The following is a 288358-nucleotide window of genomic DNA, read 5'->3' on the forward strand; positions in this document are numbered from 1 at the left end:
ATATTAATATACACACCCATTTATAAACACCCATTTCTTAAAGGTACTCTCACATGATATAAGGCATGCTTCTGACACACCCACTGTCCCTCCACACTACCTACCCAGCATGTTGAGTCTTAGTTATATGGTGCCTCAACCACAGTTATGTACTGTATGTCCATGTTGTATTATTTCATGGCATGTTGGCATCACTGTTAAGGCAACCATTGATATTGTTCCTCACTCACTGTGATGAGGCATTTATCCAAGAAAAGGGGGTAATTTAAGCTGGGCAGTGAATGTTTGAAACAAGCCACCCACCTTTGATAGAACCCACCTAACCCCTTGTGACGATGAAACAATGAAAATGGGAGTCAGGCAGGTTATACATAGGGTGGGTCATCTGCTTCTCCAGGTCAACAACTAGGGCAAACATTGCAAATTACCCCGATATCTCACCATGGTTTATATTTCTGCCCCATGGACAATCTTTCTCAACCAGCTGCACGAGGAAACTCACAGAGATGTAGTTTGCAAGAAGAGAGAAAATAAGCTGAGGTAATCCTGTGAGTATGCTTCTGAAACAAAACCTGGAACGTTCATATTTTGGAAAGTCTTTTGAACTTCTTTTATGTTCATTCAAGGGGTCTGGGCATCACTGGCTAGCCCGGCATTTATTGTCCAGCCCTAATTGCCCTCAAGAAGGCGTGGTGCTGAGCCTTCTTGTGGTGTAGGTACGCCCACGTTCCAGGAGTTTGACCCAGCGAATGTGAAGGAACGGTGATATGCCCCCAAGTCCTGATGATGTGTGACTTGGAGGGGAGCTTGCAGGCAGTGGCGTTGCTTTGCATCTGCTGCCCTTGTTCTTTTAGATGGTGGATGCCGCAGGTTTGGAAGGTGCAGTCGGAGGAGTTGCAAGTTGTTGCGGTGCATCTGGTTGATGCAATACCGCTGCCACTGTGCGTCGGTGGCAGAGGTCGTGAATGTTTAACATGGCGGATATGGTGCTATTTTAACTAAAGGAGGGACTGAAAGGGGGTGAAACTCACATGACCATTTTGATGGGCTCCCAGTGTAAATTTTGCAAAACAAGTTACAGATCAGGGCGCAGTTATTGGGCAGCACAGTAGTTAGCACTGTTGCCTCACAATGCCAGGGTCCCAGGTTTGGTTCCTGGCTTGGGTCACTGTCTGTGAGGAGTCTGCACGTTCTCCGTGTGTCTGGTTTCCTCCCATAAGTCTGGAAAGACATGCTTGTTACGTGAATTGGATATTGGGAATTGTCCCTCAGTGTACTCGAACAGGTGCCGGAGTGTGGCGACTGGGGGGTTTTGACAGTAACTTATTTGCAGTGTTAATTTAAGACTACTTGTGACACTAATAAAGATTATTATATTAGTCTTCATCATTGGCCACATGTTATGTGTGGGCGTGCCTTAAACACCCATGAATCTTTGCAACGCAGCCCGTATCACCTGCTTGATCACTTGCAACCAGTTACAAGTGTAGCCATCTGAGATGGCCACCTGCAAAGGACCATGGGAATTATGGCCAACCCAGGACTCAGACAGATACAGAGCTTCTGTGTATTTGAAACACAGGTGGCTAGACCTGATCGAAACCCCCGCTCGTTTGCATTTTGATGGCCCGTTCCCCAGAATAATAGGACTCCAATCAAGAAACCGGTACAGCCACAGACTGATCAGCGTCACTCCCTTTACTCAGAGAGCCCAACTGCCAAGGTCAATGACCACTAAGGACCTGCCCAACCACCAAGGCACCCACCCCTTTATTGGCCGAAATAAAAGGCAGCAACCAAAGCCCTGTCGAACTATTGGGTCCAAGATTAAGGACAGCCCCAAAGAGCGCGAAATCCCAGAGGGATAAAAGGGGGCACAGCCATGTGTTCTTGGACCTGGCCTGTGCCAGCTTCTTTTGGGATCAGCCTGTGCCCACACCAACTGCAGCATAACGACCAGACAGCCAAGTTCAAGACCAACAATCGCAACCTGAGAAATGACCCTCGTAGAGACAGAGCCACTTCTTCAAACCAGCAACGTGAGATCAAGATAACGGCCTTATCCATCAGCACAGTGCCAGTCGCCCTGAAGTTAAGTATAGGTTATTGTAGCCGATAGGCGTAGTTTACTCGTAATAGATATTGTGTTTGCATGTCGAAGTAATCCTTGTGTGTGTAAATAAACCATCTTTTGACCGCTATAAGGGAAAGACATGTGATTCACCGAGATAAATAAAAATACCCACAGTATTGGCGACGCTGTTGGCACTTAACATCATATTATAAATAGAGCCTCATTATTAAAAAGGGCAACAAGGTACCCAGTTACCCAAGAAATAAAACACTCATTTGTGGGTTGGAAAATTGAAGCTCACTAATATGAGTACAGCATGTCATGGCTGAAAGGCATGGGTTGCCTTCAATGCCAACTACATGCCGTTAAATGGGGTCATTCTAAATGCTAGGTTTACTTATAAATTGGGATCTGTGGTATTTGGCAGTAAGAATGGACAATGAGCAAGAACCAAGCTAAGAGTGACAACTGCTGTGTTTGGCTTTCGATGTCTTGCAAAGGAATCTACCAAACACATAGACTTGTCCAAACCAGGATCTTTATTGAGGTTTATATGCTGTTTCGTTGTACTCCTCTGGAACTACACCTATCACGACTGTTCACCTGTGTGTCTTACTACCATCTCCTACAACCATCTAATGGCCAGATGTGCTCCCACTTTTTTTGGAGTCTCTTGTCACATGACCACTGTCTTGAGTTCGCATGGTGTGTCTGCACTGCCACCTGCTGGTTGGAGGTCACATACCATCCATCTATGACATTGCTTACAGGCATATCACCACAATGAATGAAATGAAATGAATGAATATTGCTTATTGTCACAAGTAGGTTTCAAATGAAGTTACTGTGAAAAGCCACTCGTCAACACATTCCGGCGCCTGTACGGGGAGGCTGGTACGGGAAAGCTGCTGGCCTGCCTTGGTCTGCTTTAAAAGCCAGCGATTTAGCCCAGTGTGCTAGTACAAAAAGAGGTTGTCCAGCTCTACACGTCCATGCCGTGTTTATGCTCCACATGAGCCACACAATCTCTTAGTTTAATCCCAAATCCCATCAACATATTCTTCTATTCCTTTCTCCCTCAGCTGTTTAAATGCTACAACATTTCTCCCTATGACAGTGATGTCCAAATTCTTACCATTGTCTGAGAAAAGAAGCTTCTCAATTCCCTTTTATGTTTACTTGGAACATAAGAACAGGAGGAAGCCATTCAGCCCATCGATCCTGCTCCGCCATTCATTGTGATCATGGCTGGTCATCCGCTCGGATGCCTTTCCCCCACACTATTCCCATACCCCTTTATGTCACTTGCATTTAGAAATCCGTCAATCTCTCCTTTAAACATACTCAATATAGAATTCTAAAGATTCACAACCCTCGGAGTAAAAAATATTCCTCTCACTTTGGTCCAAAGTGGCCTCCCCCTTATTTTGAAATTGTGCCCCAGGTTCTGGAATCTCCAACCAAGGGAGCATCACACCGGCATCAGCACTGCCTATGAGGAAATGAACAGAAAGGCATAATGGGTGGTTAGGCCAAGTTAGAAGTAAAATTTTACTGCAGTAGAATAAGGAGTTAGGTTAGTGGACTTTTAAACATCAACTGGGATTCAAGGCAGGAAGAGAGGGATGGGCAACCACTAAGACCATTTCTTTGTTGCCAGGGATTCTGGGAAAAGGGGCCTCAGGCCAGGTTAAGGAATGTGGGGAAAGCCTATGGGAGCTTTGCATTTGCACCGTTGCCTTATTTGGTCGTATGTATGTGAAACTTGGTGCAACTTGAATGTATATGAAATGAGATGTTTTGTTCCTTTGTCTGCACTCTGGCTGTTGAAGAGGCAGGAGACTGGTTGTGTCCTGCTCTCCCAATAGAGTGAGTCACCCCAGCTAACTGGTTAAAATAAACAATAATTGATACCTGCAAATCCATCTCAAATTTTATTGAGCCCAGACTGGCAGCAAAAGAATCAAGATTGTCATTTGGTGCCGAAATCCGGGATTTCTCCAGACGATCACCTCTCATCTGCAAAATCAGAATTGGACTGATCTCGGACGGGGAAAGAGGAAATGGGCCCACGATATGAGAAAGCTGGAAAATTACCATGTCGATTTTCCTCTCTCTCGTATTCTGATTACAGTCTAATCACTCGCATTTGTTCAGGTAAGATCAGCTCGACGAAACCAAAGGTCAGTCTGGTGGATTAGAAGAATTAATTTCAGTCGATGCAGGTACGGCTGAGGGGTTGAACATAATTGAGTGAATACGGAGTAACAATTCAGCTGGTGACTGTTGGAATGTTGCCTAGTCAGTCAGTTGCATGTGAGTTGAAAATTAAAATTGGTTATATTAAATTACACTTTAATTCGGTTAAGGTCTTTAACGGGTTGATGGAATGTCACAGAGACAATTCAGTTAAGACCGCTGATGGAATGTTCTGGAGACAATTCAATTCCGTACAATTAGAATTGGCTAAAATTGGTTATATTAAATTACACTAATTCGGTTAAGGTCTTTAACCGGTTGATGGAATGTCACAGAGACAATTCAGTTAAGACCGCTGATGGAATGTTCTGGAGACAATTCAATTCCGTACAATTAGAATTGGCTAAAATTGGTTATATTAAATTACACTAATTCGGTTAAGGTCTTTAACGGGTTGATGGAATGCCACAGAGACAATTCAGTTAAGACCGCTGATGGAATGTTCTGGAGACAATTCAATTCTGTACAATTAGAATTGGCTAAGTTAAAATTTATTGTTGGGAGTTATGTTTTTTGAGTGAAACAAAGAATTGGGAGATGAATGGCCACTAGGGGAACCAGAGACTTGGGAAGTTTAGAACTGTATCGGAAAGTGGAGCTCTCAGGATTTGGTCAAATTCTATTCTGGTTTCTTTGAAGACTGAAACTTTTATTGTTTGGTTGGTTGAGATGAATAAAAGTATAATGATTTGAATTCCTTTTGTTTGAATGGAGATTTCCAACGAATGAACGAGTCCGTTTAATAAGAATTTGTGAACATCCTCTGTTATTCCTAGTTTTTAAAATGTTATGCTTTGCAAAACGAAGTTGCACATCAATTAGGAGGTATACTTGGCCGTTAAAGTGAGATTTAAAACGGGGTAAGTATTTGAAAGTTCTTTAGAAATAATGATCAACATTGTGGGAGTTAATTAGAACATAATTCTCAGGAAATAAACAAAAAGCAAAATCAAAATGTATAAATTGGGATTTGTAAATGATTAGTTTCAACTCGGCATAGTCTTGGCTGCTAAAAAAAATTAAGAAATAAGAGAACAAAGGAATCTAAATTGAAATGTGAAGACTAGGCATTCGGTGTGTGCCATGTGCTCCTTTGTTAGAGGCAGCCATGATGTACCTACAATTAAAAATTTTGTTTGGTGTGTTCCAAATTTGTAGAGATTGCAGTATTTTCTCTGGAAACTCACTACACATCACATTTACTGATCGGGGATTTTCATACAGCAAAGACTATGGATTTTTATTTTGGATTACATTGCAGATGGAGCTTTAAGGAATAAAAATATGGGACCGGAGCTTAGATTAGGAGTATTACTTGCAGTATCAGGAAATGAGAATCTGATGGCAGGGAAAGATTAATAAAAATAGATGCAAAAAAAAAAGAAAAAATTAAGATATAAACACACAATTGATAACTAGAAGAGATAAGGAAAACAAAACTAGTAAACCTTTGGCACCAAACATTACGTATACTGTAAATTGCCACAAGAATATGTTAATTCCCCAAACCACTTTCAGGCAATAGTAAGGGAACTGATTAAACATGATTTGGCTTTAGTATATATTGATGATGTGTTAATTAGAGATGATGATCAGGGGGACACATGTTGAAAGAGTGACCAAAATTATTAAAACACTTAGTGAAGTAGGATTTAAAATAGGGTTAAAGAAATGCCAGATTGGCAGGAGCAAAGTCGACTATTTAGGGTATTCAGTGTCAAAGGCAGGCAGGGAGGCCAGTGTTGGGATGAGAGAGAAAGTTACTAGAATCACAGCGCCTGTTTCACAAAACGGGGTTCAGCAAATCGTGAGAACTTTGGGGTATTTGAGACACCGATGGAAGAATGGGGTTATGAGAGTATGCAGGCCCTCTTTTTCCTCGCAGCAGCAAAAGTCATTTGTACTTTTTAATCACAGCTGATAGAAGCACAGAGGAAGTTGCATTAGAGAATTGGTCCCCAGTTTTAAATGATTCATGGTGAACATGGTGAAACATCGTGTCAAAGGTGTGGCACGTCCTGTAGCCCAGTAGTTTGGTCAAGGAGTAATCATATGAAACGCAGGAGAATGACAGATACAGTGTAGTCAGATGATTTGATATTGCATTTAGAACAATAGAAATGGGGAAATGCTTTGGCTCAAAGCAATACTGATGATTGAAGCTTGTGATGACCTGGGGATGTAAAATTAGCCTAACAGTGCTCAGCGACTGTATCACTGCAATGATGCCGTGACACAGGATAGATCATATCCCCCAACCGCTCGGACAAGGGAAAAATGAATGTTTGGGTGTGGGTGTCAGGATGCCAGTGAATTGAAACCTGTTAGCAGCATCGATAGGACATGTGATACAGTGAAAACGTCATGTTCGGAACTTAGCTTTCAAAAAACTCTGTCACAATCAGAATTAAAAACATTGAAGTAGATGCAGTAGCAATATCCGAAATGTAGCAGGGAAAGTTTCGACCTGATTGAATCACTGAGTTAGAAAAAGAGGAATGGTGGCAATGGAAATCCGGAAGTCCTGGAGAGGGTACTTCTGGAATATCCAAGCAAGGACAGGAAGATACAAATCAAGAAATAGGGCCCTCTCCGCCTTTGACCTGTTCATTTGGGTTTCAGATGAAGCAACAATAATACAGATGACGAACCTGAACAACACTCTGGAGAAGAATGTTTCAGACAGTATGGGGGAAAAACTAATGATACAATTGGCTACATATTTGAGGGAATTAAATGATAGAGCCCGGAAGAAAAACCTTATGGGTTAGCAACAAATCAAAATATCAAATTATTACTGAATAGTGAAACCCCTGGTCAGACATCTCTAACTGGACGTTAGCTGATAGGTGATCTGTGGTCTCCAGGAGGGGTGTATTACACGGTGGAGTTATTAAGGGTCTCGGCAGACAGCAGCGACAATAGTTTAAGAATCCTGGCAGCTTGCTGCCACAAGGGGAAATTTGTAACCAATGCAGCAACCAATATAGCATTGGAGAGTATAACAGTTATTACAGACGAAACGTCCTGTAAGTTGTTAGGGACTGTTATATATAGATTCAACTGGGTTGTAACCCCAAAAAGTTAACTGCATTAAATGTGCGAGTAGTTTTATTGAAAAAAAAACAAATAATGGCAAGTATACACTTCATGCTGTAAGGAAAATGATAACGGACAAAAGGGGTTTGAAGAAAACTGAGTTATTGTGTCAAGTAAGCCAGGGCTGGCAGATTACATGGTTCAGTACAATGTTCAACGTTAGTGCACGGAAGTCAGGAATAGAAACAGGATCGGTTGAAGGTCCTGCAATTAATAAAGCAAGATAATCAGTGGATAATACATGATATCATAATTTACCATTCCAATGAGAAACGAAAAGCACTTCCTACATTTAAAAAAAAACACAGTGAGGGATAAAAGACCTTTTGGTCACTGATGGACTGAGTTATGTGCTGTTTCTAAGGGACATGAGGAAGCTTTTAAGCTGCTGCTACCCAAGGTACTCAGATGCCGTGGAGGTAGTGGAACACACGGAGATAGCTATTGTGTTACCTTCCTGAGCGGCGACAGCTATGGTCCACGGTGATTGGACTTGAGGAAAGCACAACACAAAGGGTCTATCGACACTGGTCTGTGAGATGGATGCATTTACCATTGATTTCCGTGCACAGTTTACAAATCATGACATGTACATATGAATGACAAGGATGAGGGATAGTTGCTAGTCAGTACAACTATAAGAGGGATATAAACCCTACAGCAGGATTCAGCTCAGAGTTAGCTCTCATAGCTCGGTCATGGGGTTTTACCTGATGCATGGATTGATGATACTTGTTATTATAATTGTATACTGTAAATCATTGGATGCCTTAATATGTGTTGTAAGCTGGCTATGCCGATAGACTCGGCCCATCACCACTAACCGAGATGACATCCCGTTACTGGTGACCATCACACCAGAAGGAAACTGGACGGAGAGCCAGAGGCTGTAAAAATGTGATGATGTGTTTATGTACGGAATACCAGCTCAGTTAAGTTCTGATAACGGGCCCCATTTATTGGACAGATTAACGAGGAGTTCTGCTCCCAGTTGGGCATACGCCAGCAGTCCCACTGTGCGTACTGGTCACAGACGGTTGGCTTGGTTGAGAGACACAATCAGACCCTCAAAACCAACTTGGCCAAATTGTGAGTGGACAGAGGGTTAACATGGTTTAAGTTGCTCCCTGTTGCCCTCTTCCATCAGGAAGGTCACTCCTGCGGGATCGGCCCGGCTCTCTCCTGCCTAGATCTTTTATGGCAGGCCCATTAGAACACCCTGGAACCTGCCTGTTCCCAGACTGGTCCAGTTTCACCATATGACTGAAGAAAGGACTAACTATGTTCTAGCCCTCACTAAAGCCCTCGAGGAACTCCATAACCAGGTTCGAGCGGTTCACCCGTCACCGTCCCCATTACATAGCTCGCTTGAAAAATGAAACATGAATGCAGCCTGGTAGTTATGTCATGGTTAAGAACTGGACTCGGAAAGGGTTGGAGCCACAGTGACAGGAGTCCTTCCAAGTTCTCCTTACCACCCCCGCTGCAGTTAAAGTGGAGGGGAGGAGTGCTGGGTCTACCCCACCACTGCAAAATGATCGGTCACTAAACTGCCCCCTTTCCCCAGCGCTGTTTTACGGGTCTGGAGCCTGACGGATTGGATACGGGCCGCCTGTGCTGTCCTCGGCTTTGCCTCACTTGGAACACCATCTATACCTGTAATCCCGACCAAACTACAAGGACATTTCACTTATGCAGAGGTGACGTACTCCGATGCCCCCATGTACGAGGGCACAGTATCGACTCATGGAAGGTTATCAAGTTAAAGGACAATGAAGGGCTCATGAAACAATTATATCGGTCCCGCCGATGGGACGGGAACATTGCATGGACATTGCCTTGTTTTGGAGTAAATGTACATTTCATTTTGGATGTGATAAGACTGGTGCCATAAAGGTAAAATCAGACCGTGTGGAGGGGGTAGGAAAAGGTTGTAGGGGAGAGAGGAGGAATAGCAAGAGGACGGAATGAGTAAGAAGGGAGGCGTGACGAGAACGCAGGTTATCAGGAGGTATACTTACTTCACTTAGGACCCAGAATGAGGGAAACCTGGGCAGCATGAATCTCTTCTATCAAATCTACCACCGCATGTATGGCCAGGGACTGGTTCTCTGCTACCCGAACCCCGCATCGGAGTCTAGGTTATTTTCCGTCTCACCGCTTTGGGGAACTCCCCAAAACGGTGGTTCACTGTCAGAGTTCCGAGCCACCGCCCGAACAAGTTACTCTTCCTTACGATCCGGGTTCGCCCCCACCAGCTATTTGCCTTCCCCTTCCTCGGGATAACTCCCATTCACAGTATGATAAGCTTCAGCGGTGGAGAGCGTATATACCTAGCCACTTCATTCCCAATAGAGATTCCCGGTCATACGAGAATTGTTTCAACAGTGCGGGGTACGGCTGTTTGCTGGTAGAGATGGAAATGAATATAATATGTCTGTTCTCCATTTGTACTGATTGGAAGTGTCGCATAACCCTGACATCAGGTCAATGCGTCTGTTACAACGCCACTTGTGTCCCTCTGAAGGCAGCCTTCAGCTTTGTGGCTGGGCGAATGTCTCTCATATCACTGTGGGAACTAGGGCTTTCCGCATTGCTAGGAAGGCCGAATGGGCATTCCATAGCTGGATAAACTGGGCTACTGGGGGATTCCTTCTCAACCGATATACTGATTGTGATGCTAGCCTGTATACGGATCAAGGATACTACTTCTTTAATGGCACAGCGACCAATGTTTTGTCACCTCCATTTGCCCGCCAAATCGCTATCGGGACTCTAGTCCCTACCACAGTCCCCTGCCCCTCTGCGTGCGGGCAGTCTGAGCAGAGTTCTGCCAGAGGGGAATCCTGAGCACAGCTAGGGATTGGACCCATAGGTTATCATGAAATGATAAAAGGAGGGAATGAGGAAATGAACAGAAAGGCGTAATGGGTAGTTAGGCCAAGTTAGGAGTAAAATTTTACTGCAGTAGAATAAGGAGTTAGGTTAGGGGACTTTTAAACATCAACTGGGATTCAAGGCAGGAAGAGGGGGATGGGCAGCCACTAAGACCATTTCTTTGTTGCCAGGGATTCTGGGAAAATGGGCCTCAGGCCAGGTTAAGGAATGTGGGGAAAGCCTATGGGAGCTTTGCATTTGCACCGTTGCCTTATTTGGTCGTATGTATGTGAAACTTGGTGCAACTTGAATGTATATGAAATGAGATGTTGTGTTCCTTTGTCTGTACTCTGGCTGTTGAAGAGGCAGGAGACTGGTGGTGTCCTGCTCTCCCAATAGAGTGAGTCACCCAGCTAGCTGGTTAAAATAAACAATAATTGATAACTACAAATCCATCTCAAATTTTATTGAGCCCAGACTGGCAGCAAAAGAATCAGGATTGTCACTTATTCCTTTCAGTATTTTGGAGGTTTCAATGAGATTAGTGATGTTCTAATATTTACCGCCCCTGATTCTGGTTTGGTCACCAAGTAGAAGCACCTTCTCTACCTCGATACTACCAAACCCTTCAAGACAGACACAGCTCAGCTTCACTGCAGGAGTTCCTGAAAATAAATCCATGAGAAAAATCACATTTTGACAAGACAGCAACTTAAATGTGGGAGAGTCCTGGGGACAATTGGTTTTATCTTCGTGATTTTTTAAAAACTGGAATATTAACCTCCTTTGTAATGGTCAGAATGAAATCTCTGGACACCGTCCCGATCTCTTGAGTTTCTAGCTGGTCCCTGAGATACATCTGTCCCAGCGCAGACAGCCCCAGTATTCTGATCTGGAGTACATTGTGCACAGTTGTAGTCTCTGTGGTGATATGCATCACTGTAGGTACACAGGGGGTTAATGCAAGTACACATAGGCTAGCTAGACACTAGAGGGAGCACCAGAGACATGACACACAGACACTCAACCAATAGGTCAGTAAGATAGGACACGACCAATGGGCATTCACGATACACACAGAGGTGACACTACCACAGGAGTGCATTACACCAACCCATATATAAAGGACACAGCACACATGATCTTCCTCTTTCCAGTGGAGACACTCGAGTACAGACACAGGGTTGATTCAATACCACACCCACCACGTGGATTGTAGCAGACTGGTTGGATAGTCTGAGTAGCTATAACAGGATTAACAGTAATGGCAAATCCGAGTAGGAGAATTGTAAATAGTTCAATGGGCGTGTTGGAGTTGTCTCCACATCTGGGCCTTCCTTTGTCGGAGTGCATGTCAAGTAAGCCGCTTATGCTACGCCAAAAGCAATACAAGACAGCCTCCTTATTTAAAAAAAAAAGATATAGGGCTGGATTCACCGTTTTTGAGACTAAGTGCGGAGGAACTTTAGCATTTTACGTCCAAATAATCGACAGCTCCCCCTCACCGATCCTGTGACCAGCGAGGGGCTACCAGCTGCCCCTCGTAAAACTCCCGGCTCCCACGATATAAACGGCCGGAGAATGGCCAGGTCCGTGGCCGCACATGCGCACAGCGACAACCTGCAGCGGTCACTCCGTAAAACGTGGCACTGACTTCGATACCAAGAAATTGGGACCTTGGGGAATAACGTTAAATGAGTGAAAACTCAATTTGGATGGGTCGGTGCAGGCCCGGAGGGTTGAATGGCCTCCTTCAGCACTGTAGGGATTCTGGAAACATGCAAAAACGATGACAAAAAAAATGAAATATCCCGATGGTTTTTGTCCAGGGTTACACACAGCAGTGTCCTGGATATTGATCGTCAATTCCTGGGCACTCCAGGCCAGTCAGGGTTGCCAACCTTGACTGTTTTCGCACAGGGCTCACCCTTATTTTCCACTGCGCTGTCAGATGATGGTTAATGATAACCTTTATATTTCTTTTAGGTTCAAAGACTCATTGGCATCAGTGATGACATGCTTCCTGGATCCTCTTGCCGCCTCTTCCTGGTGATAACCCTTCCGCGTGCCGGGTGTTTTGTCCTGTGTTAGGTTGTGAACGCTGAGCGACTGTGTGACCATTGGCGGAGTGCGGGAAGGGGGAGTGACATCCGAACCATGTTGGGCCACATCCTCACCCGATGGTCATCTGCACAAAGCAACGGGGGTCATCGATCAACCAGTAGGGACAGGAACCCTCACCTTCCCTCCCCACAAAACAACTTGGAGCAAATCACAGCACTCCAAAGATCACATGAACCGTAGACTGGGTTTGGCAGTGGGCCTTTTATTACAACATGTAGATTTACTCAGTACACCATCAGGTGAAGCTCATCCATGCTTTATTTTTCATTTTCCAAAGATTGTACCGTCACCGCCATGTTAGTCAGTATCAGGTGGCAAACGGCAAAACCAAAACCGCCAAAACAACCAACGTATTTTGTATCTCCACTACTTCCCCTAATTGAGGTGATTTACAATGCAAAGGGTGCTATATGAACTCAAGGTGTTGTTGTTCGCAGTTATATCCAGGCCGCAATTCTCTGGCCAATCGCTGGCGGTGGTGGGATTCTCCGGTCTGGCCGACAGCCCACCCCCAGCGGCGGGTTACCCGGAGGCACAGGAGGGCCTCGGCGGGAATTCCCACTGACAGCCAGGACAGGGTATCCCGCTCACCAGCGAACGGAGCACCGCTTCCTGCTGCCGAGAATCACGTGGCTGGGGAGGCAGGGGGCAGAGAATCTCACTCACTCCCCCCCCCCCCCCCCCCCCCCATTGCCGGGGGGTCGGGAAATCCACATAGGCCATTCCAGGTAAGAACAGGAGATTCTCCCTACAAGGGTCTAAACAACAAATCGGTGGTTGTTTAAATCCCAGATTTATTAATTGAATTCAAATTCCACCAGCAGCTGCGGTAGTGTGGTAGTATGACTGGAGGTACTACGGTACCTGGGAGTGTGAGCTGCTATTGGTGGAGAAGGCTCGCTGCCCATTGGCCCAAGTGTTGCTTTCTCATTGGTCAAGATGAAGATAGCTCCGCCCACGAGGCGGAGTATAAGAACCCGTGTTTCCCAGCAGTCATCGTACTCAAGCTGCCGGGGACACGTCTTGTAGATTAAATCCTTCGATTCGGACTACTCCTACGTTTCTGTGGTTATTGATCGCGCATCAGGTAGGATTTGATCTCTTGCCCCCAGTGCATTAACCTGGGCCTCTCGATTACTAGTCCGGTGATATTGTCGCTGCCCCACGAACTACTCTCAAGGTTAGTGCAGCGAAGGTTTACCAGACTGATTCCAGGATGGCGGGTGTAGCCACCTAAGATGGACACTGGGCTAACAAAATGGAGAACTGCTAAGACTGCAGGGAGAAAGCAGTTTAGCCAAGACAAGCAGTCTGCAAAGACTGATTAGCATTTTGCACGCAACAAAACTAGTTTCTGGCCAGGTGGAAGATCTCAACCAAAGGTGTTAATAGCAAAACGCTTTGCATATTAATGAGGCAATCCAGATTTGGGCACACACAATAGCAACATTTGGTTTTGAATAGATACTTTAAGTGAAGGCCCAGACAAAACGGCACCAGAAGTATCCATCTCAAAAGACCCTAGAGACCGCCCCACACATCGAGAAGGGACCCTCAGATTGGGGGATTAGTGAGACATCGATTGGGAATTGACCCAATCAATGCATGGAAGGTAAAGCCCGCCCCGAAAAGGCACGGACATTGAGGACCACTATAAAGATAGACCCCCACACATGGTCCTGTCTGTTCGTGCTCCGGCTTGATCTGTTTTGCTCCGGCTCCGCTGTTTTGTTGCTCCGGCTTGCTGTTTCGATTTCAACTCCAGTCTCCAGATCCTGTCTTCCATCACCAGCCGTTGAGCACCAGCCATCGTTCAGTAAGTCCCAAAACGACGCTCGCTACGTGAACTTATACAGTACTCTTCTAAGAACGAACAGAAGGTGCAGCTAAGAAAGGACCAAAGGCCTTGTCCCCTGACCTTGCTGGTTCCCACTTAGATAAGTATTTAGTCGTTTAATAGTAGAAATAGGTATTAGTCTTTAGCGTGTGCATGCGTATTTATTATATTTGTATAATAAATATTGATCGTTGGAACTTACTAATCGGTGTATAGTTTTATTACTTTGAACCTGACCTTGGAATATTTGTGAGGTGTTTATACGACACCTGGCGACTCCCGAGCTGAAAATACACATACAGAGCCTAGCAGTGTTAAGCACACGGCCTTTAAACGGAGGCGTATTAATACACTCCAATAAACGCGTATTACACTCAGGTAAAACGTGCAACACGGGACTGTGATATGAGGAGAGATTGACGAGGTTGGGATTGTTCTCGCTGGAGTTCAGAAGAATGAGGGAGGATCTCATAGAGACTTATAAAATTCTAACAGGACTAGACAGGGTAGATGCAGGGAAGATGTTCCCGGTGATGGGTGTGTCCAGAACTAGGGTCACAGTCTGAGGATTCTGATAAACCATTTCGGACAGAAATAAGGAGACATTTCTTCGCCCACAGAGTGGTGAGCCTGTGGAATTCATTACCACAGGAAGTAGTTGATGCTAAAACATTGAATATATTCAAGAGGCGGCTGGATATAGCATTGGGGAGAATGGGATCAAAGGCTGTGGGGAGAAAGCGGGATTAGGCTATCGAGTTGGATGATCAGCCATGATCGTGATGAATGGCGGAGCAGGCTCGAAGGGCCCAAAGGCCTCCTCCTGTTCCTATCTTCTATGCATCTATGTATTCCAATTGAGGCTGCTTAAACAGCTGGCTTTGCCTGAAATCACCGCAGCTTATTGAAGTACAGAGTAAGAACTTTTTGAATTGCTCCAAGTATTAAATATGTTGTAAACGGCACCTTTGTAATGTGTTTCTATGGTTCTGGCAAACAGTTTGTGCCCAATAAGGGCGATATGCATTGGTTTTGTAAAAGATTTGGCTTCCATTCCCATCCGCGGGACATCTCAAAACACTTTCCAACCGATGAAGTCCAGCCACTGTTACACCGCAAGAAACGTAACAGCTAATCCACGCACAGCAGGATCCCACAAAAAGAAATGAGCTGGATGACCAATTAACCGGTTGGTTGATAAACATTCCCCAGGCTGAGATCCCCTGAACCTTTTCAAAGTAGCACCACCAGACCATTTCCACTTACCTCAGAGGGCGGCCGGGGCCTTAGTCACATCTGGGAGACAGCCCGTCTGACGGTGCGGCACTCCCTCAGTACGGCATTGGCAGCAGTGTCAGCTGAGATTTGTGCTCACGCATTTGGAGTGAGACTTGAAATCCAAGCTTGTGTGACTTGGCGTAGATTGCAGCTCCAGGCGACACCAACTGACCCTGTTAATGTAAATGGTGCGGACAGGCGAAAAGGCTCCACATCTATTTTGGCCATTGCTGGAGGGATCTCAAAGCCTTCTGCTCATGCTTCATCTGTCACAGATATGACAAGATGATAATATAACAGGAATATTATTAATAAACATTCACACATTATACACAACTTGAATGTTGTCACACCCAAAGGGTTGAATGTCATGCTTGTTTATTTAAGGCTGCAGTGAGCTCATGCAAAATTGTCATACAATGGCTCATTGATGCTCTGGACATGAATGCACTACAAAGGAACAGTGTTGGTTGTTTTATTTTTAAGTTTTATTTGCAATGGCGAAACTTCCCACAGAGAAGACATGGCAGAATTTTAAGCGCCTTTAATGATTTTCATAGATGCGGACTAAAAGCAGGTCCGGACCCACTTGCCGATTCCCACACGTCTACCCCTGTAATCTTAGCGGAAGTGACCAATTAAGAGGCTGCCTCAGGTTATGCCACCCAACTGGCTGGGCCGATGGGAGGGCCAGCGATGACGCTCCACAGACAGTCCCACCGGGGAAGTTGGGCATTACCGGAACACACAGGAGCACGAGAGGGCGCCTCAAGATCTAGGTGCCCGAGAAAGGGGTGCGGAATTATTAAAAATATTTGTGGGCACAGCTGCTGGGCCAGCATTGTTGGGGGGGATTGGACGGGCGCCAGAGTGTGGCGACTAGGGGATTTTCACAGACGTTTCACACTAAATTCATTGCCGTGTTAATGTAAGCTACTTGTGACACTAATAAAGATTATTAAAACCTGGGGCATACGGCGAAGGCAGGGAATTCTGCAGCCCAGGCAAATTGGTGGGCCTGGTCCAAGAGTGTTCCATTGAAGTCTCAGAGGAAATGGGGGTGAGAGAAGTGGCACGGTGGCACAGTGGTTAGCACTGCTGCCTCATAGTACAAAGGACCCAGGTTCAAACCCGGGGTCACTGTCTGTGGAAAGTTTGCACTTTCTCCCTGTGTCTGCGTGGTTTTCATCCGGGTGCTCCGGTTTCCTCCCACAGTCCAAAGATGTGCGGGTTAGGTGGATTGACCATGGTAGATTGCCCTTTAGTGTCCAAAGGTTAGATGGGGGTTACAGGGATAGGGCAGGGGAGTGGGCCTTGTTCGGTGCTCTTTCAGAGGGTCGGTGCAGGCCTAATGGGCCGAATGGCCTTCGTCTGCACTGCTGCTATTCTAGGATTGTTTGGAAGTCTACTCAACCCTTCCGGAGCACTTATGACGAAACTGTTCTGACTTGCCTTAGCTTTTTAAAGATTCCTTTAACCCAACCCGATCGTTCATCCCCAGTGTAAAAACAAAAACAGGGGCAGCACGGTAGCATTGTGGATAGCACAATCGCTTCACAGCTCCAGGGTCCCAGGTTCGATTCCCGGCTTGGGTCACTGTCTGTGCGGAGTCTGCACATCCTCCCCGTGTGTGCGTGGGTTTCCTCCGGGTGCTCCGGTTTCCTCCCACAGTCCAAAGATGTGCAGGTTAGGTGGATTGGCCACGCTAAATTGCCCTTAGTGTCCAAAATTGCCCTTAGTGTTGGGTGGGGTTCCTGGGTTATGGGGATAGGATGGAGTAGTTGACCTTGGGTAGGGTGCTCTTTCCAAGAGCCGGTGCAGACTCGATGGGCCGAGTAAAAATATCAGACTTTTATATCAAACTCAACCCACCATGGCTGCTGCAGGTAGTTATTTACCAGAACTGGGTGCAGGGGATCAAGCAGGTGCCACGGGCTGTTTCAAAGATTCACGGGAGTTAAAGACACCTCCAGGTGGAGCAGACCCGGTGTGACAAATGGCCCAAGATGGCGACCACCCGCACCCATGCTGGCGGCTCATTTTGTTAGCCGGGCTTGTAGGTCAACCAACATTCTTTGAAGGGATCTCTCGAGACTCCAAAGGTTGACTTGCCTACCAACATCCAGTGTGTCTTATTTATTTACAGATTGCCCTGCAGTTGATGGGACTGCCCAGCAGAGGGCAGCAATGCACCAGTCAGCAGCTTTGGGAAGGGTTTTTTTTCTCAAACTCCATGCCAGAGTTTGAAGGTCATTTTCGGGCATTTGTAGCTTAAGTTGGCTGAATGGTGAGTTATCCTTCCTGAAGTTTCCACAGACTAATTGGCAATTGGTAAAAGCCGTGCTGCAGTCAAAATGCATAAAATGACCATGGCGTACACAATATTATATAAAATAAAAACAGAAAATGCGGGATAAACTCAGATGGCAGCGTCTATGGAGAGGGTTATGAACTCAGACCAGACCTCAACAGTGGCCAGGAAGCTGGACAGAAACCCCAATACTTTATTTTAATTTTGTAAGACGGCGAGGAAAGGATATCTCGCTCCAGGAGTGATCTCACTCAAAATAAGGATATCATAGAATTTACAGTGCAGAAGGAGGTCATTCGGCCCATCGAGTCTGCACCGGCTCTTGGAAAGAGCACCCTACCCAAGGTTAACACCTCCACCCTCTCCCCATAACCCAGTAACCCCACCCAACACTAAGGGCAATTTTGGACACTAAGGGCAATTTATCATGGCCAATCCACCTAACCTGCACATCTTTGGACTGTGGGAGGAAACCGGAGCACCCGGAGGAAACCCACACGCACACGGGGAGGATGTGCAGACTCCGCATAGACAGTGACCCAAGCCGGAATCGAACCTGGGACCCTGGAGCTGTGAAGCAATTGTGCTATCCACAATGCTACCATGTTGTCCCATATGGTATGTTGATATGATATGGTATATTGAAACAAACTTTATTACTAACACAGTATTAACATATCTTTGACAGCAAGAAAATAACTAACAATTACCTCTTAAACAGCGCTAATCACAATAACCGTTAACTGCTATCTTTATTCCCACTCAAACAACAAAACTATCTCAGGTCACAATCCACTTTTATATACAGTGAGCACTTTGAGAAAGAGAGATCTTTTGAGACTGTTTAAAAGAAAGAGACCTGACAGAATAATGCAGAATCTCTGGCTGCATTCTTCAGAAACCTTCTCAACTCCTCTTCCAGCCAAAAACACTAACCCTGAAAAACCCAACACCTGACTGCTTCAGCCCCTGGTTCCTCCCACTAACTACATAATTTTACTAAGCTGAACACAATGTCTCTTCCTATCTACTCCACAGGGAACCCTCTTAATATAAATAAAACTCCATCAGCCCAAACTTTTACGATGCTTTAGTTGCACCTCTGTCTCCAAAACACCAAGCTGGCTTTCAAACCAGGATTTTTAAAAACGTGACTGCAGCAGTCAGACACGAACCCGGGAATTTGACCCGTACTGTACCAAGTACATATAACAAAATGGTCTGTATTCTCCGCCACCCACCGCTGGTAACGGAGTTCCTGATGCGGCAGAGAATCCAGCGCGGACAAAAAATGGGATCGGCGACAACGCAGCATCGATGTTCGCTCCTCGCACCAGCGCGGGGTATGCCACACGCCTTTGGGGCAGTCTCAGGATGTCACCTGAGGCCCTCCCTCGATGGTCCAACTTCCCGATGGGGTAAGTCACGTATCCTTTCGAGGAGAGCTTGAGTAGACTGGGACTGTACTCGTTGGAATTTAGAAGGATGCGGTGGGGGATCTGAGAGAAACATATAACATTATGAAGGGAATAGATAGGATAGATGCGGGCAGGTTGTTTCCACTGGTGGGTGAAAGCAGAACTAGGGGGCATAGCCTCAAAATAAGGGGAAGTAGATTTAGGACTGAGCTTAGGAGGAACTTCTTCACCCAAAGGGTTGTGAATCTATGGAATTCCTTGCCCAGTGAAGCAGTTGAGGCTCCTTCATTAAATGTTTTCAAGATAAAGATAAATAGTTTTTTGAAGAATAAAGGGATTAAGGGTTATGGGGTTCGGACGGGAAAGTTGAGCTGAGTCCACAAAAGATCAGCCATGATCTCATTGAATGGCGGAGCAGGCTCGAGGGGCCAGATGGCCTACTCCTGCTCCTATTCTTATGTTCTTTCAATTGTCGGGGACCTCGCGTAGCGGCTGACGACTGCCAGAGTTGGGGGGAGCCGTTCCTCTGGCACGGGGGGTTTCGGCGGGGGCTGGGGGGACTGGTGGGGGGGGGGGGTGGTTCGGGGATGGCGAAGGGAGTTACAGGGGCCACTATCTGGCAGGCCGTACCCCCGCGCAGCTGGCGCCATGTTGTACGGCACGGCCTTCGCAGGTCGCTGCCGTGCGCATCCGCGGCCACGGACCCGACCATTCGTAGGACCAGGCACTTCCTCCGGACGTAGCCACAAAATCGGAGAACCAGCCCCATATTGTCCAAGCCCATGGCGATTCTCTGGTTCTCTGTGCCGGGGGTCCCGTGTCGATGAATTGGTGCAGGTGGACCTCACAGTGGGCTCACGGGCCAACTCTTCAAGGAAGTTGCTCCCAAAGTCAACCTTCCCCCACAATGCAAACTCTGCCCACCCCTCCTCTATAAGAGAGATCCTCACCAGAAATCGCCACTTCCCATTACAGCGACCCCAAATCGCTGCTTTAATACTCACCTGGGAAATACACTTGTTGGCTCAGACACAGGAAGCAGCATCTGTAAATTCCTGGCAAGAGAAAACCAGTCAGATGGGGTTAGACCCCTTTGGATCTTTGATCTGCAAGAAATTGATTTTTATTTTTGCAAAATTGATTTTACCAGGCTGTGATGGACAGCTTCCACACACACCCAGCTACCTGGGTTATTTAATTAATCGCCCTTCACACTTGAGTGGATTTCAAATAGTCAGCTGTGAAATTAACCACAAAGTTTAACAATATCTAGCTGTGATTGACAGCTCCTGGAGGACATCAAAGACAGTTAAGTGCTTTCTGCAGGGCAAAAGAGGAAGTGAGGGGGGGGTCTCGGTGGGTCTTTCTTGTGGAGGGGCTCTCTTATGTGGATCTATGGATGGGGGTCGGTGGTGGGGTGGGGTCAGGTCACCCTTGTACTGTGATGGGTGGGGGGGGGGGTGAGGAATGTCCCAGAAAATCCCGTGGGGGGTGGGGACGGAATTGTGTTGCGGGACGGGAGGGGGGCAGCCGCCAGACCTCGCTATCGGGCCGCCCACTCAAGATGGAGGCCCGATAGCAGGATTTGCGAAGGAATCCCTCGCAATCCCCGCAATGTATAAATTTGCGTGAGTGCAAATCAGAGGCGATTCATATGGAAAATCCTGCCCTATATGTCTGAAATTCCTGCATTCATCACAAGAGAAACAGCCTGGAGTCCGTACGATGCTTCTGCAGAACTATTATGACGTACATTAAGCTGATCCCTAGTTAAGAAAAAACAATAAAAGTTGGGAAATGATTGATACTGGTCTTGTACACCTGAAAATTGGAACACCAGTTCAGACCAATGCCCGTCTTTTCCCACGTTTTACTGTTTTTTACCGGACGTCTCACAGTGCTTTGGAGCCAATGACCGGGTAGGTGGTGGTGCAATAATATCATCCAGAGACCCAGGATAATGGCCTGGGACCCGGGTTCGAACCTCACCGTGGCAGATGGCGAAATTTGGATTCAATAGAAGTCTAAAGGTGACCATGAAACCATTGTCAATTGTCCTTTTGGGAAGGAAATCTGCCAGTCTTACCTGGTCTGGCCTCTATGTTACTCCAGATCCACAACAATGCGGTTGTCTCTTGAATGCCCTGAGGGATGGCCGAGCAAACCACTCAGTTCTGTTCAAGGGCAATTAGGGACGGACAATAAATGCTGCCCCAGCCAGCGATGCCCACATCCTATGCACGAGAATATTTGGAAAAAAGTACTTTTATCGTAGTGGTCACTGCTGTAATGGAAGAAACACAGTAGCCCAATTGAGCATGGAAAGATCCCACGAGCAGCAAAGTGGCGATGCAATAGATGGTTATAGTGGCCGCAGCGCCAGAGATTAACTCCCCTGCTCTTCTTCGAAACAGTGACGTTAGATTTTTTTTTTGCGCTCATTGGAGAGGGGCTGAATGTCTCACTTGGAAGATGGCACCTCTGGCAGTGTAGAAATCCCTCAGTACTGCACTGGAGCATGGGAGCAATTTCCTCAGGAGTCACATACTCTTAAATCCGCTCAGTCCCACGGGAGCTTCACTTTTAAGCACAGGTCTTATGTTTCCTCCCCTGCACCTCCACCCAAACCCCCACCCCTCCCTCATTCTCCGCTTTCCTCTAATTATACCTCTCCTGAAGTCGCTCTCGAGTCTGAGAAGGTGCATTAGAAAATTACTAGGTTAGCAATGGCACGTAACTTATCTGAAAAGAAGTGGCGGTTATTCGAAACCAACTTTTATTTCAGGCATGTTTATTGATAAACAATGCTCACAACAAAGAACAGGTGGGGTTCGACGCAACTACTGGAAATTCTGTTTTTTGTCAGCAGTGATTTTCCCTGGCGCCCTATTGTGTCGACTAACAACAGGAAATGACCCAGTCTTCAAACACAGACAGGTGCTCACTCTCTCACTGCCACGTAAATCACCCGCTTGAATTTCACAATTTCAGCCTGTGTTTCACAGGCACAGATTTAAAGAGCCTTTAAACATTTTCTCTTATTTTCTTTCTGTTTCTCGTTTATCATTTTTAGGCCGAAGCAGAGAGACACAAACACCTACATAAATTGAAATTCTCAAGACGTCAGTATCTTAGAGATCTCTCCAAATAAGAAGAGGAAGGGTTTATTTCAGGGGATACCTTTCACTGCACCTCCGGTACACGTGACGATAAATCTCAGTCTAATCTAATCTCCCAATATTAGGCTTCCCCCAACATTTTACCATGTTTGTGTACCATCTGCAAGATGCTCTACAGCAACTCACCTTCGAAAGCACCTTCCAAACCCACGGCCTCTACCACCTAGTAGAACAAGGGCAGCAGATGCTAAGCTGCTTATGGAAGCTAATGAAATTTGGCATGTCTGTATCGGCTCTCACAAACTTCTACAGATGTGCGATAGAGAGCATCCTATCCGGCTGCATCACAGCCGGGTATGGCAACTGCTCGGCCCAAGATTGCAAGAAACTGCAGAGTGTGGTGAACTCAGCCCAACGCATCACCCAAGCTTGCCACCCTCCCATTGATTCTGTCTACACCTCCCTCTGCCTCAGGAAGGCAGACAGCATTGTCAGAGACCCCTCCCACCCAGGCTTTGCCCTCTTCCAGACATTTCCATCAGACAGAAGATGCAGAAGTCTGAAGACCCGCACATCCAGACATAGAAACAGCTTCTTCCCCACAGCTACCAGGCTCCTCAACGACTCTCCCATGGACTGATCTGTTTGCTGTCAGAACACTTCACGACACCCTGGACGGGGTTCTCCCATCGCACGGCAGAGTGCTACACCATCGTAAATGCCGTCACGTTTTACGACGGTGTGAACGGGCTGCTGCCAGGAGTAATTCTGGCCCCTACAGGGGGCCAGCATGGCGCTGGAGCGATCCGTGCCGCTCCAGCTGCAGTTCCTGGCGCGAACTGGGCGCCGCGGGATCCACGCATGCGCAGTGGCCTCCTTCAACGTGCCGGCCCTGACACATGGCGCAGGAGTACAGGGGCCGGCGCGTAGGGAAAGAGGCCGGGGGACAGAGAGGCCGGCCCACCGATCGGTGAGCCCCAATCGCGGGCCAGGCCACATCGGAGGCCCCTCCTGGGGTCGGAGCTCCCCTCCCCCCCCCACCCGCCGCCATCCCGACCCTTGCACGCAGAGTTCCTGCCGACTTAGAGCAGGTGTGGACAGCGCCGGCGGGACTCAGCGTTTTAACTGCAGCCACTCGGCCCATCCCGGGCTGAGAATCGGTGGGCTGGCCGCGTAGAACAGCCCGCGACCAGCGCCGTGCCAAACATGCCGACGCACTGGACAGCCTTCTTCGAGGCTATGTCCAAAGTGGTGGGGGTGAGGGTGGAGCCATGCCCGATAGTGGCGGTCTTCGGGGTTTCAGAACAGCCAGATCTATTCCTGGGGAGGAGGGCGGACGCCCTTGCCTTTGCCTCCCTGATCGCCCGCCGTAGAATCCTGTTTGGCTGGCGGTCAGCAGCACCGCCCAGAGCTGCAGACTGGCTGTCCGACCTCTCGGAATCTCTCCAAATGGAGAAAATCAAATTCGCCATCCGAGGGTCGGACGACGGCTTCCACAGAACGTGGGAGCCATTCATGCAACTGTTCCGGGACCTGCTAGTGGCCAACATACAAGAGGAAGAATAGTCGGGGGAAGGTAGCCGGGCCGGGGGGGGGGGGGGGGGGGGGGGGGTGCTGCTGCTGCTGCTACGGGCTCGTTACGGGGGTTTGATGGCTAGCTAAGGCCCGAAACCAAACTAAATAAATGCCAATAAACATGTTGGGGAATGTAAAATATGTATGCCGGCTAAAGGGGGGAGGCCACAGTTATTACTACGAAGATGCTCACCTGTAAATATATATGTTAATTTTTGCGTGTTTTTTTTTCTCTCTCTCTAACAATTTGTAATATGTTCAATATAAAACATGAAAACTGAATAAAAAAACATTTATTAAAAAAAAACATGCCGACGCCGATCGCGCCGATTCTCTGATCTGCAGAGAACCGCGTGCCAGCGACAGGGTGGCATGTCCCGGTCGAAGGGATTCTCCGGCCCAGCCCCAGGCTGAGAGAATCCCGCCCCTTATGCTGCTCTCGCTCATGTATTTGCTTTGTTTGGCCCCTTGTTCCACACTGTAACCAATCACTGTTTGTCGATGTACCATTTGTCAATGATCTCTGTTGATTATTCTTTTTGTCTACTCTGTACGTACTGTGTACGTTCCCTCGGCCGCAGAAAAATACTTTTCACTGTCCTTTGGTCCATGTGACAATAAATCAAATCAAAACTCAGGGAGACAGAAGAAGAGGGAGGCTGCTGATCAATAGACGGCTGGAGTGTGATTGTGTTGGCCGAGGGTGGACTATATTAACCTTGACTGCATTACCATGGGCAATAACTCTCGCCATCTAAACTTGACCAGTGTACCAGAGGGTTTCCTTATCAGTGAAACTGTTATGAAAGATCTTCTTTAATGGCAACACAGTGGCTGTTGTAATATTGGGAATATGGAAGCCAGGTTGCCCCCCCCCCCCCCCCCCCCACCCCCACCACACCACCCCCCACCCCGAGACATAACAATGATCGACATGACTATGCTCTGTTGTAAGGATAAACATCAATGGTCCAGACACCTGAGGAGAACTTGCCCCAGCCACCCTTCATCAAAATAATGCCAGAGGGTAAGCGGGACCTTGATTTTAACACCTCAAACAACAAAGGAACAGGCCCTCCGGCCCTCCAAGCCCTTGCCGACCATGCTGCCCGTCTAAACTAAAATCTTCTACACTTCCTGGGTCCGTATCCCTCTATTCCCATCCTATTCATGTATTTGTCAAGATGCCCCTTAAACGTCACTATCGTCCCTGCTTCCACCACCTCCTCCGGCAGCGAGTTCCAGGCACCCACTACCCTCGGTGTAAAAAACCTGCCTCGTCCATCTCCTCTAAACCTTGCCCCTCGCACCTTAAACCTATGCCCCCTAGTAATTGACCCCTCTACCCTGGGAAAAAGCCTCTGACTATCCACCCTGTCTCTGCCCCTCATAATTTTGTAGACTATCAGGTCGCCCCTCAACCTCCGTCGTTCCAGTGAGAACAAACCGAGTTTATTCAACCTCTCCTCATAGCTAATGCCCTCCGTACCAGGCAACATCCTGGTAAATATCTTCTGCACCCTCTCTAAAGCCTCCACATCCTTCTTGTAGTGTGGCGACCAGAATTGAACACTATACTCCGACAGACGGCCCTTGTGACAGTGCAGCTCACCCTCAACAGGGCCATACTCCGGCAGACGGCCCTTGTGACAGTGCAGCTCACCCTCAACAGGGCCATACTCCGACAGACGGCCCTTGTGACAGTGCAGCTCACCCTCAACAGGGCCATACTCCGACAGACGGCTCTTGTGACAGTGCAGCTCACCCTCAACAGGGCCATACTCTGACAGACGGCCCTTGTGACAGTGCAGCTAACCCTCAACAGGGCCATACTCCGACAGACGGCCCTTGTGACAGTGCAGCTAACCCTCAACAGGGCCATACTCCGACAGACGGCCCTTGTGACAGTGCAGCTAACCCTCAACAGGGCCATACTCTGACAGACGGCCCTTGTGACAGTGCAGCTCACCCTCAACAGGGCCATACTCCGACAGACGGCCCTTGTGACAGTGCAGCTCACCCTCAACAGGGCCATACTCTGACAGACGGCCCTTGTGACAGTGCAGCTAACCCTCAACAGGGCCATACTCCGGCAGACGGCCCTTGTGACAGTGCAGCTCACCCTCAACAGGGCTCTGAAGCGTCAACTTAGAATTTGTGCTCAAATCTCAGGAATGGGGCTCAAACCCACAACTCAAGAGGAGAACGTTAACCCCTGTTTGCGCCAAGAGCCTGTCCATAACCGAAAATTGAGATGGCAACACATTTGGAAGGGGCTGTTCGCCAACAGCGGGACTGGGAGATCCAGCGGCGGGAAAGGCTGGAAAATCCCACCCAGGCGAACAGGAGACATTTCAGCCTCTCAAGCCCATTTCTGCCATTTCATTAGTCCATGTTTCAGCCATATCTTAAGTCCAAGATGGTCTTGTTTCCAAACCCCGTAATATCCCAACAAGCCTCTTGGGGAAAAACAATTTCAGGCCACTATCCTGTGAACCAGTGCTTGCTGACATCACGCCTGTACAGCCTCGCTCTAATTTTCCAATTGCACCCCATTGTCCTGGGACTCTTCCCCATGTCCATAGTTCTATTTTTAATCTGTCTTCTCAATTAATTTCATCATCTAAAAAGAAACATCTCAATTAGATCGCCCCTGAATCTTCGACATGTCAGGGAATACGAACCAGGTCTAAACAATGTTCTCATAATTTACCCCTTTAGCTCTGGCATTATTCTGGTAAATCTGAAGTCAACAAGCATGCAAAATGGACGGGCCAGAGGAGGCCAGTTGGCCGATCAAGCCTGCCCTGAAACCATGATGGATGAATATCAGGATTATAACGATACCAGAACCCATTCTCGCCCACCAACCTACCCACCCCCGGCAGCCGTGAAACATGGCGCAAAAGAAATGAAATGAAAATGAAATGAAAATCGCTTATTGTCACGAGTTGGCTTCAATGAAGTTACTGTGAAAAGCCCCTAGTCGCCACATTCCGGCGCCTGTCCGGGGAGGCTGGTACGGGAATCGAACCGTGCTGCTGGCCTGCTTGGTCTGCTTTAAAAGCCAGCGATTTAGCCTGGTGAGCTAGGAGTAGGGGTAGGCCACTCGGCCCCTCAAACTGAAGAAATTCCTTCTCGCCTCCATCTTAAATGGGAAAACCCCTTACATTTAAACTATGCCCTTCATGGGAGGCATGCCCTCAACATCTACCTTGTCACTCCCCCTCAGAATGTTACATTTCAAGCCCCATTCTTCTAAACTCCCAACGAGTACACAGGCCCAGCCTTTCCAATCTTTCTTCATAAGAGTTCATCCCAGGACGCAGCCCAGTGTACCTCTGAACTGCCGCCAACGCCAGCATATCTCTCCGGAGGTGGTCAAAAACTGGACGCAGTACTCCAGGTGCGGTCTCACCACGGCCTTGTGCATCTGCGGCAAGATTCCCCTACTTTCATACTCCAAGGAGTGGCAATTTGTCTTCAAAGAAATGCTCCGGATGCCCAGCAGCTTTCAGCCGCTAAAGCCACGAAATAAACACAAGGAAACAGGACAGTGGGGTTGCGATATTCCACTTTATTCGCATGTACTAATAAATTTAAATCACCCCTAGTGGGAGATCATCTCTCCTCTTGTTAACAGAAACATGGTCATATATTACACTGTATAAATCAAAACAAATTCACATTGCTTTTGTTAAAAAAAAAATCCTTACTAAACAAAAAATGCTGGAGCTCCATAATGGCGCTGAAAAAAGAGTTCTGTACGATCCACGTACATCCATTTATCTGGATCAATGAGGCCCAGGTCACAAAGAGAACTAATGTACACTTAAATTAACGCTTTATAATATTGTCTTACTTCAAAGGGAGGAATCTTTGATTTTTCCCTCCCAACTCAAATATTTCAAAAGAAAGACTAGACTCCAAGGTACGAGAGTTACATTTCACAACTTGTTTCTAATTCCCCCTCCCCCCCCAATAAGAAAAAATAAAAACACTGAAAAAGTTGATTCAAAAAGTATTACAATAAAGATTTCACGTGTCTGTAACATTATCCTGCAATTACTTGCATTGAATGGTCTCAGTATCGTCATCTCGCACGCCTTACACCATTTGCTTATTGTGCACGCAGAAAGTAAGAAAATATGATCCACAAACTTGCCAACTTTGACACTGAAGAAACTTTTTACGGGAATCTTGCGCCAGGGAAGAGGAACAAATACGGGTCTTTGGAAACCACAGTGCTATCTTAACAATCGGGTTTCCCATGAGGGTTTCTCTCCGTTCCTCTCATGGATGGGAAGCGTTAGCTGTCCCCCTCAGGAGAGCCATTATGGAGACAAAGGACTGAGTGGCCATCTTCTGTGCCGTAATGATTCTGTGAATTAGATTAGGGCTTCATGGTGATCCACAAGAATAACCACAAGATGGTTGGGGTGCGGCACGGGGAGGGGGGAGGGGGAGAGAGAGTAAGGGAGAAAAAGAGAGACACAAAAAGCAGGGGTGAAAACGAGAACGAAAAACAGGTTTTTAAAAAAAAGAGAGGGTAGGAGGGGTAGAGGAAGAGGAAAGGCGACAGGAAGAGAGGGTGGGGAGAGTTAGAGAAAGGGGGAAGGGGATAGAGAGGGGGGTGGGGGAGTTCAGGAGATGGCCTGGGAGAGAGAGAGAGAGAGAGAGAGTTGGGGCAGGTGGGAGAGAGGGGACAGGAGTGGGAGATGGAGAAGAAAGAGAGGGAGGGGGAGAAGAGAGATGGCACGGGTGAGAGAAAGCAAGAGATGGAGAGAAAAGGAGAGGCAGAGATGGGGGAAAGAGAAAGATGGAGAGGAGAGAGAGAGACATGACACAATCGAAAGGTCGCATTGCTCTGGTTAACACTCTGAGGCATCTTGAAGAGTTAGCTCTGAGAAGATTATCCCATTGCATCCACAAAGTTTGGGAAAATATCACCAAGAAAAATATAATTTGGACAAGTAAAGATGGGAGAAAGTGATTCGAACTACAGAAAGATCCAACTTAAAGGGATAGGTGATGGCCAATATTAAAATATAGGCACATCCGTGTTTGCGTGGGTTTCGCCCCCACAACCCAAAGATGTGCAAGGGTAGGTGGATTGGCCTCGCTAAATTGCCCCTTAATTGGAAAAAATTAATTGGGTACTCTAAACTTATAAAACACAATATAGGCACATTACTGACATCAGCAACAGTTACTTAAATACAATGGAACAGCGACCAGCTTGTGAGGTCTCTTCCACTGCCTTTTGAGCTCTTTTCTTTCACTGAAGGTGAATTCTGGGTGTTTCCAGACACTTGTCGATTATTTAAATACATAGCTATAGGATGGTGCCTCTTCAGAAACTGTCCCCCGGAACACCTTTGCGTTGAGATTTTCTCTTCAAACTAAAACGGTCAATTTACTTTGCTGCCAGGCCCCGCTGCCAGTGCATGCCCTCAGCACGTGGGGCTCCGGGAGTTTCACTGCCAGAGTGTTGGGGAGGGCTAGAATTGCAGCCACCGACCCTTCTCCCCCTGCCCGATTCTCACTCGTTTAAAAAAAGGGCTCGAGAGGCTGAAAAGGAAAGCAGGTCTTGCAAACAAAATAAATTAAACTTGTGGAACATGTCACCAACATGTTTCTCAGCTGATGTCAGATCAGTGAGAAAGAGCAACACGAAGATTCTTGCTATTAAAAAACACACACACACACACACACACGCACACTCGGTAAACAGATTGTAATGTGATTTTTTTTTTCTTTATACAAATATTAACATCTAATTCAAAACATACTACGGAGTACCTGAGGGAAAAGAAGTTTTTGAGAAAAGTCATTGTGTCCGGCAATGCAGCTAAAAACCTTTCGCTCCCAATCGGGCCAAACTGTCTCTTGTGTAGAGTGACCAACAGAGCAGACAGCCACACCCCTAGGGCCATTTCTCCTTTCAGGCAGCGACCAAGATGTCAACTGAACAAAGTTGGCCCATGCGCCCCACAGTTGCAAGGGTGGACTGGTCTCTTGGGCTGCGTGGGAAGATGGCAATGGCGGCCGCAGAGGAGTCCAAACCGAGAGGCGCTAAAGAAGCTGTTTTATTGCAGAAGTAAACTATATACAGGTCCCAGCCGGAACTACGCTGCTCGGTTCCCATCTGGACCGGCTTTTATGACAGACTCCATTATTCTACGAGACTCACGGGGAGGCTAATTGGTCGGACGCCATAGGTCTCATGCGGGTTGTAACAATGGTGGATGTGGTGGAGCATTGGGGGTGGGGGGGTGGGGAGGGGACTTGAGGAGCCTTCTAATCAGAGTGTCCCAGTGTGCGGTGTGTGTGTGTTTCGGCTGACTACTGAGTTAACAACCCAGAAATATCCATACCCCAAAAACCAAATTGGTTTCATGAGCATTCATCTCAGGCAACGAGATCCCTCTCCCACAGCCAACAAGGTGAATAATGGAATTCTCCCGATTAAGTGCAATTCCCAAGAGGCGAGGGTGGAAATTTCAACAATGCCTTGAAGCGTGGGGCAGTCAGCTGCTCAACTAATAATGCCTGCTCCCCCTCACCGCCCAACCCAATATATCTAAACCACAACTCCCATCCTTCACCACCGTCCAGCCCTTTCTCACATTCTCCCTCAATGTAGCTTCAGCAGGGGGGGACAGATATATGAAACAAATGACCTTGAACCTAATTCTGGAGATCTACCATCTTTTGTTATTCTGTGCTGTGCCAAAGAAGCCAGGAAATCGATCCACTCTTGGGAAACCTCCCCTCATGGCTCAGTAATGGTGATAACCGAGCAATTCCTCGGTGCAGCAATTGCTACTCACCCTGCACCAAGGAGATTCACAATGGGCTTGATCGCATTCACATTGGCAGGAGCTTCTTCAACGATTGGGGCCTTAAGGATTTTGATGGAATTCATAAGGAACATCCATTTCCACCAGTGGAGGGTTGGAAAGCAGAGGACCTAATAAATTGGTAAAAGAAACAGGAGAGAAAATGTTTTCTTGAAAGAAGACACAGCGGGTTCTGGTGGTCTGGAATGTGTTGATAGAAGGAGTGGTGGAAACAGTGATTATCAAAAAGGCAGGTGGATGAATACATGAAAGGGATTGAATTGGCTGGCTGTGGGGAAAGAATGGGAAACTGGGACTAATTGGACAGCTCGGAGGAAGAACTGGCACAGGCCGGGTAGAGTACACCAAAGCTTCTTGAGGCAGCACCTTCCAAACCCACAACTGCTGCCACCCCGAAGGACAAGGGCAGCGGGCACAGGGGGACTTCACCACCCGGAGGTTCCCCACCGAGCCGCACACCACCCTGACTTGATCACCAACCCTTCAATGTCGCTGGGTCAAAATACAGGAACTTCCTCGCTGACAGCGCAGTGGGTGCACCTACACCACAGAGACTGCGACAATTAAAGAAGGCAGCTCGCCAAGGCCTTCTCAAGGGAAATGAGGGGGTGGGCAATAAATCCTGGCCTAGTCAGCGATGCCCACATCCAGCGGATGAATTTTTTAAAAAATGTGCTCCATATATGCTGTGTCTTTCTGCGATAAAGGAATGGAATCAGAATCAGTGTGATGGGAAAACTCGCAAACGATTGGGCAGTGTGCACTTATCGCCCACAGTCTGCCAAAACAGAACCGGTGATGATGGAGCCGTGACCTGTAATGGAGAAGGGCCATTGGTGGCAAGAACAAGTGAAGTTACTGAAATTTAGTGGTCCCTATAGGTATTGATACTATTTTCATTAGCCCAGTCCAGCAGAATCACATCTGTCTCTACCTTGCACCCTGATAATCTTATCAACCGGTCCATGAAATAGGCACATATAGGACGAGGTAGAGGATGGTTTTCTAACCCCCCCCCCCCCCCCGCCAATCCCACCCACCTAACGTGCTCCAAAAGCTGCACAGTGAGAATCTTCCCAGTAGCTCTGCTCGAATGGTTGGCCAGGGTACAACAGGACATATGTTGGCCCATCCGTGCTTGAAAGGTTCAATTCTGTAACCTTTGCCGACAAAGTCACAGGTGGGGGGCTAGTCCGCGAGGACCACCAGTTCGCCGTCGCTGCGGTATTCCACGTCGGAGTCATCCTCCTCGCCATACTCGTATATTTCACCGTTGGTATCATTCAGGTGCATTTCCTTCATGTCTGCCTGTTCCGATTTGAGACTTCGGGTGTTGAGGATAACAGGCATGTTGGGGTCAGGGCTGCAGGATCGATAGTGTTCTGACACTGCTGGCTGTACAGGAATGGAAGTCATCCCAATCTGTCCGGGGTATATCACCTCTGAGGGGTGCAAGTGAACTTGATCCTGTTGCCTGCATGAGGTAAGCAACAAAGCATTAGCAATTATTCCTGTAAATACACCGAGATCAATCAAGGAGAAACACGAATAGAAAGATGGCTGTTGTCATGTCTCAAACTTAAAAGGGAAATCTAGCCTTGCCACACTATCTGCCAGCCAGTGAGTTCCACTCGCACACCTGGGCTAGAATGTCCCCACACCAGGGGCCCAAGCCCGTGGAATAGGGGGAGAATCCAATGCAATACCGAAGGGCTGGCGCACTGCTGGAGATGCCACCTTTCAGTTGGGGCTTTAAACTGAGGGAGCTTTCAGTTCGGACATTAACAAATCCTTGACAGTATTCTGAAGAGCATACAAACATACAAATTAGGAACAGTAGGCCACTCAGTTCCTCAAGCCTTCTGCCCTGTTCAATAAGAGTAGTGTTGACCTGATTGTAACCTCGATTCCACATTCCGACATACACCTTTTCATATCGCCCCCATTGCTTACCAAGAACCTATCTACTTTTCTCTTTAAAATATTCAAAGACTCTGCTTACACTGCCTTACAACGAAGAGCGACCCAGAGACTCCCAACTCTGAAAATATTTCTCCTCAACTCCTTCTTAATTGGGCGACCCTTTATTTGTAAACAGTGACCCCATTTCCAGATTCTCCCTCAAGGCGAAACACCCTGTCCACATCCACTCTCAGCATCTTGCGTGTTTCGATCAAGACACCTTTTACTCTTCAAAACCCCAACAGTCAAGCCTGTCCAGCCTTTCCTCATACGACAACCTGCCCATTCCAGGTATTAGTTCTGTAAACCTCTGAACTACTTCCAACACAATTATATTCGTTCTTAAAGAAGGATTCCAATACTGCACACAGTACTGATGATGTCTTTAACAATTAAGTCTACCCTCACTCCTCTTGCATTCAAGTCCCATCGAACAAACAATTACATTCAATTAGCTTTCCGAGTTACTGGTTTAACCTGCAGATTAACCTTTTGGGATTCATGTACTAGGACACCCAAATCCCTCGGCATCTCAGAGATCTGCAATTTGTTTTACTCATTTACAGGAGGTTGGTGTCGCTGGTTAGACCAGCATTTATTGCCCATCCTAATTGCCCTTGAGAAGGTGGTGGTGAGCTGCCTTCTCAAACCGCTGCAGAGCTCCTGTGGTGTAGGTACATCCACTGTGCTATTACGGAGCGAGTTCCAGGATTTTGACCCAGCGACTGTGAAGGAATGGCGATATATTTCCAAGTCAGGATGGTGACTGACTTGGAGGGAAAAGTCCAGGTGGCATCTGCTGTCTAAGGAACCTTGTTGAGTTCCTGCATTGCATCTTATCGATGATACACATGGCTGCCACTGTGCATCGGTGGTGGAGGGAGTGAATGTTTGTGGGTGGAGTGTCCTGGATGGACTTTGTGCTTTGTCCTGGATGGTATCGAGCTTCTTGAGTGCTGTTGGAGCTGCACTGATCCTGGCAAGTGGAGAGTTTTCCATCACACTCTTGACTTGTGCCTTGTGTAGTAAGTGTAGTACATCCACTGGTTCTCCTTTATCCACAGCACATGCAACAACTTCAAAGAACTCCAATAAATTGGTTCAACATGATTTTCTGCTGACAAGACCATGTTGACTCTGCCTGATTACCCTGAGTTTATCTAAGTGCCCTGTTATAACGTCTTTAAAAACAGCTTCTAACATTTTTCCTATGACCACTGTGAAGCAGATAACTTGTTTATAGTTTCCAGTTTTCTGCCTCCTGCCCTTCTTGATTAAAGAAGTTGTATTTGCTACTTTCCAGTCTAATGGAACCTTCCAGAATATAGGGAATTTTGGAAAATTAAAACCAATGCATCCAAGTATCTCACTAGACGTATCCCTGAAGACCCTGGGATGAAGTCCATCCGGACTTGTGGTCTTGTCAACCCACATCACCAGTAATTTGCTCAGCACCACTTCCCTGGTGATTGCAATTTCCTGGAGCCCTCCCTCCCTCGTAATTCCTGATTTACAGCTATTTCTGGGATGTTACTTGTATCCTGTAATGCAGACCGATGCAAAATACCTGATGAATGTATCTGTCATCTCCTTATTTCACATTATTAGTTCCCCAGACTCACTTTCAAGAGTACCAATGCTCACTCCGTTAACTCTTAACTCTTTTCTTTTTTAGGTATCTATGAAAACTCTTATATTTCAAGCTAGCTTTCTCATGCACTCTAATTTTTCCCTCCTTATTCAGCTTCCAGTTATTTTTTGCTGCTTTTTAATATTCTGTGCAGTCTTCTGACCTGCCACCTATCATTGCACAATTAGATGCTTTTTCTTTAAGTTTGATACTATCTTTAACTATCTTGGTTGACCACGGATGGTGGGTCCTCCCCGCGGAATTTTTATTTCTCATCGGAATTTGTCAGGAGAACATGTGAGCCCTCCCGGATGTCTTGGCCAAACGCACATTGGAAACTCTGGCACGCACATCATGTCACTTTCCAACTAAAGATTGGAGCAACCCACACCGGAGTTTCAGTGGGCGATGTTCTCGACTGGGTCCACAAAATTGGAATCAGGTCTTATCAAAATTTTCTGCCACCTGATCTCCACGTGGTTCTGTCCTCCAGGTTTCTCTGCGTCAGCTTCGAGACCTCCACATGATTCCCGCAGGGTGGTAACGATGAAGGTGCCGATAGTGCTTTGCAAACGTATCCTGCTGCACGCCCTCGGACACTTCCGTGCGATACAAGAGAATCTGCATACTGCCGCTAGTACTCCACTCTTTAAGTTGACTGACTGAGACCATCCAATGCTTTTGGTCCTACTCAACCATTCCACAAAACTGTGGCTGATGTACATTTCCACGCCATTTAGCTGCCTTTGTTTCCTATCTCTAAATGACTTTCCCCCAAAATGATCAATCGCTCCCACTCTTGGATGCCTCAATTGCCCCAGCATGGCTCGAGGGAAGTATACACACCAGCCCTGGACTGATAAAGCAGAATAGACTGTCTCTGTGCCATATATCTTATGTAAAGCATATCCATTCTGTTACTCCAGAATGGAAAAGTAAACTAGCACTGTATATATCTAAGAACTTTATCCTTATTGCTTTTTAAAACATATTTAAACTGGACTTTTTCTCTGTAACTAAAGAGTTCTCCTCTCAGTTTCTGGAATGTCACACCCCGTTATGCCTATGGAGCTATTAACAGAGAAGCTGGGACCGTTCAGACCAATTTCAAAGGGAGCTACAGGAATTCCATTTACATTTGATAAGCCAAACTTGCTGGCGGAGTCAGTTGGCCGACTGAGGCAATGGCTTCCCATACGGTATACACTCAACATAAATGGCAACCCTTTCAACCCAGCATGACTAAGACATCAATAAGGCAATGGCAATCCTGCAGGAATGATGAGCTTTATGCACCAATAAGCCGAGAGTAAACGGCTTCCCTTTGTTCATTAAATGAGGCAAATGGCCCGGTTTGGTTTACGCTGACTTAACTGATCTCAACCAGGCCAGTAACAGGCAGGGAACAATCAGCGCCTCCTACTGGACGTGGGCACGTGGGTAAGGGAAATGGTTGGGCTCAGTGTGGCACCCTTTAGTTTGGAGACACTAGTTGACCATCGCTGGCAAACAAACAATAGCCACTTAGGGGCAAAGTGATGAATGTGTAATTTAGCGGAGTCACTGGGAGTCATTTTGCTAACAATTAGCAACCACTTTACATCTTGCCCAATTGTTATTTCCACTGTTTTCCAAAAGGTGTGGGCCAGGAATTGGAAGAGAGAACAGTGTGGAATTCCTGTTCCCATGTGTGCTAACATAGCTGTGACTGTCTCGCGTAACCATGCAGCTGCTGTTTGCCACGCGAGGTACTCACCCGACAGAATAACACTGCTGCACTTCCTGCCGTCTGTACTTCATCAAGGCCTTGTATTCCCCAACTCTCAGCCTCTTTCCGTCCACGATGCACGTCCGTTTGGGTCGCGGCTTGTACTTGTAGTCCGGATATTTCTCCAGGTGCTGTCGGCTCAACCTTGCTTGTTCCTCATAGTACGGCTGCTTCTCAACATTCGACATCGATTTCCAACGGGATCCTAAAATTAGAGATACTTCAGCATTAATCACAAAACGGCACAAGTGTCATCGAGAACGAGGCATGGCTATTCATCAGACTGCACTCACCCAGAGAGTAACTCAGGAAACTAGTTAGATTCCAGCCAGGCAACAACAACAACAAGACAACAACCAACAACGGGTTTGCACGGACTGCAAAAGTGCTTCCAATAATTTTAATTCCACTGCAAGTAAGCTGGATATACTGGAAATGTTGAGCTACATCTACACAAAGCCCTGCTTAGACTACATTTGGAATACTGTGTTCAGATCCAAGCAATATGCCTGAGGAAAGACATATTGGGTGGAATCTTGCGCTCTTGCTGGTGGCGGGCTTGGAGGTGGGTAGGGTGTGTACTTAGGTGCGATGATGGCCGACTAGCACCCCACACCCTCCCCGCCTCTGGGCTGGAATGCCTATGCTTGACCTTCCTGCCCCATCACCAATTGAGGCCCTTAAATTGTGGGATTGAAACCCATTGTGGGATTGAAACCCAGGTCCCCAAAGCAATACCCTGAGTTGCTGGGTTACCGGTCCAGTGGCAAGACCACTAAACCAAACGCACAGCCACCAATGTAGGGTGAAGAGAAACGATAATGGGCCAGAGGTCAGAACTGGAGGGGCACAGAGTTCTTGGGAGAAATTTAGGACAGGAGGAGGTTATAGAGATCGAGAGGGGAAAGTCCATGCTGGGTTCAGAGTCCAAAGGTGAGAATTTTAAATTCAAGGTGATGCCAGGCCAGAAGACAATGGAGGTCAATGAGCACAGGAGTGATGGGAGAATGGGGCTTGGTATCGCCTTCCTGTGGTCCAAGTAAGAGTGACAATCTAGTTCTAATTTGTACGTTGTTGGGTGTTGTGGGGCCTAATCCAGAAGGGATCTGGGCTGCACCTATCCACTAGCTAGATGCCTTGGAGTGCTGACCAATAGATTGCTTGCAGCCCAGACCTGAGAGGCAGTATCATGGTATGTAATGGCTATACAATCCCTAAGCAAACATGAATGGATTTGACACCTGTTACAACTTCTTGCGTAAATCGTAACAATAATATCGAGAGCAGCCAACGAAAAATGGTGACTTGATCTTGGACCGACTGCTGAGTGCACCCAGTTTATTAATCTTCATGTAGCATCTAGGTGTGCCCTGCCAGTGAGCTGCATTGTGTTTTCTTGTGGCATGGGTAGATGCTGCTTTCAGGGCAGTACAGAGATGTGGAGCTTCCGAGACTATCGTATTAATGTACATTCTCACTTCACTCTTTCCTACTGGAAGAGGAGAAGCAGAGACGCACTCGACAGAAACTCAATTCTAGGGGATGCAAAAGAAACAATGTGGAGAATGAGGGGTGAGTGCTTTTAATGCACTGCCTCCAGTTCGAAGTATGTGTAAAATTCCAATTGTGCGCTTGTCTCTCTACTTATTCCTTTAATCTCCTTTGTATTCATTTATCCGCTGTATAATTTCCCACTGGTATTGTTCCTCGCGTAGGAACGCTTATCAAAATCTCTATTGAGGAGGAGATAACTCTGCTAATCTCTCATCTCACTTTGGTCCAGCCAGTTGCATTGTTAAATTGCATTATTATCTGTTTGCCCGGGCTCTGTTAGTTATTAGTAAAGGATATCCATGCACCCTGTATTGCAGGAAGCCTCTCTGCCCCGATACCACTCAGTTGCTGTAGAATGACCCCCCCCCACCACACATCCCCTCTTATTCTACACCATTACAAACTGACCCATTCTCAAAGGACAGAACTTGCATTCCTATGACATCTTTCTCAATCCCAGGATGTCCCAAGTGTTTCACTGCAAATGAAGTACTTTTGTAGAGTAGTCAGTGTTGTAAAGAAGGAAAATGCAACACCATTGTTTGCACAGCACACTCCCATAAATGGCAGTGAGATTAAGGACCAGGTAATGTGTCTTGGGTGATGATGGTCAGCCCTTTCTTCTCTTCTTTAAATAGGTTAATGGGGTACATACATAGATACATAGAAAACAGAAGCAGGAGGAGGCCATTCTGCTCTTCGAGCCTGTTCCGCCATTCATTGTGATCATGATCACCAAGTTCAATACCCTGATGCCGCCTCCACGCCCCATCCCTTGATCCCTTTAGCCCCAAGAGCGATATCTAATTCCTTCCTGAAATCACACAGCGTTTTGGCCTCAACTACTTTCTGTGATAGTGAATTCCACAGATTCGCCACTCTCTGGTGAAGAAATTTCTCCTCACCTCAGTCCGAAAAGGTTTGCCTCTTATCCTTATTGAAAGTCTTTAATCTCCAACTGAATGGGCCTCAGATTAATGTCTCATCCAAAAGAGATCATCTCAGACAGTGCAACTCTCCCTCAGAAAATATGTAACACAAGAAAAAGGGGGGGATGTAGTGATCTCTGTATGTGCATGTACACAAGGGGTTAATGTGTAATCAGCAACACTACATGATCACTAGAGGGCTGGACCAACAGGGGTATAAAAAGCAACCACATTGTGTCTCCCTCAGTCTCTCTCTCTCTCTCGGGTGCACTGTGACCAGGACAATATCAGAATAGTTCAGATGGCTAGTGGAGGTACATATAGTTATTGTAGTTAGATCTTGTTAACCTTATCACTAGTATCAAAGTTAAAGAACTCATGCACTTGTTGTTATAGTTACTCAATAAACCTTTGCTGTTACTGGACGAGTTCGAGTCTTCTTCATCGAAATTCAGAGGACCTCACTATCAACCAAGGATTGAGTAGCACGAGTTACCTGCCGCACAGGGAACAAGGCACTCCTGACTCCAAGATGAGAGTGCTAGCCACTGAGCCACGGTTGAGACAGCAACCACCTGCCTAAAGATACCTCAACTGCCCAGTTGCAAACTTACATCCCTCAATGAACATGACCCAAGACAGAGCAACTTCACAATATATATCACAGTTCTTAGTGGGATTGAGGTTTACATAAAATGGCTGCCACATTTGCCTGTCCAACAGCAGTCACTGTACTTCAGAGTTAATTACCATCCGTGGAGCACTTTTTAATTTTATCGAAAGGTGTATTAAGGAACTGCATAAATACAAGGCTTTGTATTTCTCATACAAAAGGAACAAACTTCCATTCATAGCAGCAGCACACTGACAGAGCTATTTATATCAGACAATGGAAAGATTTGGTATCCATGGTAGAGGAGGTTTGTCTCCGCAAAAACATCACACCCAAATATAAACAAAGTTAACACCAATCCCTTTCAGCACTGATAAAGCAAAGCCGTGGATGAAAACATTCACGCCCATTAAAAAAAGCGGGGATTAGATGCGGGCGATAAAACATTATTTCATTGAAAGATCGTGTACACTGGCCTCAGCGAGAGCACAAGGCCGTCCTTGTAAATATGCAGGTCTCATCCCTCAACATGGTGTTCTATTTATTTGCTGTCAGTCCTGGCTCTGTCGCTCGCAGTCTCGCCTCTGCGTCCGAGGGTTATGGGTTTAAGCCCCATCTGACACAAAGTTCAAGGCTGATCACTCCATCTGATACCTCAGGGGAATATCGGAGATCCCTTGGCACTACTCCGAAGGGTAGTGGGGGAACTAGTCCTGGTGTCCTGGTCAATACTTTGCCTGACTCAACATCACAAGGAATTCCTTGCCCAGTGAAGCAGTTGAGGCTCCTTCATTACATGTTTTTAAGGTAAAGATAGATAGTTTTTTGAAGAATAAAGGGATTAAGGGTTATGGTGTTCGGGCCGGAAAGTGGAGCTGAGTCCACAAAAGATCAGCCATGATCTAATTGAATGGCGGAGCAGGCTCGAGGGGCCAGATGGCCTACTCCTGCTCCTAGTTCTTATGTTCTTATGTTCTTATCACAAGAAGCAGGTTATCTGGCTATTATCTGATTGTGGGAGTTTTGTGCCTCATTCCCTACATGACAGCAATGACTAAACGTGACGTGTTTGCCGTGTGAAGTGTTTTGGGACATCATGAAAGGGGCTACATTAATGCAAATTCTTCCCTTCGACCTCTTCACTGCTGAACCCGTCACATTCATCCTCTGTAAGCCAAGAGTTGCTGAACTGCCAGGGCAATGCATTAGCCCAATTGCTACATTATTGTTCAATAACAAAAAAAGATGTTGGAAATCATCAACAGGTCAGGCAGCATCTGTGCAGAGAAACAGAGCCAATGGCACATAACTTCCTGGTTTCTCAGTGTCGCATTGATGGGGTACCCCAATGATGCGCTGGGGAATCCCTCGAGGAAGTTCCCGCGTGCGGGTTTCCCCGGTAATTGTCCACAAGCGCTAACTTCCTCTGGACACTTCAGATGGTTCTGCCAGTTTGACCCTGATAGTTTTCTGAAAGGAAAGCAAATCACTTCTAACTCAAGAGTAACTATTTGAACACCCAGACCCAGCCTTGCACGCGGCACCCCCCGGACAAACATGCCCCCAGGGCATCCCCACAGCAACCCCACCTCCGACCGGCCTACCTCTGGTCCCCCCCCACCTACCCATTCTGACTCCCCCCCTCCCCCCTCCCCCCACCCGATCTGATCCCTCCCTGTCCGACCCCCCCCCTTCACAAATGCTTGATCCGACTCCAGATTGACCTTCCCCCTAACGTCTGAGGGTCCCTTCCCTCTGGGTCCGACACCCCAGCCCCTGCCCCCAGGGTCCGACATGGGTCCTACCACCCACAACCCCCCTCTGGTCTGACACACCCTCCAGCTCCTCCGGTAACTTGCCCACCCATCAGCCCAAGCCTTGATATTGTCCGGGTCTTGCTGAATTTGGACATGGACTGCATCATTATCTGAGGAGTGGCGAATGGTGCTGAACATTGTGTAGTCATCAGCAAAACACCCCACTTACCCAATATCTTGCTGATGCTGGAGTTGTGCATGTCCGGGTAAGTCTGAAGAATCTTCCTTCGCTCATCCTTTGCCCATACCATGAATGCATTCATTGGGCGTTTGATGTGCTCGTGGTTGTTGCCACCTCTGGATTCGTAGCCTTTTGACCCGGACAGAGTCAAATTTCCTGATGTAAACAGACAAACAAACCAACGAATCAGAATACCAGAGGGCTTTTATTGAGCTGGAACGGAACACGCATGATTGCAATTGGAAGATAAAAATAAAGAATATTCTTTCAGAGAGAAAAACTAGCACAAGGTGGATGTCAGACAAAAATCAGTGAAGTGGAAGGAGCAGCCATTGTATTTAGCAACTGGGGTGGAATTCTCCCCTACCCGGCCGGGGGGGGGGGGGGGGGGGGGGGGGTGTCCCGGCGTGTCGGAGTGGCGTGAACCACTCCGGCGTCGGGCCGCCCCAAAGGTGCGGAATTCGCCGCACCTTTAGGGGCCAAGCCCTCACATTGAGGGGCTAGGCCCGCACCGGAGCAGTTCCCACTCCGCTGGCTGGCTTGAACGGCCTTTGGCGCCACGCCAGCCGGGGCCGAAAGGACTTCGCCGGCCGGCGTAAGTCCGCGCAGGGGAGGGGGTCTCTTCCGCCTCCGCCATGGTGAAGGCCATAGCGGGGGCGGAAGAAAAAGGGTGCCCCCACGGCACAGGCCTGCCCGCTGATTGGTGGGCCCTGATCGCGGGCCAGGCCACCATGGGGGCACCCCCCGGGGTCAGATCGCCCCCCCCCCCCCAGACCCCGGAGCCCGCCCGCGCCGCCTATCCCGCCAGTCAGGTAGGTGGTTTAAACCACGCCGGCGGGAGAGGCCTGTCAGCGGCAGGACTTCGGTCCATTGTGGGCCGGAGAATCGCCGCGGGGGGGCCGCCAACCGGCGCGGCGCAATTCTCGCACCCGCCGAATCTCGGGGGGGCGGAGAATTCGGGACACGGCGGGGGCGGGATTGCTCCGGCTCCGGGCGATTCTCAGATCCCCCAGGAGCGTTCGGAGAATTCTGCCCCTGGTGTCTGGAGGTAAATTGACATGGCTGCCCAAGCTCACCTCACTGATTCCCATCTGTGGGAAGCACTGTTGTGTTACTCACCTTCAGAGTCATTACTGCTGTTAAAATCTTCATTCCCACTTGCTGCTCTCCCATCATCTTGTTTTGCGAGTGGCGACTCTGTTACTCTTGAATCCTGAAGGCACACAAGTTGCAGCGAGTCAATCATTTACGATGACAATAGTATAGTGCTTAATGTAAACCAGAGGCCGACACAAACCCTACTAAATTCTGACGGGGTTTGAGAAAGGAGAGGCTGAGAGATTGCTTCCACGGACCAGGGAAACCTAAATCACGGGGGCACAGTCTCAGGATATGGGGTTGATCTTTTAGGACTGAGATTAGGAGAAATCACATGCCTCAAAGATTGTGGGTGCTCCATCGTTGACCGTGACTGGGATGAGACAGATTTTAGATCTCTCTGGGAATTAAGGGATATGGGGAACGAGCTCATTTTCAGCCATGATTGCATTAAATGGCGGAGCAGATCGATGGGCCATGTTTCTTGCTCTTCCTGCACCTGTTTCTTGCGTTTTTCTTGGGAATGGGTTCAAACCCCACCACGGCAGCTGGTGGAATTTAAATTCAATTGAATAAATCTGGAACATAAAGCTAGTCTCAGCGATGGTGACCGTGACAACGATCGTAAATTGTCGTCAAAACCCCATCTGGTTCACCAAGGTCCTGCAGGGAAGGAAATCTGCCGTCCTTACCTGACCTGGCCTACATGTGACTACAGACCAACAGCAATGTGAGGGGGCGATCCTCCCGCCCCCTCAGTCGCTGGCTTATCGGCAGCGGGAAGCGGCACGCCATTCTCTATTCCTGCCTCTGCCAATGGGAATTCCCTCTGAAGCCACCCCACGTCTTCAGGAAACCTGCGAGCGGGGGTGGCCTGCTGGCGGGACCAGAGAATCACACCGCCGGAGAATTCCGCCTGTGGTCGACTGTGAAGTGCCCTCTGAAACGGCTGAGCAAGCCATTCAGTTCCAGTGCCATTGGGGACGGGCAACAAATTTCTAGCGATGCCACATCCAATGAAAGAACATTTTAAAAATGGAATGGCTGACAGCGATGGGAAATTCTGACAGGAAGATAGTCATGCACCCAAGGATGAAACCAAAAAAATTACATATATAAATCGAATTTACAGTGCAGAAGGAGGCCATTCGGCCCATTGAGTCTGCACCGGCTCATGGAAAGAGCACCCTACCCAAGGTCAACACCTCCACCCTATCCCCATAACTCAGTAACCCCACCCAACACTAAGGGCAACTTTGGACACTAAGGGCAATTTATCATGGCCAATCCACCTAACCTGCACATCTTTGGACTGTGGGAGGAAACCGGAGCACCCGGAGGAAACCCACGCACACACGGGGAGGATGTGCAGACTCCGCACAGACGGTGACCCAAGCCGGATTCGAACCTGGGACCCTGGAGCTGTGAAGCGATTGTGCTATCCACAATGCTACCGTGCTGCCCCACATGCACCACAATTGCACAACAGAATCCCTTCAGGATAAAATAGTGCTGAATGGACAACATCTTTCAAGTTGGGAATAAGACATGGGCAGCACGGTAGCACAGGACAGCACAGTTGCACAAGTGGATAGCACTGTGGCTTCACAGCACCAGGGGTCCCAGGTTCGATTCCCCGCTGGGTCACTGTCTGTGTGGAGTCTGCACATCCTCCCCGTGTCTGCGTGGGTTTCCTCCGGGTGCTCCGGTTTCCTCCCACAGTCCAAAGACATGCAGGTTAGATGGATTGGCCATGCTAAATTGCCCTTAGTATCCAAAAAGGTTAGATGGGGTTATTGGATTACGGGGATAGGGTGGAAGTGAGAGCTTAAGTGGGTTGGTGTGGACTCGATGGGCCGAATGGCCTCCTTCTGCAGTGTATGTTCTATGTTCCCTATTGGCTTTGTCTCTCATTATTTTAACTAGCTCTTTCCAAACAGAAAAAAATTACTACCTAAAACATTTGTAGAAGTTGAAATGCTGCATTCTGAAGGAGTTTCAGTTCAGTTCATTGATATAAAGAAGCTTAAAAATAGACTTTTCTCCTGGAACTGGCTCCTGCCGACAGGACATCTTGAGGTCACCGTTCTCCCCCTGGTGCCAGGAGAGAGGAAATGAGCCGCAGCGGTCAGAGAAGATGAGGGACGGTCGAACACGTGGGGAATAGGGGTCCAGGGAGGGACAGGTCAGCCAGTCGCATGTGGGAGAAACAAACTACACAGGAACCTAGTTACCTGGGCCCAGGGTTTTTCAGATGGCAGAGTTTCCCTTTCCAACGTCCCAAGAGGTCGGCAGTGAACACATTGTGTCCGGTACAGGCCGCCCGCAGCCATTCAAAGCTCCGACGAGTATTAATTGGCTGGAGGCGGGGCTTGCCCTCTTCAATCTGAATGGCCGACAGCCCTGTTGGCACAGCAGTGCCAGAATCCGCAGTGGATAGGACAGGAACTGCAGTCTGTCCCCAGAGCCTCAGGTTCAGGGAGTTTAGGGCCAGGTCATTTGCCGAGGTCCCTGTATGGGAAGGGGAGGGGAGGCCTGGGAGGAGAGGGGAGAGTAGGAGGTGCTGTTGGAGAGCAGGAGGGAATGCGAGGGTGCAGGGGAGCATGCGTAGGGGCCAGACCTTAATTTGATGGGCCTTCTTTAAAAGAAGCGAGACTCCCCCCTCTCCTTACCTCCATTAAACACCACCCATTAATTCTGCTCCACATGCTGCCAGGCCAGCAGAGTATTTCCAGAAATATCTGTTTTTTATTTCAGAATTCTAATATCTGAAGTACTTTACTTTTATATTAATGCTTTCAAATCTAACCTTTTTTCACCAATGTCAATTGCTCCAGAGAAGCACTTTGGGCCATTTTTACTTGTTAAAGGCTGATACAATTGCAAGATGTAGTAGAAGGCAGGATCGCAAGGAGAATGAGGTAATATCAATGAGCTTCACCACGAGGGTGAAGAATTTAACTGGACACATGGCATGAAGAGTCATTGGCTGTGTGAAGCTTGGTGGGAGAAAGCTTTTCCAGGATTGGTCAAGCGTATTGAACCCTCCTCCTTTGACACAAACCTTGTCCTTCCTGTTATTATTGACAGCTGGATTTTCCATAGTCCGGCTCTTCGAAAGGAAGATCTGCTTTGGACTCTGCATGGCCTTCCCGATGGCTTCCTGCTCGATGGGATAACCTGGAGTAGACAAAATAGTCCGAACACCGAGTCAGAAAGACAATTCAATCGGCAAACTTTTAATTCCATGAACTTAAATTAAACTCATTCGAAGGAGGTAAAGAACGGACTGAGGCCTCCCTCAGCCGGTGCGGAGTCAGATTTCTGGATATCAATTGAAGGATCGATTGCCGTGAAGGCAGGAGGAAGGATGTTCCTGGTGGAGGACATTCCTGACCATTACTCAGGGGAATCTGCTGTACGGACGATTGTTGAGGACAGGATGGGGTTCAGCTGCAGCAATCTCTTGGGTGGGCTCACGTGGCAAGAATGAGCACTTAGCTGACACATTAGTGGCCTTCTTGTAGATCTGTACCTCATTCAGAGGCAGGTCTTAGAAGTGGATATCGGGAGGGGTTGAGGAGAACAGGTGTAGAAGAAAAATCATGTTTATAGTCAAAATCTGGAAATCGAAAGAGTTAGTACCAATAAACGTGAACACAAAGCTACGGACTATTACAAAAACCTAACCACCTCACTACTGTCATCATTAGCCAGTCTGGTCAATGGGCAAGTCCAGACCCACATCAACAATGGCTGGCTCTTAACCTTTTCTAAAGGCTCCTAATAAAGCCACCGATATCTGTCAAAATCATTAACTTGATTCAAGGAGGCATCTCCACCTCCAGTTTCTCAGGGCAGCTAGGGATGAGGAATAAACGGTGGCCTTGCCAGCGATGGCCAGGTTCCGAGAATTAATTTTGCCATCAAACTGGAAACTAATTAAGAAAGTCCTGAAAGAACTGATCCACTTTTGCTCATCATCTGAAATAACAACAATGGAAATATGTATCTTCTATTGTGCCAACTGTATGAGTCACGGTATAACAATGAGGACTCTTTCAGCAAATTTCAAAGAAAGGCGTAGTCTTGTTTATAAGACTAAGAGTTTGGTAGATGGGAGTTGCACTGAGGGAGGTGTGATGATGATCTTCCTTCTCTGCCTCTGCCATATGTGTGGTGAAGGTGTGGCTGCAGTGCTGTTAGACTTCCAGGATATAATCTAGTGATGACAACGGGATACATATCCAAAGGGAGGTGGTGCGTGACTTGGGAGGGGAACTTTGAGGCGATGGTGTTACCATGCACCTTGCACTTATGGGAAGTGGAGGGGGCATGTTCAGAAAGTGCTGTCAAAGTGGTCTTGATGAGTTGCTGCAGTTACAGTACGATCGATCAATCAATATGCAAGTTCCAGTTTATTTTAGTTGCAAAAACATAGACAAAAAGCTTCAAGGTCTGCAGGGCAAAGCTGAAAGAGAAAGAGGGAAGAAAAGGTAAACCAGGAAACAATGATTGAAGATAGTAGGAGGATTCAGAGATGGAAGGAGGCAAAATAACCCCCATTCTTTTGCAGTTCTTGGAAAGGAGGAGTCAGAGCAGAGAGGGGGTAACGAGCTTTGACCTTGTCATAGTCAAAATGCCTAGAACAGTGCACGCACAGCTGAGCAATAGTAAGAAAAGCAATTCCAAAACAGTAACCATAGTAACACTGATAAGATAGAGATGCTGTGAAAAGCGAGAAATAAAGACAGAGGTTGGGATGGATGTTAGAGAGAAGAGAAGGAATATTCATCAGAAAACAAACTTTCACTTGAACCTTGGCAACAACCTAGCAAGCTCAAAAGGGCCTCCTCGGGTATGGAAGCCGTATTCAAATCCTTGGTATAGTGACTTCTGCTTTACAAAGAGTTCAAAGTGGTCAAAGATGTTTAGGAAAGGAAACCAAACATTTTGGAGGCAAAATCAGAAGGAGATCGGAAAGACTGGAATGTCAGTAAGAACAAAAGTGGAATCGTATTCAACAGTTCATGTCTTATAAAACTTTTACCCAATTTCAATCCAAGGTCTCCAGAGCATGTAAAAAGACTTAGCATTGCCTGTGGAGGGGTGGTGGTGTGGTAAAGGGGAAAGGCAGCAGGTGGAGGGGGGGTGGGGGAAGAGAGAGAGAGTGAGCATGAAGAGAGGGAAGAAGAGGGAGAGGGAGGAGGAAGAGAGAGAAGGGGAACAAAGAGAGGAGAGGAGAGAGGGGAAGAGAAAACGTGAGAGAGAGGTGAGGAGAGAGAAAGAAAGAGGAGAGGCAAGACAGAGGAAGAGAGATGGGGGATGAAGAGAGAGCGATGAAGAGAGGGATGAAGAGAGGGAGAGGGGTGAAGAGATAGAAAGAAAGAGGAGAGGCAAGACAGAGGAAGAGAGATGGGGATGATGAGAGAGGGATGAAGAGAGAGAGGAGGATAGAGAGGGAGAGAGAAAGAAAGAGGAGAGGCAAGACAGAAGAGGAGAGATGGGGATGAAGGAAGAGGGATGAAGAGAGGGATAAAGAGAGGGAGAGGGATGAAGAGAGAGGGGGATGGAGAGGGGGTGAGGAGAGAGAAAGAAAGAGGAGAGGTAAGGCATAGGAAGAGAGATGGGGGTGAAGAGAGAGGGATGAAGAGAGGGATGAAGAGAGGGATGAAGAGAGGGAGAGGGGTGAAGAGAGAGAGGGAGAGAGAGAAAGCAAGGAAGGGTTATTTATCCATTTTAGAAGGGAGTTAACCCAGCCTTCCATACACACAAGCGAGTCTGTCAACTCTTCTCCAATTCAAAGACCATATACCCTACAACTGACTAGTTAACCAGCCTGAGTTGAGTACAGAGAGTAAATGCACAGAAGTGGCACAATGTTCCACCCAAGGGAAGCTGGAAACTGTGTCTACACCTCTACCTTCCACTGTGTCATCTGCTCAACTTGTGCATACAATAACTCAATGCAGTTCACACACAAGGTCACATGTTGAATCACGTTAACAAGGAGCTCCAGAGCTACAGCAATCTCTTGGATCGCTACAGCCCACCACAATAACAGGGATCAATATTTCTCAGTCGGTTTTGGCCTCAAGTGGCAGAGTCGCTACAGTGAGCAGCTCAAGCTTTAACCCAAAAGGGTTGGGAAAGATACATTGGGTTTGGACTGAGTGCAGTGTAGATTCATTAGAATTACAACTGGACTCACTACGAGGAGAGATGAAACAAACAAATGCTGCACTCCCTGGAATAAAGAATGTCAAGGGGTGATTTAATCAACAATTTCAAGATATAGAGGTGAACAGATAGGGTAGATAGAGAGAAACCATTTCTGCTGATTGGGCAATCTAGATCTAGGAGCGGAGGCAAAACGCTTCTTCACACAAGCGGTAGCGGAAGCTTGGAACTCCCTTCTGAAAACAACAATTGATGCTGAATCGATGATTCATTTGAAATTGGAGATTGATGGATTTTTGTTAGCCATAGGTATTAAGGTATGTGGGACAAGGTGAGTTAGATCAGCCATGATTCAGGGGCAGCACAATGGCGCAGTGGTTAGCACTGCTGCCTCACGGCGCCGAGGACCCAGGTTCAATCCCGGCCCCCTGTCCAGGTGGAGTTCGTACATTCTCCCTGTGTCTGAGTGGGTCAGAACGATGTGCAGTGTAGGTGGATTGGCCACGCTAAATTGCCCCTTAATTGGAAAAAAAGAATTGGTACCCTAAATTTAAAAAAAAAAAGTTCAGCCATGATTTCAGTGGATAGCTGAACAGACTAATTGGCCTCCTTCTATTTCTACGTCCCAGAAAAGCACAGTATTTAAGCATCGAACACATCTGTTCAAATAGCAGAGAGCAATTTGCAACACATTTACGTACCAGTACAGCATTGTCATTCTCAGGCTAGAACTTTCCTTTGAATTACTTGAGACATCAAGATAAAGACTCAGACACTAACTAAACAGATTAGAAGGGGGGAGTCATTTCAAGAAGAGTTTAGGCCTGACTTGGCATGCACAATGGTTAAACACTATCAACTCAACTTTGCTGCCTTCATCCTTCAGCCATTTTGCTTCCCAACCCTTGCAGAAAGGACACTGCCATCTTCTGTATTCCTGCTCACCACATTATTCCCTCCTCTGTCTATCCCATTCAGTTTGAATTTGTAAAGTTAGTACGGTTGTTACTATCCCACTTTCCAATGGGCTCATTAACTGTGCTCCCTTCCCTAGGTTTCAGCAATGCAGCAGGGCAAACAATGGCCTTTGACTCATTGCTGGGGGTGCCGTGCTACATTTCAAATACATCAACAAGGTAAACAACAGTATCAGGTGTGCTGTCCAATTTACAAACAAGGTTAAAACATAAAAATGAACAAGTTACTGACCCCAGTGATTCCTCCAGAAAACGTCTTTACTTATCATTTCTATTGAAGAAAGGCAGTTGAAAAGGAGAGTTAGTACCCCATTAAACACAGAGGATCGGAGCTAATCCCCACCCAACATTTCGCCGCGTCAGTCATGGACAAAAGGCACAGCTACCTATTGCTACATGCATTCTGTGGAGATGCCGGCGTTGGACTGGGGTGGGCACAGTAAGAAGTCTTACGACACCAGGTTAAAGTCCAACAGGTTTATTTGGAATCACGAGCATTCGGAGTGTGGCTCCTCCAATAGGTGAACGACTCACCTGATGAAGGAGCCACATGCATTAGGCATAATGCTGGTTTCTTGTACACATGACCGTACACTTGTTTTGAACATGGTTGAAGTTGGCGACCTTGGCTTAGCTTAATTTGGAATAAAAGATTCTAAAATAAAAGATTCTATAAACCGGTTAAGCAGCATTTTTTAATAAAAAATGCAGGTGTCAGGTATCTTCCTGTGGCAGTGTCCGCTGTGCATCATGAGTGATAAGGGAACAGATTTATCATTTCATTCCAAACAGCGCAGCGAGAAAATTTCCTCCTCGTCAGTTTTTTTTAAAAAAGAATTTACAGTGCAGAAGGAGGCCATTTGGCCCATCGAGTCTGCACCTGCCTGTGGAAAAAGCACCCCACTAAAGCCCCCGCCTCCTCCAACCATCCCCCTAACACAGTAACCCCAAATAACCTTTTTTTTGGACACTAAGGGCAATTTATCATGGTCAATCCACCTAACCCGCACATCTTTTGGACTGTGGGAGGAAACCGGAGCACCCGGAGGAAACGCACGCAGACACAGGGAGAACGTGCAGACTCCGCACAGACAGTGTCGCAAGCCGGGAATCTAACCTGGGACCCTGGAGACGTGAAGCAACTGTGCTAACCGCTGTGCTAGCGTGCTGCCCCGGGCAACAGTTTTGAACTACGCAAAGCGATGTGAGGTGGATTCACCGTTACAGGCCCTTGTACACTGCGTTACTGATTATCAAGCAGAGACATAGGTCACTCCTGCAGGGAGGATGGAGAAAGATCAAAAATGCCAGCAAGAGTCCACTGATATTAAATTCCACCTGAATAAAATTTCGGCGGAGGCAACAGAGTGCCCTATATCCGAAAAGGCGCGGTAAAGGATTGGCAGGCGGGTCGTATAAATTACAGGAGCACCTGACAAAGAAACAAAAAACAACTGAATGGGCCACAGTTAGTCTGAGCGAACGCATTGGAGATGGAAAGTGCGCACGGCAGGGTTTGCCTACCATCCTATCTGGGAAAAGGTGACGGTGGGCTGACTGGATGTGCTGCAATAATTGGTTCAAGTTAGTATGGCTGGGAGGATCTAAGAGTTTTTGAGGACAAACAAGTGTTATAAAGGAGGAAATTGATTTTCTTCAAGGCCATTTTAAAGATATAAGGTATGTAGGAGTTCCATTGGAGATCAGATGAAATAGGCAAGAATGCGCCTGAACAAAAGATGCCGAAAGATTGATTCATCAAAAGCTAAGAGCTGCTGGGTTTCAGTTAGATAACAAAAGACGCGAGCAGAAAAGAGAAGTAAGATTTTTGTTGTCCCAAAGGAATTGCAGAAGATCAAGATAGTGATGTGGCCTGCGATGGAATTGTAGATCTTGATGTGATGTAAAAGAAGTTGATGAAAGTAAAGAGCCTTTTATGATGGTACGGAGGGTGTGGATGTTTAATGAGGAACTCCCATCTCAGAGCTGTTCAGTTAGCTGGAGTTTTGAAACAAACTAGCCATTGAGTCAAACCCACTGTGTACTCGGTTTAAAACTAGCCCCCTTTGCACAATGTCCTTCAGCCAGCAGCTTGGACCACAACTCCACAAAGGAAGGCAACACCGTTTGCGAAAATACCATCTTGAAAAGATTTTTAATTCGGCTTGAGGCTTCAAACAGACAACATCAGAATGTGTGACGTTTGCAGGAGATGGTTTATAATTGGGAAGCTTTGTATGAGTCAGTACTTTGATAATCACGTTTGCCCAGAGGGCCGTTCTTCAGAAAGATTATGTTAAGCCAGCTGATGTATCATTCGGACAGTGGCTCTTTGTGATTGCTCCTCTCCACTACAGAAAACATAATTTAAACAATCAATTGCGCAGCTGTTTAAAACACAGAGACCAAGTTTTGTTGAAATGTGTGTAGCAATTCTGTCTTGGGCCAGTAAGTGTTATGAAGGAAGAAATGGATGCTCTTGAAGGCAACTTTAGCAGTCGAGGATGTGTAAGAGTTTCAATTAAGATCAGATGAAATAGCCAAGAATATCAATGGAAACACAAGACCAAAGGTACATCATTGAAAGATGTGAGCTGCTAGATGTTGGTTAGACACTGGCTCATGTTGGGGTATTAATTATACAATCTCCAGTAGTCAGCCTTTTAGTATTTTGCCCATTTGCCATGTGTGAGCCGAATGATGCTGATAGGCTATTTGACCATACAGGCATCACAGCAAAAGCATCTGGCTGAATGTTTCCGTAGTTAGTCAGCAACAAGCTCACAGACAGGAGCAGACCGACCACTCCCCCCCACGTTTCCACTTGAATGGCAGGCGAATCACAAAGACTTGTGCAAGTCTCCCCTTACCTCTGGTTATCAAGGATGATTGTGTGCTGGACTGTAACTCTGCTGGGATCACAAAGCTTGAAGGCGAGGGTCCTCTCCGGAGTTTGGCCTGTGGAGACGAGGGAGACTTCGAAATATCTGGACCTTTAGTCTTCGCTGTCAGATTCAGTGGCTGAGAGGCTTCCTCCTTAAAAGAAAGGCAAGGATTAAATTAGAATTTCCACCCAACGCACAAGTTTTACCTCCGATATACTGGAGCTGAGGTACATTGGAAAGTCTATCAAAGGCAAAACCCATCTCAACATTCAAGCGAATCTTTGAGTACCCAATTTGTTTTTTCCAATTAATAGGCAATTCAGCCTGGCCAATCCACCTACCCAGCACATCTTTGTGTTGTGGGGGTGAAACCCACACAAACATGGGGAGAATGTTCAAACTCCACACGGACAGTGACCCAGAGCCGGGATCGAATCTGGGACCTCTGTGCCGTGATGCAGTAGTGCTAACCACTGCACCACCTTGCTGCCCTCGCCAAATCCTATTCCTTTTTTTAAAAAAATAATTATTAAAATTTTCACAAAATATCAATAACAGAAAATACTAAGAACAGAAAGAACAACCCCCCACCACCGTGTATACAAAGAAGAAATAAATTAACGCCCGTCATTAGCAGAGAACAAATATACACGTCCCTTCTGCCCAAAACAAAGAGACGACACCCCCCCCCCCCCCCCCTCGAACGCTGCTGCTGGCCTTTTCCTACCGTTCTGCCAGGAAATCTAGGAATGGTTGCCACCTCCTGGAAAACCCCTGCACTGATCCCCTTAGGGCAAATTTCACCCTCTCCAATTTAATAAACCCCGCCATATCGTTGACCCAGGCCTCCACGCTTGGGGGCCTCGCATCCTTCCACTGAAGAAGAATCCTCCGCCGGGCTTCTGTGGGACGCAAAGGCCAGAACACCGGCCTCTTTTGCCTCCGGCACTACCGGCTCCTCTGCAACCCCAAATATTGCGAGCCCCCAGCCCGGATTGACCCTGGATCCTACCACCCTCGATACCATCCTTGCTACACCCTTCCAAAATTCCCCCAGCGCTGGGCATGCCCAAAACATATGGGCATGGTTTGCTGGGCTCCCTGAGCAGCTAATTCACATGTCCTCGCTCCCAAAGAACCGGCTTGTCCCGGTCATGTGAGCCCTATGCAGCATCTTAAACTGTATGAGGGTAAGCCTCGCACAAGAAGAGGAGTTCACCCTTCCTAGGACATCCGCCCAAATCCCCTCCTCAATCTCTTCACCCAGCTCCTCCTCCCATTTACCCTTCAGCTCCTCCACCGAGGCCTCGTCTACCTCCTGCATCACTTGGTACGATGCCGAGATCCTCCCCTCTCCAACCCACACCCCCGAGAGCACCCTGTCCTGGACCCCACGCGGCGGCAGCAGAGGGAACTCCACCACCTGCCGCCTGACAAACGCCCTTACGTGCATGTACCTGAACAAAAGCAAAGCCATTGTTTGAACTATGGATTAGTTATAATCCCCACGAGGGCCACGGGGAAACAACCATTGAGCTCCCCGTGGGACTTGTGGAGTAGGAGCTCCCCAGGTAGGGGGTGGCGGCCAACCACCTGGGGCACGTTAAGATAGTGTATAAAAGTAGTCCCGACTCAAGGCCTGGTGAGACCTATCTTCCCACCCAGGGAGTGAGGAAGACAGCAGAGCAAAAATGGCAGGAGTTTGTATGCATAATTGAGGACACTGTACAGAGGTTCATCCCCAAGAAAAGAAAGATTATCCGGGGAGGGATTAGACAGCCATGGCTGACAAAGGAGGTCAGGAAATGTATCAAAGAAAAAGAGAGATCCTATAAAGTGGCCAAAAGCACTGGGAAATCAGAAGATTGGGAAGGCTACAAAAACAAACAGAGGTTAACAAAGAGACAAATAAGGAAGGAGAGGATCAAATATGAAGGCAGGCTAGCCAGTAATATAAGAAATGATAGTAAAAGTTTCTTTCAATACATAAGAAACAAACGACAGGCCAAAGTAGACATTGGGCCAATTCAAACTGATTCCGGAAGGCTAGTGATGGGAAATGAGGAAATGGCTGGAGAACTTAATAAGTACTTTGCATCTGTCTTCACAGTGGAAGGCATGAGTAATATCCCAAAAATTATAGAGGGTCAGGGGGCTGCGTTGAGTATGGTTGCCATTACAAAAGAGTGCTAAAAAAGCTAAAAGGTCTTAAAATTGACAAATCTCCTGGCCCCGATGGGTAACACCCTAGAGTTCTGAGGGAGGTGGCTGAAGAAATAGCGGAAGCGTTGGTTGAGATCTTTCAAAAATCACTGGAGTCAGGGAAAGTCCCGAACGATTGGAAGATCGCTGTTGTAACCCCCTTGTTCAAGAAAGGATCAAGACAAAAGATGGAAAATTATAGGCCAATTAGCCTAACCTTGGTTGTTGGTAAAATTCTAGAATTGATCGTTAAAGGATGAGATTTCTAAATTCTTGGAAGAGCAGGGTCGGATTAGAACAAGTCAACATGGATTTAGTAAGGGGAGGTCGTGCCTGACGAATCTGTTAGAATTCTTTGAGGAGGTGACAAGTAGGTTAGACCAGGGAAACCCAGTGGATGTGGTCTATCTGGATTTCCAAAAGGCCTTTGATAAGGTGCCACACAGGAGGCTGCTGAGTAAGGTGAGGGCCCATGGTGTTCGAGGTGAGCTACTGGCATGGGTTGAGGATTGGCTGTCTGACAGAAGGCAGAGAGTTGGGATAAAAGGTTCTTTTTCGGAATGGCAGCCGGTGACCAGCGGTGTCCCACAGAGTTCAGTGTTGGGGCCGCAGCTGTTCACCATATATATTAATGATCTGGATGAAGGGACTGGGGGCATTCTAGCGAAGTTTACCGATGATACAAAGTTAGGTGGTCAGGCAGGTAGTGCTGAGGAAGTGGGGAGGCTGCAGAAGGATCTAGACAGTTTGGGAGAGTGGTGCAGGAAATGGCTGATGCAATTCAACGTGAGAAAATGTGAGGTCTTGCACTTTGGAAAAAAGAATCCAAGCATAGACTACTTTCTAAACGGTGAGAAAATTCATAATGCCAAAGTACAAAGGGATCTGGGAGTGCTAGTCGAGGATTCCCTAAAGGTAAACATGCAGGTTGAATCTGTGATTAAGAAAGCGAATGCAATGTTGTCATTTATCTCAAGAGGGTTGGAATATAAAAGCAGCGATGTGCTACTGAGCCTTTATAAGGCTCTGGTTAGGCCCCATTTGGAGTACTGTGTCCAGTTTTGGGCCCCACATCTCAGGAAGGACATACTGGCACTGGAGCGTGTCCAGCGGAGATTCACACGGATGATCCCTGGAATGGCGGGTCTAACATATGATGAACGGCTGAGGATCCTGGGATTGTATTCATTGGAGTTTAGAAGGTTAAGGGGAGATCTAATAGAAACTTACAAGATAATACATGGCTTAGAAAGGGTGGACGCAAAGAAACTGTTTCCGTTAGGCGAGGAGACGAGGACCCGTGGGCACAGCCTTAGAATTAGAGAGGGTAAATTCAGAACAGAAATGCGGAGACATTTCTTCAGCCAGAGAGTGGTGGGCCTGTGGAATTCATTGCCGCGGAGTGCAGTGGAGGCCGGGACGCTAAATGGCTTCAAGGCAGAGATAGATAAATTCTTGATGTCGCGAGGAATTAAGGGCTACGGGGAGAATGCTGGTAGGTGGAGTTGAAATGCCCATCAGCCATGATTGAATGGCGGAGTGGACTCGATGGGCCGAATGGCCTTACTTCCACTCCTATGTCTTACGGTCTTATGGAAACCGGAGCACCCGAAGGAAACCCAGGAGACAGTGACCCAAGCACAAATAGAACCCGGGACCCTGGCTCTGTGAAGCAACAGTGCTAACCACTGTGCTGCCCATATAGTTACAGGCTCCAGCACTGATCTCTGTGGCACCCACTGGCTACAGCTTGCCACTCCCCAAAAGAGCCATTTATCCCTCTGCCCGGTTTCCTGTTTGCTAACCCATCCTCTATTCATGCTTACATCTTACTCTCTACTCTTATTTTGAGCTCTGATTTTGCCCAGCAACCTTTGATGTGGCATTACATTAAATGGCTTTTGGAAATCCAAGTACACCACATCTACAGGTTCCCCTTTATCCACGTTACTTGTTACTTCCTCAAAGAATCAATGCACGTTTCTGCTCCAAGGGCGATTTTTAAAAAATATCTCGATCCTGCTGAGCTCCAGAGAAAAACTCTATGTTCTCCCACTTCACTCACAGCATGGATTGGCTACTGGACTCACGTGCGTATGGGCAGGGCTTGGGCCTGGAGTTCTCCGAGCTGCTGGAGGAGTTGACATCAGCTGCAGACCGTAGTCACCTGGGGGTGAGATGGAAACAAAAACACATATATAAAAGTGGGAACATTGTCATAGCGTAACTCAGGGGTGGGCAAACTTTTCCGTGCAAGGGCCGCATTCAGAAATTCACAATTCACAAAGGGCCGCATAGTATATTAAGTAAAATAATTACTTCACCCGGTTATGATTCTGGGCGCCTCATATAGAACATAGAACAGTACAGCACAGAACAGGCCCTTCGGCCCTCGACGTTGTGCCAAGCAATGATCACCCTACTCAAGTCAACGTATCCACCCTATGCCAGAAAGTAATCCAACAGCCCCCCCACCCATTAACCTTTAAAAAAAAAATTTAAAAAAAAAAAAAAATTTTTTTTTTTAGAAAAAATTTTTTTTTTTTTTTTTTTAATGACTTGGTGGGCCGCAGAAATACCTTTGGCGGGCCGCATGCGGCCCGCGGGCCGTAGTTTGCCCACCCCTGGCGTAACTAAACTGGCCATTGGAATACCAGACAACTGATTGCCAATTAATTAAAAATAGTTTAATTACTGTCCTTTCTTCATTTGAATTTTCGCCCGCTCCGAAGATACTAGGTTAAGATTTATTGAGACGGTGACTATCCCATCGCCTCACTCATGGGCCAGCTTCAAACCTGGACAAAGAATCTATTCCAAATTGGCTCATCACAAACTGAGCTCAATCCTGGCTTCAGCCAATATCCCACTTGGCCCCATTGTGATTATGCCAGCCTATCCCACTCTATGGGCGCGATCCAACGGCTACCCTGCACCCGAAAAGCAGCTCACTGCGGCGCAGCGTGGCCGTCGCAAGCCGGGACACCCCCCTCCTGGGATCTACGCGGCTCGCAACGCCTCGTGGAATTCAATGCAAAGCAATCTCGCGAAACGTTGAGACGTGAATCCCGCCCACAATGGGCAGGATTACATTTTGGCAAATCTGCATGTTCGAGCGAGGGAGCTAGCTTCACTCTAATGTGCAGACTCCCGAGGTACCTGAGGCTTTGGGATGCACCCCCTTCACCTCCGACGAGCGCTGTTCAGCACTGGTCCCCACACATGGGCATCAGACGGAATGGCACTCGTAGGGGTCTCCCTACGTAGGGGATTGGAGGTCCCCCAGCTGCATGTCCTTTATCAGTGCCACCTGGGTGCCAGCATGGAACTGGCAAGGTGCCTGGATGGCACTGCCAGCTAGCATGGGCACAGCTATGGTGCCAGGTTGGCACTGCCAACTTGACATTTATTGTGCGTGTATGATCGGGCTGAGGCTGTCCAGCATGGGGGTTGGGGGGGAGGTTGGGAATTTTTGGGGGGGCCTCGGAGATCGAATCTCTTGCTACAATGGGGAGTTCTGGGTAGCAGAACCCACACTCCAGTGTGGTCGTATCTTTAATGCAATGCAATAACCAGAACTGTACACAGGATTCTAGCTATGACCAGAAATGGTTGTGTCAAAAGAGGAGACAGCTTGGTGCTATCAGCTGAAGCGTAAAAACTGAAGGATCCCACCTGCAGCAGGTAACTGAATCACCTGGCCCCTTTCTAAGTTGGAGCCAGGTCAAACCTCTCCTCGTTGGAGATCACTGCTTTCTTTTGGCATTTTGAAAGTCATGATTTTAAGCCCTTTTAATAATATATATTAGTCTGGGACTTCCTGGTTAACACACTTGCATAAGATGCCATTATTTGCATATGGGCCCAGAAAAATAGTCTTCCTTTGGAAACATTTGTCATGGTTCAAGAGAGGGTTTGTGGCAGTTTAACACAGTTCAACACAGCCCTCTAAGATGCTCAGAACTACTGCATTCTAAACTGTTGACAACTCCCTCCCTTTCCTGTAGAAACTAACCTTCAATATGTCTTTTTCTGGAAAGAGTTTCATGGCTTTTGCCTCTTTGACTAATCAGCGTCTAAGCCACAAGAAACATTTTTGTTCTTGCAGAGAGGGAAGCTTTTAGAGAAACCTGGCTGTTCAGAACACAGCCAGTGTACTTTACATTAATTCAGTCCATGTTGAGTGTTGCAAAAGGACCATTGCAGCCACAGCGGTCATCATACAGTAAAGGATGCAGCTGAAGGCCAGGTTGCCACGCACACACTAAAAGCGAGATTGAAGGGAACATACTTGGCTTGCAGGACAGTCCGGGTTGCATCTGAAGTCCAAGCTGGGGGTCAGTTGTGACTGGGAGAGGCTGTGGATTATGAGGAAATGCTGGGATCATCACAAAAGGCAGGTTGACTTGCTAAACGAAAAGAGACAATGAAATCATTAGAGAAAACTCAGTGCTGCTCAATTTATCAACCGTCCCAAGTGAATGGCACCAAGTATTTCATCACAATTAAACACAGCTTTGGTTCCTTCTAGGCTTAGACTCACAATCATTCTTCAAAGGCTTGGCAATGCATTGTGCCATACATTAATCTGTGGGTGTTTGTTAAACTAGAAGGGCTCTGGTTAGAGACGTACAAACAGCTGTCTGCCCCAGTACAGCACCAGAGGTGGCAAGACTGACATCAAAATGACACAACGTTATATCAAAATGTACAGGGACAATGGAAGGCAGTCAGCAGGACATGCACAATAAACCTGCTACATGCTCCCGGCAAAGCTCAAAGCGTTGAAGCAATCCCTTTACCAAAAACCATTTCAATTCTCAATAGAAGTGGGTGCAGAACTCAAGGAAAAACACAGCAGCTAATGGTACTGTTGTTTTCAAGGACCACGGAAATAGTTTTAATCCATTTCTACGCTAACCTGCTCAAGGGACCACAGTAATAATAATAATCCTTATGAGTATCAGAAGTAGGCTTACATTAACACTGCAATGAAGTTACTGTGAAAATCCCCTCGTCGCCACACTCCGACGCCTGTTCGGGTACACAGAGGGAGAATTCAGAATGTCCAATTCGACTAACAAGCACATCTTTTGGGACTTGCGGGAGGAAACCGGAGCACCCGGAGTAAACCCAGGCAGACACGGGAAGAACGTGCAGACTCCGCACGATACCGTATTAAACACAAGAAATAGGAGCAGCAATAGACCGTTTGGTTCCTTCAGCCAGGTTCCACCAGTCAATAAGATTGTGACTGATCTGATTGTTGCCTTAACGCCCCATGTTAATCAAAAACCTGTCTAACCCAGCCTTGAATGAATTCAATGATCCAGCTTCCACTGCAGGGTGGGGGAGAGAATGTTAAAGACCCTCAGAGGAGACATTTCTCTTTATCGCCAACCTTTTCTAAAAAAGACACCAATTGTTGGATCCCTTACCTGAATCTGTTGTTGGAGGAGGTTAATCTTGTGCTGTTGTTGGATGAGTTGTTGCTGCTGTCTTGCTATCTGTTAATATTAGAAATGGACAATGATTTAGATTTTCAATGGTACGAGAATAGCTTTAGGTCCTCAATCAGGATTGTTATGTAGCTTTGAACTGTATCTCGCGAAGCAGTGGTCAACCTCGATTGCTTTCTCTGTCACTGCAGCCTCACCAATTTCCCATTTCAACTCTGGACTTCTTACCTACGCAGAATTAGACTACAAGAGAGGCCCTTCCCTAAAAATTCTTACCATGTAATAAGTAACATTTGGAAACCTTCATTGGATTTTCCTCGTGACAAAAAGAAAGACTTGCATTCATAAGGTCAGGACATCCCAAACCGTTTTACGACCATTTAAGTGTGTGTGTTCCTTCTAAAATTTAGAGTACTCAGTTCACTTTTTCCAATTAAGGGGCAATTTAGCGTGGCTAATTCGCCTGGCCTGCACATCTTTGGGTTGTGGGAGCGAAACCCACGCAAACACGGGGAAAATGTGCAAACTCCACACGGGCAGTGACCCAGAGCCGGGATCGAACCTGGGTCCTCAGCGCCGGGAGGCAGCAATGCTGACCACTGCACAACCATGCTGCCCCAAGTGTGTGTGTCTTTTAAGCACAATTACTGTTGTGACAGCCAATTTGCGCACAGCAAGGTCCCAAAAACGGCAATGCAACAATGATCAGATAATCTGCTTTACTGAAGTTGGTTGTTGGATAAATATTAGTCAGGACACTGGACACTCTCACCTCGCCTCCATCACTGTTTTTTATTTAATTCTTTCCTGGACTGTGGACATTGTTGGCCGGGCCAACATTTGTTACCCATCCCAAATTACCCATGAACTGAGTGGCGTACGTGGCCATTTCAGAGGGCATTTAAGAGGCAACCACATTGCTGTGGGTTTGGACTCACATATGGGCTGGGCCAGGTAAGGACGGCAGATTTCCTTCCCCAAAGGGCATTAGTGAACCAGATGGGTCATGACAACCTACGACGGTTTCAAGGTCATCGTTACTGTGACTAGCGTTTCAATTCCAGATTTATTCATTGAATTTAAATCCCACCAGCTGCTATGGGTAGATTTGAACCCCTATCCCCAGAGCCTGGGCCCCCTGGATTACTAGCCCAGGGAGAGTACACCACAGCATCACCTTCCCCCATAATAGGATGGGATCGCTTGTGTCCACCCAAGAGGGGCAAATGGGCCCTCGCCTCAATATCCTATCCCAACAGTGAAGCACTCCCCCAGTGCTGACACTGTTGGCCTCGATTATGTGCTGAAGTCCCTGAGTGGCGGGCGGCATGGTGGCACAGTGGTTAGTACTGCTGCTTCAGAGCACCGGGGACCCAAGTTCAATTCCCACCTCGGGTGACTATGTGGAGTTTGCACATTCTCCCCATGACTGCATGCGGGTTTCCTCCGAGTGCTCCGGTTTCATCCCACGGTCCAGGTTAGGCGGTTTGGCCATGCTAAATTGTCCTTTATTGTCCAAATGGTTAGTTGTGTTGCAGGGTTACGGGGATAGGGTGGGGGATTGGGCCTAGGTAGGGTGCTCTTTCAGAGGGTTGGTGCAGACTTGATGGGCCAAATGGCCTCCTTCTGTACTGTAGGCGATCTATGATTCCATGAAGTGGGACTGGATCCTGTGAATTTCTGCCTCACATGGGAATTGCTGCCCATTCCCGGGGGGGGGGGGGAAGATGATGGCAGAGTGGCAATGTCGCAGGAGTAGTTACTCAGCAGCCCAAGTTAATGCTCGGGAAGGCATGGGTTCAAATCCCACCACGGCAGCTGGTGGAATTTAAGTTCAATTCATAAAATCTGGAATTGAAAAGCTAGTCCCAGTAATGGTGACCATCAAAAATTGTCATAAAGTCTGAAATTATTGAACTCTGTGGAGTCCAGAAGCCTGAAAAGTCCCTAATTGTAAGGTGAGATGCTGTTCCTCAAGCTTACGTTGAGCGTCATTAGAATGCTGGGTTATTTAAATTCGATTCAATTAGCACACTTGAGATTTTGTACAACCGCAATGTTTTGCAACAAGATCCAGATTACAGAGATTAATGAAAATAAGAGATTTAGACACAAATATTCACAACATCACAGGTTATATTCTGGACCAGTAGGGAGAGAACGGAAAAAATGATACTGACAAAACAAGTAGCAATAATTATACACTTGTCAATTCTAAGAGAGGATACTACTGTAGAAAGCCCATCATTCTTGACCTATAGATTGTTCTAGGTGAGTTGAGGGTTCTGATTGTTCAATGACAGGAGGGGCAGTGATATCTGATGTACGAGCAGAAAATGCTGGAAATACTCAGCAGGTCAGGCAACATCTGATGAGCGGAACAGAGTTAAACCTTTCATCAGAACTGGAAAAAGTACGAGAAGTAACAGTTGTTAAGCAAGTGCTGGGAGGGAGGCAGGAAAAGAACAAACGGGAAGGAAGACAGGAGTGATAAACTAAAATGAAGTGGCGATGGTGCAAGGCAAAAAAAAAGAATGTTAATGGAAATCTTTCTCTCTTTGCAGTTGATTTATGACTGAGCATTTTGTAGCATTTTTTTGACTTGTCCTGTAGATTTCCAAGATTTTGCATTTGTACAAATAATATTTGACAGTCGCATTAGGGAATCCTATCCAGTCAAAACTAATGGGATGACGTTTGATCCATTCAGCAGGGGAGTCAGTCAATTAGTGGCAATGCCACGGGACTAGTTCCAGAGGCCCAGGCTAATACTCTGGGTCTAAGGGTTCAAATCCCACCACGGCAGCTGGTGGAATTTGAATTTAATTAATAATCTGGAATATAAAGCTAGTCTCAGTACTGAAGGCCACAAAACAGTACTTAGGGCAGCACAGTAGCATTGTGGATAGCACAATCGCTTCACAGCTCCAGGGTCCCAGGTTCGATTCCGGCTTTTACATAGATTTACTAGAATTTACAGTGCAGAAGGAGGCCTTTCGGCCCATCGAGTCTGCACCAGCTCTTGGAAAGAGCACCCTACCCAAGGTCCACAACTCCAGCCTATCCCCATAACCCAGTAACCCCACCCAACACTAAGGGCAATTTTGGACACTAAGGGCAATTTATCATGTCCAATCCACCCAACCTGCACATCTTTGGACTGTGGGAGGAAACCGGAGCACCCGGAGGAAACCCACGCACACACGGGGCGAATGTGCAGACTCCGCACAGACAGTGACCCAAGCCGGAATCGAACCTGGGACCCTGGAGCTGTGAAGCGATTGTGCTATCCACAATGCTACCGTGCTGCCGGCTTGGGTCACTGTCTGTGCGGAGTCTGCACATCCTCCCCGTGTGCGCGTGGGTTTCCTCCGGGTGCTCCGGTTTCCTCCCACAGTCACAAAGATGTGCAGGTTAGGTGGATTGGCCATGATAAATTGCCCTTAGTGTCCAAAATTGCCCTTAGTGTTGGGTGGGGTTACTAGGTTATGGGGATAGGGTGGAGGTGTGGACCTTGGGTAGGGTGCTCTTTCCAAGAGCTGGTGCAGACTCGATGGGCCGAATGGCCTCCTTCTGCACTGTAAATTCTATGAAATGAATGAAAACATGTGTAATTAAAAACCCATCTGGTCCTTTAGGGAAGGAACTCTACCATCCTCACCTGGTCTGGTCTACATGTGACTCCAGACCCACAGCAATGTGGCTGACTCTTAACTCCCTCTCTGAAATGGCCCAGCGAATCACGCAGTTCTCGGGCAATTAGGGATGGGCAACAAGTGTTGGTCTGTGATGCTCACATGCCGCAGCGTGAATTTCCCTCGGGATCTTCCCCTGTTGCCCACCATGGAGGAACGGGAGGCTGCTGTGAAACTGATCCCACTAATGGGATGCAGGTGAAGGCGGGACCGGAATCTCAGATTGTGAAGCAGTCCATGGCCAAACGCAGCAAGGTCTGGACAATATCCAGGCTTGGGCTGGCAAGTGACAGGTAACGTTCACACCACACAAGTGCCAAGCAATGACCATCTCTCGACAAGAGAGAATTTAACCATTGCCTTTTGACAATGAATGGCATTGCCATCGCTGAATTCCCCACTATCATTACCACTGACCAGAAACTGAACTGGATGAGCCATATAAATACTGTGTGGCTATAAGAGCGGGTCAGAGGCTGGGGATCCTGCAGCGAGTAACTCCTGACTCCCCAAAGCCTGTCCACCACCAACAAGGCAAAAGTCAAGTGTGTGATGGAATACCTCACTTGCTCGAATGAATGCAGCTCCAACAACATTCAAGAAGCTCAACACCATCCAGAGCAAAACTGCCCGCAGTATTGGCACCTCATCCACAAATGTTCACTCCCTCCACCACCGACGCACAGCAGCAGCTGTGTGTACCATCTACAAGATGCACTGCAGGAACTCATCCTGAGACAGCATCTTCCAAGCCCACGATCGCTACCATCTCTAAGAACAAAGGTAGCAGGTACATGGGAACACCACCACCTGGAAGTTTCCTTTCAAGTCATGCACCATCCTTACTTGGAAAAATATTACCATTGCTTCACTGTTAGGGGGTCAAAATCCTGGAACTCCTTACCTAACAGCACAGCGTGTGTACCTACACCACGTGGACTGCGGCTGGTCGAGAAGGGGGCACAGCACCATCTTTTAAAGTGCAATTAGGGATGGGACAATAAAGTGTGGGGGTGTGTGTGAGATTTATCAGGTTGCATGCACTTGAGATTTGGCTGTGTTATAGCCTGAACCAAGCTGTACTATGACAGTTCAGCTCAGTTGGTAGGATACACAACCCATAGATTCGGCACAGAAACGACATTGACAGTGGAAAGCAGTACTCAGAGAATGCTGCATTGTCAGGAGTCCTGTCTATCAGATGTGACTTTCAATGGTGGTCACCTAATGGTTTGCATGGACATTAAACAACGCCGCACAGTTTGAAGGGGAGTAGGGGGTTCTTCAAGCCCAGCATTTCCTTCCTCAGCCAAGGTCTAATGAACTGGTCATTCATTTCAACACTCTAGGGTTACAAAAATACCCACAAAAACATTGGGCGGTATTCTCCCCCCCGACCCCCCACCCCCCTCCCCCTCCCCCCAACCCCACGCCGGGTGGGAGAATTGCCGGGGCGCTGCGCAAGTCGCGCCACGCCGCCCCAACACCCGCCCGCGATTCTCCCACCACCTCGAAACCAGCGCCGCGAGAATCGTGCGACTAGGGGATTCTGGGATTAGATGATTAGGCGTTAAGAGTTAGGAGAGAGCTGGCACAGAGGACAGTTGTATACTTGAGAGTTCTGTAAGTTAGAGATAGCATAGTTTTATACAATAACCTTCTATTTTAGAAATGTGAACGAATCTTAGTTAGTAGTGTGATAAATTTATAGTTTGTTTGCTAACAAAGCTTTGTGTTCTTTATTCAACACTACGCATCTGAGCCATCCAGGTAAAGCAGAATAGAGAATACAACAATTGAGGCCGCATTGGTCACTGCCTCGTGTTTTAATCCACCCCCCCTCCCCGCCACCACATACCTGATCCTGTTGCTGCCGGGCCAGCTCCATCTGTTGCTGCTGCTTCTCAAACAACATGGCTGCCATGTTCTTCTGCTCTGCATGGGCAGTCAGCAGCTGCTCTCGGAGGCTAGACAGCTGGTTTATCATCACCAACAGCTGCAATTCCTTCTCTGCCAGACTCTCTGCTGTTCCTGGCCCATCAGAAAAAGACACAAAACGCAATATTATCCCAGGATTATTTTTTAAAATATATATATATATATATATATATTACAAAGCACAGTTATCCCCTTCAAAGTCACTTTGACTTCACCATCGCTGCCAAGACACTTGGAGCTGGGTTGCCAATCTCCCCCCCCCCCCAGGAATGAATGCCCTGGCATCTCCAAAAATGAAAAGATTAATCTCCAGGACATTGCATGGAGTCAATCGTGGTTCTTATTTACTTTGAACACTTGCTAGTTCGTTTTAAAAACAGCTGACCGCTCAGAATCAATTGGGTTATGGGAAGTTTCTTTTTGCTTTCCTATTGGTCCGGGATGTGTCTTGGGACCAATGGCAGGCGTGCGAGTGAAGCAATGGGAGCCAGAAGACGACATGGTTACAGCTCTAGGAATATGACCAACTAGAGTTGGCAACCATACAAAAAGAACAATACAGAACAGGAACAGGCCGCTCGGCCCTCCAAGCCTGTACCGGTCATGATACCAACCCTGGCCAAAACCCTCAGCACTTCCTTGTGCCGATTCCCTCTTCCCATCCTATCCATGTATTTGTCGAGATGCCTTTTGAACGCCGTTAATGTATCTACTTCCACAACCGCCCCTGGCAATGCGTTCCATGCACTCAACCATTCCAGGCACCTGGAACCATTTTAACAATATTCTCCACACAAAAACCCACTAAACAAGATGATCTTGCAGAAGGATGAAAGGCAAAATGTTAGAAATTAGAAAACGAGACAGAAAACCAACAAGGGCCTGGTCACCTCTGATGGGGTCAGAAATTTGGGCCTGGACCAATCCTTCCTTCGATCAACACAGTTTAAGTCACCCCCCCCCCCCCCCCCCGAATCCACACCGAGGATGGAGGCCAGCAACATGTTAATAAAATCCATATTGCCCCAGGTTGGAGCATAGTCATTAACCAGAACCACCAAGGTGCCTGCCAAAGAACCACCAACGAAAACATGCCGATCATTGGGGTCGGCCAAGACCTTAATGGCAGAAGAGACATGAAGGCTCAGTTACAGCACTTGAGAGTTACAAGTTAGCCAGGAAGGACCTAACGGGAGAGTTAAGAAGAGCGAGGAGAGGACACGAAAAGTCGTTGGTGGATAGGATCAAGGAAAACCCTAAGGCTTTCTATAGGTGTATCAGGAACAAAAGAATGACTAGAGTAAGATTAGGGCCAATCAAGGATAGTAGTGGAAAGTTGTGTGTGGAATCAGAGGAGATAGGGGAAGCGTTAAATGGATATTTTTCGTCAGTGTTTACACTGGAGAAAGACAATGTTGTCGAGGAGAATACTCAGGTTCAGTCGACCAGGCTGGATGGAATTGAGGTTCACAAGGAGGAGGTGTTAGCAATTTTGGAAAGTGTAAAAATAGATAAGTCCCCTGGGCCAGATGGGATTTATCCTAGGATTCTCTGGGAAGCCAGGGAGGAGATTGCAGAGCCTTTGTCCTTGATCTTTGTGTCGTCTTTGTCGACAGGAATAGTGTCGGAAGACTGGAGGATAGCAAATGTTGTCCCCTTGTTCAAGAAGGGGAGTAGAGACAACCCTGGTAATTATAGACCTGTGAGCCTTACTTCGGTTGTGGGTAAAATGTTGGAAAAGGTTATAAGAGATAGGGTTTATAATCATCTTGAAAAGAACAAGTTGATTAGCGATAGTCAACACGGTTTTGTGAAGGGTAGGTCATGCCTCACAAACCTTGTTGAGTTTTTTGAGAAGGTGACCAAACAGGTGGATGAGGGTAAAGCGGTTGATGTGGTGTATATGGATTTCAGTAAGGCGTTTGATAAGGTTCCACACGGTGGGCTATTGCAGAAAATAAGGAAGTATGGGATTGAAGGTGATTTAGCGGTTTGGATCAGAAATTGGCTAGCTGAAAGAAGACAGAGGGTGGTGGTTGATGGCAAATGTTCATCCTGGAGTTCAGTTACTAGTGGTGTACCGCAAGGATCTGTTTTGGGGCCACTGCTGTTTGTCATTTTTATAAATGACCTGGAAGAGGGTGTAGAAGGATGGGTTAGTAAATTTGCAGATGACACGAAGGTCGGTGGAGTTGTGGATAGTGCTGAAGGATGTTATAGGATACAGAGGGACATAGATAAGCTGCAGAGCTGGGCTGAGAGGTGGCAGATGGAGTTTAATGCGGAAAAGTGTGAGGTGGTTCACTTTGGAAGGAGTAACAGGAATGCAGAGTACTGGGCTAATGGCAAGATTCTTGGTAGTGTAGATGAACAGAGAGATCTCTGCATCCAGGTACATAAATCCCTGAAAGTTGCCACCCAGGTTAATAGGGCTGTTAAGAAGGCATATGGTGTGCCAGCCTTTATCAGTAGGGGGATTGAGTTTCGGAGCCACAAGGTCATGCTGCAGCTGTACATAACTCTGGTGCGGCCGCTCCTGGAGTACTGTGTGCAGTTCTGGTCACCACATTATAGGAAGGATATGGAAGCTTTGGAAAGGGTTCAGAGGAGATTTACTAGGATGTTGCCTGGTATGGAGGGAAGGTCTTACGAGGAAAGGCTCAGGGACTTGAGGTTGTTTTCGTTAGAGAGGAGAAGGCTGAGAGGTGACTTAATAGAGACATATAAGATAGTCAGAGGGTTAGATAGGGTGGACAGCGAGAGTCTCTTTCCTCGGGTGGTGATGACCAACACGAGGGGACATAGCTTTAAATTGAGGGGTAGTAGATATAGAACAGATGTCAGAGGCAGTTTCTTTACTCAGAGTAGTAGGGGTGTGGAACCCTGCCTGCAACAGTAGTAGACTCGCCAACTTTAAGGGCATTTAAGTGGTCACTGGATAGACATATGGATGAAAATGGAATAGTGTAGGTCAGGTAGGCTTCAGATGGTTTCACAGGTCGGCGCAACATCGAGGGCCGAAGGGCCCGTACTGCGCTGTAATGTTCTATGTTCTATGTTCTAAAACTGAACCCTTTTATTGGTTACTATTACCGCATGCCAGGCCCTAACATCAGAGCCCGAATGAAACACCTGTCCCACCCATCCCTTCTGCAACCTTGTCTGGTCTCTGGCCCGGAGGTGAGTCTCTTGCATAATAACCACGATAGCATTTAAACTCTTAAGGTGAGCAAATACCCTCGACCTTTTCACGTGGCCAGTCAACCCCACGACTTTCGAACTGACCAAATGAATTGGGGGCCTCTCCCTCCCCCCTCCCCCACTCCCCACTCCCTCCCCATCAATCTGGAGTCAGCCATTTCCACCAAGAGGGATTTTCCTCCGGGTGCTCCGGTTTCCTCCCGCAAGTCCCGAAAGACGTGCTGTTAGGTGAATTGGACATTCCGAATTCTCCCTCCGTGTACCCGAACAGGCGCCGGAGTGTGCCGACTAGGGGCTTGTCACAGTAACTTCATTGCAGTGTTAATGTAAGCCTACTTGTGACACTAATAAAGATTATTATCCAACAGTTACATAGAAAGCACAGCAACCAGGCTCACCCACGATGAACTCGAAACCCACTGACAAGATTAGACAAAGAAAAATCTGTAATCACCATCAGCAAACTACCCCTGCCCCTCACCCCACCTCGATCAGACACTACTACACCCAAATATGCATACTGAAAACAGCAAGGCGAACATAAACCACTAAAACCTACATCTAATAAACCTAACCCCAAATGGAACAAAAACACTAAGTTCACTATCTAAAACAGAACTACTTCAATGAGCTACAGTCAACCCCTCAACACCGCTCCTTTTAGCTAACTCTTCGGCTAGCAGGGTGGCTCCTGCCCAGAGTGAAGAAAAATGCTTACAGATAAAAAAAACAAAGGGAAAAAACTCCTTAAAACATCGTACTCCAACAGGGAGCTATATATTTTCACAACAGTTAGACCAAAAACCCACATAAGACTAAACCCCAGATCTGAGCCCAACTTGGAAAACATGCAGCCCCAACAAGAGCAGCAAAAATGTAAACATGAACAAGGAACCCCAATAATTCCACACATCAATACGCCCATCCCCAAGATCCAAAAACCTCATTCACCCCACACCCAGCCCATGCTTCTTGCAAAGGAATCCGCCTCCTCCAGCACATCATTCACCAAATAATTCACTTTGGCCTTCAGCATCAGTCATCAGAGACACCTTTGCAGGGGAGGCATGGGGCGCAGTGGTTAGCACTGGGACTGCAGCACTGAGGGCCGGGTTTGAATCCCGGCCCTGGGTCACTGTCCATGTGGAGTTTGGACATTCTCACCGTGTCTGCGTGGGTTTCACCCCCACAACCCAAAGATTTGCTGGTTAGGTGGATTGACCATATTGAATTGTCTCTTAATTGGAAAAGAAAAATAATTGGGTACTCTAAATTTATTTTTAAAAAAGAGACACCTTTGCTTCCAGAGCGGCAATCCGGTCGCTATGCCACCTCCATGCATTGCATCGAATCACCATGTGCCTTTATCACTTTATTGAAATGAAAAAGAAATTGAAAATCGCTTATTGTCACAAGTAGGCTTCAATGAAGTTACTGTGAAAAGCCCCCAGTTGCCACATTCCGGCGCCTGTCCGGGGAGGCTGGTACAGGAATCGAACCGTGCTGCTGGCCAGCCTTGGTCGGCTTTAAAAGCCAGCGATTTAGCTCAGTGAGCTAAACCAGCCCCCGGTCCTCTCCAATGGCAAACGGATGGGAGCCAAGGCCTCTTGCATTGATCTGCAGCGGTCTCCCAACACACCCAGCCAGTGTTTGTCAAATTCTGTCGCCAAGGTGGTCGTAAGCATCTCGGCCGTTAGTGGAGTGGCCGGAGTCCCAGAGGCTGCCTCGGCCATTTTGTCCACCGCGGAACCCCGAGAGGCCTCCGACGCTGTCGACAAACTTCTACTCTCAGCCATTTCTCCCCAGGGCTTTCTGGGCATTTCCCCGATGTATGTTCCTTATCCCATTAAATATGCGTGTTTTTAAATGAAAATCCTCCTGAATCTAAGCGAAAAGGTCTCAAAGTGCAGTGTCCTAGCCGGGGCCACCTCGTGCACGCCTTCCCACTACATAACGCCACCAAAGTCCCAATTTTGTTTTTTCTCGTATTCTGTGTTTTACTGTCAGATAGCAGCACCACTCTGGGCACCTCTTGCCCCATCACCATTCCTTTTGCCTCTGGAAGACCAACTCGACAGTCATTCAATCTCTCCTTTCGCTCACCCCATCACAGACCGTCCTTTATCACTGTCCCAACCAGCTCTTGCTCAAACCCCATTGCATCTCTAATCTTCCCCGGTTCCGATTAAATGCCAGCGGTGCAAAACCTTAACTCTTTTTGCTCTCTCCACAGCTGCCGCCTGACGTGCTCTCCAGGTATTTCCAGCATTTCCTGGTGTACGTTTCAGATGCTTTATGTTTCAGATTTCCGGTGTCTGCCGTATTCTGCTGTTCGATCAGACTGGCCGTCCTGGCCTCTACCACCCTGCAGGTGACCGGGTGAAGACGGCCTCCATCTTAATCCTCGTGATCGGAAGGCGAAGCATTGTGGCTTCATCACGACAAACCAATCGTGCAGAGGTCAACCTTAAACCCCTTACTTGCATTTGCGAAGAGACTAACGCCTGTTTCAAGAAGGGTCTGCGTGTACAGGTTTTTTTGCCTTTACTAAAATGGTGGACCATGCATTTCTGGCAGGTAGTTCGGGTTCATGCGTGGCCCATCATGAGGGAGGCGTTGCAGGGAAATTTCTAGGCCATTGACTCTCCCTCGTTAGCTTGATTATTTTCCTGACGAAACTCTGCTTTTCTCACAAAGGCACGACGTAACAGCAACTTCTTTAAGACGCTGCCTGACCGCAGTGCAGTTCCAGCGTTGAATGCATTTATTGTTGGATTTGCTGTCGGAACAATGGTCCTTCCCTTCCTGGCCGACAGCCGCACAAAAAACACAAGTTTCCATCTTCCCATCTCTCTCCCTCTCCCTCTCTTTCTCCAAGCCGAGATGGTGTTTGCCAGATATCATATCAAAACAGTCGATTCACCTTGCACAAGCACCCAGAGGAGCTTGGTACAGCTGGAGGGACTCTGCACGCAGCAGAGTTTAACAGTTCGACCACAGTAAATGGAAAACATGCACGCCCGCTAGCGCAGCAAGCTTATTGTGACTGTAAAGAAATGGTGCCATTCAGGGGCGGCATGTGGCGCAGTGCTTAGCGCTGTGACTGCGACGCTGAGGACCCGGGTTCGAATCCCGGCCCTGGGTCACTGTCCGTGTGGAGTTTGCACATTCTCCCAGTGTCTGTGTGGGTCTCACCCCCACAACCCAAAGATGTGCAGGCTTGGTGGATTGGTCACGCCAAATTGCCCCTTAATTGGAAAAAAAAACAATTGGGTACTCTAAATTTTTTTTTTTTTTAAAGAAATGGTGCCATTCACACAGGCCGTACCTTTGATATCTTTGCTGCTGAGTGAACATTTTTCCAGAAGCTTGTCTTTCCAATCGTTTGACAGCAACTTCTCAATATTTGGCATGACTGTAGGAAGACAGAGGAACAGACGTGTTAGAAAAAGTACTTGGAGAATTGGATCTAATTTACATTGAGCGAGGCTCTCTGACCAGTCCCAATATCCCTGAGAACAGTGGGCAGGGCAGTGGACAAGAGAAGAGGAGGAAATGTAGATGTTTCACATGTCTGATTAGTTTATATACCTCCAAAGGAGGGGTGGCCAGGGCTCATTATTGGTTATGTTTCTAAGGAGCCTGGAAGCTAAAGGTCTCTGGGAGTGCAAATGAGTTCATTTGGCAGCAGGCTTCCTGGCCCCATAGTGTGTTGTCAAGGACTAGAACCAGGATACATGCAGAGATTTGCCAGAGTATTGTTTATTAGCTGGCGATGTTCCAAGCAGACGTCCCAATAGATCAGATGACTGTGTTTCATTTAATGGAGTCACCTGGAGGTTGATCCTCACCCTTCTCTTTGTTATTATTTTGTTGTTCGAGCAAGAGACCTGCTCCAACAAGTGTCACCCGGAAGTCACCATCCCTTGGACTTTTCCGCAAAATGGCAGTACCGGGTCCAGCAGCAAATCACACGTCAAGCGACAAGTGCTGAAACTTGAAGGAATTCCCGAGGGTTGTTGCATACTAACTTCATTTGAAGCCTACTCGTGACAATAAGCGATTTTCATTTTTTCGTTTTCATACTACCGATCCCATTCACCGCACAGAATCCCTCCCAATACTTAGAAGAGCCAGAGAACTCCACCCTCTGGTCGGGATTCTCTGTCCTTTCACGCCGGCGGGATTCTCCGGGCACGCTGCACTGAGAACGGGAGGTTTTGCTGAGCGCCACGTTCTCCCATCTCGCTGGCAGCGGTAGCAGGGCGCACTAGGATCGGAGAATCCTGGCTAATGTTCTTCCTGTAAGACGTCTCCAAATTAGGCGGCCTTTGCATTGATATTTAGGCTTGTTTAATTCCTTGTACTTGACAAAATAACAAAAGAAATGTGATCTCGGACCCATGAAGACCTTACTTGGTAGACAAGGATTCAAACCAGCCGCCTTGCAGTTAATCTGGTTTTGCAACGTCCAGTCACATGGGGCCCTTTCTTCCTCCCACTTTCTTGCTCAGCCTCTGACCCCGCAAGATCCCAAACCTCCAGCCGTGCTGTCACTGCCAGCCACCGAGCTGGCTGAACATTCTAGAATAGTTGCTCGTCACAAAGCCCTTGTTTTGTTACAATCTCAAGCGGGTAGGTAAATGGATTTGGAGGGTTAAAGGAGGGTGAAGCAGGAAGGGAAGCTGGACAGAAGGCCACTGGAAAGGTGGGGGGGGGGGGGGGCAGAGGAACATGATGGACAGAATGATGGACAGAAGAATGATAACTTAAGAGAGGTGCAGACATAAAACCGACAGCAAACGGCAGCCCATCACAGGCAAACAATAGGTCTGCCTTGGAGTTAAGCTCTTGACATTCTTGAAATAATTACCCCCAAGATACCGCACCTACCAGTGCTCACATGCCTTTGTTATGGTGATATAAACAATAGCAAAAAATGACCAAATATGAAAGAAAAATAGGTACAAGGGAGCAGAAAGAAATTACCAAGTAGACGCCCATTAACCTGTTCAACCAGTATTTTGAGTGCACGGGAGGATTTGGCGGTGATTTAATGAAAACCTTTTTCACCCAGAGGGTGGTGGGAATGTGGAACTTGCCTGAATGGGTGGTAGAGGCAGGAACCCTCACAACATTCAAGGCACATGTGGATGAGCACCTGAAATGCCACAAGGCTACGGTCCAAATGCTGCAAAGTGGGATTAGAATAGATGCTTGATGGTTGGCACAGACACGATGGGACGCAGGGCCTTTGTGCTATACTGCTCTACGAATGACAAGAAAAATAAAACTCTGTGACTACACTTCACTACACTATGCTACCGTGGGAATAATGGCTAGCAGTTGCTTCACAGTTCCAGGGTCCCAGGTTCGATTCCCGGCTTGGGTCACTGTCTGTGCGGAGGATGCGCGTTCTCCCCGTGTCTGCGTGGGTTTCCTCCGGGTGCTCCGGTTTCCTCCCACAGTCCAAAGATGTACAGGTTAGATGGATTGGCCATGATAAATTGCCCTTAGTGTCCAAAAAGGTTGGATGGGGTTACTGGGATACAGGAGTAGAGTGATGGTGGGGCTTGGGTAGGGTGCTCTTTCCAAGGGCCGGTGCAGACTCGATGGGCCGAATAGCCTCGTTCTGCACCGTAAATTCTATGATTCTGTGAAAATGCATTTCATTGATTGCCAGATGCTTCGAGGTGCCTGTTAATCATGAAAAGCGTTCTCTAAATGCAAGTCTTTCTTTTCTTTCACACCCACCGGACCTCTAAAAATGCTTTACAACCAATTTGCATACAGCAAGCTCCCACAAACAGCAATGTGACCATTGTTGTATTCCATCACACACTTTTATACTTATTTACAGAGCTGCAGTTTACAGATTGTGCCTCTTAAACCAACAACCAGAGTTTTGTAAGGGACGCAGGTGAATCACCAGTTAATGATCACCAACTTTTATACAAATAAACAGAATAATGGTCAGACAATCTGCCTTTGTAATGCTATTAAATAGGTAAAGGCAAAGTCGCAATAGGCCCAGATGACTATAGGCTGCTTTCCCCTTTGAGGGGGTGAGCTGACTGGCGGTGATTTAACCTGAGGATCATCATGCCTAAGGCAAGCAGGAGTCTTCATGAATAACCTCAGCCGGTACAGGAATTGAACCAGCGCTGCTGGTCTTGCTCAACATCACAAACCGGCTGGCTAGCCAAGTGAGCTAAACCCCAAGGCGGATAAATATTGCCCCAGGCATTGGAGAGAACTCACTCGTTCTCCTTCGAAATAGTCCATCTCAGAGGGCATTTTATGGACATGGGACTTGAACTCAGAACGTCTGACTCAGAGGTGAGAGTGCTACCCATTGAGCCACATTCAAACCCGATTGTTTTTTAAATGATCAGACCGTGGCAAGTTTATCAATCACTCCATTGACTTCATTCCCCAAACTGTTTGCGCTGATAGCGCAGGTGTGGCTATTGGCATTTTAGCACAATTACTGGCTATCATAATGGGGATGTTAAACATCTAACTGCAATTATTGCTACAGTAATTTATTTTGGAATCACGGGCCATCTCTTCCATTTATCCACGACAAGCAGATTGAATCTGCACAATGTGATAAAGCATGTGAATATGTCGTTGTCGCCAGCTGGAATTTGAACAAGGGTATTAACCCACTTAAAAATCAATGACAGGGACTCTGTTTTAATTACAGTGACAATAAGCTGTACAAATATTTAAATGATAGTCAAATTGCAAATTGAATATGGAGGAAGTCAGGCAGGAGGCAGTTTTGAGTGTTACCGGTACACTGCATGAATTCACCTCAAAATGGGTGGGTGAGAGAGATGGTGGGCTGGATTGTCCATCAGCTGCTCCTCCACTTCGCCGGCATGCACACAAGCCCGCGGATTTCCCGACGGTGTGGGGGTGGCCACAATGGGAAACCCCGTTGACCGGCTGCCGGATGGAGGATCCCGCTGCTGGTGAGGGTGCCATTCAGCACCTCATTCAACTCTCCTTTCACTGAATTCCAGCAGGCTTCACACCCCATAGAGACAGCACAGCAAACTCCTCTTCTGTCCTTACGAGGTCCATATGCTTCATACTTTATATCAAATGTACAGCACAGGAAAGATATCTAATGACATTGATGCTATACATGAACATCCTCCCACACCTCTTCATCAGCCCCATCAGCATGGCTTTCTATTCCTTTATTCCTAACCTTCTTATTTGCCATCCTCCAAATGCATTAAACTGCTCATCTCAACTGTTGCTTGTGGTTGGGAATACCAGATTCTCACCATTCCCTGGGTAATGAAGCTTCTCTTTAAACCCCAAGTGAATTTATTAATGGCCTTCTTAAGAGTTCTTTCCCCTAGTTCAGGCTCCATCTCACTAGACCCCTTTATAATTGTAAGGGTCATTTAGTAGGTCACCTCTTGGACTTCTGACCAAGAGCACGGTAGCATTGTGGATAGCACAATTGCTTCACAGCTCCAGGGTCCCAGGTTCAATTCCGGCTTGGGTCAGTGTCTGTGCGGAGTCTGCACATCCTCCCTGTGTGTGGCGACTAGGGGCTTTTCACAGTAACTTCATTGTGGTGTTAATGTAAGCTTACATGGGACAATAATAAAGATTATTATTATGGAATCAACTTTTGCCAGCTTTGCAATGAAATAAGTTCTCATTTTCCCTCTCAAAGTTTTAACAATGATTTTAAGTTTATGATCTCTGGCAGGGGGAATAGATTTCTCCCTCTGCTCTGCCCAAATCTTGCATCACCTAGAAAACTTCCATTATGTCACCTCTTAACCTTTTCTCTTCCAAAAAGGGCCCGAACACTTCGGACCTCCCGTCCAAAATCTTCCCAGCCGATCCGTTATTCCCAGTTTGTGACTGGCACAGTGACGCACCAAAGCCAGCCCCATCCATAATTCCTCAACAAAGCAATTCCGAAGGAGCTATCAGGGCGAGAGTTGAATGGCAAGGAAAGAGGTCACAACCAGGCACAGGCCATCCATGCCAGTCTCCTAGTTGCCATGTACAAGGCAGCACTGCATGCAAAGGTCTCATAGAATCATAGAATTCATAGTGCAGAAGGAGGCCATGTGGCCAATTGAGTCTGCATCAGACCTTGGAAAGGGCAGCCTATCCAACCCCACACCTTCATCCTATCCCCGTAACCCACCTAACCTTTTTTTGGACACTAAGGACAATTTATCATGGCCAATCCACCTAACCTGCACATCTTTGGACTGTGGGAGGAAACTGGAGCACCCGGAGGAAACCCACACAGACACCGGGAGAACGTGCAGACTCCGCACAAACAGTGACCCAAGCCGGGAATCGAACCTGGGACCCTGGAGCTGTGATGCAACTGTGCTAACCACTGTGCTACCGTCCCGTGGTCAGATGCAAGGCCTGCTCTCTGGATGCACAGAGTAGCACACAGACACATGAGCAATAGGGAGGGAAAGAGAGAGATGATCTTTGCTGCAACTCTAAAGGACATCTGAAGCTCAGCGAGAATTATTGTAAATCATAACAGTTAATCTGAATTCGCACGTGGCTGCACTCACCCTCAGTCAAATTCTTACTGAAATCCATTCTTTCCAAGTTGCTTAATGCAATTGTGAATTTGCTGTGGTCCTGTTGCCCTTCTTCCCTTGGTGAAGATGAAGCCTGAGTTGTAAATGGAAAAGGTCAGTTAGTTTGAATTTGTCAAGACACAGTGCCCCATCCTATACAGATCAAAAACAACACTGGGCCCCATGAACAGCAGCAAACAACTTAATGGGTGAGTGTTATCATAGAATCTACAGTGCAGAAGGAGGCCATTCGGCCCATCGGGTCTGCACCAGCCCTTGGAAAGGGCACCCTACCCGAGCCCACACCTCCACCCTATCCCCGTAACCCAGTAACCCCATCCGACCATTTTGGACACCAAGGGTAAATTAGCACGGCCAATCCACTTCACCTGCACGTCTTTGGACTGTGGGAGAAAACCGGAGCTCCCGGAGGAAACCCACGCAGACACGGGGAGAACGTGCAGACTCCGCACAGACAGTGACCCAAGCCGGGAATCGAACCTGGCACCCTGGAGCTGAGAAGCAACTGTGCTAACCACTGTGCTACCGTGCCTCCCGTGACTGTTAGGAGTGGAAATATTTTCACTTCAAAGTACTCTTCCTCCTCAAAAACAAGGACTGCCACTTGTTAACCTAAATAGCATTCATCCACTAAAAAGGATTCTAAACTTAAACTAAAAATGATACTAATTCATGTGGCTTCCAATATGTCAGTCTCATTCCAGGGTTAACAAAAGCCAGTTAGACACTTCCACAAAAATGGCACCTTCCTCCTAGAACATTGAATGCAATAGAACGGGGAATATTTCAGCAATTTCTTTAACAATTACCTATATGTTTAAGAGTTGAGGAGGGAGAGAAGGGCGAGCAGGGGAGCAAAGTGCTTACTGAAGGAATCTGGTTATCCAGTTACCGTCTTCCTGAAGAGGAAGATGCACCACCCCCTTAGACACATCGCACTTCTTCTCTCCAAAGTCCAGTTCACCTAGTTGCCGCATGGTTAACGGATTTCAGGGTGCACAACATTCATTTGCAAGGTTGAAGATCCGCGTTGCTCAGTGACAAAGTAGGAAAACGCAGCATTAAAGCTGTTCGTGTAGAGTTTAAGGAGGCTTCCCAAAATCTTATGGCTGTTCACTGAAGTTCTACGTCATTCCTCACACAAACCAACGTCACAGAAATTTATTTTTCAATTGGACTTTACATTGACCTTTAAATCCTTCTCTGGAGGAGGTGTTGTTACGCAGAGGGTCGTGCCTTTTGCTGTTGAGCCAGAACCTTAAATGTTTGGGGCAGCAGGGTAGCATGGTGGTTAGCATAAATGCTTCACAGCTCCAGGGTCCCAGGTTCGATTCCCGGCTGGGTCACTGTCTGTGTGGAGTCTGCACGTCCTCCCCCTGTGTGCGTGGGTTTCCTCCGGGTGCTCCGGTTTCCTCCCACAGTCCAAAGATGTGCGGGTTAGGTGGATTGGCCATGCTAAATTGCCCGTAGTGTCCTAAAAAAAAGTAAGGTTAATGGGGGGGGGGGTTGTTGGGTTACGGGTATAGGGTGGATACGTGGGTTTGAGTAGGGTGATCATGGCTCGGCACAACATCGAGGGCCGAAGGGCCTGTTCTGTGCTGTACTGTTCTATGTTCTATGTTGGTGGGGCGGGGGGTGCTTGTCGGTATGGATCAGATTGATGTTAGCAACACAGGGTTCAAACCCTGTTCCTTTCTCACTCTCCGCTTGTAGAGGTTTGGATACACTTTGTCTTTCAAACTGCCTGATTTAAGGGACGGAAATCCGCCTTCCAGCATAATCGGTCACCTACTCAGAAAATACGCAGCAGGTCTTGGAAGTGTGGTGGAGGCATTCAGGAGGACACAAGATGATTATTTGAATAAAATCATGTGCAAGGGTTATGGGGAAAAGGCAGGGGAATGGCACTAAATCGTGATGCTTGTGTTTGAGAGCCGGTACAGACATGTTGACTGGAGGGGTCTCGTTCTGCGCTGGAACAGCTCCGTGATTGTGTGTGGTCAGGCAGAATCCATGGAGGAGACAGCAGCCAGGGATTTTCCTGTCCGGCGAAGTGGGTCCTGCTACGGCAGATACAGCGAAACTCTGAAAAGTCCATTGATTTACGCAGGAACAGAAGATCCCGCCAGTGGGAGAGGCCGGAAAATTCCCGTCAGTGAACCCTCACCAGAACTAAAAACGTTAAGTGATGTAATAGAGGGCATCAGGGTGGCGTAATGGCTGGCACTGCTGCCTCATGGCGGGTTTGATCCCAGCTCCGGGTCACTGTCCGTGTGGAGTTTGGATATTCTCCCCGTGTCTGCGTGGGTCTCACCCCCACAACCCAAAAGATGTGCAGGGTAGGTGGATTGGCCAAAATAAAAAAGGTGCAATAGGTTTGCAGCGAGTACAAAGGCACATAGTGCCCTATGCTCAACCATCTTCAGCTACTTCATCAATGACCTTCCTTCCATCATAAGGTCAGAAGTGAGTATGTTCAAAAGAGGGGGGAAAAAGTGTACAGACTGTACAGTTTCATAGAATTTAAAGTGCAGAAGGAGGCCACTCGAGTCTGCACCGGCTCTTGGAAAGAGCAGCGTACCCAAGCCCACACCTCCACCCTATCCCCATAACCCAGCAACCCCACCTAACACTAAGGGCAATTTTGCAAACTAAGGACAATTTAGCATGGCCAATCACCTAACCTGCACATCTTTGGACTGTGGGAGGAAACCGGAGCACCCGGAGGAAACCCACTCACACACGGGGAGAACATGCAGACTCCGCACAGACAGTGACCCCAGCCGAGAATCGAACCTGGGACTCTGGAGCTGTGAAGCAATTGTGCTAACCACTAAGCTACCATGCTTCCAGTTGATTGCTGGGAAGTATGAAACCCAGGATGTTTATTTGTTGTATCCTGTTTTGATACATGTTTGTAATAAAATACTTTTTTTTTTAAAGTGGGGTTGTTCGCTCTATGTTTGCACAATGTTTAGCACCAAATACTGAAGCAATCCACGTCTACATGCAGCAAGACCTGGACAATATCTAGGCTTGGGCTGGCAAGGGGCAAGTAATGTTCATGCCACACAAGTGCCAGGCAATGACCATCCCCAGCAAGAGAGGATCTAACCATTGTCCCTTGACACTCAAAGGCATTACCATTGCCGAATCCCCCACTATGAACATCCTGGTGGTTATCGTGGACCAGAAACTGAACTGGACTAGCCGTATATATACTGTGCCATAGGTACCCTAAATTTACCTGGCAACAGAGGTAGATGACTATTGTCAGGACCAGCTACAACTACAGGCAGATAACAAGAGAGACACAACAGCTTGCTCACTTACGTTTGAGAACGCTCTTCTATTGTTAGTTCTGCTTCCGGTCTATGGCCGCTAGGCCGAGGTGGCTTACTGAGGGCTAAATACATTGAGGTGGGATGAAAGAAGACAATTGCAGTAAAGGAGGGGAAAGAAATGAAAAAAGAGGCAAAAGTTAAAAAGACCATGAAGGTGGTAGAGAAAAAGAAAATCATTGAGGGAAAAAAAGAAGCAATAATCTTTACAATTGTTAGGCAACAAAAATATTTGATTGGTATATCCCACCCCCTTTACAAAAAAATAAAACTGGGATGTTATTCTTGGTTCAATGGCCAACTGAAATTAACATTCCTTATAAAATACGCACTGTGGTTCAAATAAAAGCGAGTTTTCCTCAAAAATTGATGTTCAAATCACAAAATCTAAAAATGATAAATATCGAAAAGGCCCCTTTCAATTTGCAAATAATTTTTCATTACATGTAACAAATTGGGGGTGGGGGGTAGGGGGGGGAAAGAAGAAAAAAGCCGAGAGATTAGTCTGCAGTGCCCTGGAGCAATGGGATCGAACGTCATTGTGCAGTTTAACAGTTAGCCTGTTTCCCAGTGGCAGCTGGCTGGAGGAAGGAGTGCGCCAAGTGTTGCCTCATGCTTTAGGAAGGGTTTGAAGGCCTTGGCGAGGGTACAGAGGCGATTTAGCAGAATAGTACCGAGAGTGAGAGAATTCAGTAGTGGAGAGACCAGAGAAGCTGGAATTGTTCGGAGAGCAAAGAAAAGGTGAAAGGGAGATTTGAAAGGGAGGAGATCAGAAGTCTGAGGGCTTATGACTCTGTGGAACCAATACCCTAAGTGTGCAGCAATAGGTACATGGACCTGTGTGATTTTGTCCAAATACCTACTTATGCCTAAACACCACGTCACATTTATTTTGACTTTATTAAGCAGCAATTGAAAGGCAAGTAAGTAAATTCTCTCATAGCTGGCTATCTAACTCTCATGAATTTAATGACATCCTGTTGATTGGGCAGGGGTCCATTATAGAGCAGAAAAAGACAATGTTAGGGTTGACTCAACTAGTGCAGTCCGTGTAGCAGTACGGTGCATGTCTTCCTCATTATGAAGATGGGCCATAGGTAAAGGACCAGAAAAGCCTATCATCGCTGTTTAATAGGCAAGTGAGTATTGCCACAGCCTTGATGGGGTTGCACAGATTTCAGTCAAAAATTGAATGGTTTGCCCCACAGAAGAGCAATTTCAACACTGCGGCACTGCCAGTGATAGTGATAGGGGAGGGGGGGGAAAAAAACAAAGAGTTCCGGGTGTCCTCGTACCACCAGTCAATGGAAGTGGAGAGGCAGGTGCAGAAAGCAATGAGCAAGGTAAATTATCTGTTGGCTTTCCTTGCAAGAGGATTTGAGTTCAGAAGTAGGGATGTCTTGCTGCAGTTATACAGGGCCTTGGTGATGCCACACGTGGAGTTTTAGCCTCCCTACCTAGGAAAGGATATACTTCGCCACAGACGGAAGGCAGGGGAAGATTCGCAAGGCTGATTCTGGAGTTGGCGGACTGACCTATGAGGAGTGAAAGGCCCTGTATTCACTGGATGAGAGAAGATCTGATCAAAATGGGGTAGGCTATTTAGGACTGAGATTGAGAAAAATGTCTTCACTCAAAGGGTAGTGAGTCAGTGGAAATCTCGACCGCAGAAGAAAATGCTAGCCAAGTCATTGGATGCATTCAATAAAGTGATAGTTAATTTTTTAGAGTTTAGTAGCATTAATGGGGATGGTAGAAAGTGGGAATATAGCATTGAGATAAAGGATCAGTCGTAATCGTACTGAATGGTGAAGCAGGCTTGAAGGGCCAAATGGCCTACTCCTGCTCTTAGTTTCAATATTTCTATGTATCTGTGGGTGACAATACTCAGACTTAACTAACAACACTGACGCACAGTAGAAGCCGTGTGTACCATCTACAAGATGCACTGCAGCAACTCACCAAGACACCAAGACGCTTTGCCAGCACATTCCAAATCTACAACCTCTGCCATCTAGAAGGACAAAGGCACAAGGTGGAAGTGAACATCATCCCCTGCCAATTCCCCTCCAAGGCACTCATCATTCTGACTCAGAACTGTATCACCGTTCCTTCACTGTCGCTGTATCAGAATCCTGGGACTCCCTTCCTAACAGCACTGTGGGTGTACCTACACCACATGGACTGCAGCGGCTCAAGAAGGCTGCTCGCCAACACCTCCTCAAGGGGCAATTAGGAATGGTCAACAAATGCTGGTTGAGCCAGCAATGGTCACATCCTGTGAACGAAGAGATTAAGAAAAAGGATGAATTTACAGCTTTGTAAAATAATTTATGGGATGTGACCGTCGCTGGCTGGGCCAGCAATTATTGCCCATCTCTAATTGTGGTTGAGAAGATTGTGTTGAGCCGCTGCAGTCCATGTGGTGTAGGTACACCCACAGTGCTGTTAGGGAGGGAGTGTGATCCAGCGACAGTGCAGGAACGGCGATATAATTCCAAGTCCGGATGGTGTTTGCTTTGGAGTGGAAGCTGCAGCTGCTGGTGTTTCCATGCATCTGCTGCCCTTGTCCTTCTAGGCCATGGGTTTAGAAGTTAATTGTTGCGTTAACCATGTCACGCACATCCTGTTTCAACATACTGTTAATTGCTTTTGAATCTGTGATCTATACAACAGTAAGAGACTGGCAGCGTTTCTAACTGTGCTGAAGTACTCACTGGGTACAAATACCTTCATCTCTATCCGAGCTTCATTTCAAGACTCTGTCCAAAATCCCAAACCACTCATCAACAGAAAAGGATCTCCTTTAATGTTTGTCTAATTAATCTTCTACCAACTCATTAAGCACAGGAATGACAGTGTTTCCGGACAATATTAATAATGCACCAATCCCAAGAATCATGGGTTCCGGGGCATAGAGAACGGGGCATGTAGCATATCAAAAATATGGGTTACCTGCTCAAGGCATGGCTCACGACTCAAATTTCCATCCACCCAGGCAACTAAGTCCGTTGACAAGGCAGGTGCTTCAATCAGAAACATCTTACAAGAAGGTCATGGCACCTGTGTTTTGGCCCGACCGGAATGACAGTGACATTCAAAGTGCTAGGCAACACAGCGTACACTCGTGATGGGGGGGAACAGCAACGAAAGGTCATTCACCTCAAACGTTTACCCGGTTCCCCTCTCCCTCGCTGCTGCTTAACCCGTTTACAATGGCCGGGATTCTCCAGCCATTGGCCCGGGGTGGGATTCTCTGCTCCCGTCGGCAGTGCGCACCGCTTCCCCCCACCCCCCCCCCCCACCCCCAGGTTGACCGCAGGCAAAGCAGAGAATCCTGTCGCCAGCGAACGGCGCGCCGCTGATGAGAAACACGCTGCTGGGAGGCCGGAGAATCCCACCCAATATTTCCTGTTTTTATTCCACATCTCCAGCGCCTGCAGCATTTTTACTTTGGAAGTTGTGTTAATCTCATCTGGAACAAATTTGTTAGGCCACACTTATGAAAGTGCTGATAGAGTAGACAGGGAGAAGAAGATGTTTCAACTTGTGGGAAGGACCAGGCTGGGGGAGCCATAAATATAAAATAGTCCTTAATAAATGTAACAGAAACTCAGGAGAGAACCCAGAGAGTGGTAAAAATGCGGAACTCACTACTGCAAATATAGCACATGCATTTAAAGGAATGTTAGATACAACTTTGGAAGCTTGATGAAGGAGAAAGGAACAGAAGGATATGTTGATGGGTTAAGAGGATGCTGGGTGCGATTTACTGGCCGAGTCCCAGCATCCAGGTGGTTTAGCACACTGGGCTAAATAGCTGGCTTTTAAAGCAGACCAAGGCAGGCCAGCAGCACGGTTCAATTCCTGTACCAGCCTCCCCGAAAAGGCGCCGGAATGTGGCGACTAGGGGCTTTTCACAGTAAACTTCATTTGAAGCCTACTTGTGACAATAAGTGATTTTCATTTCATTTTTTTCATTTCATCCGCAGCATCGCAGAGGAGACCCCAGTTGGCGCCTTTTAGCGCCGGTCCCCACAAACAGGGACCAGGCGGAACGGCACTTGGTGAGGTCTCATAGGCAATCAGATGCCACAGGCAAGGAAGGCCTCTGGCATTACACCCCCCCCCCCCCCTCCCGGGTCCGAAATAGCAAAAAAATGCCGTTAGATAGAGGGGTTGTTGGGTTGCTCCCAGCATTGGAGGCGCCGGGGACGACCCCACTAATCCCAGCCAGAATGGACTCGGATTTTTAAAAAATATTAAATCACTGCCGCTCACGTGATTAACAATGTCTTGGGGCAGCACGGTGGTGTACTGGTTAGCGCTGCTGTCTCACGGCGCCAAGCACCCGAGTTCGATCCCGGCCCCGGGTCACTATCTATATGGAGTTTGCACATTCTCCCAGTGTCCGACTGGCTCTCACCCCCACAGCCCAAAGATGTGCAGGGTAGGTGGATTGGCCACGCTAAATTGCCCCTTAATTGGGACAAAAAAGAATTGGGTACTCTGTGCTTTGAACCAGTTGGGCCCAATTGTCCATTGCTGTGCTGAAAATACTTTATCATATTTAACGTCACGTTTAAAGCAATCACTGCATTACAACTGAAATGTCACCCCAGTTGATTCAGGTGTTGGTGATGGTGAATCACAGAGTGCCTGGAAGTGTGTGTGAGATCACAAGATCCAAGAAGTAGCCATGCAACTCTTGACCTCCCGCTTTTTACTCATGATTTGACTACAACGATGATTGCTTCTCGAGGTGCCCAAACACCCCATGACAAGCCTGTCCTGCCACTTGCAGGAATCCAACCAAACCCTCAGTTGGATGGTTCGACAAGTTTCAGGGCCTTTGCCAAGTTCTTCCACGGCGATGGAAAGTCAATCTGACTGGGATTCAGCTCTCGCCCAGAGTTAGCTTTGGCCCCAGAAGCCGCGCGCTCATGTTTGTAACTTACATGCGTTTGCTTCACGACCCCCGACCTTTCGAGGTCAGAGTTCTCTCGCCCCAGGGCCGCCCTGCTCTGAAGCACCTCAGGGTGAGGGTTGTTGGGAAAAGAAGCGCTGAGAGATCCGTAGCCGCTCCTCTCTTCCTCCACCTCCTCCACTTTCACCTGGTCGTGAACCATAATCATGTCTCCATTCACTTCCATGCAACAAGAAGCCAGTTGTCGTGCGGACATTCTGCAGGATGGGGAGGGGGAGGAATGGGGAGAAGAAAAAGCAGAAGATTTAACATTCGTTCACTTTTGATCTAACACTTGAAGCTCAATGGTTGCAAAGTATACCAAGCGATGGATCCGCAAAGGGAAAAGGGGAGGAGCTGGGGTGGGGTGGGGGGGGGCGGTGGCGCATGTTTTACCATTGAACAGAGAGGAAAGGGCAAGGGACAATAATTCAAGGGGTACGCCCCATGCATTTGGGAACAACCGAGTCACGTCGTGTGGTGCACTAAGAAAAGGTGGCGGTTTGCCTTTAAGTCTCGACAAACCCCAACAGCTAAGGCAACAAAACAGTTCTTTATGCAGCTCCACAGGCATCGCCAGAGTCCTTTCAGAGCTGACGTTTCTGTAAGAGAGAAGCTGGCCAAGAGAATGAGTGCAAAATGGATTTTTGCTGGGAACACACAAGCCCATTCTGCACCCAACAAAAGGGAATATTGGATTCACCTTTTGACAGATGACAAAAAACACGTGATCCCTTTGAGTAAATGGTGTGGTGGCGGGGGCGGGGTGGGGGGGGGGGGGGGGGGGGGGGGGGGGGGGGTTGGAACCGAAAAAAGCAGAGAGATTTCTGGCGATAATAATATCACTGCAAACAATAAATAACTCAAATAATTCAACCTACAAGTCAAACAGTTCTGCGCAAAGTGGCAGTTAGAGCAGCTTCAAACAGAAAAGCTTGTGAAACAACAGAATCTATTTTGTAATGGAAAGGAAACGGAGAGAAATGCGAACGAGAGGAAATGGAACAATGGACCGCTGGACAAAAGAAATCAGACAAAGGAGAAATGTGACAAGAGGACAATGGCACACAGTTTGTTCAGTCATTCCTGCTTTCAGGGGTAGGTTTATCTCTCTTCCCTTCCCTTCCCAAAGCCTCCTGTTTGGATTTCATCATATCTCGTTTCCTTTCAACAGATTTCTTTGTCCGCTGCGCTGGATTTAATCTGTGATCGAGTTAATGCGAGTTTTAATTTAAGCTCTTGTATGAGTCAACAGCAACCACAGAATTGAAGGCAACCATTAACCCTTTCGGTGCTAAAACATCTCGACTGGTGTCCAAGATTATGGAATGCGAAGCAACTCCTCAACACGCCCAGATCCCCGGCGCCTTTTAACATTTCCCCACCCCGCACCCCGGCACCTCCAGCGAATGGTGGGTCGGCTTTGAATGCTTTCCCACATATTCTTGCTCTCTGCGGCCATTCTTTCCGCCCATTTCTGCCCAAGCTCTGAAATTCCTGGATGAGCAGGTGTTCCGTTTTTTTTGTGCCGGGTCAGGCCCAGATTTTCCTCAGGCATCCCACTGCCCCAACTGTGTCTCTCCGGATTACTCAAATGTCCCAGTTTCCAGCTCCCCTGAGAATCCTCCCCTTTAACTCGCCGCTCGTGTTCCATTTACTGCCAGTCAACAAAGATAAACCCATCCCGCACTGCGCTGCACCCTGGGAAGCCATCCCGCACTGCGCTGCACCCTGGGAAGCCATCCCGCACTGCGCTGCACCCTGGGAAGCCATCCCGCACTGCGCTGCACCCTGGGAAGCCATCCCGCACTGCGCTGCACCCTGGGAAGCCATCCCGCACTGCGCTGCACCCTGGGAAGCCATCCCGCACTGCGCTGCACCCTGGGAAGCCATCCCGCACTGCGCTGCACCCTGGGAAGCCATCCCGCACTGCGCTGCACCCTGGGAAGCGCGCTGCCGCCCACTGTTGAGCAGTTTTCTTTCATTCGTTCACGGGATGTGGGCGTCGCTGACCCGACCAGCATTTATTGCCCATCCCCAAGTGCATTTAAGAGTCAACCACACATTGCTGTGAATCTGGAGTCACATGTAGGCCAGACAGGGCAAGGACAGCAGATTTCCTTCCCTAAAGGACATTAGTGAACCAGATGGCTTTTTACAACAATTGACAATGGTTTCACAGTCATCATTTGACTTTTAATTCCAGATATTTTATTAAGTTTAAATTCCATCACCTGCCGTGGTGGGATTTGAACCTACGCCCCCCAGATCATTACCATTGGTCTCTGGGTTACTAATCCAGCGACAATGCCATTGCGTCACCGCCTCCCTTTAATTGTAGTGGAAGGCTCCCACACATGCAGAAACTCTTCTCACTGGCACCCAGAGCAATGAAGGTGTTGGCTTCGAGGCAACAAAAGATCGACAGCAGCGTCCGCCAACCCACGCCACAGTGCATGATGCCAATGGACGGAGTACATCGATAAACCACCAACCAAAGCCGAGGAAAGTGGCAGGCAAGTTCGGTCAAGCTGCGGCACATTCAACCAGACTTCCCATCGACACATTACGTACCTTCCTGCTTGTAGCTCTGGGCACAAGCGAATTCTCCCACCCTTGAGGAAATGCTCGCTTAAAAAGAAATTTTTCACGCCCTCCTGCTATTCTCCTCCCCCCACCCCCCCCCCCCCCCCCCCCCACGCCCGACCCACGCCACGAATCGCCGCTTGCCGTTTTTTTACGTGGAGCGGCGATTCTCCGAGGCCGATGGGCCGAGCATTCACGCCCATCTCAACACGGCAGCAAACACACCTGCTCGCTGCCGTCGTGAAACGGGTGGCAGATGCCCGTGTGGGGCATCTGGGGGCCCGATTGGCACGGCAGTACCACAGCCGTGGCAAGGGGGACCGTGCGTCCGTAATGGACGCACTCTTTTCCCTCCGCCGCCCTGCAAGATCAAGCCGCCACGTCTTGCGAGGTGGCTGAGGGAAAAGACGCCAACTGCGCATGCGCGACCGACTTCATCGGCCGCGTCAGCCGACGTGACGCTTGAAATGCGGCCTTGACGACCGTCGTCAAGGCCACGCCGCCGTGATGCGCGGGGCCGCGCTCCTAGCCCCGCCCGGGGGGGCGAATCGGCCCCGGAAGTGGGCGTGAAGTCTGCCGTGTGTCACGGCCTGTCCCACGGCAGCCTTTACGATTCTCCGCATTTGCGGAGAATCTCGCCCGGTGTGTTTCATTGCAAGTCCGCCCTTGTTATTAGATGTTGCATATCTCATTCTTCCAAACTCCAGGGAATGTAGGGCTAGCCTTCACAATCTGTCCTCAAATGATAAGTCCAACGCAGAATTCAGTTTAGCGAACCCATCTTCCAATCAGCCGAGGGTAAGCATGTCCCTTCCTTCGGCACGGTGACGAAGACGGAGCTCAGTTCTCCAGGTGTGGCCTCTGGAATTGTAGAACGGTGACTTTACTCTGCAATGGCCTCACAACAAAAGCATCATTCCTTTCTCTCCTTTGAAATAGCACCGTGGGATCCTTCAGACTCATGCGAAAGTTTAATATCTTGTACAAAACATGGCACCTGCAATAGTGCCGCATTTTCTTCGAACTGCACTGGAGCATTAGCCTGGACTATGTGCTCAAGGCCTCGGGAGTCAGGCTTGAGTTTGCAGCCTTCGGCCTGCAGTCAGTGAACCCAGGCCAGCACCCCAACAAAACCTGGTACAGTATCAAAATCAAATTGAATGCTTCGAAAGGTAAACAAGCATTGCAGCTAATTCCAGTAACTAACAAAAAGAAAGGAACAGCTGGGCGAAGGATCCGAGTGCTGAATTTGCTGGATAGTATAAGAACACGGAGATGCTAATCGACTGTAATCTGATTTTGTTCCAATGCGTCCAGGATACTAAGTATTGAAGTATAACCTGCATCCGTGCTTTTGAACATTACCATTGCAAATAAAGAAGCATCATCACAATGCAGTTTGCATAGCAGCCTGGCGATACCTAATCCATTTCCAAAACAGATGTAAACTAGAGAGGGAGGGGGGTGGTGGAGTTGTCAGTGGCGTAGTGACAATGGTGTTGGACCAGTAACCCAGAAGCTATAGCTTACAGGTGGATGGGTTCACGGCTCAGCACAGCTACTGGTGGGACTTTTTAACCAATCTGTAATTCAAAGCTAGCCTCAGTAATAGTGACCATGAAACAAATTTTGATTCGTCATTAAAAAAAAAATACTCATCAAGTTCACTAATGTCCTATTAGCGAAGGGAATCTATCGTGCTTATTACCTGGTCGGGTCTAAAAATGGCGCCACACACGCAGCGATACAGCTGATGGTCACCTGCCCTCCGGAATGGCCACTTGGTTCCAGGGAATTAGGGATGGGGAACGTGCCTCGTCAGCAAAGCCCAAATCCCATGAAAGAGCAAATAAAAAAATGTAAAACATACAAGCTCCGAATGCAGACTCCAATCAATTGAAGGCAACAGAGCCACTGTTTGTCTGGTATGTTGATATTGATGTGCTAGAAAGGAATCCTTTACAATCACTGGAACCTTTAATGTGGTGTGTAAGGGCAAGATCATAAAATCACAAAGACAGAGGTCACTTGCCCACTGTGCCTTTGTCGGCCAGGAAAACGAGCCTGCCAGCTAAAGTTACAAGGATAGAGATTCCAAAGTGGGGAGGGATGGTTGGGGAGTGGGTGACAATTATCCAAATTGTTTTGGGGGGGGGGGGGGGGGGGGGGGTGTGGGGGAGGTGATCCAAAGTGCACCAGAAGTCTGTGATATCCAACAGAAGCGGTTGAATGTCTTCAGACAACACGCACAGTGGGCCACACGGTAGCATAGTGGGTAGCACTGTCGCGTCAGGGTCCCAGGTTCGATTCCCGGCTTGGGTCACTGTGCGGAGTCTGCACGTTCTCCCTGTGTCTGTGTGGCTTTCCTCTGGGTGCTCCGATTTCCTTCCACAAGTCCCGAAAGATGTGCTGTTAGGCAATTTGGACATTCTGAATTTTTATCTGTATACCCGAATTGGCACCGGAGTGTGGCGGCTAGGGGCTTTTCACACTAACCTCATTGCAGTGTTAATATAAGCCTACTTGTGACACTAATAAAGATTATTACATTTCTCTCTTTCCATGGAAAATATAAAACTCCCATGGAAAATGTACAACCCATGAACAGTTTGAACTTAAACCATTACAATCGCCAGGGAAAGGGTACTGAGAAGATTCTTAGGAGTAAAAGCTGACAGGTCCCCTGATTGACTTCATCCTTGGGTCTGAAAAGAATTGGTTGCAGATGTATTGGTTTTAATTTTCCAAAACTCCCAAGATTCTGAAACAGTCCCATCAGATTGGAAAATGGCACATGTACTCCTCTCTCCAACAAAGGAATGAGATAGAAACTAGGCCAGTTAGCTTAACTTCCGTCATTGGGAAAGTGTTGGAATATATTACCACGGAATATGGCAGGGCACTTGGAAAATCCCAATGCAATCAGGCAGAGTCAACATGGTTTTGTGAAATGGGAATCATGTTTGACTAACTATCGAGGTAGTGGGAAGCAACACGGATAAAGGGGAACATGTAGATGTGGTGTACGTGGACTTCCCAAAGGTGTTTGACAAGGTACTACATCAAAGACAATAAGAGTTCATGATGTGACGCAGTGACATATTGACATGGAGAGAGTAGCGATTAGTCAACAGGAAACAGCATCATAAATGGATCATTTTCAGGTTGGCGAGATGCAACAAGTGCATTGTCCCAGGGATCAGTGCTGGGTCCACGGCTATTTACAATCAATGATTAGGACGAAGGGAACAAAAGTGCGGTTGCTGCATTTGCTGATGAGTAGGTGGGAAAGCAAGTTTTCAAGCCAACATAAGGAATCTGCGAAGGAAATTCGATAGGTTTAGCGAGTGGGAAAAAATTTGGCATTTGGAGCATAATGTGGAAAAATATGGATATCTCCACTTTGGCAGAAAGAATAGAGGAACAGTGCACTTTGAAATGGAGAAAGGTTGCAAAAACCCAGCAGTACCGAGGGATCAACGTGTCCTGGTACATGAATAACAAACGTTACTCTGCAGGTAAGTGATTAGGAAAGTAAATGGAACGTTGGCATTTATTGAAAGGGGAATGGAATATGGCTGTAGGGATGTTTCGCTGCAGTTGTACAGGGTATTGGTGACAGCACGTCTGGAGCACGGTGAACAGTTTTGTCCTTATTTACAAAAGGACCTAATTGTGTCAGGAGCAGTCAGAGATGTTCACATGACTTACTCCTGGGATTTGTGGAATCCCTACAGTGCAGAAGACGCTGTTCGGCCCATCGAGTCTGCACCAACCCTCCGAAAGAGCACTCTACCTAGAGACACCCCCCCCCCCTCTCAAAACCCATAACCCCACCTACTTGCACATCTTTGGATACTCAGTGGCGATTGATTATGGTCAATCCACCTAACCTGCACATCTTTGGACTGTGGGTGGAAACCGGAGCACCCGGAGGAAACCCACGCAGACACGGGGAGAACGTGCAGACTCCGCACAGACAGATGAAGAGGTTATCTTATGATGAAAAGATGGACAGGCTGGGTCTGTACCCGTTGGACTTTAGAAGAATGAGAGGTGACCTTATTGAAATGTACACGATCCTGAAGGGACGCGACAGTGTGGATGTTGAAAGGATGTTCCCCCTTGTTGCTCCCATAAGAACTAGAACAAGTTGCCTCCCTTAAGACAGAGATGAGGAAATCTTTTTCTCAGAAGATTGTAGATCTGTCGAATTTCCTTCCACAGAGAGCATGTCACAAATATTTTTTACGGCAGACATACAGATTCTTGTCTAACAAGAGAGTCAAAGGCTAAGATCAGCCATGATCTTATCAAATGGCAGAGCAGGCCTGAGATCTGAGTGGCCTATACCTGCTCTAATTTCTATGTTGATATGTTTGTATGAGGGAGAATTAGTCTGTTTTGGCCAAGCTGTATCCCATACACAGATGTACATATAAATGGGACTCTTTCCTTTCGAGATGAGAGGGTTGAAGGAGATTTGTTGGGCACGTTCAATATCACGAGTGTTTTGGACAGGAAAGGTGGAGAGAAACTGTTCCCATTGGTGTAAGAGGCAAGAACCAGAGAACATGGCAAAAGAAGCAATGACGTCATGAGGAAAGACAGCAAGGATGTGGAATGCACTACCTGACAGTGTGGTCAAGTGAATTCAATCGTGCATCCAGAAGACAATTCGACATCTAACTGAAGAGAAACAAAGTGCAGGGATCCCAAGGAAAAAGCAAAAGGGAGTGGAACCAGCTGAGTTGCTCTTGCAAAGAGCCAGCAGGGGCGCAATGGGCTGGGTGTCCCCCCTTGTGTTGTGACCATTCTATTATTAGAAAGAAGATTCAGTTCTGTGATATTGCTTCATGCTGGTACGTCAGGATTTCCCCGATCCCATGTTGCAACACTGACAAAACCAAAGCCAGGGAGAATCCACATTTACTTGTCTACAAAGCCTTGTCCGCAACGGTTTGCAAAGCGATCAACTCTGCTAAGGAAATTCCCAGCCTTGGTACCAGAGACGAGAAGAACATCTATAGTCACAAACAAATCTTATAAGGAAACCAAGGAGAATATCTTTGCCCTGGGAGTGGCGGGAATGTTCTGAATAGCATAGTGTTTTTCGGAGGGGGAAGGGTTAATGAGGGGAAAAGAGGAGCAGAAAGCTATGCTGATGGGTTGAGATGCCGTACAATGGGAGATGGCTTGTCCATAGATTCCCTACAATGCAGAAGGAGGCCATTTGGCCCATTGAGTCTGAAAGAGCACCTTGCCATGGGTCCACTCCCCACTCTATCTCCATAACCCCGTAACCCAACCAACCGGCACATCTTTGAGTACCAAGGAGCAATCGATCATGGCCACTCCACCTGACCTGCACACCTTTGGGCTGTGGGAGGAAACTAGAGCACCCAGAGGAAACCCACGCAGACACGGGGAGAACGTGCTAACTCCACACAGACAGTCACCCGAGACCAGAATCAAACCCGGGACCCTAACACGGTGAGGCAGCAGTGCTAACCACTCACTGTACCACCGTGCATGAAGAATGCCGACCAGCATACCAACTTGGATCAAGTAGCCAGTTTCTGGGCTGTAAATTCATGCAATTCTTTGCTCTTCAGCTCAATTAACACAGAACACAATCCCGCCAAAATTCAGAATTGCGAACCCCGATTCTTCCTCTTGCCCCCACCTGCACCCACCCCTATGTGAGGAACAAAGTGAAGGAGTACTCAGGAGTATAACTGAGAATGGACTTCCTGGAGCAGAGGTCGCAGAATCCATAACCAAAGAGAAAATGCTGGAAAATCTCTGCAGGTCTGGCAGTATCTGTAGGGAGAGAAAAGGGTCATCTGGACTCGAAACGGTAGCTCTTTTCTCTCCCTACAGATGCTGCCAGACCTGCTGAGATTTTCCAGCATTTTCTCTTTTTTTATTTCAGATTCCAGCATCCACAGTAATTTGCTTTTATCCACAGAATCCATAATGCTCAGAGGAAGGAGGCCATTTGGCCCATCGTGTCTACATCTGCTTTCCGAATGTGCAATTCATTTAGTACCGTCCTCAATCCTGCTCCCCGCAACCCTGCAGAACCTCTCTTTTGAGTCAACAATCTCCTTCCCTTTTAAAAAAAATAAATTTAGAGTACCCAATTCATTTTCCAATTAAGGGGCAATTTAGCGTGGCCGATCCACCTAGCCTGCACATCTTTTTGGGTTGTGGGGGCGAAACCCACACAAACACGGGGAGAATGTGCAAACTCCACACGGACAGTGACCCAGAGCCGGGATCGAACCTGGGACCTCAGCGCCGTGAGGCTGCAGGGCTAACCCACTGCGCCACCGTGCTGCCCCAACCTCCTTCCCTTTTGAATGTGTCTATTGAAACTGCATCCATCACAATCTCAGGCAGCACATTCCAGAACTCGCCGTGTGAAAAAGCCTTCCCTCGTGCCGCTTTTGCTTCTTTTACCTATTATTTTAGATCTGCGCCCTCTAGTTCTCGATCTTTTCACAAGTGGGAACAGTCTTGCCCCGTCTACTTCCTTCAGACCTCGCTCAACTTTGAATACCTCAATCAGTCTCCTGACAGCATTCTTTTAATCTACCTTCACAACTGAAGTTCCTCATCTCCGGAACCATCCTCGTGAACCTTTTTCTGCACCCTCTGATGCCTTCGCATCCTCCCTAAAGTGTGATACCCACACTGGAAGCAATACTTCAGCTGAGGCCGAACTAGTGGCTTCTCCAAGTTCGATGTAACATTTTTGCTCTTGAACTGCGTGCCGCATGACCATATTAATAAAATCTAAACTACTATTTGCTTTATTAACTGCTCTTTCCAACTGTCCTGCCACCTTCAGTGACTATGCACATATAGGGCATGTGGCTAAGTGTTTCCCGTGTCCCACTGGACAGAATGACCCCATACCAGACTCAGCGTTGGAACTTCATGGAGAAACACTAGTACTCCCAACCCCAGTACTGATTGGAGACAATCACACAGATGGGTCCATGGGTCCAGCAGCAAGGTCTTGTCCATGAAGACCAGTTCAGCATGGAGTTGGAGCCATCCTGCACCCCCCCCCCCCCCCCAAAAAGTTGTTGCACTCACCTCATAGTCTCGCGAACACTGAGGGCCGCCTTGTGCACACCACTCATTAGCAAATTGAGTTTGGCGCCAAAGTGATTTCCCGTTGACGTGCCGCAAGATTGGAAGGCCTGACCGCCGGTGGGCAGCTGTTTTAATGAGCACTCATGGGATGCAGTGAATGCAGACGGCATTCACATCACCTACTGTTGGGATGACCTATCTGCCATTGGGAGAATTGCAACACAATTTTATAATGAATAAATAAATAATCTTTATTGTCACAAGCAGGAATACATTAACACGGCAATGAAGTTACTGTGAAAAGCCCCGAGTCGCCACATTCCAGCGCCTGTTCAGGTATACAGAGGGAGAATTCAGAATTCTCAGCTGGTAGGGGAATTGAACCCGTGCTGCTGGCCTTGTTCTGCATCACAACCCAGCTGTCTAGCCCACTGAGCTAAACCAGTGCAGGCGTGTTTCCGACTTTTTGGCTCCCGTGAGATTATCTACACTCGCCTGCCACCGAATCGGGTTGGCAGAATTCCAGCCCTGTACTCCGGTCGCTTTACTCCTGCGGTAATGTACCCTTTCAGAACATTATCTCTCTCTCCGTGTCCTGCCAGTTGGCAGTGTCACCTGGGCAGTGCCGGGCTGGCACCCATGTGGCACCAGCACTTCCAGGCCACCACCCTGCCCAAAGGGCATGCATCTGGGGGTCTTCAATCCCCCGGGAGACCCCCACCATCCCATCTGGTCCCAGTTTCTGGGGACCAGTGCTGAACAGCGCTCACCCGAGGTCTCCGAGGCAAAGGGGATAAATCTCAAAGTCTGCGATGCCTCGGGAACCTGCACATTACAGTGAGGCTCGCTGTCTAGCTCTAATATGCAGATTTGTCAAAAAGTGATCCCGCCCATTTACATCGCAACATCTCGCGAGATCGCACGGCAAGATCCCACAGACAGCAATGTGATAATAACCAAAATGAACTGTTTCTAAGTGATGTCGAATGAGCCATAAACTTTGACCAGATAACTCACCTGCTCTTCTTTGAACTATCCCCATGGGATCTTTCACATCCAACCCAGCTGGCAGCTGGGGCCTCATTTTAGAGTCTGATTGGAAGGCCACACCTCTCTCGGTACTGCACTGGAGTGTCGGCCTGTACTTCTTTGCTGACGGGCTCACACAAATGTGCTGCAAGATCCAACTACCCCATGGCCGGAATTCTCTGTCCGTCCAAGATTGCTGGCAGCGGTGGCTGGGCGAACCTGGATAGAAAAATCCCGGCCCATGTCTCTAAATTATGTTCGGTTCCAGGGGGAGTTTTGTTTGGAAAGGACATTAAACTAAGAGAAAGAAAAATGACCTAGCCTGAAGCTGAGTTTTGCCACCAATCATCAAACTATCAGTGTAGGTTTGTTTATCTCCGTTCTTTTCAGTGAAGTTTTAAATCAAGGGCCCATTTTTTGTGTTAAGATTGTGCTAATGATCCCATGGCATTTTTCAAAAGACTTATGGAAATATCCCTCCATGTTCAGAGCTAGCATTCCCCAATCGGCCAACATCCCACAAAAAAAAAAGCAGGTCAACTTGCCAGTCACCTCAATCTTATTAGTGGGGCCTGTCTGATCACAAAATGGCTCCTGGAGTTGCCTACATAACGTTAACTTTGTAAATAGCGTTGAGATAGTCGACAAATGCAACAGGCTGTCGCATAATGCTCTTTTTAAGCCAAGCTTTTTCTTTAAATGAGGTATTGCTCCGTGACTGTTTAAACATCAAGATTCCAAACACAGCCTCGACAAATCCTGAGGCACAATCCAGGCCCGGAATTCAAGGTCCCTACTCCAAGAAATAAGGTACTGGTAACCATATTAGCGATAATATGGTCTCTGTGCCCCCAACTTACAAGCTTCGCATTGAAAGCTCAGGGTTGACAATATGCTATCAATCCTTTGTGACCTCCAAACAAAACAAACAAAGAGCAGGAGAGGGGAATTTGGCAAGAAAGCACAATGGTTTCTCTCTCATGCCCAGAATTGCCATTTAGCACAGGACAATCGGGTATTGTCAGGGAAGCAGGAAAAGATGGTCTTCAGAAATTGACTGAAACAGAGGGTCTGTTCTGCTCACTCAGTAAGAAACCCATCAATACTCTGAAAGCCTTTTTAGAAGTGCGGCCAAGGATTGGGCCAAACTGAAGAGAGACTCACGTTCCTGATCGGCTGTGCTCACTTCAGCCAATGGGGTAAACGAGAGTACGAAATGTCCGGACGCCAGTGGAATTGTGATGAAATTATTTCATCGGGACAGTGTGCACCCGAAGCTGCAAACTGCATTGTACAATCCGCCCGGGTTCTCCAACAATGATTTCTGTCCGACGGTACAATGCCAGCATTTCAAAATAATAGCTGCCTTCAACGAGGTGTACGTCTTCCTGGTGGATCAATTTAAGGATTAGGCTGTCAAAGGATGTTGTTTGAACCAAACCACTCACACAGATCCACCCATCCCCTTTAATAAACAGCAACAGATTTGATATTCTGCAAGGGTTGAAAGCCTCCACGTCACCCCCATGTTTGTGTGCATTTAGGCAACCCAAGCAAGTTTTGTGACTGCAAATCAAGTTTCTCAAAATCTTCTCTTTATAATTTACCCCTTTTTAACACGACCCTCTCAGAAAATAATTCCTCAGCCTAACAGGCTGGCTTAATAAGGTTCTGATTACGATGGGGGACAATGGCTTGCTCTTGTTTAACTCCCCAGCTCAGGATTACAGCCAGGTAGCACAGCGCAGGGGGGTGTGTGCGCCTGCATGTTCATGTGCGAGTGCGCGGAATAAGAACAGAGCCCAATGCCCAACTCCTTCCACACGATGGGACAACGGGAGATATAGGCCTGAATTTTACATTCAGGGCAAGCTTGAAGTTAGCGAAATTGACACGATATTACACTGGCCGCCAACTAATGGCCATGCAGCATGAAGCTCACTCTGTGAATGGTTAAGCGCTGTGAGAGAGGGCGGGTGCCCAGAAAAAGGAACGTGCCAGCTGGTGTTTCCAATGTGCTCCACCTGGGGGGGGATTTTGGGGGGGGGGGGGGGGGGGGGGGGTGGCAGCCCCTGCGGAGCTGTCTGCGGGATCCTCCAGACCCATGAAAAATTAATATTGGTGGAAAAACTGTGCCCCCAGCGTCCCAGCAGCACAATCACGCACGGACCTCTGTCCCCAAACTCATTTGTGAATCTTACTTGAGCCTTCACCTTTCACCCCGCCCTGGTTCGAGGTTGTAGCTAATACGTAACGGCAGGCTGGCCAATTGGCCCACTGGAAAGGCGGGTGAGCCGCGCAAAATCCCAGTCACTTGTAGTTCACTTCGCGTAAATTGTTGCTCTCGATTGGCTGGCAGGCACGCTACCGACTCACACCCGCGCCGGCCGACGGAAATACCAGGCCGATTTTACCGGCTTCCGGGTCATGCACACGCCCATCCGAGCAATCATCAAACTCTGGCCTCAGAGGTAACCTAATAGGCTGAACAGAACAAGCGTGTTGTCACGGTGATCAGAAAATGGATGGAAAATGTTTTGCCTCCTCCCACCTACTGAGGGAACATTCCTCAGGGAAAATGGTGAGGGTTTAATTTCAGCGACGTTGGTACAATCCACAACGACAAAATTGTGCATTTGTACAGAACCCTTTTTCTCTTTATTCTTTCATGGGGTGTGAGCATCACTGACAAGGCCGGCATTTACTGCCCATCTTTTGTAAGCGGCAACAAACCGAATTGTAGAGAAAAACAAAACTTACTTTATTTCACACTTAACTGTTATGTACAGCTCCAGGAGTTCCCTCCCAGGTCTCCCTGACTAGCAGACTCTATTTACACAAAGGCACATGAACTGTGTTAAGGGTTCCCCTTATCGAGGGAGCTTATATTCTCCAAGCTCCAAGGGGTATGGATTATCCCTACCCCCTGAGACCCGTGTGGATTATAACACCATCCTTATTTGTTCTTGAATTGAGTGGCTTGCTGGGCCATCTAGAGCAGTGCTTCTCAGAGTGTGGTACGCGTACTGGTGCCGGTACGCGAGTCATCGTCTGCCGGTACTTGGGAGTGTTTCCAGAAAAGAAAGAGACAGTAATCCTGGATTGGCTTGTTTCGCTCACCGGTCCCTGGCACATTGAAAAAGAAAACTGCCGGTACGCCACATCAGATAGTTTGAGATGCACTGATCTAGAGGGACATTTACGAGTCAACTACATTATTGCGGGTCAGGAGTCACCTGCAGGTCGTACCAGGTAAGGATAGAAGGGCATTAACGAACCAGATGGGGCTTTTAAGACAATCAATGACAGCTACATGGTCACCATTACTGAGGCTACTTTTCAATTCCAGATTTTATTAATTGAATTTCAATTCCACCAGCTGCCGTAGTGGGATTTGAACCCGAATCCGCCAGAGCCTTAGCCTGGGCCTCTGGATTACTAGTCCAGTGACATTACCCCAAAGCTACCGACTCCTGAAAGACAAAATAAAATGTTCCAAAGCACATTGCAGGGGTGTTATCAATTAGAACCGGACAGATAACCAAAAGCATTGCCAGAGGGGTGAGCTTCAAGGAGCATCTTGATGGAAGAAAGGGAGTCACAGAAACCATAAACACGAAGGAGGGAATTCCAGGATTTCGGGCCTAGGTCGCTGAAGGTGCGGCCACCAACGGCAGAACGATTAGATTACAAAACTGTCTGCTCAGGCCCAACACTACAGCTTCCAATCTTAAACCCCAGTGCCATTACCAACAACGAATTGCAATATGGGCAATATGGCTTCAACATAGCAAAATATCCTTAGCTGCTTTGCAAATGAGTGTTCTCAAACAAAGCTTGGCACCGAGCAACCAAAGCAGATTTGAGGGCAGACGACCATAAGTTCTGTCTAAGAGGTTTTAACAAGAGAAGGGGTGATGGGCGGGAGGGGAGAGAAGTGGAGAGGAGGCAGCAACTTCTAGATATGTAGAGTCTTTGGGCGGGATTCTCCAATAATGGGGCGATGTCCCCACTCCGGCGTGAAAACTGACGCCAACTACTCGGCGCCAACGGCCCCCGAAAGTGAGGGATTCTCCACTTTCTAGGGGGCTAGGTTGACCGCGGAGTGGTTCCCGCAGCTCCAGCCGGCACCGAAGGGCCGGCGCGAGTTCACGCATGCCCGGAACGGGCAGCGTATTTCCACGTACGCGCAGGGGTTCCCTTCTCCGCGCCGGCCCCCCGGGCAATATGGCGAAGCCCTACGGGAGCCCGGCGCGGAGGAAAGAAGGCCTCCACGGAACCAGCCCGCCGGCTGATTGGTATGCCCCGATTGTGGGCCAGGCCACCGTGGGGGCTCCCCCCCAGGTCGGATCCCCCCCCCCCCCCCCCCCCTCCCCCCCAGGATGGCCCTCGCACCCTTACCTGCGGGACTGGGCAAAACTTGTCAACCACTCGGCCCATCGGGGCCCGGAGAATCGCTGGAGGTGGGGGGGGGGGGGGGGGGGCACGTTGTCAACGGCCCCAGACTGACATGGCAGGAATCCCGCCGGCACCCAAAAAACGGTGCCGGAGAAAAAGGGAAGCCAGCGTCAGGGCGGGATTCGCGCCTCCCCCCCGGGGATTCTCCGACCCTCATCTTAGCAAACATTGCAAGGTGGATGACAGAGAAGAAAATAGATGGGAAGCAGAAGGAGGGATGGCAACAGAAGGCAGTACTGGCAGAATGGGATCTTGGTGAAGTGAGGGGGGAGAAGGAAGGGGCAAGATGCAAGAAAGCCCAGAATCAGAAGAGTGGAGGACCTACACTGCAACGTAAGGTTGCAAATCGTTGCAATGATTTGAATTCATAACACTGAGGGATTTTTTTTTTTAAGTGGAGCCAAATCCAGAATCCAGCAGAAAACAAAGAAAATTAATTCATTCATTCCAGGGGAAAGGTGTTTTTGTTACGGTACAAGTTTAAGGAAATCAGTGCAGATTCATCGCAGAAATGTTAGTTAAGTAAAAAAATTAATAAAGGTGTTCAAACTTCCAAATGGTTTGATGAGGTAAACGAGGGGGAAACTATTTTCACTGGCCAGAGTCAATAATAGTAACACAATTTCAAGCTCACTGCGAGAAGTATGAAAGGAGATGATACAGAGACCTACCCTAGCAGAATTTCTGATGGCTTTTAAAAGAAGTGGATAAATATTTGGAAAAGGGATAGAGTGTCGGGAGATAGCATTATGTGGGCAACTCTTTCTGAGAGTTAGCACCATTGCAGCAGGCCAAATGGCCTCTTTCTATGCTGTATAATGCTGTTTCAAAAGGTCAGTTTGCGCATTTTAGAGAGTCCACACACTCCCTTTCTGATAAGAGGATATAATCTACCAATTTACTTTTTTTTAGAAATAAATTTAAAGTAAAAAATACATTTTTTTTCCAATTAAGGGCCAATTTAGCGTGGCCAATCCACCTACCCTGCACATCTTTGGGCTGTGGGGGCGAAACCCACGCAGACACGGGGAGAATGTGCAAACTCCACGCGGACAGTGACCTGGAGCCAGGATCGAACCTAGGTCCTCAGTGCTGTGAGGCAGCAGTGCTAACCACTGTGCCACCATGATGCCCCACAATCTACCAATTTAAAGGTCAGATAGTCTCGGCGTTGACTGGGAGGTGCTGCACTGTCAAAAGCTGCTGCCTTATGGACAAGACGGATGGATGTAAAGGATCCCCCTGGATCTATATCGAAGAGGAGTAGGGGCAGGGGTTCTCTTCCCCACCCCCCCCCCCCGGTGTCCTGCCCAATTTTTATCCCTTAATCAACATCACGCTTAAAAAACAGAGCTGCTCATGATCACTTTGCTGGGAGCTTGCTGTGTGCAAATTGGCTGCCGCATTTCCTGTACATCAGCGTTGACGACACTTCAAAAGTGCTTCATTGGTTGTGGTCCTACATAAACACAAATCGTCCTTTCTGGTCTCTTGTTTGCCTTCTGCGATGGTGGATGATGCAAACTGCTGCAGAAACACTAGTTCTTTCTGCCCCAGACACAGCAAGAATACAACACTGACCCCATTACAAAATCCGACAAGAGACTCGGCTTAAAGTTGCCTTTATATCAATTAGCTAATGAAACGAGGAGGAATGGACGCCACTGTTTAGACCTGTTGCAATGTCGCTCCGTGTGTTAGGGTATCATGCCAGCATTCAATAGTATTCAGCAGCCTCTGATCTTGCCATGATATTATGGGGCATATCTGCAAACTGTACAGTTCTGATCTCACTCCCCCCCCCCCGCCCTGATTCCGTGATGAATAGACTGTACACACCAGACCAGCTGTAAGGAACTAGAATTATTTTTCTACTCAATCATTAAGTCCAAGTGTAGGACAAAAGACTCAATTGTAACACATTGCCATTAATAAACAAGGCCGTCTCTCTTACACACCTCAAATTAAACATTCTTATCAGTGTGCTTAAATCCCTTCAGGGCCTCACCACCTCATCCCAGGTTCACAGATACACCAACCAATTCAGGCCTCTTCCACGTCCTAACCCCCCCCCCCTCTCCGTCACCACACACTCAACCAACTTCTTCCTGATGATTGGGATTTCCTCCCTAAACCCTTTGGCATCTCCAACAGCCTCTCCTCCGTTAAGAAACCTCCTTAAAAACCCAACTTCTTTGATCGCCCATCCTAACACATCCCCCTTAGACGGGTGTCCATTTCTTTCTGGTTTGCCTCTCTGTGAAGTCTATTTCTACATCAAAGGCACTGTGTAAATGCGGCTGGCAAAGTTGTAAAGACAGTCCTATCAGCATTCTTCATGGTTGTTGTCAAGGCTTTGTGTTTCCAACTAAACTAGGTTGGATGTTTCTCAATTGCTGTTGTGGTGGGGAGGTGGGATTATTGTCGAATATCTTTATTAAAAGGTGATTTACAAATATTCAGCTGTTACTACTGTCGGTGCCACCAGATGTCACCATGACACAAGTTGCACACAGCACTGTCTGGTGGTAAAGATCCCGTCACAGTCTAATCATCGGAGTCTTGGTGATTGCCAGAGAAATCTCTGAATGATGCATGATGTGTCGGATGTGTCGGATGTGGGGAAATGCTTTCTCCAGATTTGGAGCAAGTGCACAGTAGCAGAGTGAAGCATTTCCTCTTCCACCCACAGTTAAAGGAGCCGAGAAGGTGGCCGTTGCTCCTAACCTGTGTGTGGAGCACAACCTGCCTCCAGGACTTTGCCTAGGCACTCCAGTGCAGAGAATGGAGTGGTGGTCCTAACTAATAATAATAATCCTTCATTATTGTCACAAGTAGGCTTACATTAACAGTGCAATGAAGTTACTGTGAAAAGCCCCTAGTTGCCACACTCCGGCGCCTGTTCGGGTACACGGAGGGAGAATTCAGAATGTCCAATTCACCTAAAAGTACATCTTTCGGGACTTGTGGGAGGAAACCGGAGCATCCGGAGGAAATCCACACAGACAAGGGGGGGGAACGTGCAGACTATGCACAGTGACCCAGCCCGGGAATCAAACCTGGGACCCAATAGGCACTGTACAGGACAAGGAAAAAAGGGGGAAATGAACACAGGACCAGTACTATTGTACCATTATCAAATCTTACTTAAGAGTAATAGTGCCCTTTTTAACAAACAACATTGCTCTTGGGCAGTTACATGAGGAATAGAAAATGCTCTGTTCAGTACAGATGTGTTTGTATTTAATGTGACTGCCTTTCCTCCATAAAATTGCCAACAACGTAACCTTGGCCAATGCTCCGTTTAAGATACCCGGATCGCCCTGCGGCCAACTTGGTACAAAGAGTTTTAAAAAGAAAACTTAATTTTCCAGTTTATGAGCATCTTGTCCCTGGGTCCACTCCCTGAAAATAGTTTTTTTTTTTTAAACTGATCAAAGCCAGTGAGAACACGTGACTTTGAAAAGAATTACTCACAAGGAAACCTTTCAGAGCTGTCTTTCACCAGCAGATGGTTTTGTATCACAAAAGAACAATGAAGCCTCAATCATGGAATGGATCAATTTTCCCAAATCCATACTCGGAGCACAAAGGATTATTTGCTGGGCCTGCCTGTCCTAAGCAACAGGGATCAGTGCGGCATTAGTAATTTAATACGAAGCTCAAGTCTCTCAGCTCTGACTAGCCAGAGAGAGTAAGGACTAAAGGACAATGGGCATCAAACACGTAGACAAGAGACTCCTGCCCTACAGTTGGTGATCGTACACCAGCATTTCAAATGTTTGACCCCAGGGAGGCAGGGATAGGAGTCGGGAGATCGTCAGGCTTACGTGGGACAGGTAGGCCGGTGTCACCGCTGTGTTAATGAATACCCCTCAGAATGGTCTTCCACATCCTTGCCTTTGGGCTCTCCTTAAGTACTCAGCATCGCCAAAATCACCAGGAATGGTTCTGAAGGAGAAAGTTCCCATGGTCTGGTTTAGCACAGTGGGCTAAGCAATTGGCTTTTAATGCAGAACAAGGCCAGCAGTGCGGGTTCAATTCTCATACCGGCCTCCCCGAACAGGCGCCGGAATGTGGCGACTCGGGGCTTTTCGCAGTAACTTCATTTGAAGCCTACTCGTGACAATAAGCGATTTTCATTTCATTTTTCATTTCATTACATTAAGCCAATACAAGAATATTTCCAAAATCGATCTTATGGCTTCAAAGGAACGGCGGTAATTAGTGTTTGGCCAGTTTTGTGCTTGGGTTCGGTTACTCCACGCTCAGGTCACAGGACCTCGGGTCCCATTGACAAAGCCCTTTTGGCTGAAATTCTGGGAATGCGAGAAGAGCCATGGGGCAAGGGAAAGTTTGCACTTGGGAAGCAGCCCTCGCATCTCTCCGGGATATCCAAAATACTTCACATACAATAAATCCCTTTGGTTTGCAGTCACTGGCTTCAGTGTGGGCAGCCTAGAGGCCAGCTTGTGCACACCAAGAGGCCCCGAACTACACTGTTTTTGCATAGTGATAGCAGAAGGAGGAATGTTGGCTGGGGCACCATGAAAGCTCCTGGGATCCTTAGTGTCAACATGAGCCAGCACAGCAGGTTTACAGAGACCCGACTTCAATCTCATTGAAAAAATACTGGCCAGAGTTCTCTAGCCGTTTGCTGGCAGTGGGATACTCTGGACCTGCTGGCAGGGCACCCCAGCCCGCAGGTTTCCTGGCGGGGTGTGATTTCATTGGGAAATCCCATTGAGAGCAGCGGGAACAGAGAATCCCACCACCAGCAACACCCCCCCCCCCCCTCCCCCCACCCCCACTGAGAAACATGTAGCTGGGGGACCAGAGGATCTCACCCAGTGTCCCCAGCAGTGCAGCCCATCCCTCGGCATACACTGAAAGGTTACCTTAGATTGGTCAAGTCTACAGTGAAAACAAAATAACTTCCTACCTTTGGCATATAGCATCCCAAAACATCAGCTATATCTACAGATTCAGACTACAACTGCTGTGGAGAGATTCATCAATGTAGCAAGGTGGCTGAAAGTTTTTGTTTTCTTTTTTTTATAAATTTAGATTACCCAATTATTTTTTCCAATTAAGGGGCAATTTAGCGTGGCCAATCCACCTACCCTGCACATCTTTGGGTTGTGGGGGCGAAACCCACGCAGACACGGGGAGAACGTGCAAACTCCACACGGGCAGTGACCCAGAGCCGGGATCGAACCTGGGACCTCGGCGCCGTGAGGCGGTTGTGCTAACCACTAGGCCACCGTGCTGCCCGCGAGGTGGCTGAAAGTGAGCGGCAGGAGGGTGTTGGGAGGGTGAGCTCATTGAAAGTGTGGTCAAAGGGCAAGGGTTTGGAGAGGAAAGCGGGGCAGAGAAGGACGGGTTAGGCCGAGAGATCCAGACTGTAGGGTGGGGCTGACTGAAGGCTTCGGCAGCAATGGAGGTGAAAAAGAGGGAGAGGACTTGCGCTAGGACAGAGACTGCAAGCTAGCACGTGGCACCTGCAGAAGCCAGGTGTAGTAAGCTCACGGAGAGATCTGAAACAAGAATAAAGATTTTGAATTCAATAGACAGGAGGATGGGGAAGAAATGGAGGTCAATGATGACAGCAGAACTCGGTTTTGAATAGCAAAAGCATGAAATACTGGAAGAAATGCAGGCCTTGCAGAATTGTATTTCAGTGTTAGGCTGGAAGCAGAGTTTTTGGAGAATGTGTGGGATGAAGACAGAAGCTGGTGGTGGATGCATTGGGGCTATTGAGCTTGAAGTCAATGAAAACATGGATAAAGGTTTCTTAAACAGCAAGGACAAGATAGAGCAGGGGTGTCAAACTCAAATACACCGTGGGCCAAAATTAAAAAATCGGGACAAGTCGAGGGCCGGACTGGTTCAATGTTTTTTTGCAAAACTTATTGAAATGAACTTATTGAACCTGGAACTAATAAAGCTTAGGTTATTGCCTATAAAAACAACATTAAATATTAAATAAATAAAAAAATTAGAATTAGAATTAGAATTAGAACAGTACAGCACAGAACAGGCCCTTCGGCCCTCAATGTTGTGCCGAGCAATGATCACCCTACTCAAGCCCACGTATCCACCCTATACCAGTAACCCAACAACCCCCATTAACATTATTTTTTTAGGACACTAAGGGCAATTTAGCCTGGCCAATCCACCTAACCCGCACATCTTTGGACTGTGGGAGGAAACCGGAGCACCCGGAGGAAACCCACGCACACACGGGGAGGACGTGCAGACTCCGCACAGACAGTGACCCAGCCGGGAATCGAACCTGGGACCCTGGAGCTGTGAAGCATTGATGCTAACCACCATGCTACCGTGCTGCCCTCAAGAAATTTACAAATTAGTTGCATTTATTTCTTATTGCTTTATCTGGAGCTTTTCCAGAGTAATTTCTAATGAAAACATTTTTCCACAGGCCAACACTTTGTGATTCACACTATACCTGAATAAACTCGGCATCAGCCATATCATACGCCATAGGCGCTTCAATTGCTGGGGCCAGCTTTAATAGTAATTAGATATTATTAGGGCAGCACGGTGGCCTAGTGGTTAGCACAACCGCCTCACGGCGCTGAGGTCCCAGGTTCGATCCCGGCTCTGGGTCACTGTCCGTGTGGAGTTTGCACATTCTCCCCCTGTCTGCGTGGGTTTCGCCCCCACAACCCAAAAATGTGCAGAGTAGGTGGATTGGCCACGCTAAATTGCCCCTTAATTGGAAAAAATAATTGGCTAATCTAAATTTTTTTAAAAAGTAATTAGATATTATCTCGCGGGCCAAAGATAATTCCACCGCGGGCCGGATTTGGCCCGCGGGCCTTGAGTTTGACATATATGAGATAGAGGGAGTGCAGCGGCGGTTCACGAGGCTGATACAGAGTTTGTTGGGACTGTCCTACGAGAAGCGATTGGCTTGCCTGGGCCTTCATTCACTAGAGTCCAGAAGGATAAGAGGAGATCTGATTGAAACGTATAAGATTCTAATGGGGCAGGATAGACTAGATGCAGGAAGGATGTTTTCCCTGGTTGGGAATTCTAAAACCAGGGGACACAGTCTCAGGTTACAGGTCAGAACAGATGAAGGTTTCTTCACTTAAAGGGTGGAGAACCTGTGGAATTCTCTCCAACAGAAGACTCTGGAGGCCAAGTCGCCGAATGTATTCAATAGATAATTTTTTAGATTTGACTGGGATCAAGGAGTATGGGGAGAAAGCGTGAATATGGCATTGAGATGGAGCGTCAGCCATGATCATATTGAATGGCAGAGCAGACCCAATGGCCTACTCCTGGTCCTAGTTGCTATTGCCAAGACAGTTGGTAGAAGTGGTCTTAGCGATAGGGTCAGATGGATTGAACGGGAAGGAGAAGCCAAATTAACGCTCCCCTTGTCCCAGCCATTGGCCACTTTGCGCAAACTGAGCAAGGCTGCTTTGTTGCCAGATAGAACTGAATCAAAAGGATTCAAGCACAAAATGTTTAGAGAGCTGTGCGCGCAGTTGGGGTTGCGACAATGTGTTTATACTGAGAGGAAAGGGAGATTGAGAGGTGGGAAAGATTGGAGGAGGTGGCTAATAGCAGCAGAGGTAAAGGGGAAACGAAACAAGATGGGTGTGAGACGAGCCATTCCAGGAAGCACCAAATGCTCCAAGATTGGGTGGCAGATCAGTGTTAAAAATAGAACAGGTCACATGGTAAAACATCTCCACTCACATCACTTGCTGATATATGATACTGAAAGTTACAACACAATCACAATTTAGCTACAATAGCCATTCCTTCTGGTGATAAGGGAGTTACCCTGTGGAATGAACACCTCCAGGATTTCAACCTGACTGAAATCAGATAGTCTTCAAACAACTCCCAATCCAAAATGCAATTTCATCGGCTGTAACAATACTGGAAGGTTGGGCGTTTTTGTTTTAATGTTTCATTCCTGAGGCTCTGCAGTCACCAATTGAACCATTTTCTGTTCACCAGGATTGTGTGGAGGTGGGGGGGGGGGGGGGGGGGGTCCTCCGCATAGAGCTCAACCGTAGGCTCAGCATTCTCCCCCACATCCTCTCCAATATCACACCCACCCACTTCCACAGTACTAACATCTGTAGCCCCATCTCACCTCAAAAGCTCTACCTCTGGTCCAACTTTTCTGTCACTCCAAAGTGTTGGTTCCAGTGAGAAAATAGCCAGCAATTCCCACATTTCACAAAAGCATCAAAAGGTTTCTCGCGTTACTCTTGCCATTCACCTCTGCTGTTATTTACCCTCATAAGTCCTGCAGCACTTTGAGAGTGTTTACCTGAAATCCAAGTTCTCATTACCCCTTGCATTTCTTCCAATGTTAGACTTATCCCTACAACCTCCGGCAGGTAAATAAGTAGATACACAGACAAAAATACACCTTAAAATAATAATAATATAATAATCGCTTATTGTCACAAGTAGGCTTCAATTAAGTTACTGTGAAAAGCGCCTGTTCGGGGAGGCTGGAACAGGAATTAAGCCCACGCTGCTGGTCTTGTTCTGCATTACAAGCCATCCTCACTAAAAAGAAATACAAGTGTCATACAAAGCATCTGCACCACTTGTCACGACCCAAATTAAACCATCAATGTTGCCTGAGCTTCACTAACGCAGCATGGTGGCACAGTGGTTAGCACTGTTGCTTCACAGCTCCAGGATCCCAGGTTCGATTGCCGGCTTGGGTCACCGTCTGTGCGGAGTCTGCACGTTCTCCCTATGTCTGCGCGGGTTTCCTCCGTGTGCTCCGGTTTCCTCCCCCAGTCCAAAGATGTTCAGATTAGGTGGAGGCCATGCTAAATTGCCCTTAGTGTCCAGAAAGGTAAGTGGGTTACGGGGATAGGTTGGAGGTGGGGGTGCTGTTTCCCAGGGCCAGTGCAGACTCGATGGGCCAAATGGCCTCCTTCTGCACTGTAAATTCCATCAATCTATGATTAGAGTTAGAGCTGGTCACAGCAATGCTAAATGGCTCATGTATCCCCAAACTAACTGTGAGATGCTGACTGGTTTTAACGTGACCATGGCCCATCACGCATGCAGTGACAATGACACGCTAAATCTTGGCGCACTAGAAGACCTTTCCCCAGGAACATAACGCAAATCTTCACCAGGGTCTGCAGGTCGAACTGGGAGAAATTCCAAGGGCACCATCGGTTTTTCAGAGTTCAGATCATTTTAAAAACGCACTTTATTGAAGATTTACATATGAATATAAATATTTTACAAATAAGAATGGCTAAGCAATTTGCGCGACGGGTTTTTCCCTCCTCCCCGACTGAAGCATTTTCAATCGGGTCCTTCTGCCCTCGGACAGTTGGTACAACAGCTTATATTTATATAGCAACTTTTAAGTTTTCAAAGTGATAAAAAGTCCCACGGCACTTTACGAAACAGAGCATAACTCCAGGTCCTGCAAGATGGTATTAGGTCAAATGGTCAAAGAGATAGGTTTGAAGAAGTATGTTAAAGAAGGAAAGTGAGGTTGAGGGGCAGAGGTGGAGGGCGGGTATTCACAGAATCATAGAATTCACAGTGCAGAAGGAGGCCATTCGGCCCATCAAGTCTGGAAAGAGCACCCTACCCAAGATTAACACCTCCACCCTATCCCCATAACCCAGTCACCCCACCCAACACTACGGGCAATTGTGGACACTAAGGGCAATTTATCATGGCCAATCCACCTAACCTGCACATCTTTGGACTGTGGGAGGAAACCGGAGCACCCGGAGGAAACCCACGCACACACGGGGAGGATGTGCAGACTCCACACAGACAGTGACCCAAGCCGGAATCGAACCTGGGACCCTGGAGCTGTGAAGCGATTGTGCTATCCACAATGCTACCGTGCTGCCCAGTCCTGACTCTATATCCTGGACAATGGATTGGGATTGGGAAGGGGACAAGGCCGTGGAGGGATATGAAAAAGAGGATGGCAATTTTAAAATCAAAACGTTGCGTGACCAAGAACCAATGAAGGGATGGCAAGGGAAAGAACCAGAATAGCAATGGAGAGCGCCTTGGGGCGAGCAAGACACGTTTTTGGATTACATCAAGTTTATAGGGAGGGGGGGAGATTAATACGAGTGATGAGCCAAGAGTACACTGGAATAATATTAAGGGGCAGCACAGTGGCGCAGTGGATAGGTTCACGGCGCCGAGGACCCGGGTTCAATTCCAGCCCTGGGTCACTGTCCAGGTAGAGTTTGCACATTCACCCCGTGTCTGCTTGGGTCTCACCCCCACAGCCCAAAAAGATGTGCAGGCTAGGTGGATTGGCCACGCTAAATTGCCCCTTATTTGGAAACAAATAATTGGGTACTCTAAATTAAAAAGAAACAGTATTAAGGATAGGAATGAGCACAGTAGGAAGTCTTACAACACCAGGTTAAAGTCCAACAGGTTTGATTCAAACACGAGCTTTCGGAGCAACAGCTCCTTCCTCAGGTTCCTCCTGGAGGAACCTAAGGAAGGAGCCGTGCTCCGAAAGCTAGTGTTTGAATCAAACCTGTTGGACTTTAACCTGGTGTTGTAAGACTTCTTACTGTGCTCACCCCAGTCCAACGCCGGCATCTCCACATCAAGGATAGGAATGAGAGAGAACTGAAAATCAATCCCTCCCCTTACTGTCTGTAATCAGTGTATTATGGCTGTGATTCTTAGCCTCTCAGTTTTTCCAGTCTCCATAACCGCTCTGGGCTCTCTGGGGATAATACCTTACAACCAGTTACAGCATGACTTACCTGTCTCATTGCTGAAATCTGAAAGCGCGCTGTAGAGAAACCAGTTAAACAATAAGTGGGTGTGAACGACCATCATCCATCCCACTACATTATTAAGCTAGGAATCACCTTCACTGTTACTAGCCGCATAATGAGCTTACACTGCAGCTGTAACTTTACTAAAGGAACCTCTTCTATACATTCTCCAGTGAGTCCTGTAACCAGGACGTTGGCCTCCCCCTCTCTGTTTCTGGGCAGAAAATCTTCAACCATGAGCAAAAGCTTACTGGCAACCAGCATCCCTGGGACTGCTAATCTCCCTTTCTGGATTTTTGGAAAGGTTAGGGGTCATTTTCCTTTTAACAAAAAAATAAATCCTGACAGATATTTGGATCGGTTGTTTCAAAAGCCAGAGAAGCTGCCATTAAAGCAGATGACTATCTCGGCTTCATTTACATCACTCCTATCTCCTCCTCTCTGGTGAGAGTTACCAGATCTTCCGAGCTGGTAAGAGTTACCAGATCCAAGTTTATTTTGAGTTGGAGGTTGTGGACTAAGTCATAGTTGGCTGTTATGATGGTCCCTGGTTCTTGGGCTAATAAGATTCGTTATGTACAGTTAGTCTTGATCATATGATAATAATGTAAGAATAATAATAATCGCTTATTGTCACAAGTAGCCTTCAATAGTTACTGTGAAAAAACCCTAGTCGCCTCATTCCACCGCCTGTTCGGGGAGGTCGGTCCAGGAACCTGGTTATGACCACCTGGTCAATGCTTTCATTCAGAATGATTTGAAGTTCAAAGCCATTTCTGCAGAATGGGGGATGGATGATGGACATTCGCACCCAAGTATTAGCTCTCTATTAAGTTTTGAGCTCAGAGATGGGGAGTCCAAGGATTTTTAGTTTTGGCAAGACCACAAACAATAGGAGGTGTGAATTCCATAAGTGGTGTTGTATTGGTACGTCTATTCAAGGGAGACACTCCACCCATGGTTATTCAAGTAGGAACTTTACAGAGACTTGAGATACTTCTGACCCTGTGCAGAAATGGAAAGTCACCTGACCCTCAACAAACAGCCACCTGAGCAGCCTTTTTAATGTTCGTTTTTAAAAGAAAGGGCAGTTCTGGAAAATTCTATATTGAATACAGTCCATATTTAAAGTTGTCAATATGACATGCCTTTACCGGACAGGACGATGGTCAACTCTAGAGCTAGCAACTGCATGAGTGAGAGTTTCAGCATGAGCAGAGGTAAGGGGCGAGGTCGGCTGTTGGAAACAGGCGGAAAGGTAGACTTCTGGCCCCAGTAGCAGCCTTCAAGCCCCGACATCAGAAGAACCTGAGTTTCAAGCCCCCCCACCCCTGAGACCCGCACACATACTTTCAATCGGCACTTGTGTACAACACTGGGAAGCGTGGCACATATCTGCGGTGCTTTTAAAAAAATTAGATGTTGAGCCAAGGCCCTATTTGCTGGGCTGACTTGAATATAAAAGATTTCATGGCACTGTTCGAAGAGGGGCGAAGGGTGCTGTGTAGCGGTCAACTTTTATCTCTGAATTGCCATCATTAAAAAGAAGTTTATCTCATCACAGTTGATGGGATCTTGTGTGGCAATACGAGAAAGTGCATTGAAAGTGGAAAAATGTATTTGTCATCAAGATAACCTCAAGAGATTCTGTGAAAGGGAGGGAAATCAAATATCAAAATTAGACTAGGCAGTGTAGACATTTCTTCAAAGGTTGCGGTGATGTTTTTTCTGCTGATGCTCGAACTACGAGAGTTGTTATTTTGTTATAGTTCGCATCCCTGCTCTCCCCGCCACCCAATTAGGTTGTTCCGCTAGGACAACAGTTTTCAATCATCAAAATGTTCGGAAATCACAGCGAGCCGGTCACCCCACATTCAACACCTTTTGTAATAATCAATAACCTTTCCCCAACACATCTAATTGTCTTTCCTCCTCCTCTTTAGGTTCCTGCTGTGTGCTGTATTCTTCACATCGACTGACAGTAGACGCACACCATTCTTCCCATGTGCAATTTGGAGGGCACAGCGTGTGCGATTTGCCAACTCTTTCAAAGACTTAAATCAGGAATTTAAGGGTCCAGTCAGCTATTACCTCCTATTTGAAATTTCTCAAGCGGTCCAAATCCTGGCACTCTTCGCCTCCTTGTGATTTTCTTCCCCATGACCACCTTAACACTTTTTACAATGCAGAAGACTGGTTATTACCTCAGAAGCATTTCTCTCCTGTTTTGATCGTTCTGATCAACACTGTGGGCTGTGTAGCTTTGGTAGCCCAGTCCAAGATTTTTAAGAAAAAATGCTGCAACCTGCGGCTTACTGAAAATGAAATGGAAGAAGGTTGCTGAACGGGTGTCACACAGCAAAGAGATTGTTGCACAACGTTCAATTATCTAGAACCAGACCACGCTAAAGTCTACTGGAATTGAACAGCTGGAGATGCAAAAACAGTTGATTTGGAACTCAGTTGCTCGATCAAGATTGTAACAATTTGTAATTTCCAAAACGAAAGTTGCTCATAAGCCAGCCTTTCATAATTTTATCATAGAATTTACAGTGCAGAAGGAGGCCATTCGGCCCATCGAGTCTGCACCGGCTCTTGGAAAGAGCACCCTACCCAAGGTCAACACCTCCACCCTCTCCCCATAACCCAGTAACCCCACCCAACACTAAGGGCAATTTTGGACACTAAGGGCAATTTATCATGGCCAATTCATCTAACCTGCACATCTTTGTGACTGTGGGAGGAAACCGGAGCACCCGGAGGAAACCCACGCACATACGGGGAGGATGTGCAGACTCCGCACAGACAGTGACCCAAGCCGGAATCGAACCTGGGACCCTGGAGCTGTGAAGCGATTGTGCTATCCAAAGTCTTGCACCGACGTTTGGGATGAAGAGAAACATCCACGGTGCAATGAACATTAGGCAAATAATGCACTTATAGCAAAATATAAACCCCTACAGTGTAGTAATACAGAACCTGCAACTTTTTTTTTTTAACTGCTCGTTCCTTTCGGACAGGGAAGAGACACTTTCATTGAAAGAATTAATCTCCACAACACTGTTTTTCAGAAATAAATACATCTTTAAAATGAAAAAACAAGTAAGCACCCTGCATAAAATCAATATTGGCTGACGTTATTCTCTTTCAGAACCGTTACACAGCAAACCTGAATTGAACACCAGAAATAGTACATGACTTCAGTTGGGGGAAATTTGGACGTGTTAAGAACATACAGACTTTTCACTTTGGATTAATCACAGACAGTTAGAATCAGCGCTGGGCTGAAGAATAAAAAAAAGATTTTCCAAATCTGATAAGTGCTTTAATACACTTGGTTTTCATAACCTGTGATCCCAAATTACAGTATTTCAATGAGCGCAAATCTTAAAAAACGAAACTTTGCCAATGGAAATCTAATCCCCCCTGGGGCATGGTGTGACAGCGGCTGATCCAACAACCACCAGGCAGCATAGTGCCCCTTGGAGGTAAATGGTATATAGTCAAAACCATAGGGGCAGCACGGTAGCATTGTGGATAGCACAATCGCTTCACAGCTCCAGGGTCCCAGGTTCGATTCCGGCTTGGGTCACTGCCTGTGCGGAGTCTGCACGTTCTCCCCGTGTACGCGTGGGTTTCCTCCGGGTGCTCCGGTTTCCTCCCACAGTCCAAAGATGTGCAGATTAGATGGATTGGCCATGATAAATTGCCCTTAGTGTCCAAAATTGCCCTTAGTGTTGGGTTGGGTTACTGGGTTATGGGGATAGGGTGGAGGTGTTGACCTTGGGTAGGGTGCTCTTTCCAGGAACCAGTGCAGACCCGATGGGCCGAAGGGCCTCCTTCTGCCCTGTAAATTCTCTGTAAATTCTATGTATGTATTTACACCTACATGGCATTTGCATTCAACACTGCTTCTTAGCAAGTGGCAGGGCTTTTTTGCCCAGTGTTTACAAATATGACAGGTGATCTAATTGAAACATGGAAAGTTCTTAAGGGGCATGATAGGGTTGATGCTGGAACAAATCTTTTCCCTTGTTTGGGGAATCTGGAGTACTGGGCCATTTAGATTAAGGGGTCGGCCATTCAGGACAATGGGGAGGAGAAATTTCTTCACCCAAAGGGTTACGGTTCTCTGGAATTCTCTATCCCAGGGAGCTGTGGATGCTAAAGTGTTGACTTGAAATGGAATGAAAATCACTTATTGTCACGAGTAGGCTTCAATGAAGTTACTGTGAAACGCCCCTAGTCGTCACATTCCGGCGCCTGTTCGGGGAAGCTGGTACGGGAATTGAACCGAGCTGCTGACCTGCCTTGGTCTGCTTTAAAAGCCAGCGATTTCGCCCAGTGAGCTAAACCAGACTTAATTCAGGACAGGTAGCGATAGATTTTCAGGTACCAATGGAATTAAAGGAGAGTGCAGGAATGTGGAGTTGAAGTAGAAGATCGTGTGTAACAGCAGTGCAGACCTGAAGGGGTGAACGGACTACTCCAGCTCCCATTTCTTACGTTACGTTCTTCCATGTGTGTGCTCATTGTTGCTTCTTCCAAAGTAAGAAGCTGAGATTGTTAAGTACCGTGGGGAGGGGTGAGAGAGACACATCGTCGAAGAGAAAAACAAAGCTTAGTCACTGCTCAATAAAAAACAAATGAGACAGTGAGAAATTTTCACTGATCCAATATTGGCACTCTGCTCTGTGTAGTTTGGTCACCATAGAAACTATATTGGAAATCACTTGGCAGACGTGATTTAACCCACTAAGCCATGTCCATTTGCTTACTTTTATTGCAACGGCTACTCACTGCTATGTGACTGGCTGGAACTAATTATTCATCAAGGTAATAGTTTAAAAAGCTGGAGAAAAGTGATGAAAGCAGCGTTCTATCATGTTAGAAACACAACTACTGTCCGGCTTTGCTGCTGCTTTGAATGGCACTTTGGAACAGTTTAGAATAATGAACGCGTGGTCAAGTTCTCCACTGTCGGGTACAAATGTCAAAATAGCGAAAGAAAAAGAAAAGCAAAAGGTCAACGCCTGTTAGAAACGTTTTTCTGCTTTATGAGACTAAGCCAGATACAGAGGTGGAGACGTACAAATCTATAACAGAATCAAACACAATTTTGCATTCAAAAGGGCCACAATCATTTCTGAACTCTGGTTACGTCTTTGACACATACTCACCCACACCAATGTCTACGCCCCTCAGGTTCCCCAACCAATATCACAGAGACCAGTGGAGATTTTAGTTTCATTATTCCATTGCCTAACCACACTGATATTGAGAGAATGGACAGTTTCAACCTGGTCACTGTTGGCATTTTCACCTTTTGCCCAAGCTGCTTAATTCAATTTTCACAAGTAGAAACCACTTCTCATAGAATCCCATCGAGTCTCTCCAGAGCAGAAGGAGGCCATTCGGCCCACTGAGTCTAAAGTTTTAGTTTGAAGGTTTACCTTCTCAGGCACAGAAACATTAAATTAAACCCACTTAAAACTATCCCTTCTTTCTAATGTTTACCAATAGAAATAGAAGTCCCTTAATGCTATCAGAAGGAACAAGATACAATCCAGATAACCAGGGAAATGGGACAGAAAGAACATTTAAGGAAGAACCTGGGGCGGAGTGCTCCGCCCCGCCGCACCACATTTCTGCCTCACCACGTCAGCGGGATGTTCCGTTACGCTGGCCGGTTAATGGGGTTTCCCATTGTGGGGCATCCCCACGCCATCAGGAAACCCCCAGGCGCTGGAAAACCGGAGCATCCCGCCGGCGGAGAATCCCGCCCCTGAAGTTAAGTAAACAGTGACCAAGGTATTGTTTGGAAGAATTCAAGGAAGAGTAATCAACGTGTTCAGAGTTAAAGAGACAATTGCACTAACTAGATTTCAAGTGGGACAGCAGACTTCAGAGGTAGATGAAACATCTGATGTCATTTTAATATAATCTGGGATCAAGAGTTCAAGCAATTGTGAACAGTTTGCACAGTAGTGAAGACAAAGAGATCCTAAAGGGATTGGTCAAAGCTCCTGGACTGAATTAGCTGTTAAAAATGGAATGGAAGCTTTGTTTAAAAGTGTCATTTGGAAAACCTGGACTGGATTTCGGAATACAAACCGCTAAGAAAACATTATTATTGTGATAGAGGATTTTAAACGTGTTTTTGGGAGTGGAGTGTGGAAACTCTCACATACCAATCTTCGCGAGGATTCTGAGGAGACACCCACAAACATTCACTTGGGGTTTAGGGTGGGGAATATATTTGTCCACAGTCATTTTATGTGCTTAAACAAAGACTTTATGTTAATGAGACCATTGCAGATTGAGATGTACTTTGTAATCTGTTAATCCTAAAACCTGTGTGTAATTGTTAAACTAACAATTACAGGTGTATTATATCATGATCCAATTTTGTAACCAGCCATTGTAATCCCACTGTAACCACCCCACTCTGCCATGGAGCCCATTGGCAGGGCTGCGCTGCCGGAGGGAAAATTGAATCACAATAACTGGAGAATTGGTTTTATAAATGATGTTGTTTTACCTGCAGAAACCGAGCTAACATTAATAGAAATATACAACTCAGGAGGCCATTCAACATGTGTTAGCTCTTTGAAGTGCAGTCATCTTTTGTCCCTCATCCTACTTTACTCCACAGGATCCACATTCTTGCTTTTATAATTTAGGAAATCAGCCTCTGCCACCCTTTCAAGTAAAACATCACACACTCACTTTCACTATAAAACACACACACACTCACTAACTCTCACTAATACATGCACACTCACTAACACACTCTCACTAACACACGCACTCTCACTAACACACGCACTCTCACTAACACACTCTCACACACACATACATATTCACTCACTATTACACACTCACTATTACACAGACACTCACTAACTCTCTAACACATGCACTCTCACTAACACATGCACTCACACAAAAACACATTCATACTCACACTCATACATACACACACACACACACACACACACTCTCATACACACACACACTCATACATACACACACTTACACTCTCATACACACACACTTACACTCTCATACACACACACTTACACTCTCATACACACACACTTACACTCTCATACACACACACTCACACATTCACATACACTCACACATTCACATACACTCACATACCACACTGACAAGTGCCAGTTAATCTTTTCTTGTAACACATTTGTCTGCCATATCAAGTTTTTTTTCAGTTCTCTCCTGTACTTTCTATGCTCTTCTTGGACATTAACAAAATCTGATATTTGTCATAAACCTCCCGTTCAATTTATTACAAGAGCATTGAGTGAGCCAAATGCCATCACCTGTAGGTAATGAATTTATAGATGCAATCGATCAGCCTCATCGTGCCTCTCGCGGGATGTGGTGAGGCTGATAAATCTCGTGGGATCCTTTCGCAAGATTATTTTTAAAAATTTGTTCATGGGATGTGGGCATCGCTGGCTGTGCCAGCATTTATTGCCCATCCCGGAGGGCAATTAAGAGTCAACCACATTAATGTGGCTCTGGATGCACATGTCGGCCAAACCAGGTAAGGACGACACATTCCCTTCCCTCAAGGACATTAATGAACCAGATGGGTTCGTTACACCTCTAATAATGAGATCTCGCAAAGCATCACAATCTGGATCACACTCATCAAGGTCGGGATCCAGATTTGCATATTCAAGTGAGCAGTTAGTCTCACTTGAATATGTCTACGCTGAATCTACCCAAAGCCTGGGATGTAACAGTCTTCCCTCAGAGACCCTGAGCGTGTGCTGTTTAGCACTGGTTTCCATAAACGTGGGCCAGGTTTACTGGCACTTGGGAGGGGTCCCTGGGTGGTCAGGCTCTGGAAACGGTGGTATCTTGGCACCCCGATCCCACCCGGGCATGATGGCACTGCCACTCTGGCACCCAGCAGTGTCACCCCGTCAATCTGGCAGCCCATGCCGGGGATCAGGCCCGGGGGTGCTCTGCCTTTATGAGGTGGGGTGCAGGGGGCTCAGTGAGCCCCTAATTGGTGAGTTGGAGCTTTGGTGGCATCTGGAGGCAATGGTGGAGTGTCTAGAGATCAGAGCATCATTTAAAAATGGTGCCTGGATCTCGTCCTGCACTGGCGAGCAGAGCTCATTAATGCAGGAAGTGTAGCAGTACATTCCTCGCCCAGGCCCAGAAATAAAGCGGAGCGCTGTTCAATAGTGGGGTCGTCTTGGCACCGTCAACGCTGGGAAACACCCGGCTAGGCGCGCCCGACACAGGCCTCTCTTTCATTTCCGTTAAATCGCGCCCTACATGTAACCACACTGAAATGTCATGTGTCGCAGGCCGGGCTTTTCTGGCCCCTATCCTGTCCCCTCCGCGGGGTGTTTTCCTGCAGCGTTGCTTGCTGGCCATTCCGCCAGGTCCCCGGAGCACAAGGGTCACCTTTGGCGGAGCCGGAGGATCCCATCGGAGAGAGGGCTGGAAAATCCCACCCATAAAGTCACTCATGGCTCAAAAGGAGGCCAATCAGCCCAAAAAGAGTCTGTGCTGGCTCCCCATGGAGCAATCCAGTCAATCCCGCACTCCCGTAGCCCCGCAGGTTTCTTTCCTTTGGCAATCGTTGATCGTTTCCACCACCTTCCCCCCATCAAATCAAACATGTCTAACCTAGGCCACTGGACTGTTCAAGCTGTCCAGAGTCCTCACTGGGGTTTCAAAATGGTGATTCCAAGAGGTACAAAATTCACATCACACTCTTAAGTTTCTGTGCCACGAGATAACGCTGCAGATTTGCACACCTTTATCACTGAGCCTACATCAAGTTCAGTCCCAAATCTGTTTGCAGAGTCCTTTGCACAGGCTCTTAGCAAACAGCTCCTTTACCCGTCAGCATCCTGCAATTCTTTTAAATGCCCATTCCTGTCAGGGTACCACCCATCCTGTGCGAGCACTAAATCAGACAGTATCATTTTTTACTCTTGGCAATGCCCAGCACTTTGCTCTGGAAATAGCTACAGGCTCACATTGGGCACAAGGCCAGGAATCAACCCCATGCCTGCAGAGGCACTTCGATATTGCTTTCCCTGTAACAAGGTTGCTATTCAGATTACACATCTCTTTCCTTTTCACTTCACAGTGAATGCTAAAGTCCACTATAATGTTTCCTTGATTAAGCCTTTGATACTTGCATTATATCTCACTAGCACTTAGCCTTTGGAGTGAACTGTCATTTCAGACACTCCGCTTTTATTTGCATTTGACACAATGCTGCACAGAGCACAGCCTGAATTCCGAGGTGCCAGAATACTTGGGAATATCTCCTGTACCCTCGAACAATCCTTTGGCAGTGTGGGAGTACTATTCGCATTGATGAGCAAGTGGTTGGAGTATTTCCCATGCTAGTGCAACCAGGCATCACTGGTGAAAATGAAACACGGCTGGAGGTATATGACGGGCTGGGTTTTCCTGTTCGAAGTGAGACTGGGAGGTGGACTGATCCCAGCTCACGTTCCTGATCCTGTTGCCAGTCTGCTGGGAGGTGGGATTTTCACAGGGTTGAAGTCTTAATGACCCTAGACATGAAATGAAATGAAATGAAATGAAATGAAAATTGCTTATTGCCACGAGTAGACTTCAACAATGTTACTGTGAAAAGCCCCTAGTCGCCACATTCCGGCGCCTGTTTGGGGAGGCTGGTACGGGAATCGAACCGTGCTGCTGGCCTGCCTGGTCTGCTTTAAAAGTCAGCGATTTAGCCAAGTGAGCTTAACCAGCCCCTAGCTAAACCAGCCCCTTGGATCTGGCCCCTTGGACCAGCCATTGGATCTGCTTCCTATTTAGTAGGGGGAGGAAAGCGGGGGTGCAGGATTAGATGAGTGCGTGGATGCCTGGATGAGTTCCAACAACACACAAGAAGCTCAGCAGCCGGGCGGCAGGGTGGCGCAGTGGTTAGCACTGCTGCCTGCGCCGCTAAGGACCCGGGTTTGATCCCAGCCCCGGGTCACTGTCTGTGTGGAGTTTGCACATTCTCCCCACAACCCAAAGATGTGCAGGTTAGGTGGATTGGCCACACTAAATTGCCCCTTAAATGGAAAAAAAATAATTAGGTACTCTAAATTTATATTAAAAAATCAAGAAGCTCGACAACATCGAGGACAAGGCTTAATTGGCGCCTCACTCAAACATTCGCTCCCTCAACCAACGACGCACAGTGGCAGCCATGCGTACCATCTACAAGACGCACTGCTGTAACTCACCAAGTCTCCTTAGACAGAACATTCCAAATCTGCAGCCTATACCACCTAGAAGGCCAAGGGCAGTGGATGCATGGGAACACTGCCACCTGTAAATTCCCCACCAAATCATTCACCATCCTGACTTGAAAATATATCGTCCTTCCTTCACGGTCGTGGGGTCAAAATACAGGAACTCCCTCCCTAACAGCACCGTGGGTTTACCTACACCACATGGACTGCAGCAACTCACTGCCGTTTCCTCAAAGTCTATTAAGGTTGGGCAACAAGTGTTGGCCTAGTCAGCAATACCCACACCCCATGAATGAATGTCTTTGCGTGGCAAAGGGCTGGATTTGATGATGGGACGGGAGCAGAATTCAGTCATGCCTCAAATAGGGATATTTTCCTCTTATAGGATTTAACTTAACCGCGTCATGTTATTGCAAACTGACCTCATTTGCCAGTGGTCCAGAGCAGCATTGCTCTTATACTGACGTTACACAAAAACATGAAGCTATTGCAACGCGGGTTCAATGGGGAGATGGCCAGTCATTGGCTGTGGTGTTACTGCCTTGTCAAGATGTATTCGGACCAAGTTGATTGCAACGACCATGACATATCATTCTAAAATGTCAAAACTTATAGTCACATCAGACAGGTAGAATTGTCCTTGTTGCAACCTGATGCCCTGGGCAAATAAGTCGTCAGACAACCAAGAGACTGCAGGCCCTATTTATTTCAGGAAAAGTAATTAATCTACTGACTACCTTGGCAATTAAATAAGAAATATTTTGATCTCAAGGAAATCTGTCCTTTGTAAACTCAGAAGCATTGGGCTTCTGATATCTCTAGTATGAATATCTGTTTCCAAGCAGACAGTGTAAGGGGTACTATGGAATAAATTGTTCACATGTTTCATTAAGAGGCTAAATTAAAGTTTAACATTTTTAAATGTTAATTTTTTTAGATTTGCTAAATGCTAAATTTTTAGATTTGTTTAAATATTCTGTGAAGTATTGCACTTAATAGTCTACTTGATATGTGTTTGCTGCTTCTATGGAATCATCCTATTCTTAAATAAAAATGACTATTAGTTTTAGCTTGCACCATAAAGTCCAACAAATTATATTTCCCGTCTCTCAAAGCAAAGAGAACAAGCATGATGGGTAGCCCTAGTGGTCACCGTTGCTAAACACCATCATAAATTATAAGAAATAGCATACACTCATATAGTGCTTTTCATGCTCTCAGTTTCATTTCATGGCACAGTAAGAAGTCTTACAACACCAGGTTAAAGTCCAACAGGTTTGTTTCAAATCACTAGCTTTCGGAGCGCTGCTCCTTCAAGGCACACCTGTTGGACTTTAACCTGGTGTTGTCAGACTTCTTACTGTGCTCAGCCCAGTCCAACGCCGGCATCTCCACATCATTTCATGGCGTTATAACCCGCATGAATCTTGCGGGTTAGTGTTGATTAATTACCCCGTGGAACATGAGCCCCCCAATAAACAGGCGGGGGACCCTTAACAATCTCTAGTTATATCTGAAGAGAGTCAACCAGTAAGGCACTGACAAGGAAAGACCCAGTAGGGACCTAATGGAGCTGTATAGATTACTAACTAGTTTTTGTTTCAACCTACCCGATGTGGACTCGTCATTGCCCTTTACGAAACATAATTAAATTATTACTTTTGAAGCACAGATACTATTTTACAGGAAAATACAGCAGTCACCACAATTAGATACATAACTAGTCAGTCCGATTTTGGTGGCGATGGTGGAATCTTAGCAAATCTTAGCCAGGGCATCAGGAGAACTTCCTTGCCTTTTCCTGAATAGTGCCAAGGAATCTATTACATCCATCGGAGCGATCGCACAAGGGCTCAGTTTAAATGCCTGATTCAGAGGAATGTGACATCTCCCAACTTTGCAGCACTCCCTTGGTACTACCCTGAAGAATCATTTGACAATCAGACGCTGGAGCAGAACGCTCCCACAAATTTTCTTATTCAGCAGTGAGATTGTTACTTACTGAGCCAAGCTTGGGTGATTTGGCATGAACCTGGATGACCCAAAGGACCTCTTTCAGTGCTCTACGACATCCATGTCTGACTGATGGGCCACACATGAACATTGCATAGAAACTTTCAAACGGGAACTGGGTTAGATGATTACTTGAATAGAAACAATGTGCTGGAGTATAGGGAAAAGGCAGGAGGAATGGCACTAAGTCATGATGCTCATTTAGAGAGCGGTGCAGACACAATGGCCTCGTTCTACACCGCAACAATTCTGCGATTCTGAAAAGTAAAAGGATTGCAGGGCTAGGGGGAAAAGAGCAGGGAATTGGGACTAGCTGGGCAGCTCTTTCAAAGAGCTAGCATAGGAGTGACGGCCTGAATAACCATCCTATCCTCTCTGCTGCATCATTCTCGGATTCTTGGAGATGGGTGCACATTTGAAATTCACAGCAGATGTGTGTCTTCTTATGGAAGCTGCTTTTCTTTATGTGAACTCAAGCTGAATATTGGGAGAAAACTGGAGTGAAGTAAGCATCTATAGGATGCCGAAGTAAGAGAAGATATGATTTTAAAATCCTTTTCATCACCCAAGCCCCTGAAGAGGGTGTAAAATCAGATTTAATGTCATTAAGCAACTGGTGGCATGGACCGAGTCAGGATGTGTTCCAGGTGATGTAAAGGAAGTGAGTGAAGCCTAAGTAAACAGGCAGGACGTTCATTCCTACTCTGTTGGAACAGGCGTAGATTTGTATTCAGGGCATGGACTGCAGGGATCAAGACTATATTTTCAGAAAATGCCCAACAAAATCTTTTTGGGTGTCGGCAATAAGCAACTTTATTTCTGAAACCAAGAGAGTCAAACCTTCCAAAGAGGGTTCTTAGACAAGTGTGGAACCTAGTGAACAGATCAAATGTTGGTCATGTTTCTTGGAATGGCTTTGTGGAGGTCAATACAAGTCATTCGCACTCGATAGCAGAGGTTTTACTCAGTAAATAGGAAGAGAGGACAGAGATCAACGGGCGCAGTCAGCCTGAGTCAACTCGATTAAAAACACACATTTGAAGCGGAGCAGTGGCATCCTTATAGATTTACCCAGAAACCAGCTCCCTACATTGCACTCACAATTGTGCTGAAATGGACAACTACATCAGTGCATTGGGCAGCATTCTCTGCCATATTAATGTGGAAGTAACGTAATGTGAATGCCGACCTTAAAAAGAGGGGACAATTTGGATAGAGTGCAAATCAGGTGGTTGTTTCGCTCACCACCTGTTCCTTGTTACTACCCAATCCAAATTTCATCTCCATAAGAGAAACGGTTTCCGGTTCAGCTTCCCCAAACTCATGGGATTCCAGGCGAGAGTTGTAAGATCATTAGATTCCTAATGTCATGTTTGTCATGCAAAGACATGGCATGTGGTGGTGTGTACGAATAAAATGTTTTACACAATGATGTTGCTTTGGGTGGTCTTCAAGAAGTTCAAGAGGGATTTTGTCAATACTCTCTGGTGATGGACGCCCGACAAAAGCAGAAAATACTGGACAATCACAGCAGGTCTGACAGCATTTGTGGAGAGAGAAGGGGGCTAACGTTTCGAGGCTGGATGACTTTTTGTCAAAGTTCAGAAGCGCACCCAGACATCAAGGGTGGGATTCTCTGACCCCCCCCTCCGGGTCGCAGAATCGCCGGGGGTCGGCGTGAATCCCACCCCCACCGGCCGCCAAATTCTCCGGCCCTCAAAAAGTCAGCGAGGTGTGAGTCGCGCCGCCCGCCCCGGAGAATGGTGGGGAACGGCGCGACTCAATGGGCCCCGGGGCTGCCCGAAGTCTCCGGCCGGCGTGGATCAGACTAGGTCCCTTACCGGTGGGACCTGGCGGCATGGGCGGGCTCCGGGGTCCTGGGGGGGGGGGTTGATCTGGCCCTGGGGTGTGCCCCCACGGTGGCCTGGCTCGCGATCGGAGCCCACTGATCCGCGGGCGGACCTGTGCCGTGGGGGCACTCATTTACAACGCGTCGGCCGTGTCAGCCTCCGCCATGGGCGACACATAGGTGACCCCCGCCCTGCGCATGCGCGGGTATGATGTCAGTGGCCCCTGAAGGATTCCGCAGCTTTGGGGCGGGCCGACGCCAGAGTGGTTCACGCCACTCCGTCCCGCCGGAACCCCCCGCCCGCCGGGTACGGGAGAATCCAGCCCCAAAAGTCTTTTTTAAAAGTACTGTTTTACTGGGCCACGTAACTTCAACAACCCAATCCTCATCCACAGGTGACTTCGGAACAAGAATGGGGCATTTTTGAACTCCATGCTTCAGGAAGGGTGTTGAGACATGGAGAGGGAACAGCATAGATCGATGCTGCCTGTTATATGGGAATTTAAACATGAGACTTTGTAAAACCGGGGCTGTTTGCATAAGAACAGAAGGGATTTCAAGGTGTTTTGCGAGAGCATATTATTGTTGCACGGAGATGGGATAGGGGAGATAGAAACAGAGGATGTCTTACTTTACCAACGAATTCTAGGGGAATGAAAATTGAACAATGTATACAAAAGATGACAAATCCGCTCCTGCCTGATTTACACCCTTCTCTCCCTTCTGTGGACGTGGAAAGTTACGTGTGTGAATGTTCACTGACCTATATTAGCTCCTGGCTCGAGCAACATTTCAATGCCTAAATTTTCCTCCATCTTTTCAAGTCACTCCACCAGCTCACCCCTTCCCACCTGGATAACCTCCTTCAGCTCTATAACCCCACAAATCAGAATCACATATCCCAGACCTGCAATTGTGCCCTCTGGAGTATGCCCAACTTTAATCAATCTGCCTCATCGGCTGCCAAGGTCCGGAATTCTCTCATTGTCTCTACATCGCTTTCCTCGTCTAAGACATTCCTTAAAATCGACATCTTTGTCCAAGCTTTTGGTCATCTACCTTAATGTTTCTTTATGTGGTACCGTGTCAAACTTTGACTTCTAATACTCCTGCCAAGTGCCTTGGGAAGTTTTATTATGTCAAAGTCGCCATGTAAATACAAGTTGCTATCGAGGATGATGGCCTTAAACAAGAGGACATAGGTGTAAGCTTACACGGAAGCAATTTAGGGTAGCACCAATTTCTTTTTGCCCAGATGGTTGACAAGCTAGGAAATGGTGCTCGATTACTAGTGTTAGCCATTGAAACAAAAAAGCAGGTGGACATTTAACAATAGGTTTGATAGATGATTGTAGGAAGGCGTGGTAACGGGTTACGGGAACAGATCAGGCACATGGGATTAGGATTAATGCTCTCAAGCAACAAACACCAACACAACCTGTCCTTATCCAAGCCTCGTCCTCTTCCTGCGTTGAAACTCCTATGAAATTTCCTTGAAAATAGTTCTCAATTCTCACTCTCTCGATGAGATATCGATCGCTATCTGCAACAATCAAGAGCTGGGCTAGAAGGATTGGTCACTCATTTCACCAATTTGACCGGTAAAGATCCGGGAGAAAGCGGAAAGCAATTCAGTCCACCACGGGTTATGGAGCATTTCGCTGCACAGAAAATCAATAACGATGATGCCACAGAAGCCGTCAGAGAGGGAGGCAGGATCCTTCTCAGCTACAGCACACGTGCACCTGCCTATTGGATCAGCCATTATCAGCCTTCTGCCAGATTAGCATTTTCATTCTGGTTGATATAACACTAACTCAGCACAGATTCCAAGAAAAACAAGCCATTGTGGTCTCCACAGTAGTGATATGATCATCTTCAATGCTGCAGCGTTACAAGATTTATTTAGTGTACTGTCACAAATACACGATAAGGAGAAAAGCACAAGTCAATACATTTAAACGCTCTCGTTATATCACTTATTTATCACCGCCACTAACACAGGGCATCCAACCATAAACCTATGCTTTATCTATGGGCAACATTATAGAGCAACCAAGTTGGACATCTGTAATACACCCAAACCAATCACATGTAAAGCTAGGGGTGTCAGCCGAGGTCGAGTGCTCAGAATCTCTGGAGTAGGACTTGAACTCACAATCTTCCTACTCGTAAAGGCAAGAAAGTAACCAACTGAAGCACAGTTGACAAAGCTATACTCCCCAGTGTTACACAGTACAAGGTTCAGTGACCCAGTAGGTAACAACCCCGTCTCTTAGCCAGACGCTCTGGGTTCAAATCCCGCTCCTGAACTTTGTTGGCCGCAGAAGGAGCGTCCATGACCTTATTGAAGCAGATCTATAATCAGCCATCTCCAAAGGGAAGTGTGTACAGCAAACAAATACTACAGCACAGGTGCAACTTTTGAGGCAGAATTGCAAGTCTGAAATATCGAACTTTTAAAAAACTATTAGCGACAGAGTTGGCACGACAGTGTACCAGCTTGAAGTATTCCACATGCTCTCGTAGTAACGCCCCTAACCAAAAGGGATAGAGACTAAAAGTCATAAAACCACCTTCATTCTGCCTATTGTACGTCATCCCAAAGTACTCCTGCCCGTTACTTTTCAAGATCATATCTCATCATGTCCAACAAGCCTCTTGGATGAAAGAAAAAATGCTGGAAAATCTCAGCAGGTCTGTAGGGAGAGAAAAGAGCGAACGTTTCGAGTCTAGATGACCCTTTGTCAAAGCTTTGACAAAGAGTCATTGGATGCCCCGAGTCACTCGGGGCTTTTCACAGTAACTTCATTGCAGTGACACTAATAAAGATGATTATTATTAGATCAGCACAAACTCAGCTGATGACGAGGGATCACTTGCATGTCTTTGCAGTCACCCTCAGTCACGGAAACCAGGAAACATCACCGCTCTACATCAAGACAAAAAAGACAGTGGCCAGGAATTTTTTTTTCCCACCGCACAATTCATTTGGTTTTATTTTAGAACAGCAGCCCACCTCAACCAGAACGCTCCAAACTGGGACAAACAGCACTAACTTCTCAAATAAAGAACGACTATTCCAATTGGTGAATGTTGTTGTTTCAACACTGGTCCTTAGCAACCAGCAGAGTGAGAAAGTGAGAAAGTATGCATTGGTTTTTCTCTGATTGATGTCATCTGGGTGAGTTTAACCACAGGGAGCCAGAGTTGTTCATTCTCACTGAAACTCAAGACGTACAAGTTTCCCACCCTCGGAAAGAAGGGATCTTTCAATATTGCTCGCGTGTTTTCCGGGAGAAAGGAAAACAGGACACATTGGGCGGGATTCTGCTGTAATCGGCGGGCCGGGCAACTCCGGCGGGATGGAGTGGCGTGAACCCCTCCGGCGTTGGGCTGCCTCAAAGGTGTGGAATCCTCCGCACCTTCAGGGGCTAGACCCGCCCCGGAGTGGTTTGTGTCCCTCCGGGCCGGCGGGAAAGGGGCTTGGCGCCACGCCAACAGGCGGCGAAGGGCCTCCAACAGCCGGTGCAAGTTGGTGCATGCGCGGGAGCGCCACCGTGTGCTGGCATCATCCCAGCCCATGCGCAGAGGGCTCTGTTTCCGCACCGGCATGGCGGGCTGCTACAGCCGCCGCTGCGGAACAATAGAGTGCCCCCACGGCACAGGCCCGCTGGCAGATCGGTGGGCCCCGATCGCGGGCCAGGCCACCATGGGGGCACTTCCCGGGGCCAGATCCCACCGCGCCCCCACAAGAGCCCTGGAGGCCGCCCGCGCCGCCAGGTCCCGCCGGTAAGGGACCTACTCCAATTTACTAGCACAAAACGGGCGGGACTTCAGCCCATCGCAGGCCGGAGAATTCGGGCAGCCCCGGGGCCCATTGAGTCGCGCTGGTCCCCGCCATTCTCCGAGGCGGGCGGCACAATTCACGCCGGTCAGATATTTGGGGGCTGGAGAATTTGGAGGATGGTGGGGGCAGGATTCAGGCCGACCCCCGGCGATTCTCCGCCCCGGCGGGGGGGGGGGTCGGAGAATCCCGCTCATTGGTCTGATTCACAATGAATGTGTGTGTGTCTGTGTCTGTGTGTGTGTGTGTGTGTGTGTCTGTGTCTGTGTGTCTGTGTCATGTGATGTATTCCATGAAAATCAGCCCACAGCTGCTGGCAGTACAGACCCACCTCAAACGATGAGCATAACTCAGGAGAAAGGTGGCAACAGGACCACCACCCAGAAACTGGCAGGGAGGAAGAATGCGCAAAGTTGGTTACGCAACAAAACAGGTGTTCCTCCAGAGACGGGCAACGGAGCAGGGGCTGAAATGTGTCACGCATCAAAAGTGGAGAGTCGTACTTATTTAAATGCTGTGTTTGACATCACGGCAGAAGACGATAACCTGGCACGGTAGCATTGTGGATAGCACAATCACTTCACAGCTCCAGGGTCCCAGGTTCGATTCCGGCTTGGGTCACTGTCTGTGCGGAGTCTGCACACCCTCCCCGTGTGTGCGTGGGTTTCCTCCGGGTGCTCCGGTTTCCTCCCACAGTCCAAAGATGTGCGGGTTAGGTGGCCTTGATAAATTGCCCTTCGTGTCCAAAATTGCCCTTAGTGTTGGGTGGGGTTACTGAGTTATGGGGATAGGGTGGAGGTGTTGACCTTGGGTAGGGGGTAGGGTGCTCTTTCCAAGAGCCGGTGCAGACTCGATGGGCCGAATGGCCTCCTTCGGCACTGTAAATTCTATGTAAAATTCTATGTAACCCTTTACCCAAGAACTGAGGCCACAGAGATAAGCCAAACCGGGGAAAATGAGAGGACATGCAAGCTGTGTGGCTGAGTAATAGAAAATGGAAATGACACCCACCACAAAACTAAAAACGAGAGTGAAGGAATGTGAAAGAAAAAGCAATCATAGGATCATATATTCCCAAGTTCGACTTTAAAATTTCTCTATTTAGCATGAATTAATTCAATCTTAACTATCTCAATTTTCAAATGTAATCATCTAGATCCTTTCATAAATACCATGATAAAATTCTAGTAATAAATGAGATCTTCTCAGCACTTCCGTGACTCTGCACCATATGGCCCTCTGCACTCCTCCAATTCTAATCTCTTGTGCATCCCCGAATGGTGTTGCTGTACCATTAACAGCTGTGTGTGCACTAGGATTTAGCACTTTACCATTCCCTCCTCCTTTTTGACGCTCCTTAAAACCCATCCCTTTGACCAAGCACTAATATGATGCTGGGACACTTTTGGGGCAGGTCAGATACCCTTTGGAATTATTCATAAATGCATATGCCATTAACTGTCAAGCTCATTGGAACCGTCAACAGGCCCCTCAAACGGTTAAAGTCAACGGTTCAGAGACCTCTCAAAAGTGTCAGGGGACCTTAAAAAATGTCAAGAGGATAGGTGTCCCAATATTGTCCTCCAGAGACAAAACTGCTGCAGATACTGGAAATTAAAACAAGGCCGAGAATCTAAGAGCTACTGGGCAGGTCTGGCGGCAACTGTGGAGAGAGACCTTTCGTCAGAACTGGAGGAATTTGGGGATGAGTCTTAAGCAAAATGTAAGGGGCGGAAGGGGAAGGGTGGGTGAAAGAACCAAAGGAAATGGCTGACCCAGGGTTTGACCACAACTCCTTTGTGGCAGGAATAACAGAAGTGGCCACAAATCGTAGCTCGGCACAGCACTTCCTATTTTCACAGGGGCAGAAATGGGGGAGGTGGAAGTTTTACATCTGCACAGTTCATGGAGGCAGCTGGCCATTTAAGTTATCACTGAAGTGGGGTTTTGGTATCCCGAAGAATTCAGAGTAGGCCTGGTAAGAGCAGGTGCATTTCATTGGATAGGATGGGTAATCATTTGAAGAGCCATCCCTTTTAATATGATGCTGGGACACTTTTGGGGCAGGTCAGATACCCTTTGGAATTATTCATAAAGTGCATATGCCATTAACTGTCAAGCTCATTGGAACCGTCAACAGGCCCATCAAACGGTTAAAGTCAACGGTTCAGAGACCTCTCAAAAGTGTCAGGGGACCTTAAAAAATGTCAAGAGGATAGGTCAAGAAGCCCTTTAAAGGGGAACTGTCAAAAGCAGTTTGACAAAGGAACACTCAGGACTTGTCAAAGGGAGTTGTAAAGTCATCAAAGGCATTTTAAAGTCGTGCCCTTCAAATCATTGATTAAAAAATGTCTGGAGCGTGTGAAGAAAATCATTACTTGCTATTTCACTCTGTCTGTGGCATAAGCCTGAAAGTTTCCAATACTGGATTACTGCTGCATGACTGATTTCACGTCCATCCATGATTACAGTAATATGCTTACCATTCACAGTTTGTTAGACAGCTACAAGTGGCTTTAGACTCTTTGAAGTGGGACTATGAATTCCAATGCTTGTTGTTATGAGGGATTGCACAGTTGAATGAAATGACTGTTGTTACAAGGCTTTATGTAGTTCAAGGAATGTAAATGTGAGTTTATTAATGGGGGTGTTTTTTTCAATACAGTCAAGTCTGCAATTGACACTTAAGGCGTGATTCTCCAAAAAGGGGGAGTGATTCTCCAAAAAGGAACAAATTCCCTGAGCGGGCCATTGGCCAGTCCGGCAACATTCCACCCCGCCCGTAACGATTCCCGCCGCAGGTGGCAGGTCCAGGAAATGCCAGCCTTAACGAGTCTTGTCTTCCAGCTTATCTCAGACTTGGCCAGGGTTTTCTGGCCTCGTCGTCGTGGCACCCGCCACAGGAGATTCGGCGGGGTTAGGCTTAGAGGGGGCCAGCCACAAGCCTATTTCAGTGGGGCCGTGCCAATCCTAGCAGGGGGCACAGCCAGAAAATGACACCCTCCCCTTGGCTTCTCTCCCCCCTCCTCCTTCCCTGTCTCTGTATTTGCGGAAAAGCCCTCAGCCAATTGGCATTTTTCAGCTCTGATGAACAGCCGCCACCCTGAAACAAATAACTTTCTCCCTCCTCAGATACTGCCTGGCCTGCCGAATCATTGCAGCATTTCCGAATATCTATCGGTTTGATAACACTCCCCTGAAGCACGTTGGGGCATTTCGCAACATTAAGAACGGCGTATAAATGCAAGTCTTGCAGTTTATAAATCAACATGCAATTATTGATTGCTATGGTGGCCATCACCTGATTATGCCAGAACAAAACATGCAGTCATTGTTTCCACTATCGCTTCTCATATTCTTTCCCACATTAGACAGGATGAAGCATTAATCAAACAGTAGCGTGCTTCTTTATTCTGGCCCATGCGCTCAGATTCTGTTAACAAGTAACCTGCAGGCGCCATAAAAAGATCATCTTATCAAGAGCCTTCCTTTCTAAATGCCCACAGTTCTTCCCTGTATGCAAATATACTTTCCCATTCCTACTCCTGATCAGTTGAAAGAGAGAATATAATATATATATAGCACCGTTCATAACCTCTGGATTTCCAGCATTACACTCCAGCTGCTGAATTAACTTGGCAATGTAGGCAATATCTTTCAGGAACCAAGTTGCACACATCCCGACCCTGTAAGCAGTAAAGGTGATAAATGACCAGATTGATAATTTATTTCAGTGGCATTAGAGACACAATGAATGAGATGGGGAGATGGCCTTCACAAAAGGGCGAGGGGGAGAACGATACAAGGCAAAGATGGCTTTCACAAAGATTATATATTTTGGTATAATTTTAAACAATTTTGTATCATTAGAATTTTTAATATTCACAGCCTAATTTTAATTCAGAATTAGCAATTGTAAATGGTACAACAATTTATACTGCATGAGAAGAGAACATTGCTTATTTGGTCAGTGGACTCCAACTGGTAGGGCTGTTGCCAAGGAAAATGTACCAGGGAGCAGTTAACTTCCAAGCTCTTGTACAAATGCAAAGAGGCACGTCAACTCTGACCCACTCCTTCTGTTAGCAAACAACGGGGTCCTGTGTGTGAACATATTTGATGAATAATCAGCACTCTCATCGCATGCAGCATAGATCATTGTTTCTTTTCCAATTGCTACCCTTGCGAATCCTTTCATGATGACTGCAAGACAAAGAGCTTCAACAGCATGCCTTATTTTTCCTCAACACTCAAGTTCTGTACTGTCAAACAACTACTTAATTCAAACTGCAAACATTTTATGTGATGTTTTACTAAAACGGTTTACTTTGTACTACTGGTTAAATGGAATTTTTATTTAAGCACGGTTTGCATTCTACGGCCGAACTGCCTGGCGTAGGTGGGATCTTCCAGCCCCGGCGACAACGCACCCCCGCCATTGATTTCACAGCGACGAGGGCTGCATTCAATAGGAATCCCCATTGGTAACTGTGGGAGCAGAAGATCCCTCCGCCGACCAATGGGGGGGGGGGGGGGGGGGGGGGGGCACCTGCGTTGCGGAAATTCCCGCCCAGGATTTTTCTGATACCTTCCAAATGAATTACTGCAAAAGGCATAAAAAGAACAGGCGGATCATCTGGAGCTGTGTATGTGGAGTGTGTAGGGTTTGTGGTTGGCCATGCTAAATTGCCCCTTAATTGAAAAATAAATAATTGGGTACTTTTTAAGTTTTTTTTTAACTTTTTAAAAAGATGTTGGTGACTTCCACGAGCACCAAAACAAAAATATAATTTGTTCCTTTGTCAGATTCTGAATGTGGAGTGAAATTAACCCAAGCTTTTTGATGGAAGTACTGACATGCATCACAGGACCAGCGTGAAGTAACTAAACACAGCACGCATTCAGCCACTGGAACAGACTATATGGCGGAGATTAATAATTCTTCCTTTACAGTGCTATGTTTATCTCTCTCCCAGTCAATTTCTCGAGATCAGTAATTAAATCAAAGTTAATTGCAATGCTCCGGCTTTGGACTTTTGAAATGTGCTTTTGAGGAGTGCTGAAGGCAGATTGCCAAGAACCACTGCAATGTCAGATATTGAAAACTGGCTCTTAAATAAGACGAGTCATGGAATCACTACAGCGTAGAAGAAGATCATTCAGCCCATCGAGCCTGCACCGACTCTCCGAAAGAGCGCCATACCTAAGCCCAAGCCCCCATTCTATCCCCAAAACCCAGTGTCCCCACCAAACCTAACACTGAGGGGTCATTTAGCATGGCCAATCTACCTAACCTGCACATCTCTGAACTGTGGAAGGAAGCCGGGGCACCCGGAGGAAACCCATGCAGACACGGAGAGGAAGGGTAAACTCCAAACCGTCACCCGAGGTCGGAATTCAACCCGGGTGCCTGGCACTGTGAGGCAGCAGTGCTAACCGCTGTGCCACCATGCCGCCCACATGTCACTCCGACATTTCAAAAAACTGCCAGCTTCTAAAACAACCCCATCAGTGCAGGCCGGAGCAATTTAATTAAGAAGCTCCTGCAATCACCGTTTTGGTTAAAGGGTGTAACATTAATTGTACATGCAGTGGCAATAACACAATCTCCTTAAGGGTTATGTGAGGAAATGGAGATAGTTTACATAGTTTATATCTGTATTGTGCATGTTAGGACTAAAATATAACTTTAAGCTTGATTTGTGTTTCTGTATTTGTGTGCCAGTGGTTAAAACTTCAGCTTAGCTTCAAGTTAAAGAAGGTAGCTTGACAGACTGTGGGTTCAGATGCCTGCATTGGAATGAAGTTTTACGACGTAAAAGCACTTTTTAAAAAACTCTTACTTGGCAACCAGAATCCCACCGACAGCAAGAGCCGGTGGAGTCGGTTTAGAATCAGGTAACCCGAGGCAAGAAACAGTCTATAGGCATCGCTAGTACAGGAAGGACAATGCACAAGGATAGGATGCCTGTCCCAATCTAACAACAGAAGTCCCAGAAACCAGGGATTGGGACCGAGGACGTTTCCAGGCGGACTATAAAGTCAAAGGATAATGGTCCTGTTCAGGATGAAGATAAAGCAAGATTGCCATGTATATTCATGCTTCATGGAAATCCAGGGCACAGAAATACTTAAAGGAGGAGTTTGAAATCCTGGATATGGATCCTTGGTAAAGGCACCCAAGAGAAAATGTTGTTTGGAAGAAGATTCCAAGTTGTGTTCTTTGCGAGGGGAGTTTGGAAGACAGAGTTCAAGTGAGGCCAGTTGGTCACAAGTGTGACAAGTGTCTGGGGGGGGAAATTGAGAAATCCACAGAAGTTGTTTTGGTTGGCATCAATCACATGGGGGAGAATCTTACCTGAATTTAACAAATTGTTGGGCTCTCATAGAAAACTGACATGGAAATCTCCAGCTCCACAGATCAGGGGTGGAATTCTCTCATAATGGGGCTATGTCCCCACGCCCGTGAGAAAACGAGCGCAAATCACTCTGGATTTTCCTGGAGTGACTTAAGATCACATGACAACAGAGCATGGCGAGAGATAGTTCTGTGTAGAGACTCGTGCTAAGCCTTTGCTGTGCATAGTTAGTATAATGTTCAATTGACTTCCACAGTATCTGTAAGTCCAGATCATGAACAGTATCATCCAAGGGCCACAAGAAAACACTTACTGTCAAAGGATTTATTTATAACTATGGACTGGAGAAATGATTGGGTGTTGACAGAGTTGCATAAAGCAAATAGTAAAAAGGGGAAATAGAGAGCAGTCCCTGAATGAAAATTATGAATGGAGACCAGAGGTTCAAAGTGGTGAAAGGCAAATCTTGAATCAACAGGAAGTTCTCCCACAAGCGATTACCAGACGCAAAAAAATTCCGATAGTCATTGAAGACATGGTTTGAAGTTCCATTTGGAATAGCGGAAGCTACTGGTGATTTTTCCAGATACAGTTAGCTCAATGTTCATGGCTCTTGCTCATGCTTATCCTATAATCTGGTGAAATATTTAAGGGGCAAGTTTACTTTTCCAAACTTTCTTCCTTCCTCTCATAAAAGGCAATAATTCTTGTTGAGTTGCTTGATGTGGATTGCCTTTTGTAGCTCAACCAAGAGACCACTCCTAATCCAGGAAAACATTCTTCAGCAGTGAATGTCAACATGTTTCTCGGCAGTGGAGTGCAACGGACCAACCCTGACCACACCCTTCGAATAACTAAAACACATGTCGCTTTGAACACTGTTCTGGAATACAAAGAGTGAACCCTGGCTGCTTTTTATCCCCCATTTCCAAGCAATATGGCGATCAACTCGTTCCCCGCCTGCTTAGATGAGGGCAGCTCCAATAACTTTCAAGAAGCTCAACACCATACAGGGTTAAGCAGCCCACTTGATTAGCACTTCATCCACCATCTTAAACATTCATGCCCTCTATCATAGGTGCACAGTGACAGCAATGTGGACCATCTTTTTTTAAATTCATTTATGCAATTTGGCCATCACTGGCTAGGCCAGTATTTGTTACCCATCCCTAATTGCCCTGAGAAGGTGGTGGTGGTGAGCTACCTTCTTGAACCACTTCAGTTCATGTGGTGTAAGTATACCCACTGTGCTGTTCGGGAGAGAGATCCAGGATTTTGACCCAGCGACAGTGAAGAAACAACAATATATTTTCAACAGGACTCACCAAGACTCCTTCAGCAATTGCATGCAAACCAGCGACCTCTACCACGTTGAAGATCAAGGGCAGTGGTTGCATGAACCTCCTGTACGTTCAATCCCAAGTCAAACACCAATCTGACTCAGAAGCATATCACCATCACCGGGTCAAAATTCTGGAGCTCATTCCCCAGTTGTGGGATTACTTACATCACCTGTATAACAGTGTTTTAAGGTGGCAGCTCACCACCACCTTCTCGGGAGCAGCTAAGGATGGACAATACTTGCCAGCAATGCTCACATCCCATGCACCAGTAAAAAGAGCCATCACTTTCACCTGAACTGAGATAATTCAACTCACTGAGGATCCAAACCATAGAGGAGACCTTCAAAATCGACATGACTCCGTACAAAGCCACATGGCCCATTTATCCATCGAGTCATTTGGCTGCCTTCCCAGACGACAGAAGGTATGAACATACTGCGCACAGTATGCCATCCCCAACTTTCCACCTGAATGCAGAGTAAACTTCTGGAATCAATTCCGTTCCAATTTCTGGTGATCAGGCAGTGGTTTCAATTTACTGTCAACTGGCTGCTTCAATCACAGCCGAAGTGCTCACGCACAAGACACATGGCAACATCAAGGTAAGACTCGTCATCCCCCAAAATTAAAATCACCTCAATCTTTTTGCTTAAGGTTTCAGTGAAACTTTCAGCCAGCACGGTGCTGAAAATAAAATGATCAATCTTTGCCATACAAGCAGTACGGAGGAACTGGTTCTGTAGCAGCTTTCCTCAATGAAACGTGGTCATGGAACAATGGCCTTTTTCCTACTTGTGAAGATTTTGAACATCATTTTGAACATGCCACCTCCCTGTCCTGTCCCGCCCAACCCTCAACTTTTAACATTTCCATCTCAGCAACTCTTCGCTTCACCACAAGTAGACAAAGGTGCCTTGGTTGCTTTTTCTGTTCCGTTGCTCTTCTGCGGAACATGATGACTGGTGAGTTTATCAGACCTTCGAATCTGGGAGGGGTACATTTAATTCCTTTGAATCACACTTACCCCGTTCAAGCGACCTACGAGATCACGCCGGTGGCATTTGCTCCCACAAGCTGCTAACTTTCCTGGAGGCGCGAAGTCACTTTGTGCAACTTCTGCAATCCCTTTCTAATCACGACAGGGCGAAAGCTGCCTCGACAGTGGCATTTCACAGACTTGTCATTACTGCACTCGCAATATTCAATTTTGTTTGAAGGATTAAAGCTGAATGTTTAAACCGGTGATTTTCCTTTTAAATCGGGATGCAGTTAAATCAAGATACTAGCATCTCGAAGTCGATAAACATTCAACTGTCGAAAAAGGGGATCCGATTCATAGCTTTTGCAACCTTTTTCCTAAAAGCCAGTAGAATTTCAAGAAGTTTCATCACTTTCTGTGGGAACTTCGTGGCAACTGTTAGAATAATTAAATCTTTCTTCCAAAAACGTTTGTCATAACTTTACTGGCCTTGAATGAACCATGTGTTACTTTGGAAGAGGAAGAAATCCTTCATGCGCCTTTCACAGTTACAAAATATCCCAAGTACATTACCTCCAATTAACTATTTTTGGAACGTTGTAATGCAGGTAGCATGCTCACAGCAAGCTTCCACACACCAGTAATACAAAATCAAAATACTGCGGAGGCTGGAATTCTAGAAAGTTTGGAAAATCTAGAGGTATTAAGCTGGCCAGGCAGTTCACCAACCTGAATTTGATAATGACCAGGCAATCTTCTTTTTGTGATGTCGATTGAGGGGTAAATATTAGCCAAGGCATTGGGGGAACTCTTCTCTGAAATAGTGCCATGGAATCTTTCACATTCACCTGAAACGGCAGACTTTTAGCTTTGCATCTGAAAGACAGCATCTTCAAAACCGCAACCCTGCCGCGGTATTGCACTGGAGTGTCAGCTTTCATTTCTGTAATCAGGTTTTGAAATGGGACTCGTGTCCACTAATTGTTTTTTATTCAAGCAAGGGACGTGAGCATCGCTGGCTAGGCCAGCATTTATCGCCCATCCCGAATTGCCCCGGGAAGGCGGTGGTGAGCTTCCTTTTTGGACCGCTGCAGTCCATGCGGTGTAGGTACAACCACAGTGCTGTTAGGGAATGAGTCCCAAAGTTTTAAACCAGGGACAGTGAAGGAGTGACTCAGCAGGTGGGATAGATACCAACTGAGTCATGGCCGACACAATAGAGCTACGGGAATGCTGTTGACTCCACATTTAGTCTGTTCGGTACAGAGCATCAGACAACAAACAATATGATTGTATGGGCAATACGGCTTAGCCACTGGAGTACAGGTCACAGGAGGACATTCTGAAAATGTACATTGCTCTGGTAAAACACTGGCCGGGATTCTCAGCGACTGTAGAATCCCGCCCGAGGTCGATAGACTTCTCCATTGTCCGCGGCTTGCCCGAGGCGTTCTTGCGGCCGGCGGGGTGGAAGAATCCAGCTCACTATCTCTAGTACAGCCCACCTTTCACCATAGATACAAGGCAGACATGAGGTGGCTCAGAAAAGAACCGAGACTGTGATCCCTGATAAAATACTGAGCTTTAAGAGAAAACTGAAGAACATTGAATTGTTCAGCGTGAAAAATATGCAACTGAGAGAACTTCAGAAAGTACAAAGACATTAGAGCTGTATGGAAAAGATAAGTCTTGAAGGTCGGCCAAAACAATTCTGACAACACAGTTCAGCGATGGGTGTTGAAAGTAACATTGCCAAATTAGATCACCCTTGGTTCAGTGGGTTCAGCATTCTTGCCTCTGAATCAGAGCATCGTGGGCTCAGGATTTGAGTGCTGGACTGTTGAAGGTGCCTTCAGTCGCTGAGGCAAAGTTAAAGTCTCATTTTCCCTTTCAAGTGACTATCACAGAATTGTTCAGCTGCAGAAGGAGTCTAATTCCTTTTGGAACACCTTGATTGAATCTGCCCCCACCACAAATTTAAGGCCTGTGACCAGGCCTTAAATCCCACCCCCTGTCCCTTTTGTTCCATGAGCTAAAACTTTACCCACGGCACTGGATCAAATGCCTTTTGGAAGCCCATGTACACCACATCAACAACATTACCCTTGTCAACCCTCTCTTACCACTTCAAAAACTCCAGCAAGTTCGTTAAATGTGATTTTTCCTTACAAAATCCCTGCTGGCATTCTCTAATTAACCCACATTTGTCCTGTCTTCTTGGGTATGATCAAACAGCCTCGTCACGTCCGACCTGGGTGTCGCGATGACACCAATAAATCTTGCGAGAGGCCTCTCGAGATTTGTGACATTCGGGGCACCGAAATCTGGATTTCGCCCTCACTGGGCGTGATCCAGATTGACCTATTTAAATGAGCCATTAAGCTGATGTAAGTATGCCTACGCCGAATTCCCCCTGGGAAGTAACAGCCTCATCGGGGAGACCTCACCATTGTACTGTTTAGTTCTGGTCCACACAAATATGGAGCAGGCCTAACAGCAGCTGGGGATGTCTCACAGGACATTTGAGGCCCCTGTGTGGTCGGGTTCTGGGAGGCGGGGTGGGGGGGGGGGGGGGGGGGCGGGGGGGGGGGGGCTGGGGGTGGATAAGGTTATTGGCGGTAAGAGGGAATGTGAGGTTACGGTGAAAATGAGATCAGCCATGATTTCATTGAATGGCGGAGCAGGCTCGAGGGGCCGAGTGGCCTACTCCTGCTCCGAATTTGTATGTTTGTCCAAACGTTTTAAAGCTACCCCGTTGTTTCGCCACCATCTTTCCTGCCAACCTTTGACTCCACTTTTCTCAGCCCAGAACTGTTCTTACCCCCATTGAAATTGGCTTTCCCGCAGTTAATTACTTTTATTCTGAACTGTTTTTGCCCTTCCTTTTCCATAGTCAACCTAAACCTTATGATACAAGGGGCTGGTTTAGCTCACTCGGCTAAATCGCTGGCTTTTACCCGCAGTTAATTACTTTTATTCTGAACTGTTTTCGCCCTTCCTTTTCCATAGTCAACCTAAACCTTATGATAGGGACTGGTTTAGCTCACTCGGCTAAATCGCTGGCTTTTACAAAAGACCAAGCAGGCCAGCAGCACGGTTCGATTCCCGTACCAGCCTCCCCGGACAGGCGCCGGAATGCGGCGACTAGGGGCTTTTCACAGTAACTTCATTGAAGCCTACTCGTGACAATAAGCGATTTTCATTTCATTTCACAATGAACACTCTCCCTTAATTGTTCTCCTACTGCCACTTGATCCAGCTGACCGACCTAACTGCCCTTCACACGGCTATTGTCTCCGTTTATATCTGGAATATTAAAGTCCCCCAATTCAACTACTTTGTACATTTTTTGCGCCTCACTGCAATTTCCTGCCAAATCTGTTCCTCTACATCCTTCCCACTAGTTGGTAGCCGAAAGATGACACTGAGAATGTAATTGCATCTTTTTTTGTCCCTTTGCTCTAGCCAAATAGATTGCGTCCTTGACCCCCCTATGGGACATCCTCTTTCTCCGTGATTGCAATGTTCTCCTTAATCAACCCCCCCCCCATTCCTGCCTTTTCTTCCTTTCCTATCTTTCGGAACACCTTGTATCGAAGAATATTTGACCCCAAGTCCTGCCCTTCATTGAGCCATGTCTCTGTTATAGCTACAGCATCGGATTTTCACATGGAACTCACTCATCTTATCTCCCGTACATCCACCATAAATTGCACATTAACCTTGATTTAGACTCGATTGCTTCCTCCCTTACTCTGACCCTACTTATCAACGTACTGATCCTTATTCTAGTGATATCCATCTCTTCCATTATTCTGTATTCTTTAGTATTGATCTCTGATTACAAGTCCTGCTTCCCACACCTTTAGTTTTGTTTAAACCCTCCCCAACAGTAATGTAAATAACTGAATGGCCGTATTCAAAGAACAGTAGGGGAGATATCCCATTGCTCTTACCAATGTTTACCCTTGAGCCAACACTGCGACGCAACAGATCACGCAGCCAGTTGTCCACTGCCTTTTGTGGAATCTTGCTGCACACAGATTGGTTGGCATGTTTCCTCCATTACAAATCCGTAATTACGACTCAATTGACTGTGAAGTAGATTGGGATGTCTGGAGGTTGTGAATGACATTGTACAAATGTTAAATTCTTTCTTTACTGTGAATTTAAAATGTACAAAGAACAAAGAAAAGTACAGCACAGGAACAGGCCCTTCGGCCCTCTCAGCCTGCGCCGACCATGCTGCCCGTCTAAACTAAAATCTTCTACACTTCCTGGGTCAGTATCTGTCTATTCCCATCTTATTCATGTATTTGCCATGATGCCCCTTAAACGTCACTATCATCCCTGATTCCACCACCTCCTCCGGCAGCGAGTTCCAGGCACCCACTACCCTCTGTGTAAAAAATACTTGCCTCGTACATTTCCTCTAAACCTTGCCCCACGCACCTTAAACCTATGCCCCCTAGTAATTGACCCCTTTATCCTGGTGAAAAGCCTCTGACTATTCACTCTGTCTATGAAATGAAATGAAATGAAAATCGCTTATTGTCACAAGTAGGCTTCAAATGACGTTACTATGAAAAGCCCCTAGTCGCCACATTCCGGCGGCTGTTCGGGGAGGCTGGTACGGGAATTGAACCGTGCTGCTGGCTTGCCTTGGTCTGCTGTAAAAGCCAGCTCTTTAGCCCTGTGCTAAACCTATGCCCCTCATAATTTTGTAGACCTCTATCAGGTCGGCTCTCAACCTCTGTCGTTCCAGTGAGAACAAACAGAGTTTATTCAACCTCTCCTCATAGCTAATGCCCTCCATACCAGGCAACATCCTGGTAAATCTCTTCTACACCCTCTCCAAAGCCTCCACATCCTTCTCACTGATGGCAAAGAAGCACAGATTCAAATCACCAAGTTTAGGACAGATACCGTCACACACTTGGAATGAACCTGGAATTCAAAGCAAAGAAAAAAACTTTGGAATTATTTAAAAGGCAGTTGGACGGAGGGAATGTAAATTCATTTGAGATAGAATGTACCGAGCCTCTCCCATCGCTATTGTTCTTGTGGTCTCAATTTCTGGAATTGGGGTTTCATTCTAATCCAGGTCGGTGGAAGGAACATCTTCACCAGTCTCTCCATGAAGGATCCTGCAAGGTACGCCTGGCAGTGATCTCAGGAATGTCCAATAAGGGGGCAGCAGATCACACAAACTTCTACAATTCACCACAAATTGGTAACCTCACTCAAATAAATTACTGAGGGGAAGAGGGGGGGGGCTGGTTTAGCACAGTGGGCTAAATAGCTGACTTGCAATGCAGAACAATGTCAGCAGCGCGGGTTCAATTCCCGTACCGGCCTCCCCGAACAAGCGCCGGAATGTGGCGACTAGGGGCTTTTCACAGTAACTTCATTGAAGCCGACTTGTGACAATAAGTTATTATTATTATTGTGCTTCTGGAGTCCGGGTGTTTTCCTATGGCAGAAAATAGAGCTTCACTCTGCAACAGTGTTGTGTACAAGTGGGAGAATTAGAAGTCTGATGGCCAGAAAGGGGTTTTAAAAATGTAAGATAGTCACTAATCCAAGACAGAATTCAGTAGAAATTTCCTTACCCAAACATTAGTAAGAATGTGGAATTTGTTGCCACGCGGATTGGTTGAGGGGAAGTGCATGAATGCTTATGAGGAAAGCAGTACGTACGTTCCCCAACCGGAAACTATGGCTCAATCGCGACATTGACTCCCTACTGAAGGACAGGTCTGAGGCGTTCAAGTCAGACGACCTTTACTTATACAAGAAATCCAGGTATGACCTCCGCAAAGCCATCCGAGATGCCAAGAGAGAATATCAAACCAGGATAGAGTCAGAGACAGACTCTCGGCAATTGTGGCAAGGACTAAACAACATAACGGGCTACAAAGCGAAGCCGAGCAGTATCTCCGGCAGCGGCGCACCCCTCCCCGATGAACTCAATGCATTCTATGCTCGGTTTGAGCAGGTAACCAACAATCCGCTGTCGAGTGCCCCAGCAGCCCATAATTCACCCATACCCACAATCACAGCTTCCGAAATCAGATTGGCCTTCCTGAAAGTGAACCTTCGCAAGGCGATGGGCCCGGACGGGATCCCTGATCGTGCACTCAGAGCCTGCACGGATCAGCAGAGGTGTTCGCAGACATCTTTAACCTGTCCCCACTCCACTCCGAGGTCCCCACCTGCTTCAAGAAGACCACCATCATACCAGTGCCAAAGAAGAACCAGGCAACGTGCCCCAATGACTACCATCCGGTGGCCCTGACTTCAGTCATAATGAAGTGTTCGAAAGGTTGATCATGAAGCGCATCACCTCCATACTCCCAGAATGCCTTGATCCACTGCAATTTGCATACCGCCACAACCAGTCCACAGCAGACACAATTTCCCTGGCCCTACACTCATCCCTAGTGCATCTCAACAACATTCATTGACTACAGCTCTGTCTTCAACACCATAATCCCAGCCAAGCTCATATCAAAGCTCCAAAACCTAGGACTTGGCTGTTCACTCTGTAACTGGATCCTCGACTTTCTAACCCACAGACCACAATCAGTGAGAATAAACAACAACACCTCCTCCACAATAGTCCTCAATATCGGGGCCCCGCCAGGCTGCGTACTTAGCCCCCTACTCTACTCCCTGTACATACAAGACTGCGTGGCAAAATTTGGTTCCAACTCCATCTACAAGTTTGCTGACGATGCAACCATAGTGGGCCGGATCTAGAATAACGACGAGTCAGAATACAGAAGGGAGATAGAGAACCTAGTGGAGTGGTGCAGCGACAACAATCTCTCCCTCAATGCCAGCAAAACTAAAGATGTGGTCATTGACTTCAGGAAGCAAAGTACTGTACACACCCCTGTCAGCATCAACGGGGCCGAGGTGGAGATGGTTCGCAGTTTCAAATTCCTAGGGGTACACATCACCAAAAATCTGACCCACGTCGATACTACCACCAAGAAAGCATTACAGCGCCTATACTTCCTCAGGAAACTAAGGAAATTCGCCATGTCCACAGTTAACTCTTACCAACTTTTACATGCACCATAGAAAGCATCCTATCGGGCTGCATCACAGCCTGGTATGGCAACTACTCGGCCCAGGACCTCAAGAAACTTCAGAGAGTCGTGAACACAGCCCAGTCCACCACACGAACCTGCCTCCCATCCATCTACACCTCCCGCTGCCTGGGGAAAGCAGGCAGCATAATCAAAGACCCCTCCCACCCGGCTTACTCACTCTTCCAACTTCTTCCATCGGGCAGTAGATACAGAAGTCTGAGAACATGCACGAACAGACTCAAAAACAGCTTCTTCCCCGCTGTTACCAGACTCCTAAACAACCCTCTTATGGACTGACCTCATTAACACTACACCCCTGTATGCTTCATCCGATGCCGGTGCTTATGTAGTTACATTGTGGACCTTGTGTTGCCCTATTATGTATTTTCTTTTATGTATTTTCTTTTATTTCCTTTTCTTTCCATGTACTTAATGATCGGTTGAGCTGCTCGCAGAAAAATACTTTTCACTGTACCTCGGTACACGTGACAATAAACAAATCTAATCCAATGAGGAGAAGCTGGATAAGCAAATGAAGAAAGAACTGGAAGGATATGTCGCTGGGAATACGAACTGAAAATGCTCGCCAGGTCAGGCAGCATCTGTGGAGAGAGAAATAAATTTAAAGGTGGCGGTCATCAGAACCGGGAAAAGTTTGAAAACAAAATAGGGTCAAACCTAGTGAAAGGGGCGGGAGACCTTGGGGAGGAAAACAGAATGAGACTGTTGGGGTGGAAGACAAGTGTTTGGGTGGAAGACACAAGAGATTTAATGACAAACGTATGGTGGTGCAAGGCCGTAGGGGGTAGTAATGGGAAAAGTAGAGAAATAAAAGACGTGTCAGAGGGGTTATGGATGGCAGAACGATGAGCAGTTGACAAGAGCAAAACCAAAACCAACAAATGGGAGGCAAAGGTTCCACAGTCTCACATTATTGAACTCAATGGTGAGTCTGGATGGTGGAGTTCTTTAATGAAGCCTGTTTTGTCAGAGCTTGGAAAAATTATGCAAAAGGGTTTTTCATAAGTCGTCAACCTGAAACAGTCCCTCTCCACAGGTACTGCCTGACCCGCTGATATCAAGTTTCCACCATCCACAGTATCTTGTTTTTGGTATATCGGCAGGTTTGGATGCAGAAGGGTGGGGAGCAGGCTCAGGTACAGCATGAACACCAGCATGACCTGTTGGGCTGAATGGCCTGTCGATACTTTGCGTAATAGACTCCACAGTAGGAAAGGAAGGAAACGTGAAGACGGTGTCCATTGGCTTAGCCAGAGAGCTGGATTTTGGGGGTGGGGTGGGGGGGGGGGGGGGGGGGGGGGATCTAAAAGGAGGGGGAGAGAAAGATGGTGTGGCCGAGGTTAATGGAGGGAAATCCAATGCATACGGCTCAAGTAGCCAAAGGCAAGACTACCAATTGTGGGGATGAGATGGGGGATTATCAAAGAATTCACCAGAATCACTTTTTGATAGAAAGAACTACAACAAAATTATTTTTGAAAAAACAAGAATAAGCAGAGGCGGGATAGGAGCTTGTTCAACATAAACCACACACTCTTATCAACAATGTTTTTGTTCATTTTCTGCTTCAAAACTAACAGTACTAAGGAAACAACAATCCATCCTTTACTCGTTCATACACTTAACTATCTACAATCTCAACTCCACTGCATCCTCTTGCAATCTTCACCATGATGAGTATCTGGCTTGTGCAGTACTATTCAGCGATCTGCCAAAAAGATACCAAAATCTTTGATAGTTTACATCGAAGAACAAGAGCTGCTCAGAAAATATCAGCTACCAATGAGAGGCAGCTGGAAGGACAAGACCGAAGCCCCATCTGTCCCCCCATGGTAAAGTCAGTAACTACACCTCATGTTGTCGTACTGAATCGCCAGTCACAAAGGCTCCAGTTTCAATCCCTGGATCATAATCCATCAGCTCCATTCAGCGAGTGCGATCTTAGAACTAGGTCTCTTGTGGATTTGGGCTGAGACATAGAGTGCTAACATAACGTCAGCGACTCCCAATTGTTATTTAATGACGTCTTTTGGAATAAGCTTGGCGCCACGCCTCACTCAGCCCTTGTCCCTGCACAGCCTGCCCACACCTACTATCAAGAGTGGCAACTTGATGTGAAGTTCAAGGGGCACGAGTGGAAATCTAGCTCCGTTCTCAAGAGGGGAAAAGAAATTATTCAGCAATAGCGCTGAATGAGAATGGTGCCCAAACAATACACTCATGCATGCAAATGAGCTCCCTCTTGTATATCCCCAGCAGGCTGCTTGAGTGGTGGTGTTATTGATAATGGTTAGCAAGAAACAGTGCTATCCGAATGCTGCCAAATGACACCCATCTTAGATTAGTGAACTTTCACCCATCGAAGTCAGAAATCATTCTTTCAGTCAATTTTGTTTGTAACTTATTTAAAATGATGGTTTTCCTTTTCTATGTTTCGCATTCCCAATCACAGAAAGCACAATACTATTGCATGACCGATCAGGCAGCTGAAATTGTAATTAACCCAGGACATAGACAAAGGGACTGAAATTCCATGGACTGTTATATTTAGTGTGTTGAAGGGTGGTATGTGGCGCAGTGGTTAGCACTGGGACTAGGCGTTGAGGACTCGGGTTCGAATCCCAGCCCTGGGTCACAGTCCGTGTGGAGTTTGCAAATGATTCCCATTTCTGCGTGGGCTTCACCCGCACAACCCAAAGATGTGCAGGTTAGGTGGATTAGCCACGCTAAATTGCCCCTTCATTGGAAAAATAAATAATTGGGTACTCTAAATTAAAGAAAAAATATTTGGTGTATTGTTTAACAGGACTGTGTAAAGTAACCACATGCATCACTTAAATGTTCTGACCTCCATCATGGCACATAGTGGAACTTTCAACGCTGGCATTTTAAAGGCCTCTACAGGATAGGTGAAATAGTCTTTTGGGTTTGAACTGGGCAACGCAGTGTCGGAAGGAAGAACTCAAATCAGAGAAAACCAAATATATATTTTTTAAAGTAAGTATCGATTTGACAATCCTTCTCTAATCTTTTCAGCAATCTTTAGCCAGAGAAATCCCGCAGTATAAATATCTGGTAGTTCACGCCTAACAGTCTGCACAGCAACAACTGGAAATCACTTGAAAATAATCCCTCGCCAATTCTCCAACTGCGATAACCTGTCAACTCTACGCAGGGGCTCCCAGTCCTTCTGAGTCAGTATCATTCTGCCATCAAGCTCCAGACAATCGAAACAGAATATTGCCAATACTGCCTCAATCCTCCTACAATGGCACTGGCAACAATGAGGTGACTGAGGGTACAAACGGATCTCAAAACCCACCCCACAGCATTCGCAAACTTACACATGGACAGCAGTTGCTGCCACGAGTATTGTGCAAAGCTCTGTACAAAGAGGACAAATTCCATTGCATCACAGGCAATATTATTAGAGTTGTTTCCAACCTCGTGCCCAATGCCCTGCAGGCCTCACTCACAAAGAGCAAAGAACAGTACAGCACAGGAACAGGCCTTTCAGCCCTCCAAGCCTGCACCGATCACGTGTCCTATCTAGACTAACCGCCTGTATCCTTCTATACCCTGTCTGTTCATGTGTCTATCCAGATAAGTCTTAAAGGTCGCTAACATACCTGCCTCAACCACCTCACTTGTCAGTGCATTCCAGGCCACTATCACCAACTGTGTAAAAAACTTCTATTTCTATTATACAAATGTGAGCCTTTTATGGGCTACCTGGCAGTGGGGGCTTTGCAGGAGAATACAATCCTGGCACCCTTCAACCCATCCACACAGTGGATGGTCCGGCAGAACATGCTAAGTAGTAATAAGGAGCTTCCCTTTTCCTTAATACGAAACACAATGGGCACCTCTAGCATCGACAGTGTTATCTCTAAGTCCAGGTCTGTTACCTTAATCCAGACTGGGTATTGAATAGGAACAAATCTGCTTTGTATCATCAGCTACTGATGGGATAAATCCATCAAGAGGCTGGAATCAGCTCTTGATCCCAAGTGCAAGATTAGAATGGGCATCTCGGGGATAAAAAAAATGTAATGGATTATACATTTTTGGTAAAAGAGTACAATCGGATACATAATTATTGGGCCACCAACAGTCACGGCACTGGTCAGCCTCCAGGTAATTCTATATTTGTCATCCTCCAGTACCTCACTCTAGTCCCAAGATCACTCATTCCAGTTACTATGGGGATAATAAAGTAGCAGATTTTGCAGCAGGAACTTTTACAACATAGAGTATGCATTTATTCAATTCAGCAGAAGGGAAGAAATTCACACAAGAGATAATCAATGGCATGTTATTGTATCGCCGAATCCATTACTGCACATTACGGTGATTATTTTCAGTAGCACATTGCAACATACTGCAAGTTGCTCTTTTAATATCATCAAGGTTCCAAATGTTTTCTTCCACAATCCCAAATTTAAAGAAACGTACTCCAAAATTTAAGATAAAAATCATCCTAGAAATCATAGAATTTAGAGTGCAGAAGGAGCCATTTGGCCCATCGAGTCTACACCGGCCCTTGGAAAGAGCACCCCACTCAAGCCCACCCCATCCCCGTAACCCAGTAACCCCACCTAACCTTTTTGGTCACCAAGGGCAATTTAGCATGGCCACTCCACCTAACCTGCACGTCTTTGGACTGTGGGAGGAAACCGGAGCGCCCGGAGGAAACCCACGCAGACACGGAGAGAACGTGCAGACTCTGCACAGACAGTGAACCAAGCCGGGGATCGAACCTGGGACCCTGGAGCTGTGAAGCAACTGTGCTAACCACTGTGCTACCATGCTGCCCCGTTCACCAACACAACCGAACATGGGAAGGAGAACATCAAAGCATACTTTCAGTCAAGGCAAAATGCACGTAGAGGCAGATACAAGAGGAGGTTATCCACCCTATTAAGATCTTCCACCATTTAATTTGTTGCTGCTGCTCTTCAAATCCCAACGTCCTCCTTTTCTCCATTTGCCTCAATATTCCTTCTGCTTACAGAACTATCTATGATGGGATACATGAAAGGATAGAAAGCTTGACTGTTGTGAAACAAACTTCATTTGAGAGTTAATCCTCAGGAGGAACATTTCCCACCCTGCCCTGCCCTGTTTTTTGGTCTACATCAGATTCTCCCTTACCCGGCGGGGTGGGGGGTACTGGCGGGACGGAGTGGCGTGAACCACTCCCGCGTCGGGCCGCCTCAAAGGTGCGGAATCCTCCGCACCTTCAGGGGCTAGGCCGGCGCCGGAGTGGTTTGCGCTTTGCCGGCCGGGGTGGAAGGCCTTTGCCGCCACGTCAGCCGGGACCGAAGGGACTCCGCCGGCCAGCGCAGGTCCGGCAATACACGGGAGCGTCAGTGACTGCTGATGACATCCCTGTGCATGCGCATGGGGGGGGTTCACCTTCACACCGGCCATCACGGAAGCTTACATGTCTAGCGAGTAGGAAAGGAGTGCGCCCACGGCACAGGACCGCCCGGGGATCAGTGGGCCCCGATCGTGGGCCAGGCCACCGTGGGGGCACACCCCGGGGCTAGGTCCCCCCCCCCCCCCCAAGGACCCCTAAGCCCACCCGCACCGCCAGATCTGCTGGTAAGGGACCTAGTCCAATTTACACCGGCGGGACCTGCATAGAACGAGCTGGACTTTGGTCCATCGCGGGTCAGTGAATCGCCGGGGGGGGGGGGGGGGGGGGGGCGCTGCGAGCGGCCGCCGTCCGGCACGGCGTGATTCCCACCCCGACCGAATCTCCGGCGCCAGAGAATTCGGCAGCCGGCGGGGGCGGGATTCAAACCCCCCCCCCCCCCGGCGATTCTCCGACCCGGCGGGGAGGTCGGAGAATCCCACCCAGCAGCGATTGGGGGAAAAACAAGTCTTGCCCCCAGTCACACAATCAAAGTGCCCCAAGGGACTTCTCTCAGTGCATCAACCGTGAGTTCAGTGATTGTTAGTATGATAGCCTTTCTGTATCAGGAGCCTCCCCACAAACAGCAATGGAATGCATGACCAGTTATCACCATTTGTTTTTAGTGTTATTGGTTCAACGACAAATATTGGGATGGACACCAGGTGCATTTTCGGCCCTTCACCAAGCAATGGTTGGCATCTCGGCATCAACTTGAACCAATTGGATGGGATCTCAAGGAACTTCACCCCTAACAATGCAACTTTCCCTCAACAAAGCAGCAGAGTTTCAGCCTAAATCCTGTTCAAATGTCCCGCCCCAGGTCTTCCGTTCTCAACTTTACACAGGGGTGACTGCACGGAGTTGCACTCACATGATGGGGCAGGGAGAAGTTTGGTGGATTATGCAAAGTCTGGGGCTAAGAAATAGGCATAACCTACTGATTGGCTATATTAGGTTAATTTAATGAATCACACTGCAATAACAGAGTAACAATAGGTCCAGTAAAGGTGATTATGACTCAATACGCCATTGTGGCTTGTCTAAACCAAAGCTGCAACATCACTCATTTTATTGCACACAAGTTACCTGTGGGCAAATTAGCATACACCTGGAAATGGCCACTCTGCTTTTGGATGATGACAACAAACTCTCCCTCACTATAATAATAATCTTTTATTGTTGTCACAAGTAAGCATACATTAACGCTGCAATGACGTTACTGCGAAAATCCCCTAGTCGCCGCAGTCCGACGCCTATTCGGGGACACAGAGGGAGAATTCAGAATCTCCAATTCAGCTAACAACACGTCTTTCAGGACTTGTGGTAGGAAACCGTATTCGGCATGGGACATGGCCGGTAAATCCCGTGAGAAGTCTCTTCTAGGATTCCTGACGGTCGTTTCGCCCCGCGAGATCTAACGAGATCTCACGAGACATCGCAATCTGGATCCTGCCCAAAATGGGTGGGATTCAGGCGTGCAGAGTGAAGTGAGCTTAACTGCTCACTTAACTATACCAATGACAGGACTCGCCGGCCCAGAGATCTAACGGCCTTGCCGAGGAGACCCCAGCCGGGAGCCGTTTAGCAGTAGTCCCCACAAACGGTGACTCTTCCAGGTGATCGGAGGCCCCCCGGGTGGTTGGCCTCTGGGCAGGGTGGCACCCTGGCACTGCTGATGTCACCTGTTTCACCCTGGCAGTGTCACTCAGGTGCCAGCCTGGCACTGCTCGGATGCCCAGGTGACACTAGCAACCTGGGGGGGGCACAGCCAGAATCACTATCAACCTCCTAGGGGTTACCATTGACGCCAGATTAATACCATTGCAACAAGAGCAGGTCAGAGGCTGGGAATCCTGCGAGGAGTAACTCACCTTCCGACTCCCCAAAGCCTGTCCACCATCTTACAAGGTACACGTGAGGATTATGACGGGGTACTCAACTCTTGCCCGTATGAGCTCCATCAACGTTCAAAAAAAAAAACTCAACTCCACCCTGGACAAAGCAACCTGCTGGACTAGCACCCCATCCACCTCAAACATTCATCCCCACCACCACCGACACACAGTGGCAGCCATGTGTACCATGGGCAAAGTGCACTGCAGCGACTTGCAATGGCTTCTTCAACAGCACCTTCCACCCAGAAGGAGAAAGGTGGCAAATGCCTGGGAAAATCACCACCTGCAAATTCCCCCATTACGCCAGGCACCATCCTGACTTGGAACCAGTCCTTTAAAATCACTGGGTCGAAATCCTGTAACTCCAGCGCTGTGACTGTACCTATGTTACCTGAACTGCAACAGTTCAAGGAACCTGCTCACCATCACCTTCACAAGGGAAGTTAGGGATGGGCAATAAACGCTGGCCCCACCAGGGATACTCACATCCTCGAATAAATAGAAATAAATGTATCCAAATCCCTTTCGAAGGTTACTAAATGAATGTGTATGAACCACCCTATGAAGCAAATCCTAACCAATTGTTGAGTAAAATGGTTTTCCTCATGTTGCTTTGGGTTCTTTTGCTAATTACATAGATACATAGAAGATAGGAGCAGGAGGAGGCCTTTGGGCCCTTCGAGCCTGCTCCGCCATTCATCGCAATCATGGCTGATCATCCAACTCAATAGCCTAATCCTGCCTTCTCCCCATAGCCTTTGATCCCATTCTCCCCAAGTGCTATATCCAGCCGCCTCTTGAATATATTCAATGTGAAAAGGTTTCTCTTGGTGAAAAGGTTTCTCCTCAACTGCCCTCTTAGCCTTCTACCTCATAAATCTATGCCCCCTGGTTATTGACCCCTCGACTTGCGGCACGGTAGCACATTGATTAGTACTGTTGCTTCACAGCGCCAGGGTCCCAGGTTCGATTCCCGGCTTGGGTCACTGTCTGTGTGCAGTCTGCACGTTCTCCCCGTGTCTGCGAAGGTTTCCTCCGGGTGCTCCGGTTTCCTCTCAAGTTCCGAAAGAGGCGCTGTTAGGTAATTTGGACATTCCGAATTCTCCCACAGTGTTACCGAACAGGCGCCGGATTGTGGCGACTAGGGGCTTTTCACAGTCTCTTCTCATTGCCACAAATAAACCTTTCTGCCACGGGAAAATACTTTTCTCCATTTACTCCAGCTAAATCCTCCATGGATTTTAAGCGAAGTACAAAAGAACATCTGAATTAGGAGCAGGAGTAGGCCACTCGGCCCCTCGAACCTTTTACCTCCTTGCTTATTAAGAATCTACCTACCACGGCCTTAAAAATATTTCAAGACTGTGTCTTCACTGCCTTTTGAGAGCTCCAACGGTTCACAGCTCTCAGAGAAAAAAAAATTATCTTCACCTCTGTCTTAAATGGGACACCCCCTCGGCTGGATTCTGCGTTATTGGGACTATGTCCCCACGCCGGAGTCAAAACGGTGGGGTTTCACGCCAGAAAAATTGGCATGAAAGGGACACAAATTCCTCGCCCTGCAGGGGGCTAGCAGGGACCCGGCGTGGATCTAGCAGCTTTTGCTGCAGATACGGCCCCCGCCCTTCCGGGTCGGAGGCCGCGCATGCGCACGGCGGCAGCCTCCAGCGGCCGTGCCGGAGCTGGACCCGAAAAGGAAACCCCCAAACGGCCGTACACCCAACCCTCAAACATCTGCACAAACATTCCCCGGCCGCCTACAAGGCCCCCCCCCCCCCCCCCCCCCCCCCCCGGACCTCGATCGGCCCACCCCTGACCAGGACAGCCGCCGACTGAGTCCGCAGCCGCCACGCGAGTATCCCGATCGGCTGGATCACATTAGATCCACGCCGTCGGGACTTAGGCCGGTCGGGGCGGAGAATAGCTGAGCGGGCCTCTGGCGATGGCCCCAGGCAGATCCCAGGTGGCGCAGCGCACTCCCCGAACACGCTGCTTTTCGGGGCCCGCAGAATCGGGGAACCGCCGCCGGTCCCGATTCCTTGCGGGAAAATGGATTTTCCGCACCTGCACCGGTCACGATTTTGGCATCGGGGTGCAGAGAATCCAGCCCCCTATGTTTAAACCGTGACCCCTGGTTCTAGATTCTCCGAAGACCCTTTAGGAATTTTCCTCTTCCTCTTAGGATGTTGCCTCTTACTCTTCTAAACTCTAGGAGAAACATGCCCAAACTGTCCAACCTTTCCTCGAAAAACAACCCACCCATTCCTGGTATTAGTCTAGTAAACATTCTCGGAACTGCTTCCAACACATTTACATCCTTCATTAAATAAGGAGATCAATACTGTACACGACATAGGGTGGAAGCATGGGCTTAAGTAGGGTGCTCATTCTGAGGGCTGGTGCACACTCGATGGGCCAAATGGTCTCCCGCTCTGTAAATTCTATGAAGTTGCTCAATATCACTTCCCTGGTGATTGTAAGTTCCTCCCTCGCTTCCATTTCCTGATTTACACCTATTTCTAGGACGTTACTTGTATCCTTTATTGTGAAGACAGATGCAAAATGCGTGTTTAATTCATCTATCATTTTCTTGTTTTCTATTATTAATTCTCAAATCCACTTTCTGTCGGACTAATGCTCACATTGTTAACTTCTTTCTTTTTAAAAATAAATTTGGAGTACCCAATTCTTTTTTTCCAATTAAGGGGCAATTTAGCGTGGCCAATTCACCTACTCTGCACATGAAGATACGGGGAAAACGTGCAAACTCCACACGGACAGTGACCCGGGGCCGGGATCGAACCGGGGACCTTGGTGCCGTGAGGCAGCAGTGCTAACCCACTGCACAACAGGGCTGACCTGACTCATTTTTTTAAATATTTATAAAATCTCTTTTTGCTGTTTTTTAAAATATTTTGTCCAATCTTCTGATCTGCCACCCATCTTTGTGCAATTATATCGTTTTTCTTTCGATTTGATCCTATCTTCAATTTTTTTTAGTTAACCACAGATGGTTAATTCTTGAAATTTTCCTTTTTCATTAGAATGTCCATTCTGGGCGCGATTCTTCCAACAGGAACAAAGTCCCCTAGCGAGCGTGGTTAGCAGCTTGTTCCCCAGCACTCACAGTACCGAGCACCACATGGCTATTCAACGCGACTCGCGTTAAATAAGGGGCCTGAATTGGGAACACACAGCCAAGGTCGCACAGAGCTCCATTTTGTAAAGCAAGGAGCTTCGCTCGCCAGAACTCCCCGGTGTAGCGAGAGCCTGGGATGCTAAATTTAAATGCCACCCTGATCCCCGAGGCCCCCGAAACAATCCCCTCCCCCCCCCAAAACCACGCCGGATAATCCTGGCCTGATCGCACGGGCGCACAAATTGCCATCTTGGCACCTTGGTAGTGCCAATCTGGCACCCTGGCAGTGCCAGCCTGGCACCCTGGCCCCAAGTGGCGCTGACAGCTGGCATGGGCACTCAGGTGGCACCAGCAGTGCAAGGGTACCACCCTGCCCAAAGGGCATGCAGCTGGGGGCTCTGATCCCCTGGGAGACCCCCACGAGTGCTAATCCATCCGGCCCCCGTTTGTGAGGACCAGTGCTGAGCGGCGCTCACCCGAGGTCTCTGCAGCGAAGAGGTTGAATCCCAAAGCCTCTGATGTGTCGGGAATCTGCACGTTGGAGTGAGGCTAACTGCATCGCTCAATTATGCAGACTTGACATTGTGGGCGGGATTTACATTGCAACGTCTCACAAGATCACGCTTGGTCTTGTGAGGTGTTGCGAGGCGAGTAGATCTGGCAGGGGGGTCTCCCGGCTTTCACTGGCCACACTGCAAGCTGCTTTTAGGGTGCAGCATGGCCGTTGGATCGTGTCCTGTGTATTGAAAAATATTCCCTTGCATGTCAGTCAATGCATTTCTATTAACCTAACCCTCACCTTCATTTGCCAGTTCACTTTAACTAGCTCTGCTTTCAAGGGCAGCATGTTGACACAGTGGTTAGCACAGATGCTTCACAGCACCAGGACCCGGCTTGGATCACTGTCTGTGCAGAGTCTGCATGTCCTCCCCATGTCTGTGTGGGTTTCCTCCAGGTGCTCCAGTTTCCTCCCACATGTCCCGAAAGACGTGCTTGTTAGGTGACTTGGACATCCTGAATTCTCCCTCTGTATACCTGAACAGGTGCCAGAATGTGACGACGAGGGGATTTTCACAGTAACTTCATTGCAGTGTTAATGTAAGCTTACTTGTGACAATAATAAAGATTTTTATTCTTATTATGGCCTCATAATTGCCGTTATTTAAGTTTAAAATATGCATCTCGGACCCACTCTTCTCTCCCTCAAATGGAGTATAAAATTGATTCATATTATGATCGCTGCTACCTAGGGGCACCTTCACTGTGAGTTTATTAATTAATCCTATCTTGTAAAAATAAACAGGTCTAGTATAGACTGCTCTCTGGTTGGCCTCAGAGCATGCTGTTCAAAGCAACTACCCCAAAAACGTTCTATTAATTCCTCATTCAGGCTTTCTTTGATCATTTGATTTTTCCTGTAAAATCTCCCTTGTTTATCACTGTACTTTTCTGTCAAGCTCCCATTATTCCTTCCGTGTTTCGACCTACCGCATGGTTCCTGTTCGGAGGCCTGGACACCACTCCCACAAGTGACCTCTTGCCTTTATCATTCCTCATCTCCTCCCAAACCACTTCTACATCCTGGTTTCCTGAACTTTGTCCATCCTTTTCTATTGTGCTGGCACCAACATTAATTAACAGAGCCACTCTTCCGCCTTTTCCCTCGCTTCCTCTCCTTCCTAAATGTCATGTAACCTTCAATAATCAGTTCCCAGATTAGGTCATCTGCAGCCATGGCTCTGTAAGCACCTTGAGACTGTACATGTTTGCATTTAACGTTTTGAAGTGTGGTTACTGCTGTAATCCAGGAAACGCAAACGCCAATTTGCACATTGTATCTGGAGAATAGAATATTAAATATATCATTGGGAGCGTTTCGAGGGCCTGCAAAAAACTTCACCAAGTTTCAATTTATTTCAGTTGGATCAATGTTCGTGGGTTGCACAGCGATGGAACAAAGATAAGTGAAATTAAATAAACAAGCTGACTGTTCAGTCTAATGGGAAGATTGAAGACGAGATTTTATGTAAGGATAGAGATACGCTTTCAAGCACAAAGTATCTTTCTATCTGCAGGGGAAACGGAAGCAGTTCTCAGCAATACAATTAAGAACAGCAGTTTGAGACACAGAATAGGAAAGAACTCGCTCTCTGTGGCAGCATTCGCTTCACTTCAAAAACCGCTACAAATTGCAAACTATAGAGCAAAACAGAATCCCGTGCAACTTGCTCTTGAGCCGAGTAGGATATTAGGTCTGAGAAACACGCAGCAAGGAGGAGGCCACTTGATGCGTCATGTCTGTTCAAGTTCTGAGACAATTAGCCCTGCTTCCGTGACCTTTCCCCCATCGCCCCGCAAATTGTTCCTTTTCAACTGGAGATCCAATTCCTACCGTTTCAGGCAGCGCTTTCCAAACCAAAACGCGCTGTGCAAAAATCTTCACCCACCCCCCCCCCAATCTTCCGCTTTCAATCTAAAATGGATGGAGCCAGGTATCTCCTAGTGGTTGGAAAGAAAGGAGAAAGGACAGACTTGCATTTACATAGCGCCTTTTACAAATGGATGTCCAACCCAAAGTACCCTGAAGCCAACCTTTGAATTGAGGAAGGACAGACTTGCATTTACATAGCGCCTTTTACAAATGGATGTCCAACCCAAAGTATCCTGAAGCCAACCTTTGAATTGAGGAAGGACAGACTTGCATTTATATAGCGCCTTTCACAAATGGATCTCCACCCAAAGCACCCTAAAGCCAACCTCTGAAATGAGGTCCCTGTGGTAATGTGGGAAATTTATACACAGGGAGCTCCCACAAACAATGTGATTCTGACCAGATAATCCGGTTTTGTGATGTAGATTGAAGGATAGAATACTAGCCTAAGCACAAGGAGGTATCCCTTGCTCCTCTTAAAAATGGTACAGTGGAATATTTTCAATCCACCTGAAGCCTGGTTTTAATATCTCATCCGAAAGATGCACAGTGTAGCTCGTCTTTGCACTCAAGTCCAGGGGTGGGACTTCAGCCCACAATGTTCTGACTGCTTGATAGAGAGTGCTACCAAAGGCTAATCTTTATATCCAGAGACCTGGAACTCAGAAGGCAGATGTCATGCTTCATCTAGGTTAATTCTCTTTAGACCACACCTGGACTACTTTGAGCAATTCTGAGCACTACGCCATAGGAAGGCCGCAGGAGCAGTCTATCGGATTGATTCTAAGGATTAAATTACAAGGAGATTTGTGCTTGTATTTAGAAGGTTGATTTTAAGATATTAAGGAGAACAGAGAGGGCAGATCGAGAGTCTATCGGAGCCAGACCTTTGTGGAAACAAATTAGGAAATGTGCACAGGTGGTAGAAATGACTCTCTTCCCCAAAAAGCTCCGGTTTCCTCCCACAGTCCAAAGATCTGCAGGATAGGTGGATTAACTGTGCTAAATTGTCCCAAGGTTTGGTGGGGTTACAGGAATATGGCCTAGATAGGTGTCGGTGTGGACTCAGTGGGCCAGATGGCCCCCTTCTGCACTGTAGGGATTCTATGATCATGAGATACCAAAATGGTCGAGAGGTTGGTCATGAGGCGCATCAACCCCATAATCCCAGAATGGCTTGATCCACTGCAATTCGCATAACGCTGCAACCGGTCCACATCAGACGCCATCTCCCTGGCCCTACACTCATCCCTGGAGCATCTCGAAAACAAGGACTCCTGCATCAGACTCCTGCTTATTGACTACAGATCCGCCTTCAACACCATAATCCCAGCCAAGCTCATATCAAAGCTCCAAAACCTAGGACTTGGCTCCTCCCTCTGCAACTGGATCCTCGACTTTCTGACCCACAGACCACAATCAGTAAGAATAAACAACAACATATCTTCCACAATGGTCCTCAGCACAGGGGCTCCACAAGGCTGTGTACTTAGCCCCCTACTATACTCCCTATACACACATGACTGCGTAGCAAAATATGGCTCCAACTCCATCTACAAATTTGCTGACGACCTGACCCTAGTGGGTCAGATCGCGAAGAACGATGAGTCAGAAGGGAGATAGAGAACCTAGTGGCATGGTGTAACGACAACAATCTCTCCCTCAATGCCAGCAATGTCAGCAAAACTAAAGAGCTGGTCATTGACTTCAGGAAGCAAAGTATCATACACGCCCCTGTCAACATCAACAGGGCCGAGGTGGAGATGGTTGAAAAATCTGTCCTGGTCCACCCACGCCAACGCTATGACCAAGGGAGCACAACAGCTCCTTTACTTCCTCAGGAAACTGAGGAGATTTGGCATGTCCACATTGACTCTTACCAACTTTTACAGGTTCACCTTAGAAAGCATCCTATCTGGCTGCATCGTAGCCTGGTGTGGCTGCAAGAAACTTCGGAAAGTCGTGAACACCGCCCAGTCCATCACACAAACCCGCCTCCATCCATCGACTCTATCTACACCTCCTGCTGCCTTGGGAAAGCGAGCAGCACAATCAAGGATCCCTCCCACCTAGCTTACTCACTCTTCCAACTTCTATCGGGCAGGAAATACCAAAGTCTGAGAACGTGCACAAAGAGCTTCAAAAACAGCTTCTTCCCCGTTGTTACCAGTCTCCTAAATGACCCTCTTATGGACTGATCTGATTAATACTACACTCCTGTATGCTTCACCCAATGTCTGGGTCTTTGTATTTACATTGTACCTTGAGTTGCCCTTTCACGTGTTTTCTTTTCATGTACTAAATGATCCGTTGGAGCTGCTCGCGGAAAAATACTTTTCACCGTACCTCGTTTTTTACGGCGAGCGGCGATTCTCCGAGGCCGATGGGCTGAGCAGCCGGGCCTTCACGCCCGTTTCAACATGGCAGCAAACACACCTGCTCGCTGCCGTCGTGAAACGGGCGTCTGATGCCCGTTTGGGGCATCTGGGGGCCCGATTGGCACGGCAGTACCACGGCCGTGCCAAGGGGGGCATAGGCCCGCAATCGGTGCCCACCGATCGCGGGCCGTGCGTCCATAACAGACGCACCCTTTTCCCTCCATCGCCCCGCAAGGTCAAGCCACCACGTCTTGCGGGCGGCTGAGGGAAAAGACGCCAACTGTGCATGCGCAGGTTGGCATTGTCCAACCTGTGCATGCGCGGCCAATGATGTCGGCCGCGTCAGCCGGCGTGACGCTTGAAGTGCGGCTTTGATGACAGTCGTCAAGGCCGCGCCAACGTGACGCATGGGGCCACGCTCCTAGCCCCGCCCGGGGGAGAGAATCGGCCCCGAAAGTGGGCGTGAAGGCTGCCATGGGTCACAGCCTGTCCCACGGCAGCATTTACGATTCCCCGCATTTGCGGACAATCTCGCCCAAGGTGTCCATAAGTCCTTTAAAGGCCTTGTGGAAAATCGGTCAAGCATAGTATGGCATTTTTAAATGCTGGGTATTTTCACCCAGTGAAGACAGAGATGAGGAGGAATTTATTCTCTCAGATGGTCGTGAATCTGTGGAATTCTTTGCCGCAGAGAGCTGTAGAGGCTGGGTCGTTAAGTATGCTCAAGGCTGAGATTTTTAATCAGTAAGGGAATCAAGGGTTATGGGCATAAGGCGGGAAAGAGTTGAGGATTATCACATCAGATGTGATCTCATTGAATGGCAGAGCCGACTCGATGGGCCGAATGGCCTCCTCCTGCATCTTATGGTCTCTGGTTCAGTGACACCAAGTCCAATAAGCAGATTCCGCACCTCCAAAATGTGGGGTAACATTATATTCTGCAGTCTCTCCTTCCTTCCTTATGTACGGTATGCATTGTTTGTACTGCATGCAAGAAACAATACTTTTCACTGCATATTAATACATGTGACAATAATAAATCAAATCAAAAATCAAAATTATGCAGGTATTGACAAGACCTCAGAATCCAGCACCTCCAATTTGCCTTATGCCATCATCTGATATCCCTTTCCTTAATAAATCAGTCTGAATATACTCTATCAGTCTAAGACCCAGGCTCCAGCCCAATAGAGAACTCAGTAAATAGTAGGTGAATGAATACTGTTAATGATACAATTTGCTGTTCTTTTACAGAAAATAGCAGATGTGAAAACTCAGATTGCCAGATGGCGAGGGATAGAAAAGTGGAACAAAGTCTTAATTTGCTTACAAGCTTTTATTCGCAGAAGCTCACACTCAATATTGTATACTTCTAAAATAAAAATCCCTTTGTTCACCCTGCTCCTGTATATATTATATAAGAGCATGAGTATCCTCAATTAATACCAATCATGGAAATACAATTAATTTATATTCAATTAACAAATGTCATCTCATTTTGCAATGTGTTGACTTCAAAACAGACACTGCCTTGATTACGCCGTGACAGCTTCAGAGGTTACCACACTTTTAGCTGTTTGGCATAAACTTAAAAACACAAAAACCTTCCTCGAGATAGAAAGTTGCAAACTGTTTTCTGGCATAAAGTCATCTCGGATATATCATTCAGCAGTCGTTGAAGATTTATTGAAACAGAAGGCAATAGGCAGCTACTTCTTTCAACTGTGATAGATCAACATGGTTATCAATTTTTCACCATCTAAAGGCACTTCCAGTAAATATGCAGACATTCAGTAACCACAGAGTCAAAGCTGAGCAGCTTGCGTAGAATCACATTCAGGAGCGAGATGCTTCTTTGGAACGACACATCGGTAGTCACCCTTCTGCACGTCAGACCTTAGTGAAAACTGCTACTATTTTGCACGATAGGCATTGGTTCCACCACACACCATTTCCAGTAATAGATATTAAATACAAGCTAAAAACGAAACACAGACTAAAAACATTCTCTCCCCTGCCACAGGAATAGAGAGCAGCAAGCCGTGATGTCAACACGGTTAGGAAACTAAGAGGAGAAGAATGTGCAGGATGACATACTCAAAGTTTGAGAGGAATGACGGACCACAGGAAGATGGGAAAATAAAACACTCTCTTTCAAAAGCAAAATTACCTGACAGAATAATCTGTCCACATGCACCGTACCGCCCTGCGCATCGCTGCAGTTGGGAGTGTAGTTCTGGGTGTGCGTCAAGAAGAGGTGCTCTTAACATCAACACATTTTTATCAAAACCCAAAATCTCGAGAGCAGGCAACTTCAGTATCACAGCTGTTGGGAGTTTAAGGTCAAAAAAAAATAATTCAAGGCAAATCTACTCGAAACTGATTAAAAGCAGCCAGACCTTTCTTACAAAAGGCACCAGGTTTTCCAATGTTTGTGGGAATAACAACCATTATTTGTGCGAAGGTTATGAGGTCTCAATAAAAGATCGAACCGTGAGTCTTTTTTTTATTTTAAAAATGGTTGAACCACAACATGACATAGAATGCTGAACCAACAAAAGAACTATTGGCTGTTCGGCTTTCTCTTAAAATTAGCAGAACTGGTCTAAACAGACACTCTCACAAAACAGGTAACTAAAAACTGATTCTTGTGGACATACCCAAATAACTTGCATTGTAAAAGGAACGTTCTATGGACACCCAATATAGTAAAAATACTAAATCTGCTTACACCTTAAAAGATGGAACCAATACCTGCGGTCACACTTAGTGCTGGCTATCTCCCAAGTCCGAAGACTGTGACGACTGACCAAGTGTTACTGAAATTCTTTAGGGCAATGCTAGTATCAGGTTTGAAGCACCTGATTTTGCTTCCAAAAAACAACATTATTGACAACATAGTTCAAAAGATGTGAGCACAATCCAACCCCAAAAACAACCAAAATGGTTCTTTTACTAGACTAGAAGGATGGCAGGATGGCGCAGTGGTGAGCATTGCTGTCTCACGTCGTTGAGGACCCGGGTTCGATCCCGGCCCCGTGTGGAGTTTTCACATTCTCCCCGTGTCTGCGTGGGTCTCGCCCTCCACAGCCCAAAAAAAATGTGCAGGGTAGGTGAATTGCCAATGCTAAATTGCTCCTTAATTGAACAAAAACTAATTGGGGCTCTGGATTTAAAATAAATAAATATATTTTACTGGACGAGGGTTCCAGAGAGAGGCATTCAAGTACTGGACCCATTATTACTGGATACCACTGCTACTAAACCAATTGTTAGTTTTAAAACCAAGGTTGATCATCTTTTATTAGATATGAAGCAAAGAAGGTAAAGTCGCCATAGTCCCAGATGAAAATAGACTGTTTTCCTCTTTTGAGGGGGAGAGCTGACTGGTGGTGATTTAACCCAAGGGTCAGCACACCTCAGAGAGGGCCAAGGTTGAGAAGGCGGGGCCTGATGTGTTGGGCTGGCTGGGTCGACGTGGACTGCACTTGATGCAGTGTAGCGAGAGACAGACCTCTAACACTGGAGAAGATCCAACGCGATTTTATTCAACGTATTAACTAATATACATGTTCAGCTGGGGGTTGACACTATACTGAATTGACTGGAGACCTGGTACTAGCCTGACCAGACTTACTAGCTACCGCATGGTGTTTGCACTGTCTAGCTCATGGATTCTGACTGTCTCAGTGGCTGGGTCCAGACAGAGCATGAAACCTAGTGCCCTCTGGCTTTATAGTCCTGTCTGGTGATTGGCTGCTCTGTGCTGTGTGCTTACTGGTCATCCTGGCTGGGATTCTCCCCTACCCGGCGGGGCGGGGGGACCTGGCGTAGCGGAGTGGCGCCAACCACTCCGGCGGCGGGCCTCCCCAAAGGTGCGGAATTCTCCGCACCTTTGGGGGCTAGGCCCGCGCCGGAGTGGTTGCACCACGCCAACTGGCGCCAATACCGGTGCCAACGGCCTTGACGCCCGCCGGCCGCGTCGGGGCTGACCAAAAGGCCTTCGCCTGTTCGCGCATGCGCGGTGCATCAGCTGCCGCTGACGTCACCACTGGCGCATGCGCGGTTGGGGGGTTCTCTTCCGCCTCCGCCATGGTGGAGGCCATGGCGGCGGCGGAAGAAAAAGAGTGCCGATTGCGGGCCTGGCCACCGTGGGGGCACCCCCCGGGTCCGATTTCCCCGCGCCCCCCCACCCCCCATGGACCCCAGGGGCTGCGCCGCCAATTCCGCCGCCACCAGAGGTGGTTGAAACCACAGCGGCGGGAGAGGCCTCTCAGCGGCGAGACTTCGGCCCATCGCGGGCTGGAGAATCACTGCAGGGGACTCGCCGAACGGCGCGGCGCGATTCCCGCCCCCGCCAATTCCCGGGTGGCGAAGAATTCCGGCCACGGGTGGGGCGGGCGGGATTTTCGCCGGCCCCGGGCGATTCTCCGACCCTGCGGGGGGGGGTCGGAGAATTTCGCCCCCTGTGTGTCAACACTGCCTGTCTGCACTCCATTATATACATGGATGGATATTATGACAGGGCCTTCATGAATAACCTCAGCCCGGTACGGGGATTAAACCCTGAGTTTCTCTGCATCACGAAACAGCTGTCTAGCCGACTGAGCTAAACCAGCCCCCGAGCAAAAGGTATATGGAGTTAGGTTACAGATCAGCCATGATCGTATTGACTGGCTGAACAAGCTTGAGGGGTTAATGATCTCCGAATTCCTGTTCCTACATTCATTTATTTCTCTTTGTTCATAGGATATGAGCATCGCTGGTTCGACCAATATTTATTGCCCATCCCCAACTGCACTTGGGAAGATATTGGTGAGCCACCTTCAGTCTGCGTGGTGTAGGTACACCCAAAGTGCATACAGGAAGGGAGTGCCAGCAACAGTGAAGGAACGGCGATAACATTCCAAGTGTTTGGAAAGAGTTAATGTTCCCTCGTACTCAAGAGGCGGATTGAATATATTCAAGAGGTGGCTAGATATGGCATTTGGGGAGAATGGGATCTAAGGCTGTGGGGAGAAAGCGGGATTAGACTATTGAACATAGAACATAGAACAGTACAGCACAGAACAGGCCCTTCGGCCCTCAATGTTGTGCCGAGCCATGATCACCCTACTCAAACCCACGTATCCACCCTATACCCGTAACCCAACAACCATGATTGTGATGAATGGCGGAGCAGGCTCGAAGGGCCAAAGGGGCCTCCTCCTGCTCCTATCTTCTATGTATCTCTGTAAGTTGGAACTGGGGTTTTAATTGTTTAATAGATTGCACTTATTGTTTAATAGATTGCACCAGTGTATAAAGGGGATGCAGGTGGCACTGTGTTGCTGTTGGAGAAGTGATTACTGAACACAATAAACTTGGAGTCGAAGAAGTCAAGACTTGCTTCCAAGTCTTGGTGTAGAGTTACAACTGGAGCTTCAAACCGAGTTGGGATGGTGTTTGTGTTGGAGGGGAACTTGCAGGTGGCGGTGTTCTTACACGTCCGCTGCCCTCACTCTTCTAGGCAGTGAAGCCGCTGTTGAAGGAGTTTTGGTGAATTGCTGCAGTGCAACTCCATTTGCTCTTTGTATTAATTATTTGTCCTTAAAGTCTTGTTTTAAGCCCATGTTTTTTTTTTAATACATTTAGAGTACCCAATCATTTTTTCCAATTAAGGGGCAATTTGGCGTGGCCAATCCACCTAGCTTGCACATTTCTGGGTTGTGGGGGCGAAACCCACGCAGACACGGGGAGAATGTGCAAACTCCACACGGACAGTGACCCAGAGCCGGGATCGAACCTGGGACCTCGGCGCTGTGAGGCAGCAGTGCTAACCCACTGCGCCACCGTGCTGCCCCTTAAGCCCGTATTTTACCTATTGACAATAATGAGTAACATTAGGACATGTGTACAGCATTCTGCGGATATCCCAACCAATATGTCAGTCAAACCACGCACCTTTATTTCAAACAAAATCAGAAAAAACGTTGGGAAAACTCAGCAGGTCTGGCTGCATCTATGGAGAGAGAAAATAGAGTTAATGTTTTGCGTCAGTGTTTTTTTCCAGAGCTGCTCTGAAGAATTCATACAGACGCAAAGCACTAACTCTATTTGCTCTCTCCATAAATGCAGCCAGACCTGCTGAGTTTTTCCAGCATTTTCTGTTTTCGTTTCCGATTCCAACTCTTTATTTGGCTAATTTAAAGATGGGGAGACTGGGTTTTGGAGGAAAGGGGGCAGGTGGTGGAGAGAAGGAACACTGATCATGAGAATCCATCTTTGAAGAAAGAAATGAAATGAAAATCGCTTATCGTCACGAGTAGGCTTCAAATGAAGTTATTGTGAAAAGCCCCTAGTCACCACATTCTGGCGCCTGTTCGGGGAGGCCGGTACGGGAATTGAACCCGCGCTGCTGGCCTGCCTTGGTCTGCTTTCAAAGCCAGCGATTTAGCCCTGTGCTAAACAGCATAGGTTTAATTCAAAATATCTGTCAGGTTGCAACCCCACCTCTTCGATATGCAGGACCAGTCCCACTTTACCCAAAAGACTAGGGGTGGCCCCACTTTGAGCCGAGGGCTTGACTTCAGCCCAGCCATTCCAATTTTAGTTTCACCCTCTCGCCCGTTCCAAGATAGGTGGCCAGTTTAAACAAATCTCCACTCTTTACAATATTAGCCTCAATTTACACTGGCTAGATTCAATGACATTTCACACCAATGACCCAGGCATCCATTTTCCCCAGAACTCATTCAATTACTGTCCAGCTCTGCTGATCTGCCTCTTCTTCACTAACGACAAACCAGCACAAAAGGAGAGCAAGAGATTCAATTGGCAGCATCACAATAGTCACATCTCGGCACATTGTTGAGCGCGCCCGCATCATCAGCAGCGGACAATGGAAAGGTCACACCATTATTCACTGGAATCAGTCCCGGCCAACCTCAGAATGCAGTGGGAATACTAAGTCTCTCAGCGATCGAATGCAATGCCAAATTCCTATGACAACTCTTCCCATTCTCACAAGCGGTGAAGTCACCAATTTTATTCCAAGATGTGAGGACATTCATTTACGTGAAAATGCAATCTAGCCACATTGTCATCTAAAGAGACACCATGCTCCTGATCCAGTCCACGTAGTCACATACACACACACACACACACACACACACACACACACACACACACACATACATACACTGACACACACGCACACGGCGGAATTCTGATATTATTTTTCCATGTGTCGGTCTCGGTGAGAAAATCGGGGAGAATCCTGCCCGCAACGTTGGCAGGAAAACCTGCCCGATGTTCAGCTTTTTAAACAAATATTTTTTCTCCATGTGACGCACACCCTGCCCGGGGCGGCTCGTCTCTGGTTCACACGGGCCAGAAAAACTATGGCTGCAATTTACAGGCCTCGCCACGCCCGACGTGGTGTGCAGTGAGGCCGTTGAACCCACGCGAGAGGCCTCTCACGAGATTTACGATCCTCGACGCGTCTCGGGCGACTCATCTGAACCTCGCGAGACGTCGCAAATCTGTACCTCGCCCACGCTGGGCGAGACCAAGGTTAGATTCTCTGGGCTCCCTCGAACCAACAACCAGGGACGTATAGTACACGTCCATGGTACCTGGCGTTGGGGGGGGGGGGGGGGGGGGGGGGGGTCTCCCAGGCCATTGGAGATCCTTGGGTGGTCTGTTACAGTGCAGGGTGGCTTCCTGACTCTCCCTATGGCACCCGGGTGCCATGGCACTGCCACCCTGACACTGGCAGGGTGCCTGGGTGACTGTGCCAGGGTGCCAGGCTAGCACTGCCACGGGTCGGGGCCTAAGTGGGGCCATGCACATGAAAGAGACAGTGGGGGTGGTATGGAGGGTGAGGGGGGGCTAAGGATAGACATAAATGAGCCTCATTAAGGTTGGGAAGGGTAGGGATCCTGAAATGGGGAGGAGGACCCGAAAGCCTTAAAAGGGGTAGGGGGCCCTCGGCGACCCCATAGCGGGATACCCTCACTTGGGGGGTGTGAAGTAATGTCCATGTGTGTGGGGGTTACATTGTCCGTGGGTGGGGTGTGTGGGGGACCCTCAAGCGCACTTAGAGATCAGGGCATCCTTTCAAAATGGTGGCCCGATCCCTCGCCAATACAAATAAGTCACCAATTACTATCGCACTTATTAAAAATCACTTTGCTCACTCATACGGATCCTCCACGATGTCATCATGGCTACGCAAGTCCTGCGCAAACTCCGCTCTACCCGCCCCCGCCCCCCCCCCCTCCCACACAGCGTGGGAAAGTACCAGCTGAGATGTATCATTCAGCATCTCTGGGCCGCTAGACCAGTGGCAGGTCACGTTCCGCTCTCTGTCAGGCAGGAGTCAGACAATTTGCAGAGGGTGAACAGCCAGCCACCCATACACTAATCCCTGACAGCCTGGCTTCCATAACCAGTGGCCATAACCTTCCACACATCTCATGCCACAGGCTTCAAAGTGCAGCGTGGGTGTGGGGGTTCATTCTGACCGCATTCGTCCTCCCCCACACGTGAGGGTCTTCAGGCCTAATGAGACTGGGAGCCACCCCTCGTCAGAGTCACCCACTTTGCCCATGCAGCCTGGCATTTCCCGGGACCCCATCGATGGGCCTCACAGTCGCCCCCTGCACTGACCCCTGTTGATTCACCCTCTCCACTTTCCAGCTGCCACTCTGGGAGGGCAATCCCTTGACGGTGATATCGCCACAAATCCAACAAGGACACGGGAAACGATGCCTGCAAAACCGGCCGCTGGACCCCTTTACACCTAGAGGCTCACGGCCATGCGAGCGAACCCACCCTCGAGATGTCAAGACTGAACCCCCCACCCCCGCATTTCACTCTCGGTACCCCGTGTTCCTCTACTGTCCCCTCTGCAGACTGGCACCCTGGAGGTTAGATTCCTGAACTTCCGTCGCAAGATTATCATTACGTCGCCAGCGAGGTGCCTGAAAAATTGGACAACGCAATCTCATCGGCGAGAATCACATATCCCGTTTCCCACTGGAAATTGCGGCCACGTCGCCATTCTCGCTGATGGCTAACGTGGGCTGAAAATCTCTTTCCACAATTCTTTTTATTCCACATAATCTTTATTGTCACAAGTAGGCTTACACTAACACTGCAATGAAGTTACTGTGAAAAGCCCCTAGTCGCCACATTCCGGCTCCTGTTCAGGTACACAGAGGGAGAATTCAGAATGTTCAAATCACCTAACAAGCACGTCTTTCGGGACTTGTAGGAGGAAACCGGAGCACCCGGAGGAAACCCACGCAGACACGGCGAGAACGTGCAGACTCCGCACAGACAGTGACCCAAGCTGTGAATCGAACCTGGGACCCTGGTGCTGTGAAGTCATAGTGCTAACCACTGTGCTACTGTGCCGCGCACAAAGAGGCTGACATACAACGCATCCCAACTAATTAAACAGATGGAAATCACTGCCCATTGTACTGTCATTGAAGAATTACGCAAATGGAATCCAGTCACGTTGCTCGGAATTCGACATTCCGTTTGTAAAAGAAATGTCAGATCACCTAAGCTGTAGAGCATTCCCCTCATAGCTTGGCCCAGCATCAATGTACTTTCATTATTTCATCTCCACAGGACAAACAGGTTTCAGAGCGTGTTATTGCTTGTGGAGGAATTGTTTGCAGCCTTCTTCAGTCAGAAGGATGCCTCAGGGGGCAGCACGGTGGCGCAGTGGGTTAGCCCTGCTGCCTCACGGCGCCGAGGTCCCAGGTTCGATCCCGGCTCTGGGTCACTGTCCGTGTGGAGTTTGCACATTCTCCCCGTGTTTGCGTGGGTTTCGCCCCCACGACCCAAAGATGTGCAGGGTAGGTGGATTGGACATGCTAAATGGACCCTTAATTGGAGAAAATTAATCGGGTACTCCAACTTTAAAACGGTTAACACATCTCATCTTGCCTGAATACATCTCACTACCGAGGAAAAATAATCAGAGCAAAAAGGCTTTTAATTTCAAATAAGGTTAAAATTGAAGGGCTGGAAGGGCAGCACGGTGGCCTAGTGGTTAGCACAACCGCCTCACGGCGCTGAGGTCCCAGGTTCGATCCCGGCTCTGGGTCACTGTCCGTGTGGAGTTTGCACGTTCTCCCCATGACTGCGTGGGTTTCGCCCCCACAACCCAAAAATGTGCAGAGTAGGTGGATTGGCCACGCTAAATTGCCCCTTAATTGGAAAAAATAATTGGTTAATCTAAAATTTAAAAAAAAAAAATTGAAGGGCTGGTCAGGCAATGGGTTAAAGGAGCTATCAAGACTGTGATAGGTAGATTTATCTTAGGTAAGGGCATCAAGGGCAACAAAGGAAGGGAAATGGAGTCGAGTGCCGATCAGCATAATCAAAGACCACTCCCACCCTTCCAACTTTTTCTATCGGGCAGGAGATACAAAACTCTGAGAACACGCACAACAGATTCAAAAACAGCTTCTTCCCGCTGTTACTAGACTCCTAAATGACCCTCTTATGGACTGACCTCATCATCACTACACCCCTGTATGCTTCACCCGATGCTGGCGTTATGTAGTTACATTGTGTACCTTGTGTTGCTCTATTATGTATTATCTTTTACTCCCTTTTCTTTTCACGTACTTAATGATCTGTTGAGCTGCTCGCAGAAAAATACTTCTCACTGTACCTCGGTACACGTGACAATAAACAAAATCAAAATCTCGAACAAAGGAACGAGGCTCCAGAGGCTGCATGGCCTTCTCTCTTACTCTTGTCACCTAGTGAGTTACTAATGTTCAAATTTCGTCAGGATTGAGATGATACAATCTATGAATGTCCTGGTGCTCTCAGCCGTGGGTATGGACACATGTTAACAAAGGTGCTCCTAACTGGGATTCTCACTCATTCGGACCGCCCACAAGGGGCTGGATTCTCTGGCCCAGGATAACGCTGGAGAATGTTGGTCACACTTGAGCAAAAGGGAATGTTGTATTTGACACCACCATACCTGACCTGGCACTTCTTGAAGTGAACAGGGCTGATTCACGGCAACGCTAAAAGGAGTTCACGGAAAGCCCATCTTCCAGATGTGTTCCTGAAGCCGAAGTTCCCAACCAGGAACATATTTTTGTAAATTAAGTCTTCGTTTAGGGGGCGGAAATGGCGAGTGTTCCATTCCTTGGCGCTAACATCCCTAACTTTCACAACTACTTCATTTGTAAGATTTCAGGACACACTGACATAGGCAAGTTTAGAGAGGAGTTAATTTAAAATGAGCAGAAATATTAACACATGCTCAGCTCCCACATTGCCTTATGAATTCAGCCACGGTGACGCACTGAGTTGGAGATTGCAGGCGTTTAATCTCTGCCTGGCGATAAGTAAGCATAAAGCATTCACGACAAGAACCAGCTTTTCCTGTGCAGATGCAGTGATAAAATTGAATTGTGCTCTGCACATTGTACACAAGTTCTTTGGAGCCTTGGATTTCCCTCCAAGCGCCATTCAGATTTTCCACATTTCTTCGTTGCATACTGGGCCCGTGCACGCAAGGCGGGTGCCACAGGGGCCTGACTGCCAGAAGGGTTAGAAATTATACCAGTCTTGTAAACAAATCTATCTTCTTGGAGGGGAAAAAAAAATCCTGCCTCAAATGAGGAGGAGGAGTTGTTCGCCAAGATACAAGGTCTGAGTTAGCAGCTTCAAGGCAGATCGAGAAAAAGGTGGAAATCCACAAGTTTGGAGACTCTAGATCATTTAATTTGCACGAAAGAGAACTTGGATTTATTTTAACTTTCTTGGGGCACGGGCAGCATTTTGGGGCTCATTTATTGCGCACCTGAGAAGGGGCCTTCAGGATATTTCAGAGGCATCACTGTTCAGCCTGGGACTGCAGCCACATGTCGATTAACCTGGGAAAGGCTCAGAATTTCTGGGTCTTGCAACATAATCAGTACATTCCAGAACAAACCTAGATCCTCGGCAACAATGGAGCCAAGCTTTTCTTTCTTAATTAGTTGCAATATTTATTGAACAAATCATTAAATATGCCAACAAGGCATAATATAACTCAGCATCCGCACATTATCACTGTATCATGCAAATGCCAGGATGGTAGGAAGCAAACTAGAACATAGAACGGTACAGCACAGAACAGGCCCTTCGGCCCTCAATGTTGTGCCAAGCATTGTCCAAAACCAAGATCAAGCTATCCCACTCCCTATCATTCTGGTGTGCTCCATGTGCCTATCCAATAACCACTTGAATGTTCCTAAAGTGTCCGACTCCACTATCACAGGAGGCAGTCCATTCCACACCCTAACCACTCTGAGTAAGAACCTACCTCCGACATCCTTCCTATATCTCCCACCCTGAACCTTATAGTTATGCCCCCTTGTAACAGCTACATCCACCCGAGGAAATAGTCTCTGAACGTCCACTCTATCTATCCCCCTCATCATCTTATAAACCTCTATTAAGTCCCCTCTCATCCTCCTCCACTCCAAAGAGACAAGCCCTAGCTCCCTCAACCTTTCCTCATAAGACCTATTCTGCAAACCAGGAAGAATCCTGGTAAATCTCCTTTGCACCCTTTCCAATGCTTCCACATCCTTCCTACAGCGAGGTGACCAGAACTGCAGACAATACTCCAAATGTGGTTCCACCAGGGTCATGTACAGTTGCAGCATAACCCCACGGTTCTTAAACTCAAGCCCGGTGTTAATAAACGCTAACACACTATAAGCCTTCTTCACGGCTCTATCCACTTGAGTGACAACCTTCAGAGATCTGTGGACATGAACCCCAAGATCCTTAGTCTTTTTTTCAACTAGCAATTCCTATGTTTCTAAAGGGGTATTAGTTATTATCCTGTTCTACTAAAAAACGTCTATAATTTCAAAAAACATGCTGTCACTTAGCTGGATGTGGGAGATCAACTGTAGAAAGTTGCCACATAATTCCACCTTTTATCCTCCAATGCCATTTTATGTTCTGTATGTGTCATTCCTGGGGTAAAAGTGGTGGTGGTGGTATACTACAGATCATTTGTCCAAGACCAGGTTGCGAGGAATACATGCACTTTTACACACATGTTGCAGTCTTTCCAACACATGGCTCCTACACTTGGCAATGGGATGCGTTGGAAGGAGTTGCAGGTTGGTGTTTTGGCTTGTTATGAATGTACCTCCCATGGACATCAGGTCCTGGGCTGGGACACAAACCCAGAGCCATCGGTTCACAGGCAGGAACTCCGCTCACTGCATCACAAGACCACCTCAAGGACAATGGTACAACACTGCAATTATCTTTGGTATTCAAATCAGTCAATTTCTTGCCTATTGCAAGTACCGACTTTCATTGCTTCATACATGAGTTTCACGCTGATATACAAAATGGCCAGCCACTGTTTGCATTGAAAATTGATCAATTTAGATAAGGTTTTGATTTTACTTCTCCCGCCCTGCCCCATTATTTGGGATCATGAAAAATACCACTTTGTGTATATCTCAAAAGCTGCACCAAATTGATCACATTCAGATTTTGATTTATATAATCATCTTCCATTTCCTCGGGATGTCCTAAGGCACATTCACAGCGTTCACTGTAGATAAGGTCAATGAACAATATTGCAAGGAAAACAAAGGTAGTTTGAAGAGAATACGATTTGTATTAGTAAACGTTAGAAATAAGGGGCAGCATTCTCCCCTACCCGGCGTGACGGAGGGTCCCGGAGTAGGGGAGTGGCACCAACCACTCAGGGGTCGGGCCTCCCCAAAGGTGGGGAATTCTCCCCACCTTTGGGGGCCAGCACCGCGCCGGAGCGTTTGGCACCAGAAGACCGGCGCAAAAAACCGGCGCCCCCGGCAGCGGGGCTGGCCGAAAGGCTTTCGCCGGTCCGCGCATGCGCCGGCAGTGACGTCAGCGGCAGCTGGCTGCTGACGTCACTGCCGGCGCATGCGCGATGTGGGGTTCTCTTCCGCTTCCGCCATGGCGGAGGCCGTGGCGGCCGCGGAGGAAAATAGTGCAGCCAGGGCACTGGCCCGGAGTCTGAGCGGGGGGGCCCCGATCGTGGGCCAGGCCACCGTGGGGGCACCCCCCCAGGGTACGATCACCCCCCCCGCCCCCCCAGGACCCCGTCGACTTGCCCGCGCCGCTGATCCCGCCGTTCCAGAAGTGGTTCAAACCTCGGCGGCGGGAGAGGCCTCCCAGCGGCGGGACTTCGGCCCATCCGGGCCGGAGAATCGCCGCAGGGGCCTCTCCGATCGGAGTGGCGAGATTCCACCGCCCCCACTTCCCGGGTGGCGGAGAATCTCTGCCACGGCGGGGGCGAGATTTTAGGCGGCCCAAGGCGATTCTCCGACCCTGCTGGGGGTCGAAGAATTTCGCCCAAGGTTTGTTTTGGGGTGGCACAGTGGTTAGCACTGCTGCTGCATGGCGCTGATGACCGAGGTTCTATCTCAGCCGTGCGGAGTTTACACATTCTCCCCATGTGTGGGTCTCACCCCGACAACCCAAAGATGTGCAGCGTAGGTGAATTGGCCATACTAAATTGCCCCTTAATTGGAAATAAAAAGAACTGGGTACTCTACATTTATTTAAAAAAATAAGGTTTGTTCTAAATGTTTTAATTTAATGTTTCTGTGCCTGGAAGGGTAAAACCTATAGTTAGATTCATGCTGGACCAAGGCGTATATATGTGTGTGTGGGAGTTGGTTAAGTTCCTGCTGCATTTCTATTGTGCTTAAGAGAGGAATACAGCGTGAAGAGTAAATAAACCACCAGTGGTTGCTTCGCAACTGGGGCTTTGTAAGGTAGAGAAGCTTGTAAGTTTTAGTTTTAGCTGAATTTGTGGGCAGTTGGAGACAGGACTTCTGACAGAAGACTGGACAGGATGGGAACTGAAAAGCGGTGGGCTTCCTACAGTACCAAGTTACAGTCCAGATAACCAGGGAACTGGGTCAGTAAGAAAATTTGAGATGGCTGGACTTAAGTGCACAGAGATGAAGGTATTGTTCAGAAAAATTCAAGGAAGAATAAACAAAGTGTTCTGAGTTAAAGAGACAATTGCAGTAACTATATTTAAAGTTGGACAGCAGCCTTCAAAGATAAATCAAAAGTCCGATGTTGTTTTAATACAGTATGGGAATGGTGAGTTAAAGCAATTATGAGCAGTTTGCACAGCAGTCAAGACAAATAAATCCTAAAGGGGTTGGTGTAAAATCCCAGACTGGAGATTCTGTTAAAAGTGGAGCGGAAACTTTGTTTAAAAGTGACATTTGGAAAACCTGGTCTGGATTTCGGAATGCAAACTGCTCAGGGGAAGCACTATTATAACAGGTTTTAAAGCACATTTTTGGGAGTGGAGTTTGGAAATTATCACAGGACAATCACCTCGGGGGATCCTCAAGAGACGTCACAAACATCCATTTGGTGTTTCAGAGTGGAAAGTGTATTTGTCCACAGTCATACTGTGTGCTTAAAAGGGGCTTTATGTTAATGAGACCATTGCAGATGAAGCTGTATTTTGTGATCCATGTTAATCCTAAAACCTGAGTGTAATTGTTAAGGCAAGGGCAGAGTAATGTTTCTATGTAAATGGTATTGCATCACAATCTAATTTTTCCATGTTTAATAAATGTTTTTTTTTCCTTGTTAGCAGGCCTGTGACTCTGTTCCTCCACGTTTTATAATTTAAAAAGTAAAAGTTATGGTCTTTTGAGCAAGGGTTCCATTCTGGGACCTTCCCGTCCAGTTATAACATCACGTGGGTTCGTAACAATGATTAATAGTCAGTTCACCCTTTTTTTTGTGTCACTGGTTGAGGGATAAATGTTGAAGAACAGAAGAATGCCATGCTCTTCTACGATGGGAACTTTTGGCTGGAATTTTCCTCCCCTTTACGCTCGAGGGATCTTAAGGTCATGAAAATTGAGGCCGGGGTCTATCCAAGCAATCAGATAGCATGTCAGGTTAACATCTCGGCTGAATCCTCCTGACAATGCAGCACTCCTCCGGTACTGCATTGAAGTGTCAGCATTAGAGCATACGCTTGAATTTCAGGCATGGGACTGAACTCATGAGCTTTTCACTCAAAGTCATCAGTGTTACCTTTTTTTTTTTTTACATACTTTCATAGGATGTAGGTGTCACTGGCATCCCGATTATCCTTGAAGTTGGGCTTTTTTGGAGGACAGTTGAGTGTCAACCAAGTTGCTGTGGGTCTGGAGTCACATATAGGTCAGACAAGGCAAGGTTGACAGATCCCCTCCCCTCCTGGGCATTAGTCAATCAGCTGGATTTTTAAACAAAAACATGGTAGTTCCTTATTTCATTACTGAGGCTCACACTCGATTCCAGATTTAATTTACTGAATTCAAATTCCATCAGTTGCCCGGGTGAGATTTGAACCCACATCCCCAGGCGATTAGCCTGAGCCTGCTGGGTTACAAGTCCGGTGACATTACCACTAAGTCACCATCTGCCCCATACACACTGAAGCAAGTGGTAGCACTTGATGTGAATGATTAGAGCCAAAATCCACGTGCCCCAACTCGTCGATTGCAAATCGGTAGTCACTATCTCCATTGACTGCAAACAGATGAAAAGGGGACAGCTCAGAGAATGCAGAAGGAACACGGCCAAAGAAAATAGGTCAAGAGACAGAGACCGTGATGGAAAGATGGAAAAGAAGGAGGGAGAAAGACAAATAAATAAAAGAATAATGATAGAACAAATTAAAAGAAACGTTGGATGCAAAAACATTCTGTGGTCAGAAAGATGGTGCGATGAAAGCACAATAAACAGGCAGGAGGATACCAGACTAAGATGACGTAGGCCAGCGTGGGTAAGGGAAAAAGAACATAAAGAAAGAGACACAAGGCAACGAGGAAAGCAGAAAAATAAGACAATAAATTGCAAGTTGAATTTCGAACGAACAGTGCAACATTCACATCGACGTAGACCCAATTCTGCCAAGCAATACCACATAAATAAACACAGAACACCTGGCACATCCATTGAAAAGAACCTTCAGACTTTCAACCTTCTTTTTAAAATAAATATTTCTGGAACATTCCATTTGTTGACGAGGCCGTGACACACTGCGGATGGAAAGTACGAGGAATGGAAAACCTCAGCATAGCCCAACTTGTCTTATATAAAAGATTCCACCTTTGTAAACTACAGCATCAGTAATTCCACCAAAACACTGCCAGCTACAATGGAGTCAATGCTCAGCATGGGAATATTCAATGGAACACGATAGACAAGGAGGGACCTAAACTAATTTCACATCTAATTTTCTGTACGTGATCCCCAGTCACTGAGATGTAGGATATTTACCTACAGCGGACAGATTGTGTTTCACTCAGGGGGAGGGTAGGAATGATGGGAGTTGATATCTGTTCAAAAACTTTGGCTCATTTGTTGTTGCCATTTACTTCAGAGCCAGCTTTCCGGCTCTGGCGCAAGAATAATGATGTCCTGGAATACCAGTGTGCGGCCATGGCCACGGCCATTCAACGACATGCAGTTGCTCAACAGTGAACGTCGCCTGGGAGACAGATTACATGGCAAAAAAAAAATTCCCCGTAAGCTTCCTCATCAGTGTAGAAATGCCACTCCCATTTTGGCAGGAACAGACTAATTTAACAGGCAATCATGTGACTGCTGGTAAGTGGCTTTCTTCACGAGAGTGAAACCATTCAAGGTGCCCTCTTTCTATCTAACCTGTTGCACGCAGGAAATCAGCAAATCTTGCTCAAGGGCGCCCAGAATTTCCATGCAAATGGCTACCCAAAGTTTTGATGTGGTGACATTGTTGCCCAGCAACCATATTTTGTTCCATTCTGCACTCGCACCCTTTCTAGAGCTCAACTCGCTTTCTACAGTCAATGGTTCTCATGAGAACAGCAACGGTATTTAAAACTCCATTGCATCATCCAAAATGGAAAAGGTGCATCAGTGGCTCAAATGCTTGCCGCAACCATCTACTGTTGTCTCCACGCCACTGACAAGCCATAGGAGTCTAACCATGTTTGGAATCTGTTTGGGCAAGGTGTTCGGTTTCAAAACGTTCCTTCGCAGGATGTGGACATCGCTGGCTGTGCCGCAATTTTGTTGCCCATCCCTAATATCCCCTCAAAGAGGTGCTGGTGAGCCGCCTTCTCGAACCGTTGCAGTCCATGTGGTGTAGATGTGCTCTGTTAGGAAGGGAACCCCAGGATTTTGACTCAGCGAATGTGAAGGAACAAGCCACATAAAGGTGTGTGGCTTTTAATAATAATAGGAAGGGATCTTGCAGGTTGTGGTGTTCCTGTGGATCTGCTGCCCTTGTCCTTCTAGGTGGCAACGGTCACGGGTTTGGAAGGTCGGAGTTCTCATGGCTTTTGTCGTCACAAGCTTCTAGGTTTCTCCCAAATAAACCAGTTGGCACAAGAGCTTAGAACTTAGAACATAGAACAGTACAGCACAGAACAGGCCCTTCGGCCCTCGATGTTGTGCCGAGCAATGATCACCCTACTCAAGCCAACGTATCCACCCTATACCAGTAACCCAACAACCGCCCCATTAACCTTATTTTTTAGGACACTAAGAGCAATTTCGCATGGCCAATCCACCTAACCCGCACATCTTTGGATTGTGGGAGGAAACCGGAGCACCCGGAGGAAACCCACGCACACACGGGGAGGACGTGCAGACTCCGCACAGTCAGTGACCCAGCCGGGAACCGAACCTGGGACCCTGGAGCTGTGAAGCATTTATGCTAACCACCATAAGTCACTGATACTGAATAAGTCAACCATCGGGAATACAAATAGACCAGATACTTGCCACACTTAACAAGCCAACTTCATCTTCACGTTCGTGGAAAAACACAACACATTTCGAAGTACAAAAAGCAGCGCATGGACAGTGATAAAAATCATTTTCAGGTGAAACCAGTTACGCACCATCTGAAACATTTAGCACGTCAATATAAACAACCTGTAGGCCGGCCCACAAACCACGCCACAATCTTCTGACTTCTGTTCCTGCCAACGGTGCTCAAATAGGACAGCAGAAAGATTGCGGGGGCTGGAAGTCTGAAGGAAAAGCAGAAAATGTTGGGAGTACTCAGCAGTCCAGCCAGCACCTGTGGCAAGAAATAGAATTAACGGGTTGTGGAGATGCCACAGGCCTTTAAAAATTGGTGGACCCCGACTCGGTTGTCCCACCGCATTTTTGACAGATCCCATTTTCATTGGGAGGCGGAAATTGGTGGATCACGACTCAAAAGGGTGACCCAAACTCAACATAGCCTTTTACATGACGGTAACAGCTGCAATAGACCTTTATTTTATTTAAATTCAACATGGCTCCTGAGGTCTGTCCATGATGGATACTGGGTGAGGAGGGAAAAAGGGCAAAGGGTGGTGGGTGGGGGAGAGCATGGGGGAATGGGGAGTGGGTGTGGCAAGGGATGGGGCATTAAGGGTGAGGGCTAGAAGACCCAACGTCTCAGAGAACCCAAGGAGGGCTTTCTAATCCGCAGCCCCCGTGTCTGCCTGTGGGGGCAGGTCAAAGACCATTCTGTATCCCCCCCTTACCCAACCCTCCAGAGAGAAAAATCTGGTCTGACAGGGCACATTTTGCCGAGACGGTTACGGCAAACCATGAAATTTCCCCATTCCCATCAGCCGCGCTGGGGAGTGTAAACCTGGTGGAATATTTCAAGTCAATGATGACCCTTCATCAGAATTGGCGAAAAACACTGGCCGGGATTCTCCGTTGACCGACGCCGATATCGCAATCGGCGATGGGGCGGAGAATAGACTCCCACGCCCAAATCGGGGCGGCGGCAGTTTTAAGCCGGTCAGCCATGCTCCAGCCCCTCGGAAATGGCATCATCGCGTCATGCGCTGCACGCGGTTGCAATGCCATCGGCGCGTCATCGGCAGGTCCTCCTGCGATGCTCCACCCCCGATGGGCCGAATTCCCGACCGGGCGGGACACGTGTAGTCTCAGCCGGGACCTGGGCCATTGGCCGGAGGGGGGGGGGGGGGGGGCTTCCGTGAGGCCTCGGGGGGACTGGTGGGGGTCACCAGGGGGTGGCTTCTGGGATTGCAGATGGTTGGATTGGTCTGCGCACGGCCGCGCCATATTGTACAGTCGGTGCCGTTTGCATGCGCGGCCAGGGACCCCGACCATTCTCCTGCCGTTTTCAATGCGGGAGCCGGGAGTTCAACCTGGCCCCGCTGTTAGCCCCTCACCAGTCCTGTAATCTGTGTGGGGTCGGCCCCAATTTTGTTCGCGGTAAAATGTCCGTGAATTCTCCGTTCGAGCCGGCACTTAGCGCTGAAACAGAGAGTCCAGCCCACTATGTTTGGAGCAAGTGATGGGTGCGGAGTGGAAGGAAGAACAAACGTGAAGGTCTGTGATGGGCTGGAGGATAAGAGAAATTAAATGTTTTGTTGTTTGATTTGTTTATATTTCAGATTTTAAGCATCTGCAGTATTGTGTCTCCATAACCGAGAAGGGGTTGCTTTCAGCGTAGCTCTGCAGTCATTTTCCACATTTAAAAAATTAAGCTATTTGTTAAGTTAAATCAAACAATGTAAGTCACAGAAGGTAAGAATTTAGTGCGAAAATAATCAGGTGATTTGATTTGATTTAAGCTTATTGGAAGTCTGGAGTAGAGTGCTCTCCAATAGTGATACTTCATTATACTTTACTTGGCTACAGTAGTTTCCTCTGCCACTTTCCAACTGATAACTTACTGCCTATTTCTCAGACCCCAAAGGAATCACCCAAACCACAAAGGGAAGTGCAGTCTTTGAGGAAACAAGAGAGCTCATTGAGAAGAGCCCACATCATGTAAACCGTTGCTTGCTTTCCTAAATCTCACTGAGCTCATCAATGGACCGCAGACAGTCTGAAGGCTTCACACCAAGATTATGGATTGGTGGCAAAATAAATCACGGGTGACATGGTGGATGTAGTGGCAAGGCTCGTCTAACAAGGACTAGACTACGACGAAAACCACAGAAGGCGCAGTTTGTTCCTGTAATTCCTTGTTCGATGTCTATGTTAACGAGAAGAGTCCAAGAATGGCCATCTGCATGCTGAGCTCCACAAGAGCCCCCAAACATCCTCCACATTGCTATTGGCTGATTGGACAAGCAGGGGTTGTAAAGTACTCTTCGTTTATAGGTATACCATGCAGTCGTTGGCATGGAAACACGAGTCTAGTGAAGGTGTCAAAAAGTTTTGTTTTGACCATTATACCCAAAGGTAGCGCAACTACAATAATAATAATATTTATTACTGTCACAAGTAGGCCCACATTAACACTGCAAATAAGTTACTGTGAAAATCCCCTAGTGGCCACACTATGGTGGCTGTTTGGGTACGCAGAAGGAGAATTCAGAATGCCCAAATCACCTAACAGCACATCTTTCATGACTTGTAGGAGGAAAGCGGAGCACCCGGAGGAAACCCACGCAGACACAGAGATAACATGCAGACTCCGTACAGACAGTCACCCAAGCCAGGAATCGAACCTGGGGCCCTGGCGCAGCGAAGCAACCATGCCGCCCCTAGTGGCCGATGCCCAAATCTCAAACAATGTATGATATTAAATGCTCGTCACTTCATGCTTCAAAAAGGAAAATTCAAGAATTGGTTTGGCGTTTTGGAATTCAGAATAAGCTCATTTTGAAAATAGGGCAGCTGGTTCCTTCCCTAAACCCAATTATTGTTGATTTTAGGTCATCCGGGGTAAGGAGTCTTTCCGTTCATTATCAACACAATTCATTTTTCCCCCAGACATTGCTCCGATACAACATTATGGAACTACATAATTCCTTTGAGAAAATTCCTGAGAGACTTGTACCTTGGTTCAATGGTAAACGAATGTTTTTACACAGATTATCACTGGGTTGTGCTAAGAACCACATCATTACAAATTCCTTAGGAGATTAACAATTCCTTGAGGCCAACACATGTTCGGTGAACAAGATGAAATGGGAATAAACAAATGGGAGAGCAGAAAAATTCCCACTTAAAGCTAAATGTCTTTTGTTACCTCTGGACTTGACTATTCCACCATATTCCTGACTGGTCTCCCATGATCTCTCTGCCCTCTATAAACTTGAAGTCATCCAAAACTCCATGTGTTCACACCAAATTTCAGTCATCAACCAGCCGGGTGCTTGTTGACCTACGGAGACTTGATAGAGGTTTATAAGATGATCAGGGGAATAGATAGAGTAGACAGTCAGAGACTTTTTCCCCGGGTAGAACAAACCATTACAAGAGGACATAAATTTAAGGTGAATGGTGGAAGATATAGGGGGGATGTCAGAGGTAGGTTCTTTACCCAGAGAGTAGTGGGGGCATGGAATGCACTGCCTGAGGAAGTAGTTGTGTCAGAAACATTAGGGACCTTCAAGCGGCTATTGGATAGGCACATGGATTATGGTAGCATGATGGGGTGTAGATTAATTTGTTCTTAATCTAGGACAAAAGCTCGGCACAACATCATGGGCTGAAGGGCCTTTTCTCTGCTGTATTTCCTATGTTCTTTTGGTTGACAGTCAAACAACATTTTGATTTCTAATTCTCATCCTCGTTCTCAAATCTTTCCCCCTCCCTTTCTCTGTATTCTTCTCCAGCCCCACAACCCTTTGAAATCTCTGCACTCCTCAAATCCTGGCCTCTTGAGAGTCCCCGATTTTAAACACTCCACCATTGGTGGCCATGCCTTCAGCTACCTGATCCCTAAGTTCTAGAATTGACTCCCTGAACCTCGCACTCACTTCCTCAGGCCCCCAATACTTTGTCTAAGCTTTTCTCCGTCTGGCCCAATATCTCTTTATGTGGCTCGGTTTCATATCTTGTTTTATAATACTGCTGTGAGGCACCTTTGGATGTTTTTACATTAAAGGCGCTGTACAAATGTAACACATAGTTCATCCCTAAAGGTCTATCCCTACTGGTGCCACTTGGCTGGAAGGGTAGATATTGTGGAACCGAGCAGACACTCCCAGACTGAGGGAGTGCTGCATGGTAGGAGATACCATTTACAGGTGAGATGTTAAACCTCTCAAAGTCATAACACAACTCACAGAAGAGCAGGAGAGTTCTTCCGGCCTAGTATTTATTCTTCAACCAACAGCACCAAAAACAGACTATCTGGTCATTACAATTGCTGTGTGCAAAATTGGTGGCCATATACTTTCCGAACCCATTGAATTGTTGACACAGGCAGAGGTTTAACATCTTGGTCCCCTCCTCTGTCCTCATAGCAATTCTTTCTCCAACAATGATTTCTCCTCTTGCCTTTTGAAGGCTACTATTCAATTGACACCCATCACCCAATCAGACAGTGATTTCGAATTCCCAACACTTATTGTGTGAAAAGGTTTTTCCTCAGTTCAGCTGGTTCTTTTGCCAATTGCCGCTGGTCACCGCCCCTTCAGCTATTACAGTTGTTTTCTCATCCTTTACTCCTACATCCTTCATGATTTTATCTTTATCAAATCCTCTTAGCCGTCTCTGCTTGAAGGAGAACAGGTCCAGCTTCCCATGCCACCTGGCAAAGTCCCTCCTGCTTTGAACCACTGCAATCAATCTTTTTATTATGGAATTTCCCACGAGGGCAGCATGGCAGCGCAGTGGTTAGCACTGCAGCCTCACACCGCCAAGGACCCGGGTCCCAACCCCACAACCCAAAGATGTGCAGGGTAGGTGAACCGACCATGCTAAAGTGCCCCTTAATTGAAAAGAAAAGAATTGGGACACCCTAAAAAAAATTTTTTTTTAATGAAATTTACCACTGATAATGCTCGGAATCATGAAAGTCTTGGGGCTGACGTAAGCATGTCAAATCGTTACAACGGCAAAGCGCAATGATTTTCATATTTTCTCCAGAGGTCAAGATGCACTCTGAGGAACTTCAATTCAGTATTGAGAACACTTCATGCATTTCAATATTTTCATCACAGGGGGTATGATTCTTTTCAAACTATATCGAAACCCCCTGGTTTTCTGTCGGTGGCCCTGTTCTTTCTGGTCCAGCTGTATAAACAAAGAACATACAGTGCAGTAGAAGGCCATTGGGCCCATCGTGTCTGCACCGACTCACTTAAGCCCTCACTTCCACCCTAACCCCGTAACCCAATAACCCCTCCTAACCTTTTTGGTCACTAAGGGAAATTTATCATGGCCAATCCACCTAACCTGCACGTGTTTGGACTGTGGGAGGAAACCAGAGCACCCGGAGGAAACCCACGCAGACACGGGGAAAACGTGCAGACTCCACACAGACAGTGGCCCAGTGGGGAATCGAACCTGGGGCCCTGGCGCTGTGAAGCAACAGTGCTATCCACTTGGGCTACCGTGCTGCCTATAGACCCTTTACTGCCTTGAAAGTCTTTGCAGGACAACTACGTCACACATCGGTCACAATGGGTGGATGTAAAAATAACATTAATGACCAGATTGAAGTGAAATGCTACCACTGAATGTGTAGGCACCTCATGGAGGCGGGGTTACATTCTGTTCCGCCTCATCTCTCAGCCCCCCACCTCCCCCCCCCCCCCCCCCCCTTTCCCAGCAGGATCCCAAACCTACAACTCATTCTGTCTTGAACTTGACAAAAGGGACTAACCTATCACAACAGATTTACAGGTGACCTTTACATGCAGTACAAACACACAGTAAAATATGCAAATCCCTCCAGGCACCTTCAGCAGCAATAAAATGTCAAGGACGAGGCGAACACTTTCCAATGAGGTTGGGTGTAAGGTTCCACTTTTACTGAGTTAGCAGCCCACTGCTGAACAGAAGCTTGCATGCGCCAGACGGCTATTGCCACGCGGCTTGCTCGCTTGCCTCAGCAGGATTACAGAACCAAATGGCAGGGCTGTTGACCTGCAAGTTCCCATTGTAGTTACGCCCACGCCGCCGGGGTATGCACGGGTGGTGGTGCGCTGCTGCCGGTACGGAGAATTTACCCCGCCAACTCTATAACCTCCACCAGCTCTCTACAACCCACCGAATATCTGCACACCTCAACGTCTGGTCTTTGGTACATTCACAAACTTACTCACTCCACCGATGCCAGCTTTTAGATCGAGAAGATTGGAATATAAAGTCACAGGGGTTATGCTGCAGCTATACAAAACCCCGTTTAGACCCCACTCCAAGTCACTGGGAGCAGTTCTGGGCACCACACCTTAGGAAGAATATTTAGGACATGGAGGAAGTGCAACGTAGGTTTACAAAAACGGTACCTGGATTGGGTTACGGGGAGTGATTACTCAAATTGACCTGTTTTCATTAGGATTTAGAAGATTATGGGGTGATCTGATTCTTCAAGACCTAAGTCTTCGCGGTATTAACAAGGAAAGACAGGGTCGATAAAGATAAACTATTTCCACTGGTTAAGATTCTAAAATTCGGGGACATAGTCTAAGAATTAGGACCAGACCATTCAGGAGAGATGTTAGGAAGAACTTCTTATGTTCCTAATGGTGTCTGTGTCTTCAGTTAGTTATCTGGGAAGCACCCCCCTCTTCAGCCCCCACCCCCACCCTCCAGCTTTCTACCTCCTTTTGGTCCTTTAAGACAACCTTTAAAACCGACCTCTTTGACATTGGCTTTGAACGCCTGACTTAACATCTCCATATATGATGCGTTGTCATGTGCTGTTTTACAATGCTCCCGTGAAGTGCCTTTGGACGTTCCGTTACATTAGGGATGCAGGCCGGGATTTTACCGATTCGCCACGATGGATGCGGTAAACCAGCCAAAAGCCCATTGACTTTGGACGAATCTGCCAGCGGGAAGGGCTAGGAAAATCCCACCCTTTGTTGTTGTTTTATGTGACTCAATGTCAAGATTCGTTTGATAAGACTCTGGTGAAGTGCCTTGGGACCTTGAGCTACATGAAAGGCGCTATATAAATGCCAGCTGCCGCTCTACAAAGTGGAACCACTTGAAAACGTCACTGGATATAACGGGCGTGATTCTCCGCTGCCCACGACGGGTCGTAGAATAGCGGGAGGGCGTCCCCGACATTTTTCACGCCCTCCCGCTATTCCCCCCCCCCACGGCCGCCCCATGACACGAATCGCTGCTCGCCATTTTTTACGGCGAACAGCAATTCTCCCCAGGCCGATGGGCCGAGTGCCCAGGCCTTTACGGCCATTTTTACGGCAGCAAACACACCTGCTTTCTGCCGTCGTAAAAACGGCCGCAACATGCCCGTTCTGGGCATCCAGGGCCCCGATTGGCACAGCAGTACCACGGCCATGCCAAGAGGGGCATGGGCCCGCGATCGGAGTGCGTCCGTAACGGACGTACTCTTTCTCCCTCTGCCGCCCCGCAGGATCAGTCCGCGGGGCGGCCGAGGGAGATGACGGCCCCGCGCATGCACGTGTTGGAGCCATCCAATCCGCGCATGCGCGGCTGACATCATCGTGCACGTCAGCCGTCGTGACGCTTGGCGCGCGGACTTAACGACGGTCGCTAAGGCCGCGATGCCGTGCTTCACGGGGCCCCACTGCTAGCCCCGCCCGGGGGGGAGAATCGGGTCCCGGGAGGGGGCGCGGAGGCTGCCGTGAAACATGCCCAGTTTCACGGCAGCCTTTACGACTCGCCGCATTTGCGGAGAATCGCGCCCAACATCTTTCCGTGCAATAGGGTCGACCTTGCAAAAGAAATGCACGATTTCTGTTTGCAATATGAAATGGAGAAACTTACAAAATTTGGAAGGTGGGAAATTCCCTCCTTTTGTTATTCGGTCCCCTCATGTTACACTGCCATCTCAATTAGAATGCTGGCTGCATCCCAGGGTTTCCTTTGATGTCCTGATACCATGTCAGGCTAATCAGGAGATCAAAAGGAACAATAGGTGACCAGACCTCCTCTGGCACCAGGACCGACAAGAGTCTGCCTTCGGGCTTTCAAAGCCAAGTTACATTTTCCCATGGCTGCGAAGAATGATAGCTACATTTTACAACCTCGGCACTCAAACTGCAAACACACAAAAGGTCCAGAGCCGTTTGTGCATATGTAATGGTCCCCTCTCGCCCCTCCACCACCCCACTAGCCAATAGTATACCATTGCATCAGTTTGGAGCCGTCCCACCTCAAAGTCAGAAGGTTGTGGCTTCAATACCCGCCCTGGCACAAAACCTGGTCCGAGGCTCCAGTGCAGCTCTGAGGAAGTGATGCACTATCAGGAGAGGTGCCAACTTTCAGGTGAAACATTAGACAGAGGCCCCATCTGCCCTGTTAGGTGGATGTAATAGATCCCGTGGCAATACTTAGATAACGAACAGGGGAAATATCCCTGGTATGTTGGTCAATGTGCATTCCCTAACAAACATCTCTCAAAAGAAACAGATCGTCTGGTCATTATCGCATTGCAGTTTGTGGGTGCTTGCTGCGTGTAACTTCACCGCCGTGTTTCCTGGACTGCAACGGTGATTCGACGCAGCAGCGTTTGCAATGGGTTCAGCGCCCAGTGACACTGTTATGTCGAAGCTGAGTGAGAGAGAGTAGAACAACAGGAGCCTGGCCGAGAATGCCAAACTGTGAGTCTACCAATCCTGCGTTACGCTCCTCGAGTGAGGCCTGAACAACATAAGGCTGAACAGTTTCACCTTTGCTGTCTCAATTCACATCCTCAGCATCTTTTGGCCGGACAGGGTCACCAACTGGGGTGTGCTAATTCTACCGCAGTCTCTCATTGATAAGCCAATGATGTTGCAGCTGACTCATCCATGTTCATCTGCTGGATGATGGTCATACACCGAAAACCTTCTACGCAGTGAACTAACCATTGGGTCATGACCCATTCGGCTTCCATACCTCCACTACAAAGACACTGGCAAGTGGGGTATAAGGATGGCAAGACATAAGCACAGATCAACAGGGAACCAGAAGTTGATGGATGTGACCTCTGGAGGTCAGGAAATGGTTAACATTGAGTTGACCCCCAAGGTGCAAAGCATCAACTTGAGAGACCAAAGGCTGTCAAGGAGAATGATAATTCTGCATCAAAAGTCCCTCATTGGCTGGAAAACATTTTGAGTGCCCGAGATCAAGTAGAGTGCTGAGAAATCTCTCTCTTTTACTGCGAATTGAAATAATACTGATGATTAAGTAACCCAATCACAGAGCAGTGGGGTGTGAAGCAACACACACATGTGCACACATCTTTACACTCACACCAAACACACAGGCACACGTGCACGTGCAACACGCATTCTGTGCAACATGCAGTCCACACTCACTTTCTTTATAATTGACCCTGATCAAGCTGGAGCTCAAGCCGGTGGTTTGTTCGAGAGGCAAGCAGTAAATAGGGGCATTAGCTTACCTCCAGTCCACATTAATTAAAAGCTAATAACAGCGGCACACACCCTCAAATCAGGATTCTCCACCTTCCCCGGTGAATTGGGGCTGTAAAACATTTGGAGCAGACTTATACCATTCCTGCGTCTGAGGCAGTGATTAAAGGAAAGTTGTTGTTTTTTTTAAAAACGCATTTTATTCAAACTTGTATCAAAGTAGGTTACAGCAAATAAACACCCTGGGAAACATTCTTCCCAACAATCAATTATACAGTTTGTACAGATTTTTCTCCTTTTTCATCACCCCCCCCCGCCCTCTCTCTCTCCGTCACCCACAGCCCCCCACGACGAACAGCTCTTCAAACACGGTCACAAACATCCCCCACCTTTTCTCAAACTCCCCTGCTGAGCCCCTTAACTCATACTTTATCTTCTCTAACCGCAGGAAGTCATACAGGTCACCCAACCATGCTGCTACCCCGGTGGCGATGCCGACCGCCACTCCAGCAAAATTTGTCGCCGTGCAATCAAAGAGGCGAAGGCCAAGACATCGGCCTTCCTCCTCTCCATGAGCTCCGGCTTCTCTGAAACCCCAAATATCGCCACCAAAGGGTCCGGGTCCCACTCCCTCCTCCACTATCCTGGCTAAGACCGCGAACACTCCCGCCCAGAATCTTCCCAATTTTTCACAACCCCAAAACATGTGCGCATGATTCGCTGGCCCCCGCCCACACCTTTCACACTCATCTGCTACCCCCTGAAAGAACCCACTCATTCTCGCCCGAGTCATATGCACCCTGTGCACCACCTTAAACTGTATCAGGCTCATCCTTGCACAAGAGGAGGTCCCGTTTACCCTTCGCAGTGCCTCACTCCATACTCCCCATTTGATCTCCATTCCCAACTCCGCTTCCCATTTCTCCTTGATCTTCACCACCCGCTGGCCTCCTTGCTTACCCAGCCACTTATATATATCCCCAATTCTTCCCTCCCATTTCACATCCGGAAGCAGCAGTCGCTCTAGCAGGGTGTATCCCGGCAATCTAGGGAACCCCTTCCAGACCTTTCGGGCAAAGTCCCTAACCTGTAGATACCTGAACTCCCTACCCGTCGGCAGTTCTACCCTCTCCCTTAGCTCCTCCAGACTGGCAAACCCTTCCTCTAAATACAAATCCCTCAGCTTGACCAGCCCCACTTCCCTCCGCCTCCTGTATACACAATCCACCCCCCCCCCCCCCCCCCCCCCCCAAGCTATGATTAAAGGAAAGTTAAGCCTGGGAGATTTCACACTACCTCTGGGTGGCTCCCAATTTTCCCTATCCCTCAATTTATTTTTTCTATTTAAATTCAGAGTACGCAATTCTTTTTTTGTTGAATTAAGGGCCAATTTCGCGTGGCCAATCGTTGCGGCCCTGCGCATTGTTTTGGAGTGTGGGGGGTGAGACCCATGCACACACGGGGCGAATGTGCAAACTCCACACGGACAGTGACCTGGGGCCGGGATCGAACCCACGTCCTCGGCGCCGTGAGGCAAACATGCGGCAAAATTTCCTTTCATTTCTGACCACTTTTATGACTGAGAACTTTCCCTCAGTATGGATGTTGAATCTGACACAGCGCGATCTGAATCCCACTGCTTAGTTTTAATCACTGTCTTCCCAATGACAGATTCAGACAGCATAATTATGATGGTTTAGTCCTTCTCATCCCACTGGGATTTCAAAGGGAAAATTTCTAAGGGAATAGGGTGGGCACCTGAGGCACAATCCCCCGGAAGCGTATGTTCAAGTACAGGGGTTTTGAACTTCACGACTGAAAAACTTGTAAATGCGAAAAGTTGTAAAGGAAATAAAATTTGGCTCTATCCACATTCAATTGGTCAGAACAACATTTCCTCTTTACAAAGCCATTCGGGCGGCACAGTGGCCCACTGCCTCACGGCGCTGAGGACCCCGGGTTCAATCCCAGCCTTTGGTTGACTGTCGGTGTGGAGTTTGCACATTCTCCCCATGTCTCCCTGTTACAGACAATGGCAAATTTCTGGTAGAATGTAGAAAATGCAGCAGCCAGTTTGTGCACAGCAACCTGATAGTGACCAGATAAACTGTTTTACTGATGTTAATTGAGGGATAAACTTGACCAGGACACGAGGATCAACTCATCAGGTCTGGCAGCATCTGTTGAATATGTGGTTATATTCAACTCAAAGCATTAACTGTTTTTCTCTCTCTACAGATGTTGCCAGGTCTGCTGGGCATTTCCAGCACTTCCCATTTTTATTTCAGATTTCCAGCATCTGCGGTATTTTTCTTTTATTACACCAGGGATAACTGCCCTGCTCTTCTTTAAAGTAGTAGCCATGGCTCCCTTTGTCTTCAACCGAGACAGAAGGGGCCTCAGTTTAGCATTCCATCTGAAATTGTATTGCCAGTGCCTCCGTTGGCCTCAGAGTGCTACTAACTGAGCCACAGCTGGCACCTACATCCCTGCTCTTCCCCAATTCAGCTGTCACACTTCTACCTCGGGTCACGCCAGCACTTTGTCATCGTCCTCCACCCTCCCCTCCCCACCCTTAAAGCACCCCACCAGCAAAACCCTCACCCTCCAAATTTACAAAGTATACCACAGAGTGCATACCATTCAAACAGCTGGCTTGTAATGCAGAACAAGGCCAGCAGCGCGGGTTCAATTCCCGTACCAGCCTCCCCGAACAGGCGCCGGAATGTGGCGACTTGCGGCTTTTCACAGTAACTTCATTGAAGCCTACTTGTGACAATAAGCGATTATTATTATTCCATGCGCCAATATGTATACACCCATGTTCCCAAGGAACAATACAACCCTTGGTAAAAATCAACCTTTGCCCTCTCAGTGGCAGCCAGTTCATATCCGCGCCCACAATTATCAAACCAGCCTCCACCGCCGTGATAAATAAGGCCCATGCTTGTTCCTTATTTATTAAAGTAAAACCGCAATCCCTTAATGACACTTGTTCCCAGTTTCATACCCCTGCCAGAACTGTTCTGGAAAGTTCCATGCTTTAACCTTGTCTTTAATATTTTATGACGTTTCGTTTATATGACTAAATCAGGCCCATCCTGTACTTGGCCACAGGGATTGTTTTGTCGCTCGATGCGAATGACAATCCTCTATAAAAAGACTTGAAATAAACAAAAAAGGCAGCCTCTTCCGACAGCAGAATTTCCAATTCTCTGCCTCCATGGGCTATTCCTGCCAACAAGGAGGTTTGACAAGAAGCCTGGGCTTACCTGTCCGCTGGTCAAGGCGAGTCCAGCAGGTTTATTATGTGGGGATGCTGAGAATGGGAGGCTGGCTGGATCAGCATGGTACTTCCCTCAATCTCCTACACAGCCTGGCCCTCTCCAAGGACAGAGCTATAACAGCAGACTGCGGAAACAGAACTCATGGAACTCATTGCACAGCTGCTTGCCCGGGTTTTAAATCTGCTTCAAGCATCTAATCTGGTCAAAGCTTTATCCGCCAGACGTTTCAGGAATGAATACCAAGTACCAGCACGGCAGATTGTAAATTTTCTACACTCTTCGGTATCCCATTTGTTAGTTTGGTGAATGAAGAAAAGAAAGGTAGACTTGTGATTTACAGCCAGTGACGTAATGTTGAAGTGCAGTCATTGTTGTAAATTAGGAAACCATGGCCCCCAACTTGTGCACAGCAAGATCCCACAAACAGCAAAGTGGTGGCAACCAGATAATGTTTTTTCAGTTGGTCGAGGGAAAATACTGGCCAGAAAACCAGGGAGAACTCCCTTGCGGTTCTTCAACAGTGCCCTGGGATTTTATACACCCACCTGAGAGAGCAGTTTACCAACTGAAAAAAGGCATCTCCGACAGAGCAACGCACGCTCTTTACTGCACTGGAGAACTCAAGGTATAGGAACAAGGACAATAAGAACAAGGTTGAAGACATGGAAGGTACAAACCCACACAATGAATCTGACCAGCACACATTGTAATGTCAATCTTACCAAGATGTCGATCAGATGAAGAAATGGAAGGTGAGGGTTTGAGGGAAGCTGGAATGAGACACCTAGAAGAGCGAGGGCTGCAGATTCAGGTGAACACCAGCAAGTTCCGTTCCAAGTTACACATAATCCTGACGTGGAACTATATCATCGTTCCTTCACAGTGGCTGAGTCAAAACCTTGGGACTTCCTTCCTCCCAGCACTGTGGGGGTACCTACACCACATGACCTGCAGCAGCTCAAGGCAGTGGCGCACTGCCACCACCTTCTCAAGGGCATCCCATGAATAAATTAAGAAACACTGACGGCATTGGAGAGGCAAGACTGAGGAACGCGGTTGAGAGTAAGGAATGGGACATTAAGCCTATGCGTCTACTACACAACCCATGGTCTTCCTGATGCACGAGTTCAGGTCCCATGTTGACAACAAACATGCACTTCCAAAAAAAGCTCTAAAAAGAGAGCATTTCTCTCCAAACCATTTACGCCCCGGAATGAAAAATAAAAATCTATTTCTGGCCACATCCACCATTCCCTTGTTCCCTGTGCTACCTGTCCATCAGGTTGCACAATCCTTGCTCGTGACACAACTGACACAATGCCCTGTTCAATGTTCAGTTCTTTTTGTAATGAATTTAGAGTACCCAATTCATTTATTCCAATTAAGGGGCAATTTAATGTGGCCAACCCACCTAGCCTGCACATCTTTTGAGTTGTGGGGGGCGAAGCCCACGCAGACACGGGGAGAATGTGTACACTCCGCATGGACAGTGACCCAGAGCCCGGGATCGGACCTGGGACCTTGGCGCCGTGAGTCAGCAGAGCTAACCACTGCGCCACCGTGCGACCTACTTACCTCGTCAATCTTGACTTTCCCAAGTGAGCGAGGATCGTTTCGATTCAGAAAATCTTGATCCTGTTGTGTTTTGTTTAAAAAAATAATTTCTATCAACGGGACCTGAAGAATCAGGTCACAGAATGACCAGGCTGCAGTGTGTGAGACAATCAGTGATGCACAACCCAATATGGCAGAACAATAGGCATCCTTCGCTCCACTTGCGCAGGCTAAAATATAGCGGAGGGCATATACACACTGTAAATGGAAAGCTAGCTCCAACAGGTTCAAAAGGACCAGTCTTGACATTTACAACATTTCTCACTCTAAAGAATTGCAGCAGTATTCTGTAAAAACACGCTCCACTCCCTCAGAAAGGAAAGATAGCCATCTCGAGTCTCCACGCTTCACCAGGGAAAAATAATCACAGATTTACGGTCGTGACAGAAAAATGTTGTGTTCAGATTCCTTGGCGAGATAACGTCCCTATTGTTGGTGAACAAAAGGAAACTTTTTTGTGTGTGAGAAAAGAAAACGCTGCAACCCGGATATTACTGGGACCCTTAAAGGGGTATCGTCATCCAGAACCTTAGCTCAACTGAGTCAAAGGCCATTCCATTAACGAGCAGGAATAAAAGAGGGTTATGATTCATGAGAAACCTTTGCAGTCATTTTCGGCTTTCTAAGTCCAAAGGCCCAATGGCGGGTTTAGCTTGTCCTGGCTGCCCGCAGGTATTTATACCCAGAACCAGCAGATTACCTGGTCACTTATCTCACTGTTGTTTGCAGCAACTCTCTCTGCGCAAATCGCTCGCCACATTTCCTGAGTGGCACTTGAAAAATATTTCCTTGGTTGTGAGGTACCTTGAGATGTCCCACGTCCACAAGAGAGACTATATAAATCCAGGTTCTTTGTTCAATGTGCACCCTCACCCTACCCCATGCCCCAAAAGACTGTGTGTGACTACCTAACAGTAATCTTTATCCAGTTTTCTTTATCATGAAGAGCTCTTTAACGTTTGGAAATGTTACATCCCAGTGCCATTTGAACAAAATACTATTATACAGTGCGTTCTGGGTTCACGTGCATAGACCTTTGAACAGGTCAGGACATATTGGGAGAGTAGTTAGCAGAGCCAATGGGATCTTGGACTTGAAAAGTGGAGGTATTGAGTGCAAAAGTAAGGAAGTTCTGCTGAACCTTTATAAAGCTCTGGTTAGGCCACAACAAGAATATGGTGTCCGGTTCTGGTCTCGTATGATGCTTCAGGGAAGAGGCGAGGGTCCTTGAGAGGCTGCAGAGGGACGGTTACCAGAAATGGTTCCGGGGATGAAGGATTTTAGCTTCAAGGTCAGGATAGAGAAGCTGAGGTTACTCCTCGTGGAACAGAGGAGGCTGTTGGGAGATCTGATTGCGGCGTACAAGATAATGATAGGTTTGGATGAGAAAGGCAAGCCGTTTCTATGAGCTAATGGTACAAGAACTGGGGGACATAGACAGATTTGGGCAAGAAATCTGGGGGTAGGGCAGCTTGGTGGCGCAGTGGTTAGCAGTGGGACTGCAGCGCTGATGACCGGGGTTCGAATCCCGGCCCTGGGTCACCCCCACAACCCAGAAGATGTGCAGGTTAGGTGGATTGGCCACGCTAAATTGCCCCTTCATTGGAAAGAAATAAATAATTGGCTACTGTAAATTTTGAAGAAATTTTTTTTTTATTGTTAAATAGAGGATCCAGGAGAAACTATTCAAAGAGTGATAGGAATGTGGAATTTGATACAAGGAGTGGCTGACGTAAATAGCATAGATGCACTTAAGAGGTAAGCATGTCAGGGAGAATGAAAGAGAAGGATATGGTGATAGAGTGAGGTGAGCACGGGTAGCTGATTTGGAGCATAAACAATGACATGCATCAGTGAAGCAGATGACCCTGTTTATGGGCACCAGATGTGGTCCACATGTTGAAGACCACGACCGAGTGGATTAAGGAGAACCCTTTCCCAGTGGCAGCAGAGAGAACACCTTCAAGGTGACTGGCACATGAACCGAAAGCAATATGAGGAAATAATTCTGAATAAACAGCGAGTTGTTATGATCTGGAATGCACTGCCTGGAAGACAGGAGGAAGCACAACCAACAATAACATTCCAAAGAGCATTGGATACATACCTGAAAGTTTGGGGGGGGGGGGAATAGGATTGCTGGACCACAGGGCTGGCACTGGGGCGGGGGACAGACTGTCTATTCTGGGACGTGAGCAGGTGCCAATCTTATAACCATAGTCAGGAGGAAGAAGGATTTACACTTATTTGCTTTTCGTCAGCCCTGGAAGTCTCAGTTGACAGCCAATGGAGTACTTTTGGACTGTGGTCCGTGTTGTGGTGATGGAAATGCAGCAGCCAATTGGTTTACAGCAATCTCCCTCTCAGGTCAATGACATACCAGATATTCTGGGCGCGATCCAACGGAAAACGTTCAGAGTCCATTCTCGGGCGGGTTGAGCTGGGATATTTCTCGGCGCTGCAGGTGCCGGGAAAGACCCTGCTATTCAACAGCACTTCGCCATTTGTTTTTTGGCATCAGCGAGGAATGCCCTGGCGAAGCCGCACCTACGTCATCTCCTGCACTGACGGGACTACTCACGGAACGGGCAGCCATTTTTAAAGGCAGCCCCGATCTTTCAACCCTCCTCAGTGACCCCACTGCGGCCTCTGGACACACCCCGGCACCGCGCCCAACTTACGTCTTTTGGGATCCTCAAGCCCCACCTCTTAACATCAAGGTATCCTGGGCCCGACCCCTGGCAGGGACAACCTGGCACATGGGCCCTTGGCACTGCCAGCCTGGCAACATGACTGTGCCCCTGCCAGCTTGGCAGTGCAGAGGTGCCCAGGTGCTAATGGGAGTGCCAGGGTACCATCCTGCACAATGCCTGACCACCCGGGGGTCTCTAATGACCTGTGATGCCCCCCTCGGGTGCTGTTACGCCTGGTCCACGTTTGTGCTGAATGGCATCCTGGCGAGATCTCCCAGGTGTGGCTATTAGGTCCCAGACGCCGGGAGAATCTGGTGCAAACATACTGCAATGAGCCGAGTGGCTCATTAGAAAATGCATATCTGGATCTCGCCCAGCGAGGACACGATCCAGGCCTATATTGACAAAGCCACAAAACCTTCATACCTTGCAAACTCCCAAGAACAATTAGGGCCACTTGCAAATATCTACTTCCACACCAGATGAACCCAATAACCTTTTAAAAAATTGAAATGCTACAAAATTTGTTGCTTACGTTTAGTTAACGACAGGAGGAATTTTAGCCCCCTCGCCTTTGTGAATGTCTATTGAGTGTGGAGGGACCAATAGGGGGTTAGATGACAAAGCATGGCAGGAAGCTCATGTGAAGCACATGGCATGGACCTGATAGGCTGGAAAGCCTATTTGTGTACTATTAATACTTAGTAACAGACAATCACTTTTGCATAAGTTACAACAAGGATTTGCATTTAATGTTAAACATTGACCAAGTGGCTTGCTTCAAGGAGCCATGTTTTCCAAGTCAGAGCCGCTGCCCTTCAGTTTAAAACAGAAACGGCCAGATCACAGGGGCCTAATTAAGATGTTTCAAAGACAAAAAAAAATGGTATTAATGTACAGACTTTAGCATAGTAGAATGACACAAGGATGCTTCTCGAGAGCTTAATCCAACAAAATTGCACGGCAAACCACACACGGCGCTGTTAAGGCAGGTGGCGGAAAGGTTGATACAAAGAGATAGAGGTTTCAAACCGAGCTTCAACGGAGGAGAAAAAGGTGGAGGGACAGAGATGTTTCGGAAAGGAATTCCGGAGCTCAAGGCTGAGGCTTAACAGCCGTTCACAGTGAAGCAAAGGTAATCGTGAATGTGCCAGAGACCCGAAGTGGAGGAGCACAGAGATCTCAAAGAGTTGTATGACCTCTGAGGGAGGTGACAGGGAAGTGGAGTGGCAAAGCCATGGAGGAATTTGCAAACAAGGATGTGAATTTTGTTGTCAGACCAGGAATCAGAGGTCAGCGAGTGCAGGGTGATGAAAGGACCAGACTTGGTGAGAGCAAGGATGCTCTCATCATCCCAGGAAATCAGGGGTTCATGGGAGTTACATTAATCTATTATTAACGATGGACAGTAATCCTGGTTACTGGCAGATATATACACACCAGACCCTGGCCAACGTGTGCACAAGAGGTGTACCAATCCTGAAACTGAACAAGAGTTCCTGGGCAAAGGCAATTCACCCTGAAGAGCCATCATTGTGTGAGATGGATGCAGGATCGGGTAAGAAATGAAGAAAGATTTCTCATGAAGAAGGGAGACCAGAGGTCAGTGGAACAATCTCGCCAGTGGTCACACTGGACGCTCAACATTTGTATATTAGTTATGGAAAGCATCAAAATGCATGGAAGAATTTCACACTAGCACGCTACTCCATTCACTGGGTGGGGTTTTGCCTCCCAGTAATTTTTAATTTCCGCCTTATATTTTCAGGACAAATTTTGGGACGTGGGGAATAATTGGCAGAGGGAGTTAAGATACAGATCTGCCGTGACCTCAAAGAATGGTGAAACTGGTCGAAGAGGTACACCTATTCCAATGAACAGAATTATTAACAGCCGGGGAGGACACACCCAACAGTTCCACTGAATCAGGCACTGAGGCCAAAAGACTCAACTTTAATTTGCATTTGTCCCACTCAAAGCCAAGAGAGCAATGTACCCCTGCCAGATATATGTACTGTGCTCAAACTGTACAATAGATTCATAAAACATCAATGCAAACTTTTCAGCCACTCATCTAACACCAACCCACCTTCCGTCACATCATTTGCATAATTGCAGCTGCAATTTATTCTGATTGGTGAGGATGGAGAGCTTTCTTTATTGTTACCCTTCTTTCCAAACTCCATACTTTACATCTCATTTTTATTCATTGCCCTCAGGTTGTTTTGGAGTTGGCTTGCTTTGTACCCAATCAACTATGGGTATTGTCCTCCACTCTCATGTGAATTCATACACTAATCGTCCAAGTATGTTGTGGTGACGTGACTCTCTGCTGCACTAATACACCTGTGCCCCAGATCCTGCACCAACAGATCATAGAATCATGGAATTTACAGTGCAGAAGGAGGTCATTCAGCCATTTGAGTCTGCACCCGCCCCTGGAAAGAGCACCCTTTTTGTTTTTTAATTTAGAGTGCCCAATTCATTTTTTCCAATTAAGGAACAATTTAGCGTGGTCAACCCAGCCAGTACATCTTTGGGTTGTGGGGGCGAAACTCACGCAAACACAGGGAGAAATTGCTAGCCACTGTGCCACCGTGCTGCCCCAAAAGCAATCTACTTAAGCCCACACCTCCACCCTATCCCCATAACCCGGCAACCCCACCTAACCTTTTTGGACATGAAGGGCAATCTAACATGGCCAATCCGCCTAACCTGCACATCTTTGGACTATTGCAACAAATGAAATGTAGAGTGCAACTCTCAGGCCAGACGCCATTTTGTTCTTCCTTCACCTCCCCATCCCACCAATATGATGGATGTTGGATTTACTGCCCCCATTCTGACATTTAACATCACTCTGTTAAAAATCACAATGCACAGGGGCAGCATGGTGGCTCAGTGGTTAGCACTGCAGTCTTACGGCGCCGAGGTCCCAGGTTCGATCCTGGCTCTGGGTCACTGTCCGTGTGGAGTTTGCACATTCTCCCCGTGTCTGCGTGGATTTCACCCCCCACAACCCAAAGATGTGCAGGGTAGGTGGATTGGCCACGCTAAATTGCCCCTTAATCGGAAAAAAATGAATTGGGTATTCTAAATTTATATTTAAAAAACAATCACAATGCATTATACAGCTCCCTGAAACTCCTGAATAAACATTAATCCGAGATAGTTTTACATTGAGTAATCTGTACCCGACTAAATAAAGGTGTCAAAGGGTATGGGGCGGGGGCGGGCACTGTATGACTGACCCTCTCCTTTCTTTTCTTTCCTTTCCGCAGTGGAGTCTCCCTCCATCTGCTCCTAAAACTAACTCAGAGCCTTCCCTCACACACTGTCCCGAGCAGAGAACAGCTCGCCCCGTAGAGAGGTAAGTGAACTGCTCATAGGCAATCTTCTGAAGCCAAATGGTGGAAAGAGCAGGAAAACACTGCAGGAGTACACTGTGGGGCAGAGGAGGAAAGTAAGGACTTTAAAACCAGCATTTAAAACCATAAGGTCAGCACGGTAGCACAGTGGTTAGCACAATTGCTTCACAGCTCCAGGGTCCCAGGTCCGATTCCAGGTTTCGGTCATTGACTGTGCAGAGTCTGCACGTACTCCCCGTGTCTGCGTGGGTTTCCTCCGGGTGCTCCGGTTTCCTCCCACAGTCAAAAGATGTGCAGGCTAGGTGGATTGGCCATGATAAATTGCCCTTAGTGTTGGGTGGGTTTACTGGCTTATGGGGATAGGGTGGAGATGTGGGCCTGGGTAGGGTGCTCTTTCCAAGAGCTGGTGCAGACTTGATGGGCCAAATGGCCTCCTTCCGTACTGTACATTCTATGATTACAAGCACAACACTTTATACAAATTCACTTACGGGATGTGGGTGTCGCTGGCTGGTTATTGCCTGTCCCTAGTTGCCCTTCAGAAGGTGATGGTGAGCTGCCTTCTTCAACCACTGCAGTCCCCGAGGTGTAGGTACACCCACAGTGCTGTTAGGGAGTGATTGAATACAACTGTGCGGCCTGCTAGGCCATTTCACAGGACGTGTCAGAGCCAGGCACATTTCGGTGGCTCTGGAGTCACGTGTAGCCAAGACCAGGGAAGGTCAGCATGTTTCCTAACCTAAAAGACATTTGTGAACCAGTTGGGTTTGTAAGACGATCGACCATGGTTCCATGGTCATCATTAGATTTTCAATTCCAGAGGTTTTATTGAGTTTAGTTCCACAATCCGCCATGCTGGTTTTTTGAGCTCAGGTCCCTAAGAGCATTACTCTGGGTCTCTGGAATATAGCCCAGGAACAATACCACTACGGCACCACCTCCCTTGCTGCGCATGATGCATTCCTGATCTTTGCCCTCCGGAAATTGGCCACAAACCATAACCTGGAATTTCTGACTTGGAATCGAGAAATTCGCGATGTAGAATTCTCACCTGTGGTTTGGAGCAAACGATGACTGCTCTTGTTTCTCACAAAACAGTTCCTTTGGCACTTATCTCTACAGAACTGAATCTTCCTGCACGCCACAGTTTCAGTGGTCACCAGGCAGAGGGAGGCTCGTCAAACATTTCTCACTTCAGTGATGTGACAAAGACCTTTGCTTTGCTCATACTGATGAATGCAAAGCAGACATCCTCGTTATGCTCGGTTCAAATGATTCTCCATCACAGAACCTGCCACAACAGGGACAGTGGCCTTTGCTGTGTTACCTCAATAAGACTCTTCTCAATTTTGAACGTTGAGATCATGGGTGATTTCAATGTATGGTCAATGGGCCACTGTAAACTTCAGAGAGATCATAAATAGCACTCTCGTTCCGATATGACTCGAGGAAGCGTACAAGTGCAGAGGCGCAAGACAGAACCCAGATCAATTCCAACAAGCCACGATTTGGCTCGACTTGCTCCAGACTCTAGCCATGACTCAGTGGGTCCCCCGCCTCCAAGTCAAAAGGTTCTGGGTTCAAGCCCCATGCTATCACTGAGGGAGTGCTGCACTATCAGAGGTGCTGCCTTTCATTGGTTAATGAGGCTCTATTTACTGCTGGTTAAATGCAAAAGATCCCATGGTGGTACTTTGAAGAGCAGGCCCTACCCAATATTTATCCCTCAATGGACGGGACAGTGGTTAGCACTGTTGCTTCGCAGCTCCAGGGACCCAGGTTCCATTCCCGGCTTGGGTCATTGTCTGTGCGGAGTCTGCACGTTCGCCCCGTGTCTGCGTGGGTTTCCTCCGGGTGCTCCGGTTTCCTCCGACAGTCCAAAGATATGCGGGTTAGGTGGACTGGCAATGCTAAATTACCCCTTAGTGTACAAAAAAGTTAGATGGGGCTACGGGGATAGGGTGGAGGTGTGGGCTTAAGTAGCATGCTCTTTACAAGAGCCGGTGCAGACTCGATGGGCTGAATGGCCTCCTTCAGCACTGTAAATTCTATGATTCTATGAATCGATATCATAAAAGTAGGTTATCTGCTTGTGATCACATTGATGTGTGTGGCAGCTTGCTGTGCGCAACTTGGCTGCCATGCTTCCTACATTACAACAGCGACTACACTTCAAAAAGTACTTCATTGCCATCCCTAACTGCCCTTAAAAAAGTGGCGTTGGGCTTTCTTCTTTAACCACTCCATTCCGTGTGACGAAGGTAGTTGTGCAGTGCTTTAGTTAGCAAACCTTTCGACCTAATTTTTGATCTGGCTCAGGAACAGTATTGAATGTCCATGACAGAATTCGGTGTAACTTGGTCAGAAATTTGGAGGCGATAGTGATACCGCGTACCTGTGCCATTGTCTTTCCAGGTGGTGGAGGTTGCGGGTCTGGGAGGTGACACCAAACTGTGATCAAACAGGTCACAATGTTGAAGATAGATAAACGTATATTGGTTTGAAAGAAAGGGTCACATTTGTCCTGAACACAATCCAGAATCTCAACACAGCGCAAATTTGCAAAGCTGAACCTGTGAAACATTAGGCTTAGCAGATTGAAGATCGAATATCGCAGTGGCGCAGTGGGCTAGCCCTGCTGCCTCACCGCGCCGAAGTCATAGGTTCAATCCCGGCTCTGGGTCACTGTGTGGAGTTTGCACATTCTCCCCGTGTTTGCGTGGGTTTCGCCCCCACAACTTGAAGATGTGCAGGATAGTTGGATTGGTCACACGAAACTGCCCCTTAATTGGAAAAAATGAATTGGGTACTCTAAATTTATATTTTGAAAGAAGAATATCATGACCCTGCAAGGAGCCTGGAGTCTTATCAGATGCTTCATTCATGCCTCACCATCGGAATGACTGCACACTGCTACAGTCCAAAGATGTGCAAGTTAGGTGGATTGGTTATGCTAAATTGCCCCTTACTGTCCAAAAGGTTAGGTTGGGTCACAGGGATATGGTTGGGGCTTGGGCCTATGTAGGATGCTCTTTCAGAGGGTCAGTGTAGACTCGATAGGCTGAATGGCCTCCTTCTGCACTGTAGGGATTCTACAATAACAGTTTACGATGAAGTTGCTGTGAAAAGCCCCTCGTCGCCACATTCCGGCACCTGTTCGGGGAGGCTGGTACGGAATTGAACCGTGCTGCTGGGCTGCCTTGGTCTGCTTTAAAAGCCAGGGCTAAATAGCTGGCTTTGAAAGCAGAGCAAGGCAGGACAGCAACACGGTTCAATTCTCGTACCAGCCTCCCGAACAGGTGCCGGAATGTGGCAACCAGGGACTTTCACAGTAACTTCATTTGAAGCCTACTTGTGACCATAAGCGATTTTCATTTCATTTCATAAAATGAGAACCGTGCGGAAAAGGAGACAAACATTTTTGAGTCAAAAGCAAAGATAAATAAGGTTCAATACTACATACAGTGTGTAAATGTACATGTGCAAACATTACTGAATAATTGGACAATGTTAATTTAGCAGCAAAATATACTTGGGCTGTGGGAACACCATTCAAGCAAAAAGAATAATTTAGGAAATACATATTGGAGCAAAACATAGTAAAATCTGTGGTCATTCTCAGAAGCATGGGAGTTTAGAGGGTAAATGGAGGCCATTTGGACCATTACAAATGTGCCGTTTATTTTCACGAGCAATCCAGGTATCGACCCCAATCCGGAGTCTCTCTTCAAACCCCCCCCGCCACCAAATACTTACCCAATCAAAGATGTCTCAGCGACTCCTGGTAACATAACATTATTCCTGCGCTTAGTAACTGAGCAAATGTTTGCTTTCTTTATCGTGCCGCATAACACAATCACTGCAACCAACTTCAGGGCAAGAATGATGGATCACACTTAATTTAAGGAGAATGGCGAATTTGTCCAGTTTGTTTTGATTCTGGGACCCGACCAAAAGAGCCCGAGAAGCGAGGTCACTGCCTCATAAGGTGAATAACCGGCTGCCATAGGGCAACCAAAGGAAGGAAATAAGCACAAATCTGACTCAGGTGAACAAAGTGTGTGGGAGTGGGAGGGGGTGGGGGGGAAATTAAATTTGAGCTGAAGGCAGGGGTTTATTCAAGGCCATTCAAGCTCGGCTCAGAGCTTCAAGTGGCACAAAAACTGTGTCCCCGTGTCATTTCCTCTCGATGACAGATTGAAAACCAGCAAAAACAAACAGAAACTACCTTTCGGGCAAATGAAGATGTCCCTTGTGCAAAGAGTCAGTAGCTAAATGTCTCAAGGCAATTGTAGACAAAGTGACAAATTCAATGACGGCAGGGAAGGAGGGCGATGGGAAATGCGTTTGTTTGATCGTTGTGTCATCTTAGAGGAACAATTATTTTTTATGTGTAAAAAAACAAAGGAAAATGCCATTCTTTCAACACTAATGCAAGCCGCTAAAGCTGGCCTGGAATGCATGCAGACACAAATTGGGGTTAAAGAAAAGTTAATCACTTTTCCACAATGCACCCCTTTTCCCCCCCTCCCAAGGTTGAAGAGTTAAAATCGGGCCTATTGTAGCCACGCTCTCCTGGCAGAAGGTGATAGATATCAGGGGCTAGGATCCAAGGGTTGGGACGGATGGTGTCAACTTGTCTCAACCACAAGGCCAAACCAATCTACAGGTCCTCAACTTCCAGCTCAGAACAAAGCAGGAGTCAGAAAAAGTCCGCTCCTTACCAGGAGGTGCCTGTAATTTTGAAATGCTGTTTTGCTGCCAATCTGCTTCTGGGAATTCACTCGGTCACAATAAAAAGCAGAATGACGGCTCCCACCACAGTCAGTGTCAAAAATGGTGCCTTATGCACCCCCCTGAGAAACAAAACTCTCGGTGATGGGGTGGGAGTGGTTATTTTCTCCCCTCTGTGAAAGGGGACTAACTGGATCATTCTGCCTGGTTAGTAACGGTGATCAGATTCACTCTCATTTGTTAAAAAAAATAAAAGCTTTTGTGATTTGCTTCCACCTGGATCACGCAAAGCAGTGATAGAAATATTGGGTCGTACACTCATCTCTGTACACAACAACTGGAGTTCCTTGTGTCACCGACACCATGCCAGACAAAATTAAAACACCCCTGGAGAAACACTCAATAACTGAAAGGCAATCAGCTTGGCTGATAAGAGGCTCTCTAGGATATCATGTAAATAATGTATACAAACTCAAAACTTATTCCACAATGATTCCATCACACACACACACACAAAAGGAATCAATGCTACAGTGTTTTCTGGATTCTTTGCACGCAATGCTTTTACCTCCAGTTATCTCTCGACTTCTAACTTGTTGAACACTCTCCTTCCTCCTCAGAAGGTTCCTCCACTACTGGGTCCTCACGTCCCAGCAGAGGCCCAACTGCAAACTGGCCAGTCAGTCAGAGGCAGTACCACAAGGACACCACGTGCCAGTCAGGAGCTGTCCTGTGTGTGTGTGTGTTTTTTTTTTAAATATAAATTAATTTCAGCTCATTTCTGCTGTGACAGGTAGATCCCACGGGAATCAAAAGATGCAACTCACTCTTTTCAGTCCCAATGGAATACTCTCATCAAGCAAACTCCACAAAGGTGAGTGTTGGAGAGGCCGCTGTGGGGACTCAGGGCGTTTACAATAACAGCATTTCTACCTTCAGAATATGGGGGGAGTTTTTTTTCCGGGCTACATTGCAACAAAAAATAAAATGCAAGTTTTGACTCCAAATGATAAGCACTGGGTCGCCACGCTGAGTAAATGGCTTTTAGCTGCTGTACAAATTCTGATTCATTGTTCGATCACAAACCCTGGATTTTTCAATGTAGAATGTTTGTTCTTTGTTTCAGTTGCCCAGAATTTAGAACATTGCTTTGCAGCAAATATGTCTGGAACAATGTAAAGAGTTTGTTTTTAAATTTAGAGTACCCAATCGTTTTTTTTTCCAATTAAGGGGCAATTTAGGGTGGCCAATCCACCTAGCCTGCACATCTTTTTGTGTGGTGGGGGCGAAACTCACACACACACATGGCGAGAATGTGCAAACTCCACACAGACAGTGACCCAGATGGAACCTGGGACCTCGGCGCCCTGAGGCAGCAGTGCTAACCACTGCCCCGCCATGCTGCCCTTCAATGTAAAAAGAGTTCAATAAAACAAGACACCCCCCCCCCCCCGATTAGTTAAGTTACAAGGTATTATTAATAATTACAGTAGGTTCAATTGCACCTATAACGCATTTGATCACAATTCACAGGATAGTCCCTCTAACCTGCTGGTAGCAAAAAAAAAAACCTGCTCAAACTGTTACCCTCTCCCGGGTAAGATTTCAATGCAAAAGCCCCCCCCCCCCCCCCAACTCCTACTGTGAATCCGGGGAGGCTGAAGTTCGAAATCAAACCCAAATCTGCTGGTCAATCCTGCCCCCAGCACCCAGCCCAGACACAGTTAGCTGACCCAGAGGTTCAGGGACACTGCAGTTACACTCTGAGCGGCGGCAAGATCACTTTGAGGTTCTCCCTCACTTATTGCGTGATGCATTCAACTGGTCCCATCTGCGTTTGTAGCTGGACCGGTGCGGGACACGGTATTTACATGGCCAGATTTGTTTTAACTCAAAGACCCAAGGCTACAGCAGCAGCCGAGGTAGCCCTGTGCTCAACCTGAAAGCCATGTGGTGTAAATAAATGTCAGGAGCTCTGCTGATACATAGTAAACAGGATGTCACCATATACAATGTATAGTACAGTAACCGTGCCAGACAGCAACACGTCCTTCACTGCCTCACTAGACTGGATAGTATTTGTCAATATTAATCTACTTGTCACTTATTGCAGTTAACTCTCTGGGAATAATTGAGAGACCCAGTCCACCAGTGTTATTACCGTATGTCCCATTGATGTTCTGTCGCCCTGACATATACACATTACATTTCCTCCCCCCCCCCCCCCAAACAGTGACTTGTCCTCATCAGGGTGACAGTTCGGCCCACTCCCCCCCCCCCCCCCCCCCAGCCTATCCCCTCAACTCCAGCCAATCCGAGCCTCTTTGGACACTAAGGGACAGTTTAGCGTGGCCAATCCATGCCAGAGCTGCTGAGTTGCTATTTATTCCACCCCTACGAGGCCCATTTCCCCTCATCTGCCCAGCAACCCCTCCTGCACCACACACCCAGTGCCGGCTCCAAACCTTTGATGGGACCCACTGCGGGCACTCACTCTTATCAAAACCCGTCCTTAACCTTTTCAAGGCTGCATTTGCACCAGACACAAATGGAAACCACTCGCTGAGGCAATTCTGCCCGGTAAAGGGGAGGTTGTGTCCCACACTGGGAACTGGAACTGTTAAAAAAAATACAGTCCTCCCCCCACGGAGAAGGGGGGAAACAGTTAAAAATGAAACAAATTTCGCTGAGTAAATTAAGGCAATCATCTGAAGATGTCTTGGCCAAACCAATGTAAAACCAGAGCCCAAAATCCATACATCACACATCACAGCCCCCCTGGTCTCCACAGTAGAGTTTGGGGTTTTACAACAGGGCACCAAGATTTCCCCAGTTTGGGAACTAATTTTAATTCAGTAACATTTTGATTAAATGATCCAAAAGCTGCCACACCTGACAAGATGTCTCACTCCTGGAGACCAGTAACCAGGACTCGGTGACACAAGCCGGATGATTCTCAGGTCACCGCCACGAAGGACCACAGTTTTGAGAGTTTGTGTGACCCCCATTCCTATTGTCCTCAGCTTTAAAGCGAGATTACTCCGTGACCTTTCCCACCCTCCCCCCGATCTCTCAACACCTACTGATTTCCACAAGAGCTATCTCCAAACAACTGAAATCACAAAAAAAGTTTCAAGTAACCACAGGCGGTGCTTTAAACAAGACCCCCCCCCCCCCCTTACAACAAACCGTGCAGCGCCCATCCATTCCAAAACACCTTCACAGCGCGTATTGTGTGACAATCATTTTAACTTTTTTTTTTAAAACCACAGGACATTTCTCAGCCACTGCCGGCAAAATAATTGTCAGGACAGTGAATTGGACTAACGAAGAAAATAAAACTTTGGTGGAGTTGCGGAAACTTCTGGGGCTTTTTAAAAAGTCTTTTCACAGTAACTGTATTGCAGCGTTAATGTAAGCCTATTTGTGACACTAACAAAGATTATCATCCTCTTTTTTCACATTTAGAGTATCCAATTTTCCCCCTCCAATTAAGGGGCAATTTAGCGTGGCCAATTCGCCTACCCTGCACATCTTTTTTGGGCTGTGGGGGGTCCGATTCACGTCTTTTCGTTCGCAATGGCTTCGAAGTTTCAGAGCCTCGACCCAACATGAAGACACCCACATCCCCAAAACAGTGCAGCAAACACTGGATGGACCCTGTACAGAGGCTGCCTGAACATTTTATTCACTCTATGGCCCTTTTAGATTGGTGAATAAAGCCTTCCTCACAGAACGCTAGTCTTTCTCAGGAGTTTACCAGCCCATTTTCCCCTCCCATTTGCTGTGCCCGCACATGTAGATTGTGGTCCTCTTTTTTAAGTGTCCTTTCAATCCCGTTTCCTTTTGTGTGAAGAATGCCCCGGTTGTGCACCCTGTTGGAAGCAAGTCAGACCCATTTGTCCAGTGGAAGTTTAGGCGGATTAACAATTCTGTGTTTTGTGTGTGTGTGTGTGTGTTTGAACTCGATAAGGGATCCTGTGTAAACAGCAAACAATAATTCTGAGAATGATATCCAGAAACGGAAAATGAAGAGAACTCTTGTCTTTTTTTAAAATACCACATTTGCATCGTGTCTAAGGTGAGTCAAGGGATCATTTGAACTGCTCTCAGTACAAATGTCTTCTTTTACGAAGAAGAGGTGTTGCATTTTTGAAAGAGCATGATGAATTTTACACGTAGCAACGAAGATGGTGGGGGGAAAAAAACACATTTCAAAGTACATACTCCAATATTTGACAACTGTAATCCAATATTGACTTCCATTGTACTCCGGTCCTGAACAGGTCAACTCACACCTTTGAAAAGCATTCACAAATGTTGCGTTTACATTCAAACCGTCTATTCATTTTCAAATCACCCCGAAACTGATTGCAAAGTACAATCTGCTTCAAACTAATTGGTGGTTCCCCTTTCTCAGTATTTTTGGATTTTTTTTAGGGGGAGCTTTTTTCACATGTGCGTGGGGGGGGGGGGGGGAGATTGGGGTTCAAAAGAGTACGAAAAATCCGATTCAACACATTGGGACAAGAAATCCACTCACTCTCACGACACAAATATCTGCCTGAAAGACACACAGATCAACATTCCTGTCTGAGCAAGTCTTATTTCTTCTAAAAAAAAGCAGGGGTCGAGGTGACAGAAGTATTTCGCGCTCCAGTGTGACTATCGAGCCCGCAGCTCTTCCTGGAATTCCTGGTCAGTCCGAGGAGATTCCAGCAGTGCTCCCACTGAGTGGTGAACAAACCCTGTCTCTCTGTGTGGGCCTTCCACTGGACGCCACAAATTGCCCCCACGTCAGTCTTGTTCCACAAGGCCTTTTCTGTGGCTAGAATTCCCCTTCCTTTCTGGCCATCCAGTTCAGGAGATTAAAAGACACAGGGGCAAAGCTACAGGGCAGAATTCTGTCGGTCAGTGCTAATATCAAGGGCTTACTTCAATCAGGGTTGAAGTGTCGCTTGGCACAACATAGCGGTCAAGAAGTACAATACTGGCCATTGTAATGCTGTAGAGCAAATGGTAAAGTATAGGCAGAGAGAGTAAATTCACTCCACAGCTATGGATCTAACCCCAACATAATCTACTGTACATGTGCAGGATTAAGCAGAGAGACCAGGGTTTGAGATGAGAGGCTACTTTACAAGTTGGAGAGCAATTTCGATCAGAAAAGCTGGCCCCGTCTCTCAGAAGAGGCAGACAAATTTGAACTGCTTAACTTTTTCTAAAAATACCTTTTAATAAAATAGGCCATTCGCTCGCAAGCTGGGCATTCTCAAGAATTTAAGGCGTCGCCAATTTAGATCACCAGATTCTGATCACCAGATCAGGATGAAAATTAATTGACTGCAGTAAGTACAATTTGAAGTTGGACAAAATAAAACAGCAGGGAAGAGAAAATAATCCAACTCAACCAGCATTTATCCCCCCCCCCCCCCCCCCCCAACTCCTGCCCCCATTCTGTCACTATCATTGATCAGGAGTCACCTGGTTATTTTATTCATCACAAGTTTAATACAGTGAAGACACTACTTGTTCTGTATGTGGACAACACACACTCACTGCACTGAAAGCATAATTACCCCCTCCCCAAAAACAGAGGTTGGAATGTGCTGCAGAACAGACTCACTCTGTGGTCTATCAATAGACGAACAGGAATTAACACACTAACAATCGCTCCATTTATAAAGAGAGCGAGAAAGAAAGTTTTATTAGCGGGGGTATATAAATAATAAATTGGTTCCTGCAGTTAATGTTGGCGCCAAATGTCTTGACAACTTTCTTGTGTGTTTTTTCTCTCCCTCCCTCTCTCTTTCAGCTGCCTTAAGTGTTTATTTTCCTTTTTTCTTAAAAAAAACAATTTCACATTGTTGAGGTCTCCAGTTATCATTAGATCCGTGCAGTGAATGTGCGCGTTTACACACACACACACAAACAACAAACACACAAAAACTGGTCTGAAGTTTCCAGGGTGCTAAATCGCGAAGTCAAATCTTTCAAGGCTTGACCAGCACCTCCCTAAAAGTCAGGACAGAGCGGCAAGAAAAACCGGGAGCAAAATAAAACACAGTTTCATTTCGTGTGTGTGGAGAGATAAAAGGGAGGTAATGAAAAGTGCAGATGTTGACAAATGAGACCAGTAAGTGTGTGGCAGAGAACTTTGATACAAGGGACTGGGCAGTGAAAGTGAAAATGAAATAGCCAGGGTTGCAGGGTCCAACACTGGGAGACCGCAGTAACACACACACACACACACACACACTGGGGGGGGGGGGGGGGGATTTAGTGGTATTGAGTAGCCCCCCAGCAGAGAGGTGCCCCCATCCCAAACATGCTTGAGTCCCCCCCCCCCCCCAAGCTCTCCTCCCCAGCCCCACTCACAGCGGACACTGCTCGCCCCGCTCCTCTTGTCCTTTTGTTCCTCTTTCACTCTGGACTGGACTGGCCGCTTCTGGGTTGGGCTCAGGGCTACTTGTAGTTGAACCGTGACAATCGCTCTCCCTGTGTTCTTGGCGGGGGTGGGGGGGGCAGAGACAGCCCGGGGGGGTGTGGGGGGGATCACTGTTGTGGGGGGTGAGCCGGGGGAGAGCTTCAAATCAGAGCTCCCCAACGCGGAGCGCCTCCTGCGATCCCGGCTGCCTTTTCCATTGTAACCAGCGGCGGAACCCGCTCGCCGGCACTTAAAGGGGCAGGTCGGCAGCCCTTTGGCCGACACCTCGCTCATTAAAGGCGCTGCATTGCCATTGTCATTCGGGGAAGAAGCAAACAAACAAAAAAATGCATTGCGGGAAAGGGAAACGCACTGGAGATATTTCTCTTCCTCCAATTAATTCCTTGTTTGAAGTTTCTGTGATTTAAAAAAAATGTCTTTGTTGTAAACAATTATTTACAACGTGGAAAGTATGAGAATTAAGAGTTCAGCTACTTTTACTGTGAATTCTTCATTTAAATCTGGACTAAGGTTTAAATTGAACTTTGTGCAATATAGGTGCTGGGGACCAGGAATTCGTGTCTAACTCTGGCTAAGGGTTTGTGTGTTGCAGTTACAGAGAGAAAAATGTGCATTTCTATAGCACCTTTCAGAACCTCATCCCAAAGGGCTTTACTGTCTCTGGAGTATTTTTGAAGTTTGTTCACTGTTGGGAGTACAGGAAACAGTTCTCAAACAGCCATCAGGTCAGCTGTTTTTATTCATGTTGTGGATGAAGGATAAATAGTGGCATTGACACCAAGGAAAACTCTGCCCCTTCTCCCCACCCCTCTGCACTCCCCGCCATCCACTCCCCTCCACCCCCACTTTTCGGTATTCCCCACCTCACCATCCCACTCCCCCTCCCCTCCTGACCTCCCCCTCCATCCACTGCCCTTCCCTCCAATCCCCTCCCCCTTTGTCTCCTCCCTTCCACACTCCCCACCTCCCCTCCCTACTCCCCCTTCTCCCACACCCCACTCACCCTCCCCTCCTCTCTACCCTCCCACCCCACTCCTCGCCTCCCCTTCCCTCCACTCTTTCTCCACCCCCTCTCTCTTCTCCCACTCCCCTCCTTCCCCTTCCCACCGCCGCCTGCCTCTTCCCTCCCCACTCCCCCTCCACCCCTCTTCCTCCTCACTCTCCATCATCCCCCCACCTCCTCCCTCCCCTCCGCTTCCCCTCCCCTTCCCCCCACCCCTTCCCTTCCACCCTACCCCTTCATCCCCCACCCCCTTCTTCCCTAACCCCTCCCTCCCCCCCTTTGGGTGGCATGGTTATACAATGGTCAGCACAGCTGCCTCACAACGCCAGGCACCCGGGTTCAATTCCGGCCTCGTGACTGTGTAGAGTTTGCACTTCTCGTGTCTGCGTGGGTTTCCTCCTGGTGCTCCGGTTTACTCCCACAGTCCAAAGATGTGCAGGTTAGGCGCATTGGCCATGCTAAATTGTCCCTTAGCGTCCACAGGTTAGGTGGGGTTATGGGGATAGGGTGGGGGAGTAGACATAGGGTTCACTTTCAGAGCGTCAGTGTAGACTTGATGGGCCGAATGGCCTCCTACTGCACTGTAGGGATTCTATGATTTGTCTGCACTTCCCCCCCCCCATTCTTCCATCAGCCTTCCCCACCCTCTCCCTTTCCCTTCCCCAACACCCTCCTTCCCCAACCTCCACCTTCTGCTCCCCTCTTTCCTTCCCCACCCCCTCATCCCCCATTATAAGACAATATGAAATGGGAACAGGAGAAGGCCATTCAGCCCCTCGAGACTGCACCACCATTCAATAGGATCATGGCTGGTCCGATATTCCTACCCTTTCCCCATAACCCTCGATTCCCTTACTGATCAAGAATCTATCTATCTCGGCCTTAAATATACACAAGGACTCTGCTCCCACAGAGTCTCTGTGGCAAGAAGTTCCAAAGACTCACAACCCTCAGAGAAGAAATTCCTCCTCATCGCAGTCTAATTGGCCTCCCTTTATTCTGAGTCTCTGCCCTCTGCCCATAGACTCTCCCACTGAGAGGAAACATCCTCTCAGCATTTACCCTCTCATTCTCCTAAATTCCAATGAGTAGAGTTCCAACCTGTTTAACCTTTGCTCCTAAGACCATCCCTCCATACCAGGCATCATCCTAGTGAAAACTCTCTGAATCACCTTCACTGAAATAATACCTTTCCTTAAATTAGGACCAAAACTGCTCACAGTGCTCCAGATGTGGTCTCACCAGCACCTTGTACAGTTGCAGCAAGACTTCCCGACTCTTATACTCAACCCCCTTGAAATAAGGGCCGACATTCCATTAGTCTTCCCGATTACCTGCTGCCCCTGTGTGCTGGCTTTCTGTGTTTCAAGTACAAGTATCTCATGTCCCTTTGAGTTGCAGTTTGCTGAAGTTCTTCTCCATTTAAATAATGCTTTGTTCTTCCAATTCGTTCCTACCCCACCCTTCTCCTCCACCCACCCCTCCTTCCCTGCACCCTTCCCTCTGTCCCACACTCCTTCCCTCTTCCCGCCCTTCTCCTCACTTCCTCCCTTACCTCTCCCTTCCCTCCTCCGCCCTTCAAAATGGTGCCGGTATCCAGCTGAGAAAGCAGATGGCTATTGGTTTAACATGTCAACAAAAAAACAGCACATCTGGTGGTACATCACCCTCACACCACAGAGGGTTACATTCTGGTGTAATGGGGCGTGGCTTGAACATACAACCTTTGGACCAAGAGTGCAAACTACCAGCTGAGCCACAGCTAACACTGGCAAATCACATGTCGGCCAAGTGCTTTCACCAATCATATAGTATAACATTGGATAAGATTTCCCTCCCTAACAATACTTTTTCTCCTTCTTACGCAGTTCCTTGGGATTAAGGTTCCCACTCTGGTTCAATGGGTTCTGAAATGCCTGATTTTTAAAAAGAAATTTAGAGTACTCAATTATTTATTTTCCAATTAAGGAGCAATTTATCGTGGCCATCCACCTACCCTGCACATCTTTGGGTTGTGGGGGTGCGACCCACGCAGACACGGGGAGAATGTGAAAACTCCACACAGACAGTGACCCAGGGCCGGGATCGAACCCAGGTCCTCGGCGCTGTAAAGCAGCAGTGCTAACTACTGCGCCACTGTGATGCCTTCTGAGGTGCCTGATAAATCTAATGTGTGATCTGCGGGGCAGTTGGGGTTGAAATATTAGAGTAGATGGGGTTGTTTGGAGGTCTTTGCACTCTCTCCAACACCTTGCCTTCACCTCTGCACGTACCCGATGAAATCTCTCCCTGTGCTCGCTACCTTCCCATTTTGCTTCTCCAATTTGGCCGGTCACAAGACGTTGACTCTTACAAATAGGGGGTATGTTGACATCTTTAGGGATGCTTTGAGGATATCCCTAAAAGTGCTATTGCTGTCTTCCTGGGAGGCTCCTAATGGGACTGAGGTTGATTTGGGAGAGGACACTGCTGTTGGGGTATGCTTTTTTTTTTATAAATTTAGATTAGCCAATTATTTTTTCCAATTAAGGGGCAATTTAGCGTGGCCAATCTACCTACTCTGCACATTTTTGGGTTGTGGGGGCGAAACCCATACAGACACGGGGAGAATGTACAAACTCCACACGGACAGTGTCCCAGAGCCGGGATCGAACCTGGGACCTCAGCGCCGTGAGGCGGTTGTGCTAACCACTAGGCCACCATGCTGCCCTATTAGGCTATGCTTCTTGCCACCGGATCAGGCAGAGGCACCTCAGCTGGTACTTCTCCAGTCATTTGAGGTGTCTGCTCTAAATGGACAACCTAATCAAATAGAAGCATGGGGATCACAGCTGCCTAGTTGACCATGGCCTGAGACTCAGGTTTGAGATCCTGGCTCTCAAATACTCTTTTATTCAATCAGTCAAAGGCTAAGATCGTACACCGGAAGCATTGATGAATTTTGTCATCCATGTCTGCCTTCATCGGGAAGATGCTACACCACGTGGACTGCAGCTGTTCAAGAAGGCAGCTCACCATCACCATTGCAAGAGTACTTATGGATGGGCAATGAATCTTGGCCTTGCCAGCGTCATCACTCCCATGCACAAATTTTTTAAAAATTAAACTGCAAAATGAATTGGATACTCTAAATTTATATTTTTTTAAATGGCAGCACTGTGGTGCAGAGGGTTAGCCCTGCTGCCTTACGGTGCTGAGGTCCCAGGTTCGCTCTGGGTCACTGTCCGTGTGGAGTTTGCGCATTGTTCCTGTGTTTGTGTGGGTTTCGCCCCCACAACCCAAAGGTGTGCAGGTTAGGTGGATTGGCCATGCTAAATTGCCCCTTAAGTAGAAAAAATAAACAGCAGGATGTCTTTAGCGTTCAGATTTTGCACCAACTATTGCAAAGCAATAGTTTTTTTAAAAGTTGGCATGTAGACTGATTTTGAAAACTTCATTTTTAAACCTTTTAATATAGACTGCAAGCTGTCAATGCAATACACTCTGCAAGTATTAAAATTCAACGGAAATTTAGATGCTGCTGAATGCAAAACCTCAGAGAGGCATGCAGTGCTGGCAGTATAACTCAGGTCTGGCAGCTCCGAATTGACTGTCAGCAGCTTTCAGTAAAATCAATTTAGAGTACCCAATTCTTTTTTGTTCCAATTAAGGGGCAATTTAGCGTGGCCAATCATCCTACCCTGCACATCTTTGGGTTGTGGGGGTGAGACCCACGCAAAGAGGGGGAAAATGTGCAAAATCCACACGGACAGTGACCCGGGGCCAGGATCGAACCTAGGTCCTCAGCACTGTGAGGAAACAGTGCTAACCACTGCGCACCATGCCGCCCCCCCCCCCCCGTATTTAATATACCAATACCTCAGATAACTGCCTCTAAGAATCAATGCACGTCCTTGATCTATAGAAAATTTGTCTGCAGAGACTGAATCATTGGTAGCTATTTTGATTAACTACATTCATCTTTAATTTAAAATAGTTGGTTAGAATCACAGTTTACAATAGTAAAGCAAATAAAAACTCTTGTAGCCTCAGGTTAAACCTGGTTACTAACGCTGGTCATTTGATTTTAGGAATGTAGGAATTGTTAGACAAGGAATGTCCAAGGTCCATCTTAATTGTCTTCTACCATCCTAATAGAGTTGTTGACTGATCATAGCAATCAATTCGTTTACACATAACCCAGAAATGACATTAGGAAAAACCCCATTTGGTTGAGAGCTTTGGCAACCACAGATCCAAGATTGCTTTTTCCGCTCATTTTACACTTTGCAATGTTGTGTCATAAAATTACTCACATACTGCACCCAGAAATGTTATTTTCTGGAAGAAATCTATCTAACTTGCATTCTTGGCTATATCAGCATGTCAGCTGTGCTCAGTTGTCACCATTCCTTCCTATTAGTGGTAAAGTTGTGGGTTCAACTCCTGCTCCAGGGCTTGAGCACAGAATTCAAGGCCTGTTACATGTACACAGTGCTGAGGGAGCGTGCTAGTGCTGGAAGTGCCCTCTTCCAGTTGAAATATCCAGAAACTGATCTGGACTAGCCAATACATACCGTGTCTACAAGTGCAGGTAGGAGATTAGGAACACAGCAGTAACTAACTGACCTCCTGACTCCCCAAAGCCTGTCCACCATTTATAGGGCACAAGTCAGGGGTGTGATGGAATACTCTCCACTTGCCTGGATGAGTGCAGCTCCAACATCACTCAGGAAGCTCAACACCATAATAATAATAATCTTTATTGTCACAAGTCGGCTTACATTAACACTGCAATGAAGTTACTGTGAAAATCCCCTAGTCGACACATTCCGGCGCCTGTTCGGGTACATAGACATAGAACATACAGTGCAGAAGGAGGCCATTTGGCCCATCGAGTCTGCACCGACCCACTTAAGCCCTCACTTCCACCCTATCCCATAACCCAATAACCCCTCCTAACCTTTTTGGACACTAAGGGCAATTTAGCATGGCCAATCCACCTAACCTGCACGTCTTTGGACTGTGGGAGGAAACCGGAGCACCCAGAGGAAACCTATGCAGACACGGGGAGAACGTGCAGGCTCCGCACAGCCAGTGACCCAGCAGGGAATCGAACCCGGGACCCTGGCGCTGTGACACCACAGTGCTAACCTCTGTGCTACCGTGCCGCCCATCCAGGACAAAGCAGATCACTTGATTGACCCTCCCATCCACAAACGTTCACTCCCTCCACCACCAACACCATGCACTATCTAGAAGATGCATAGACTCACCAAGGCTCCTTCGACAGCATCCACCAACCCATGATTACTACCACCTAGAAAATCAAGGGCAGCAGCCTGGAAACATCACCACCTGGAGGTTCCCCGCCAGGCCAGTCACCACCTGCACTTGGAAATATATTGTCGTTTCCTCACTGTCGCTGGGTCAAATTCCTGGAACTCCCTCCTTAACAGCACTGTGGATGTACCTACGCCACATGGATGGCAAAGTTCAAGAAAGCAGCACACCACCACCTTCGCAAGGGCAATTAGGGATGGAAAATAAATGCTGGTCGAGCTAAGCGACGCCTGCATCCCAGCCCAGGAATGAATAAAAGTGAAGTGCAGCCTTGTTGAGTGGGTGTAACAGACCCCACGGCACCAAATTGAATAAGAGTGGTCAGTTCGCTCCTGGTGTCCCGGCAAATATTTATCACTCAATCGACATCACAAAAACAGGTTACCTGGTCATTAGCACATTGTTGTTTGTGGGAGCTTTATGTTTGAAAATTGGGGCAGCAAGGTGGCGCAGTGGTTAGTGCTGCTGCCTTACTGGCGCCGAGGCCCCAGGTTCGATTCCGGCTCTGGGTCACCCCCACAACCCAAAGATGTGCAGGCTAGGTGGATTGGCCACGCTAAATTCCCCTTACTTGGAAAAAATAAATTGGATACTCCAAATTTATTTTTTTTTAAGTTTGAAAATTGACTGCTGCAATTCCCTCAGTTCCCCAAAAAAAAAAATTGGATGTAAAGCCAGTTGACATGTCCATTGGTTGTGGAAAAGGGCTATATAAATACAATTCGTCCTTCATTTTCCCTTCATTTGAATGAAATGTAACAAACTATTTCCATCTGAGGAGTTTATTGTGTAGATTGATCGCTCATTCACTGTGCAGCAGAGAGATTGGGAGAGTGTTTTCATTGGCAGACGAGCCAGGTCAGTAAGACAATCAGCAAATCAAACAAAGGTGACATGAGGATATTTTTTTGACACACAGAACTTTGCTCTGAGGGGCAGCACGGTGGCGCAGTGGGCTAGCCCTGCAGTCTCACAACGCCGGGGTCCCAGGTTCAATCCTGTCTCTGGATCACTGTCTGTGTGGAGTTTGCACATTCTCCTGTGTCTGCGTGGGTCTCACCCCCACAACCCAAATATGTGCAGGGTAGGTGGATTGGCCATGCTAAATTGCCCCTTCATTTGAAAAAATGAATTGGGTACTCTAAATTTTTTTTAAAAGAACTGTGCTCTGGAATTCACTACTTGATAGGATGGTGGAAACAGATTTGATAATAACTTTAAAAATATAATTGGGGGCCTCACGGTAGCATGGTGGTTAGCATCAATGCTTCACAGCTCCAGGGTCCCAGGTTCGATTCCCGGCTGGGTCACTGGCTGTGCGGAGTCTGCACGTCCTCCCCGTGTGTGCGTGGGTTTCCTCCGGGTGCTCCGGTTTCCTCCCACAGTCCAAAGATGTGCGGGTTAGGTGGATTGGCCATGCTAAATTGCCCGTAGTGTAAGGTTAATGGGGGGATTGTTGGGTTACGGGTATGCGGGTTACGTGGGTTTAAGTGGGGTGATCATGGCTCGGCACAACATTGAGGGCCGAAGGGCCTGTACTGTTCTATGTTCTATAATTGGATAATACCTGATATATTATTTCCACAGATAATAGTTTGAACATTTCTCTCCTCCTCATCATCGACGCACCATTTCCTCTGATTCCCCTGTTCAATGAAGATAATTTTTCTTTCCTTTTTCACTCCCTTCATCCTATATATTGGATGTCTTATAAAGGGTATGGTGATAGTGCAGGAAAATGGTGTTGAAGTAGAAGGTCAGCCATGATCTCATTGAATAGCAGAGTGGGCTCGAAGGGCTGAATGGCCTACTCCTGCTCTTATTTCATATATTTTTTCCTTTCGCTCTTTTTGTAAATAGCATGGAGTCATCGATTGAGTGGTCCAGTGGCTAGCACCAAGACCAATGTCAATATTGCTGTGAAATTGATGGTCGAGAATAATGCAGCATTGCCCAACCCAACCCCACCCACCAGATATCTCTGCCATTCCTCAGTCATTTACAGACCACATCCCCAAAGCCTGCCCACTAACTACAAGGCTGAAGTCGGATGTGTGATGGAATACTCTCTACTCACCTGGATGAGTGCAGCTCCAACACCACTCTAGAAGCTTGATACCAGAGCGGCACGGTGGTGTTGTGGTTAGCAGTGCAGCTTTACGGCGGAGCGGTCCCAGGTTCAATCCCGGCTCTGGGTCACTGTCCGTGTGGAGTTTGCACATTCTCCCCATGTCTGTGTGGGTTTCACCCTTACAACCCAAAGATGTGCAGGGTAGGTGGATTGGCCATATCTTTTTATTAAAACAGTAAAAAATATATACTCGGCCAGACGGTACAAACACTAATTTTGTGTTGGAGAAACAGGGGGGAGTTGATACTCTGATTATTAAAACAGTTCACAACACATTTCTGCAAAAAACAAATGGTACAAGCACTAAACTTTGCGCTGGAGAGACCAGATACCCTCACCTCTGTAACAACAGAAGGGAAAGGTAGGGGGGTAGTGGGGAGAGAGGGGAAAGGAGGGTGGTGGGCGGGAAAGGAGGGCGGTGGGGTGGGAGGGAGTCGGGGTGTTGGTGGAGTGAGGGCCCAATAGAGCACTGCCTGAACTATCTAAGTAAAAGAAAAATAAAAGAACCGTCAATTAATTGGCCCTTAATTGGAAAAAGAAATGAATTGGGTACTTCTATCTTCTATGTTCTATGTACTCTAAATTTAAAAAAAAGGGAAGCTTGACACCATCCGAGACAAAGCAGCCTGCTTGATTGGCACTCCTTCTTCAAACATTCAATCCCTCCACCACTGACAAACATTAGCAGCCGTGTGTACATCTACAAGCTGCACTGCAGGAATTCACCAAAGCTCCTTAGACAGCACCTTTCAAACACACACTCACTACCATCTAGAATAACCAGGGAAGCAGATACATGGGAACACCACCACCTGGAAATTCTGCTCCAAATCGCTCACCATCCCGTCTTGGAAATATATTGCCGTTCCTTCTCTGTTGCTGGGTAAAACCCTGGAATTCTCTCCCTGCCATCAGTGAGGAAGTTTGGTAGCGGCATCTGGAGGAAGCAGCTGCCTCAACCGATTGGAGATTCTTTTGGGTGACTTGAAACCTTCATACTACCTGGTTCACGAGAATATTCTGCCAGGCCACGGCCTACCAATGTTTTTGTTTTGGAGAATGTAACTCTCTGTTTTTCTTTGAGCTCCTTTCCCCTCAAAAAGATTAGAGAAGCTGGGATTGTTTTCCTTAGAGCAGAGAAAGTTAAGAGGCCATTTGATAGGAATTTGATAGAATGAGTAAGGTGAAACTGTTTTCAGTAGGGTCCGTTACCAGCGGGCACAGATTTAAGGTTCTTGGCAAAGGAATCCGATGTGAAGTTATCCACTGAGTTGTTGTAAGTGCACTAACTGAAACTTTGGTGGAACCAGATTGCATGGTAACTTCAAAATTGAATTGGATTGGCACGGCATGTGGTGCAGTGGTTAGCACTGGGACTGCAGAGCTGAGAACCCGGGTTCAAATCCCAGCCCTGGGTCACTGTCCGTGTGGAGTTTGCACATTCTCCCCATGTTTGCGTGGGTTTCACCCCCACAACCCCGAAGATGTGCAGGCTAGGTGGATTGGCCACGCTAAATTGCCCCTAAAATCGGAAAGCAAAATAATTGGGTACTCTAAATGTATTTATTTTTTAAAAATTGAATTGGAGAAATGTTTGAAGAGGCTTGGGACTAATTGGATAACTCTACCAAAGAGCCATCACAGCTAAGAGGAACAGAATGGCCTCCTCCTGAGCTTTATCATTCTTTTCTTTAAACTATTTTTATTCAGTAAATTTTCAACATTTTATAATACAAAATAACCCTAAAGAAACCCCCCCCCCCCCCAACAATCAAAGATAACGAACTCCCAAAAGTGCATATGAACCAACCCCAACAATTGTGGAACTCCTCATTCGTCCCCCTCAGCACGAACGTCACCTTTTCCAGGGCCAAACAGGTCCCCCGTCCCCCCCCACCCCGCCACGCCGCCACGCCTAGGCAAAGGGTGGAGAAACTGACCTCCTCCCCAACACGATCCGCCTGTGAGCAATCAGCGAGGCAAAGGCTAAAATATCTGCCTCGGCAATCGCCTGTAGCTCAGGCTGGTCCGACACCCTGAATATGGCTTCTCGGGTACCGGGCTCCACATCTACATGTAAACCCCGAGATTATACTGAACACCGTCCTCCAAAACCTTTCCAGCTTCGGACAGGACCAAAACATATGGACATGGTCCACAGGGCCCCTCCCACTTCGCTCACAGACATGCTCCAGCCTCTCATACTGTCGGCTCATCCGTGGCTTTGTGCGGTGCAACCCTGTACACGGCCTTCAGCTATATCAGCCCCAAACTCAGAGACCAAGGCGAGGCATTCCCCCTCCGCATCACCTCACACCACATTCCCTCTTCCAGCACCGCCGTCAGCTCTCTCTTCCATTTCGCCTTCGCCCCCACCGTAGACACCCCATCCTCCTCCACAATCCTCCCATAAATCGCCGCGATGACCCCCCCCCCCCCCCCCCCCCCCTCACTAACCTCCACACTGACAGCACCGCCCCCAGCAGGGAGGAGGCAGGCACTATTGGGAAGGTCAGAAAAACCTTCCTCGCAAAGTCCCGCACCTGCGTATACCTAAAACCTTCCCCCGTGCCAGTCCATACATCGCGGCCAAATCCTCCAAACTTGCAAATCGCCCCCCCCCCCCTGCAGGAACAGATCCTTCATTTACTCAATCTCCCTCTTCTCACTATGTGCTATGTCATTCTATGATACCATTACCCTGGAAGAAGTTGCCAACTCTCAGATTTACCATATGTGTGCAGCTCATTAGTGTGCGTGGGCGGGGGGGGGGTGTAATAAACAGCAGCCGCCATCCTGTCACAACGCACAACTGCTCGCAAATGTTTCTTTTACTAATTGGTTGCAAACATCTGTGGCTGGAGCAGCATTTATTTCCCATCCTTAACTAACTTCAAGAAGTTGGTGGCGAGCCGCCTTCTTGACTCTGACTGGATGGCTTGCTCAGCCATGTTGGGGAACAGTTAAGAACCAGCTCCATTACTGTGGGGTTTGGAGTCACCGACCAGCCAAGTAGGGACCAGAGATTTCCCTCCTTAAGGAGCATTTGTCAATCAGATGTGATTTAGCACAATTCTGTAAATGCATGGTTACCCTTTATTCCAGATTTATTTAATTAACAGAATTCAAATTCCCCAGGTGCCATGGCGGGTTTTGAACCTACAACTACAGATCATCAGCATAGTCCTCTAGATGCCTCCCGAAATGTGACCATTATGTTACTGTACACTGTTGCAAGCCTCGACATGGCTACTATTTATTCCAATCTAAACATTACATATGCAGTAAGAAGCTGCATGAACCAGTTATGGTGACACCTGCTTAATGGTTCTGTTTGTTTTTGTTCGTTTGCCATTTACATCACTGAAGTCCCAGGTGTCTTCGCAATTTAGAGTAAGCAAACTCAAGCAGTGGAAAGTGATACTCTTATTTTCGGCTTTGGTCGAAACAGTCTGTCCTCCTCAAAAATCCTCTTACTTCGGCGGCACAGTGGGGCAGTGGGTTAGCACTGCTGCCTCACGGAGCCTAGGTCCCAGGTTCGATCCCGGCTCTGGGTCACTGTCCGTGTGGAGTTTGAACATTCTCCCCATGTTTGCGTGGGTTTCGCCCCCACAACCCAAAAGATGTGCAGAGTAGGTGGATTGGCCACGCTAAATTGCCCCTTAATTGGAAAAAAATGAATTGGGTACTCTAAAATTATTATTTTTTAAAAATCCTCGTACTTTACGAATTACCTGCTTGCACAGGTGAGAACCAAACCCATTTAGCAAGATTACATTTTTTAAAAAGATTACCTTTGAGTTCCCCAGAAGTCAACTCACAGACATCTCTAACAATATATGGGTCTCCACGTTGTTTATGTGGGGGACGCTTGTTTAATAAGGTTCAATGTTATTGGGCTTGTCAATTCTGACGTTTTCACTGCCCTTTGGATCTGAGAGCATAAATCTCCCTGTTTCATGGGACATTTTCAATGGCAGATATGTGTGAAAAATTGTTTTGAATAGAGACAAACTCTGTTTTGAACTCTGTTTTTAACAGAGTTTGTGCACAGGAGTTGAGAAGAATTGGTAACAGCAGTAGGAGCGTGTGCACCTTCCGAGTCGTTTAAGTTTCTTTTATGTTTATAACAGAATTGTAAATCAAATGTCATGGATTCTGAAATATATCTGTGAGCGTTAAATGAAAACAGTACACCTGGCAAACAAGCAATTCCCCATGTACTGGGTCAAGCCATCTCTCCATCCTGACTCTACCCTAAACACGATAAATAGAAAATGCCAAAGACATGGTAAAATATTTACTTTTTTCCATGCAGCCTGGGAATTATATTGCATTGGACAGATGTCATGTAAGTGAGATCTAGGGCAGCACGGTGGCCTAGTGGTTAGCACAGCTGCCTCACGGCGCTGAGGTCCCAGATTCGATCCCGGCTCTGGGTCACTGTCCGTGTGGAGTTTGCACATTCTCCCCGTGTCTGTGTGGGTTTCGCCCCACAACCCAAAAATGTGCAGAGTAGGTGGATTGGCCACGCTAAATTGCCCCTTAATTGGAAAAAATAATTGGATAATCTAAATTTTAAAAATGTTTATTTTTTAAAATGTAAGTGAGATCTGTAAAAACTCAGTCTGTGTCAGCGAATTATCCATTTGCACTTCTTTCTCTCCTGTGAGTATAAATGTTTGTGCCTACCTGTCTTTAACTTTTATTTTGCCCACATGTATGTTTGAAATTTCTTTTAGAGCAGCAGATTTTTTATCCAATTAAGGGGCAATTTAACGTGGCCAATCCACCTAACCTACACATCTTTGGGTTGTGGGGGCGAGACCCACGCAGATAATATGCAAACATCATACTGACAGTGACCCGGGGTCGGGATCGAACCCGAGTCCTCAGCGCCATGAGGCAACAGTGCTAACCACTGTGCCACCGTGCCGCCAGCCCACATGTATGTATGCGGCATTGTCTATCCAGTTCTTTGACTAATCATTTTTCTCTCTCCCTTTCGCACATTTTTCCATTCTCATTTTCTCTCTCTCTCTCATCACTCTGCACTCCCTTTCTCATTCCCACTCCGTTGTTTCTCTCTCCCTTTTTACTCCCTCCTTTGCCTTTTCATTCTTTCGCTTTCTCTAATTCTCTCTCACCTTTCCTCTCTCCCTTTCTCGCCCTCATTCCCTCTCCCTTTCTCCCTCTCTCCAAAATTCGATGCCAACGTGCGATTGAGTGGTGAAAATTTGCAATCGATATACATACAATGAATGTGTTCCTGAGCAAGGGTGTGCCCGACTTGGAACAGGGTCTGGAAATGAGGTTGGAATTGGGATTCATTGACATTGGCAATGTGGCAGTCTGAGAACGTTTGTATTTTTCTTTTCAATTTATTTCCTGGCAGCTTCTTGCAGACTCAAATCAAATGGAGGTAAACAATGAAGGAACTTTGTTTCAGGGACTAGAGGTCTAGGTAATCCAGGAAACAGAAAATTGGCCCTTCAGGAACTAGTGGCGCATAGCAGCAGCTAACAGGTCTCCCACAGTGAATAGCAGGTACTCGTAATAAACCACAGAGCCACCTCTACCACCACGAGTAAACCTCAAGACTCTAGCCAGAAACCATAGAGTCCCTTAAACTGTAGGGAACCAATGGTAAATTACAGGATTTTGCAATAAACCAGCAGTAAACTCGGTAAATCACAGACTTTGAGGGTTAGAAGCAATGTGATGCACAATCTTTCCTTTATGGGATTAGCAGATTGACAGCCCACTGTTTTTATGATGTGACCTAATGATAAACAGATTTAAATCTGCAATCGATGAAAGACTAACTATATTCTTTGCAAAGCGGGGCGGTCATGTTAAAGGTTTCTATTCAGTGAGTGCATGGGGTGGGTTCCAAAATACATTGTTTTTTTCACCTGAGCCTTCCCCTGTCCCCCGCCCGTAGTCCTTTTTGGGACCTCTTTGAGAATGAAGATTATTGCAGAATAAATGTTTTCGCTGGAAAGACGGAAGCAAGGGGAGACCTGATCGAGGTTTATGAAATTATGAGAGGCACAGATAGGGTGGATAGTCAGAGGCTTTTTCCAAGGGTGGAAGAGTCAATCACAAGGGGGCACAGGTTCAAGGTGAGAGGGGGAAAGTTGAAGAGAGATGTGTGATTTAAGTTTTTCACACAGAGTGGTGGGTACCTGGAATGCACTGCCAAAGGATATGGTGGAGCAGGCACATTAGCGACTTTTTTTCTAATAAATTTAGATTACCAAATTAATTTTTTCCAATTAAGGGGCAATTTAGCGTGGCCAATCCACCTACCCCGCACATCTTTGGCTTGTGGGGGCGAAACCCACGCAGACACAGGGAGAATGTGCAAACTCCACACGGACAGTGACCCAGAGCCGGGATCAAACCTGGGACCTCGGCACCGTGAGGCAGCAGGGCTAACCCACTGCACCACCGCGCTGCCCGACGTTAGCGACATTTAAGAGACAGCTGGATGGGTACATGAGTGCGGAGGAAATAGAGGGAAACGGACCGAGTAAGGGCGGGAGGATTTTCTTTAGTTAGGGCATCATGATCAGCACAGGCTTGGAGGGCCGAAGGGCCTGTTCCTATGTTGTACTTTTCTTTGTTCTTCGTTCTTAAATACATTGAGAATTGTTCCGACGGGTCTTTCCAATAAGACAGAATTGTCTCAAACTCAGATACATTCATTGACAACCTAGAAAATTAGCAACTATTGACTAACAGCTGGGAAAGAAATATACCACAGTCCCCAACTTGTACACAGCACCGAGTTGACCCTCATGACATGTGAAGACAAGAAATGAGGTTGAAAGTTGTGCGAGGCAAATGAAAGGCGAGGTCCAGATGTACCACACAAAGTTGCAGTTTGCTGCAGTGGAGGGTTTAGAAATTACTGAGGTGGGGGTTGGAGAGGCAGTGGGATGCCAGCATTGAAAGTGGAAATTGGGAGTGTAGGGAAATAACCAATCACTTCATCCTTCAGTCACGTTAGTTGTCGAGCCTTGAATATTTTATCCTGGAATCCTTAGACACTTTAAACAGGACCTTCAATACAGTTCCTTTTGGCAGGAGTCTAACTCCAGATACATTATGTTAATTTGCCAATTGAAATCTTTTACAACATGCAACAACAAAAGCCCTGACTGCCAATGTGTTTTATGGTGACTAGCCAATTTCATTCACCCCACCAGCTTCCGTATTCAAAGAATCATCATCCGTCAGTCCTGCCAACTCCAGAATGATGCCACCACCAAACACATCTTCTCCTCACTCCCTTTACATCACCGAAGTCCCAGGTGTCTTCACAATATAGAGTAAGCAAACTCAAGCAGTGAGCATTTCACAGGGACCATTCTCACTGGGATACCCTGGTCCTCTCCTCTAAAACCCCCAACTCCTCACCTTTTTCCCATGCAATCAAAGAAGGTGTAACACTTCCCCTTTACCTCATTCGCTGCTCACCATCCCAGGGCCTAGACACTCTTTTCAAGTGAGGCAGCGCTTGATGTGCACCTCCTTCAATCTGGTCTATTACATTTGCTGCTCCCAATACCATCTTCTCTACATTGGAGAGACTAATCGCAAACAGGACAACCGCTTTGCAGAACACCTTTAGTCCGCCCACAAGCAGGACCCAGACCTTCCTGTCGCTGCCATTTCAACTCACTGTCCTGCTCTGATGTCCACATGTCCGTCCTTGACTTGCTGCTGTGTTCCAGTGAAGCCCAGCGCAAATTGGAGGAACAGCAACTCGTCTTCCAATTAGACACGTTACAGCTTTCCAGACTCAACAACTTCCGACTGCGAACTCACTCCGCCACCTTCATCCCATTTTTATTTCTCTCAATTTATTTTCATTTCTTCCATTGATCTGTTTTCCCTCCCCATTGTCCCCCCTCCCCCCCACCCCTCTTGAGCCAACTGTTCCGCGTTGTCCTTTAACACACTGCTCACCTGTGTTCTGACATTCACGCTTTCAAATCTCTTTATGTGCCACTATCAGCGCCCTTCTTAGCCAAGATCACACCATTTACATTCCCTTTGTCTTTCTGTCCACAACATCTTTGTCAATCTTCACCTATCTCTGCCCCCCTTTCCAGCCCCACCGCTCCACCTCCCCCTCCCCCACTACATTATAAATCTGACCCTATTTCCAGTTCCCTCCAGCTTTGGCAAAGAGTCGTCTGGACTCGAAACGTTAGCTCCCTTCTCTCCCCCCACAGATGCTGTCAGACCTGCTGAGAATGTCCAGCATTTTCTGTTTTTGTGTCAGACTCCAGCATCGGCAGACAAATTCTGTCCCTTTCCCAGACTCTGAGGCAACCCAGAGATTTGATTAGTTGAGGGAGACCTTACTCAGATTGCCAACACTTTGATTGTGTTGATGTGATAGCATCGAAGTGGGCCGTTCAGTCCGTCATGCCTGTGCTGGCCCTTTTAAAGCAGATATCCAATTCGCCCCACTCCTCCGCTCTTTCCCCATAGCTCCAGTAAATGTTGCCTTTTCAAGTTTCCCCTTTTGAAAGTTACTGCCACCCTCTGAGGTGGTGCATTCCAGGTGGCAATAACCTGATATTTGACGGAATTTCCCTAAACCTCCACTCTGTTTCTATCACCAACCCAGTTGAACCCGTGTGTCCTCTGGTTACAGATCCTCCTCCCAGTAGTGGAAAGATTTTTCCCTTTCAAAACCCCATGTAATTTGTAGGTAAACAACTTTGAACTTTCAAGAGTGAGTCAATACAATTGAAACAAAGGACATGAATCGAGCACAATGAAGGGTCACATCGAAAACATTAAACCATCTTTCCCTCTTTGGATGCAGATTAACCAGTGCATGTTAATATGCAAAGGGGCTGGTTTAGCTCACTGGGCTAAATCACTGGCTTTTAAAGCAGACCAAGCAGGCCAGTAGCGCGGTTCGATCCCCGGACAGGCGCCGGAATGTGGCGACTAGGGGCTTTTCACAGTAACTTCATTGAAGCCTACTCGTGACAATAAGCCATTTTCATAATAGGCACCATTTTATTGAATTCTCATGAATAGTAGGTATCTTAGCATTTATGAAGAAGGAGCCGTGCTCCGAAAGCTCGTGTTTGAAACAAACCTGTTGGACTTTAACCTGGTGTTGTAAGACTTCTTACTGAGCATTTATGAAGGCATCGTATACTAACTATATGCTCACACATATATTTTATGAGGCTGTTGTGCACTTTAATTGCACAGCAATTGCAATAGTATTGCATCGATACAAGGGCCTGTTCCTGTGCTGTGTTCTTTGTTCTTTAGGGTTTGGGACAAGGGTGGTATCATGACAGGTACAGACTTGGAGGGCCGAAGGGCCTGTTCCTGTGCTGTATTGATCTTCGATCCATCCAGATTTCTTGGTGTGATTATAGTATGAGGTGGTGGAGGTCAAAGGGTTGAGGCAGCTTGCTTCAACTGGTCACTGGAAATTATTGGTCAACCAGGCAAAGCCCAAGCACTAGCCAGTGGGACTGAGATCTGTCCCACACAAGCTCCGATCATATTACTTGCTGTGTGAAGCAATAGGGAGGGGACTATGTGAGGAGGGTGCACTTTCTTTCAACTGGTAATGAGGCTTATACCAGCCCAATTGCTGTGGGCGGTCCTCATTCTCCCATGGGGAAGTTTAGTGAATGTTAGGCAGAGTCCTCTGGGAAGCAACGTAAGTCATGGCCCCTGAGAACTCCAATTAAGAATGGCTGGGCGCAGAGACATTGAACTATAGAATCACAAAATAGTGCACCACAGTAGGGAGGCAAGTCAACAATTGGGTCTGTGTCAGCTTTTTCAAAGAACAATCCAGTTATTCCCACTCCCTATTCTTTCCCAATATCGGAGTGGCACAGTGTCACAGTGGTTAGCACTGCGGCCTCACAGCTCCAGGGACCTGGGTTCAATTCTGGCCTCGGGTGACTGTGTGGAGTTTGCACGTTCTCCCCGTGTATGCGTGGGTTTCCTTCGGGTGCTCCAGTTAGGGGGGGATCAGTCCAAAGATGTGCAGGTTAGGTGGATTGGCCATGATCAATTGCCCCTTTTAGTGTCCAAAAGGTTAGGTGGGGTTACTGGGTTCCGGGGATAGGGTGGAGGCGTGGCCTTAAGTAGGGTGCTCTATCCAAGATCCGGTGCAGACTCGATGGACCAAATGGCCTCTTTCTGCACTGTTGATTCTATGATCCCTATAATTTCTTCTTCAAGTACTTATCCAATTTCCTTTGAGAGGTTACCATTGAATCTGCATCCACCTCGGGACGATAGAGGGTAGAAGACATCCTTAACCTTAAAAGGCCATGGGATTAGACCTCAAATACCGCACAGTGGGAAGGAGAATTTGGTCTTTGGAGTGAGTGTAGTATAGGTTAACCTGGATGATAGGTGGGGCTGCATTTTGTTTGAGTGGGAGAGGCGCGCAGGAAGTAAAGTCGGTTTTCCTCCATGCCAGCTCACCCCGTAGCTATAATCTGCAGGTGGCTAGATTAATGAACAATGGGGCTTCCGCCCCTCACTCAAGAGGAAGTCCTGACCTCAGGAGCTGCCGTTCCAATTTGATTGGAATTCCATGTATTTTAGGAGGGGAACTGAGAGGGTAATGGGGAGAAAGTATCTCCATGAGCTTTGGAGTCTAGGGCTAGGGGATCTAGTTTAAAAATGATAACCAAACCTTTCAGAAATGAAATTTGGAAATATGGGCGGTAATCTCCAGTCCCCCAGCCGTGTGTTTCTCGGCTGTGCGCCGTTCCCTGGCAGCGGGATTCCCTCTTCCCGCTACTTGTCAATGGGATTTCCCATTGAACCCACCCCACGCCACCGGGAAACCCGTGGATGGGGGTGCGCTACCAGCTGGAAAAGAAAATCCCAATGGCTGGAGAATTCCGGCCTATTTCTACACGCAAAACACGGTCGGAATTTGGAACGAATGGCAATTGATGCAAAATCAAGTGTTCATTTTAAAACAGGGATCGATAGTTTATTGTTAACAGAAGCTATTAGTGGGTACGGGGCGAAAGTGAGTGGATGGAAATATGACTGAGATTCCGCATCCCTCTGGGGTAGAGAAATGCAAAGATTCACCACCCTGTGAGGGAAGAAATGTCTCATCATCTCAGTCCTAAAAAGCAAGCTCACTATTCTGAGTCAGTGTGCCCTGGTTCTGGACCACAGCTGCATCTACCCTATCAAGCCCTGTAACAATTTTGTACGTTTCAATTAGATCAATTGAGGGGAGGTGGTGGCGTAGTGGTATTGTCGCTGGGCTAGTAATCCAGAGACCTGGGGTAATGCTCTGGGAACCCGGGTTCAAATCCCACCACGGCAGATGGTGAAATTTGAATTCAATAAAACACCTGGAATTAAAAATCTAATGATGACTATGGAACTGTTGTCAATTTGTCGGGAAAACCCACCTGGTCCACTACTGCCCTTTAGGGAAGGAAATCGGCCTTCCTTACCGTCTACATGTCTACACGTGACTCCGCACCCACAGCATTGTGGTTGATTATTAACTGCCCTCCCACCCCAAGGGCAATTAGGGATGGGCAATGAATGCTGGTCCAGCCAGATTCATTGTTTCCAATTAAGGGGCAATTTAGCGTGGCCAATCCACCTGTCCTGCACATCTTTGGGTTGTGGGGGCGAAACCCACAATGTGCAAACTCCATCACAATTTACAATAGTAAAGCAAATAAAAACTCTTGTAGCCTCAGGTTAAACCTTGTCACTAATGCTGCTCATTTGCTTTTAGGAATGTAGGAATTGTTCGACAAGGAAAGTCCATCTTAATTGTCTTCTACCATCCATTTAAAAAAATAAATTTAGAGTATCCAATTCATTCTTTCCAATTAAGGGGCAATTTAGCGTGGCCAATCCACCTACCCTGCACATCTTTGGCTTGTGGGGGAAAAACCCACGCAAACACGGGGAGAATGCGCAAACTCCACACGGACAGTGACCCAGAGCCAGGATCGAACCTGGGACCTCAGCACCGTGAGGCTGCAGTGCTACCACTGCGCCACCGTGCTGCCCCTAAAGCTATCTAAAGATGGCCGTTAAACACACAAAGGGATAGAGGTCCTGTTTGTGCAAGGGGAGGGATGCTTAAATAAAGCCAGAATGCCAGGCAATATTCTCCACTTCTCAAGAAGTGGCTACAATTAGTCACGAAGAACAGCAACATTCATTTGAGGTAATGGATGGATGTGCATTCCTTCCAGGAACATTAAATATTTATCAAAGCTGAATTTCAGCAGCTTTTTGTTACAGACGCCTCCAAACACTAAATAAGCACACTTGCAACTGGAGGCCTCCGGAATGTTCAGCTCATCTCCAAACACGTCTGTCAAACCTTACACAAATGCACAACGCTGCAGATGATTTGCTTTCAGAAACTGAAAACAAAAAAGGTGCTGGAAATGCTCAGCAAGTCAGGCAGCCCCTGGTGGAGTTAACGTTTCAGGCCAATGACCTTTCTATTTTGTAATCAGTATTCCTTTCCACCCTCTCACAGACCTTCCCGTTTATTCTTTCCCCTTCCGCTCCTCTCTTCCCCGCCCACTTCCCTGTCCCTGCACTTTCTGAACAAAAACTTCAATCTCTTACTTCTCCCAGCCCTGCTGGAAGGTCATTGACCTGAATACTAAGAAGTCTCTCTTTCCACAGATGCCGCTGAGGGTTCCCAGCATTTATTTTCTTATGTGCTTTATTTCAGAAAGTAAAGATGGGTTGGATGACACTGAAAAATCCAAATTCCGGAATGTTCCGACTGACGTTTGTGTTGAAATTCTGTCAAGGGGCTGGTTTAGCACAGTGGGCTAAACAGCTGGCTTGTAATGCAGAACAAGGCCAGCAGCGCGGGTTCAATTCCCGTACCGGCCTCCCGGAATGTGGCGACTAGGGGCTTTTCACAGTAACGTATTGAAGCCTACTTGTGACAATAAGCTATTGTTATATTATTGTTATTTTTAAAGGCTACAAGATTGGAATAAGTGCAGGTCAGGACATCCCTCATTTTGTGATTGAGTTGATCTTTCTCGTGGAATCCACAGCTTTTCGTTAATGAACAATTAGCCTCCGTTGAACAAGGTTTATATCTAAAGATTCGAAGAGCAAAAGGCGACTCGATCAAAACTTTTAAAGATGCTGAGGTGGATTTACAGGTAGGATGTGGAGAGGATGTTTCCTCTTGATGGAAAATCTAGAACTAGCGGCCACTGTTTAAAAATAAGGGGTCGTTCGTTTTTTTTAAAGTATTTTTATTCGCCAGATTTTCAACATTTTCACAATACAAAAACAACCCCAAACAAACCCCCTGCCTCCACTGACAGCACCGCCTCCAACAATGAGGAGGCTGATGCTATTGGGAAGGCCGGGGAAACTTTCCTCGCAAAGTCCCACACCTACAAATACCGAAGCCCTCCCCCCCCCCCCCCCCCCCCCCCGCGCCTGTCCATACTTCTCTCCCAGTTCCTCTAAACTTGCAAATCGCACCGCCTAGGAACAAGTCTTTCCAAGAGCCGGTGCAGACTCGATGGGCCGAATGGCCTCCTTCTGCACTGTAAATTCTGTAAATTCTATGATTTCCTTAACCCTTCTCTCGACCCATCCCCGAAACCTCGCATCCATCCTCCCCAGCTCGAAACCCATGATCCCCCCTAACCGGCCTTCTCCCTGACCCAGCCCTAAGGGGTCCCTCGTTTCAGACAGAAATGAGAAGAACCTTTTTCTCTCAGAGAGTTGTGTGTCTGTGGAACTCTCTTCCCCCAGAGGCAGTGGAAGCAGAGCCTTTGAATATTTTTAAGGCAGAGCTGGATAGATTCTTGATTAACGGAGGGGGGGGGGGGGGGGGGGGGGATAGGTTATCAGGGGGCAGGTGGGAATGTGGGCCTCAGGCTACAATCAGGGCAGCCATGATCTCATCAAATGGTGGAGCAGGTTGAGGGCCCGAGTAGCCTCCTCCTGCTCCTAATTGATAAGTCGTAAGCTTCATCAGTGGTGATGTCCTCTTGGCTTTCATATAAAGATGTACATAAGGAAGTAGTCTACTTCCATTCCCCGAGTCATTGATATTTCTGAACTGCATTAACCTCCCTGTATTTGTGTCTGGGCCTCTTCCTTTTGGTACTTCCCTAAATCTTGCATCATAGGGGTGCCCAGTTTTGCTTGAGGTTGCTGTGTCCCTTTCTATGTCTTCCAGCTGTATTGTTTTCTTTCTCTTTTTGATGACTACTTGTAATTTTGCCCAAAACAACTGGAGCGGGATTCTATGTTTCAGAGACTAAGCATTGATGCTGGCGCAGAATTTGTGGAGTTCCATGCCAGCAAAACTGGCGCCGCACCTGGATCGATTCAGCAACTGTTAAGAGGCTGGCACCGCTGTCACTTGGAACACAATCGATTCCAATGAGGTGGGATTCGCGACGGACGTCCAGGCAACCGACAAGCTGCAGCCACATATACACACTGCACTCCCCACATTCCCGCCTCTCTCCTGATAACCTTTCACCCCCATTGTTAACAAGGTGGCAGCAAGACACGCAGCCCCAAGACTCACCGACGCTGAGCTGGAGACTCTCCTGGACGCGGTGGAGGAGAGGTGGGTGACCCTGTAACCAGGCCTGGGATGGAAGCTGCCAGCCGCCGCCATTCGCCATGCCTGGACGCAGGTGGCAGAGGTGATGAGCGCCGTGGGCAACACCGTCCGGATCGGCCAACTGTGCTGGAAAAAACTGCACCACCTCCTCAGGGCTGCCAGGGTGAGTAGGCATCACTGTGCCCCTGGCACTAACCCCCGTCCCACACACCCATAGCCTTACCCCCCCCCCCCAAACCGGAGGGTGGCCAAACCCCCACCCGGCACCACATGCCGGCACCAATACCGGCCGCCTTGGCCGGGTGCCCTGGCCACTGATGCCATCAGCAACCCACACCCTGGTCCCCTTGCGTCAGACTGTTTAACGCTGCCGTTTTCTGTTTGCTCCCCCATCCCCCCCAGGAAAAGGCTGCCCACAACTGCTGGGACTGGGAGAGGACTGGAGGGGGACCGCCGGACTTGCAGCCCCTCATCATGGCAGTGCAGAGGGCTTGGACATGGTCGGCGGCCCTGAGGTAAGGGAGGTCGCCGGCGTGTAGTTTGGCCGCGGGCAAGGGAGTGAGACTCTGTTGAGTTGTGGTTTCCCGTGATACGTGTGTCAACCCCCACCCCTCCCACCACCCTAACCCTCACCCCCACCACCACACTCCCCCAGGCGTGCAGTCTAATCAAGCATCCTGTCTTGTGTCTTGCAGGATGTGCTGGTGAGGGGGCGGGTCCATCAGGCGTCCCACAACCCCAGGCAGTGCCACAGACGGACCCCCTCCCCCCCATCAGCCGATAACCGACACTGAGAGCAGCTCGGCAGCTCGGACAACCGCCCTCCGCCCAAGTCCCAGGACACCCCAGAGCTCGGGTCCGGGAATGACACAGATTTCCCATCACAGCTGTATTCAACACCCTCCACCATCTCAGAGACACCTCGTTCGGCCATTTTAGTGAACAGGCTACTGGGACACTATCTGGTGTTCACCACACAGCTGACCCGGTACAGCAGGTAGACGTAGGAACTCCCGAGGTGTTGGACAGTCGCAGGGTTGGCCGATCCCAGTGACTAGCTGCCGTTCAGCAGGGCCGGCTCAAGGCACCGGCAACTCGGGCTGTTGCCCGGGGCGCCATGTGCTCGGGTGCGCCAGACTCGGGTCCCGCGCATGCGCAGTTGGTCCGGTGCCAACCAGCGCATGCGCGGTGGCCGCCAGCCCCCAGGGCGGCCCCCCGGCTCGGTCCGCCCCCACCCGCTCGGTCCCCCCCCCGCCCCCCTTGGGTCCGCCCCCCTCGGGTCCGCCCCCCCGCCCCGCCCTCGGGTCCGCCCGCCCCCCGCGTCCGTCCGCCCCCCCCGCGTGTTCGCCCCCCTCGGGTCCGCCCCTCCTCGGCCCCCCCCGCCCCCCTCGGGTCCGCCCCTCCTCGGCCCCGCCCCCCCCTCGGGTCCGCCCCTCCTCGGCCACCCCACACCGCCCCCCCCACACCGCCCCCCCTCCTCGGCCCCCTCGGCCTCGGCCCCGCCCCCCCCTCGGCCTCGGCCCCCCCCCTCGGCCTCGCCCCCACCCTCGGCCCCGCCCCCCCCCTCGGCCTCCCCCCCCCCGCCCCCCCCCCCCGCCCCCGCCCCCCCGCCCCCCCCCCGCCCCCCCCCCCCCCGGCCCCGCCCCCCCCAAGGGCGCCGAAGTTCAGCTTGCCCGGGGCGCCAGCAACCCTAGAGCCGGCGCTGCGTTCAGACGGGTTTCGCGCTCTTGGACGGACAGTTCCCTCAATTGTGGAGATGCAGTTGTAGAGTCAGGGACTGCATGAGGGGTTGTCGGCGAGCATCCAGCACCTGCAGGTATAGGTGGTGGAGTCCAACCGTGTGCAGGAGCAGGAGGTGGTGCCGACAATGCGTGCCACCTAGACCAACACCGCACTGGTGGCGTCCACGGTTAAGGCACTGGAGGTGATGGTTTTGGCTACTGATTAGCATGTCCCAGGCCTGGGGCATTCTGTGCAGGCACTGGCCGAGGCCCAGGACAGGGTTGCCGCCTCACAGGCAATCGTGTGCCAGAGCCACCTGGAAATCACAGTGGCACTCCTGAGGGTGGCCCAGTTACAGCGGGCCATGGCTGGTAACGTCGGTGGCATTGCCCAAGTGATGGCCAACATGGCATAGACATAGAGAGAGGTGGCCTGGTTCCAGAGGGAGATGGCGCAGTCACTGGTTGATGTGACACAAACCCAGAAGGAGGTGGCACAGTCAATCGATAATGTGGCGCAGTCCCAGACGGTGATGGTCCACTCCCTGTGCTCCATGGCCGTGAGCGTGCAGAGCCTGGTCAAGATCAGAGGGGGTCTCCAGGATTGACAGCGCCAGGTGGTGGGGGAGCCTCAGGGATAGCTCCATTCGCACTCCTGTCCCATGGAGTAGCCTGCAACACCCCCGAAGGAGAAGGAGGTGCCGGTGACTCCTGCAGAGGAAGTGCGGGAACACCTCAGCACCTCGGACGCGCCCCCCCCCCCCCCCCCCCTGTCCCTGGTGTATCTGGTAGGCAGCGGGCAGAACTGGGCAGCACCACGCCATCCAGGCCCAGGCACCCTAGAAGACGGATGCCAATGGACACACATGTTGCAGGGCAGGAATCATAGCAGGCTGCCTCCACCTCTGCTGTACCATCTTGGGATCCACCAAGATGTAGAATTAGGGCTTGTAAGGCCAGAAAGTGAGACACTTGTTAATTTGGCACGCGTGCAGGGCACAGTTTAGTTATAGGGGCTAGGGCACAAATCTGTATATATGTTGTCACATTAAACACCCATTCACACAGTTGCAACCTGCCTCGGTGCTCTGTCAGATAGATGGGTGTGAGGAGTGGGCTGGGCTGGGCTGGCCAGGGTTGGGGGGGGGGGGAGAATGGGCAGACATTGTGAGTGGCCTGGGCTCCACCCCCCCTCCCCGACCGTCCCCATGACCATCATCCCAGGGATCCGATGGGACCATGTGATGGAATGGCCAGCTCGCATGCAGGGATCACCCAGGTGGAGAGTAGAAAGTGCTACTATGGACAGGAGTCATAGAATCATAGAATTTACACTGCAGAAGGAGGCCATTCGGCCCATCAAGGCTTCACCGGCCCTTGGAAAGAACACCCCATCCAAGCCCAAACCTCCACCCTATCCCCGTAACCCAGTAACCCCACCCCATCTTTTTGGACAATATAGGGCAATTTGGCATTGCCAATCCGCCTAACCTGCACATCTTTGGACTGTGGGAGGAAACCGGAGCACCCGGAGGAAACCCACGCAGACACGGGGAGAAAGTGCAGACTCCGCACAGACAGTGACCCAAGCTGGGAATCAAACCTGGAATCCTGGAGCTGTGAAGCAACTGTGCTAACCACTGTGTTACTGTGCTGTCAGGCATTGTCAAACGATGTGGAGCGCCAGAGCTCATCGCAGAACGGGTTGTCATCATCCTCCAATCGCGGTTCTCAATTACAGCATCTCTGGACGAAGAGTCCAGCCCCTCACCTTTCTTTTCAAATCCCTCAATGGCCTTGCCCCTCCCCACCTCTATAATCTCCTCCAGACCCATGGCCCTCTGAGATATCTGCACCCCTCTCTTTCTGGCCTCTTATACATTCTCACTTATAATCCCTCTACCACTGCAGGCAGTGCCTTCAGTTGCCATTGCTGTTAAACTATGAAACTCCCTCCCTACCCCGCTCTGCCTCTCCTCCCTTTCCTCCTTTAAGATACGTCTTGAAATCCGCCTCTTTGACCAAGTTTTCGGTCATCTCCTTGCGTGGTTCAGTGTCATATTCTGTTTTAGAATGTTTCTTTAAGCACCTTGGGATGGTTCATTGTGTGAAAGGTCCTGTTGATGATCTGAACTGATTTCCGGACAGCTCCTTCCCCACATTCCCAGTTGCTTCCCTCAGGCTGTAGCCACTCCATTGGGAAGTGTAACAGTCGTTCATTAAGCTTTCACTCAAAGAACAGCTGCATTGAGTCACCCACCAGGCAACTTTTCAGATTACAACTTTGATTCTAAGTTTTAGACAATGCACTAAAGCATACAAAGTAATGGAAACCAGCTGTGAACAGAGCGCAACAGTTAACAACGACCTGCAGCCGCTCACAATATGCTGCAGCCAGCAACATGCAACAGTCAGGAATGATCTGCAACAGCATGCAGGAAGGCTGCAATCATCCACAACTGGCTGCAACAACCTGCAACAGTCTGCAAAGAACTGCAACAGTCTGCAAATAACTGCAACAGTCTGCAAATAACTGCAACAGTCTGCAAATAACCGCAACAGTCTGCAAATAACCACAACAGTCTGCAAATAACTGCAACAGTCTGCAAAGAACCGCAACAGTCTGCAAATAACCACAACAGTCTGCAAATAACCGCAACAGTCTGCAAAGAACCGCAACAGTCTGCAAATAACTGCAACCGTCTGCAAATAACTGCAACAGTCTGCAAATAACTGCAACAGTCTGCAAATAACTGCAACAGTCTGCAAATAACTGCAACAGTCTGCAAAGAACCACAACAGTCTGCAAAGAACCACAACAGTCTGCAAAGATCCATGACTACCTGCAACAAACTGCAACAGTCTGCAAATAACTGCAACAGTCTGCAAATAACTGCAACAGTCTGCAAATAATCGCAACAGTCAACAAATAACCGCAACAATCTGCAAAGATCCGTGACTACCTGCAACAACCTGCAACAGTCTGCAAATAACCGCAAAAGTCTGCAAATAACTGCAACCGTTTGCAAAGAACTACAACAGTCTGCAAATAACTACAACAGTCTGCAAATAACCGCAACACCCTGCAAATAACTGCAAACGCCTGCAAATAACTACAACAGTCTGCAAATAACTGCAACCGTTTGCAAAGAACTACAACAGTCTGCAAATAACTACAACAGTCTGCAAATAACTACAACAGTCTGCAAAGAGCCGCAACATTCTGCAAAGTATAGCAACAGTGTGCAAACAATTACAACAGTCTGCAAAGTATAGCAACAGTCTGCAAAGAACTGCAACAGTCTGCAAAGTACAGCAACAGTCTGCAAACAATTACCACAGTCTGCAAAGTATAGCAACAGTCTGCAAAGAACTGCAACAGTCTGCAAAGTATAGCAACAGTCTGCAAAGAACTGCAACAGTCTGCAAAGTACAGCAACAGTCTGCAAAGAACTGCAACAGTCTGCAAAGAACCGCAACAGTCTGCAAATAACTACAACAGTCTGCAAACAATTACAACAGTCTGCAAAGAACCGCAACAGTCTGTAAAGTACAGCAAGTCTGCAAATAACCACAACAGTCGGCAAAGAACCGCAACAGTCTGTAAAGTACAGCAAGTCTGCAAATAACCACAACAGTCTGCAAAGAACCGCAACAGTCTGTAAAGTACAGCAAGTCTGCAAATAACTACAACAGTCTGCAAATAACCACAACAGTCTGCAAATAACTGCAACAGTCTGCAAATAACCACAACAGTCTGCAAAGAACCGCAACAATCTGCAAGTAACTGCAACAGTCTGCAAAGAACCGCAACAACATGCAACCATCTGTCACAGTCAGCAACCAATCACAACAGGCTGCAATGATCTATAACAGTATGCAATCACTCGCAGCAACACACAACCATGTACAGTCACATGCAACCGTCAACAACAAGCCGCAATTATTTGCAATTAGGCAATAACAGAAAACAGGCCAGCAACAGATAGTCAACAGTGAACTAAAGTCAATGTGGTGCCTCAGTCATTAGTGAGCAGCAAGAAGAACATCCTTCAACTGCCAACACCCAACAGCTTTTTGGGACAATGATTCATTCTCAAGGTGTGGCCATTGCTGGCTGGGCTAGCATTTAGAGTGGCGGGCTCTCCGGGGGTTAGCCTGGAGTTTCCAGGAGTGGAAGATCAATCTCCAGGACACTGCTGTGTGCGACCCTGGAGAAACATCACTGGAGAAACATCATTGGCACATAGAAAGGATTGTATTTTTTTTTGTCATTTTCTTTGATTATTTCTCTTTACAGGTTGCAACATATTGAAAATGTGTGGGGGGGAGGGGGGGAGGGAGACTGTTTTGCTGACGGTCACATCATTCAGTTGGGTAATTTGTCTTGTTTTCCAATTGGCCCAGGAAGGAAAGACGTGGCAAGGCTGGATGTGTTGGCCGACTAATGGTTAGAGATTGGGGGACAAGTCATGTGGTGAAACCTCCAGGAATACATTCAGTCACATTAGTGCTCATTGACCAGCTCCAGGCCCTCTGAGTAGGTGGTTTAGGGGCACTGCAGCAAGGAAGGTGGTGCAGAGTGATCCACAGACCATGAATATTGGTTCAGGAGACAGACTTGGCAGGTTTTATTGGACAGCCTATGAAGAATACAAGCAAACTATGGCCTGGATTCTCCGATCCACGCTCGCCCCGTCACCACTGCCAACGAAAATGGAGGATTCAAGGCTCAGCCGAAACTCCATTCACTGCAGTGGGGCCGAAGATGCCCACCGGCGATAACGGACAGAGAATCCCGGCCTATATTTCTATACAGTCACTGATAGGATGCTGATAGGAAGCACCATCAGAGGGCAGCAAGGCGGCACAGTGGTTAGCACTGTTGCTTCAACGGTGGTGCAGTGGTTAGCATTACTGCCTCACGGCGCCGAGGTCCCAGGATCGATCCTGGCTCTGGGTCACTGTCCGTGTGGAGTTTGCACATTCTCCCCATGTTCGCGTGGATTTGACCCCCACAACCCAAAGATGTGCAGAGTAGGCGGATTGGCCACGCTAAATTGCTCCTTAATTGGAAAAAATTAATTGGGTACTCTAAGTATATAAAATAAAGCACTGCTGCCTCACGGCGCTGAGGTCCCGGGTTCGAACCCGGCTCTGGGTCACTGTCCGTGTGGATTTTGCACGTTCTCCCCGTGTCTGTGTGGGTTTCGCCCCCACAACCCAAAGATGTGCAGGGTGGGTGGACTGGCCACGCTAAATTGCCCCTTAATTGGAAAAAAGAGAAGAATTGGATACTCTAAACTTATTATTTTTTAAAAGGAAGCATCACCAATCTAAGCTGCTTTGATTCCTTTACCAGAGGTTTCATATCATATTGATACCATTTATTGAAATTTGTCATCTTGTACGGTTATTGTGCTTGAAACCGTCGTTCATACTGACTCAGCAGATGTTGCGTGGCTGATTTCTATGCAAAAACTTTTCCATAAGATCCCCAATTCTTATCTGCACCAGGCCTCAAGGCTGATGAATCATTCCCCAGTTATTAGTTACACTGCACTTTACACTGACTGAGCTAAAACAGGACAAGAACAGTCTGGCCAGTAGTTCAGCTCATTTTTTGTGCGAGGATATGTAATTTTATTTGAAGTCGAAGTTTGTATTTAACAGAGTACAGCGGGAGCGGATGAGCATACAAGACTTGGCCAAGAGCCTAATCAATCTCACCACTCCCACTGGCTAATACCCCTCAATCATCCATTCCCTCAAATGCCTATCTCATTCTATCAGGTCTCTCCGTGCACTATCTGCCTCCTTCTGCACTCTGTTCCACACATTCAATACCCTCGACCAGCAGACGACAGCTTAAACTGTCCTAAACTCCTTTGCCCCTTCCCAAATTGATGTGCGGCTCTAGAGTTTGTGGGGAATCTCAAACATGTTTATCAGAGTTCAGCCCAGCCTGTCCCTCAAAGGTCTTGGATAATGATTCCACTGTGTCTCCTCCTTCAGGGTATACATGGCTCCAGGCTCTAGAATGATCCCCCGGAGCTCCAATGCCTTAAGTTATGTATCTATTTTGTTGCCCTTTTTGTCACTGCCTCTTATGGACGATAAGGTTACACAGTTCTCCATGTATGGCAATACCAGTGACTGGTCCAGACATCTCCAGGGATTTGTACGCTTATCCTGCTGGCTACAACTCCTTAGATCCAGTTAGTGTGTTGTTCCTTGTGCCTTAATAAAGCTCGTAGTCTTAAAGTTGAAGTAGATGCTTTATTGTAAGTTTGTTCTCTCTTCAGTGCTTAACTTAAAGTTACATTGATGCTGCTTGTCTAGGTTCTGCTACCAGTTCCCGTTCTGTGAAGTGTGCCCTGACTTCCTGTTCTTCTGTATTTATATCTCTCCCGTGCTCCCTCTAGTGCTTGCTCAGTTGTATTGCATCTACATAGATATACAATCACCACATCCCCCCTTTTTTCTTTACATATTTTCTGTACATTGTTGAAGAAAATTGTACAAAACAGTTAGATTACTTATGATATATGTATCTATACAAGTGATGATGATATTGGGTATTTTACAAAGCCAATTAATATTTATGAGTCCAATCTTAATAAAAACACTCCTGCCACCTAGTGCCCTGTTGTTTTTGGTGCCCTATCTCGCAATATCGCCCTGCCCCAACTTTCTCACCTGCTTAAAGAATGTTGTTTGCATTTCCATCGCCTATTTCCTTTCCCTTCCCTCGCTAGTTTTTAAAAAAAAAAGAAACGCTTATTAAATGCCAATTATTACTCAGTCGCCCATTCCCCCAACCCGTGCGGGTCACTTTGTATTTTGTTTGCCTCTTACCAGTTACTTAAAGGAAGACAAAAAAGAAAGAAAACTTTCATTTCTATAGCGCCTCAGGACATCCTGGTGCAACTAATCCAAACTGGCTGGGCACTAACTCCGAAAAGGCCTCCTGAAGCCATATAGCTTTTACACCTTCCTCCATTTAAAAAAAAGTAAATTTAGAGTGCCCAATTCTTCTTTTCCAATGAAGGGGCAATTTAGCGTGGCCAATCCACCTACCCAGCATATCTTTGGGTTCATAGGATTTTACAGTGCAGAAGGAGGCCATTTGGCCCATCTAGTCCTCACTGGCTCTTGGAAAGAGCACCCTACCCAAGGTCCACACCTCCACCCTATCCCCATAACCCAGTAACCCCACCCAACACTAAGAGCAATTTTGGACACTGAGGGCAATTTAGTATGACCAATCCACCTAACCTGCACATCTTTGGACTGTGGGAGGAAATCAGAGCACCCAGAGGAAACCCACGCACACACGGGGAGAATGTGCAGACTCCGCACAGACAGTGACCCAAGCCGGGAATTGAACCTGGGACCCTGGAGCTGTGAGGTAATTGTGCTAACCACTGTGCTACCGTGCTGCCCCTAGAATTTAAATTCCACCAGCTACAATGGTGGGATTTGAACCCAGTCCCCAGAATATTAGCCTGGGCCTCTGGATTGCTAACTTCTTGACATTACCACTACCCCACGCAGACACAGGGAGAATGTGCAAAATCCACATGGACAGTGACCCGGGGCCGGGATCGAACCCGGATCCGCGATGCCGTGAGGCAGCAGTGCTAACCCACTGAGCCACCCTGCCACCCATACCTTCCTCCATTATGGTGATACTGAAAATCTACCTCAGCTGTCCAAATCGGCCGAAGGGCATGTTGCTCTGCTGCAAAGCTCTATGCCAAATTTTGTGACTTGGTGTCATACTTTGTTTTACAATCCTCCCGTGAAGGTGCTATATCAATGTACATTGTTGGTGTCGTTCTCGGCGCGGATTTTCCGGACGTTCCCGACGCCAGGATCCAGTGTGAACTCGCTGTTGAGTCAGCAAGTGGGATAATGGAGTGAAAAAGCAGGTGAGGACAAAGGGTTTCTGTAGATGGGGTGGGCACCTTGATCTGCTGCAGTCCGTGTGGTGTGGGTTCACCCGCAGTGCTATGAGCAAAGCAAATTGGGACCGTTCCAAGTCAGGATGGTGTGTGACTTGGAGGGGAACTTGCAGGTGATGGTTTTCTCATGCACCTGCTGCCCTTGTTCTCCTTGGCGATAGTGTTTGAAAGGTACTGTAATGTAAAGTAATGATAAATTGTTAAACTTCAGATGTGGCAGAATGGGAACTTTCGCTCCAGTTTACATATATTGGAGCGGCACATTCGCACAGTGGTTAGCACTTTTGCCTCAAAGCGCCGGGGATCCGGGTTCGATTCCCGGCTTGGACACAGTCTGTACGTTCTGTACCTGAACAGGCACCGGAATGTGGCAACTTGGGGCTTTTCACGGTAACTTCATTGCAGCGTTCCTTTCAGCCTACTTAATAATAACCTTCATTAGTGTCACAAGTTGGCTTACATTAACACCGCAATGAAGTTACCGTGAAAATCCCCTAGTCGCCACATTCCAGCGCCTGTTCGGGTACACAGAGGAAGAATTCAGAATGTCCAATTCACCTAACAGCATGTGTTTCGGGACTTGTGGGAGGAAACTGGAGCACCCGGAGGAAACCCACGCAGACACGGGGAGAACGTGCAGACTCCGCACAGTGACCCAAGCCAGGAATCGAACCTGGGACCCAGGCACTGTGAAGAAACAGTGCTAACTACTGTGCTACCGTGCTGCCCGACAGTTGTGACAGTAATAAAGATTAATAATATACGGTATAATTTGCTGTGTTGAACTGTGTTGAACAGAGGAGATTCACTAGGTTAATCCCAGAGCTGAAGGGGTTGGATTATGAGGAGAGGTTGAGTAGACTGGGACTGTACTCATTGGAATTTAGAAGGATGAGGGGGGGATCTTATAGAAACATTAAAAATTATGAAGGAAATAGATAGGATAGATGCGGGCAGGTTGTTTCAACTGGCGGGTGAAAGCAGAACTAGGGGGCATAGCCTCAAAATAAGGGGAAGTAGATTTAGGACTGAGTTTAGGAGGAACTTCTTCACCCAAAAGGTTGTGAATCTATGGAATTCCTTGCCCAGTGAAGCAGTTGAGGCTCCCTCATTAAATGTTTTTAAGGTAAAGATAGATAGGTTTTTGAAGAATAAAGGGATTAAGGGTTATGGTGTTCGGGCCGGAAAGTGGAGCTGAGTCCACAAAAGATCAGCCATGATCTCATTGAATGGCGGAGCAGGCTCGAGGGGCCAGATGGCCTACTCCTGCTCCTAGTTCTTATGTTCTTATGTTCTTAACCTGCAGACACTCTTTTTTTAAAATATAAATTTAGAGTAGCCAATTGTTTTTCTTTTCCAATTAAAGGACAATTTAGTGTGGCCAAACCACCTAACCAGCACATCTTTGGATTGTGGGGGTGAAACCCACACAGACATGGGGAGAATGTGCAAACTCCACATGGCCAGTGGCCTGGGGCCGGGATTCGAACCCGGGTCCTCAGCGATGCAGCCCCAGTGCTAACCATTGCATCACATGCCGCCCCTAGACACTCTCAATCCAGTGTAAGTAAATGCAGATTATATATGGAAGGGCATATCCATTTGACAGAGTCTAACTGGTTGGAAGCATGTTCCAGGAATGTAAAATAGAAATAATATAATTTTCCTTGTGGTAGCTTTTCACGTTGTTGACTGCTGTCAAAATCAGTTGTTTTTTATTAAGCCTGAAACAGAGGATAAGCACAGAGATAACACAGCAGATGGATTTTGTTATAGCTGTAACCAAATTTAGCAAAAGGATGTCAAGTTTAGATGGTGATAAGAACTTTCACCAGACTGTATATTTATTTAATGTGTGACAACAGGAAGTGGTTAAAAGAAAGCCAATGTTTCAGAAGGTTGCAGAGATGGCGATTGTGAAAATCTGAATGGAGGAAGGGGAGGGGCAATTTAGCACCAGTAGCCACTTTCACATTCTTATCCCCTGGACAGCACGGGAGCACAGTCGGTAGCTCTGTTGCTTCACAGCGCCAGGGTCCCAGGTTCGATTCCCGGCTTGGGTCACTGTCTGTGCGGAGTCTGCACGTTCGCCCCGTGTCTGCGTGGGTTTCCTCCGGGTGCTCCTGTTTCCTCCCACAAGTCCCGAAAGACGCGCTTGTTAGGTGAATTGGACATTCTGAATTCTCCCTCAGTGTACCCGAACAGGAGTCGGAGTGTGGCGACGAGGGGCTTTTCACGGTAACTTCATTGCAGTGTTAATGTAAGCCTACTTGTGGCAATAATAAAGATTACTATTATAAGAGTTCGGAAAATGCGGTCGGTCTCTCAGCATTTTGGCGAACACCCAGCACATACCAGTTTGGCCGAGTGGCCTGCTTCTATGCTGTAAATCCTACGGCCCCAATGTTGCAGTCAGCAGCAAATTTGCTTGCCGTTAGCCTTAAAGAAAGCTGCCCATGGGCAGCACGGTGGCACAGTGGGTTAGCCCTGCAGCCTCACGGGGCCGAGGTCCCAGGTTCGATCCCGGCTCTGGGTCACTGTCCGTGTGGAGTTTCCACATTCTCCCCGTGTTTGCGAGGGTTTCTCCCCACAACCCAAAGATGGGCAAGATAGGTGTATTGGCCAAGCTAAATTGCCCCTTAATTGGAAAAAATGAATTGGGTACTCTAAATTTAAAAAAAAAGAAAGCTGCCCACAAAGATTGAGCAATCGCTGTGGTCTGGGTTTCACCTTTCCCGACATAAATTTCATACCGGCAACAGGGGAAAGGGATCTCTGACGTCCAGTGATAGTGATTTCATGGAGAAGGCTAACTCTCCAATTACATTCAAGTATTCTAACAGACAGCAAACCAGGAAGTAAAAGCACAGACTGTCCTTTTGGGATGTAAATGTTGGATTAAGGTAGAAACTGAAATATCAAAAACAAATTTTAAATAATTTGCACCGATTTAACATTTTTCTCACCATAATTAAGTAATATGACATTCCACAAACATAAAGTTGCAGTTTTTCAGGGCCAGAGATGTTCTTCAGGAGAAATTATGGCTTAGTACATCATTGAAATCTCAGTTACACCTCATTCAACATTATGATTTTTGGTGCCAAGCTTTTTGACACCAAAACTAATAGCATAAAGAATAGTCCATGTCAATCCAAATTATTTGTTTTAAAAATAAATTTAGCATACCCAATTCATTTTTTTTTCCAAAAAAGGGGCAATTTAGCGTGTTTAATCCACCTACCTTGCACATCTTTTTACGTTGTGGGGGCGAAACCCACGCAAACACGGGGAGAATGTGCAAACTCCACACGGACAGTGACCCAGAGCCGGGATCGAACCTGGGACCTCAGCGCCGTGAGGCAACAGGGCTAACCCACTGCGCCACCGTGCTGCCCAATTCAAGTGATTTCTAAGATGTTCCATGTGTGAGGACATTCTGTGAAGGAGCAGGAAATGATGGACAGCAGCTTCTGAATTGCCTGGGTGAACGGCACAGGAGTTGCTGTCAGTCTCACAGAGTCATAACGGTGAAAGCTGACAGTTTTGCTCTCGTTACAACATTACAAATCCAGGTCCAAATGAATGGTTCCCTTCGCCCTCCGAGGAGATGATGCCTCAGCAGGTGGGTTGACCGAGTGAATCCCTTCCCTAGTATAAACCCGCGGGTCTGTCAGCAGGTGGGGTAATTGAGTGACTAAACAGATGAGGAATAAAGGATTATATAAAGGGGCTGCTGAACCGCTGCAGTTCATGTGGTGTAGGTGCCCACTGTCCTGGAAGGAAAGGAAATCTGGGATTTTTCCTGGTAAGGAAGGTGTGTGACTGCACGGGGAACTTGCAGATGGTGGCGTTCCCATTCACTTCCTATACCTGTTCTTCTCGGCAGTTGACTAATTTATCTTGATAGTCCTGGTATGACAATGCGCCACCGCTTTTGCTTAACACAGACCCCCTTGCCAAATCCTAGGAATGGGATCATTACGTTAAAGCGCCATAAAATCGTTTATGTCGATCTCAGAGAGTATGTGGAGCCCCAGTCTAACATCTTATCGAAGGATTGGCACCTCTTACAGTGCAGTCCCACTCTCTGTATTGCATAGAAGTGTCAGCTAGCTTGCGTCTGCAAGCGTGATCATGTGACCAGGGTGCTCTTTCCAAGAGCTGGTGCAGACTCGATGGGCCAAATGGCCTCCTTCTGCACTGTAAATTCTATAATTCTATGACTCAGGGGGTGCTCCGACTGAGGAAGGACTGGTATGTGGCCCAATGGCTTCATCTCAAGCAGGCGTTCCATATGTTCGCCTGTGCGATGGACAAGAAATAGCTGAACTTCATTGTGCTATTTCTGCCTCATCCTGTGACGTTGAGATAGGAGGGGAGGGTTGAGCTGAGCAGATTAATTAGAAACTCTTTGTTCTGTCAGAAGTCTGCATGGGGATCAGCACGGACATGAACACCCAATGGAACTGGATTCTCCCTCAAATTCCACCCCCCCCCTCCCCCCCCCCACACTACCCCACACCGCCCCACCACCCCTGCACCATAGTCCAAACTACTTAACAAACAGAAAGCTGAAGGAAGCCAGGCCTTCTGTTTACTAACGGAGGCGAGGTGCTGAAGCCGGAGTAAAAACGGGAGTGTTTTATTCCGGCGTCAGCGCCCATTCCGGGACCCCATTCTGCCGCCCACAGTGGGCTAGTATGGTTCTGGAGCGGCCTCCACTGCCCCAGCTGCCGATCCCAGCCGGCGCCAACTAGCACATGCGCAGTGGCCTTCTTCCCCGCGGCGGCCCTGACTCCAAATGGCGCAGGGCTACAGGAGGCGGCGCGGAGGAAAGGAGGCCGGGGGGGCAGAGAGGCCGGCCCGCTGATTGGTGGGCCCCGATCGCGGGCCAGGCCAGTAAGGAGGCCCTCCCCTCCCCGGGCTCAGAGGATGTTAGAATGGCGCCGGCAGGACCCGGTTTTTTGTTGACAGCCGCTCGGCCCATCCAGCCCGTGCCAGCCCGGGGCCAGAGTGTCGGCGCATACCCCGACTGTCGCCGCGCCGACTACATGGCGCCAATGGCGTTGATTCTCCACATTGCAGAGAATTGCGTCCTGGCGTCGGGGCGGCATGGCGCGACTCACGCGGCGCGGCACCGATTCTCCGACTCGGCGGGGGGTCGGCAAATTCCGCCGCTATTTCCCACTGAAGTTTTCTGCAAATCAAAAAGCTGGGATGTGTCAGAAGTATTACCAAATCAGGTAGAAGTCTTTTGGCCTGGCAACATTTCTTTGTTCCAGTTTCAAGGGAGCAAAGGGGAGTGGACAGAGAACAGGGGTGACACGGTGACACAGTGGTTAGCACAGCTACCTCACAGCATCAGGATCCCGGGTTCGATTCCCTGCTGAGTCACTGTCTGTGGGGAGTTTGCACGTTCTCCCCGTTTGTGCGTGGGTTTCCTCCGGGTTGTCCAGTTTCCTCCCACAGTCCAAAGATGTGTAGATTAGGTGGGGTTATGGGGTCCCGGGGATAGAGTGGGGGAGTTGGCCGAGGTAGGGTGCTCTATTCCAGATGTTCACTATGGACCCCATAGCCTCTTTCTTTTATGATTCTAAGAACAGAGAGGGAATTGCGTATGTAAAGCACCTTTCACGACCTCAGGTCATCCCAAAAGTGCAATCATTGTTGGTTAAGCAAGAACTCACAGATAGCAATGTGAAAACGGACAATAAAACAGTTTTTTTAGACATGTTGGTTGTGGGTGGTTAGCCCTGCTGCCTCACGCCGCCGAGGACCTGGGTTCAATCCCGGCCCCGGGTCACTGTCCGTGTGGAGTTTGCACATTCTCCCTGTGTCTGCCTCGGTCTCACCCCCACAACCCAAAGAAATGCAGGGTAGGTGAATTGGCCGCGCTAAATTGCCCCTTTATTGGCAAAAAAGAATTGGGTACTCTCAATTTGTTTTTAAAAAGTAATATTGGTTGAGGGATAAATATCTGTCAGGGTGACGTTAAGAACTACCTGATCTTCTTTGCCTAATGCTGCAGGATCATTTACGTCCACGTGAGATACTAGCTGTAGCCTCAGTGAATGTCTCATTTGCCAGATGGCGCCTCTGACTATACAGCATTCCCTCAGTACTACACCGGGCAGTCTGGCATTTTCTCTTATGTCTGGGGTGGGGCTTGAACCTACAACGTTTCGACAAGACTGGATTTTAAATTTGCTGCCAGGGTTGCAGATTGGCACTTATCTCCAATCCATCATTTCAAAATGAAAAATTGGGCAGTTTCTCTGACAGGTGGACACTTTTACACAAGAGCGGGCAGTTTAACGTTTCCCAGATCTATTGTGACCAATTTCAGATCATTGCCCACTACTTCCATCCCTGGTAACTGTCTTAAACTGCAGCAAGGTCATTTGCAATCTTGTGTTGTGTTTGACTCCAAAATGGGTTCCCAACAGCATGTGCGTTCCATCACTAGAAGAGTAGCATTGCTGCCTCTGAGGGAAGTCTGGTGGTTCACTGACAGCATCTCAAGAAGATGTTCTGTATGTTGGCCCATACGATAGGGGGATAAGAGCTGGGGGTTTTCGGGCAGTAAGCATCGAATCTTCCTGTGCCAGTTCTTCCAGTAACATCAAGACTGGACGGCTGGGCACGTGAATTACCCAGTCTTCCTCTTGACTGCTTCCACTTCTGATCATTCTGTATCTTTCATTCCCTGTGACCACGGATAGATGACGGGGTTAACACTTTCCCGCCCTAAAGCGGATCATCCTGCCATTTACTCGCTGCTGTTTGTGGGATCTTGCTGTGTACACGCTGGCCGCCACATTTCCTACATCACAATTAGCGGCCATGCTTCAAAAGCATCTCATTGGGTGCAAAGTCAGGTTGTCCTAAGATCGTGACTGTGTTGCAACGGCCCAACATGGAGTAAAACCTCTTCAGCAGTGATGTCAAAAATGCAATTCAGCGCAAATCTTCCACAGTTTCAAACACCTGTTTTTATCACAGTAGTGGTCGAAAATCAATCTTTCTTTCAACTCAATTCCCTTTCCACAACAATACTTGACAATTAACAATAGCGGAAAAGGTATTGCCAGTCACGCACAGATGCTGAATATCCTTGAAGATGTGAAAACTTCTTCAAGGCACGCCCAAACAAACACACCTTTACGATGAAACATTCTCATTTTTCCCCATCAGAGGGAAGCAACTGCTCAGAAAAAAATCATTTTCGTTTTCTGAATGACTCAAGCAATTTAAGCTGTCCCATCTCGATTGGCCTTATGGGTTTCACGAACCCGTCCCACCAGAATCGTCAATGCAGACGCAGACCCAAAAGTAAACTAGAGTGTTGGCTGAATCAGCCTTTTAATGTGACACCATTCACACATCAAGTCTGCAAAAATTGTATGTGAAACCCTAAACTGATGCGGGAAATGTAGGAAAACTGTAAACACGCAGGCGGAGAGGTAGAGAGAGAGAGAGAGAGAGAAAAAGTTGAAGATAGAGGGAACAAACAGAAATATTTCACTGTGGAAATGATTAGCATGTTTCAAAGAAAGACTCCATTTATTCCTGGCTGAACAGAAATCGTTTATCTGAAAACACACAAAGGCCTCTAACAAAGGAAAATGCTGGGCAATGCCAGACAAAGGCACTATTAAAAATAGAAGCTGCAAAAATGGAACAGCCAGCAGCTGTAAAGAGATAATGTTGGAGTAAATATAGTGGAGGCATTGTCTTGCTGTCACAGGGCCCTTTGTACTCCCTTGCATTGCCAATGGCTCTATTGTTTTGTTTCCTTTGTCTGTGGTCTCTTTTGTTTCCCTTCAATTGTTAACCCATCCCTTTTGTTTCTTCCTTCTTTGTTTAGCGTCCTTTTGTTTGATTTGTGCACCGTCATTATTTTTACTCTGGTTTAACTGCTTCACTGCTGCCGTGGCCATTAATTAGTGTTCCAATACAAGCTTTGGACATCAGCATTGGAGGGAGGACTGGAATTAGTGCGGCACTTTCAGAGCTGCCTTTGTATCATCGCCATGTCTCAATTGTCTGACGTTTGCTCAATGCCTCCTTTTATTTAAAAGGTTGCACCCTCACGTCAATAGGAAGGATTTTAACAACAGCATCCCAGTAAAAATAGTCATAACCAAGTACACAGTCCAACGCCATGTACAACACCACAACCACGATGTGCAGTGCAGAAGTTTCCGTCAGTACAGGGTCTGAAGGCAGCATATTCATACCATATCAATCTGGATCCACTCTCACCAACTCCAGTTCCACTCAGTGATCTGTACTGTTTACACTGGATATCCAAAAAAGTGTTGCACCGCATTGCAACATCACAGCAGTTACTAGATTTCAGCAGTTTTTCATTGACTGGAAAGTACTTCCAGTCATTAACAGCACTCCGTAAAACTGAGTCCTTCTCTTTTCTCTGTTAGGCATTTATAGGATTTTCACGTATAATATTAAGACTTGCATTTCTATAGCACCTTGTGATGTGTTATCTGTGTTGGTCTAACATCGACTGCAACTGGATGCAGTAAAACGAGAAACAGGCTTCCGACACAGGAGATGATCCAACACTGTTTTATTGAACCTATTGATTGCTGTACATAATCTGCTGTGAGTTGACACTCTATTAACCTAACAAATAACCTCCTATTGGCTTGACCAGACTAGCTCTCTACCATATGGTGATGATGTTCATGGGCCTGTGCACTGTGACTATCTCCCTAGCCGTGTCCTATGAGAGAGAGAGAGAGAGAGCCTTAATGCCCTGTGGGCTTTATAGTGGTGGTGTCCTGTCTGGTGATTGGTTGTTCTGTGTCGTGTGTGTTCATTGGTTATCCTGTGTGTCAATCACTGCCTGTCTGCATCTCATGATATACATGAGTGGATATTATGCCACCTTTCACAACCTTAGGACATCCCAAAGTACTTTACAACCAATGGAGTCCTTTCAAATACGGTCACTTGTAGTGTGAGAAACATGGCAGCCAAAGTGCCCACAGCAAGATCCCACAAATAGCTACGGGATATTTTACTGCAGTCACATTGGTCAGTGTTTCTAAACTTTGCCTCACTATACAAGTAATGTAAATGGAATGTATATTGACTCATCTAACACTCACAGCAACCTACAATCTACTTACATTACTGGGCTAGTAAGAAATCTTACAACACCAGGTTAAAGTCCACCAGGTTTGTTTTGAATCACTAGCTTTCGGAGCACTGCTCCTTCCTCAGGTGAATGAAGAGGTTGGTTTCAGAAACATATATATAGACAAAGTTAAAGATGCAAGACGATACTTTGAATGCAAGCATTTGCAGGTAATTAAGCCTTTATGTTTCTGGAACCTACCTCTCCATTCACCTGAGGAAGGAGCAGCGCTCCAAAAGCTAGTGTTTGAAACAAACCTGTTGGACTTTAACCTGGTGCTGTAAGACTTCTTACTGTGCCCACCCCAGTCCAACACCAGCATCTCCACATCATTACTGGGATAGTGAGACTGAACAACATGATTGCAGTAAAATATCCCACAAGGAAAAGATTTTGCTTTCCCTCTGGTAAATCCTTCCATTCCCTCTTTGGTCACATTGATTTCCAGGCTGCAGTCTCCAGCAGTGACATGGTTGGATATCTGCACATGGTATCGGCAGCCATTTTGTGTGACCGTATAGGGTTGGCGGGAGACACAGTCCGGGATTTTCCGGTGCCGCCAGGAGATTCGGCAGCTCAGCCACAAGCCCACTGACCTACGGCCAGGGCGGGATGATCCCAGTGGCAGGACGGGACTGGAAAATCCTGCCCATGGTGTTCTTGGATACCACAGCCACAGCCGTCCCCACCAGCTGCCTGCCTGGGTGGATGTAAAAGAGTCTCGTTGAAGGAGGGCAGGGGAGTTATTCCCAGTTTTTTGCAGGCCGTACTTTTTTAAAAATTATAAATTTGGAGTTCCCAATTCATTTTTTCCAATCAAGGGGCAAATTTAGCCTGGCCAATCCACCTACCCTACACATCTTTGGGATGTGGGGGCAAAACCCACACAAACACGGGGAGAATGTGCAAACTCCACATGGACAGTGACCCAGAGCCGGGATCGAACCCGGGACCTCGGCACCGTGAGGCTGCAGTGCTAACCACTGCCCTAGGCCGTACCTAGAACTCAATCAACATCACAAAAGCAGATCGTCTGATCAATATCACATGGCTGTTTCTGGGAATTTTCTGCGTGCAAATTGGGGCCACATTCCCGACATCGCAGCTGCAAAAGAAAAACCTAATTGACTGCGAATCACTTTGAGGTATCGGCTCGTCATGAAAACCACTTTATAAATGCAAGCCGTTGTTTTTTACTTTGCACCCTGGTAACTGATCTTGGACTTGCAGTTTGTACACAAAGCCGTGAGACAATCAAAGTGTTAGACAATAGATAGCAAAATCTCGAATGGTGCCCACAGACCACAATAATGTTGGAACTTCCTGTCGAGTCCCGTGTGGTTACAGATCACAGAATCTCAGAGGTTTCCGATACAAGGCCTATTGTGATTTAAGTGAGATCACATGATTGCAGTTGCTCCTTTTTAGATGTTGCATGCAGGGACCTTTGTCCGGAGAGTTACATTTAGCAACCAATAAACCAGTGAGTTATACCTGGAGACAGAACGTCGCCCAATAAAGCAAAAAGAATATTACCCGTGCGAAGCAGAGCCGTTGACATTCAGACAGGCATTGTTACCCAATAAAACTCAGTATAAACAAAGTAGTAAAAATTGCTTTGGAGCATGTAGGAATGGAATGCCCACAGTTAGTGCAATACCCTCTTTCAGAGATCGTGACTGAGTTATTCCCAGAGAGGGAGACTACTACTTATTGGACAGGACACGGCCAGGTTTACTGTCTCTCAGATTTTGCTTCTACTTCCACCCTCTCACAGTCTCACCTCTCCCAATAATACAAGCTGTGCTCAGCTCATTGAAATGTTTTTGAGATGTCCCCATTGCCGGGTTGGTGGCTCCCAACAGCTACACAGAAAAAATGTTACTCAATGAACAAAAACTATTATTACTAAACGTGCGTTTGTGCTCCAACATGATCATTCAGCAAGCTCAGTTAGATCCAGGGATTGCTGCCTAATAAACACAAGGTCATATTCAGAAAATGATTGTTAATAAATGGTTATATTCAGAGGTTGTCGGTGGCTTAATGTGAAATTTTGTTTGATGATGCTTCCATGAAGCACCCTGGGACGCTAAGTTAAAGGTACTATATAAATTCAGGTTGCTGCTGTTCATTAGTAAACATAGCTTTATTTCCGGTGAAGTCATTTCTTTTTAATTTAGAGTACCCAATTCTTTTTTTCCAATTAAGGGGCAATTTAGCGTGGCCAATCCACCTAGCCTGCACCCAATTAAGGGGCAATTTAGCGTGGCCAATCCACCTAGCCTGCACATCTTTGGGTTGTGGAGGTGAGACCCACGCCGACACAGGGAGAATGTGCAAACTCCACACAGACAGGGAAAATTAAAGAAAAAATACTTGTAAGGCTTGTAAATTTGGGAGCAGTCAGAATGATTGATGGCAGGATAATTTACACATACCAAATAATTCTTGCCACATGTATACTCAAAGTTTTGCATTTATGTAGTGCCTTTCATAAACCAGGGCACCCAAAGATGTCATTTTTATGCGTTGGAAAAATCTTCTGAATGGATTTCCAGTTTGCTTATCCATTCAATTGCCTCCCAAGATACTGAGTGGTGAAATGGGGTGCCTATACCCCAAAAGATCTTAGTGGGCATGTGTGCCGTGGTCTGGGATCATGGACACTAACACACTTTGGGTCATCCCTCATCTTCCACTTACAGAGCAGCTAGCATGACTTTCCATTCTTTGTTTACAGCCGATAAAGTACTTTTGAATTTAGTCAATATTTATTTTTATTCATTAATGAGTTGTGCTGGCTGGGCCGGCATTTATTGTCCAACTCTAATTGCCCTTCACCTGAGTGTCTTGCTAGGCCATTTCAGAGGGCATTTAGGAGTCAGCCAAATTGCTGGGGATCTGGAGTTACATGTAGGCCGAACCAGGTGAGGAGGGTATATTTCCTTCTCCAAACGACATTAGTTCTTGCAAATTTAATACTACCATGAGAATGGAATGTAAAAACCTAAGGATTTTTATTGGATGTAAAAGTGCATGTTACTTAATCCCTTCAAGGCATTGGTTCTCCCAATGGCTGTAACCTCCTCCAGTCTTACAAACCTCTGAGATATCTACACTTCTCCAATTTCTGGCTTCTTGGTGAACGTCAGTTTTAATCATTCCACCATTGGCGGCTGCCCATTAGGCCCTCGGTTGTGGATTCCTCTGTTACACATTTTTTCCTTTCTCCCGCATTTCCCCCCATTAAGAAGTTTATTAAAACCTAGCTCTTTGATCAAACTTTTGGTCATTGGTGCCGATATCTTCTTGGTGTCAAATTATGTTTGATAATTCACCTGTGACGTTCCATGGGATGCTTTCTTATGTTAATGATGTTATATATTGACATACTGACAAGTTATTGTAATGTCTGAACTCAATTATGAGTTCATGGAAAACACTAAGGTAAAACTGATTAATACTGAGGAACAGGGGCAGCATGGTGGCACAGTGGTTCGCATTGCTGCCTCACAGCACCAAGGTCCCAGGTTCGATTCTGGATCACTGTCCGTGTGGAGTTTGCACATTCTCCCCGTGTTTGTGTGGGTTTCGCCCCCACAACCCAAAGATGGGCAGGTTAGGTGGATTGGCCATGCTAAATTGTCCCTTAATTGGAAAAAATGAATTGGGTGCTCGAAATTTTTTTTAAATACTGAGGAACAGAAATACAAGCAAAGGAAAGTTGTTTTGCTAGTGTCGTATGTCACAATGATATTAAGGCACCAGTCTCGCATAAAGGATTGTACAAAAAAAATTTATTTTAAAATTAAATTACCCAATTATTGGGCAGCACGGTGGCCTAGTGGTTAGCACAACCGCCTCACGGCGCTGAGGTCCCAGGTTCGATCCCGGCTCTGGGTCACTGTCTGTGTGGAGTTTGCACATTCTCCCCGTGTTTGCGTGGGTTTCACCCCCACAACCCAAAAATGTGCAGAGTAGGTGGATTGGACACGCTAAATTGCCCCTTAATTGGAAAAAATAATTGGGTAATCTAAATTAAAAAAAAAAAAAAAAAAAATTACCCAATTATTTTTTCCAATTAAGGGGCAATTTAGCATGGACAATCCACCTACTCGGCACATTTTTGGGTTGTGGGGGCGAAACGCACGCAGACACGGGTAGAATGTGCAAACTCCACACGGACAGTGACCCAGAGCCGGGATCGAACCTGGGACCTCAGTGCCGTGAGGCAGCTGTGCTGACCATTAGGCCACCGTGCTACCCCCTGTTGGTTCATTTACTAATAACAGGCCCATGTGAACATATATACATGGATAGAAAGTTTGAAGACATCACAGCTGAAAAGCCATATGTACCTGTGTTCTGCTCCAGGCTGTTGGTCGTTCTGGGTGAGTGCGCTGAACACTCAATTTGGCTCTGTTTCTGTTCTAAGCTCTGGAGTCGCCAGGTGCCGTTAAGACAAGCTACAAGGTGAAGTTCAAAGCAATAAAACCGTACACCAATTAGTAAGTCCAAACAACTGAGTTTATTATAACACAATTATAATAACTACCCATGCACACGCTAAAAGGATTAAACTTATTCCTACCGCTAAATAACTAATACTTATCTCGAAGGGACTGCTGGGTCAGGGAACAAGGCCTCTTGCTCTGCTCTGGTCTGCAGACTTCAGGTTGGTATCAATTAAAAAGGGGTCAGGAGTGCCTATCTCTGGTAGCGGTCGTTGGGAGGCACTTACTTGTTGGTGGCTGCTGTCCGAAGGCTGGAGTAGGAGACAGGAGCCAGGAGACTGAACCATGTGTGGGACCTTTCTTTTATAGGTCCCAGGGGATCCACGCCCCTTTGGGTGGACTCCTTTACCTGCTTGGAATCGATTGGGTCTCTTCCCAATCGATATGTTTGAACCCCCCAATCATGGGGCAGTTCCTCGGTCACTGGAGCGGTTCTTGGGACTTATTGTTTTGGGCTTCTCTGGCGCCAAAGAGTCTGGCCTTCCATAGAATGTATCGATCTGCGTTTAACTTGTTTCCATTGTATCTGGGGATCGCCCGGTATCGCCTCATTAGTATGTTAACTGGTTTCTTTTCACAGTGCTGTCTGGTTTCTGCAACAGTCAAAACTGGTTTCTGCAGTCGTCCCAATATACAATCGCTTTGCAAGCTGCTTGCTTTACAACATGTCCATTTTCCCTGCATTCCTTGCAACCTTCCATTTTGTGTTGGGCAGTGGCCACCCCAGGTGGCTACAAGGCCAAAGTGGAACTGAGGCTGGATCACATGACACATTTCCCTTCAAGTGATGCCATGCTGCTGTTGCTTAAAGGTATATTACAAAATCCCCCTTTCTTTTTAACAATACTTTTCCCCTTTGAACGAAGTACAACTATTTCCGATACTTGTTTATGTTTAGTTAGCATTATGTATAGGACAGGTGAACCTATGAGTCTCTGAAGCATAGAGGTACTCTACTGGTGTGCCCAGATCTTGTAATGGTAACCTTGGCTGGGATTCCCCCCTACCCAGCGGGGCGGGGGGTCCTGGCGTGTCGGAGTGGCATGAACCACTCCGGCGTCGGGCCGCCCCAAAGGTGTGGAATTCTCCATGGTCTTCACCATGGCAGAGGCGGAAGAAAAAGAGTACCCCCACGGCACAGGCCCGCCCACTGATCGGTGGGCCCTGATCGCGGGCCAGGCCACCGTGGGGGCACCCTCGGGGTCAAATCGCCCTGCGCCCCCCCCCCCAGGACCCCGGAGCCCGCCCACGCCGCCAATCCCGCCGGTCAGGTAGATGGTTTAAACCACGCCGGCGGGAGAGGCCTGTCAGCGGCGGGACTTCGGCCCATCGGGGGCTGGAGAATCGCAGCGGGGGGGCCCGCCGACCGGCGCGGCACGATTCCCGCCCCCCCAAATCTCGGGTGGCGGAGAATTCGGGACACGGCGGGGGCGGGATTGACGCCGGCCCCGGGTGATTCTCCAACCCCCCAGGGGGTCGCAGAATCCCGTTCCTGATCTTCAAATGCTCAGAGTGATTTGTGGGATTGTCATTCTTGGATGTTGTGCCAGGCTGCATTTTTGATCTTGTCTTAAATGCAATAGGATTGTATGGGGTGGTTGAGGAGCTGGAATGGATATGATTTGTCCTTGGTTACATCTCACCATTACATATTTGCTTGTAATTACTTCATAGGCCTTGGTTCTGAACAAATCCTTCTCACTTTGGTTGGTTGCCAAGTACCTTCTGTGGGATCCTGGGTGTAAATTTGCAGTCCCAACTATAAACTTGGCAAATCTGTACCTGTGTTTTTATTGTGCACATTGATCATTTTCTCTTGCAGACTTAGGTTTCACTCTAGTTTGTGAGAGAGTTCGGTGAGTAGGTAGATTGGTATGCACTGGTCTGCCAAACATGAGCTCTGTAGATGATGGAGTCATTGCACTTAAAGGTGTTTCTCTCAGATATAACATTGCTTGGCCTGTCTGCATTTGAGTATTAGGGATTTCATTGAATCAGCTAGGCCATTAGATCTAGGATAAAGAGGAGAAAAAGTAGTTGTGTTATGTACTCTGGGATAACACAGGCCGCAACTCGATGCAGCTTTGACCAAAAGATACTCCAGACTTTGAAATAAGTTCAATGTGATTTATTGAACCATTAGCACAGTTCTAAATGAGTTTGACTCTCCTGCTAATCTTGCTATAGTAACTCAGTCTAACCAACCAGTCTGCTCTAAGCCACGTGGTGGGTGTGATGCTTCTGACCTGCCCCTGTCCTACTCTTTAAGTGTCGCCTGTGGAAAGAGACAGAGCCTGTGTACCCTGTCCTTATATATGGGTTGTGTAATGCCCCCTTGTGATAGTGTCACCCCTGGGTGTCTTGATTGCCCATTGGTCATGTCCTATTCTATGTGTTCATTAGCTGTATGTCTGCATGTCATGATGTCTCTGGTGCTCCCTCTAGTGTTTACTTAGTGGTAGTGTATTTACATTAACCCCTTATGTATTTACAGTCATGCTTATCACCACAGTAGTGTGATCAATATTCCACTTCCACAGTAGTGTGATCAATATTCCACTTCTCACACATATCCTGAAATAGCTTACCAATAAATTGAGGACCGTTATCCGTAATGATCTCTCTAGGTGCACCGAGTAAACTGAAAACAGCGCTCAGAGTGTGCGCGACTGTTGTGCTTGTTGTATGGTGCAATTGTTTAATAATTAGTTGATGATGACAATGAATTCAGTGTCATAGACATGAAAGTGGTCAGATATGATTTTGGACTAAGGTTGAATAGGAACTTCATGAGGAATCAACGTTTCTTTGTGCTGACTTGGCATGTGATTTTTACATGACTTCCCTTGAAGGCATATTACGACAGCTAGCATCTTAAGACTGTGCCATACGAGAGACATCAAATATAAATATTCAATTGTATTGAATCCCCAACGAATTTTACATCTCAGTGCTTTTCACAGTAACTTCATTGCAGCATTAATTTAAGCCGATTTGTGACAATGATAAAGATTATAATTATTATTGCAGGAAATTTTGATCCCGTTAAATGTCTTTTGTAAAAGATGTAAGTGGCAAATGGCAAAGACTATGTATCCCCAAATATAACAATCAATAACAGCATGATTTACTTTCCAAGGAAATGCTGAATAAGGATGGATTAATAAACAATGGGCATTCTTCCGGAAAAATTAAAAATGGTGACGCTGGAGGATTAAGGATCAGGTAGAAAGGATTAAATTATTAGTAAATATTGACAAATTGAGAATTGGCTTGAACACCAATACATTAAACTGTTGAAGAGGCAACATTTCAAACTCATAACTCGTCTGGGGATTATAGCACAGTTTGTCAACCCAGAATAGTTTGAAAGTTAGATGCATGCTTTGGTTTCTCCCAGTAACGATGGACAAGGTTCTAAGTTAGGCACATACAATACTCCTTAATGGAAGTGTCTGGTATCACCTTGGCTTTGTGTCAACTTTGGAAAAATATGACATAACTACAAATCCACATGATATCTAAACACAGCGATGATACTAACATATCAACTGACAACATAGTCAATGGGTGTAAGGTTCCACCAAACATAGGATCAGACTTTTGGATTCGCTAGTCGGCTCAATTTGAAACTTAATAAAGACAAATGCCTGTGTGTGGGGGGGGGGGGGGGGGGGGGGATCACTGAGCTGGTATTTGTTTTTGAAATTTCACCATCGGAAGGATTAAGTCCAACTAGATGGACGCACATGACATTTCTCACATGGGGTTGTTTTCTCCACGAACACCACTAGCGGGAGTGCACTGCCAGCGGAAAAAGTGAATTCCAGTGACCAGAGAATTACAGCCCATGGTGTGTCCTACATTATCAGTGACTCCAGTACTTTGTTGACTCTGAAGTGCTTTGGGGCGCCCTCAGTCCATGAAAAGTACTGTATTAATGCAAGTCTTCATTTCTTTATAACCAAAGGTGAATAAAGATGGACACAACACTTGGGTTAAATGCATTTTAAAAAATCTTTTGGGACTTCTGGTGACAGCTATGTGGTGGGCAGTCGCACACATGGTGGTGCCCGCCAGGGTAATTTGATTTTGGCCCTTGTTGTCTGGTTTGTGGTCAATGTATAGGAGGAAATTACTTTAGGTTGATAGGATAGGCTGTCCTCATATGAGTAATGTCCGACCAATATAATACAAGGCAGAAGTCTGGTCAGGGATTGTCGTCAGATTCAGAAGTTCCTTGAGCCTCAGTAGGGGGGAACATGGCGGAGGCTTCTGCTGCCTCGTTGGCCTCTCTGTGGTCAACTGAGACTTTGGCGAGCTTCTCGACAGCCAAATTTAAAAAGCAGCGGTAGGCGGTTTCTGACGATCTGGAGCAGGCAATGGAGGGGGGTTCGGTTCCAATTCAGGCAGCCTTGGAGAAGATGGACTGGTGGATTGAGGTACAAGGTGCAACAATACAGAATGTGGAGCTGGCACGCGCTGGAGGCAGAGATGGCGTTGCTGGCTGAAGAGCGTAAGGTGCTGAAGGCCAAGGCTGATGATCTAGAGATCCGCTCCAGGTGGCAAAGCTTAAGAATCATTGGGCTGCCGGTGGGCCTGGAGGGCTCAAACTCAACGGACAAGATGTCTAAGATGTTCAGAAGGTTGGTGGGGAGCAGGTCTTGCTGAGGCCTCCTGAACTGGACTGGATCCATTGGTCACTGAGGCAGAAGCCTAGATCTGATGACCACAGATGTTTGGGAATTCTCGGGTTCTTAACCCCCCCCCCCCCATACAAACGCCATGATTAGACTGTCTACGTTTTGGAAAAAGGACTTGGGGATGAAGATCGGAATGGATCTAAACAGGAAGAGGAACCTTGGCAGTACGTTCATCTTGATCGTCTGCACTCTCCCCGCCAGGGAGAGTGGGAGTGAGCCCCACCTTTGAAGGTCTCTTCTTACTTTCTCCGCCAGGCTGGTCAGGTTCCACTTGTGGATCTGTGTCCAGTCTCTGGCTATCTGGGTCCCCAGGTAACGCAATCTGTTCTGGGCCGTTTTGAACGGGAGCCCCTCCAGCTCTGTCCCTCCCCGGTTTGGGTTCACTGGGAATGCCTCGCTTTTGCCCAGGTTAAGTTTGTAGCCCGAGAACGTTTCAAACTCTTTCAGTATTTGAAGTATTACCGTCACTCCCTTCTGTGGCTGCTAAATTGTCTCTTAATTCGAAAAATAAATATTTTAAAAAGGTAATGTGAATCTTGGGCACCACAAGAAGTTGTTGATGCAAATAACTTGGCTGCTTCCAAAAGAAAACTAGGCGAGCATACGCGAGAAAGGAATGTATACACTGGAAGGCTGAGATTGGGTGGATGGAAAGGTGAGGATGTGATGTGATAAACACCCGCTCAGATTATAAAATCTGAAATATAAACAGAAAGTGCCGGAAGTACTCAGCAGGCCTGGCAGCTTCTGTGGATCGAGTAACAGTCTTGAGTCCAAGATGACCCTGCTTCTGGGCCAGCATAGATTAGTTGGGCCAAATGGCCTCTTTCTGTACGGTGACCAGCCTAGTGAACAGTTGTGTAAAAGCAGTGGAGCAGAATGGATCCGTGCTGCTGAAGTCAATCAGACTGAAGCTCAAGTGTCTGTCACCCTGTGGGATTCCCGAACAAATGAGGGAAAACCACAAGGAAAACAAGGTCACTGTCTAGAAATTCCGGCTATGAGGAGGAAAACCAGTAGTAGATAAAATAGTCTCAAACAGAGTTAGATTGTAATTACATACAGAAGAATTGCAAACGTTTGATGGGAAACATATAGGCACAGAGAGTATTTTTAATTTAAACAAGCATGAGGTCATCGACTGGCCTAGAATAAGTAAAGTGGCTTCTCGTGCTGTATCAAATTGCTCATCCAGTGTAAAATATCAGCCAAGCCAAGAGCAGAACCACTAACCTCACCCAGTACCACATTGATCAGACCAGAAATGTTAGTGCTGATTCATTCACATGCTGCAGGAAGGGTTATTCTGTAATTCCTGACTACTGCGCCAGCAGCGCATAATGTACAAAAGCCACTGCCTGATGCTTAAACAAACTCGGGGAGACGCCAAGTAAAAGACTGTGAAGAATCTATGGAGGAGTCATGAGGCACTGGGATTTGTGTGTGCAATAGCCTCTTTGTTTACTGTGGTGGTCCATTAGAATAGCCTTGAACCCAACAATTTGCATTTGTTTAGCAACTTTAACGTATGCTGCTATGGATCAAACGACGTCAGCCCAACGTGCCACCCCCTGTTACTTAGAGAAGCAATGGTTGGGCAACCCCGACGCAGAGACTTGAACAAAGGAAAAACCCATGTCTATGCGGCCCACCCTGCGGAGCTGACCGAAGCTGGTCAGGGCTTTGGGGCTGGGGATGCTGGCCCGAGCGAGAACACTGACATTGATGCCCACCTTGCCAAAGGATTTGCAGAGGAAGCCAGGGTTGTGAGGTGCCTGCTGTACGTAGTCCATGTCTCAGAGCCATGCAGGAGGACGGGTATCACTACTGCTCTGTACGCCGTGAGCTTGGTGCGGGTCTGATATCCTGATCTTCAGACACTCTCTGCCTCAGGCGACTAAAGGCTGTGCTGCAGGAGGAGTTGAACTTAGTCGTCAATGCCCGCCCTTGTTGACAGTACGCTCTTGAGGTATGGGAGGTGGTCCACATTGTCTCAAAGGCCTTGTTGGGAGGGTGGTGCTGAATGAGGAGATCAGGTTGATAGTGGGCCATTGTCTTATGGATATTTAGCATAAGGCCCATGTCCCGAATGTCTCGATGAACATGTTAATGATAGCTTGGAGTTCAGCCTCCAAGTGTGCACAGCACAATCACTGTCGGCGTTTTATAGTTCAATGACAGAGGATGGGATCTGGCCTGCAGCTGGAGGAGGTTGAACAGATTTCCCTTTGTTCTATATTTTAGCTACTCTCTAACGGGGAACTTGCTGAGGGTGAGATGGAACAATCCAGCAAGGATGACGTTGGAGATCATTGGTGCAATACACAGCCTTGCTTGACCCCAGTCCAAATGTGGATTGGGTCTGTGGTGGATCCATTGGTCAGGATCACAGTTTGCGTGTCAGTGTGGAGCAGGCAGAGAGTGGTGACATATTTTGGGGGCAGCTGAAACAGAGGGGGACCCTTCATAATCCTCGTGGTTGACAGTGGTGAAGGCCTTTGTGAGGTCAAAGAAGGTCATGGACAAGGGTTGGTGCTGTTCTTCTCATTTCTCTTGTAGTTTCTGTGCGGTGAAGTGATGTCCGTTGTGTCCCTTAGTGGGCGGAATCCTTATTGGGACTCTGGGTGGAGCTCTTCAGCCTTAATCAGAGGTGATTAAGGAGGATTCTTGCGATGACCTTCCCTGTGACCGACAGCAGGGAAATTCCTCCGTTGTTATTGCAGTCAGACTTGAGAACTTCCAGGTCAGGGGAATGAGGTCACATCCTTGCACCAATAATGCTTCTCTGCCATGTTATAGTGATTCGGCGGGATTTCCACCTACTGCTGATGCCTTGTTGTTCTTTAGCCGTCGGATAGCCTTTTCTATCTCCTGCCGGGTTGGGGTTGTTCTGAGATGGTGATGGGTACCATGCTGCAGGATGGAGTCAAGGGCACTTACATGGAGTCTCTGTTGAGGAGGTTTTAGAGGTGCTGCTTCCAGCGGATGCTGACTGCCTCTCTGTTCTTGAGCAACACCTCTCCATTCTTGGCCTGCAGTGGGGTGGGGCATTGGGTACTTGGGCGGTAGGTGGTCTTGGCTGAGCTTGGTATTGAACTTGCCAAGGAGGATCAGCTTGTCGCCGATTGGGACTCGGGCCAAGGATCATTCGAGTGTGAAGTAAAATTCCTCTTTGGACTCATCTATAACTTCCAGTGTTGGGGCATACGTGCTGAGGGCTGTCGCGCACGGTTCTGGGTTCGGGTGCGTCAAAGAGACAAAGGTGAGGACCCGGGTTCGAATCCCGGCCCTGGGTCACTGTCCGTGTGGAGTTTACACATTCTCCTCGTGTCTGCGTGGGTTTCACCCCCACAACCCAAAACAAAAAAAACGTGCAGGGTAGGTGGATTGGCCACACTAAATTTCGCCTTAATTGGAAAAAATAATTGGGAACTCTAAATTTATTTTTTAAAAAGAGATAAAGGTGTTTGTTCATCCCTCAAAGGGAAAAAAGTTCATTTTTAACCAACCGCATCGAGATAGCGATCTTCTTCAGATTTACTTTTCCATATAAAGGTGTAACCACCATCTTGTTCATTGAGCTGGCCTTGCCCTGCCCACCAGAACTCACTTCGGATGGCGATGTCAATGTCTGAGCTCCTGAGCTCCTGGGTAACAATGGCAGTACCCCAGTGTTCCTCTCTCACTGTGAATGGTCGTAGTGCCCCTCTCTCACTGTGAATGGTCGTAGTGCCCCTCTCTAACTGTGAATGGTCCCAGTGCCTCTCTCACTGTGAATGGTCGCAGTGCCCCTCTCTCACTGTGAATGGTCGCAGTGTTCCTCTCTCACTGTGAATGGTCGCAGTGACTCTCTCACTGTGAATGGCCCCAGTGCCCCTCTCTCACTGTGAATGGTCGCAGTGCCCCTCTCTCACTGTGAATGGTCGCAGTGACTCTCTCACTGTGAATGGCCCCAGTGCCCCTCTCTCACTGTGAATGGTCCCATTGCTCCTCTCTCACTGTGAATGGTCCCATTGCTCCTCTCTCACTGTGAATGGCCCCATTGCTCCTCTCTCACTGTGAATGGTCCAAGTGCCCCTCTCTCACTGTGAATGTCACCATTGCGCCTCTCTCACTGTGAATGGTCGCAGTGCCCCTCTCTCACTGTGAATGGCTCCATTGCTCCTCTCTCACTGTGAATGGCCCCAGTGCCCCTCTCTCACTGTGAATGGCCCCAGTGTTCCTCTCTCACTGCGAATGGCCCCAGTGCCTCTCTCACTGTGAATGGCCCCAGTGCCTCTCTCACTGTGAATGGTCCCATTGCTCCTCTCTCACTGTGAATGGTCCCAGTGTTCCTCTCTCACTGTGAATGGTCCCATTGCTCCTCTCTCACTGTGAATGGCCCCATTGCTCCTCTCTCACTGTGAATGGCCCCATTGCTCCTCTCTCACTGTGAATGGTCCCAGTGCCACTCTCTCACTGTGAATGGTCGCAGTGCCCCTCTCTCACTGTGAATGTCACCATTGCGCCTCTCTCACTGTGAATGGCCCCATTGCTCCTATCTCACTGTGAATGGCCCCATTGCCCCTCTCTCACTGTGAATGGTCCCAGTGCCTCTCTCACTGTGAATGGCCCCATTGCTCCTCTCTCACTGTGAATGGCCCCATTGCTCCTCTCTCACTGTGAATGGCCCCATTGCTCCTCTCACTGTGAATGGCCCCATTGCTCCTCTCTCACTGTGAATGGCCCCATTGCCCCTCTCTCACTGTGAATGACCCCAGTGCTCCTCTCTCACTGTGAATGGCCCCAGTGCCTCTCTCACTGTGAATGGCCCCATTGCCTCTCTCACTGTGAATGGTCCCATTGCTCCTCTCTCACTGTGAATGGCCCCATTGCCCCTCTCTCAATGTGAATGGCCCCATTGCCCCTCTCTCAATGTGAATGGCCCCATTGCCCCTCTCTCAATGTGAATGGCCCCATTGCCTCTCTCAATGTGAATGGTCCCAGTGCCTCTCTCACTGTGAATGGCCCCAGTGCCTCTCTCACTGTGAATGGCCCCATTGCCTCTCTCACTGTGAATGGCCCCATTGCTCCTCTCTCACTGTGAATGGCCCCATTGCTCCTCTCTCACTGTGAATGGCCCCATTGCCCCTCTCTCAATGTGAATGGCCCCATTGCCTCTCTCACTGTGAATGGCCCCATTGCCTCTCTCACTGTGAATGGTCCCATTGCTCCTCTCTCACTGTGAATGGCCCCATTGCCCCTCTCTCACTGTGAATGGCCCCATTGCTCCTCTCTCACTGTGAATGGCCCCATTGCCCCTCTCTCAATGTGAATGGCCCCATTGCCTCTCTCACTGTGAATGGCCCCATTGCCTCTCTCACTGTGAATGGTCCCATTGCTCCTCTCTCACTGTGAATGGCCCCATTGCCCCTCTCTCACTGTGAATGGCCCCATTGCTCCTCTCTCACTGTGAATGGCCCCATTGCCCCTCTCTCAATGTGAATGGCCCCATTGCCCCTCTCTCAATGTGAATGGCACCATTGCCTCTCTCAATGTGAATGGTCGCAGTGCCTCTCTCACTGTGAATGGTCCCAGTGCCTCTCTCACTGTGAATGGTCCCATTGCTCCTCTCTCACTGTGAATGGTCCCATTGCTCCTCTCTCACTGTGAATGGCCCCATTGCTCCTCTCTCACTGTGAATGGCCCCATTGCCCCTCTCTCACTGTGAATGGCCCCATTGCTCCTCTCTCACTGTGAATGGCCCCATTGCCCCTCTCTCAATGTGAATGGCCCCATTGCCTCTCTCACTGTGAATGGCCCCATTGCCTCTCTCACTGTGAATGGCCCCATTGCCCCTCTCTCAATGTGAATGGCCCCATTGCTCCTCTCTCACTGTGAATGGCCCCATTGCCCCTCTCTCAATGTGAATGGCCCCATTGCCTCTCTCACTGTGAATGGCCCCATTGCTCCTCTCTCACTGTGAATGGCCCCATTGCCTCTCTCACTGTGAATGGTCCCAGTGCCTCTCTCACTGTGAATGGCCCCATTGCCTCTCTCACTGTGAATGGTCCCAGTGCCCCTCTCTCACTGTGAGTGGTCCCAGTGCCCCTCTCTCACTGTGAATGGCCCCAGTGCCCCTCTCTCACTGTGAATGGTCCCAGTGCCTCTCTCACTGTGAATGGCCCCATTGCTCCTCTCTCACTGTGAATGGCCCCATTGCTCCTCTCTCACTGTGAATGGCTCCATTGCTCCTCTCTCACTGTGAATGGTCCCAGTGTTCCTCTCTCACTGTGAATGGTCCCAGTTCCTCTCTCACTGTGAATGGTCCCAGTGTTCCTCTCTCACTGTGAATGGCCCCATTGCTCCTCTCTCACTGTGAATGGCCCCATTGCCCCTCTCTCACTGTGAATGGCCCCATTGCTCCTCTCTCACTGTGAATGGTCCCATTGCTCCTCTCTCACTGTGAATGGTCGCAGTGTTCCTCTCTCACTGTGAATGGTCCCATTGCTCCTCTCTCACTGTGAATGGTCCCAGTTCCTCTCTCACTGTGAATGGTCCCATTGCTCCTCTCTCACTGTGAATGGTCCCAGTGCCTCTCTCACTGTGAATGGTCCCAGTGCCTCTCTCACTGTGAATGGTCCCAGTGCCTCTCTCACTGTGAATGGTCCCAGTGTTCCTCTCTCACTGTGAATGGTCCCATTGCTCCTCTCTCACTGTGAATGGATCCATTGCCCCTCTCTCACTGTGAATGGCCCCATTGCTCCTCTCTCACTGTGAATGGTCGCAGTGTTCCTCTCTCACTGTGAATGGTCCCATTGCTCCTCTCTCACTGTGAATGGCCCCATTGCTCCTCTCTCACTGTGAATGGTCCCATTGCTCCTCTCTCACTGTGAATGGCCCCATTGCTCCTCTCTCACTGTGAATGGTCCCAGTGCCTCTCTCACTGTGAATGGCCCCATTGCTCCTCTCTCACTGTGAATGGCCCCAGTGCTCCTCTCTCACTGTGAATGGCCCCATTGCCCCTCTCTCGCTGTGAATGGCCCCTTTGCCCCTCTCTCGCTGTGAATGGCCCCAGTGCTCCTCTCTCACTGTGAATGGTCCCATTGCTCCTCTCTCACTGTGAATGGTCCCAGTGCCTCTCTCGCTGTGAATGGCCCCTTTGCCCCTCTCTCGCTGTGAATGGCCCCATTGCTCCCCTCTCACTGTGAATGGTCCCATTGCCCCTCTCTCACTATGAATGGCCCCATTGCTCCTCTCTCACTGTGAATGGCCCCATTGCCCCTCTCTCACTGTGAATGGTCCCATTGCCCCTCTCTCACTGTGAATGGCCCCATTGCTCCTCTCTCACTGTGAATGGTCCCAGTGCCTCTCTCACTGTGAATGGCCCCATTGCTCCTCTCTCACTGTGAATGGCCCCATTGCCCCTCTCTCACTGTGAATGGCCCCATTGCTCCTCTCTCACTGTGAATGGTCCCATTGCTCCTCTCACTGTGAATGGTCCCATTGCCCCTCTCTCACTGTGAATGGTCCCATTGCTCCTCTCTCACTGTGAATGTCCCCATTGCCCCTCTCTCACTGTGAATGGCCCCATTGCTCCTCTCTCACTGTGAATGGCCCCATTGCCCCTCTCTCAATGTGAATGGCCCCATTGCCTCTCTCACTGTGAATGGCCCCAGTGCCTCTCTCACTGTGAATGGCCCCATTGCCTCTCTCACTGTGAATGGCCCCATTGCTCCTCTCTCACTGTGAATGGCCCCATTGCTCCTCTCTCACTGTGAATGGCCCCATTGCCCCTCTCTCAATGTGAATGGCCCCATTGCCTCTCTCACTGTGAATGGCCCCATTGCCTCTCTCACTGTGAATGGTCCCATTGCTCCTCTCTCACTGTGAATGGCCCCATTGCCCCTCTCTCACTGTGAATGGCCCCATTGCTCCTCTCTCACTGTGAATGGCCCCATTGCCCCTCTCTCAATGTGAATGGCCCCATTGCCTCTCTCACTGTGAATGGCCCCATTGCCTCTCTCACTGTGAATGGTCCCATTGCTCCTCTCTCACTGTGAATGGCCCCATTGCCCCTCTCTCACTGTGAATGGCCCCATTGCTCCTCTCTCACTGTGAATGGCCCCATTGCCCCTCTCTCAATGTGAATGGCCCCATTGCCCCTCTCTCAATGTGAATGGCCCCATTGCCTCTCTCAATGTGAATGGTCGCAGTGCCTCTCTCACTGTGAATGGTCCCAGTGCCTCTCTCACTGTGAATGGTCCCATTGCTCCTCTCTCACTGTGAATGGTCCCATTGCTCCTCTCTCACTGTGAATGGCCCCATTGCTCCTCTCTCACTGTGAATGGCCCCATTGCCCCTCTCTCACTGTGAATGGCCCCATTGCTCCTCTCTCACTGTGAATGGCCCCATTGCCCCTCTCTCAATGTGAATGGCCCCATTGCCTCTCTCACTGTGAATGGCCCCATTGCCTCTCTCACTGTGAATGGCCCCATTGCCCCTCTCTCAATGTGAATGGCCCCATTGCTCCTCTCTCACTGTGAATGGCCCCATTGCCCCTCTCTCAATGTGAATGGCCCCATTGCCTCTCTCACTGTGAATGGCCCCATTGCTCCTCTCTCACTGTGAATGGCCCCATTGCCTCTCTCACTGTGAATGGTCCCAGTGCCTCTCTCACTGTGAATGGCCCCATTGCCTCTCTCACTGTGAATGGTCCCAGTGCCCCTCTCTCACTGTGAGTGGTCCCAGTGCCCCTCTCTCACTGTGAATGGCCCCAGTGCCCCTCTCTCACTGTGAATGGTCCCAGTTCCTCTCTCACTGTGAATGGCCCCATTGCTCCTCTCTCACTGTGAATGGCCCCATTGCTCCTCTCTCACTGTGAATGGCTCCATTGCTCCTCTCTCACTGTGAATGGTCCCAGTGTTCCTCTCTCACTGTGAATGGTCCCATTGCTCCTCTCTCACTGTGAATGGTCCCAGTGCCTCTCTCACTGTGAATGGTCCCATTGCTCCTCTCTCACTGTGAATGGTCGCAGTGTTCCTCTCTCACTGTGAATGGTCCCATTGCTCCTCTCTCACTGTGAATGGTCCCAGTTCCTCTCTCACTGTGAATGGTCCCAGTGCCTCTCTCACTGTGAATGGTCCCAGTGCCTCTCTCACTGTGAATGGCCCCATTGCTCCTCTCTCACTGTGAATGGTCCCAGTGCCTCTCACTGTGAATGGTCCCAGTGTTCCTCTCTCACTGTGAATGGTCCCATTGCTCCTCTCTCACTGTGAATGGATCCATTGCCCCTCTCTCACTGTGAATGGCCCCATTGCTCCTCTCTCACTGTGAATGGTCGCAGTGTTCCTCTCTCACTGTGAATGGTCCCATTGCTCCTCTCTCACTGTGAATGGCCCCATTGCTCCTCTCTCACTGTGAATGGTCCCATTGCTCCTCTCTCACTGTGAATGGCCCCATTGCTCCTCTCTCACTGTGAATGGTCCCAGTGCCTCTCTCACTGTGAATGGCCCCATTGCTCCTCTCTCACTGTGAATGGCCCCAGTGCTCCTCTCTCACTGTGAATGGCCCCATTGCCCCTCTCTCGCTGTGAATGGCCCCTTTGCCCCTCTCTCGCTGTGAATGGCCCCAGTGCTCCTCTCTCACTGTGAATGGTCCCATTGCTCCTCTCTCACTGTGAATGGTCCCAGTGCCTCTCTCGCTGTGAATGGCCCCTTTGCCCCTCTCTCGCTGTGAATGGCCCCATTGCTCCCCTCTCACTGTGAATGGTCCCATTGCCCCTCTCTCACTATGAATGGCCCCATTGCTCCTCTCTCACTGTGAATGGCCCCATTGCCCCTCTCTCACTGTGAATGGTCCCATTGCCCCTCTCTCACTGTGAATGGCCCCATTGCTCCTCTCTCACTGTGAATGGTCCCAGTGCCTCTCTCACTGTGAATGGCCCCATTGCTCCTCTCTCACTGTGAATGGCCCCATTGCCCCTCTCTCACTGTGAATGGCCCCATTGCTCCTCTCTCACTGTGAATGGTCCCATTGCTCCTCTCACTGTGAATGGTCCCATTGCCCCTCTCTCACTGTGAATGGCCCCATTGCTCCTCTCTCACTGTGAATGGTCCCAGTGCCTCTCTCCCTGTGAATGGCCCCATTGCCCCTCTCTCACTGTGAATGGTCCCAGTACCTCTCTCACTGTGAATGGCCCCATTGCCCCTCTCTCACTGTGAATGGTCCCAGTGCCTCTCTCACTGTGAATGGCCCCATTGCCTCTCTCACTGTGAATGGTCCCAGTGCCTCTCTCACTGTGAATGGCCCCATTGCCCCTCTCTCACTGTGAATGGTCCCAGTGCCTCTCTCGCTGTGAATGGCCCCATTGCCCCTCTCTCACTGTGAATGGTCCCAGTGCCTCTCTCACTGTGAATGGCCCCAGTGCTCCTCTCTCACTGTGAATGGTCCCATTGCTCCTCTCTCACTGTGAATGGCCCCAGTGCCTCTCTCACTGTGAATGGCCCCATTGCCTCTCTCACTGTGAATGGCCCCATTGCCCCTCTCTCACTGTGAATGGCCCCATTGTTCCTCTCTCACTGTGAATGGTCCCATTGCCTCTCTCACTGTGAATGGCCCCAGTGCTCCTCTCTCACTGTGAATGGCCCCATTGCTCCTCTCTCACTGTGAATGGCCCCATTGCCTCTCTCACTGTGAATGGCCCCATTGCCCCTCTCTCACTGTGAATGGCCCCAGTGCCCCTCTCTCACTGTGAATGGCCCCATTGCTCCTCTCTCACTGTGAATGGCCCCATTGCCCCTCTCTCACTGTGAATGGCCCCATTGCTCCTCTCTCACTGTGAATGGTCCCATTGCCTCTCTCACTGTGAATGGTCCCAGTGTTCCTCTCTCACTGTGAATGGTCCCATTGCTCCTCTCTCACTGTGAGTGGTCCCATTGCCCCTCTCTCACTGTGAATGGTCCCAGTTCCTCTCTCGCTGTGAATGGCCCCATTGCTCCTCTCTCACTGTGAATGGCCCCAGTGTTCCTCTCTCACTGTGAATGGCCCCATTGCTCCTCTCTCACTGTGAATGGTCCCAGTGCCCCTCTCACTGTGAATGGTCCCATTGCTCCTCTCTCACTGTGAATGGCCCCATTGCTCCTCTCTCACTGTGAATGGCCCCATTGCTCCTCTCTCACTGTGATTGGTCCCAGTGCCTCTCTCACTGTGAATGGCCCCATTGCTCCTCTCTCACTGTGAATGGTCCCATTGCTCCTCTCTCACTGCGAATGGCCCCTTTGCCCCTCTCTCGCTGTGAATGGCCCCATTGCCCCTCTCTCACTGTGAATGGTCCCAGTGTTCCTCTCTCACTGTGAATGGTCCCATTGCTCCTCTCTCACTGTGAATGGTCCCAGTGCCTCTCTCACTGTGAATGGCCCCATTGCTCCTCTCTCACTGTGAATGGTCCCATTGCTCCTCTCTCACTGCGAATGGCCCCTTTGCCCCTCTCTCGCTGTGAATGGCCCCATTGCCCCTCTCTCACTGTGAATGGTCCCAGTGTTCCTCTCTCACTGTGAATGGCCCCATTGCCCCTCTCTCACTGTGAATGGCCCCATTGCTCCTCTCTCACTGTGAATGGCCCCAGTGTTCCTCTCTCACTGTGAATGGCCCCATTGCCCCTCTCTCACTGTGAATGGCCCCAGTGTTCCTCTCTCACTGTGAATGGCCCCAGTGCTCCTCTCTCACTGTGAATGGTCCCATTGCTCCTCTCTCACTGTGAATGGCCCCAGTGCCTCTCTCACTGTGAATGGTCCCATTGCTCCTCTCTCTGTGAATGGTCCCATTGCCCCTCTCTCACTGTGAATGGCCCCAGTGCCTCTCTCACTGTGAATGGTCCCAGTGTTCCTCTCTCACTGTGAATGGCCCCATTGCCCCTCTCTCGCTGTGAATGGCCCCATTGCCCCTCTCTCACTGTGAATGGTCCTAGTGTTCCTCTCTCACTGTGAATGGCCCCATTGCCCCTCTCTCACTGTGAATGGCCCCATTGCTCCTCTCTCACTGTGAATGGCCCCAGTGCCTCTCTCACTGTGAATGGTCCCATTGCTCCTCTCTCACTGTGAATGGCCCCATTGCTCCTCTCTCACTGTGAATGGCCCCATTGCCCCTCTCTCACTGTGAATGGCCCCATTGCTCCTCTCTCACTGTGAATGACCCCATTGCTCCTCTCACTGTGAATGGTCCCATTGCCCCTCTCTCACTGTGAATGGCCCCATTGCTCCTCTCTCACTGTGAATGGCCCCATTGCTCCTCTCTCACTGTGAATGGTCCCATAGCTCCTCTCTCACTGTGAATGGCCCCATTGCTCCTCTCTCACTGTGAATGGCCCCATTGCCCCTCTCACTGTGAATGGCCCCATTGCTCCTCTCTCACTGTGAATGGCTCCATTGCCCCTCTCTCACTGTGAATGGTCCCATTGCCCCTCTCTCTCTGTGAATGGTCCCATTGCCCCTCTCTCACTGTGAATGGTCCCATTGCTCCTCTCTCACTGTGAATGGCCCCATTGCTCCTCTCTCACTGTGAATGGCCCCATTGCCCCTCTCTCACTGTGAATGGCCCCATTGCCCCTCTCTCACTGTGAATGGCCCCAGTGTTCCTCTCTCACTGTGAATGGCCCCATTGCTCCTCTCTCACTGTGAACGGCCCCATTGCTCCTCTCTCACTGTGAATGGCCCCATTGCTCCTCTCTCACTGTGAATGGCCCCATTGCTCCTCTCTCACTGTGAATGGCCCCATTGCCCCTCTCTCACTGTGAATGGCCCCATTGCCCCTCTCTCACTGTGAATGGCCCCATTGCTCCTCTCTCACTGTGAATGGCCCCATTGCCCCTCTCTCACTGTGAATGGTCGCAGTGCCTCTCTCACTGTGAATGGCCTCAGTGCCTCTCTCACTGTGAATGGTCCCAGTGCCTCTCTCACTGTGAATGGTCCCATTGCCCCTCTCACTGTGAATGGTCCCATTGCTCCTCTCTCACTGTGAATGGCCCCATTGCTCCTCTCTCACTGTGAATGGCCCCATTGCCCCTCTCTCACTGTGAATGGTCCCATTGCTCCTCTCTCACTGTGAATGGCCCCATTGCTCCTCTCTCACTGTGAATGGCCCCAGTGTTCCTCTCTCACTGTGAATGGTCGCAGTGCCTCTCTCACTGTGAATGGCCCCATTGCCCCTCTCTCACTGTGAATGGCCCCATTGCTCCTCTCTCACTGTGAATGGCCCCTGTGTTCCTCTCTCACTGTGAATGGTCGCAGTGCCTCTCTCACTGTGAATGGCCCCAGTGTTCCTCTCTCACTGTGAATGGTCGCAGTTCCTCTCTCACTGTGAATGGCCACATTGCTCCTCTCTCACTGTGAATGGTCCCAGTGCCTCTCTCACTGTGAATGGCCTCAGTGCCCCTCTCTCACTGTGAATGGCCCCATTGCTCCTCTCTCACTGTGAATGGCCCCATTGCTCCTCTCTCACTGTGAATGGCCCCATTGCTCCTCTCTCACTGTGAATGGCCCCATTGCCCCTCTCTCACTGTGAATGGCCCCATTGCTCCTCTCTCACTGTGAATGGCCCCATTGCCCCTCTCTCACTGTGAATGGTCCCAGTGCTCCTCTCTCACTGTGAATGGCCCCAGTGCCTCTCTCACTGTGAATGGCCCCAGTGCTCCTCTCTCACTGTGAATGGCCCCAGTGCTCCTCTCTCACTGTGAATGGCCCCATTGCTCCTCTCTCACTGTGAATGGCCCCATTGCTCCTCTCTCACTGTGAATGGTCCCAGTGCCTCTCTCACTGTGAATGGCCCCATTGCTCCTCTCTCACTGTGAATGGCCCCATTGCCCCTCTCTCACTGTGAATGGCCCCATTGCTCCTCTCTCACTGTGAATGGCCCCATTGCCCCTCTCTCACTGTGAATGGTCCCAGTGCCTCTCTCACTGTGAATGGTCCCAGTGCTCCTCTCTCACTGTGAATGGTCCCATTGCCCCTCTCTCACTGTGAATGGCCCCATTGCTCCTCTCTCACTGTGAATGGTCCCAGTGTTCCTCTCTCACTGTGAATGGTCCCAGTGCCTCTCTCACTGTGAATGGTCCCAGTGCCTCTCTCACTGTGAATGGCCCCATTGCCCCTCTCTCACTGTGAATGGCCCCATTGCCCCTCTCTCACTGTGAATGGCCCCATTGCCCCTCTCTCACTGTGAATGGTCCCATTGCTCCTCTCACTGTGAATGGTCCCATTGCCCCTCTCTCACTGTGAATGGCCTCAGTGCCTCTCTCACTGTGAATGGCCCCATTGCCCCTCTCTCACTGTGAATGGCCCCAGTGCTCCTCTCTCACTGTGAAAGGTCCCATTGCCCCTCTCTCACTGTGAATGGTCCCATTGCTCCTCTCTCACTGTGAATGGCTCCATTGCCCCTCTCTCACTGTGAATGGCTCCATTGCCCCTCTCTCACTGTGAATGGTCCCAGTGCCTCTCTCACGGTGAATGGCCCCATTGCTCCTCTCTCACTGTGAATGGCCCCAGTGTTCCTCTCTCACTGTGAAAGGTCCCATTGCCCCTCTCTCACTGTGAATGGTCCCATTGCTCCTCTCACTGTGAATGGCCCCGTTGCTCCTCTCTCACTGTGAATGGTCCCAGTGCCTCTCTCACTTTGAATGGCCCCAGTGCTCCTCTCTCACTGTGAATGGCCCCATTGCTCCTCTCTCACTGTGAAAGGTCCCATTGCCCCTCTCTCACTGTGAATGGTCCCATTGCTCCTCTCTCACTGTGAATGGCTCCATTGCCCCTCTCTCACTGTGAATGGCTCCATTGCCCCTCTCTCACTGTGAATGGTCGCAGTTCCTCTCTCACTGTGAATGGTCCCAGTGTTCCTCTCTCACTGTGAATGGTCCCAGTGCCTCTCTCACTGTGAATGGTCCCAGTGTTCCTCTCTCACTGTGAATGGCCCCATTGCTCCTCTCTCACTGTGAATGGTCCCAGTGCCTCTCTCACTGTGAATGGTCCCAGTGCCTCTCTCACTGTGAATGGCTCCATTGCTCCTCTCTCACTGTGAATGGCTCCATTGCTCCTCTCTCACTGTGAATGTTCCCAGTGCCTCTCTCACTGTGAATGGTCCCAGTGTTCCTCTCTCACTGTGAATGGTCCCAGTGCCTCTCTCACTGTGAATGGCCCCATTGCCCCTCTCTCACTGTGAATGGTCCCATTGCCCCTCTCTCACTGTGAATGGCTCCATTGCTCCTCTCTCACTGTGAATGGCCCCATTGCCCCTCTCTCACTGTGAATGGCCCCATTGCCCCTCTCTCACTGTGAATGGTCCCATTGCCTCTCTCTCACTGTGAATGGTCCCAGTGTTCCTCTCTCACTGTGAATGGCCCCATTGCTCCTCTCTCACTGTGAATGGTCCCAGTGCCTCTCTCACTGTGAATGGCCCCATTGCCTCGCTCACTGTGAATGGCCCCATTGCCCCTCTCTCACTGTGAATGGCCCCATTGCTCCTCTCTCACTGTGAATGGTCCCAGTGCCTCTCTCACTGTGAATGGCTCCATTGCCTCGCTCACTGTGAATGGCCCCATTGCCCCTCTCTCACTGTGAATGGCCCCAGTGCTCCTCTCTCACTGTGAATGGTCCCAGTGCCCCTCTCTCACTGTGAATGGTCCCAGTGCCTCTCTCACTGTGAATGGCCCCATTGCTCCTCTCTCACTGTGAATGGCCCCAGTGCCTCTCTCACTGTGAATGGCCCCAGTGCCTCTCTCACTGTGAATGGCCCCAGTGCCTCTCTCACTGTGAATGGTCCCAGTGCCTCTCTCACTGTGAATGGTCCCAGTGCCCCTCTCTCACTGTGAATGGTCCCAGTGTTCCTCTCTCACTGTGAATGGTCCCAGTGCCCCTCTCTCACTGTGAATGGTCCCAGTGCCTCTCTCACTGTGAATGGTCCCAGTGCCCCTCTCTCACTGTGAATGGCCCCATTGCTCCTCTCTCACTGTGAATGGCCCCATTGCCCCTCTCTCACTGTGAATGGCCCCATTGCTCCTCTCTCACTGTGAATGGCCCCATTGCCCCTCTCTCACTGTGAATGGCCCCATTGCTCCTCTCTCACTGTGAATGGCCCCATTGCTCCTCTCTCACTGTGAATGGCCCCATTGCTCCTCTCTCACTGTGAATGGCCCCATTGCCCCTCTCTCACTGTGAATGGTCCCAGTGCCTCTCTCACTGTGAATGGTCCCAGTGTTCCTCTCTCACTGTGAATGGCCCCATTGCTCCTCTCTCACTGTGAATGGCCTCAGTGCCCCTCTCTCACTGTGAATGGCCCCATTGCTCCTCTCTCACTGTGAATGGCCCCATTGCTCCTCTCTCACTGTGAATGGCCCCATTGCCCCTCTCTCACTGTGAATGGTCCCAGTGCCTCTCTCACTGTGAATGGCCCCATTGCCCCTCTCTCACTGTGAATGGCCCCATTGCCCCTCTCTCACTGTGAATGGTCCCATTGCCCCTCTCTCACTGTGAATGGCCCCATTGCTCCTCTCTCACTGTGAATGGTCCCATTGCTCCTCTCTCACTGTGAATGGCCCCAGTGTTCCTCTCTCACTGTGAATGGTCGCAGTGCCTCTCTCACTGTGAATGGCCTCAGTGCCCCTCTCTCACGGTGAATGGCCCCATTGCCCCTCTCTCACTGTGAATGGTCCCATTGCCCCTCTCTCACTGTGAATGGCCCCATTGCTCCTCTCTCACTGTGAATGTCCCCAGTGCTCCTCTCTCACTGTGAATGGCCCCAGTGCTCCTCTCTCACTGTGAATGGTCCCATTGCTCCTCTCTCACTGTGAATGGCCCCAGTGCCTCTCTCACTGTGAATGGCCCCAGTGCTCCTCTCTCACTGTGAATGGCCCCAGTGCTCCTCTCTCACTGTGAATGGCCCCAGTGCTCCTCTCTCACTGTGAATGGCCCCAGTGCTCCTCTCTCACTGTGAATGGCCCCAGTGCCTCACTCACTGTGAATGGCCCCAGTGCTCCTCTCTCACTGTGAATGGCCCCAGTGCTCCTCTCTCACTGTGAATGGCCCCATTGCCCCTCTCTCACTGTGAATGGTCCCATTGCTCCTCTCTCACTGTGAATGGCCCCAGTGCCTCTCTCACTGTGAATGGTCCCAGTGCTCCTCTCTCACTGTGAATGGTCCCATTGCCCCTCTCTCACTGTGAATGGTCCCATTGCTCCTCTCTCACTGTGAATGGCCCCATTGCCCCTCTCTCACTGTGAATGGTCCCAGTGCCTCTCTCACTGTGAATGGTCCCAGTGCCTCTCTCACTGTGAATGGCCCCATTGCCCCTCTCTCACTGTGAATGGTCCCATTGCTCCTCTCTCACTGTGAATGGTCCCATAGCTCCTCTCTCACTGTGAATGGCCCCATTGCTCCTCTCTCACTGTGAATGGCCCCATTGCCCCTCTCTCACTGTGAATGGCCCCATTGCCCCTCTCTCACTGTGAATGGCCCCATTGCTCCTCTCACTGTGAATGGTCCCATTGCTCCTCTCTCACTGTGAATGGCCCCATTGCCTCTCTCACTGTGAATGTCCCCATTGCTCCTCTCTCACTGTGAAGGGCCCCATTGCTCCTCTCTCACTGTGAATGGCCCCATTGCTCCTCTCTCACTGTGAATGGTCCCATTGCCCCTCTCTCACTGTGAATGGCCCCATTGCTCCTCTCTCACTGTGAATGGCCCCATTGCTCCTGTCTCACTGTGAATGGTCCCAGTGCCTCTCTCACTGTGAATGGCCCCATTGCCCCTCTCTCACTGTGAATGGTCCCAGTGCCTCTCTCACTGTGAATGGTCCCAGTGCCTCTCTCACTGTGAATGGCCCCATTGCTCCTCTCTCACTGTGAATGGTCGCAGTGCCTCTCTCACTGTGAATGGCCTCAGTGCCCCTCTCTCACTGTGAATGGTCCCAGTGCCTCTCTCACTGTGAATGGCCCCATTGCTCCTCTCTCACTGTGAATGGGCCCATTGCTCCTCTCTCACTGTGAATGGCCCCAGTGTTCCTCTCTCACTGTGAATGGCCTCAGTGCCCCTCTCTCACGGTGAATGGCCCAATTGCTCCTCTCTCACTGTGAATGGCCCCATTGCCCCTCTCACTGTGAATGGCCCCAGTGACTCTCTCACTGTGAATGACCCCATTGCCCCTCTCTCACGGTGAATGACCCCATTGCTCCTCTCTCACTGTGAATGGCCCCATTGCTCCTCTCTCACTGTGAATGGTCCCATTGCTCCTCTCTCACTGTGAATGGCCCCAGTGCCTCTCTCACTGTGAATGGTCGCAGTGCCTCTCTCACTGTGAATGGCCCCATTGTTCCTCTCTCACTGTGAATGGCCCCATTGCTCCTCTCTCACTGTGAATGGCCCCATTGCTCCTCTCTCACTGTGAATGGCCCCAGTGTTCCTCTCTCACTGTGAATGGTCCCAGTGCTCCTCTCTCACTGTGAATGGCCCCATTGCTCCTCTCTCACTGTGAATGGCCCCATTGCCCCTCTCTCACTGTGAATGGTCCCAGTGTTCCTCTCTCACTGTGAATGGCCCCATTGCCCCTCTCTCACTGTGAATGGCCCCATTGCTCCTCTCTCACTGTGAATGGCCCCAGTGTTCCTCTCTCACTGTGAATGGCCCCATTGCCCCTCTCTCACTGTGAATGGTCCCATTGCTCCTCTCTCACTGTGAATGGTCCCATTGCTCCTCTCTCACTGTGAATGGTCCCAGTACTCCTCTCTCACTGTGAATGGCCCCAGTGTTCCTCTCTCACTGTGAATGGCCCCAGTGCCCCTCTCTCACTGTGAATGGCCCCAGTGCCCCTCTCTCACTGTGAATGGTCGCAGTGCCTCTCTCACTGTGAATGGCCCCAGTGTTCCTCTCTCACTGTGAATGGCCCCATTGCCTCTCTCACTGTGAATGGCCCCAGTGTTCCTCTCTCACTGTGAATGGTCGCAGTTCCTCTCTCACTGTGAATGGCCCCAGTGTTCCTCTCTCACTGTGACTGGTCGCAGTGCCTCTCTCACTGTGAATGGCCCCAGTGTTCCTCTCTCACTGTGAATGGCCCCAGTGTTCCTCTCTCACTGTGAATGGTCGCAGTGCCTCTCTCACTGTGAATGGTCCCAGTGCCTCTCTCACTGTGAATGGTCCCAGTGTTCCTCTCTCACTGTGAATGGCCCCAGTGTTCCTCTCTCACTGTGAATGGCCCCAGTGTTCCTCTCTCACTGTGAATGGTCCCAGTGCCTCTCTCACTGTGAATGGCCCCAGTGTTCCTCTCTCACTGTGAATGGTTGCAGTGCCTCTCTCACTGTGAATGGCCCCATTGCCTCTCTCACTGTGAATGGCCCCATTGCTCCTCTCTCACTGTGAATGGCCCCATTGCTCCTCTCTCACTGTGAATGGTCCCATTGCTCCTCTCTCACTGTGAATGGTCCCAGTGTTCCTCTCTCACTGTGAATGGCCCCAGTGCCCCTCTCACACTGTGAATGGTCGCAGTTCCTCTCTCACTGTGAATGGTCCCAGTGCCCCTCTCTCACTGTGAATGGTCGCAGTTCCTCTCTCACTGTGAATGGTCCCAGTGCCCCTCTCTCACTGTGAATGGTCGCAGTTCCTCTCACACTGTGAATGGCCCCAGTGCCCCTCTCACACTGTGAATGGCCCCAGTGCCTCTCTCACTGTGAATGGTCGCAGTGCCTCTCTCACTGTGAATGGCCCCTGCATGCAACTCAATGTTCCATTTTATGTCGGGAAGTGGCCAGCTTCGGTAGCTACACTCCCTCCTTGTGATCCTCACGCGATAGCGTGAAGGATTACACAACTACGGTGTCTTTGTTCCCTGACCTCAGCGAGTTCCATGGCCTCTGCACTTTCCTCAACTATGCAGAAATGTTTTACCTACAATCTCTATTTGGCGCTATGTCATAGGGGACATGCATTATCAAAATCACAACGGGAACCTCTAACTCACCTTAAATAAACTACACTCAACTTACATTCCATCTTTCTATCTTCCTATCAGTACAGATTAGAACAATATTCATTATACACTTCTCTGACTCGGCAGTCGAGCTCAAAGATACATAATCATTCGAAACACATTCCTTTATTTACATGGCATGGCAACAACGAAAAGAAAATCCTTTATTTACATTTCAAGGGGTTCGGGGGACTGATGGAAACCGAAGATAGGGGATCTCATCCTATATACCGTCGAGGTACGAGAGCAGTAGGCTCTCCTTCGCCATTTCCTCATCCTAAAAGTCTGTACTATGATGCAGACAATAGCCAGTTCCAAAAGCGATTCTACTACATATGACAAGGAGTACCAATTCATAAATTTGGTACACCAGGTCGGGTTACTGATGCTTGTTACTGAGCTCTGAGTAAACTGTTGAAGGGAAGCATTTACGGCCGGTGGAGCGGGGTTTGCGTCCGCTCGCAACCACATGGATCCCATAATGCTGGATACAACCATGAAAGACAGTTGCTGCATCTTCTCTTCTCTTCTCTTTTCCTGCTTTGGTCTTCTCCTGCTTTGATCCTGTTCTTGGTCTCTCCTCGGAATGTCCAAGCTATGGGATCAAGCATAGTGTCTGTTAGTGAACCGTTTAACATCTTGAATTTTAGTATGTCTGTCCTCTTATGCCAAGTGTCCCTTTATGATTGGTCACTCCATGTGACTCCCTCATTTAAAAAAAAATCAAAACCAATTTAGGACCAGACATACACTTAACTACTGTGCCACTGCTAGCCGTCTCGCAGGCTTTGCAATTTACCATCCCAATGTTCCTGGATGTAAATAGCATGTGGAATGGCAACCAAAGGACTACCTAAAATAAACAAACAAAACCAAACTTTTTGAAATAAGACGGTCGAAATGAGTTGCGTATGGGCGGTGACGGGTAAGAGTTGTATGGTATCCCCGTGTAGGGCGTGCTGTGCTGTACCCGAGCTTAATTGATCAGTGGGGTGGTCCACAGACAGGGCGGGTTCTCAATGCCGTTTCTCCACTGCCTGAGCGACCTGAAATGAACGGGCAAGAATGTAGTCACCATGGGGGTTGCCTCTTCTGTGCTCCAAACAGAAGAGCAGTTACGGAACTGGAGCTAGGGAGCTCCCAGTGGATTCAAGGGAGAAGCCCTTCGCTGGGTTTCAGACATTTCAGATGATAAGGTGTCTTGCAAGTTCTCTGAGATATCTGCTGATAAGACTTCCATCGAATCAGAAGGGCAGTTATGAAATGGGGTCCGGGCAAGCTCTCAGCTGTCCTAGCTGACCAGCAAGCCTGGCAAGTTCCCTTAGGTATCGGCGGACAAACTGTGCGTGCGGCCGCAGAGCTACTGTTGCTGGAAAACAAACAAAACACAAACAAACAAACATGCAACAAACATACTGCAGGTTCCAGGAGAGGTGGCGTGGGGCTGTGAAAAGCTGTTTAAATTTAAACACTGAACATTTAACAAACACATACAAACAAACATGCAACAAATATCGTACAGGTTCCATCAGAACGAAGGATACCGTAAATCACATTTGGCTGGGGGTGTAACTAGCACAGGGGTGGGCAAACTTTTCCGTGCAAGGGCCACATTCAGAAATTCACAATTTTAAAGGGCCGCATAGCATATTAAGTAAAATAATTAATGTTTAAAATAGCCAAAATAAAAGTTCTTTTTTTTTAAAATTTAGAGTAACCAATTCATTTTTCCAATTAAGGGGCAATTTAGTGTGGCCAATCCACCTACCCTGCACATCTTTGGGTTGTGGGGGTGAAACCCACGCAAACACAGGGAGAATATGCAAACTCCACACGGACAGTGACCCAGAGCCGGGATAGAACCTGGGACCTCGGCGCCGTGAGGCAGCAGGGCTAACCCACTGTGCCACCGTGCTGCCCAAATAAAAGTTTTTTAAAGAAAAAAAAGCAATTAATTTTTATTAATTAATATTTTAAAGTAGAAACTTCACATGAAACACATGTTGTGCCGAGCAATGATCACCCTACTCAAGTCAACGTATCCACCCTATACCAGTAACCCAACAGCCCCCCTCCCCCCCCCCATTAACCTTAAAATTAAAATTTTTTTTTTTTTTTTTTTTAATGACTTGATCTTGGTGGGCCGCATAAAGACCTTTGGCGGGCCACATGCGGCCCGCGGGCCATAGTTTGCCCACCCCTGAACTAGCATATGGAGTCAGTGCAGTGTGACCGAAGAAGAGAGGAAGGTGGAGAGAAACAAAAATGAATTGGCATTGCTGAGGTATCCCTGCCATGAGAAGTGGTGGGTAAGCGCTCATAGTTTGCATGGGGCAGCTGGGACCTTGTAGCTGCTGTGGGTGGTGTTCTCTTTCATATCTGGGGGCGGGTCTAGCTGATGGTGGGGGTCTCCTGCAATTTCGGGCGAAGAGTCCTGGCTGCCCACAGTTGTAACATGACCCCTGAGGCACATAAGGCGGAGCAGGCACTCTGGTGCATTGTTCCCTTGGATATTGTTCCCTGAGTGGGGGGTCGGGGCTGTTGGTTTTGATGCTGCTTCGGGGGGCATTGGTGGGCTGATTCTGTAGCTGTTTTGGGGGGGCTTGACATTCTCGTGCGTAGTGTCCTAATTGTCTGCAATTATAACAGTCCTGGGATTTCTGGGGTGGGCTGTTTCTATCTTCATTTATCCATGTGGGGTTTTGATGTGTTTTAACTGGATGCATGTCTGCATCTGCCTGCTCTTCCTCGGGTTTTATAAATGCTGTTTTATTGTGGACGGATTGCTCCCAAGTGCGGGACAACCATTTTAGTTCCCATTTCTCATTATGTGCGTCTTCTGATGGGTCATAATTCGCACACGCTTTCTGTCCTGCCTCTGTGGCATGGGAGATAAGAGTGCGGGTCCATTTAACCATGTTATCTTGGGTCAAATGTGCGCGGTCTAATTCATCGAAAACTGCAGTGAAGTGAATCCACAGCCTTCCTGCAAATGCTGTGGGGTGCTCGGTCTTTTTTTGCCTACATCTGTTTAGGCCTTCTACTGGGTCTCCTCTGTTATACCCTATCGCATCCAAAATAGCTGTATGCATTTCTTCGAGGGTGCCTCCTCCAACGTTCTGTGGGTCGGGAAGGGCTGATGAGTCTAAACTCAAAACTGTGAGCTTAACCTGCTCTCGTGCATCAAGGCCGTACATGGTCGCCTGCTGTTTAACTTTTGCAAAGAATTGGTGGGGGTCTGAAGTGGGGAGGAATGGGGTGATTTTCTCACACGCGTCCCTTAGTTGAGTCACGGTTAAGGGGGTGGTGTAAGTGATCTCGGGTGCACCGTCTGGGGTTGCTTTTCGTTGGGTGGTGACTGGGTTCATTGGTGTGGGTGCTATCTGATCTGTGGGGGGTTGGGGGGGCTTTCCTTTTCTGCTGCGTTTCTAGTGCGCATGTTCCCTGAACATATCGCTGCGCTGTCTCGCTTAACTCTTGCCAATCTGGTGCATTCTCTTCCTCTAATTGCGTTCCAAAGGTTTCTTGGAAGCCATTCTGCACAGAAAGCAGAGATTGCAGCTCCACAATCTGCTTCCTATACTTAGCATGGTCCACCGTGCTTTGCCTTTGCTCAGTGGTGGCAGCATGGAGTGCCCTTAAAGCTGCCTTCAGGTTGCTGCACTGCTTCTTCAATGCTTCTACCTGCTTTTCTGATTCTTGTCTTATCAAGACTGCACGCTGCACATCCTGATTGGCTTTTTCATATTGTACCTGGGAGCTGCTCAGATGGGCTAGACAAGACTGGTATGCCCTCTTGGCATCATCCACCTCTCTATCCTTATCTGCCAACTTCTTTCTTAGTTCTAGATTCTCTCTCTCTATATCACTGACATCCACTTTACTCATGCAATGCCTTTCCTCTAATTCTGCTCGGAACCTCCTGACGACCTCCTCTGTGCCTCGCAATTGTGCCAAGCAGGACACAATTGCCATCGGCTTACGTGCTTTACCTAGATTCCTTTTGTGAATTACGCTCAGGTCCTCCCACCAAGTATGTCCTATACTCCCGGGGCCTGTTTCCTCATTCGAACAGAATTCGCTCCAAAGGGGCCATCCTTTCCCTTTGAGGTACTTCCTGATCTCTTGTTCCCGAACGGGACACTGACCTAGTCTGCTGGTCGCTGCGACCACAAACTCTTGGGGGTGCATGAGGCGTTCCATTGCCTGCATGGCCATCTCTTTCTCAATACTCTCACTTAAATTTAGAACAAGGGATGCTAAGGCGCTGTTATAAAATACGGGTACGGCTTTCGCTATTTTCCGAATTATAAACTCCCGACAGTTTGTCGCAACAAAAATCTCTCGGTTTTACCTTATAACATGTTAGGTACGCATGCAAAAACACACTTCCGAATTATGAGGATTGATGTGAACTACTTGAACACTTGTGTTTTTTTTTCCTTTTCCCAATTGGATTTCTCATTCAAATTGCTGGGTTCTCTCGGAGTGGGGGGGGCCACTTCTAGTCGCGTGTCACCTGGATCGCCACTAAATGTTGCTCGTTCTGGGTGAGTGTGCTTTACACTCAATTGGCTCTGTTTTATTCCTAAGCTCTAGAGTCGCCAGGTATCCTTATGATACCACCACGAGGTTCAAGTTCAAGTTCAGATCAATGACTCAATACACCAGTTAGTAAGTTCAAACAAGACACGTTTATTATTGCACAGTTATTTACTACTCATGCACATAATACTAAGACTAAACTGTTCCTACCACTACTAGGCCAATACTTATCTGCAATAAGGGAACTGCCGGATCAGGGAACAATGGCCTCTTGCTTTGTCCTGGATCCGCAGGCTTCCAGTTGGTGTGGACTAAAGGGGTCAGGAGTGTCTACTCTCGTAGCGTGCGTTGTATGACACTTACTTGTCGGTGTAGCAATTGGCCAGGCCTCTCCTTCTCGCATCCAAGTTCCTGGAGAGCTGCTGCAAAGGTGTTCTGCTGGGAGGGCCAGCTAAGAGCGAGGAGGGCTGGCTAAGAGAGCGAGCTGGGTCGGGGTCTCTGTCTTATACTGTTTTGGGTTTCGGGCCCATCTGGGCGGACCCTCTATAAACTTGCAATCGATTGGGTCTCTTCCCAATCGATTGATTTGAATTTCCCGAGTAACGGGGCTGTTCCTCGATCACTGGGCGGTTCTTTCCATCTTGTTTGTGTCCTTTTGTTTCAGACTCCACTGGCGCCGGGATGTCTGACCTGCTATAGAATGTTTCAATCTCTTCTAATTGTTGTGTCCATTGTGCCTGGGAATCACCCGGAATCACTCAATTAATCTGCGCAGCTGCTAGTTTCTGTGCTGTCTGGTTTCTTCACAGACAGAATCCACAGAGAGGTTCTGCAACCTGCTTGCCTCTCTGTCATTGTCCAATTTTCCCTGCATGCACTTCAATGTTCCATTTTATGTCAGGAAGTGGCCAGCTTCGGTCGCTACACAGCTCAACAGATCATTAAGTACATGGGAAGAAAAGGGAATAAAAGAAAATACATAATAGGGCAACACAACATAAGCACTGGCATCGGTTGAAGCATACAGGGTGTAGTGTTAATGAGGTCAGTCCATAAGAGGGTCATTTAGGAATCTGGTGACAGTGGGGAAGAAGCTGTTTTTGAGTCTGTTCGTGCGCGTTCTCAGACTTCTGTATCTTCTGACCGATGGAAGAAGTTGGAAGAGTGAGTAAGCCGGGTGGGAGGGATCTTTGATTATGCTGCCCGTTTTCCCCAGGCAGCGGGAGGTGTAGATGGAGTCAATGGATGGGAGGCAGGTTCGTGTGATGGACTGAGTGGTGTTCACGACTCGCTGAAGTTTCTTGCGGTCCTGGGCCGAGCAGTTG

General features: G+C 47.9%; 1 protein-coding gene across 7 annotated transcripts; it reads right to left on the reverse strand.

Moving 5' to 3' along the window:
- Positions 1-29693: 29693 nt before the first annotated feature.
- On the reverse strand, positions 29694-211532 carry LOC119978085 (transcription factor SOX-13-like). Of its 7 annotated transcripts, none has more exons than XM_038819468.1 (15): positions 211274-211532; positions 85832-86057; positions 77503-77605; positions 72252-72338; positions 65643-65815; positions 60069-60137; positions 58922-59039; positions 56721-56797; positions 52414-52579; positions 49776-49814; positions 45451-45566; positions 42408-42501; positions 41277-41444; positions 36183-36399; positions 29694-32308 (listed from the first exon to the last, which is right to left on the reverse strand). In XM_038819468.1, exons 2-15 carry the CDS (start codon positions 86054-86056, stop codon positions 32023-32025), a joined length of 1938 nt encoding a protein of 645 aa, XP_038675396.1. In that variant the 5' UTR covers position 86057; positions 211274-211532; the 3' UTR covers positions 29694-32022. The 7 variants fall into 7 exon arrangements, with proteins under 7 accessions (XP_038675396.1, XP_038675401.1, XP_038675399.1 ...); XM_038819473.1 differs by lacking the exon at positions 211274-211532 and adding an exon at positions 192472-192588; XM_038819471.1 differs by lacking the exon at positions 211274-211532 and adding an exon at positions 97726-97948.
- Between the last annotated feature and the right edge of the window lie 76826 nt (positions 211533-288358).

The sequence above is a fragment of the Scyliorhinus canicula genome, chromosome 15, assembly GCF_902713615.1.
Source record: "Scyliorhinus canicula chromosome 15, sScyCan1.1, whole genome shotgun sequence".
NCBI classification, from domain to species: Eukaryota; Metazoa; Chordata; class Chondrichthyes; order Carcharhiniformes; family Scyliorhinidae; genus Scyliorhinus; species Scyliorhinus canicula.

Excerpts from the sequence above, each read along its gene's own strand:
- LOC119978085 (XM_038819468.1), bottom strand. The coding sequence starts at position 86,056 with ATGTCCGCACGACAACTGGCTTCTTGTTGCATGGAAGTGAATGGAGAC. Across the intron at positions 65,816-72,251 it reads CAGCAGCAAAGATATCAAAG|GAACAGCAGAGAGTCTGGCA; the intron begins GTACGGCCTGTG and ends CTGATGGGCCAG. Across the intron at positions 56,798-58,921 it reads CGGACTGTCCTGCAAGCCAA|GTGACTACGGTCTGCAGCTG; the intron begins GTATGTTCCCTT and ends TCTCACCCCCAG.